The sequence below is a fragment of the Ischnura elegans genome, chromosome 2, assembly GCF_921293095.1.
Source record: "Ischnura elegans chromosome 2, ioIscEleg1.1, whole genome shotgun sequence".
Classification (NCBI taxonomy): Eukaryota; Metazoa; Arthropoda; class Insecta; order Odonata; family Coenagrionidae; genus Ischnura; species Ischnura elegans.
In genome coordinates this window covers 76,917,350-77,205,707 of record NC_060247.1, presented here as the reverse complement: position 1 = coordinate 77,205,707, position 288,358 = coordinate 76,917,350, and the positions used below count along the sequence as shown (strand labels likewise).

The following is a 288,358-nucleotide window of genomic DNA, read 5'->3' as shown; positions in this document are numbered from 1 at the left end:
AAAAAATATCGACAGCTTTCTATTGAGAATTGGTTGTTTCATTCCATAGTTATATCAGTAAATATAATTTTTGTTGGAGTGTGTGATTTTTTTATTGTTTATTTTTAATTTATACGGTCTATATTAATATTGCCGGTAGTCTATTTGGTTTACCATTGTTGTCTTTGCTTGTTGCTACGTGTAACCATTTTTTCTAGAAAATGGAATTTCTGGTGGAAGGGGAATATGCGTTGAATTATAAAAGATATTGTCTCCGGTGAGAAAATACAAAAGAAGAAGATATTAGAAATATTAAAAATATGCATCTAAGCTACTACTATGAGGGTTTACAGTTGTAATCGCTTTCATAATAACTCATCACAAGAAATGCAAAATGCACCTTTCCACTCAAAGCATTCCATTGCACACTAAAAACACTAGAACAGTGTAAAATATGAGCATAGAATGTGCACAAAATGTAAGTGGAATTTTTAGAGAGAAATTGTTCCATAACACACTAGAAGAACCTGAACTGTCTGCATCCTGTACACAGTATCTGCGTTAACTTGCACCATGCAATAAGAGATCATCAATTCACTGTGTAAGCTAAGCCACAGGAGATGATGATAGAGATAATCAGAATAATTAAACATAAAAGAAAACGGAGAAGATAAGAGTGAATTCTAAACAATTATTTTCCGAGAGTAAACATGTAAGTAGAATTTAAAAAATTATTTCTGGTCAACAGAACAGAGGAAAAAGTTGCGAACTACAATTGATGAAGCATGTTCATCGCTAATGATCACAATAACTTTTCGGTCGCTAATTGAAATATTGCCAGGCATTTCCTTCAAAACATGAGACGCAATTGTAAGGCCAGTATAAAAACTTAACAATTTTACATATTAGATATAATTTCCACAATTTGTAGAAAACAAAATTAATGTGCCAACGCTTGATTGAGAACCAAATATCCCTGAACATGCGTTATGATTTTTAACTAATGAAGCACGAAATTCACTCACATCTCACAACTTGTACAACGAATTGGTACCAAAATCTTTGTACCATTATTTCAATACACAGAAATGTTCACCAGCGAAGGTACGCAGAGAAGAAAAGAGTTAAAAAAAAAGAACTATTATTTTTCTTGATTTCTTACTCGACTTTGATTAGCACTGTCGCTCATGATAAAATTCACCATAGTGAAATACATTGTAGCACAGCAAACGTTAAGTAACAATTAAACTATAGACTGCCGCAAAGGAATCCACTGGTTGCACGTGGCATATACATAGACAATTAACAAGGTTGGCCATGCAATTCAAGCAAATAATATAGATATTACTAATAATTGGGTATTTAGCATCTTACCGGTGTAATGGGAATTCAGATATCTTCTAATCGGGGCAATTACTGCACCCGTACGCCGCACAGCAAACCAACTGCGAAGGCTGAATAAACATGTCGTTTTCAAGGTTAAATACAATTAAACGAAGATAACAGTATACCAGTATTAAGACGAATTCAAAACTATCAGAATACCAGAATTCAGAATGCTTCAGCAGCCTCCGATTACTGAAAATTAGGTAATTATTTCAGCGTGTATCCTTATGGTAAAACCAGCTAGCGGGATAAAGGAATATGACGGACGAACAATAGCGCATCGCGTAAACAGATTTTTGCTGGCTTCACTTTTTTCATTTTTTTTCACTTCACAGCAAACGCCCTATCCAGAACCTCTATGGATATAAATACACTAGAGGCGCCGTATTCGAGTTATCTTGGTTTGACCATTTTTGGACATAGTCTCAAAAGGTGTACGGATATAATCAAGTATTTTATTCCTGATATCGCCTATGATTTATAAAATGAAAATGCAACAGTTACTTCTTGATTGCCGCAGGAGTTTTCCGATCGTTCGTCATACTACTGCGTACATTAAACTGCCCAGAATATCGAGGTGATAATATATCGTCGTGAACATACATTCACACTATTATTGCGACCGGTCCGTTACCGTAAGATTTACCTTGCCTCTAATCTTATTAATTATCTGTAGAAGTGCAGAGGAATGGATATTTTACACTTTTAAAATATCATTTCCAACTTAGCTAGTTGCACAGCCGAAACGTGGTGATCGAAAATAATTTTTCGTTGGGAAAAGATATTTGAGGCACATTTTCACGAAGCCTTCCCATGATGATAGAAAAAAGGTTTACTGTGATCGTTTGCGATAGTTTATTTTAACGTAACAGCGATCATGACCAAATATTTACCCAAATAGTTAGCATTGACTCTTATGGGATTGTCAGTGTTTTGGTCAAAGTGCTATCCTACCCAAGCACCCCCATTCCTGCCACACTGCGCTCAACGCTCGGAACCAGTTACGCCCCCTCCAGTTTATTTACAACCTCCTTGTCTTGAACACTAAGGTTACATTTATATAAATTGATGCTTCTGAAAAAGCATTCAATATGTCAGAAGCCTTTTTTCTAATCGCATAATATGGCACTATTAGAAGTATTTCAGAAATGTAAAAAATATGCATGATCAAGTTCACAGGATTTATATCTGTTTACGTACCTGTTCGTCCGGTGTTTTCCTATCCTGCCCTTCTCCAACGGTCCCATAATTAGTCTCCGATAAATACGTGATAAATTCAATTTGTACCAATTGCCCAAGGCCACTTCTATCGTAGAGAAAAGATAACGCAGTAGAACCATTAATCAGTGCGGTCGTGAGCCTAATTAATGCGTGTATCCACTTCGTGCGAACATTTTCATGCAACAGAGTAATCTGAATTTGCGCGAGTTTTTGATTTAACCCTCTTCCCTTCATTTATAGCTAGGCGCAGGTCTCCAATGTCATCATGAGGCGAATAACAATGCGCGTGAAGAATCCAGAAAAGTTACATGGGAGTTCAGTGTATCGAAATATTCTTACTTAAAAGAATTTAACTTAGCATTTTGAGTGATTTGTTGCTGGAATGTTTTTTCGACTGAAAAGCATGGGTTTAACATATCTTTTCCTCTTTATACCGAATTTAATGGTATGCATAGGTATTTTCACTAAACGTTGTGGCAAGTCTAACTATTTTATGCATTTATGTTTATACAGTGATTTTGGTTTAATTTTTTTTCAAATTGAACTTTATAAAATTAGTTTTGGTATGTGAATATTATTGCCTATGATAAAGGTTTTCGAAAAAAGTAGAAACTTGAAATGATACCAACCTTGGGTTGAAATGTTCCCGAATTTAAATGGTTAATGGTGATAATGAAATGGAATAATTAAAATGTTGCTGTAAATGCTGATTGTTGCAGATTAAAAGCTGAATAATTATTGCACACGATAATTAATAAGTTATAAAAAGGAAGTATAATGTGGAAGAGGAGCAAAAGAGAAAAGCTCTTTATTTAAATCTATCGAACTAAGTGTAATGATAATAATTATTCTTAAATTATAACTTTGGATTCTTTTATTGGCGTGTGAAGATTTTCTCTTGGATATATGCTATACAAGTACAAGAAAAATTAAAATGAATGGACATTTACTTGCTGCAGAAAAACGAGCGACTTTCTACCTAAGCCGAAGGACAAGATCCCACGCTCACTAAACGAGGGAGTATATCAGCTGCAATGCTCATGTGGCAAATGTTTCATAGGACGGACCGGCCGTTCTATCAAAACCAGGATAAAGGAACATGAACGTGCCACGGAGAAGAAACAGTTCCGCCTTTCCGCCGTCTCGGAGCACGTGTGATCGGAACCTGGCCACACTGTGGATTTCGATAAGCCTAAAGTCTTGTGTAATGGAAGCCGTTATTATCCTAGGCTAATCCGAGAAGCTATAGAGATAGCTAAGCACCCTGAGAACTGCAACAGAGAAGACGGCTACACATTAGCCATCACATGGAAAAGGGTCTTCCAATGACCAATCAGAGCCCACCTGAACTCCAACCAATCAAAATCGGCCTCTGATCCCCAAGCCACCTATATAAAGCCTGAATCACACGATCATTTTTTTTCGTCGCGAAAGTAATCACTATCGAGATCACTTTTCCCGTCGCGAAAAGCAATCGCTCTTGTGATCATTTTCCTGAATCACACGGTCACTCCCGCCGTCGCTTTTCGCATCATTTCCAATATCACAGCTCGTTGTCATAGGACCCTCATCACGAAATTATATAGCGTGTTTGTTTATTTATGCCGTTCCCACATTTGTCAAACGTGGCGCTGCAATCACACCATACGGTCATGCTATCTGATTGGCTGATATGGGGTTTTAGTGACGGTTTTAGCAACGGAAAAAGCGACCGGAGGAGTGACGAAAAATAGCGATGGGAATCCACATCGCGATCGCCATCGCGAAAAACAATTGCCACCGACGATCATTTTGCGCAGTGCTCGCGATAGTGATCACTTTCGCGACGAAAAAAAAATGATCTTGTGATTCAGGCTTAAGACGGCCAAATTTTATGCATCGCTACTTCTGACCTGAAGACGCCAGCAGGATGGCTGGGGAAACTGTCGTCACTTATGGACATCTAAACGCGGAGGAACGCCCGGAAGCCAAGACTCAAATGCATATCAAAAGTATTTACATATCTTATTTATTTCAAAACTTCAATGATGCGAAAATTTTTCTTTCCTAATGAAGCTGCAAAATACAGAGATCAATTTTAGCCGGTTTTAATAATAAACGGCCTTTCCCCCTTAGAGGTGCGGCGTGTCACCCGCAGCGTGCGGGATAAGTAGACGCCGCGAATTTTTGTTTCAGAAAAATATTTGTACGGCTAAGTGAATAATCATATAAGTATACGTTATTGTGGGTACGTAAGAAACAAGGCTAGTCACTATATTTACTGCTTATTTTAATCTGAAAAGCAAAGTAAGATAAAATACAGTTATTTTACAAAGTGTGCGGTATTACTCCCTGATTGATCCTATTCCTCATAACGCTATAGACGTACATTTATCGCATGAAAATGAAGACCAGCAATGAGAATAAGAGGAGACGTATCCCTTCTCCAAGTGTTATGTTCCGAAATCAGACTGAAATAAATTAAAAGAAATCAGATATCGAGTTTAGTACACTGTGAGGATATTTTAGTTATTTTACAAAATGTGCGGCAATACTCCCTAATTTACCATATATTTTGGTTCTTTAATAGCCCTCACTCGCTTTTAAAATTCCCTCTGTTTATAGTTTAGGTGTTATGCATCTATTTGGGGTGCCTATGCGAAATTTCACGTGATTACTGCACACTCGTTGTGTGTAAATACGAACACTTTTTACAAAATACCTTGAGTTTATGTTATCACTTATTCTTCAGCATCGAAACCCAGTGAAGCTATTCGGATTTTAAATTGAACCTCCATTCTTGAACCAAAGAGGTTGTAAATAGCTTGGAGGCGCTGTATTCGAGTTTTAAGCGTGATCAGAATTCCATCATCTTGGTTTGACCATTTTCGTGCTCAGTCTCAAAAAGTGTACGTATATAATCAAGTATTCTATTCAGGGACGGATCAAGGATTTCCTTCTTGGGGGGGCACAAGCAAGGTCGTATTCAGGATTTTGTTCTGGGGGGGGGGGGGGGCACAAGGATATCTCGTAATACAAAACGAACGCAATGATAATGGGACCGTATTAAAACCTTGCAAATTTTTGAGGGTCTGGGGGTGGCACGTGTCCCCTTGCCCCCCCCCTCTGGATCCGCCTATGATTCTATTCCTTGTATCACCTCTGATTTATAAAATGAAAATGCAAAAATTACTGTGTATATTAAAATGCCCAAAATATTGTGGTGATACTATATCGCTGTGAACAAATTTTCATACTATTATTGCGACCGGACCGCTATCGTACGATTTTTCTTGGAATTTTATTTATTTTAATTACTACTTTTATTAATTACCAGTATAATTGCAGGGGAATGGATATTTTACGCTTTTAACATGTTTTTTTCGGCTACGCTTGTTGCACAGCCGAACCGTGGTGATTGACAATAATTTTTTCTAGAGTAAAGTTATTCAAGGCATATTTTCACGAAGCCTTCACATAATGATAGAAAAAAGGTTTGCTGTGTTCGTTTGCGATAGCTTACTTTAACGTAACAACTATCATGACCGAATATTTCACCAAATAGTTAGCATTGACTCTTATGGGATTATCAATGTTTTGGTCAAAGTTGGCGTGGCTTTCCTACCCACTGCCCTTGCACACTGTCCTCAACTCTCCTGTTCCTGCCACACTGCCCTCTACGCTCGGAACCAATTACGCCACCTCCAGTTTATTTACAACCTCCTTGTCTTGAACACTAAGGCTACATTTATATGAATTGATGCTTCTGAAAAAGCATTCAATATGTCAGAAGCCTTTTTTCCTAATCGCATAATATGGCACTATTAGAAGTATTTCAGAAATGTAAAAAATATGCATGATCAAGTCCACAGGATTTATATCTGTTTACGTACATTCCTTTTCGTCCGTTGTTTTCCTTTCTTGCCCTTTTTCAACCGTCTCATAATTAGTCTCCGATAAATACGTAATAAATTCAATTTGCACCAATCGCCCAAGTGCTCATTTCCCAAGGCCACTTCTATCGTGGAGAAACAACTCCTAAATTAAGTCTCTGTTAATTGAACTTCTTCCGTCAAAATTGTATTTTTTTAATAAAAATTGAATAAACGTAGCCAATGTTAGTTACCTTTCTTGATTTTACTTGTTTATGATTATAATGTAATGGCATAAACATAGCTCTAGTTTTACAGCCTGCATTTCAGTAGTATTAATACCCTATTCATCTAATAATCATTAGAAAAATAGTAAAAATATATCAGAAGTGTTTGCATATTTTATTTTCCTCAAACCTTCAATAGTTCTACAATTTTTATTTTCCAATACAGGATACAGAGATGGTTTTAGTCGGTTTTAATACCATGCGGCGTGTAACCCACACAATACGGGGTAGACGCAGCGAGGTAATGTTTTACAGAAATAATTCTTACCGTTAACAGAAGATTGATATAAGTTGGAATAATAAGTTATAATATATTTTGGAATATACCCAAGAAACATGATTAGTAACCATATTTACTACTTAGTTTTATCGAAAAAGTAAAGTAGGACAAAATATTGTTATTTTACAGAGTGTACGACATCTCTGAAGATCTCAATATTGAAGAGTACTTGTAAATATTGTCTTTGTATATTATTTTAGCATTGTATGTTATTAGTCTGATTTCTGTACAGTGTATGTAATATTTCTTTGTGTAATGGTAATTAATACATTTTTTATATTTTATATTTAAATCTTACACAATATTCTCAAAGGAATACAAGTTTAAGAAAAGCGTATATTGACTAATAAGTTATGGCATATTCTTTGTTTTGGCCGCACCAGCCAGCCTTTAGTTTGTTAATTTAAGAGGTGTCAACTCAAACACTCGTCGTTACCACAGGGGTGCCTATATTCCACCCTGTAAAAACTAAGCTGTTAAAATTTCATGTGCCATAATGTGGAATAATAGTATAAAAATAATAATTATTAATTTTATTATAGTTATCATTATTATTATTTTTTTAAATTTGATAATAATTCATTTATTCATTTACTAAATATGTATACAAGAAATAATGTTTTATACAATAGTTTGAATTTTCAATTTAAAACATGTACATTCTGGCCCCGCTAAGCCGAAATTGGCTTGTCAGCAGGTGCCACTTTTAGCAATATAATTTTTGTCTTTTAAAATTACAAAATTAACAATTTCATTAACAGGTGTAATTAAAGTATTATGTTCTGCATCATGCCAAAATAAACAAATGAAACATTTAAAAAAACATTCTTAATAACAAATAAACATACCATTATATAAAATACTTTTACACTTCATTGTAAACAACCAGTCAATAACCATGTCTTAATTTTTCTTTTAACTTCACTCAACGTTTTAAAATCTTTAAATTCACTCTTTAGGTTATTAAACAGTTTAGGTACAACAACTTTTAATTGCCTGCAACCCTTATACGTATAACATCGCCGAATCCCATACTTTCCTAAAGCCCTCAAATTGATATTATACTATTATTATTTCCCTCCCTTTTGTGTCTATTATTAAAATAATTATCAATTATTAATATGTATAATGATACCATTTATCAAGTGGTGGTAAACCAATGTCTTTAAAATACGAGTCACCTGAACATCCACCACCTTCCTCAAAGTTTGTTTGATGAATCATTTTTTAAATACTTTTTTGATTGGACTTCAATCTTTTCGTATTAGTCACACCACACGATCCCCACACAGTAAGCCCATATGTAAGAAGGCTCTCAAAAAGACCATGATACATCATTTTGAGTACATTTTTCGTGACGCTGTCCTTCAAATAATAAAATTTGTACATAATGCATCTGAGCTTTTGGTACATTTTGACACATGAGAATTAAAAGTGAAATTACAATCAACTATCAAACCCAAATATTTATATTCGTTCTCTTGTTATAAAATATTACAGTTACAAGTTATCATGTTGGAATGTAGAAATTCATGACCGTGTGATTTAATTTGTATTGATTTAATATTAGAAGCAAGATAATTTATGTGCATTGTTTTAGATTTTTTTTCATTTAAAATTAAATTATTGTCATGGGACCATTTTAACATAATATTGATATCATTCTGCATATTATTCGCCGCTCTTTTGAAGTTGACATGACTAGATATCAAGACTGAGTAGTCAGCATACAAAAGTAAATTACATTTTTTAATACATTCATGCATATCATTAACATAAATTAAATACAAAATTAGCCCCAGAATCGATCCTTGGGGCACTCCCATTTTTATGCTGATAATATCACTAGCAACATTTTAAACTTTCACCACTATCTTTCGGTTAAATAAATAATCCTTAAACCAATCAAGCAACAACCCTCTCGCTCCAATATCGTATAACCTTTTAAGCAGCACTGTGTAATCAACCATATCAAAAGCCTTTTTATAATCGATGTAAGTTATCACAATATTCTTTCCTCTATCTAAATTATTTCGAATATTCTCTGAAAAATATTCTAAGGCATCCTTTGTACCTTTTTTTTTTTAGAAAACCGTTTTGATGCTCATAAATTGCTCTATTTTTTCCAAAAAAATTAACAGCATTTCTGCCACATATTTTTCTAATATTTTACTCATACAAGGTAAAATAGATCTGCCTTATCTTAAAGATTAATGGTCTCCTATTACTAGCCTATAGTTCTGCGTTTCAAGATGATTTCCACTTTTGTAAATCGGACGAACAATAGCTGTTTTCAATTCAACAGGAACAATGGAATTTTCTAAACTAATGTTAATAATTTTTTTTAAACCGGTATAAAGTTGCTGTTAGATTTTAAGTCTTTAATTTTCATCCCAACAATTCCAGGTCCTTTGTTTACAATATTCTTGAGAATATTTTAAACATCTTTTTACGTCGCATAATATGCCACCATACTATTATTTATTGTAACAGGACTGTACTCGTATAAAAATTCCGAGCAATTTATTCTAAGGTCTTCGTTGTCTTATTATTAATATTAGTGTTATTATTAGTATTATTGTTATTACTGCTATTAAATTATTATTCTCTCCGTGATTAACCATATTCCTCATAACGCTATAAAAGTAAATAATTGGCATGAAAATTAAGACCAGCAATGAGAAAAGAGCAGGCTGTCCCTTCTCCAAGAGTTGTGTTCCGAAATCAGACTGAAATAAATTAAAAGAGATCAGAAATCGAGTTTTGTACAGTGTGAGGATTATTAAAGTTATTTTATAAAATTAGTTTACCCTACATTTTGGTTTTTTAATAGCCCTCAATCGCTTTTAAAATTCCCTCTGTTTTTAGTTTAGGTGTTATGCATCTATTTGGACTGCCTATGTGACATTTCACGTGATTACTTCACACTCCTTGTGTGTAAATACGAACACTTTTTACAAAATACCTTGAATTTATCTTATCAATTATTCTTTAGCACCGACAACCCGTGAAGCTATTCGGATTTTAAATTGAACCTCCATTTTTGGACCAAGGAGGTTGTAAATACACTGGAGGCGCTGTTTCCGCCATTTTAGTTTAACCATTTTCGGACTTACTCTCAAACAGTGTACGTATATAATCAACTATTCTATTCCTTATATCGCCTCTGATTTATAAAATGAAAATGCAACTATTACTTCTTGATTGCCGTAGGATTTTCCGATCGTTCGTCATACTACTGCGTATATTAAACTGCCCAAAACTTCGTGGTGATAATATATCGACGTGAACATACTTTCATACTATTATTGCGACCGGTCCGCTATAGTAAGATTTCCCTTGGCTCTACTTTTATTAATTACCAGTAGAATTGCAGTGGAATAGATATTTTACACTATTTTACACTTGTAAAATGTTATTTTTGGCTAAGCTAGTCGCACAGCCGAACCGTGGTGATTGACAATAATTTTTCCTCGGGAAAAGATATTCGAGGCATATTTTCACGAATCCTTCCAATGATGATAGACAAAAAGGTTTACTGTGTTCATTGAGATAGTTTATTTTAACGTGATAACGATCAAGACCCGAATATTTCACCAAATAGCTAGCATTGACCCTTATGGGATTATCAATGTTTTGGTCAAAGTAGGCGTGGCTTTCCTACCCTTTCACCGACATTCATGCCTCACTGCGCTCAACGCTCGGAACCAGTTACGACCCCTCTAGTTTATTTACAACCCCCTTGTCTTGAACACAAAGTTTACATTTATATAAATTGATGCTTCTGACAAAGCGTTCCATCTGTCTGAAGCCTTTTTTCCTAATCGCATAATATGGCACTATTAGAAGTATTTCAGAAATGTAAAAAATATGCATGATCAAGTCCACAAGATTTATATCTGTTTACGTACCTGTTCGTCCGTTGTTTTCCTTTCCTGCCCTTCTCCAACGGTCTCATAATTAGTCTCCGATAAATACGTAATAAATTCAATTGGTACCAATTACCCAAGGCCAATACTATCGTGGAGAAAAAATAACGCAGTAGAACCATTAATCAGTGCGGTCGTGAGCCTAATTTATGCGTTTATCCACCTCGTGCGAAATTTTTCAAGCAACAGAGTAATCTGAATTTGCGCGGGTTTTTGATTTAGCTCTCTTCCCTTCATTTATAGCTAGGCGCATATCAGAATGATGTGAATAACAATGCACGTGAAAAATTCCAAATAGTTACAAGGGAGTTTAGTGTTTCGATATTTTCTTGCTTAAAAGAATATAAAACACAGTATTTCGAGTGATTTGTTGCTGGAAAGTTTTTTCCACTGAAAAGCATGGGTTTAACATATTGTTCCCTCTTTTTACCGTATTTAGTAGTATGCAAAGGCATTTTCACTAAATGTTTAGGCATGTCTGACTATTTTATGCATTTATGTTTCTGTTTTGATTTTTGTTTTATTTTTTATATTAAAATTGAATTTTTTTAAAAATTGGTTTTGGTATGTGAATATTTTTGGCTATGATGAGGTTTTTGGAAAAAGGAACAGATTTTCATGATAGTTGTATTTGGGGTATGAAAAAGATATTCTGCATAGATTGAGATGTTTTTAAGATTATGTTTTTAGTTTTTATCCTCTTCCAATTCAGTGTTCACCTTTTGTTCCGGATTTACCCAGAAATAGCTAATTTAACGCTGTTTAATAGAAAGAAAGAGATTTCATGCATTCATGGTTACCCACACAAACTTAATTTTATATAGGCTTCAGTCTTCAGTATTCGAATAGTACTTTAAAGGTACAATAAAGGGAAGAATATGCATTTTTGTAAAAATTGGCGAATCAGAAGGGTCAAAAGTTGAAGGATAAATCTCTATTAAAATGCTATACACGTGAAAATTCTTGTCAAATTTAGCCGTCGTTAGATTTTTATATCGCCATTTATGGGTCATGTATAAATGTGAACTTGCAAGTCAAGCGTGAGGCTAGCAATCGTGATCAGCGGAACCTGGCTCAAGAGACTCTTGGACCCACTGTAGGTATTGCTGCTCATATGTGTGTGTCATACGTTTTTATCTCCTAGTTACCACGCAGACGAGCTTACTACATGAATAATAGAGACAAAATGGTTTGAAGGGGTACTATCGGCGCAAATAAGGGCGAATACTGAACCTTAAACATTTGTATGAAAATAAAAATTACAAAATCTTACCCGCGCGGAATCACCAGAAAAGTTTAAATATTTGTGTGAAATACTGCCGCAGCATCATAATGTCGTGTAATATATCGTTGTACTCATTGTTTATTCGACTACAACAGTGAATTATTAAATTATATTTCATAAAAACATAAAAGTTCAGCTTCCACGGTCGAAGGAGTGAAGAGGAATGCGCGAAAAACTATGAGAACGGCGAAACGGTCGTCTTCTTCATCTCATCACGCGCAAAATGTTTGATTGGTGAACTTCATTTTTTTATGGAGAGAACGACATCTTCGCATTACAAGTAGCTCCTTAAAATTAACTTTTTACCCATCCTTGATGAGTGCCGAGACGGTACATGAAACGTTGGCCGTTCTAAAAACATAAACCCGGCGGGAATCCCGAGAAAAGTTTACCGACCCAAAGGTAGATTTTAATTTCCGAGTTGTAGAATATTGCATGAATATTGAACTTACGTATGCTTTATTGAAAGACATATTTCCAAACTTTTCATGTTGATATTGCTCCTCTTAGTGAAAATACACCACAAAGAGAAATTCGCCATTGTGGTGATGTGCATTGCGGCGGGGCGTCCTTGTGGTTTATATTAAGTAAGAGGAACAACTTTCCACCTTTTTTGCACCGATAGTAGATCGAAAATACTTGGCTGGTGTTCGGCATTATTTTTCTGGTAATTAGTTCAGGGCGAGCTTGGAAAAAATGTCAGTTTTGCCTGGTTTAACATTCTATCGTTCTCGGAGAAAATAAAATTATCAACGGTTTATTCATTAAGTTGCGTCTGTACGTGAGTTCAATGCGTAAAATTCAATGATATTGTGGAGTATCTAAGGTGTCAAAAATCTCTCCGAGCCAAAAAGAATTTTCGACCAGGGCAGTATTAGATTTGAGTTTTATGGGTGCAAATAATCTTCTGAATATTTATTGAAAATTATTATTTCAATCGTATTTTACAGTTTTTCACAGATGAAACCTTTAAGTGCATTGACCATAATAGAAGAACACCTTAAAACATCCAATAGAGTGGCCCTAAAATTGCGCCACCTACTGATTAAATGAAATAATGAAGCAAAGGATATCTAATTTTTACTAGTTGGAATTCGTCATACTATGGCTTTAGGATTGCACATAAGTTCTCCCCTTCCTTGCGGCCATTTCTAAGGCAGAGATAGTCCAGAACATTGAGTCCATAATGCCACTCCTTAGCATGTGATGATTGGCTGCGGAAGGTGCTCACGTGGTTATCTTGGATCATGCGTACCTGGGCGTAAGTATGGACGCACAGGTCTGATGACGTCCATAGCTGCAGTATCCGAGGTAGGATATGAAATTTAAAAAATTATGCCTACCAATTGAGTGCGTTTTCTGTACGAGAGATTGAGTTTTTATTCTCGATGACGCTACTTAGTAACTATACTTTGCTTGCGCTCTCTGTTGATGTGCCAATTTTTTAGACTTGTTTCGCGGAAGGAACAATTCTTTGTTTTTATGTTGAACGCTCAGTGGCTGATGGGAAGGTAAGAGGCGTTTTTGCCATATTAATGGGGCATTTAATGAGCTCATTCATACGCAATAAGCAAATTGGAGTTTCATCATGCTACTTTCCCAAACCTATTCCGCTGAATGTTGCACTGTGACATTCATAATTTATCCTTGACATGGAAGTCACAGAAGTGATTTTTGAAAGAAACTTTATTGCCGTGGAGTAAAATGAATTTAGGCATGTGGATGAAGAAAATTTTGTCCTGGTTTGGATGTAGTGGCCTAAAGCATCCGCTACTTGTCCAAACGTTTGTTAGTATTATGCCATGAGTAACTTGAATTTTCGTTGGAGATAATTGAAGCGACATAACACATTATTTACGATCACATTGCAGACTTGATTGATAGACGGCTACTGAGGTCTTCAGGGAGCATGTACTTAAATATTGATAGAATATGTACCGCTACTAGGTTGCAATTGATGAATCGGATTGTCATTGTTCTAGTTTTCTAGTGCTTAATACCACGATAATGTTCAGTCTGAGCTTACTCGCTAGCATCAGTTAACTTTTGCATGGTGTTTTATCGTGTGTTTGAGGATATAGGTATTGCAATTAAGCATCCTATTACATTTTGCTAAGACATTGACCACTCAGGAGCGGGTAAAACATAAACATTGCACTTGCTCAACTCGTCAATTTTAAAATTCAAATTATATTAAATAAACATGATTATATAAAAATATTTTTGAAAAACTTTCTTGGTGAGTCTCTTTCATCAAACAGGAAAAAATCTCTTTAGTTCTCCCTATTAATGAAACGGCTTCTTTCTAGTGGCTGTATTGAGTTGCACATTGATGAAAGTCCATTATTTATTATTTATCTCAAGGCGTGATGGCAATAAGTTGAAATTTTACCAACCTTGGGTTGAAATGTTGAAATTGAAATGGTTAGTGATGATAATGAAATGGAATAATTAAAGTGTTGCTGTAATTGCTTAGTGTTACAGGTTAAAGGCTGAATAATAATTGCATACGATAATTAATAAGTTATAAAAAGGAAGTATACTGTGGGAGAGGAGAAGAAGCGAAAAATTCTTTATTTAAATCTATTCAACTAAGTAGAATGATAATAATAACTCTTAATAATAACTTTGGGTTCTTTTATTAGCGTGTTAAGATTTCCTCGTGGATATATGCTATACAAGTACAAGAAAATTTAAATGAATGGAAATGTTTAGTGTTGTTATCAGTTAAAAATAATTTTTAAGATTATTAATGTGAGCTCACATTGGCTGAAATCCAATGAAATCATTAGATTCGATGTTGATTACACACTTCTCTTTCAACATTATGCTTTTATCATCATTTCATTGTTATTTATAACATTATACTTATAAATTCTTCTTTTCCTATTATGTTAATGTTGTTTTATTCGGTATTAAATTTTAGCTCACCTTACTCAATTGTTACTTCCTGTATAAGCACAGTCATGCCATTTCAACTGGCCAATTCATAGAATTTTTGCTACATTGTTTTATTATTTTTGCGAAAAAATAGATTGTGCTTTAATACCAATTAGAAAAAATATATTTTAAAGAAACATTTTTTCGGTATTGAATAGTATTTGGAGGAAGCGATCGACAGATGAGGTCATTTGCGCCTAGAGGGAAGGATACGGTGGGATGGGTGGAGAAAAAACCCAGCGTCGGCATTAGACTACTATTAACGAAAGGCGCCAAGGGGACCAAGGCTTAACGTCCCATCCGACGGACGGAGTGTTGCGCTTGAAATATCCTCCACACAACATTCAAGCAGGGATCTGGCAGTCTGAAAATTCTCTGCCACCGCCGGGATTTAAACCCTAGCTCACGGGGTGGGAAGCGAACACTCTAGCCGCCACGCCGACCCGATCCCCTAACATTTTTTCACTCGGTACCTTTCTCACTGTAAAATTAACTTGTCGGATTGAAAACTGAGTAGTTAGGCTGATATTTTTTTGGAAATTCAAACTAATATGAATATATGTTGTTTCTGAAAGAGAAAATGTTGAAAAACTTACTTTTGTGACGTTATTCACTACGGATTATCTTGCAACCAACATACGTACATACTTGCTTTTCTCTTTGATAATTGTATCAACACTTCATATTCGTGTTGCGGGATGTACCTATGCATGTTCCTTTTTGTTATTGCTGAAAACTGTTGTCAGAATGTTTAAGTTGCGCTTGCAATTTACAGAAGTAAATATTCGCCAAAGGGGAACATTTTTCATCAACGTAAGGTTTCATTAACGTAGCGTAAACAAAGGTTTCAGAGGAGTCGATACCTAACATTCCACACTGAGTTAGGTTCTCCGTGCCTTCTTGCAACGCTTCGAAGTGTGACTACCATGCCTCATCCCCATCAGGGATATCGCCATTGGGTTTCCACGATCCCTGGATCGCCTGAATAACAGGATACTATTGAAATTTATATACCTGAGCACATTAATTTATTAAATAAATATTACAATAACTGTTTTAGCTGCAGATACTAGTCTTTTCCTTTTCTAGGTTCCCTCTGTTTGTTGTTTGAACGTACGTAACTAAAAAAATGGGCGTCGCAGCGCCATCTCTGGATCAAGCAATAAACTTAGGAATTCAACTTAATAATAACATAATAACTTCAACACTTTCAATTGTTAATTAAAGTTGAATTTAACGACATGAAAAAATACTGAAAAAGCAAGAAATGCTGAAAAACATACAATTACTATCTCAACAAGCAAAAGTAGAAAGTAATTACTCATTACCCTTTATACTTCACATTAGTCCTGATTTCACTGACAAGATGGATCTCTCGATCAAAAAATAAACTTAGGAATTCAACTTGAGTTTAACATACCTAATAACTTCAACAGATACCTGATAGTGATGGGCAAATCGCTTGTCAAAACGGTGGAGGAAAATATGAGGAATCAAATCCGGTGTGAACACATCGTTCGTCCGAAAAATAGCAAATATTACACCATATTTATTTCATTGCTATCTGAAGAAATAGCTCTATTTCGTGTCAACAATAAATTCTTTTTTAAATTTACTGTTATAATTTAATAATAAAATTTACCGGCCTCGGTGGCAGCAGTTAAATTCCTCGCCTGTCCAACGGAATGCCTCGGGTTGGAATTCCACCTGGTTGAAATTAAACCAGGGCATGTATCTTCATTAGCTTAATTGTCCATTATTATGTGAGGAGGTTGGAAGTGATTTTCTTTCTAAACTGAGTTGGGTACAGAAATTTTTAAAATAAATACCGTATTTCTCCAGATATAGTCCCCCTCTGAATATAGTCCCCCCCCCCTAATTTTGAGGCTTCAGTATCGGGAAAAATTAAAAAAATGCGTTTGAATATTCCCCCCATTTACTTTTACCAAGGGAATTTTTGGCTATATTCAGACGTATACGGTATACAATAACTTGGCGGCCAAGGGATACGAGTGAGTCTCTGTTCTGCGCTGACATCGAGTGGAAAATCAAATGCAATGCTAAATAACTAGTTTATTTCTTTTGTTTTCTTTGCCCTACTTCTGTTCCTAACTTTGTTCAGAAAAAGAAATCACTTGTACCCCTTGGCTTCTCACCCCCTTAGTGTTATTTGCCACGATGTAAGGGGTTTATCGCAGCTGTGTTCGCGTGTATGGAAATTAATAAAGTGAAACGAACTTTTTCTGGAGAAACAGAAAGGTGGAATACGTAATTAGGTCATGAATTCCATCTCTGATGCACTAGTTTTTGCAAAAAAATTACGAAACATAAATACAACCGCATTATTTATCCAGGTAAAACGCGTGATTGACATAATCACGTGTTGCATTGGAATATAATGGTCGAAATGGACCTTGAGTGCTTCTCACAAACAGTGGTGTGGGTCTGTAATGTCTTCGGCTCATTATCGTGTTTTAGTGCCCCGTTCGCACGTTGCACGTGATTCCAAAGTCTCGTGGCACGCTTTTCAACGCATAGATTCATTCCACCAGGGTCGTTCATTCCGTCACGTCATCGGAGTAAGGGAATACTCTTGGATTCCGGGTATCATATCGTCCTTCATATTTCATTTTCCCTTTTCTTCCGTCTTTTCTCACCGACATTAACCTCCAAGCTGACAAGATCGCGTGCATCCATTGACCGCGAAGCCGGGAAGGTCTTACAGGAGTCTCTCTCGCTCAATTGAACAAATCGCTCATACGCGCCTTCGTACTTTCCCATCCATTACTGCTTCTCCTGGGGGTTATTCTGTACCATGAAATGAAATAAAAATACTTTGGACTATTCCTCACTTTATTTTAAATAGTACGACCTGGGTTTCTGCATATCATGCTATCATCAGGTGCTGATGTTTAATGGTAGTGCTTAAATCAGGTGCTGATGATAGCATGATATGCAGAAACCCGGGACGTACTATTCAAAATATAGTGTGGAATAGAGCAAAGTAATTTTTATTTTATTTTATGATGAAGCAGTTTCACAACGTATGCCGGAGACCGTGTCTTACGTTATTCTGTACTTCTGATTTTGGGATCAAATTCGGATGACGTCACGGATTTACCCTCATACGGAATTGTTTGGAAGTTAAATTGTTGACCGCTTAGGCCCCTAGCACACACACACACACACCGACTTTGGGTGGCCGGTAAAATATCCGATGTAATCCACATTCCAATAAAGAACAATGAAAGGGTATGGGAGCGTGCACACTGACCGACCACGCACTGGCACCGATAAAGAGCCAGTTAGCAGCCGGCCATTGCCACTGTGGATCACCGGCGCCGACACAACAATCAAGCAAGTGATCGTTTGACCGGGAAAAATCCGGCGTGTATGCAAGATGCGCAACACCTGTACATTTTCGTCCGGTATTTTACCGGCCATTCAAAATTGGATTGGTGTGTGTGCAAGGGGCCTCACGGCACGGCGTGGGAGTTATGGAAAAACAGAATAACTTTTTCATACTTTTCATGGTAGTTATAAATTTTGAGCGCGATTTATACAGCTCAAAACTTAATCTTGAAGCGGCTACGCATTTTGGCTCTGCTATATTTAGGCACTGAATATTGTATTGGATAATGAATTCCATACAGACAGTTTTATGGTGAAGCATAGTTGACATCTGATATCATTAATGGCTTTTTTCTCAGGTTTTAACTTCGCAGATTGTCTGCTCTTACACTTACTCAAAAATTAACAAATATATAAATTTAAAATAAAAGGCAATTGAAGGTGTTTTTTCGACTTTTACACACAGCATAATTCCTGTTTTGGTCCGTGAAAAATAAGTAAATAGTTTTTTCCCTAATTTCCTATGCATGGCTTATTAAACTTAACGAAATTATTTCAGTTTTTTACTGCGAAAAAATTGCATTTCAAAATACGTAGATACCCAATTTCACCTGTATATTTGGTTTTACTTATCTATCCATGGGACATTGGATTGTTGAAGTAGTAGGCACTAGAAGGAATTTGGCTGCTATTTTTTTTATGTTTATAACATGAAACTATTGCATTTGCTTGGACTTTTTTCGGTAATTTCCCAGAGGAGTTATATTACTTAATCCTCCGTCAGTCCCGTCAAATTTTTTAACACTATTTGCCGCGCGGCGTCTCACAGACACCATTTCGGAATGGTTATACAAAATGCATGAAAGGAGAAATAACTGTTTTAACTACAATGAATCATTCACTGAATTCTTAATTTCATGAATAGACAGCAAATTAATGCATAACAATGATTGACATAATTGTAATTATAAAAGACTGAATACTACTTATTTTGACGTTTCTTACAGTTTCTCTTTCATCGAAATTATATCAACATATATTATTTGGACAGTAAATGCAGACATATACTTCACAGCACGGATTTATCTAATAACCTAACAAATAATTTTGACTACAGAGGGAATTATTGATTTTGGAGACATTTTATGTTGATAACGCGTTCAGTTGAACTTGAAACAAAATGACTCCTATCAGTTTGGAAAGTTATTAATGGATACAACCAAAAAACTGTCATGTGTATGTTTACGGCTAATATTATGCATCTATATCAATGAAATAGGCCACCATAAACGTATGTAGTTGAGGGGAAAACGGTGTACTATACGACAAAGTTCACTCACATTTTGTGAGAACCATCGCAATAATAGTTTTATTCTGGTGTTAAATTGATTGCAAAGAAAATTTCGTAGCTATGCGATGCATGTAAAAAATTTAATGTTTTAAATAGTTGTTAGTTTAAATTATAAACTTATTTAAAAAATGTACGATGAATACCACGGAAGTATTAGCATGTAACGTATTGTAACTCAAGTTGTTGCGCAGACTCCAAAAATAACAACGTATCAAAATTTATTCCATAAATGTGACAAAACATATAATCATATTGGTGACTATTTCAGAATCATAAAATAATAAGATACAAAGAATATGAGTTTCCAAACTATGAAAATACGATGTGGGCAAAGAAAAGAAAATTACTCCGTTGGTCGCGTGGAGTCTGGTGGAATATAATCTTAATAATCTTATAATATAATTGTGCATCTCTCTTTCGCAGGTAAAATGGAAATGAAGAAGTTAGAGAAAGCTTATGCGTCAATGTGAGCAATATCGGCAAATAAAAGCTCTCAATCAAGGATGGTCCCATGGTAACAGATTTTTTTGCTTGGTTTTGCTCGGGAACTTCCCTGTTAGTGATACAATGTCTTATTTAGTATAACGACAAACGACTCCTCAGTGCAGGGGTGCAGCTGGGAAATAAGGCTAGGGGAGGTTTTAGGCGCAACTAATACTTACGGGTGTGGGGGTATTGCATACCTACCAGGGTAAGCAGGAGTTGCGGGGCCCTCCTCCAGAAAAATTTGAAGAATAATGGTTCAAAATGGCGAATTTACGGCTTTCTAATGGATATTTGATAAACCCTAACACTATTCTACAATTAATACTAATCCAAATAAATAAAATGGATTAAACTTAAAAATTTCTCTGAGCTCTGGCGGGGGGGGGGTTTATCCCCCAAACCCCCCCCCCTTGCTGCGCCACTGCCTCAGTGTGCGTGCTAAGCATGATGCAGTTTATTGTGTGATTCAGCCGTTACCAGGCCGTGAGCGGCAATTAACTTCCAAGTGCGATTCTGCACAATTAACCTTAACCTCTACTTAAAATGGACCTCGGCCGATCTCCTTCTTTACGTTTCGTAGCGAGTCACGTGTGTAGGAGTGTGTATGCAAAATCACACGTGCATTATCAGTAAGCTGAGTGCATTGCCTCAAGTGCCTTTTTTTATTATACTCAGAAAACCAATTTATGATGTTATAAGGTCATTCAGCATCATTTCCGGTATAATTAATTTTTTTGTTGCATAAAAATGCTTATTATGTCTACTTGTCTATTTCTTCTGATAACGCCTATTTAAGTGAATGAATCCTAATTTTCTTATTTATAACACAAAACTTCTCTTTTTGGTGGTGATGGTCGGTTATTTTAATTTATCAAGATAGGAGAATACCATTAAACACGCATGAAGAATATCTCACAAGCATTTATGCATTCAACAAAGAGTAGAAAACTACAATAGTAATTTCATGTGAAGTATGCATGTGAAAAACTTGGGGCAAAAGGTAGCACTCAGTATAACTAAGTTTAAGGAGATACTGCCCGAAAGTACTCTACCTTTATAGCTAATATTGATGTTATGAGGAACATGGAAAAATATTGCATTGTTAATCCTATCAAAGAGTACTCTAAAAGGGCCTTTTCAGGATTTTCTGGTAGTTTCGATTTCTTCCTATCTTTAATGTTGCTGGGCCTTTGAAATCGAATGTGAAGTAACGACAAAACATTGAAAAATGGCGAAGATTGTTACTTTTGGGATCGTTATCCTGGGTCTCTTCTAGGTGCGTCACCTTTATACTTCATGGAGATCTTTTTCTTCGAGGCACAGTCGGATGGGGTGAGCGGCGCCATGTCGGTATACACCCTTCTTTGTCCATTGTCGCTGTTGTCCGAGCCATTTCATTTGTAGGACCTATGTAGTGATGGAAAAATGTCGGTAAAAATCATAATGTTTTCGAGCGATCTTTTTTTAATCGAAATGAATTTTGGAATTCTCAGCAAAAAACGAAATTTGAATAGAAAGATCGATTGATCGAAAAATCGACGGTTCTTTTTTAAAATATAGCTCTTACATATACATGTTTATTATTCCCACGAAAAACGTTCGAATACACATTTGAGTGGCAGAAAATAAAATACATGCATGAATTAATAGTTGAAAAAATTTACAAACACATATGCATTGAGGTTTTTGGATCACCTCATGGAACCATTCGGCTGCTCTGACATTTTTAAGAAAAATCAACTTATTGAGATGCTTCCTAGATGATCGAAGGGGTGCCATTCCAATTTTATCGGCCTTAAGCCCGTATGACACTTCTTAGTTACACACAATACTTCCCAATTTATTGGCCAATCTATTGGATTTGGATTATGGTCCAAATGATACACACCAATTTCTAGTCCAATATCCTTTTCACAATATTGGACCCAATTTCTTGCTCAATTTGGAATTTAGATGAAGTTGTATTTTTTCACGGCCAATCTCCAATCAGAAGTCAGTTATTTTGACTCCTATTGGTCTAAACAAGAACCTCTTTTCAAAACATCAGTTTTGGCTGTAAAACATTGTTTTATTTTTCGGAAATTTGCTTGAATTTTCTAAAATGTGGACGAAAGAAGTTTTTTCACTATTTATTGAAGCGCACAAATCACACGAATGCTTATGCATCGTAAAATCATCGAAATAAAATGGCGTTCTCCAGCGGGACATTAGAACACTATTTCGGCCAATATTGGTGCAAATATTGATACGTGTCGTAGAGCACGTAACGCCGAATATTTTAAACAACATTGCACGCCGATTTATCGGCCAATAAATTGGAAAGTGTCATACGGGTTTTAGAGAAGCGTCTTTCACATGGGACGGATGACCCGGGGCGGTCCGGTCAGGGCGGCTTTTCGGCGATCGCCGAGGGCCCATAGTTTTGGGGGCCCCCACAACGCTCGCGTCTATCGTGAAATGTGTATGACATATGTATAAAAAATAATATTAAAGTATAAAAATAACATTTTTATAAAAACCACGTTTTGCGAAAAAGGAGAAAATAACTGTCCACGGCCCCTTAAATTGTTGAAAATTTCAAATATGATCGATGAGAAAGTAAAATAAGTTTTAGAAGAATATTTCAGGTATCAAAAACGAAAAGCGTGTTGCGCATGTAGGATCACATTCACTTTTGCGGGGAGAAAAATCTGATATATATTGACCAGCAATTATTAATTTTATAATCTCAAAGCGCACCACGTTTTTCATTTTTTAATATCTGAAATATTCTTGTAAAACTTATTTTACTGTCTCATCAATCATATTTGAAATTTTCAATATTTTAATAGGGCGTAGGCAGTTTTTTTTCTTGTTTTTCACAAAAATTGGTTTTTATAAAAATGTTTTAATTTACTTTAATATTATTTTAGACTTTTTTGTTATGTTAAAGAGTAATTTTGCAATCGATTTAAATTTCAAGTACAACCATCAATTGGTTGTCTCAATATTGTCTTTAAATCCGAGAGCAATTACAATTATTATAATTTCTAGCAGCAAGATAAGTTTTCTAATATATTTTTAAAAATGCCAGAGCCAACTTGGTTAGCAAGAAATGATGATATATAAATGATACAAACACATTAAATCAAGTAGAATGATTATTATTGTCATAATTTCTCTTTTTAATTCCGTTCACTTAAATTTTTGAGTCAAGTAAGAGATCATTTGTTCCCATTTACCTTTAAAATGGATAGATTTATATTCAATTTCATCATCATTCTGACTTTAAAATTAGAAGTATATTTTATAAAATTTCTATTAATTTAAATCGACTCGAGAAATAAAGAGCTAATGCAACAGTTTCATCAAGAGCCATTAAGAGTTTCGCAATAGGGTAGTTTCCTTCATCAAAGAAAACGAAAGGCATTGATTGCGATTCGTTATCCACCACTATTGTATTCATAATATACAAATTATTTCGTTTTAGAAATACCTGTTTAGACGAATGGCAATGGTCCATTTTAATCCTCATTTTAAAAGGGCCAGAGTGGCGCCCATGCGATGCCACTCCACGTGACGTCACAGGGACCTAGTTTCTATACGAGAAGATAGGAGTTATACATCGTCTGAGGTTACCAATGCATGCATGAGGCACAGAGCTCAGGGAAACATGTCTTAATAATCACTTATTAAAACTGGCTAAGGTCGGAAAGTTTTCTTCGTTTGATAAGGTATTAATAAACCTTTTTTAAGCCAAGCGCTACCATTCAGCAAGGTACTCAGCTACCCGCTGGCAGCCTGCGACGTATCAGCGCTAAGCCTCGCCTCAAGGTCACCTCACCGGGCGGAAGGGGGAACCAGAAATACGACGTACGGAGATATTTCCCGGCATTCATACTTGAGCGTCGCGTTTTCGCGCGCTTGAAAATTTTCACTTTTCATTTAATCGCGAAAAATAGATATTGTCATTTAAAAATCTAAAAGCGTGAAATACGTACTCCAGGAGTAATAATCTTTCGATTTAGGCAATAAAAGAATAATAGGAAACCACCCTATTGATATTCCGTAAAAAAATCATCATGCGCTGGACTTGTTATTTTAAGATTAATTAAAACATATTGGGATGAGAGCTCTAATCCGATCAAAAAAATATTCTATTTACACTGCTCATATTGCTCATTTACACTGTCCTGATATCCTGAGATTGATGGCTGAACACATCGTATTATTATGCTGTTCCTCACTTTTTCTTCACATTCTTTCAGTTCACAATATTCTTTGCACTTTAACTATTTTACCTATTTATTTCTGGACTCATTTCATTCCCATTACTTTAAATGGACAAGAAATCTCAAGACCTAATTCAAAAGTTTCACCGAGAGCCGTCAAGAGTTTCGCAATGTATTCTAATTAAACTATTTTTCTTGCCAACCTACATTGCCTAATGTCTAGGCATCGATGTCTCAACACACTGTATTATATTATGCAGTTCCTCACTTTCTCTTTTGTTTTAAATATTTTTATCTCTAAATTTAGTTGTTAACTTCTTCCTTCCCCTATGAAAAAATTGTATAAAACTGTTTCAAATTTTTATACATTCTAATACATTGCCATGGCAATGTATAAAAATTTGAAACAGTTTTATACAATTTTTTCATAGGGGTTATGTTTGAAATAGTTTTGTGGCGAACGTTTGTTTATTCAATTGTTTATAGGAACATAGAGACGACAGAAGTTATGTGCGAAGTCGAAAAGTCCACGTAGTCCATTCAGAGCAAGCCATAAAATTATATCGCAGGCGTCTGTTGAAGATAAACTACCGAAAAAATGTGCCGGTACTTCACGCTTTTCAAACCGATACTTTGTTGCAGCTACTGTGATTGCAGCGCTTCCATTGGATTAAAGTGGCCCTTTTTATAACTCCATATTTAATTTTTATTTCTGAATATTAAGCGAGGAACTCTTCCAATCTTGGTAAAAGTGTAATAACATTGTATTGTCACCCAGTTCTGGGCTTTCCTGAAAATTTCAGGTCCCTGGTTAATCAGGAAGTGGTCGAAATTTGAGTTGTAAGATTTTTCCCGGAAGGACAAACTAGAAAGCGAGTATAATAATAATACATGGCGAAGGACTCACAGCAAGTGAACTATAGACTATTTTGCAATAGTAAAATTCTGCGTTTTCATTTGTTGCTTTATTTACAACATACTCATTGTAAAAAATTATATTTAAATAAATAAAATAAGTGTCAGAAGATAAAAGAAAACCTGATGGTTTTTTAAAAAGGTATATTATAAAGGTTATTTTAGAAGTTTCTATTAGATTTCAGTGGATTTCTCAAACAGCGTATTCACTAAATAGATAATAGAACCGTAATACAGTATTTAATCTTATAAGGTGTGAAATTCTCACTTCTCATTGCATTTTTTGTGAAATTGTTATTTCAATTAACTTTTACCTGGCTTTTAAGAGCCGTAATAGCGTCAAAATCCAATTCAGGCATGCAATTTCCTAAAATTTTCCGGAGGAGGACCCCGTAAGGAGGGCCCCGTCATGAACCCCACCCGAGGACCCCCAATCACCCCAGACCACCCTGGCGGTTGAAATTATCATAGGCCACTGGTAACGCAGCTCAGATAAAATGAAATGCACAAGTTCCAAGATGAAAAATCGAGATTAGATCGAAACTCGAAAATGGTGGCTCGATCTCATGCTTCGTTCACATTACGATTGTCCGAGCGATCGTCCTAACGATATTTGACCGAACTAGCCGTGTGAATGCATGTCCTGACAATAGTTCACGTAGTTCCGAACGTTGCCACTTTACGATGGTTAGGCGCTGGGAGACCGGAAACGGAAGCGACAAGAGAAAGACGAAAAGTTCGTGAAACTCTCTTCGCTCTATTTTTTACAGTCTTTATATCAACTCACCAACCTGTCTGTTTGTCTGGTACAAATCTTGTAACTGAAATTTGACTCACTTCCTGTGAAGCAAAAACGCTGAAATTTTGCACACTTCTTCATTTCCGATGACAATACATGAAAATATAACTTTTTCTCTCCAACCCCCCTTTAACCACCCCCCAGTCAACCTATAGCCCCCCAAAACATGTTTTTGATCAAAGAAGTTCCAAATGGTCGATTTTCGTGTTTTGCGACCACAGTAAAAGTTATCCACCATAAAATTTCCCATCGACTCAGCCCTAGCTTGGGGGATTCGTCTTGCTTTACTCGGCGAGACCCCCGCTTTCGAAAATTTTTCAAAGTCCCTCCGTCGTCTCGGGTCCGGCTTCGGACTTGGAAAAATTTCGTCCGAATTCCGTCGTCCCAGGTCCGGACTCTGGACTGAAATTTTTCGGCACTTAGATTTTTTTCGAAAATCGTCAAAAAATTTTTCTTCCCTTCGAGCGCCTGCAGATTCGTAGTAATAAATATAGTGACTTTTTTAATGCGTCACTTTTGGTTTTTCGGGGTCACTGAGTTTTTTTGCTTTGTGTCATATATAAACGTTGCTCATCCTCTGTAATCTAAATATAAAGGCTGGTTTAAAAAAAAAAAATTTTATAAGAGCTTATTTCATGGATTTTTACTAGAAAGGAAGAATATGGGTGGAAGAAGAATTATTCGGTAAATACACGTTGAACACAGTAATATCTTCACCCTGAATACCTCCACAACTTTGCTAACCGTCAATTTCTCGTTCACTTTGGATATCAGCACTAGAGGGCAGCACAGGTTTTAACCATCGTCGTGTGAATGCACGATTGTTCCGACGATTGCTGGAACAATCGTAATCTGAACGAGGCATCAATTTTCTCGGTCTTTGACTAGTAAAACTTGATTTTCCATTTTAATCGAAATCGATTTTTCCATCACTATACCTATGCCTTTCTAAGTCGGCCCTTTGATTTCTTCCCAATGACGTTTCTCAAGAGCTGATTATTCCGTGTTGAATGTCTAATAAATTTTGCTCTTCTTCTTTAGGATGCCTCTTCACCCGTGGTGTATTTCCTTTTCGTTTTTCCGCATTTTTTCTAAGGTCCGGTTTTTTCGCCATTTTTCACCTGGCCTCCTCTTTTATTTTTAACCATGCGTTCATTCATCTTTTCGAATAAAGTGTGGTATCTTAAGTTCATATTTAAGAATATTTTCACTCGCTGTAAATGATAAAGTATCTTTCAGCTGGGTGTACAATGGCGAAGAACGTAATTCAAAAATTGTAACTTATCAAGTTTATATCTTTTTTGCTTCCCAAATCGTCAATTATTCTTATCCATGTGCCAAAATTTTCCAAAAAAATATTATTTGAAGTTTTATCGTTTTGTTTTTTTTCGTAAATTGTCATCGTATTATAATTTGTTCTTTTTCTATATATCATTCGTAATTTGGGCTTTAAAAAAATTTCCATGCCATTCGTTACAGTAAGTCTCATGTGCCCAGAATCCCAACATGACGCGTGCCCAGTGGCTCGTGTGAAGCGAGTGCAGCCGCCTGGAAAAATGCCTCGAAGCCTTGCGAAGCGAATCATAGTGCATTACAGTCGACCGTTCCCTCGGCTTGATTGCGAGTCATAATTTTGCTCACGGGCGTTTGTTGATGGCAGAATTTTTCACGCTGAGGGAGACGGGGAAAAAAAACAGTCCTCTTCGACGATGATAGAAGTCTCTTTAAAAGTTTCCTCCGAAATCTATCTATCATTTATTTTCCATGTAAATGATATGTTCACCGTATCCTCCATATTTTTTCTATCAGTATAAATAATGATAAATATATAATATGAAAATAATATGAAATGCGATATAATGCGATAATATGAAAACGTCAATTAATATTCTGTCTTTGTTGATATTTGTAATTTCAGATGTGTTCTCTCATGTTTACTTTTTTATCGCTGATATTTTTCCTCGTAGACTGATGACCAAATAATTTTATTCACGCACTCGGTAATAATACTTCTGGTAAGTGTTAATCGATATGAGTTGAAGTTTTGTATTTCATTCATACCTCTGTCTGTAAAAAAAAGCAAGATACTCGAGTTTGAGGAGCTCTAGCGTCTAAACAAAGCAATCGATTTCAATGCAATACAAGGCATACGAAAGAAAATTTAGTTCTACGTTATATCATGTACTTTAAAAATTCTTCGGCTCAATAGTATTTCCTGTACTTAATTTTTTCTCGAAAAAGTACCCGTTTTTTGCGCGTAAAATCAAGGTGCCCAACTCTGAGCGCTTGGCATTCCCGTAGTTTTCGTTCCTATAACTTGCAATTTTGATATAATGAAGCCACATCTATTAATAGAAGTTTGCCGAAAACAAATTGTTTATACTACAAAACTTAACGGAGTTGTTGTAAACAACGCAAACCTCTGCTAACTTCGAAACCAGTGAGTCAATTGAAAATTGATTGGTACTATTGTCTTCCGTAGAATGTTCGTAATGTATATACGTAGATCATACACGTTAAATGTAAGCACTATATTCAATATCTTTTTATATTTATTTTTGTTTTTAGCTCTTGTTGTCGCCTTCTCCCTGCCTGACGGGTATGGGCTAAACAAAGCAACAGAAAAGAGAAAGTTTCTCGAAGTCGTGCGCAGTTGCCACATAGAGCATCGTGACTCACAGTACCCTAGCAGTTAATGAATCATTCGCAGGTTGCTTTAAAACGTTTACCTTTAGGGATGATTTGACTATTGTTAGTGCAGATTCTCTCGGTGAATCCTTCGTCCAAGAACGGGTTTTTCGGAGGCGGAAGTCCAAATGGTATTGAGTGCAATTTGCTTTTTTCGCTGCGAAACAGAAAAAAAGTATGGACAAAAGATATCCTGTGTATCAAACAGTGTCTGATTGTCTTGGTATCAGCTTGATATCAGTGAAAAGAGTCGCGGCTAAACAGAAGGATTATGAATTTTTACCATCCGATAAAATTTACGCTATTATGGCTTAGAATTTACGTCGTAGAAAAGCATTTTATGAAAGCTCAGCCCAACCTGACCTTAAGTTTACCTGAAGGGTGCAACAACGATACTTTCATTGTGCGAGTCGGTCATTTAAAGGAAGCGCGCCCTCTGCTGAGTCGGTGGCAACCACGCGCCTCTTTAGCCTCCCCCTCCCACGACGGAGCTACCGGTACGCGTATAGAAACATCTAGATAAATAATAAGTGATATTGACGTTATTATTGATATTTAATATACATTTCATATGTGCTTGCATTACTAACACTCTACGGAAGACAACAGTACCAATCAATTTTCAATTGACTCACTTGTTTCGAAGTTAGCAGAGGTTTGCGTTGTTTACAACAACTCCGTTAAGTTTTGTAGTATAAACAATTTGTTTTCGACAAACTTCTAGTAATAGATGTGGCCTCATTATATCAAAATTGCAAGTTATAGGAACGAAAACTACGGGAATGCCAAGCGCTCAAAGTTGGGCACCTTGATTTTACGCGCAAAAAACGGGTACTTTTTCGAGAAAAAATTAAGTACAGGAAATACTATTGAGCCGAAGAATTTTTAAAGTACATGATATAACGTAGAACGAAATTCTCTTTCGTATGCCTTTTATTGCATTGAAATCGATTGCTTTGTTTAGACGCTAGAGCTCCTCAAACTTGAGTATCTTGCTTTTTTTTTACAGACAGTAGTGTATTCCCGATGTAACATATGTTTAGGTCAAAAAAAGCTATCAGTCTTCTCATTGAGAAAACTGAGGTTCGTATTCCGCCAATTTATTGGGCTAATTATTGGGGTACAGGTCCATAGGGGAAAAAGTAGAGTAAGGGCTAGACGTGGTGGAGGAGGAAAAGAAAAAATTCGAAGAAAATGCGGGGAAAAGATCTGGATGGATCGAATACTAAGCGGGAAGAGAGAGCTAAAAACCGCGTTCAAGGGAGGAATGAAAATCGGGGGAGGGGAGGAAGAGAATACGATTCACGGGTAAGGTGTAAAGGAGTGCGTTTCATTATTAATTGAAAAGGGAAGTCCAATATCGAAGGACACCGGCTTGGGTTATTTTTAAAATGCACCATGTAAACCAATAGAGTTGTTTCTGGTCAAATCTAATGGAATTTAGGCATATTAACAAATTAAAAATTACTGTTAATTTTTCACTGATACCAAATTTAGAGCTGATAATAATAAAAATGGACATTTTTAAATTCATTAATATTGCTTAAACAAAAACAGTTGGAATGATTTCATCGAGCTACTTATAAATAATATGGAAGCTACTTATGCATGATTTTTGGCCAGCTTATCTTCGATTTCAGCCCACTGTGCGCCCTCTCTAAAATTCTGCTGGATTAAAATGGTACAAATATAGGCTTGGCTTGTTCATCTAGAATGGTGATGAATGAAGTGCAAGAAAAACAAACGTAACGAGAAAGATTTGTACGCGATACCGAAGATCTTGTTGGGTAGTTTACTACACGGGTGAGTTATCTCTCGCAGAATGGGTTGATAATGTGAAGAAAATATATTCATAGGCATCCCGATAATCCTCGTCCAAGACTTGCATCCTCACTCCGTGATACAAGAAACATCTATTCAATGACACAATTTGTATCTGTTTTCCAATCTTTCTTGGTATTTATTCTACAATGTTTTAATCTGCAACATCTAACTTATGATTCAAGTTAAAGAGTATGAGATTATAAGCCACCGTTTATACAAGGATTGAACTTGTCAAGCTAGTCATTCTGATTTAACTTAAATGTTTCATGGATTATTGACATTTAGCTACGGTGAAAGAAACAAATATTTTATCTCATAACTACAAAGTCATCATTATTCCTAACTTTAATTATTTAATACGTGATTAATTAGTGGGTTGGCGTTATCTTCATCTTACGCTTTACGTCTTTCATGCCGGTTCGTTCTCAGTAGATGAACTTAAAACGAGAATGGTTTCTATTTTCAGTGATTTAAAATTACTCACTGTAATATGAGCTCTTTTATAATCATAGGCATGGTTTGCATCAAATACTTTAAAGATAATGTGTCTTATGAGTTGTTATAAATATTTTATCCCTCATCTTAGTCATCAATTTGCTCGTGTTCCTTATCTTCTTAATTGCGAGTTCTTATTTATGTGCTCGTGAACTTCGTTGAGGGCAATGGTACCTATACCGTTGCTAGCCATCTGAGCATCTAATTCCATTTGTCTTCCGGTGCTGAAAGAACAGCCCACGCGTGACATTTTCAGCGTGAAATGAGCTTATTAGGTGCGGAGTAGCCGAGTCAATGGATGGTGGACCATCAATAATTAAGGGGACTGTAAAAGCCTTTTTTTATTGTGGAAAATTAGTTTTTTTCTTCCACTTCCTCGCAGAATTTGGACGGATTCCGTAAAGCAAGATCAATTTTTCACCATTTTCTTCCTTTTATGTCACGGAAATGAATACGTTGGAAACAGTTAAGTGTTTGAAGAGCGTTCACTTACAGCAGGTGCAAGAGCAAACCTTTTTCGCCTGCTCAAATAGTCGTCACCATGCGACAAAAGTAACTCTATAACTCAGTAAATTTTACTTAATCAGTGATATTTAATACTGAATGCCTAATTTCGCAGACGAAATGTATTTATCCTTCCTTTTAAGTAAAGAAATTAAGTTTTTAGTAAGTATTTTCCGAAAAAAATAACCCCTTCTTTTCTTTCTTTGCAGGTTTTTATTGACTTCTCGTGTGGTTTTTTTATTTGCAAATGGCCTTTTTTTGGCCAAAATATACTCTCGATGCAAGCATATTTTTCATGCGTAAGTTTTCGTCTTTGCTATCGCTACTTAGCACAAAAAAATACGTCTAACGTCTTGAGACCTTATACAAGCCCAACGAAATTATTATCTTTTTCAAGGAATAATAGCATTCAAAAGACTAAAATTACATCTTAGCACAGATATCGGTTTGAATGGGAGCTAAAGTTAAAATAAAAATTGCCCGCCGTTGTCCAGAGAGCAGTCACGATCAAAAAATCATCAAGTTCGTTTTAAATATCACTTGTGACGAAGTCAAATGCATGTGGAGAAAAACACTGGCAGTGCGTTGTTGATTAGAAAATAACCATATTCAAACGATTCCGCACAGATGATAATTATGACTGAAATAAGCCCACTCGTTGGAAGTATTTGGCAATACAAAATTTGCTAAGGTCTTTGTATTATTTGGATTAGATGTATGCGATTCTGTTTGTATTCCATTTTCGTAATATCATTCATAAAAGTGAGCAAACCTGGCTCGCGGTCGTCTCCCTGAAAATAATTATCTCCGCTCTTTTGTTTTATTTCCTCGGATATTTGCTATTTTATTGGTGTGTTTTGAATACTTGTTTCCTATTTTCTTGCTGAGCTAGTAAGTGGGACACTTTGAATTGATAAGATTGCCATAGCTGGGCGTGTTAAAATAAATATACTCTGGAGGAAGAGTTCTAGGGTTTCCAGCTGGGTCCAAGGCTTTTTCAGCACCGACGCGTCGCGACGTTTCGAAGGCTAAGTCTGCCATCGTCTTCGGGGTGAATCCTCTTGATATACTCTTTTTTATAAAAACGAGCTAAATTGAGATAATAGCTTTTTCGCATAGAAACTCTTTACCATTTTGCACTCTTTAAATTTGAGTGACCCAGATCTCGACTCGAATGACATTTTTATCAAAAACATCATTTCCGTTAAGCAGGTGATTTTTTTCGTGGACTAGCTCCCATAGGAATAACTTTACATAATAACCATCCATTTAAGTATGGCTGACAGCCAAATTAAGTACGTACTGTCATCTCAGTTCATTTTAGGCGGAGAATATGTAATGTCGTAACTCTGAGACACAATTCCTCGTTCCTTTACTTACGACGCGCCTTCTTGAGATACAGTAGCGCGTAGGTCTTTTAACCTCCGCTGGGTGACGGTAAATAACTGAAATCATCTCTCTGCAAGCTCGACGCGTTGATGAGCACCTTGGGACCTTGATTCAGCTAAGGAAGTGTTTGTTATTCTGAGAGACGCTCGTAAATAATACCGTAGCTCTTTTCATGTAACTGTTGTTTGTAGTTGAGGGGTATCATACCTTCTGTCACCTTCCGACAAATACCATGCTTTAACACGTCGAGGATCTCACTCGGGAGGTGATAATTTTAGCTTTAACTTTGATATAATGCTTTCGTTTAGTAAGTACTCTTAAGACCATGTTGGAAAAAGAAATTGCGTCCCTTGGATAACAATCCACGTGTCAGACACGTGAGGTCAGATTTTAGTACATTTTTAAAATTTGTAATTCTTTTTTACAACCAATAGGGTGGTTTTCTTTTTTTTATTACCTAAATCGAAATATGATTACTCCTGGAGTACGCATTTCACGCTTTTAGATTTTTAAATGACGATATTTTTTTTCGCGATTAAATGAAAAGTGAAAATATTCAAGCGCGCGAAAACGCGATGGCTAAGTATGAATGCTGGGAAAATCCCGTGTGACGTCGTTCTGGTTCCCGCTGCCGCAAGTGAAGTGACCTTGGGGCGAGGCTTAGAGCGCTGATACGACGCAGGCTGCTAGCGGGTAGCTGAGTACCCTGCTCGCTGGTAGCGCTTGGCTTAAATAAGGATTATTAATACCTTATCAAATGAAGAAAACTTTCCGACCTTAGCCAGTTTTAATAAGTGATTGTTAAGACATGTTTCCCTGAGCTCTGTGCCTCATGCATGCATTGGTAATCTCAGACGATTTAAAACTCCTATCTACTCGAATAGAAACTAGGTCCCCGTGACGTCACGTGGAGTGGTATCGCATGGGCGCCAATCTGGCCTTTTTCAAATGAGGATAAAATTGACCATTGCCATTCGTCTAAACTGGGATTTCTAAAACCAAATAATTTGTATATTATAAATACACTAATGTTGGGTAACGAATCGCCATCAACGCCTTTTGTTTTCTTTGATGAAGGAAACTACCCTATTGTAGCATAAAATTCTGTATAAATGTTATTATAAAACTATTTGATATTGCATTATCATAATTGCATTCTTTTTACAGTTTTATGGTGGAATGACCGCGGGTGTATTATTGCTTTCTTTGCTCGATTTTATTTTTAAATTAGTTGCTCAAAGCTCTGGAAAGCTCCGCATAAATTAATTCAGATATGTCATTAATGAATAAGTTCTTAATTTTTGACAATGAAAGTATCGAGTCCTATTTTTTTTTAATATCTATTCATCATTTACCGAAAAATATGTATGCATTTATTAAAATTTATTACATACCTACCTAGATTTCACATGTTTTATCTTAGGACTTTTCTTTGAATGATCTGCACCTATGAAGATAAGATTATATGTAATGAGATGAAACGGTAAGGCTGTTTAAAAACTGGTTTCACATTTTTTCTTTAGAAATAACCGCAAATATTATATATTTTAGTACAGTAGTGCATATTTTGCTCAACAAAATCTCAATCAAAAACAAATTGGTGAAGCATGAAAATGTATGTAGACTTCAGTATGAGATTGAACAGCATCCAGATTGAGAATTAGGATAAAAATAGCAATTTTTAATTCTACGATGATCCGGTCACTTCTTTCTTTTAAAGGAATCTTAAATATTTTAACGTAACTTTTACGAGGTGGGAGGGCCAACACGTACTTAAAAAATTTCCAAAGCTCTTTTCTTATTGTGTGCTTTTGGCTTAAACTGAATACTTCGGGCTCTTTATCTCTTTATTTTCCATGATCGAGGACAATGTTCGTTGGTCAGACTTGAGCTTATTTATTGCTGGAATTCAGTAGTCTCAATTATTTGTGTTTCTGATTAACCATAGGTACTGTAACGTCGTGTCCATGATGTTTGGCGTAATTAATTATGCACTTATGTTTAAATTGTATTTTTGTTATTTGTATGTATATTTGTATTTATTTTGGTGTTTCGGAGTTGAGGGGGCTATGGTGATGGGGAGTAAACAGGAGATTGTTAGAGAGAGAGCCTTTTTGGATGGAGGGGATGAAATAAAGCGCTTAAGAGTATAAGTGATTATTATTGTCTCAGAGGAAAAAAAGGTTGCGACATCACAGTACTTGGGACAATACATTTATCTTTTTTCTAGCCATTCCCCTCAGGCAATGCCCTTCTTTCCCCCTTCTTTCCCCCTTTTTTCTTTTCGTATTCTTCCAGGGGCGTATGTGAGAGGTGAGATTGAACTTTTACCTTCTGTCTCTAAGAAAGGTTACACCGTACCATGAAGAAGATTATAAGAATACAGTGTAATATTTGTGTTGAGAAGACACAATGGGAAAAGGCAATGCCGGCGATGATTTTCGCCATCAGAACATCGGTAAACGAAAGCTTAGGGTTTTCTCCCGCTGTAATATTAAATGGAAGAAACTTATGAACGCTTCTGACTTTATTATACGAAAAGTGGAAAATGGGTGACACAGCGGAGACTCAAACACCGGTAGTGGAGTGCGTCTTGCGAATTATTAATCGTATCCACAACACCATGAATTTGGAGTTGAGAGCTATGTTGATGGGGAGTAAACAGGGGATTGTTGGATAGAGAGCCATTTTGAATGGAGGGGATGAAATAAAGCGCTTAAGAGTGTTAGTGATTATTATTGTCTCAGGGGAAAAAAGGTTGCGACATCACAGTACTTGGGACAATACATTTATCTCTTTCATAGCCATTCCCCTCAAGCACTGCCATTCTTTCCCCCTTTTTTTCTTTTCCTATTCTTCCAGGAGCGTATGTAAGAGGCGAGATAGAACTTTTACCTTCTGTCTCTAAGTGAGTAAAATTTTCCAAAATTCCCGCCATGAGGAATATTTTCAGCATTTGAGCTTTCTGCCGTTCACCGCTTACAGCTATCGCATTGATTCCTCTCCAGTTACTAGTAGTCTTACTTGATTATTTTTTATTTCAAATTTATTTTGAGCATGAAATATGATGTGTCCTATTTTAAAACTAGTTAACCTAACCATTGATCATGGCCCCATCAAAGATATAATCTATGGATAATACCGTACCCTTTCACACCTCAAAGCTACCAGTTACTTTGAATGGAATTGGCGTAAAATATGCGGGTAAATCATGGATGCAAAGTTAAGACTTCTGATAAAAGGAACATTAGTGGATGATCATTAAACAAAGGTGTGCACTACCGTCTCAGTACTTCTTAGGTATGGAATGCGGTCTAAACTCGGAGAAATGCGAACATTCATTTACTTATTACTGGGTGCAAAGGAAGCGCAGGAGTCATGGCAGAGAAACCAAAAAAAAGTTATTTTGAAAATAAACATACAAAATCATTAGTACAGTCAGTAGAGCACACTTGGGACAAATTTTCTGTTCTAACATAAATAAAAATACTGTAGAAAATGACCACAAATTGTAAATGTCATCCAAAACTCTGAAAAGCCCTTGCACTTGCAAAATAAGGAAATTTTAGTCCTCCATTCCTTGTTCATTTATTTTATTTTATTTTTTTACCTTAGTTTCCCATTGCCTGTGCCATGTTAACACTAAAATGCTCTAACTTGGGACTTTCCAGTGGATTTTTATTTACAGTTAACAGTAACAAAACTTACCTGCAAAAAACACATGAGCTTAGGTAAAAACTTAATAAATCAACTTTACACTTTGAAGACAGTTTGATTAGGCGACAATGGATACCACTCTGGGCATCAATACTGATTAAAATGCGGTAACCAACCTGAAAAAGTAAAAAGTCCTCTTTTTTCCCAAGTTAGATCGCTGTCCTAAGTATGGGCTACTGACTACAATACATTTCTTTTGATTCTCTCCTTGCTTCCACATGCCTAGGGAGCGTGGTAGTATAGTGGGTAGAGGGTTTGGCCGCTGATCGAAAGGTACTGGTGGTTCCACGGTGAAGATTCGGACACCACTATGCAAAAAATCTGAGGTGGCCCAGGAAAGATAACTGGCAATAGATTTTTCTTCCTCATAGGAAAATCTACTAGAATTGGTAGAATATTAATTGCGTATGCTTGGTTTCGCTTATAGTAGGGCCCGCCCGCCTTTGTGACGCTGCGGGACTCCTCGTCCCCTCCCTTCCTCCCCCGTCCTTTCCCTGGAGGTGTCGTCGGGCTCTCATCGCGGCGATGCCTCCAATTCTTTTTCCTTTCTGTCCTTCCCCTCACGAGCGACACGGGCGTGTAAGTCTCAGACTTGGTTCCCGGTCCTCGAGAGCGTAACCTTTGCGGGGCCCGCCCTGGGACCCCCGAACCCACTGGCAATAGTATACCCGGAAAATGCACCTGAATTTCACACGCCCGTGGATCAGAATCTAACCAATGCAGACTTCGGCTTGTATCACTGAGTGAAAAAGAGCAAAAAATACGATAATATTGGTTAATTCATTTTATTATTTCGCGATCATTTTACCTTAGATTCACAAAGTGGAATATTCATTGAAAGTCGTGGTATGAGTCACTTGGAGGAGCTCAGCGTCAGTATCTACATTTCATCTACGTTAATATAAAAATTTGGCTGGAAACAGGCTCCCCCATTTTGTGATACACCTATGGATATATAAAATAACATTTTTTAAACCCTCCAAATGGAAGAAAATGATGTGTTTATCAACATGTGTAAAATTTGCGCTAATAAAGCAATTCATGAATCCAGTGCAAGGAGATGAAGTTGGCAATTTTCAGAAAAAATCGACAGAGATCCTTTTCCGCGAAATATTTTCGATTTTGGCCTCATATAAATGAATAACGTGACGGCACAGGAAAGAATAAGTCGTAAACATTGTGTAATATGTATTTGGGAATATTTATGGGAAGCTACAACTTCTTAGATCAAAAATTGTTTTTTGAGATTGTTTTTCGGCCAACTATTTTCAATTTCAGCCCACTGTACGTCGGCTATTTCTACTGCGCATTGACATAATCTATTAATTGGTTACCTTTTGATGTTATTACGCCGAGGTTTAGTAGCAACAAAGGATTGTAAACGACCGTGTGGCGTGCATCGTGATGAGTGCACAACACGATTCCGCCGGTGGATGAGAAAGGTGACAATTCGGAGAGTTATTATTTCGCGGCGATAAGTAAACCTTGCCCGCGGGTCGCGACCTCTCATCCGCCGACGGTATGCCATTTCGCTCGCGAGAGGTGGCGGCTTTTTCCTGTTGCCTTTTGCACGTGCCTCAGCATGTGAGCCGAATGGATCACAAGGGCACGCTCACGCTTCAGTTGCTTAAGGTTGTGCATCACTCCCTCACCAACGGTCATATTTGGCTTTTTTCGTGTCGGTTTACTTGCTTATAACTCAATTCATTATATTGAAAATTTCGGGGTATGAAGAGTAAAACTACCTTTAGAAACAACTGGGCGATTTGCCAACAATTAGTTGACAAAACCATAAAAAGTAAGAAAATCAGAAAGCCTCAGATGAAAATTTTGGTTGAAGGTTTAGGCTCAATCTCTCAGTGGTATTTGGGTTAAATCATAAAGTGGACACATCGCTTTAGCTCGATAGAAATTTTTCCGCAACGAATTATTTGTTTAAACTGCGGTCTCCCTCGGCCTATTCTTCATATCCCGCATACTTAAGCGCAGTCTTAATTCCGTCTTAAGTATAAAAATTCCAATGTATCAGGCTTTATTGTCAAATGTGTTAGGAAAATGCATTATCAATGTAAAATATGGTGGAACAACATAATTAATTGAATTAAATAAAAGGTTTTGTACTGTTCACTTTTTTCAGTGGCGGAAATTATTTGTAACGCCTTTTTGTAGCGTTCGAGCCCTTCAACCGAAATGAATGGTGGAGGGTTGATAAATTGTGGAAATCCATTGTAGGATATGAAATAGAAATACATTGCACAATTCCACATAAGTGAAGTAGTGATATTTTTCATGTGGAAAAGTGCTAAGTAACATTACTTCATATCCATTTAAACTTAGTAGAGAGTACAAAAATTTTCATTTATTTCGATTCAACTGTAAAAAGTTCATACTTACCGAGGAAAATAATTTTTGGAAAAAAATTTCAAATTCAAGATAAAGAAAAATGTGGACATGTATTTGATCGATATAACTACCCCGTAAACTTCTACGTTTTCTTGCTTTAAACAAGTAATTCGTTGCGGAAAAATTTCGATCGAGCTAAAGCGATATGTTCACTTAATTATTTAACCCAAATACCACTGAGAGATTGAGCCTGGGCCTTCAGCGAAATTTTTCATCTGAGGCTTTCTGATTTTCTTACTTTTTATGGTTTTGTTAACTAATTGTTGGCAAATGGCTCAGTTGTTTCTAAAGGTAGTTATTTTTTCAAACCATTGTGTGCAGATACTATTAAAAAAATCTTATAGTAATTAATATTGTTCGTGTTTTGCACATTAGTCGAATCAAGTGACTGAACAAACCTCTAATTACGCCTTAAAAAATTCTAAACTGATATAAATTGATATTTCAAAGAGGATATCAAAACTGACGCGGGATTATATTACTTTTTGCTTAGTTTACTCTATCATGAAACTTAAAAAGGATCAATTTCTGGTCAGGAATAGATTATTTATTTTATTTATTTATTTATTTATTTCATTTACAGTGTCTAGGAAGAGAAATAAGAGTGTTTAGGTACTAACCATTTTAATGCAGACACGAAAACATAGGAAAAAACGTGGTTGCCTGTGCAGGTTGTAGGTTGAAATAATATTAGCGAAGCTGTTGCGTAGTAAATGGATAGCTTTCTTACAGCTCGTTCTGCTAACTAGCCATGAAAACTGATACCCAGATACTCATCAGCTAAGAGAAGTTCTCAAATTTTGAGGTAACCCGTATTATCTCGACCGTAAAACAGACTTATTAGGTCGAATTTATGCTTTCCTGATTCCTGCTGGATTTTATTTTATCTTCATATCTCCCCAAGTGGTGATTTATTTTCGAATAATTTTCACTGCATATATATGTGACGAAATTTAATGTTCCTTCGGTGGCTTGAAATTTTCATGGGAGTAAAGTAGCTATACGATATTATTATATTTATTGTGTTAATCGTATAACCTGTGAGATTGAAAAGATAGGAACTTCATCTAATTCATTGTAATGTGTAGAATCCATGGAAGAAGTCGCTAGAGTCAAAATCAAAGCTAGATTTATATGGCAATAAAATATTTAATCAGGGTTTTTGCCGTGCTTGAGAAGCTCCTACGCGTTGAAAGTACGTGGCAATTTGCTCAGCGATGAAACTGATTGTTCTTAAAATCATATGTGAAATTTACAAAGTTTTTTCATTTAACATGAAGCAATTTCTCCGAATCACGCCTCAAACTAACAATTTTATTTGCTTAGGTGACAATACTTTTAAGCCGATTTCAATTTTGACGAAATCTTTTTGTTTTACATCATAAATCAAAGTTATAAATTACGTCTTTTGATAATCATAATCATTCATTCCAATCGGTCCATCAGACAGCGATTTCAATTCTTAGAAAATTTCATTTTCATTTCCATTTATATCAGGGAAATGTAAAATGTACTCCAGAAAATTTTTTTGTGTTAATGTGTTAGTTAGCAACGGGGACATGAGAGTTCTTCGGCTAGTTACTAAATGAAATTGCCCTTTGTTGCCCCATTTGGTATTTCAGTAATCAGCGAAAGTAGGCACATTGTTTTCAAGCTAGGTTTCCACAATATGTTCTTATTAGTCATAATCTGTTAGTGAGTGACGTAAAGGACCTACCTTTTTCGGGTAGTTGCGAAGTCAATTTGCCCTTGTGTTGTCGTATTTTTATCATTCCTTTTGTTACCTTGTGTAAAATGTCTTTGGAATCTCTGGAATCTTTTCCTTTTATCCACCTTAAAGGATTTCCCTGAAAAAAGTCAATTCCTTCAATTTTAAGCTGCTTGACCTTTCATACATTTTTTGATAACTTGGTCTCGCTGTAATATTACGTTTTTCTTTAGCGCCAGTATCGCGTCACTGAGAATGTTTTCTTTCTCTAGAAGTGTATTGAAGTTTTGCTTTGCTTTTTTGTTTTAATCCGAATATATTAACTTAAAAAGTGGTAATTAAGTTGAATCACCTGTATACTTTGCCTGCCAAACATTCTCGTGTAGTTAGCGATGGTAAAATTACATTTATTCCGGAAAAAATAAAATTATATCTGGAAAACCTGGAAACCAAAGAGAATTTTCGTCTTTCCAGCACCCGGACACCAAGTTAGAAAATTATAACCAATTTCTGACCATCAGAAAATCAGATATTTAGCAAATTTTTGGTTTTCTGGTCCAAAAATCTCTAGAAATTTCTGTAATAGCCCAATTTTCCACCTCCACTTTCTACCTACTCCCCTAGCAATAATAAGGCATCTTTTTCTAGATTTCTGTTTCATATAGAGTCGTCCGTGTCTCACATGGTGGCCTACAACACTCCCCAACCGTGTGAGGATCGTAAGTGCTGGAAAATGTATTATTTTTATTTCATCCTCTTCCGCAAGGCGGAATCCCATAGGCGACACGTGCGTCCGGGGGAACCACGCTCATCTGCACTCCCTCGTCCATGTTAATTCCCTCTCCCCCCGCACTCCCGAGTGGGCGCGCGCAGTTAATTTGTCCGACGAACCTTCGGCATTTTCACGCCACGCTGCCCGCGGCGAGGCTCCGTGGCCATTTCCGCAATCCTCTGGCCCGCAGAGGGAAAAATGAGATCCCCGTTAGCGCCCAGAGTAGGTACCGTCGAATTCAAAAGTCAAGAGGACTCCATTAAAGGAGACCCAAGAACATGAGGGTTAAGCGTTATATCTGTTGCCGTTTCACGCGCATATTATTTGGTGGCGCCACTAGGCAGATCGTCAGGTCAAGGTCCATAAAGGTTCCTTATACCTATGCATCTGGAGTACTGTAGCACAAATTTTTTTGTCGCGTGGGTTGGAAATCTTTTCAGAGTCTAACCGAGGTCCTCAGTGTCAAAAACCGCCCGTGTTCGCAAGTATACTATAATTTGCTATGACCGTGGAAAATTTCATGTACCTGACTTCCTAAATAAGGAAGTAAGACATGGTTCCTTGGAACCCATTCATCCGGAGCGCTGTAGTGCGAAATTTATTTTTCCTGTGTGTTGACAATTTTTCTAGAGTCAAACCGAGGACCGCAGACTCAAAATCCAAATGAATCATAAATTTTAATTTTATTAACTATGTGTAACCAAAATGTTACTTCGCTGCATCTAGTACCTTGTGAGAAATCCGTGTTTCTTTTTACCTATGTCTCCCATTTAAATGCACGTAAAATTTGAATTCCCGCCGCGCTAAAGACTCAAGATGGTGGATTACATTGGTCAAATGCGTGGTACGACGTGTCCTTTACCGACCTTGCATCAGGGTATCTCAGTGTATTTCGTATCTCGTTCAGCGTGACTTTCGCCATCAACCGTAGTGGAAGTGGCCTTTTTTGTTGGCAACCGTGATATTGTAGCAGTGGTGTAGCCAGGAATTTCGTTCGGGGGGGTCAAAACCAGGGGGGAAAATTTTTGAAAAAACGGGCACTAAGTAATGGATTTTAAACTAATTATAATACTTTTCATAATCGAAAAAACAATTTGTTAAAGAAACATTTTGTTAATTCCTCATTTTTCAATATTTTCTCTTCTTTCATGAAGGACGATAATTGTGTTTTTATATTTCGGGGGGGGGGGGAGGTTCCGAAGGGTCTGGACCCCCCCCTGGCTACACCACTGTATTGAGGCAGATATTTTGTATATATTACGTTTTTGATGTGTCATCATAAGACTTCATCATCAATGGTAAAAAAATTTTCCTCGAAAGGTCGAACAATAAACAAAAGGGAGTGAATTGAGGTACTGGAGGTGGATTTTGCATCTCGCCCGCGTTTTTTATGTTTTTCTCGCATGTGTGATATATTTATTGATTGGCTCAGTGGCATATTACTGCCGTATATTTCTTTCTGAAAAGTGGATATAGATGACTGAGAGTGGCGATTTTGAAATATGATTTTAATAAGCGCGGTGTGACGGCAATTCCAGCGACGGACTTGAGAATCCTCTAATGTGATATTCGTTTCAAAAGTAGGTATTGTAACGAATTTAGCGGCGCCATTATCGCCGTAGTTCGCAAATGGAGTTTCGGTATTTTCGGTCGCACATGAAGGAGGGACATTAGAACAGCATTTCCATCCCTCGCAGTTTTTTATTACTATATTATTTAAGAGAAATTTACATAGGATACGTGAAAGGTTTAATACTAAATTAATTATGCAGCTCATGCTGGATAAAAATCAAACTAAATTGTGCCGTGCAGTGGCATTATTTGCAGTGATATTGCGGCAGTTATTTAATATATTTTACGTTCTTTATGGCTCATCATAAGACTAAATCGTTAGTGGTAAAAATATACCATTAAGTATCGGCTTATCGTATGAGAGAAAGTCAATTGAAGTTCTGGAGGTAGATATTTTTATATTGTACGAGCTACACAACTCATGTATTATTAAACAGTTTGCATATTCCGTATGAATTTCCGTAAAATAATGTAGAAATAAAAATATTTCAGGAGAGAGGAATGTTGTTCAAAATCCTTTCCTTTCAGTACGACAGAAAATACTTAAAAACTCTATTCCCGAACTGCGGAGAAAGTGGCACCGCTCAATCCGTTGCAGTTCTTTTGAACTCCACTGAATATAATACGCCGCCGTATTGCTCCTTCATAAGGCCATGGTCGATAGATCAATTCTACCCCTATATGAGAATTTGCCGATGATGTTGTTTGAAGGGTATGAATATGCTTATCGATCATACGCCGGAGTTGGCTGAGCCACCGCAAGCATGCTTCGGCAGCTTGCTTCTCTGTTATCCTTAATCGCTCAAGACGGTAGTAAAGTGAGCTGATTAAATATGAATGTAATGACCCAACTGATCTATACAAGATGCAATCATATCTGCGTAGCATCCACCGGAAAACCTCAAATATTTAATTATTTTTACCTGTTATTAATACTAGCATTCACAAATTCGAATATGATAAGAATGAATCTCTTTTTTCGTCTTCGTGCAGCTACCATTGTTCAATACGCTTGCATAACGCCTTCTTAGTATAAACTCTTCTTCATCAGCAAATTTTAAATCCACCCGAATTGCAGGAAAACCATTTGATTACAAAATTAACTTTGATTAAAAAAAATATTTTTTAATATGTTATTAATAGAGAGATTGATATGATAGATTTAAATTTTAATAGACATAAAAGATTTAAATGAATAATATAATAGATTTAAGTATAAAGTTGAAGACTATGAATATTATATGAGTATAGTTCTTATTTCATTTATACCTTTTTATAGTGTATATTCCTATTCATCGGCAAATTTAAAACCCGTGCATACATCAGTCAAACCATTTGATTGCAAAGAGTGTTTGCAAGAAATTTCGATCGAAAAGTATTATCTATCATTGCCTATCAGTGCGTCTCAAAAGATGCCCAACGATGCCGATATTTTTGATACTTGAACTCAGTCCAAGTGAGCAAAAGTTGTAAGCGTCAAGAGCTTCTCCTGACGAATGAATTATTATCCCTTGCCACTGTAGAGACGGTTTTTTTTGTCGTTAGTATTAGTGACGGTGGTAGCTAAATCATCCATTTGCATTTTCCAAAGGTTATATTGGCTCTAGAGAACCTAGAATTGGCTAAATAATCGAATGAAGAAAGATATATATCGGAATATTCCCGAAAGGTACATAACAGAAGACGATAAAAAAATCGAAGACAGGTCTTAATAGTGAAAAATCGTTGGGGTCAAAAGAACAACACGTTAAGTGCGGATCTGCTGCTGTAATAGGTTGCTGTAATGACAAGCTGATTGATGTTCAATATTGTTTTAACTAGATCTAAAAAGTGAGTTTGCATAATTGTATCGAATGGTGTTGAACTTATTGCTCAATTGAAAGTTGTTGTTGAACTTATTGCTCAATTGAAAGACGTTTTTCTGATAAATATTGCCTTCACGCAAAGGGAAAAAAAATTGGGCTTTCGTCATCTTATCAGATATTGCGTCAAGGAGTTGGGGGCAATTAAGTTTAGTACGACGACTCAGTACTGCGTCTCACTCTGGTACCATGGTAGGATCGTAAAAGTTGTGAAAATTATATTGTTGTATTTCAAAGGTTGAAGCGCGGTGAAACGTTAAAAGTCCTGCTTTAATTGGTCGCTATTTTTGTTATCATTCAAACGTATGAATCTCATGGTGTTTCCAAGTAGGCTTCCGCGGAGATTATGATGATATCTGGTGATTTTTCCGGGTATTCTTCCGCGTTTATCCATTTTGTAGGACAATATTTCGCCAACGTTCTAGTTGGCTTCCTCAGGTCCACTGAAGTGTTGATGCAGAAATTTGTTCATCTTATATACACCCCGTTTGCCGCCTTTTTTGTGGAGGTGTGCCCTGATTGGTCAGGATCTTTGAAGACCCTTTTCCTCGCACTGGCGAGATTGTAGCCGTCTTCAGCGGTGGCGGAACACCAATGGAGTGGACCGACACACAATATTGACTATGACAACGCCTCTCTTCTGAACAAAGAAGGTCGCTACTACCCGAGAATAATCAGGGAGGCAATTGAAATCGCCAAAACGACAAAGAACTTCAACCGTGAAGACGGCTACAATCTCGCCAGCGCGTGGAAAAGGGTCTTCAAAGATCCTGACCAATCAGGGCACACCTCCACAAAAAAGGCGGCAAACGGGGTGTATATAAGATGAACAAATTTCTGCATCAACACTTCAGTGGACCTGAGGAAGCCAACTGGAATGTTGGCGAAATATTGTCCTACAAAATGGATAAACGCGGAAGAATACCCGGAAAAATCACCAGGTATGAATCTCATGGCCTAATTGCAAACTCTTTCACAAAATCAGAAGCCAATACCTTCGCTAAGGTCTCATGCTACACGACTGATGTAAATGATAATAGGGTGGTTTCCTATTATTTTTTATTGCCTAAATCGAAAGATTACTACTCCTGGAGTACGTATTTCACGCTTATAGATTTTTAAATGACGATATCTTTTTTTCGCGATTAAATGAAAAGTGAAAATTTTCAAGCGCGCGAAAACGCGACGCACAAGTATGAATGCCGGGAAATCTCTCCGTGCGACGTATTTCTGGTTCCCGCTGCCGCCCTGTGAAGTGACCTTGAGGCGAAGCTGAGCGCTGATACGATGCAGGCTGCTAGCGGATAGCTGAGTACCCTGCTGACTGGTAGCGCTAGGCTTAAATAAGGATTATTAATACCTTATCAAACGAAGAAAACTTTCCGACCTTAGCCAGTTTTAATAAGTGATTATTAAGACATGTTTCCCTGGGCTCTACGCCTCATGCATGCATTGGTAACCTCAGACGATGTATAACTCCTATCTTCTCGTATAGAAACTAGGTCCCTGTGACGTCACGTGGAGTGGCATCGCATGGGCACCAATCTGGCCCTTTTCAAATGAGGATAAAAAGCGGACCATTGCCATTCGTCTAAACCGGCATTTCTAAAACGAAATAATTTGTATAATAAGAATACACTAATGGTGGGTAACGAATCACAATCAATGCCTTTTGTTTTCTTTGATGAAGGAAACTACCCTATTCTTTGTATATAATGAGCGAGAAAGCAAAAAAATAATAATTTTAATGCTTTGAAATGAGACTTTTGGTACGGGTGGGAGCATTATGTGAGGCATTTATTCATTTTATTTTCATCCAAGTGATAGCACTGTTAAGGCATTCATTAATTTTGAGAAAGTGATTATTTTGGCGATAAAATCTTGTGGAAACGTACGAAAGGACGTCATGCGTAACTCGGAAATTTCCACGAGTACTTTAATTCCCCTGTTTTTATCTACGTTGACACTTCTCTCTACTCTCGCGTGGTTCACATCGCTCAAGGGGAACAGTACCCGCAGTCATATAGGCAAACTTTTGGATTCTAATACACACTGGTAAATAATTTAATAGTGTTGCTAAATGTTTAAAAAATGAAGTCTAAACACCACACCTATGCACTCCCAAGGACTATGGAGAATTCTTAGCATTTTCAATGTCATCACCAAGCTTAGATTCGATTAATCTCAGAAAAAATGCCGATTTTCATCGAATTAACTCTAAAATCGGCTAATCTAAAGGTAATGCACGTGGCATAGTTTGATTTTTCTCTTTTTAGATAAATATTTCTTACAATGTCAGCATTCATTTCTTTCCTTCACTATATCTCGTAGCTTTATAGACTTCTTTTTTTTAGGATATTTTGAGTTTCCTGAATATATTTCATCTTAATGTCTTTCTACAACTGAAAATAAAATTAAATGTTTAATTCTTAAAAATATGCATAATTGATGGCAGTGGCAAGCCGTATCAACAATACAATATTCGGGTCTAGGTGGCGTGCATCACATATATTAAATAGTATAAGAAACTCATTCCCCGCCATTAATTGAGTTGCTAAACTAAAAGCTTTACTCGAGATAGCCTATACTCATCGATCTTCATTTCCTAACTCCTTTTTCTCGGCGCACTAGCGCTTACCATGGTAAGTTCGTCAGTGTTAAGTACTAAGGCCTACGATGGTAACTCTACGCGTTTACACGACGTTTTGAGGTTACGCGCGTACGGATCAACGTCGATACGATCGTAGTGTAAACGGGTATCACTTCCGTAAAATTGGGGAAATTTAGTCGCGCTAGGTATAACCGAAACTTTCAGCCTGCGTCTGCACTCTCCAACATTAGTATTCAGTACTGTAGTATGTGAGTCTAATCTCATCTATTCGTAGGAATTCCAAGCTTCGATTGCAACGAAACTAGCGGATGCTTCAGGAGGAACCTGCAATACTTCAGGAGGTGTAAGGCAGGCAATTTAAAGCATTTTTGTCCATTAACATGAAAATAGTTTTTCTTGAGTATGCAGGCTTTTCAAAAATTCATTTACTTGGATTTTTAATTGGATTTATTTTTTTTTTAATTTTTAAGAATAGTAAATCATAAAGGTTGAACGAAAAGTAAAATTGTCAAAAGCAATTTATCTCAAAATGGGTGAGATTGCGCGATCGTATTTTTGATCCTCGCTCAAAGCCCCCGTTTAATACAGCCAAAAGATTAGTTCTTTCAAACATTTATAATCGCACATTTTCGTACAACCTTAATGTATTTTAATTTCCTTAAAAAGATAGCATATTAAACAAAATGCCAAAAAAGCTGCATAGGTACCCTAGGAAAACCGTTTTCGTTGTAACAGCAAAGTGGACCCAAAAAATGTTTGCGTTTCCATAGCTCAGTAAGCAAGGAGTTGCGACCCCATGTTTATTGACAAAAAATGTTGGAAATGGTTTCCCCTACCACCTGCTGAAGTAGTGCAGATTCCTCCGGAAACACCGAGTATAACGGATGAAAGGTGCTTTCTTCCAATGTGATTGGTCATGATACTCGCTGGGTGCTTGCGCACTTGACGCTTTGAGAGATCTGTTAATCACGTACGTGTCCATCGCCGAGATGGCTTGCGAGGCGTGGTGATTGGGTGGGGAATGGGGGAATCACGGGAGAACGGAAGTGTGAACAGCTGTTGCTGTAGCCCATTCCATTAAGTTCTCACTTCGTTTGGCCGCTGTTTTCAAGATATCTTCACTTCCTCAGTGCAAAGGCTCTTAATGCCTTTCCATACCAAAACTGTTTCAAGCTCATCGAGATCATTACACAGCTTTTACACGAATCACGTTGGGATGCCATTGATACTCGAAGGGCACGTGATAGGCCTAGATAATTAAATTGTTAAAAGTAGCCCACTGGTCTGTTGGCAACATGGAAATGCGATGAAAACAATTGAAAACATTTAACGAAATCCTTGAAACCTACTTTTTTAACCGTTTTTTTTAATGCATAACTTTTCGACAAGGGCTCATGTGTTTTTGCTGCTACGTCGTTCCAGTCCTGTATGGCCCTGTTGAAGAAGAAGATCTGCTTTACATTTGCTTATTGTGATAGACATATTACCATGAACAGGTGATTTTTCCCCACAAAGCTTGGCTTTATTATGTCCTTCCCAAATTCGTCCCATGCTTATTACTTATCTACTCACAATTTTGTACCTCCCATATAGCCTGCTACTTTTCCCTGTAAAATTCTGTAAAATCTCCCATCGGAGAACTCTAAGCGTTCATGTGACGCTCTCAGTTTTTTGTTTCCCCAACACATACTTAGCAGATTTTCTCTCCACCTTCTTCAAGTTCGTCACCTCCACTTTATTGTGTAAGTCCCAAAAAAGACATGAGTGCCTACTCTAAGGTTGGTCTTCGCTACTACAGTTTTATACGCTTTCTCTTTAGTGGTCTTGAGGCTTCGTTAGAGGATTTTGCGAGCAAAAGATAACAGATACCACGTAGAGGGATACAGAGAACATAAGCTTTGAACCGCACAATATTTTCAAGAGACCAAGGCTATGCGGTTTTGTGAAGCAACGCGAGCTAGTAATGTGAGGCTCAAGGTAAAAGTTGGCGGGGAAAAACTTGAGCAGGTAGAGCAATTCAACTATTTGGGCAGCGCATTAGAGGAAAATGATTCGGCAGTAAGGAAATCAGGAAGAGAATTGTGTCAGCAAATGAGGCATTCGTGAGCAAGATGGAGGTTATGAGAGGATCATCATGTAAGAGTTATGTAAGAGAAAAGGTTAGTGAAGAGTTTGATCTGGAGTGTAGCTCTCTACGGTGCGGAAACGTGGACACTGAGGAGGGAGGACGAGAGAAAATTAGAGGCATTCGAGATGTGGGTGTGAAAAAGAAAAGAGAAGGCGAAGTACACGAAAAGGAGGAGGAACGACGAAGTGCTGGACATGGTGAGTGAGAAGAGGCAGCTTTTAGATGAGATACGGAGGAGACAGAAGGTATGGATGAAGAGAGTACCTAGCGGAGAGGGGATGTTGAAAACGGCTTTAGAGGGTAGAATGTTAGGTAAACAGAGGGAAAGGAAGGAAGAGAGTAGGATTTTTTAGATAGAATGAGAGGGAGTAGGCCTTATTGTGAATTGAAGAGGGAAGTACATGAAGGATAGGGGCGCTGCCAGAATGCTTCTTAAGTACTCCATGGAAACCTACCTTAATCTCTACAATAATTTGATAATAATAATATTTTCAGGTGCGACAGAAACGGTGGAAAGGGAGAGATATTTTGACGAATGGATCCTTAACAGGAATTTGATTTTGACCGAAAAATAAAGGCCTTAAGGACTGCCAGCTCGAAATCGAGCCTTAAAATCTCTTACAAAAAGACCTAAATATTTTTTAATTCTCTCATAGATTGAAAGGATGTCTTAGCAAGTCATGATACCACTGCCCGAGGATAAAATTGGCTATTTTCAGAAAAAATCGAGGGTGGTCGTTTTTCGCTAAATTTGTTCAACTTTGACCTCAAATATATTGCTAACGTGAAGGCACAGCGATTAAATAATCTAGCAAGTTATGTACAATTCATTTAAAAATATATACGCGAAGTTTAAACTTCCTAGCTCAAAAAAATCGTTTTTCAGTTTTTGGCCAGCTTTTTTCGATTCTAGCCCACTGTGGAGCGGCAAGAAAATTGCCGCCCGCATTGCAGCCACCGCTGCCGCTCACGTGCAGCTCAGGGTGCCGGGCGCAGCTCGTATCGTACCCGGGGCCTTAAAGTATCAATGCCAAAGTAAATAATTTTCCTCTAGCATCAGCGAAGATATATTTAAAATGTAACCACGGATTTTTGAATCGGAATGTTAGCTTTTTCTGCAGCTGGAACAACTACAAGAGGCATGACCTTAAAAAGTCTACGGCTTTGATCCAGGTAGTCTTTAAAATATTTTTATTTATTTAATGGCGTAGCAAGCAATGTACGTGATGCTTCCTATCCTTCCTACATTCAATCAATTACTTTAACTTCTCACTTGTGAAGGAAGTAATCGTAGGCCAAAATGTTTTGTAATAACTGCACGAATCGGAGAATAATCCTAGAAATAGTGCGAACATAGTAAATAATCAGATGTTTTGCTGAATAAAAGGATAAGATACAAATACAAATCTACAAAAAAGGTACAAATCTAAATATATAAAATATTCCCGATATTGAGCGATAAATGAACGAGAACATGACCAATATAGTTTCTCGTAAGGCCGTAAAATATGCGCACTACGCATTAACTTTGCTGATTAACGACTACAAAAAAAATTGATTGATAATCAATGGCATCAATCTGTCATAGTAAGCCTAGGTATTTCCTCTACTTGTTCCAACTCTATTTTTACAGACTAGGAATGTTTTTCACAGTGTTCTAGTACCTTGAGATTACTTGTGATACTAATTCTGTCAAAAAATTAAAAAGAAATGATTTATTGAGTTTCAACCACATGATTGTGAAGGGAAGGTGATTATGATTTATTAAAAAGGTAAAACGTTGATATTGAAACTAATAAATGCCTATTTTCGAAATCTGATGACAAAATTATAAGTATTCCTTAAAATATACCGACTGTTTCCATCTTGATATTTTGACTTTCTTGACTTCTTTAGTGTTCGATAATAGTTTCGTAGAAAGGTATTTTCTTTTGTTTACTTAGCCTTACTTATTGCGATATCAATTACCTAATACAATTGGAAACAAGAGCCTTGCTCAGATAATTGATTCTCGTGACCTATTTGTGCATATATTAGGTATTGCATCAAATAGCTCGAGGAAATCCCCTGCATTTATTTACTTTCCCAAGACATTGATACGGATCGCTTCTCAAATATCCGCCGGAACCAGGTGGCGGTTCTCAGAGGCTCAAGTTCTATCTCGGAATGTTTTTAACTCATTATCACAATTTTTGTGCGCATATATTGACCACTTCATTTAGCGTGTAAACGTTAACACCTTCGTTCTTTTGAATATGTGCCATGAGATTCTCTTGATAATAGGCTTTTCCTCTTTTGCCATCCAGCCTTCACTCTCATTGCTACAATGTAAGGGCAGGAAGGATGAGCCTTGCGTATTTTCAAATTTGTGATGGTATCAAATCTCACGCAAAAATATACTCCAGTTAAAAAAAAATATTTCTTTCGAAGCCAAAATATTTTTCATGAGCGATCAACAATACAATGATTTTTTATTTGGCTAAATATTTCTTAGTAATATTTTATAGTATCTTGGTTTAAAGGTAGGGCATTAAATAGCACTTCAGTATCAAAAAGGCGCCCAAACTATTTTCTTAATTAAAGAGGAGGTTACCCTAAAATTGTGGCCGCAAAAAAATATCCTAATATCAGAAACTTTATCTCGACAGTGGATTTAGTTATATCCTCATACTAAGAATACCCTCTTGGGAATTAATATAAATTATACTAACGTTCAGAAAATTTGCTTAAGATCAGCAAGTTTTAGATCACAAACGCTAGATGGTACTAGTTGTGATTCAATAAGATTGAAGTCCCTAAAACGGACCTTGAATCAGATAAAAGGATCCTCAAAAGTAATAAATAATTACTTTAATGTCATGAATATTCCCCTCAATTTAAGAAAACTTATTTTTTGATATTTTCACTGCTGTTTACTTAATTCCTCTTTTGGCTAATTTATTTACACCCACATAGTATTTTTTCACGTATTTACTTAATTGTCTGTTGAAGGTGGATGTAAAATCAACATCTTTATCTGCAATTATCATTATGTGTGCCTAAGAGAATTATCCCCTGGCCATTATGACTTCAATTTGTGTCTCATTAGGATTTTCCATCTTGTAATGAAATTTCGGTAGTCCTGATTACGCTAAAACTTCTTCATCACTAGGTTTGCATCTGCTTGGCAACATATTATATATCAAAGGTCCCAGGCCACCCTTCCACCTCAATAAATTCTATTATGGTGCATAAGGGAGTGAAACGTTAAAAAAATGAGAGAGAGAGTCGAATCATAAATTAAAATAAATTTGTAGTAATTTTTCACAGCCATTTTAAGTTTGTTTAGCCAATTACGGAGAGAGGTTTGAGGGAATGAATAAATAACTCCAATTTTCATTCTTAAAATCACTGGAGTCCAAACGACTTGCAGGAGAAAAATTCCCTATGATTAATTTACCAGGAAAAGGTGAAGCAAGGGTTGTAGTTAATTTGGTGGCTACAATTTAAACAAAGGTGGTGGAAAAAATAAATTTTGACTGAACTATGTACAATGAATCCATTCAGTCTTCTGGCCAACACTCTCACAAGTGTTTCATGTTTATTGGAGGAAATGTTAATCTTTTTTTAGTGGTGCTCTCAAGATCTAAGAAGTAAAATTATTTTCCGATTATTTTAAATTTCTCATTATTATTTGATACTGAGAAATTTATATTAGTCTAAATCTAACACCTCTAAACTCTAGAGTTGTTTACTCTAAAATTTTAATCTCAAGGATATTCCTCACATTACGAACTTTGACTTGACAGAGTGGTAGGTTGTATCCTAGTATGAAGAATATCTTATTGGGAATGATGTAATTAATGACTGCGTTATTGCTTCTGAGAAATCAATTCAACTATTATATTAAACACCTGACGTCGAGAGATTTAAAATATACTTAATTTAGCACCTCTAAATTAATGAGCTTTCCCTGAAACTGGAGTCACAATAAAAAAATCCGTATATCACGAACTTTATCTTGACATGTAGAATCTGAGTTTATCTTGACAGTTTTTTTACGCGGATTAAGTTACATAAGGTATTCTTGATACGAGGATATAACTTAATCCACTGTTAAGATAAAGTTCGTGCCATAAGAATATTTTATTGATTCTGCAATGTTAGGAAAAACCCCTCTTTAATTAAAAGGAATTCAATTTCGAATATTGTAGATTTCTCACTAGCAAAAGTTAAAAATGGATGATTGATTTAAAGCAATATTTATTAAGTTTTCTCAGTATTATTGAACACTTGTATTTAGTGTAGTTGCATCATAAATTCCGCTTTTATATGCTTTCAGTTCTATTGCGGGGCGTTTTTTCTTGTGCTAGATGTCCATAGTTTTTATGAGAAAAGCTTTTTAAAATGCAGCTCATACGTTTTTAAATTGGTGTCCTGGAATTCTACATGTTATGTTAGATTTCATGTTGTTTCAAGTTAAGCTCTTGTTAAGCCATGACAGTGTCGTAGCGATGTGGGAGGTCCGGAACCCCAAAACTATAAAAACACAATTATTTTCCTTTGGGAAAAAAAAACAAAATATTAAGAAATCGTAGATTTACAAAATATTGCTTTGACAAATTAAATATTTTCGATTATGAAAAGTGTCAAAATCAGTATAAAACCCTCTTCCAAGTACCCTGTCTTCCAAAAATTTTGCTTCCCCCCCCTCGAACGTAATTCCTGGCAGCCCCACTGAGCCGTTACAGCCGTGAAGTAATTCAGTCGTATAAATTCTCAAGATGACTTCATTTGTCTTTACTGCTCCTAGCTGAACTGGTACGACTTAATCCAAGGAGCACAATTGCAATAAATATTACCATAATTCCAAACGTTTTATTGCCTCCCCATGGCACTGAGTGGTTATATAATGAAAATTTATTGTGATGCTTGATTATTTTTCATCGTTGTGAAATGTTCCTCTACTTTAATATCACAGCTATACGAGTTAAAATTATGAAAATTGTTATGAGACCCTGCAATAATGAGGCTTTGTGGTTAGGAATTGTTTATATATGGTTAGGTAAATCCGATATGATCTTGTGTCATTATCACTGGCGTAATTACCGAACTCCTGCGTAAGAAATCTTATGTCGCAGCATCTAAGTGACTGTTCAACTATTATATCTTTCAATGCTATCTAACATTCATTTTTAGCTGCTTACTAGATTTCCTTTGCTTCCGGGCTTATGATTTATTATTATTATTATTATTTACGCAGTAAAACATGAGTGCCCATTGACATAATACTTTTTTCTGTTTCTGTTTCTTGCTAAATGGCAGGTCAATTCTCGTTAGTCATGATGCTGAGACTTGAAGGATAAAATTCGTAATGAGAACTTTCTGTCCGTTCTGATTTAAATTGAAGTCAGTCATTTTATGCCGATCAATTCATGGCCGATTATTACCCTTTCTTTTTTTTGTGCGTCGCCTTGCCTTGCCGAAGACTTATTTCCGTTTGTGCCGCAATTTTTCTTGATTGCTGACTTGAACTGTGAGGATGAAATTAGAAGGTTAAGGTACTGAACGGTTGTGATTGAAGGGAATATGCGAGGAGACAAAAAAGATGATTTCACGAGTGCTAGGTCAATTTTTTGATCATGTATTTCTCAGTGTGAAAGTTTTATATTTAATTGTAAAGAAGATAAAATAAACATATGGATGGTAAAAATATTCTCGATTCGATTTTTTTCATTTCGGAATATACTGAAATAGGTCATTGCCTAGTTTGCATAGTCTATTGTGTTGTTACAGTTAAGTTAGGAGTCTGTCCAGTAACAAATATATAGTGGCCATTATGCATCGAGATACCTACTTCGCCAGTAATATTCACTAAATTTCTAGTTATGACCCGTAGTTATGAAAATTAGGAATCTATTCTGTATTTGTAGATACAGTTCTATGTCCATTCATTAACGTCACAATATAACTGGGTATTAGTCTATCCTTGAATTTATCATGCGCTTTTTAATGTTTTTTCGTACCATATATTCGTTTACATCTCATTTAATTTTCTTTCCCTCTATACGTATAAATATTTATTGATATATATGGTAACTAGCGGACCAGAATCAAAACAAAATTCAAAAATACGATCTCCTATAACAAAGTGTTTTCGGAAATGTTAATCAACCTTTCACAAGGGAATGGATGTATTATTAATGTATATATTATTTTTGTTGTTCCTGCCAATATTTCGGCTGTAAATATTCTGGACCCTTTCCAACGGTGTTTTCTTCTTTTCGTAGATCATTTTCCAATTAGGCGTATTTTATTAATTTCAACACTTTTTATTTCGCATGATATCATTTAAACCTATCACTTGAGCTTAAACTTACGGGTTGTTTTCAATCTCGAATCTTAAATCTTCGATGCCAAAAGTCACAATTTTGTAAACTCATTAATTCATTGGCGAGGGCCAAGTTGTTTTGTCGTCTTTCATTGATATATTTTTTCTAGCCTGACGAAATTCTGACTGGAAGAATTTGGTATAATTTCCATTTTTTCTCTCCTTCTATGTCTTCAATTTTCTTTTAAAAGATTCGATTATGCAGTTAGGATCTTCCTCACTTTTCCTATGAGGGATCGTAACGAGTGTTTTTAAGGCCTGGTTACACGGTACATTAATACGTACAAGTTAATGTACGTTTGCGTGAATGATTTTGGTGGACCGGAACGGAGCATGTACGAATGCATGAACCAAATTAGAACAGGTTCTATTTTCCGTTCATGCATTCGCACAAGTTGGGTGGCTACACGGTACATTTTCGTGTTCATTCACGCGTTCATACATTTAGAAATTAACCCGTACGTGTTAATGTATCGTGTAACCAGGCCTTTAAGGCCTTTTTTTTGCCATTAATGTGTCCTATACTTTAAGTTTTCATATTATTGTGTCATTCTCTTTCAAAATGTGAACTTTTTTGTTTCATTTTAATTTTTTTCATTACATTATTTCGAGAGTTCATAGCAGTGGTAATAATTTAAAATACCTAATGAATTTCCTGTAATTTATTTCCCCGTCATTTAGTTACCTTGTTTTTTCTGATTGTTATCATATGCAACTCATCAGTTTTTTCCCATTCCGTATTCATCCTGGCTCTTCATTCCCTGCGTCAGTGCGGTTGAAATGTCTGTCTCAGTTTCAAGGAAGTAAGCGCACATGACATGAGCTCAGGAGTTGATTCCAGCGTCTCACTCCCCAATTAGTCCTGCTTCGGAAGGAACAACGTCATCATCAGCATTTTTCTCGTTATTTAGGAAATTCCTATATATGAGGTAAATGGCAGAATGAGTATATTAATGCAATGAATAAAGTAGAAAAATGCGAGAGAAGTGATTTTTATTGCTATCGAGGTAAAAACGATACATTCGAAATTAAAAGCAAATAATAAAAGTGAAAATCTTTATAAAATCACATATTCCGTATCATTTTCATGATTGAGTATTACTCTTACTCTGATTCAAATTTGATTTTGGCAAGGATAGATAGAAATCACCTTGGTCTAAAGGAAAGGAAGGATTCTTCTTTTCCGACTTTTTAGCGACAGCCTAAACTTCAAAGCTAACATTTTATCACTATAGTGGTGACGGTGATATTCTTCTGACTTTCTACAATTCGTCTATAACGATGGCCATACTTTTCTATTTCAAATATTCACTCATAATTATACTATTAACGATATTTCTACTATTCCCTGATTTATTGGATTAACATCTATAAGTTATACTACTTCCAAATAAGAGACTCGAGTATCGAGGGATGGTCACAATCATCATGCATGAATTATTAGGTATTTATCATAAATTGTAACCTTAGTTACGTTACGGAAGGAGAGATGAATTTTGGAATGGAAACCAGAATATGGGAAAAAGATGGATAATTATATTAGTAATTCGTGGCGGTCGTTGCATAGTATCAGTATATTCACTTTCAAATCACTCCTATGTCAGTTAGATATTAAGTGCTTAGCAAAATTATATTTATGATCTTTGCTGTTTCTGTAAGCTTAAAAATGTTCTTTCTTCCTCACACCGAAGCTTCTTCTGCCTGCCCCACGTAAAAACCATTGCAATCGCTTCATTCTGACAAATATAGGTTCTCCACACCTAATTGTTCTATCGGTTACTTACTTTTTACTAGCAGTCTTCGGGGAGTTAGATTAGGTTTAAAATCCATGCGGAATTTGTCTCTTGGCAAATGATGAGCCATTTTCAGAGAAACTATTCCCTATCTTTCAGGAGCATCGCACTTTCTTCGACCTGCGTAAATGTTGTACGTCGTCATTGGATTTGGTCTCCTTATTAGGTGACCTAGATCCCTGGAGGTCCTCTTGCGATGAGCGCCTTGCCGACATGGCGTGAGTTCAGATTCAAGGGCGTTGTTCGTTCCTGGTAGCTGTAGGGATTTATTTATGCTGGCTCTAAGTCCACGTGACGTTTACGTCGTTGATTTATTATTTTTCTACTTGTCTTCATCGCCATCAGTAAACAATGGTTATATTAGGCGATGAAGCTCTTCTCTCAAGTCCCCTTCTATTTAATCTTCTAATACAGCGAAACAGGCCCAAATGACATTCTTTTCAGCCTCCACCTCCGTGTACGGCCATTTCATCCTATTATTACAGAACCGAAAAGAATCTTAAACTGCCACCAAAGACGGACACCTTCAACTGAGCCAAAATTCAAATGTGATTAGAATACAAAACTGTAAAAAAATAAAATGTTTTTAGCTTTTCATCCATGAACATATTTTCATTTGAGCAATGTAAACTTCACTAAATAAAGACTTCCCCTGTGCCGCAGCTTTTGCTTCCACAGAATACTCCTATATTTTGGCAATTGATGTCTTCTAATGTAGAGACTTAAAGTTCAAAGTAACATCTCTAGGCATATTCAAGAGCTTGAATTTTTAAAAACAGTCACCCGTCCCCCGTGGCTTACAACCATTAGTTTCTATGCACGTACAATAAAAAATTCGTTATAAAAAAGCAATTTCTAAAAATGATTAAATATATATAATCGTTTATTCCGTATTATCATCGTTATAATTGCAATGACACTCACTCCGTGATTGTTCCCAGAGATTGGGAAATAGATGAAGATATTTATTATTTATCTCCGAAAATACCTCTGGATAGTGGCGTAACTAGGAATATGCTTTGGGGGATGAGGGGCTTGTAGGGACGACACCCCCCAGGAATAGGGGTTAGGGAACATTTGTCAATAATGATATCCCTGGAAATGCATTTAACATCATTTTTTCTCTAAAATTTAAATTTAAACGGGTGCAGCTATTATGTAACAAAACAAGACAATAGTTTTTAATATATTTTTTTATTTCTCTGAGGCATTGGGGTGGGAGATCTATCCTCTTATCTTCACGCCACCGCCTCTGGAAATAGTAATTATACATGAATTTAAAATTTTTATTATTTGCAAAAAAACATTCCAAAATTTAGATTGGAAACTAATAAAGAGGTGGCTGTATTGCTTCTCATTTCTGATAACACCTGTATTCAAAGGCCATCTCCTCAAACGGTCACTTTTTCTCTGCCCATGCGGTGGTCGCCTGAGGAGAGTTTCATTGTATTTGTGTTTGTCATCTCTTTTACATCTTCTCACCTTTTTCTACGCATCAAAGACCTTCTATTGCCATTCTTCACGCTTACTGTTTCTCAGTAAAGGTTTGATGAATGCCTTCCTCTGACCATCATTTTGTTAATTTGATCGAATATTATGGCTAGTCTTATTTTACTGCCACCATAAACCCTCGTAAAAACTAATCAAGTGAAGAGAATTTTGACTAAAATAAAAAATATAAACATTTTGGTAACTTTGTGTTCTTTTTTTACAATTGAAATCAACCGCTATAAGGAACTCATTTACTCCGACTGAATTGGAGGTGCGTTTACATATTTTTTTCAATAAAAGATATTATTTCTGTAATTTAAAAAATGTCAGCTCACAAATTTTACATTTTAACTTTGACTCGAAAAGTGTCCGTCTTTGCGGGCAGTTTATAGTTCTTTTCCCATGGTGCATAAGTTTTCTAGTTGACCCTTTGTTTTCAAATTCATACATGGGGTACACATCTCAACCAATATATTAGGACAGCCTACTATTTTCATTAAAATAAGGTAGAGAGGGAAATATCCATTTAAAAAAATATTTTCTCACTACGGAAAACAGCGCTCTTTCGCCTTAACATCGGAATTCTCATAGCATTTATGTAATAATAAAACATATTAGAACATCCATATGCCTTGGATTGCTGCAACGTACCCAGGCGGGACTCAAACCCGCGACATAAAGTTCGGCAGGCAAGTACTTTACCCCGCCCCTTTTGATTTTTCGTAATTGATTGAGTTTGTAGCTATAATTATTAACCGCGCGTGACATATTTCACACGCCTAGTAAAAAAATTATTTGTCATTCGAGAAGTGTGAGGAATTGAATCCAGGTATAAATTCGTTGAACTTGATTCTTTTCTGCCACCCTACATACTATCCCGCTAGCCGCCTCAATAGGCGTGTAGCAGGGGGTGTTAGGACACAAAGCGTTTACACACAAAAAGGAAATGCTCAAACTAAATTACGCCTAGCACTTATTACAGTCATTTATAGTTCGTGCGAAAACGAATTCCCATGCCTATCCCTTCGGCAAAATGTCTCTCTTAATTTATCGTTTCTGTCGGACTTGGAAGTATATTCAGGTTCCAATATGATGTCCCCTCTCTGAAAGATATCCATCGTCATTTGGTAAAGCATTCTAAGCCAAGCGGGCAGCCTCCGAGTCTCTAGCGGCTTCAAGCCTATTACGTTTAACATGTTTCTGTGCTCCTGCAACAATTTTTGATGAGTATTTTTCGTTTCTGTTGGGCCTGGAAGCTATTCCATTAGTTTTAAAACCGCTTAATAATAATAATAATAATAACAAAACAAAATAAAACCAAATAAAATGGGTACTTCCCTCATAGACTTGACAATTCCCTTGAACCACAATGTACAGAAAGCACACTCCACCAAAATTAATAAATATGCAAAACTTGCAGCAGAGATCAAAGCCTTGTGGAGGATTCATTCAGTAGATATATGCCCATTAGTGATAACAACAACAGGAGTCACACCGTGCGAAGTTTTACACCAGCTAAAGAAGCTAAACTTGGAGAAAACTCTACCAAAAATACAAAAAACAGTCATCCTGGACACATGTAATATTGTCCGACGGTTCCTTTCAATAGAATAATGACTGAACTAATTACAAAACATAGTTGAGCTTGACCTGGTCCGTTCACTGCGAACAAACCTTGAAAGATAGCAAGAGGGATAAAGGAAAAAAATAATAGTAATAATATTAATAATAATAAATTTGTAATATAACAACAATAATAATAATAATTTAATTCTCCCAAACATGCACAATTATTAGACTAAAGCACTTGAATAAGGAAGCTCTAGGTTACCTTCAAGATCGAAACATGTGCGGGAGTAACCGAATACCGCGGAAATATTTCTGAGGAAAAAAATGAAATATGAAGTGATACACAGAATTATGCTACAAGTTTAGTCTACACATTCATGTTGCAAAATAATTTTTTTGTATATATTTAAAAATATTTCAATGTCATCACGTTCAAGCATCAATTTTTTAACGTGTTTATCGGGCTTCGGTTCCTAGGTAAGCGTAAACGTGTTCTTGGGGCAGAACGGGTGGGGCGGTACGGGGAAGTAAGAAAAAAATGGAATAAACAATGATGGGATGAAGAGACTCTATGTTAATACTACGGCGATTTTTATTCAAAATCAGTTGGAGCGGGATCACTTTTTCCATTTGTGAGAACTCCTCGACAACTCAAGTAGAGGAGTACATAGCGAAGCAGATGATTCTGTACTTGTTAGAGAGTTTTGTGATTAGCCTTAAAAAAAGACCACAAAAAAATGCAATGCACCTCAAATTTCATTCAAATTAAAAAAAAGAACATACAAGTCGATTTTTACTCATGTTACTCGCATTAATTTTGTTTTTGTATTTCATTTTCACACTACCCCATTCCGCCCCTTACCTGCGGCAGAGCGGGGCAAATGATATATATATATATATATTTTTTTGCTTTCGGGAAAAAGTATATAATTAGAATTGTTTCCACTGCGCTGTCGTATTTTTGTGTTCAAAATTTTTAAATGATATACTAAAAATGTGAGATGATTTTATTAAACCTTTGGGTGCTTGTTTTAATGTTTTGAACTTGATACCTCATTCTATCCCTGGTTTTCTTATACCTCTCCTCATTCAGGAGGTTGTTCCAACATTTGTTATGCACCTGATGATTAACTAGACAGATCAATTCCTGGGTTTGCATGAATTTGTCTCTTTTGTGCGTTAAAGTCGGAATGCCTCAATAAATTCACGGAACCTGTTTTGGGGCATGCGGTTGCGTAAGTGGCGGTTTGCTCTACGGCCGTTGAAGTCTCCCGAAAAGAAAAATGCCCCTCCCAGTCGGCCGTGAAAGCGAGAGTGACCCGCCCCGCGTGACCTCCTCCCATCCCACAACGCTCCGCTCCTTTTCCGGCGAATCGGAGCCAAGGAGTGGCCCCGCGGGGTTTTCCTTGTGTTCACTATCAGGGAATGAAGGAATTTCCTTTTGTTTACGTCGCTCAGTCGCAAAACGTTTAACCCAAATTCACGGTGCCGCTTCAGTTGTGATTTCATTCCCTTACCAACTGAGTCAACCCCGAGACATTTGTCTGTAGACCTGCTATCCTTATATTTGAATTCTTCAGCCCATGCAAATCTGCTGCTCGAAATGAATTAACTAAATTTGTTACGTTGGTGGGACTTGCATTTCAACTGTGCCAAGCGAATAAAATTATTCAACCTATATCCATTAAAACTTTTTAATGTTTGAAGATCATAAACTTTTTATCACCATATATGAGTAAGCGTAGCTAGGATTCTTCAAGTGCATTGTGGGAAGATTTACGGTTAGAGCTCACCCCGGACGAAGCCACAGGAGTTGAACTTCAAGAATTCTGGGTAGGAGTTGTTTTTTTTTCGTTTGGTATTTAGAGAATTTGTTTTCGTTATCTGAAGGTTTCACCCGAGATCGAAGCCGGAACCCCTCCAATCATTAGTTAAGCGCTATACCCATCACTCTTCTATCGTGGTGATAAAACAGAATATAATTAACTATCACCCCCTTGGCCTTTCCCTGAGCCCATTACACTGCGTTGATTTTTTGGCTGTTCTAAGGCTTTTTATTTTACAAACATAAAAAAATCCATTCAAGATTTCATTAAGTGCTTTACAACTAGCCTTATTGCCTGCGATTAAATGCGCAAATAACCACTCGCGTGTACCTTGTCGGTAGACCTTTAAATATGGTGGAGGCCATGGATCATGGGCGGCTCTTGTCCAGAAAGAGACTTTGTTTGTAAAATATGAGTCCGATAAGCACACGAGGTGAGTCCATTATCCGTCGTAATATATGGAATCGTATGGAATGCAGTCAAAGAAAGAAGTCTTTCAGTGTACCTCTTGCAGTGCCCAGCGATTGCATAATATGAGCATCTTATCATCGAGGATATTGACTTAATAAACTTACTGGATAAGAATGATGTACTCTGCAAGCTCTCAAGAAAGTTTTTCGGAAAATCAATTACTCTCTTGAGCCATTTCCATCACATTTAAGGAGTCTATAGTTCAATGTTGAATGTTCACTCCAATTCCTCTCGTATTTCCGTCAAAAATCCTTTTAAGATTTCATTAATTGCTTTACGACTAGCCTCATCAGATATGCCTGCGACAAAATCCGCAAGTGACCACTGGCGTGTAGCTTGTCGGTAGACCTTCAAATGTGGGAGGTTGGGAAGTGGAGCCCATAGATCATAGACGGACCTTGACCAAAAAGAGAGTTCGTTTGCTAATGACATAGTCCCTTTCCCTACGTTATATATCGAATAGTATATGGAATGCACTTAAAGAAAGAAACCTTTCAGTGCACCTCTTTCAGTGCCTTGCGATTGCATAATAAGAGTCACTTGTATCAATATTTATCAATTTTACTTTCTGGTAATTATTTTCTAACACTATTATAAGTATTATCCAGATGTAAAACTGAATGTGGCCGTATCAGATCCACACGCTTGCCGCGTCTCCGTACTCTCCGCTGTCGCCGGTCAGAACCGGAGTCGACCGCACGCTCGAAAAAACGATGTAAAATTCGGAGTTGCTATTCGGTGCAGGATTTTACTTTTGATTCACAATGTAGAAGCTTCATAGAATGACGTGGTACAAGTCACTTGGTGGATGTCGGTGGAAGTATCTACTTTTTCTTTAGGTTTATCTAAAGAATTGGCTGAAAACAGGCTCCGCCATTTTGTTATATGTTTAAGGTTAATGATGAAACAAAATCTTTAAAAAAAACTCCAAATGGAAGAAAGCAAAGTGTTAATTAAGATGGTATTACATTTTTGTCAATAATACCATTCATGAAACCACTGCACGAGGATAATTTGGCTATTTTAAGAAAAAATTGAGGGTGGTCTTTTTTCGCTAAATTTGTTCAACTTTGACCTCAAATATATTGCTAACGTGAAATATCAGGAAAGAAGTATTCTGGCAAGTTATGCACAATTTATTTGAGAATATGTATGCAAATTTTCAACTTCCTAGCTCAAACAAAATCGTTTTTGAGGCTTTGGCCAATTGTGGTTTCGATTCTAGCCCACTGTGCGTCGAGAGATATGCAGCCAATTATCCGGTAAAGAACCCAAGGTTCTTTTCTGCACCTGATACGCATGGAAAATCTGAGATACACCAATTGTATGTCTGGAGATCATGAAGTTTTATCGCCTTATATGAGTAAAATTGTGTGACACTCAATTCATGCATGAGGTGTAGGAAGTGCTCTTACCCTTTAGAAGTATCTGGTGCAGCAATGCAACAGTTAATCAGAACGCACGGTATTCCCTGCTGAGTCACCCTCCACTTGCGTAATTCCGTCTTGGATTCGATGACCCTGGAGTTTCAATTTCCACTTCTCCGGCCATTAAGCAACGTCTTGGTCTGAAAATAAAGACCGCTCTCTTCCTTTCATGGAGACGTTGGAGTTAATGATGGAAAAATGTCTTCCAAATCGATTTTTCGATCAATTGATTTTAAATCGAAATATAAATAAGCTCGACATTTCAACAAAATCGGAATTTGAACCGAAAGATCGATTAATCGAAAACACCGACGTTTCTTTTTTAATATAATTTGTACAAAAACGTTAGTAAAATACTTCAAAAGAATATTCGAAAAACACACTTAAAATGTAAAAAATATCAAAAAACATTCTCAGAAGACATGTTTGAATTATTGGCAGTAAACATTTTTAAATGCATGCACATTGAAGTTTTTGGGATCACCACTTGCAACCATTCGGCTTCACTAAAATTTTTAAGAAAGATCAACCGAATAGATACCCTAGCTTTCTTGATGCTCGAGGGCGTGCGTTTAAAATTTTACCGCCCTCAGAGAGACGTCTTTCACATTGTACGGATGGCGTTATCATGACGCTACTGAGATCAAACGAAGTAGTCAAGATCGAAGTGAAACATTTGAGTTTGGATCGAATATCGAAGATCAAAGGCTTGATATCCATTTCCTAGATCTTCGGCATTTAAAACTCGATATCCGAATTTAATCGAAATCGATTTTTTCACCACTAGTCGAGATGAATCAATGTCTTTAAATCCATCGCCCTGTGCTATTCGCCGTGAGAAGAGTTGATGCGTTTCGTTTCCTTGACACTTCTTCCGACCGTCTACCTTGAAAATTTTTTACCATATTTTTTCCTCTCGAATATGGTGATATTTCGTAAGGCACAGTCTATGAGCACGGCCGTATATTTTCACCAACGTCGTGTGGAATTAAATAAAAAATTTAGGAGCACGAAGCTAAGCGGGCCATGAAAATGCATCGCAACGTTGCCTAACTTGCCATTGAACCTGTGAAATATTCTGACAGCGGACGCAGAAGAGCCATGATTCGGTCAAAGACATTTCTCGTTTGTCGCGCAGTGGCATTAAAATAATGCTGTTTGGAATAAATAAATCCCCCTGTTATTGTAATGATTGAGTCTTAATGAAGCCAGTTCTCCATGATTCATGCTTCGCCGAATCAAACTTTAATACTACTCCTCTTTCCATTTTTCCACTTTGTTCTTGTTTTTACTTGAAAAATTATATCATTTAGAAATTAATGATGCATTTTTTGGAAATATATTCGCTCTAAAGTTATTGATGCGTTAACGGTAGCATATGAGTGTATTCCTCAATATGGGTAACTGTTACTTTTTGTATCAGAAGCTGAAATTGTTTTTTGCTCCAATAAAATATAGGGAAATTATTGCTATTCCTATTCACTTATTATTGTTTATGATAGGGCCATAACAATAATTATTTCGCGAAAAAACTTTCTAAGCGCCAAAAACTTATTCAATTTAAATTTCTGACTGCTACTCCGTTCGTAGAGAGTTCAGGTAACACAATCGAAAAATATATTGTTTCTTCCATTTCGGGGAAATTTGGATTGCAGTATCCTTGGGCCGAGTATTTGGAGAACCGAATTACGTCTATCAGTCCAGCCTTCTGTATAAGTCTGTGGCTTCATGATTCCTAGTAAATTTTTTCTCGCGTTCCACTTGGATTGATGCAAGAAATTGGGAGCATATTTTCGATTCTGGGAAAGTGTAATGGGCATAAATTTTATCATGGATAAGCACGAAAAAAAATCTTTCGAACATTTATTTCTTATTTTGTCAATACCGTTTCCACCGAAAGAGTGGATATTTATCTTTGTCGCAAGTATGATCTAAAACAGTAGTATTTGTAGCAGTTTTATTTTTTTCATTGGTAAGCTAAGGTATTTTACCCAGGAAAAACTCTCTGTTCTTTCATTTTCAGATATTTTAGGGATGACAAATGATTCACTTTCACCTAATTGAATTATTTCTGAGGATGTTCGGATAATTGTGTTGCATATCAGCGGAAAGACAGAAGAAGAATCAGATATACAGTGTAGTTCTCTACGGTGTCGAAGCTTGTAAAAAAGTTCTAAGCGTTCGATGTGTAGATGCGGGGGAGAATGGAGAAAGAAATAGGATACAGTGTTACTGGGAGGAAAAGAAAGCAGATGGTTGAGGAAAGAAAATTTTCAGGCGAGATAGAAGCATAGCGTTAAATCTCACTAACGTACTGAAAGGTAGGGATTGCTATTCCGATTTTGAGGGGAAAACGTGAGGTAAAATCTGAGTGGACGGGATCGGGTTGGAGTTTTGGCTGAATTGTTGGCTTCACGTTCCGTGAAAAGGGGTTGAAAATCCCTGCGCGGCGGTTGAAGAGACTTAACAGAGGTTATCCTATTCCTATGTGAGTGTTATATGGAGGGAACTTTAAGTGCACCACTCCGTCCATCGCCTCCGTCCGTCGCGACGGACGGAGTGGTGCACATACGACGCGTCGTATGGAACGTTAAGGCGTGGACCCCTTGTCGCCTTACGTTTAGGCGAGCCTAATGCCGACGCCGAGTTTCTCCCCACCCTTCCTTACATACCCTTCCCTCATGGGGAAAATGACCTAAGCTGTCGGTCGCCTATTCCACATGCCGTACCAAGTGGAATGGAGTGGAAGATGATAGAGATTATAGGTATGGGAGGTACAATCAAAGAATGTAAGCTTGTTTGTACCCCAACGGCAGGGAAATTCCCATTGCTATTCTCGTTATTAATCATTTAAACGTTACGATATGAATTAGTTATCTAAGGACCTAAAATTTATGGAGAAAATTAAAAGGAATTCCCTGCGCAAAAATTATGAATTTTTATGTCCTCCACTAATATAAATGGTGGGTTATTGATATTAAGAGGATTCGAACTATTAAAGTAGGTTGACAGAGACTAATTATCAACACGCCTTACCTTTCATTTTACGTCCCTCTTCAATATGTATTAAAAAGGCCTATTCTCTTTTATTCAAGCTAAAAGTCCTACTCTCTTCCTCTCATTTCCCCGCTTAAATAGCACAAAAATACGATTTTTGGCATGCCCTCTCCGATTGGTACTCGCTCCGATTATAAATGGGCGATAATAACTTCTGGAAACAATTATTCTTTGAGATTAATTGAACGAGAACTTTGAGCGAGTATTAGCAATACGATTGCGCAATCCCACCCATTTTGAGAATAAGTAATTATTTAATGTCCTTAAAAATTCAGAGCATCAAATTAAATACCGGAAAGGCTGGTTACTCAAGAAAAACAATTTTTGATGCAACTGTAGAGTGCATCGAAAAAATGTTTGCGCTGCCATGGCTCGGTAACTGCGGGGGCCGTTTTTTCAAACTCCGATGTGTCATGATCAGAAAACGAAGTGATTGATTAAAAATTATTTCATTGCTAAGTGTTGAGCACACTTGTAATGTCCTTCGGAGAAAATTGCTTCGGCGATTGAGGAATTAGTCGTGCCTGTGGACAAGATTTACTATACCTTCTTCATGGAATGTTGCCGCCAATGAATTCCAATGAATTATGCCATTTTCTTGAAGCTTATCGCCCGTTTGAAAACGATTCCCTCCAAGCCACATCTTCATTTCAGCGTAAAGATGGAAATCACACGGCACAAGGTCGACATTGAACGATTGGAGATCGAAAATGTCCCATTGAAGTTGGTCAAGGAGCGGTTGGGCTGCATCAGCGCTGAGATGACGGGCGTTGCCATGGATTAGAACACTTCCGGAAGTGTTCTTTTGTTTTGAATGGGAATGGACGTAATTTTTCTCCTTGTTACACACTCTATCAACATTGTATTAAAGAAAAATTCTTTTTTATCGTCATAAAGGTCAAGACATGTCAATGCTGAAGCCATTCGGCGAGTTTTCTGGCTGTCTCTCCGTAGGGCACACTTGGCGGGAGAATCAATTGAGGCAGTGTAGTTAATGAGATTGTTACTAACCTTAAACTAACCACTCACAGTCAGAAATATCTTGAGCGTGTGGCATGGAGGCCGTGCAATTGCCCTACCTGCGCAGTACCAGCCTGTCGTGTTTTTGCTGACCTATCGGAAGTTGAGAAAAAAAACCTCCCTCAATAAGTAATCGAAACTAGTCGACGATTAAAGGATAAGTTTTAGAAAGAAAAATTTGTTATTTTTTCAAACTTAAAATAAAATTTGATGAGGCTAAGGCCTCAACAATTCAGTGCACCCCGTATTTCCTTTGTCGCGAATATTACAGTAAGAATTACGAATTTTCCACATTTCCATGTTTTTCCCGCTGCACCTACTCTCCTACCACCGACTCTCCTACCCCTACTGTACTTCACCAGCTCATTCACCATCCTCACTCAGCACCCCCTCCCTCCTTCAGTCATTGCTCTTCTTACTCCTCCCCACCACCCTCCTCTCCCGCGCAGAGCGAACTTCCTCCATTTCACCCCTTCCCTCCGGCCAGCGGCGCCCTCCCCCGGCCGCCACCAACCAAGGAAGAGACCAGCCGCCACGCGGGGAGAAGGAGCCGGAGAAACACACGAGGGGTATGAGGAAAGCACCGCGCACTGTTAAAAGGAGAACGGGGGGGGGGGAGAATAGCGTCTTCTACGGGGGATCACCATCGCAGAATGGACGCAAGGGAGGGGTGGAAGGTCTAGGAGGAGGGTGGGGAGCGAAGGGGGTGGCGTGGGGGAGGGGTAGTCCTCCGGAGAGGAGAGCACCGTCTGCACAAGAGAGCACAACGGCAGTCTGTTAAGGGTTCTTGGGTCCATCGGACATTTCCCGTATCGGAACGGGCCGATTCGCATCCTTTGTCGGACTCCTGCGAATTATTGGCGCCTTCCGCTGCTTGTCCTGTGCTGGGGCGACGTCTTCCTCTTCCGGTAACGACCTAGTTGTTCCAGTTGTTTCCGGGCGACTGTCCTGTTTGGTCAGAAAAGTCGGTCTGTCCCGGCAGCTACCGAACTGTACTTGGTCTACTGTCTTGTTCCGGTAGATAAACAGTTCTGTTTCGCGCAAGCGCTCCTGTTTTGACCGCTCCGGGGCTATCCTGAGTGAGAAAGAGGCTTTTCGTTCAGTCGACGGCATAAAATTCATGGGACTTAACGTACATTTGTTTTTCGTGTTTATATGAATTTTGGGATCCAACTCCACCCCAGGAGAGAGATATGATTTCCGTCTTCGTGGTCGATGATCCCTGAGCGATTGGAGAGAAGTCAATCGAATACTGTGTCGGAGGATATTTTCTCCTAGAATTTTTTGGGCTGCTCACATTTTGTCCAAATACGACAACTCTTACTGGAACAGCATTTGCCACCCAGACGGAAAGGCTGTGATCTCTTAGCCTGCCGCAATTAGAGCTTTCGTTATAGCTGCGCGAAAGACTCTAAAAGCTGGACAATTGATTAAGGAAGGCTCCAGGACTCCATCCCTTCTTCTATTTAAGTTTGTTCTGATCAAAATTACCCTTTACATTTTAGTCTAAGAGGCTACCCCATTGTCGTGGGGTTTTTGTCGGACTCGGCTCGGGTGTATCTGAGGTGCGTGTGACTTGGCGTGGGGTTGTTCTCCACTCACCCTGGATACAACGAAGCATGTGTCAATGTTCTGCCCGACGTGCCGAAGTTTCCGTGACTCGAAGCAGAGGACTTGAGGGACACTAAGCGGTCCGAAGAACGTCAAATTGGCGGGCTCGGCGGTGACGGTGCCCGAGAATACGCCTTCAGTGTTGTGACTGGGGCTGTTGCCGGTCGCTGGGCTACAGTGACATCCTGCAACGGAGACAATTCCTGCTCCTGCTTCCCATAGTTCACCATAGACCGTGAAAATGGGTCTACACAAGCAATACCTGAAGGTTGGCCAGTCGGCGAGGAACAAGTTGTTCGGCGTGTCACCGTTTCGACCCCGCGTTACGACAAATGGTTCCGATGGCACTCCACTTCAGATGCTTATCTCGGAGCCCAAGAAGTACTTCCACGGTGAGTTTTTTCTCTGAATTATATCTTTTGGAGAGGACTTAAGTCTTATTTTTGTCTCTTTTCAATTCGCATGTATCTACTTCAATTTGCCGTGTTTAAATGGAATCCACCGTGAGATTGATTTGAAAATACTTTCGATTGATTGATTATATGCCGCGAACTAGATTGAAAATAGATTTAGATTGAGTTAATTTCGATTGGTCAAGAATTGAAAATATGAATGGCTTCCTATCCCTCCCTCTTCTGAAGTTTCCATAAATCATATCATGGTATAAAATTGGCTGCTGCTAGACTGCTGCTAAAATAAATCATAATATTTATCTCTAATGAGGAAATAAATAGATTCCAAAATCCGTGGGAATGTTACGGGTTGGACTTTTCACTTGGTCAACTTTATAACGGCTTGTCATGAGAATTTTAAAGTCATTTCCTCCGACCTCCAAAACCGCGAACGACCTTACTTCTGTTACTATTACGCTTCTTTTGGTTCCTATCCGGAAGCCATATTGGCAAAAATTGACAATTATTTCATCCTTGAGAGAGGTATCAATTCTAAAAACTGCCATTGGAATTACAAAAACATTCCCTTTCCATCAGCTTTCAAAATATTTTTTTCATGGCCATGAAATGAATATTTTTCTGAATTTTTATTTTCAAATCACCCTAATCACGAGATGTTCAAGGGAAATTTTAATTTAGGATCAGCAAAATGATTTTATATTACTGTTCTTTTTAATTTTATACGAAATTGTAAAGATATTTGAACTGAATACAGTTTCATACCTATGTTGGGTAATCCTTAATCAGAAATCAAAAGCATGTATCCTTTGAAATCTAATTAACGAAGACTTTTTATCACTGGTTATCACACGAACACCTAATATCGTAGTTTAGATCAGCACCTTAGAGGAAAGGCTTAGTAATTTAATTATATACCTAAGATACCAGTTTTTTTAATTAATCGTGATAGTTTTAAAAGTTCTCATATTTCAAGTACAGTTTCTCTTCCATTTTCCGAATTAGATTGCATTACTGTGCATTTACAGTGGATTCAGATATATTTTTAAATAGCATATATTTCCAAACCTACCTATCTTATCGGTGGATATCCTCAAATTATCACTCATACAATGAAATTACATCATTTAATTAAGATTAATTGATTTATTTCGGCTAGAACTTTTGACTTTTAGTTCCATCTCGTTATTTGTATGATCTAAAAATAACGCCTTGATCAATTTACGTGTAAACTGGGCGTTTCTTGTTCCTTGCCGTATGTTTGTATACTTTTTGAAAAGATTTGGTGAGGAATTTTCGTTATTTGCGTTTGATAAATTAGGTACCTAAAAAAGTTTTGTATATTTTACAGTTTAAATTTTTTTCTTCTGTGGGGAAAGCCATGCACTTAGAATTAGAATTGAGAAGTTATATGATTACATCTTGTGACAGCGCCTTCTACTGTAACAGTTAAGTTCTAGGACGTGGTTGCACAACATATATTGCGGAGAAGATTCGGTGTAGTGAAGGAGCTTCTGGCTAAGTAGGTCAAGTTCTACCTTCATGAAAGCTTGCAAATGCGCTAGGTGGGTATTCGTTATAGTTTTCCACGCAATTGATTTCACCTCGAGTATTTAATTTGCTTCTAATGTCTGTGACTCATTTATCTGTGTGTTGCCGTGTAGTTTTTCAAATGAACTTTACTCTCTAAAATTAATTTTAAACTTCCCTATCGCCGTGAGGAGTGATATGTTGGCTAGAGCCTACCTACAATATTTCACGGTCCATACATCATCGTCAAATTGAAGTTTGTTTACTTCTATCCACAAAGATATATTTACTCTGTATTTTTAATATCTCGTTAAAATCTTCGAGTGCAATGTTAGGTATATCTGACTGTCTTCATTCTAATCAAGGTAGTTAGTTGTTGAACATATTAATTCCTAAAGTATACCTTTTATTCGTTTTATAGGATTAAACACTTAATCCTATAAAATTAGTTTAACTTAAAGTTAAATTTAACGTGGTTAGTTTCATTAGTTTCAATACCGCATGTTAGGCGTGAGAGATGGTGATGAAAAATAATTTACTCTATTCTATAGTTAGATGAATAGGTCATTTTGTTAGTGATGGTATTAAACGCGGCGTAAAAACGACAAATGATAATTTATTACGATATTTGGAGGATGCATTTTGGAAATTCTCGAAATTATTATGATGAATTTTTAATGTGCCAAAATGAATATTGCGAAGAGTATTAATTATCTTTTCGGTTTTTTATTACAAAGGGTATCATTATCACCATTAGGATAGCCGAGGGCTCTATCTTCCCCATGGTTTTAAAGGGCTCAGACATCATTTTATCGTAAAGGTGATCGAGGTATTGGCATTGATCTTGAAAATTGACATAGACCCTGACTCTCAAAGCACCTGTCTAGAGTTTTCTATGTCAAACCCATTGATCAGCGCGTTGGCTGGAAAATATTCCGTTCGATTGAAACCGGTTTCTTACCTTCTTTCTGATCGAGCCTGCATTTACGGCGATTGTAATTTCAGGTCTCATGTGTATCTACTCGAGTATCACGCATCAAATAGTAACGGTGACGGAGTGACAATTAGGAATTCTGTGCCGTATGAACGAAAAAAAAAGAAAGCCATCTGTTACCGAGTTGCGAATTAATTTCGCCACCAGAGTTGCGGTCGATCTTCACTTATCCGCGTCACGGTGATGCATATATTATTTGAAAGTGACTTAAAACTTCCGTTACATCGAGTTCATGTCAACATGAGGTGAAGTATTAATCCAAATATCGTATTATTTGTCAATTCAACTGTATTCAAATTCAATCACTCGAAAAATGCTCCATCATTCTCATGATTTTGACAGAGATGCCAAAATGGAGCTAGGAAGGTTATTTCAGATTGGTGGACTAGATGTTGGAAGAGTTTACATGTGTAAAATATGATTAAAGTAAAATTATGATGAAAAAAGTCGTTTATTATATAGTTAGTAGCACAGAAATAATTTAAATTTACAAAAAGGTAATGAATGGAATATGTCAGCCTTATTCTAAAAAGTGGCAGTCCTATTAACAAATGGTCGCTGGTGGGGCTTCTACCTCGACTGATGTTACTGTGCTGATTAAACAGTAAAGGGCTAACTGTTTGAGACAGTGTTATTACGTCAGCGGTCATATTTCATTAAATTCATGTGTGTTGTTTTTCGCCATTCCCGCTGTGTAAGAATTGTTGAAAGGAAAAAGAATGTCTCGCAATCCCTATTACGAATATTTTTATGTATTCAACATATTTAAATGCAACTGAAATGGATTTAAAAAATATATATGCAGCAATTCATTACTTTTCTGCGTTCGCTGATCCGTGGAAATCGCACATCTACGGAATCAATTTCCAGTTCACTAAGAAAACTCCTCAGTTATATCTGCTCCTGTCGTTATAACGTATTTTTTCTTCGAACTTGTAACTCTTTGCCTTCCTGCGAAGCAGAATTAGTTTTAGAATCCATCCGTTGATAGGGAATTCATAAATTCGTCATGGGTGGAAAAATGCTTTTAAGTAAAAGTACAAAAAGCGCTTATTTTTCATAATACCTAGTATAATACCTGGCATTGAGATATCGCACCGTAACTTCTGAAAAATTACTTAAAATTTTGTGAAAAAGTCAAAGTTACTGGACGGGAATGAAAATTGGAGTTAATTTGGACAAGCAAGCGATTTCAGGATCATGAGAGGTCACAAAAACTTTTGCCGTATTTTACAGCATCTCGAGTTAAGCGTTAGCATGAATAAGCCATGGTGAATTTGGTGGAGAAACTTATCAGACATAAAAACACGACAATGAACATGGAAAGTTAGCTGACCTGCGTGAAAATATTGTTTAATTTGGTGGGGTTAAGGAATAATGTTTAGAAAACGGGGGTGGAATAATTAAACGCCGATTTCTTCTGCCCTTGATGTATGTCGATAGCGTACCTGCATCTCAAAGGGGCATCATTGCAATTAATATTGAGTGATTTTATTTTTGTTTGTGCTTACGCTAATGATATAGAGTGAGTACGTTAATTTCTATTCTTATGTTAACGAAAAATTGATCCTCGCACTGCAGTTTCAATTCTAAAGTCTGTGGGAAATTGTCATTTTTGGAAAACGTCTTTTCTAACAGGAACGTATAAATACTTCAATTTATCGTGACTGTACATCCCTTCTTAAACCAAAACTTGAGATCAAGTACAGTGCGAATGGAAACAAAAAATGTGTTATCGTACCCATCCTCTTATTATCCCTGTGGACGGCAGGAAAATTGCTATGGGACGCTATACCCGGCGAATGATCATGCGAATGAAATCATTGGCAGTATAAAACGGAAAAATTCACGAATGAACCGACATTCGCGTGAACATTCAATGAAAATTAGAACATTTTTATAATTTTTCTCGCACGATCCTATGAATGATGGCAGTGCGAATGATTTCATTCGCATGATCATAAACCGTATATAGCGGCTTTAACAAAATTGAAGTTAATTTGTGTGTTGTGGAACGAATCTCTTTCTTTAAACCAAAATTCGCGTCAAAATACTTGAGTGATAAATAGGTATAAAAAAAACTTTTCTGGGACTCACCTGCCTGTAGAGTAGGATGCAAGGGAACGATAATGCCACCAGGTAATTGTACTCATGCCTAACCAGGATTACCCCCGTTACGTCTCTCATGCGAACATATCCACGGTCGAAAGACCACGCTGAGTGGGTAGATGAACGCACATGCATAATTGGACTTCCTGACTCGACGTAGTCTTGAGAGGAAAAAAAATTAAGCGAGTAAAAAAAAATAAGCCTTGCTCTAGGTTTCGCACGCTCTCCTAAGACAGGCCGCGTAACACAGAAAGGTTCCGTCGGCCGAGGGTTGTTCGTTCCATCGCGAGGGACCGTTATTGAGCGAGACGGGAGAGCGCATTGATGCGTTGATGCTGAGGACGGCCGACGCTCTTGCGCCGCGCCCCGGGAAGACAGGCTCTCTCTCGCCGAGGGCAAGTACAGTAGGTATGCCCCCGGTCGGTCGGTCGTTGATGTCACCTGCGCCACTTCGCACCGGCAACCGTACTAGCGATCTTTCTTAATGCTCCTTCTGTCTCGTGTGAAAAAGATCGATCCCGTGGTAGATCGGAGGATATTTAGTAGTGATATGGAAGAAAATACAGTGCAATCTCGGTAATCCGACACATATGCAGCCGTAGCATAGCCGGATTATCGTAAACGCCGGATTATTGGTAACGTGCACGAAGTAAACGCAGTGAAATCAGAAGAACCAAGGGTGATGGAGTGGAATTTTTCCATTTGAAAAACACTTGCAATTTCCCTCGATTATATATATTTATTCCCACCTAGGTTTCAATGTTACTACATCATCTTAAAGGTACCAAATGGTTCGAGCCATTTTGTATTTTATAGAGGAATGGAACGAGAGGAATGAAGATGACGTAAAATAAAAGTTTATAATCGTGGGATATTGCACGTGTTTATTTCAATACAAACACAAAGCACAAAAAGTTTTTACGGTATAATTTTGCAATTAAATACATATAGTAACTCCAATTCTCCATACTGCATAGGTTTTAAGAAAGGTTGATAACCAAATTTATATAACGATTATGGTTGATAAAGGTAGAATAAACCCTGGAAACCACTGTTACTCAGCAAATAATATTCCTTTTCCCGATTCAGTGGTTCAAGTAACCAAAGCTCAATGCAAATTATGAACTGACGGAAATTTATTTACCTTATTACAAAACATATAAATAAATTTAGTAAGTATTGAAAAATCTTTTATTTTGAACTGTCGAAATTATACTAACCGAAGGGAGGTCGCCAGCCCTGAACGCGGGATTACTAGACGTGCCCGAGTACCACAGGGACGGATTACAGAGATTGTACTGTAATGAAATAGACAGCAGGATAGTAAGACACTGACGCGTGAAAATACTTTCTATATTTCAGTTCTGTTTTTCGTATTTAAAATCTGGGCACACTCTTTTTTCCCCTTTGCTAATATTTTTAATCTGGAAATAAGGCTCAGATTTTCCATTCTCCACGCTCATAAAAGCTTTAGGATAGTATAATTCTCAGACACTTTTATTGAGTCATCCCCTAGTTTTCCATCCCTATTTTAATCCTGGTGCTTCAGACAAATATTTTGAGTGCCATTTTCTCAATATTTCAATAAATATCTTTGCGAGCATATATTCTCACCTTTGATTTCTTTCCTAATTTTTTGTGCTTAAAAAAATGTATCACCAGGTCATTTATTGCTCTTATTGTTATTTATTTTCAATTGAAATATCTCGTCTCATACCAGATAAAACCTTAAAAACTTACATCATCACTTGCTGGGTTTGTAATTCGCGGCTAATGTTGATTAATGCGTGGATATTTTCATAATTCCAGCATTTTTGTATCAAGATAAACGCAAATGTGAGATATTTTATGAAATTATATCGACTACGCAGTTGCGTGAGGGTTACCGGGTGAGGTCCAGTTGCCTTGAATCAGAGGTAATTTGTAAAAGAATGGCATACAGAAAAAATCTAACAGGTGTAAACTTAAAATTTACTCTGTTTCTTTTAATTGCTAACTCTGCCTGACTTTGAGTACATGGTTATTATGAAGAGAGTTCTGAAACTAAACGGAACGTTGTCAACTTTCGATTTTGTAGATTTTACAGTATTCAAGTGAATTTTGTGAAAAAGTTGTCGGTTTAATTTATACGAAGCTTTAAAAGTGAAGTGGTCACCATTGTTGTAAATATGTCAGATACCTTGCATATCCTCTCTCGGAGACTCACAGAAGTAATAGAAAAGTTTCTCGGGTTTTCCATCGGTTGATGTCGTCCATGTCTCCCGACGTTTCGATCAGCAAATCGCGAATCGAAACGTCGGGAGACATGGACGACGTCAACCGGTGGTAAACCCGAGATACTTTTCCGCAACTGATACGCCGGGAAAACCTAAGACCATATATCACAGGAGTCATATTTGTGATATGTATACGTTGTTTTAATTGCGTTCTCCCAGATTGGATGGATGCCCATTACTCAAGAGTGAAACTGTTTAGTGCGTCTTGTGTCGAAGGCAGGAAGTGTCGAAGCGATGACGCCAGCCCCACGGAGCCGGGCTCCATTGTGGCATTTGCGATAAGGACTAAAGTAATACTTTTTCGATTGCGTCACTCAAACTCTCTAATCGTATTTTATGGACCTCAAATATTTTCTCTTGTCATTTTGCATTAGCTGGTGGAAATACGAAGATGTGGGGGCCGTCGAAAGAAAATTTCCGAGTGATTCCTTGGGTTGAAAAATAACTTTTCTGTTTATAATATTTTGTGTAGAAGTATATGGTTCTTAGAATGTTTCTACTATATCCCTTCATAATGTTTCTTCCCAGACTTTATTTCAGTTTAATTGGGATTTTAGATTGAATTTTCAGTACGGCTGAGTTTTATGTATTCATCATTCGCAGCACTTCCATGTTATCATCGCGACTTATTGGTCAGCAGTTGTGTTTTTGAGGCTTATATGACGTCTTTGCATGCATGTTAATATTATTTAGTTTTTGCTCTTTGTGTGAAATTAGGTGCAGTTATACAAATATTAGCTTGTAGTTCTTAACCCTTTCCCAGTAATAGTCGTGGCAAGTTGCTGGCGTCACTTGCTACCCCGTCACATTACGTGGTACATCTGAAACATCTCCGAGCTTGGCTTTTAGTGGAAATTCTTCTGTGGCAATACAATTGATTCTGGGTTTTACCAATCAGAATGGATTTTATTACGCGAATGTTTTCGGCGAACTGCTGTGACTAAGTTTCCTGAATAAGAATATAATTTATTTCATGGAGTGTATATCGTGTCAGCTTATTGTCTCAGGAATCCTCAGCTCGATACTATTATACCTAATCTTTAAGCTTTGGATCATGAATATAATTAAACCGTTTTGATTTAATCACGTATTCTCAAATGAAATGGAATGGGGAATAATGAGAGAGTTGCTGATTTTCAAGGATTTTAACTTTATATAATTGTGAGATACCACGAAGAATCGCGGAAAACCTATCTTCGCCATAAAAGTAACGTCTTTGGCTTCACCACTCATTTGAAGTAAAAGTATTATCGTGGGAATGTGAATATCTTTTCTGGACCACACATAGAAAGGAGCATTTACACAGGGGTCTATCTCAGCTCCAGTTACTCTATTAATACTTAATAGGACGCATCAATATACAAATGCTAAAAGTTATAATGAACTACTCCATGGTATATAAATGACATATTTTGGCACACAGAAGCACAGCAACCCTTAGTCAATTTCTTAGCACCTTTAAGCTATTTTGCTTTTTGAGAGGGAACTTTTCTCACTCATTCAGAATGGTGGGTCACCCCACCGAAACACCTGTGAAAAACATTTTGTGAGAGTCCTTTTTTCTGTGTTTCTATATGTAGTCGTCTAATTACTTATTTATTTAACCTATTTAAAGGGATTGGTTGTGCTCTAGTGGGCGCGGAAAACGCACGGAAAGCCCAAATGCATGCTTGCTCCAGGTCCTTCAGCTCTAGGGGGGTGGTAGGCAGGGGGAGGGAGGCCAAATTTCCCACTTTATAGCACTCCTAGCCTAACACCTAGTACCATGAGCATCGGTATCATTGCCATGAGAATTAAAGAACCTGGATAGCGTAGTGGTCTGCGCAGTGGCCCGGAAAGCCAAAGGAACGTGGTTCGATTCCCGGTCCAGGGGAATTTTTTCTCATGGCAATTCTTGTATATTTATAGCACTCGTCAAATAGAGCCATGTGGGAGGAAGCATGTACGGCGACTGGAAGGGAAGCAGAAACAGAAGATACGATATTGCAAGAAAAGCGATGCCCGTTCATTCGGATGCACAGGGGAGTGGTGGATAGGCCGATGTGAAAAGCAGGGCGTTATATTTATATATTATCACGTTCAAGATGTAGCTCAGGGAACCAACACAGTTAAATATGGTCAAATTGTAGCGAGAACGATTTGGCGTCCTCATATGAGAGGGTTAAGATCCTCGGCATTCGCTGGGAAAGAGACGGTTCCCGCAAAACCTAGATGCTCTTTGCATAGATATGGACACGTATGTTTCATGTTATTTCCCTCACGTTCCCATAAGTGTGCCGCATCTCCTGCCCGCGTCCCCTTCCCTGCTTCCCATGACCCGCACTTGAACCGTGCATCGGCGTTGGGCGTGATTTCTTCCTCTGCTTGACCTTTGACACGAGCACTCGCGGTATTAACCGCCGCGCTACTATTCTTCTCGGGCTCAGAGTGGAATTTTTCGTCCCGTTGACATGTTTTCATTCGACAACATTAACGAGGCTTCAGAGAGGCACAGTGTACGCATATCTAAGTGCCCTCGTTTGATATCTCGTGGTGTAATGCAGAGTTTAAACAGTTGAGAGGGCATAACTCGGATACTCCACATCCTCTACAGTTACCGTCTTCGTGTCTTGAGATTTTAGAGAGAATGGTTTGATGAATCAGTCATGATTCACCGATATGAAACGAATATATCAGATTTCTGGCAATTAAATTTTATGGAATTTTACATTAAAGATATTACTACGAGGACCAGGTAAAGATAAAGTAAAATTATTGTGCATGTCCTAAGTAATTCATTCTGAATTATTAGTGGTGGAATGAGAGATTGATAAAATTAGCTAAAGAACGCAAAGAAATCGGCTAAAGTTGTTGTTCTTCTTAGTGCCAAAAGTGGAAATTTATACACCATGGAATATTTCATTATACATTTATAATCAGAGATGGCAATACTTTTGGGTAACATATGCTACAATTAGTCATGATGTTACATACAGGTGGTTATGAAGTTAAATATTACCTTTTTACTGCTGGGCGAGAAGAGGAACGGTTTTAGTTCATCTGTATTTAATTTGAATGGCTTGATAAATTATAATTTGTGATGGGATGAATAACTTATCTGCATATTAGTGCAGAGAGAGCAATCACGCTTAATCTGGTGGAATTAAACAAATTGTAAATTAAAACTTGCAGTTAATTTTCCACGAACATCATTGGAAATTTCCATTAAGATTTAATTTACAATATTTTAGAATTCCATTTTACGAAGCCCGAATTAACTATTTTTTTGATAGCATGGCAATCTAAGCAGAAAGTTTTCTCAAATTGACTGTCAAGTATCGTAAATACGTTCTAATATACTTGAATAGCAAGTGGCTGGAGTTCGAAATAACACCCAAGTCCAGAGTATTTAAACAGCATCTTTCGAAAAGAAGATCATCTGACGTATTGTATATTAAAGATTAAAGTATATAAAATATCATCTGACGTATATCGTATACGAAATGTATTTAAACCGGTCGTGTAACTAAGTCTTTGTCGAAAATATCCAGTAATTTTAATTAACAATATACAGCATATTATCCATTAGATTTTGGGCTCTTGTGCGTAGAAGTATCGTTGAAATCAACACGACTCAATTGATACTTATAATTCTCATAGCTTGCTTGCATATATCTTTCATTTTACTCATTGAGAAAAACGATCTTCTTTTTAACTATTTGGTGCTGTTGATAAACTCATTCTTCATTTGATTACGGCGTTCAGTAGGGGACTGGGTGAAATGCAGTTTATCTCAAATGTCGCGAAACTGGAATGCTACCCCACTGATTGATAACCTCGTGTGACCCCGGTTGTGTGAACTCGGTGCTTATCTGTGATGTAAACAGAAAACACGAGTCTTGCGTATCGTCGTTTTGTTTATCAGAGCATCGTCATAATTTTTTTTTTTAATCGCGTGCCTCATTCGACGTGATGCGAAAGTGTATCAACAAAAATCGCTCTATAAATATCGCAATTATTCCTATGGCTCAATTCCAGCTCTTGAACGCGTGATAGATAAGCTAATATTATGATTCTTGGTGAATGCACTTTTGCTTGAAGACAGAAGAACTTTCGCTCTCACTCCTCTATTTAGGAAGACTTTCTATTGTTCTCGGCTCTCCTTTAGAAAATACGTATCAACCTTTATTACGTATCCTGCTGTTTAGGTATTTTAATTCATTTTACTGAATAAGACATTTCTTTTTTTAATGGAAAAATAGAGAAAATTAACATCTCCCGAACGCCCGGAGATAAAGTGTTGCTGAGAGCATTGTAATTAACGGGGAATTATTGTCGAACCAAAGAGTGGAAACCTAATTTTTTAATTTAACTTGGGTCAACAAAAGAAGGTAGGTAATCAAGTTATTCGTCAGTCGTCTTTCTTTTTTTAACATAATTTATTGGACTGAAACGTTTTTTGTCGCATTTTCCTTTACCTCGCTAACACAGATCAACTTGTTAGTAACTGGTTATGATGAAATCATTTTTAAAATTTTACGGATAACGATGGTGAATTTTTCTCAGAATATCGGCTGCATTGGCTTCTGGGATTCAATTACTTGTGACTAATATTAATTCTTCTTTTGGTGCACCAACCAAATATCCCTAATCAACTTGTTTGGTTGGTGCACCTACATGAAATGGAAATATAATTTACATTGGTTTGAGTGAAATATAGAGTCAACTAATTGCTATTCGTTCATAATTATAAAAGTGTATAGTTAAAGTTATATATAGCCTTTATTATAATTATCCCGGTTAGTCCATCTTTATGAAAGCATGAGGTACCAATAAATGTACAATGTGCATAATTCAGTGTTGAACCTTGAAAAAGTGGACTCATTCTTTATTATACCCGATATATATTCTATTTTGAATACAATATGAATGCATCTCGGTACTTTATGAGTGGATACCGGTAGTAGTAACAACTGGGAATGTATAACCATGTGTCCCAAAAGATAATCGATCTCGATTAAGCAGTTCATCTATCTTTCTTCCATCCTCTGATTTATAGGCGAAACATTTTTAATGGCTGTCTGGGGAATTCCCTCACTATTCATTCCTAGAGTCCGTAGACCTCATAGCGAGAGCAACTTCTGGAATAGTTTATGTGGCCTTGGGGCAAGTCAGTCATCTATGCGGCTATCTACCGCTCCCAACTTTTACTTTCTGCCTCAAAAGACTGGGAATTAGTATCGCGGCTGTCAAAATTCTCCTTCGTTGCAGTTAACTACGGAGTTTAGGGACGAAAAGATGACTGCCTGAAGCTAGAGATTCCTTTGCACTCCTGATGCATCCCAACTTACTGTTTGAGGACATTCAACCATCTTTCCACGCAACCGGTTTTCAGTTTAGTTTCCTGTTTTTTTCCAGTCTGCTCAATCTAAGCCGATCCTTAATGTTTTAATAGTAATTTTGATTTCCACAATGGAAATTTTTAGTTTCAGAAACTGTAATGACGGTAAAAAAATATCGAGGGTATTTATTTGATAGAACTTTGAAGTATTACTGTCGCTAAAAATTCGATTCTGATTTTTGAACGTAGACATTTATTTCATGGTTATTTTTTTCACGATAGTAATATCGGGAGACCAAAAGCAAGTATTTCACCCTAAAGTAGAATTAGAAAGTTGTGAAATAAAAAAGTGTCTATCATTTGGTTTTATATTAATGTAATGGCGTAAAAATTCAGAGCTATGTTGTTGAAATGAAATGTTACACCTGAATGGAATAGTTTTTAACATACTACTTTTCTGCTAGGAGCGGTCAATATTTTTTCCTAAATACTATTATTTTGTTATGCATTTGCGTTTTCTTTATCTAAAAGTGAAACCGCATCTCCTCGAACTTCATAGACCTTCAAGTCCTTTCCGTTTTAGGGACATTTCCTTCAAGTTTCTTCCTATTATACACGTTTACTTTAATTGTTTCCTCCTTCAGCACACGCTGCGAGCATTCAAGGATGCTTTCCGTGCGCACATTTTGTTTCGAAGTTGGCCTCAATGCTGGAGGTGTTATCTCGCTCCTGCGCTCTTAGAGAAATAAATAAGTGGTAGTAAATTGGTGGCGCAACTCTGATGTTTTTAAATTGATAAGCCCAGGGGAGTATTATTTCGTAACTTCAATGAAAGTGTCACCTTAACAAGTAACATTACTATGTTTTCCAATGTGATTTTCCTCACCTCATTGAATTTGTTGATTTCCCAGACTCAGCAAGATATCAAATTCTGTATTCCCTAGTTGCAGGATCAAATTAACACGAGGGTGCTGCTCCCGCTCTTTTCAATGCAGGTCCACAGAGGGATAGGCGCGTTTCTAATTTTAAAATGTAGAAAAAAAGGCAGGGTCTTACGTACAAATTTAATTGGAATGTTCATGTACAAATTGAGGTTAGAGGACCTCTTTAAACACAACATTGGAAGTAATTACACTATCCTCTGTTAAGCGCACACGATGACTCTTACTTACGTATCAACAGGAGACTTGAATGTGGAATCAGCCGCATTTTGATAAAAGTTATTTAAAGAATGCGTGATATTGTTGCAAATGAACAAATGTATCAGTTTGTGCGCCGTTAACGTCCGGAATATTTACCGGTTTTTTATTATTATTTAAAAACCAATTTTAGAAAACAATAGCAATATTTAGGAAGTAAGATATGCCGTCGCATGTTCTTTGATAAATTATGTGCATTTTGGTACCTCATTTGTGGAGTTCGGTTGCGTATAAGTTGAGAAAAAGGTATCTATACAGTAAAAATAATATAGAGGATTGAATTCATTTATAGAGTTCGGTTGCGTATAAGTTGTGAAAACGGTATCTATACAGTACAAATAATATAGAGGATTGATTTCACCATTCGCTAAAATTTATTTTAGGGTGGTGTTGTTGAGTATAATCGCACAAATTAGCTGTTTCTATGTACAATTATCTTGTGCATTTTCTCAGTCTCTGTTACTTCAGTATCGTTTCTTACTCCTAATAATTTCTCTTTCTCGGTATCGAAGCATCTTCCATATCAAATTTGATAACTTATGACTTTTATGAAAACAAGAGAAAGCCTTTATTTTCTTTATGAGGCCCATAACTTCATTCTAAGCAATCTATTTAGCGCATATTTCCTCGGATTTGGAAAATGCTATTCTCTGAGATTCATGTAACATCTAAATTTAAATTTCTCAAAAAGTTTTAGAATTGAAAATTATCTGGTATTGACAGGAGTTCGCGAGGCGTTCGGTAAGTAAAATTATATTTTGTTCCCATTTTGTTTTTATTGCCTAAGCACACGGTTATAGTCGTAAACTGGTAGAATCACGGCAGTTTCTGACGCATTATCGCATTCCCTTCAGCTTTATATATTTGTATACATTAATTTCAAGGTTTTAGTCTCGGCATATTTATGTATCTGTTCCCCGTTACATTATATGAGTGGGTTGGACGCCAAGGGGTGGGTACAAGAGATTTTTTTCTCAACAGAGTTGGGTAAATTAATTGTTGGATTAAATACACAAAAACCTGGTTGCCAAGAGATACGAGTGAGTGTCTGTTCTGTGCTGACATCGAGTGGAAAATCAATTGCATAACTAAATATCTAATTGATCTCCATTGTTTTCTATACCTAATTTCTCTACCTAACTCTGTATTGAATAAAGAAATCACTTGACCCCTTGGCTTCCAACCCATTCATATGTATTTTGTTTTCTTGTTATATATTTTCTTGTTATTGGGCCACTATAAATTGGCAATTTTCCTATATGTGGGCTTTTGAAATGAATAAATACGTAAATCAACATTTGGATCTGAAGTCAGCATCGTCCTCGTTTCAATCTCTACCATGGCAACTCGCCTTGCGTCACCAGCGGAAACAGATCTACTCGCGAGGACGCGTAATATTCGGTCTACTGGGATTGCGCCGCTAAGCGGTGGGACGTGCCCCCATGCGAGTGAGTGCCAGGCCGTGTCTTTGGCATCCGGTGGGGCGATAGCGAGGGAGGTCGGCCGTATTTCGGGGTTGCCCTCGTCCGAAGTATCAGGGCCGGTGAGGTCGAAGTCTCAACGGAGAAGGTTTTCGGAGATGGAGACCTGAACTGGAAAGAGTGAGGGGGAGAGTCTCTGACTAATAAATTTCCGTTTTCTCATATTTGTAATAACTTAAAAAATTAAGTAAAGTTTTAAAGTTATTACAAATTAAATCAATTTAATTTTGCTAAATAAATTAATTTAATTTGTAAAATTATTGTTATTAAATAAATTTAAAATTTATTGCCAATTTCACAGATTCATGTAAGATCTAAATTGAAATTTTTCGTAAATTTTAAGTATTAAAAATTAGCCGGTATAGACAGGAGTGCGCAAATCATTCGGCATGTAAAATTATATTTTATCACGTTATATTTATACTGGAAATATATTCGAACTCGATGTATTCGAACAAAATGTATGGAACAAGTAAAGAAGGATGTGAAAGAGAAGAAATACGTAGGTGTGAAAAGATTAGCTGATAGGAGAACTGAGTGGAGAGCTGCGTCAAACCAATCCTAGGACTGGTGACCTGTGATGATGATATTTATACTTTTCAAAGCAGATGGAATATGCGAAAAAAATATATAACTCAATAAATTAAATAAAGTTTTGAGTTATTACAAATTAAATCAATTAATTTTGTTAAATAAATTAATTTAAAATGATCCTCGGCTTTATGTTCATATAGGTAGGTATATGAACACAATTCCTAACTTTCCCTACATCAACGTGCCACACCACACTACTACTGTGTGGCACTGTTATTACTGATAGCTTATCATATTTGTGGACTCATCATTTATCTGCCTATTTCCACCCCATTTATTTGTGCGTTATCGAATGTTTACGAATATTCATCAAACAATTGAGGGGTGAGAAACGAAGGGATACAAGTGATATTTTTCTGAACAGAGTTAGATACAGAAATTGATAGAAGAATTATACAAAAACTTGGTAGCCGAGAGATACGATTTGTCTGTTCAATGTTGACATCGAGTGCAAAAATAAAATACACAACCCTGTCTCGTGGACCCCGTTAGTATTTTGTCTAATTTCTGTACCTTACTCTATTTAGAAAATAACATCGCTTTTGCCCCTTGCCTTCTCAACTCCTTATATTAAAATTTTTCAAATATTCTACTGCAGTATTTCAGCAATCGTTTCAGAGTTTTCGAATGTGGATGTTTGCGCACCACGTGTTCACATGAAAGAGAACACATTTTGCTGTCAAGACTTCTAGGATTTTTTACGTGCGCTGTGCGTTGATTTTTGTCTGATTTTTATTAACAGTTTTTATTGGCCATGAAAAAGATTAATATCTTACACCTATCCATTTGGCAGTGAATCTCTTTAATTTTATCCTTTCTTTTGGATTTGGAAATATATTGCGGTTCCAAAATAATGCTCTCTGGGCATGATGTCTCCTCACATATTCCCAAATGGAAACTGGTAAACCTTAGTTCGTCTAGACAATTGAATCCTTTAGTGCGCAACGGGATGCGACCGCAAAAATCCTCGCGTTTATGCCGTAGTTCTTGCAGACACAGCAGGAGGAATGCCTGTTGTCGTGAATGGAATGTTTATCTATGTCTACCTCACTGGAGCAAGTGGCGAAATTATATCCTGAACTCTTTAATGAGGAACTAATTTGAAGCAGAGCATATATTCCTCGTCTACGAAGTTAGTGACAGACATTTAAAGATACTGTTTTTAAATTATTTCCAGACAAGCACAACATCAATCCGCACCGTAAGCAGTTAAATCATGATCTGTCAGTATTGTCGTAAGTTGAGTTACTCAGCGTGAACATTCTTGAGGATGAAGTTCACGTGGATCAGGAATAGAAGTTTAGAGATGTAGTTTTGGTTTTGGATAGTGCAAATCGTCCCTATTTGCCGAGAAATTTGTTGAGGACTTAATCTCTCTTTTCGCGGAAAATTGAAGCTATCGCAAATTGCATGACTTCTTATCTACCATTAAACTTAGCATTGGAAGTTAACTTTCTTATTCTTCGTACTGAAAATGATTCTTTGGAAGCTTGAAGCCTTGAATTTGGAAGCCGTTCTCTATTTCTCATTATATTGGTTAATAAGACGGGAATAATGAAATAAATGAACACAATTCCGGATGCCTTTGTGTGAATCTTAATTTTTTAATCGAGAGAAGTGTAAAGTTTTCGACAGGTATTGTTTATTTACTAAACGGGATATTTTATTTGTTTGTTAACATTTAAGAGGAATGTGAAGGAATTCTGTGTTTTCACATCAATTCATTCTCTAAGAATAACTCGCAGGCTACAAACATGGTGTTTAATTAACGCATGGGAAATTCAGCGACAGCAAAGTAGATGTTTCGTAATTTTGTGGAGAGTAGTTAGCGGCTTGAGGTATTTTCATTGGCCTCGGGAGTGAGGAATAACCTGGCAAAAAATAGTACATATATCACTATCTTCGCTACCTCTTGTCACCTCTTCAAGTTAACCAGAGTCTTAGGTGGCTTATCATGTCTTCATTCCTCCATTTTCCTTAGATAATTTATTTCCTCCATTCCTTTTGTGTAAAGCCTGAGAAATTAATATTTCTTTGTTATTATTATTATTATTATCATTATTAATATCATCATTCATTTAATAGTTAAATTGTTTTTTTTTGGCGAAAATACGACCGCAAAATTTATTGGCAAGTTCGACTTTTGCAAAATTAAATTTGGAAATATTTAGTCTCCGAAACAATTTAGGTATTTTAAGGGAGGATTTATTCATATTCTGAAGGTATTATCAACGCATCTATGCCTCCTGCAAGTTCACATAATTTCGGGAAAGAGGTGAATGAAACGTGAACAGTTTTATTAAAAATAGCAACATGTCATATCAAATAGCATAGCCACATGTCGCCATCGAAATTCAATGTATAAATGCGTCTAGCTTCATGAATTTTAAATTGAAAATGACTTTCCTAACTCTCGCTTGAATTAAAAATATTTATTTTGTAACTCAAATTTCATCTTAACACTAAGGCAGCAGTGGCTTTCGATGACTTTTTGTAGTTAACACCTGCGTCGGCAAGTAAACATTTGAGTGAGGATTGTATAAAGTCGTTCATTCGCTTATCTTGCGTTGGTGACCCTTTTTTTCTAACCCTTATTTATGCTGAACCAGGGAGTAATTATCAGTGAAAAACTTTTCTCTACCAGATCAATATCTACATTTACAGTAGACGACCCTACCAAATGATCGATATAAATGTACAAGGTAAAAAATACATCCAGAAAAATATTTCTAGGGACTTTTTTTGGGGGTAGTAATAAACTTCAGTGGGGTCATTTAGAGCAGGTGCACCTATGACTACATCTCCTTATTACTTAAATGAAATGTATTAGTCGATAGGGTAGAGAATTCGTGTAATCATTGTGTTAGTGTAAAATACTGGAGAGTCAGGAAATACCTGATCCCTCATCTGAGGGATATGTGTTTGGGATAAATGGTCTTTAGAGTTTGACGGACCGTGTAAGTGTCTTTCTCCAGGGACAAAAACCAGTGACACGAGACGAACACGGGTTTGAAGTACGGAAGGGCAAATAAGACTTTTCTGGATCCCCCAAGAGCGAGTTCGAAGGACAGTTAAGCAGATTGGGAAGATCGGAGACTTTAACGGTCGAGTAATGGACAACACGTGCGATGGGCACTTTGAATGGTTCCCCTAACGGAGAAGATAAGGCCTTATCACCAGACTGTCCCTTACCCGTTTTCTCAGTTCACTCCCCTTCACTTGGTTCACTTATTTCCGCCAATCCCCACCCCTCTGTTCCTTTCGCAAGTGTGGGCGAGCAGGTCGCGTGCCCCACTTGGCCGCTTACCTCTCCTTCTTACATGACTTACACACACCCTGGCGGGATGGCGGGGGAGCAAGGTCGCTCGTACGGGCTTTCCCCTGCCACGTCTCCCGGCCTTCTCACCTCCTCCCCGCGCGTAAACCAACCGTGAAGACGAAAGGTATTCCGGATGGGGCGGAGTCCGATTTCTCCGCTGGTCTTAGGTTTATGTGGCACAGCAGAGGACCCTAGTCGCTGGTCATCAGACATCTCACCGGCGTCCATCTAGAGAAACTTCAACGATATACTAGGTAACGCGTACGAAAATTTCGCACGACCACGACATTATACATAAATTCATACTGAAATGAAAAAAGTTGCACATTTCCACAATAATTTAATGAGAGAATAAACTTCTCATGTAAGGAAATGCGTATATTTTTCCTCTCACTTTAAATGAACAAAAAAGACGAAAGTCCCCCCTCGGCAATGCACTTTACCAAAACGACGATAAGACCTTTCATATGCATCGCGTAATCTCACATTTTGCCCATTAAGTCTTGCTCACATGCGCAGAAGCATATAGAATCATACTGCGAGTCAATTTTGTAAACATTAATTTAATGTAATAATTTCATTTGAATTACTGTGGAAATTTGAAACTACCTTTCATTTAAATATGTCGAACTTCCACTATACAACGCCTGAATAAGTTGAACTTCCAGTCAGTTGTAATAATAGAAGTGACAGTGTTGCGTCTGTAACTTTTTGTTACGAGTTTCTTTAACACAAACATAAATATCATGGAAATTGCGAACTCTATAAAATGCTAAATACAAGTTTCCAAGCGAAAAAGCGGGTTCTGGCAGGTAAAATCCAACTCTCTGAAGAGCCTGACCCCTGTGCTTAATTAACTGTCATTGCAAAGGCCACTTTTTACACATAAATCCATAATATTCTCTAATTCTTAAAACAGTTTCACAATAAACTCTCATTTTATTCATAAAATTCACCATTTGGCATTTGAATTTTGACATTTATAACATTCACCAATTGACAATCACTATATGCATTTGTTTACTATTTTCATTTTTTGTGGTCAATTCACGTTGATAATAATGCTTAAATACGTACAACGAAATGGCAGAAAAAGAACTTTTCGCAATGATATATACTGGTTAACCCTCACGAAAATTTTGCACAGTCATTTATATTTTATTTTTAATTTTTTCCCCCGCTCGCGTTAGGTTTCTTAGATTTAGTTATGGATCAAACGGGTTTTAAACATTTTTTAAAATTAGAATTTAAAATGTGTGGAGTTAATATACCTCGAGTGAGTAATCAACATGAAAAAATCGAAACCTTTTAGCCAAATTAATGGGTAAATGGTGAAAATTGAGATTGAGATTGCATTTTTAATCAGAAGCCGGTGATTCAACGTTTCGAATGATAGTTCATTTGCCACGGTAGGTGCAGTGTCAACGGAGAATATAGTAATGACAGAAAAAGAAATTTCTATTATAATACGAGCCTTGTATGTATGATAATTTGTTGCTGACGATGAGGATCTTTTACGTTGGAGCAAACATAAACCTGTGGGAGAGTAATCTAAATTTCAAACGAGTCACATGTATAGTTGTAACGACGAGGTCGTCAAATTATTGACGGTTGACCTTTGGGAGTATATAGATCCCTAATTACAACGGAAGATTACGACTCCTTTGATGTTTAAAAAATTGACCCGCAGAATGGTTCTATGTATATGCTTCTGTGCATATGATAAAGACTTAATTGGCAAAATCTGAAATTACGTATGCATGTGAAGGGTTTATTTGGCTCACTCCTTCGATAGCTATTATCATTAAATTCTATATTTTATTTCAAGTCTATAATCTTATGCCAATAAAGAAAAATAAGTATCAGGATTTTAATCACTTCTTTAAGTACTTTAATTGCTATATTTTTTTCCTTTTCCCTCAGTAACATTGGATTTGGGGTTTGGTTACCTTACAGCCACCATGATTTATTTCATTACTTCTGCTGAGGTATCTACTTCCCAAAAACATATGCAAATGGAGTGAAAATATTTTTCTGCTGTAAATCCATATTTTTCACAAATTTTCCATCAATTTTCTTCCTTTCATCGATTTTTTTGTAGTTTCGGAATCCACATATACGGTTTATTTTAAAGTGATAATAGCATCGTGAGCTGAAATAATGTTTTTCCCGTTGAAGGTGTAGCGTAAAAATAGCGTAAAATTTAATGTAGTGTACTTTACCATCATGGGTATCAAAAATTTCCATTTAATGTTTGTACAAATGCCTGCCGAGTTTGATTTTACCATACCATGATTTACTTTCTCGTGATTTTCAAGTCAAAGTGTCTAGGAGGTTAAGATGATGAAAAGTGCCCCCTGATATCTAGGAGGTTAAGATGGTGAAAAGTGCCCCCTGATATTTTGAGAAATAAAAAATATATACTTTAAGTGAATCCAAAATTATGTGTTTCCTCAAAGTTTCAGGTCTCAACAATGGAAAATAACCCCAAAAAATTTGAAACACGATTTTTAGTTTTTTTTAACCATATCTCCAGTTTTTATTTTTGTAAAATCGTTTTCTTGATTGTAAAGTGTTTATAATATTACTTTCTACCATTCTGATTTTTTTCAAAACTTTGGAACCAAAAACTAAACTTTTACAAAAGTTTGAAATTTCAAAATTAAATTAAAAATTTTTGTAAACAATAGACACGCCGAAATAAATATATGCTGTTACCCCTATCTTAAAGTATAATCTCAATTTTTTTCAGATTTTTAAAATTGGTGGAACACGGTAAAAATTAAGAATAACTGCTTTGCGCCATTAGCATCCATGTATTCCAGGAGGATATTTGATTTGATTGCTGAGAGCTGCGATTGTTGATCAGTTTGTAATAGGTCTAATCTAAGCATGAGGTGATTTGGCGATTTTCTAACACCCCTCCCCTTTTCCCCTTAGTGAGATATCGTGAGTTTTGCTCGACCCCAAACATTCAGTCACTCGGTGATTAGATCCTAAAGTTGCTTTGGAAAGGTAAGGGTATCATTACACGTGGGATTGTTTAAATTGCGTATTTTAAGTGTAAATACGTTAATCTATGCATCATTGCGTTTGATTTATTAACAAAATAATTTGTTTAATTATTTTTAATAGAGAAACACGTTTTGCTGACCAAACCCAGTTTGCTCGCAATTTTATACAATTTTCTGCGGAAACAATTTACGTGATACTTGCCAGCACCCCCCCTCCCCATGTAGGATTGCGTGTGAATCGGCTTGACATTCTCCCCCCCTAAACGCCTCAAGTAATTAATAGATACCCACTTATACCTTGAGTGAAAGTTGACTTTTAAGGGTTTTTGATTCTCGTGGTGTATTTTAAGAGGTAGTCATTGCCTGTAAACAATTTTCTTCTCTATTAACTTATGGTAGCTATTTCAAATTGATTATACATTGGACTAAAATTTACGTTGGCTGATGAGTAATAATTATAATTTTTATTCTGCCGTAACAAAATACACCACTTCAGGTTATGCAATTTCATGGAATTTAATGGAGGAATAGAGGTGCACCGAGAGGATATCTTGTGTACGGGTTACGATCATCCAATATTAATAGGCAGCGGCCCGCACTAATATACATTATTCTTCCTTTTCATTCAGTGCTTAAATATAATTTTTCAATATTTATTTTTACTAAATATTTCACTTTTTTCAAGAATTATTTAATAATTAATATTATTAATGCTGCATATGGTCACCGGGAGGTGAGAAAGGTGTCGTTATGCTATTATAATTACATTATTATGTTATTTTTGTCGTTTCCATTGGCGTAAAAACATTGGTTTATGACTATAGTTTTCGTTTATAAATTACCCTGGTGTACTGTGTTTCCGAAGAGCATATTAAATATGAATGCACTCGTTTAAGTACTATATTTATTTTTTTAATTACTTATTTATCAAAATAAAATGTCCTTACCACCCTTATGATATTTATCATGCTTATACGATGCCATTAACTTGCATTTGTATCTAACTTGAGCTTACAATCAAACACTGGAACACACGATTTTGGACAAAATTGAGATAAATTGATTAATTATCATCATTTTATTTCTTTCAACAATCGTAATATCGGCAATTTTATTTTGACGTTATCCCACCTCTGAGAAATTTCGAGGGAACATAATTGTGTCCTGAGTTTTCCGTATTGTCGCCAATTTTACGATGACGCCGCGCGCCGGCATCCACGCCCGTTGGAAGATTCGGCGTCGCAAATTCGACATAGGCAGTGGCGCGGCACGGCACGAGTCTATTTTCGCCTCTCAGGCCTTGATCGATGGTGCCCTGCTTAATTCTCACGGACGCGACAAGATGGCGAAGAGGCGTTACACGCAAGGACGCGTTCGGTGGACCCTTGTTCCGTGCCTCTGCTCCACGCTTTTCCCATGTGTGGGAGCTCGCTTAAAATATTCCGATTTGTCGTCACCACAGCGGAGTCAAGGTTGGAAGGTGAAGGATGATTTTTTCCCGCCGCGAAGAGAGGCAGGTGATGTAACCGCGCACGGAGTTGGGGTCCCCCCGGTGTGAGGCAAGGTTCACGCGTCAGGTCTGCCACCGAGAGTGAGGGAGCGCCAGCTAAACAACTTTCTTCCTCGGGAGATTTTTGGAAGCAGGCACGCCCAAAGGCTCTTGTTTCGGTTTGGTGACATTTTCATAGACCTTACGATTTCTTATCATTTGGGTTACGTTCCCCAAATGTGAGGCCTGGATTGCTTGGTTTGTTCACGTAGTTTTGGCATCATAGCATTAGGATTTTTTTAACAGATCTCCTTGGTCTCTTGGAGGTTTGTTCACTGAATGCAAGGGATAGTCAGAAGATATTGATATAAATACCAGTGGTAGACACATAATTCATCGTCTAAAAATAGAAATTTTAATTTATTATTCCAGGAAACAGCAATATACTACTTGAGTCTACACCGTTCTATCTCCTACGATTAATTTACTAAGGTTCTCAATCCTTTATCTAGTAAATTTAAATAAAAATAATCAATCGGAGTTTTTCATATGCCTATCGGGGTGTCAATGATGAATACCTTCAGACGATTTCCGGCCGGCTTATTATTCAAGAACCCATATTCAAAAACAGACTTGTTTTATTCGCGTATAATTGTTCAATGAAAGCTCCACCTTTGTTACTTTTCTATTTTAAAAGTGTATTTTTCTTTAATGGCGACACATTTCCTCATTCCGGAGCGTGTTTTTCCCGCAAACAAACGATTTTAAATAAGCACAGACTTCCTCCGGAGTTGTGTGTATTTTTTTATCAAGGGCAAGGTTCTTCGAAACTCTAAGTCAAACAATATGGATTTTGCGTTTCGTATTAGCACCTAATCTAGTGAAATTGAGAAAAACATTACGAAGAACCTTGCAATTGCAACAAATTCTCCTTGGGCAAGTTCTGTGGAAACAAAATTCAAACAATTAGTACATGAACTCTCAAATAATATTTCAATATGTATTTAAATTACTGCAGTAATTCATGAATAAATAATATAAATAACCTGATATCTTTAAATATTTTTAATCTAAAAAAACACATTGTGATATTTGATAAAAAGTACTGTAAAAATTATTGGCCGAACTTAGACAGTCAATTCACGTGAACCTACTTGTATTTTTCATTCACTTACTCTTTAACAGCTGTTAACGGTATTGAGGCTGCTTGCGGGGCAGTACAATACACATATAGAGCTGCTTCAGAGCTGTTAACGTGGCTTATTTGTATTTATCACGTGGCTCATTCACGGCATTACTTTTGTTAAGAGTGCATCCCATGCCATAACCCATGAGTGGTCGTTGACTGCAGCGTGTGAATTGGAATTAACTCAAGTACGAGAATGGCAAACAAGAGAGGAGCGCTTTCCGCCACGAGGCACGGCGAGCAGTGAACTTGATCGAGATGGAAGGCGGAAAGCCATGTAGTCTAGTTTGCGGGACAAACGAGGGATTTCTAGTTAGCAGTAAGCGTTCCACTGCGGCTGAGTGCACTCTCGTATGTTCCCAACGGTAATTCAGCTCATACTCAATAGGGATGCGTTCGGGAAGTGTGACGTAATTTTTTCCGCTTAAGGTCCCAATTATTATCCCGCTTATTCATGTATAGCCAAAGTTGCGTTTGTCTATTACTTCATTCTACATCGTAGTACTCGGGATGACCTCTGCACATGGTATTGCTTTAAGAGTTGTAGCATCAGAATCATCACTGTAACTATTTTCCTTAAGCACCTGTCTAGAATCTGTCGCAGAACCCTGAAGAAGCTAGAATTCGTAAAGCCCAAGTAGTCTTGTCCAAGAATACCTATGTGACAGAGCCCCTAAGAATTTGGAATTCGTAAAGCCCACGAATACCAAATACGTCTTAGTTGTAAAGTTTGATTCAGTGAGAACAATATTCAAATACTGAGGGCATGAACTCCCAAATAATATTATAATATTTAAATGACGACCTTTATTAATGGATAAATTAGAAAGTTGACCTCTATCTCTAAATACTTTTAATATAAAAAACACATTTGGGATATTTGATAAAATTTAACAATAGAAAGATACTGTGTTACAATCTTTGCTTATCGGGGAACAGCTGTGCTAGTAAGAAAGAGTGCCAGCATTCATATGACTTTTAAGTATTTCTACTTAGTTGTTGGCTAATCATTTGCAATTCAGAATGCGTAGGGGAATAATTGAAGCTAAAGGTTAAGAAAAATATATCCGTACTAAAATGCCTCTCAGTTATCTGGTATTAGCTATATCTTTCCCTCGTGTAATACCTTCTCAAAACAGGAAGACCTCGAGTTAAAAACATATTTTCCTCTCCTCTAATTGTTGCGTTTATTTTGTAATTATCGTGTCAGAGTTCACATTCTAGAAGTTTTTCAAAGGTAATTTAATGCCTCCAATTTGTTTCTGGCAGCACCCAAGGTCATATATGAGATTGATTTAATATAGACACTTAAGAAAATTTTGCATGGTAATTGCTTTAAGCATCAGTCTCTAGGGCGTCGTAATTTTTTTCATTTAATTATTTATTGAGAAATAGAAAATAAATCCGTATTAAATCCCTTTAACGGTTCAAGCGGTTGGAATGTGATTTTAATCGCGCCGGGTTTTTTGTGATTTTATCAAAGCACCTTGGTATTTATTTTTTTCATTGATGATGTAAGATTGCTTTGACTTTCCTGATTTTTGCAATGGTAGAAACTTTAGATATGTGGTAAAATATGAGACACCACAAAAACCGCTCCCTCTCGCAGTTCAGTTGGCAAAGCAAAAGCGTAGTGTTAGCTTCCAGAATGGTTGCAGTATATATTTTAGTTCTAACGAACTCATTTATACACTTCATCAGGAATTAAATTCTTCATATTTCTGCAAAAACTTTATCGATTTATGATGTTTAGCTTTACGTAAACTTGTAGGAAATGACAGATCAAGTTTTCGGAACTTTTTCTCTAGCGGATACCGCACTCCTATCTAAGGTTAGCATTCTAGTTATCAATTTTTTTGGCAGAGTTGGTAATTTATGCGGCCTTTTACCATTGCAGACAGAAAAGTGATGTTCAATCAACGTATCCTTTCACGACATTAAGCTACAAAACAGGCATTTAATATGTCTGCAAGGAGATTATCAGTACAGCCATCGGGATTCATTGGGATATATCCATAACTATTGGGACAATATTACTAAAAACACAAGTGCTTAAAGTGAATATAAGCTTGCTAAGCCCTAAATTTATTACATATTCCCTCTGTATCTCAATCGATATCTGAATTTGTTGCGAAAACCTGTTTTTAGATGAAATTATAGGCATCTTATTTTTTATACATGAAGATGAGTTTTAAATTGCTGGGATCTAGATTGACGAACTATTTTGAAATTAATCATCTCACGTTGTTGCTTATTTATACTTTTAAAAACTAATTAATAGCGTGTCTGGACCCCGGTGATTGAATCACGAGCATAATGGTCAACGAAAACAAGGCTGTTACTCCAAACTTCTATAGTGAGACTTAGCCACCTTAACGGCTCCTTTTTGTTGTTTTCTTTGCTTTATCTTTTCTTATTTTCTGGAAATAAATTAATCATTGGAAATATACTTTGAGAAATATACTATGTATTTGAGAAATGAAGACAAATGTTGCAAATAGAGTTACTTCCATTTTATTTCGAGCTTATTTCAGGTAGTGATCATTATAATTTCTAAAATGGTGAAATGATAACTTCTTCCAACAATATTTAAGCTCCTTTCACTTTGCGAAATAGTCTTTAATCAGCAATGGACTAAGTACTAGCGATCGAATATTTGTGTCGATTGGTTACATGAATATGGCGTGGCATCGATAAATCAAGTAAATCGCTTCCTCTTCCTCGTCTCCATAGTTTTTTTTAAGCTTTTATAATGATCACGCGACACATCTCGATTGATATTGACCTTTGGTGGTCACCTGTGTCGGGAATGCGATGTGGTATTGAAGGTTTGAGGTCATCGGGGAAGAGCCGGCGGCTGAGATGCGGAGATACACTTTCTCCGATCGCTCATTTTGGAATTCGATAATGATACCCTAGGTTTTCTTCTGCAAGGGCGTCCTTGTGGAGGGTTTTACGAGATGGTCCAGGTAGTGTTAGAGCGGAAAATCCCATGGGGTCACCACGCGCCCAATACATAGGAATGTATGCGTGTTGACTTTGGGATTAACCGTAATCAGTCTGTCCACCAAGGGCATGCGGCTCATATATCTTATCGGCATCGGGTCTACGTCATCTGTCTCCTCGTGTCAAATACGTTTCCATCGCCGAATGTCAATTCAAATGGAAAATTAGATGGCTAGAAAATACAAAAATTGCGCATAGCAAGATTCACTGTATTTGTTTAACGGACAAGAAAAAGTCACAGGTTCAGATTACATCTTACTCACTAAAAGTTATACTTTCATTTTCCATTGTGGAAAGGCATCGCAAAGTAAAGCCTGACGTTATTGGTAATAGATGATAAGACATTGACTCAAAATAAAGAAGAAAGAAAAGAATGGAAGCAGGATGCATTAAAATATCTTTCAGTGGATGGTAAAATCTGAGCTAATAGATGTACAGTTATTGGAACTGCACCAAGGGAAGCATGAAGCAAGCAAAGGAGATTGCAGCAAGAGTGGATTCAGACGTTAGAATGGGGAAACCTAATTCGATTCGATAAATTGAGTGTTTTCACGGTGAATATTCTTGTTCATTCACGCGTTCTTACATTAGGTATTTACTCGTACGCGTTTATTTACCGTGTAATCAGGCCTTTAAAAATTTTATTGAGCCGATATTTTTGAGTGGATAACCCTTAACAGCGGTAAAGTCTTCATGGCGTGAGCCATCGACTCCAGTGTTACTACACGTGCCGTGGTAAATGATATATCTTGAGTAAACATGCGTGAAGGCGGAATTAGATCCCCCTAGTGGTCATCCGAAACTTATCTGCGCGACCACACTCGTGAATTTCCATTGCGTTCGACTCGCCAGTAATTGCACCAGTTGATGTGACGCGCTCCAGTTTTTCTGGCGTATACCGTTTCGCTGTTGTTTTCCGAACGAGGCATCTTTGATGCCATTTCTTCCTTGGACCACGTCAAAGATATTGCGGCTGTGGTGTCGCGTTTCTTCGGCTGACGTATGTGTGGCTCTAGTGCCGCTTTTAATTTTTTTCCCGCCAAAACGCGTAATTGGAGATAAAAGTCGAGGTTTGAAATAATATTTTGATGTAATCTAGAACTTCAGGCTGTCGTAACTCGCGTTCTTTTATCAGCAAAACACGGTGTTTGCGGATGAAGGTTGACTTTACGTCATCGCCCGACCCTTGGAATCAGTTTTTATTATACCTTACTTATTTTATTTTAATTTATACTCGGTTCTCATTTTCTAATTTCTATTACGCGGTACGGATGATACGAATTCACTAGTCATGCTGATTATTTTACTGATTAAAAGAATTTAAAGTCCATCCATTCACTTTGGTCATCAACGTGGCATGCATTGATTGAAAAACGGCCATAAACGATTTGCTCTGACCATCAACCCTCCTGGTCGAAGTCTTTAACAGGGTAGTATTAAAATATGTTTTAAATTTCTATCCAAAATAAATATTTAATTATTTAGGGTGAAATGTATAGTGAGGAATAGACATAAAACATCACTTTTCAAAAGATATTAATTGAGCATTCAGCGATTAGTCACTGGTTTCTTTTCCCTTTTCATAAGGAACTAGCAACTTATAATTTTACATCATTTACCGGACTGGAATAAAATCATGTGCTTCATAGAGACATTAAAAAACAAGGAGTGTTAGAAACGCGTCGGATAGACATTCTTCCACCGTTAAGTGTTTTTCCATGACTTTTAACCTTTACTTCACCTCATCGTTATTTTGACATAGAATAGGACGTCCAAAAGGCATTTAATTATGTTTTTACTCTCGCCTCTATAAGTTATTCTAAAAAATTCTTGATAGCTAAGACTTGTAAGTTATACAAAGGTTGTTGGGGTCAATTCAGCTTACCATTCTTTGGAAATTCATAAAAAAATAATGTTCATATTAAGAGATAATATCTTCTTAATTGACTTAGTTGGACTCATTTCAGCGCTTGTGCGTCGTATTGGAACACAATGGCTCAGAAAATGCCTAGAATTTCCAATGCTCAGAGTGAAGAATGCCAATATGCTCAGAATGCCCAGTTGGAATTTATAATTATAATTTTTTATTGATGCTTGTTGAAAATCGCAAAAGAAATTTGAGCTTTCAGAAGAAGCTCATTTTTTCATAAAATTCCTTCCTTAGTTATAATCCGCTAGACGTCATCATTAATATGAGTATTCTATTTTCGTCGCAATTAGTGATGCTATAGTGCTTATTGGCTTAAAACGGTCAAAAAAGTTGCTCTCTCTCCTTCCTTCAACCGCCAACTTGCAAGTTACCGATAGCTATCGTGTAACACCCGCTGCTTTCCTCAATAAGAATCCTTGTGGTTAGTTAGTTGTTCATTAAAATTGACAGAAATCAAGATTTGGAGATGGCTATTGTAATCTCACGCTTAGTAACTCCTAAATCCCTCCCCTTTCTATTGTGATATAGAGTGACTCTATATTGCTCGTTATGATCCACTAATTAGCCTCAAAGCAAACTATAAACGGAAATAAATGAAAATGCGATAGCCATTTATAAGTGGCATCGTGAGGGAATGAAATTTTCTGTGGGTGAAATCAATACTTTTCTTAGTTTATTTTGCAATAGAGGTCAAATTGTCTTCATTAATTAATATTTAACCCTTTGAAGCCAAAAATTTTCCACTATGAAGACCACGGGTTTTCAGGTGGACCTTTAATATTTACTTAATATGTGGCCCGATTTCGTGAGAGTAGTATTTTCGCGTTAGTCTTAATTGAGTCCATACTTTCAGGACTTGAGGTCACACTGTTTGGTATCGAAAAGTTTTGTTTTTGAAACAATCATATATGTTCCTTGCCTAACGCCTTGTAGATATTATTATCCTTATTCTTCACTCATTCTAAAAGGGCTGTTCAAAAGTTCGCTCTGCGGTGCGAACCTTATACCAATCCTCCTTACTAGGTCCTCTAATACTAATGCTTGTATTCCTATCAGATACAAAATTCCTAATGGCATTGGTACAAATAAAATAGTATATAGATGAGCGTAATAAAGTTTTCACTTGAATTCTTCACTATTTTAAACATGGTTTGCCCTTGACTTTCATTTCATCAGAGAAACAGGCGTAATGATAATTGGGAATAGAAAAAAAGAAAATAACCAGTGAATCATTAAAAAAAAACCTGGTTATTTCTATGGTGATAGATGGCGATAGTTTTTCCATTGATTATACTTACAGATATATTGTATTCCTAAGCTGGTTGTTTTGGAAACTCTAGCAATAACGGTAGTGCGTCCTCAAGTGTTTATTTGGTTTTTATATCAGTGCTAAATTGGCTGGTGAAGGAAGTTGAAATATTTGCTCAACCGAAATTCCTCTTATGGAAGATTGCGAGAAAAATGAAGTCACCTGCATGGAAAATCTATCATTTTGAACATCAAATCCTAAATCATGTACTCCAGAACATGAAATTTACATTTATGCACACGTGTTCAAAATACAACGTATTTGATCTGTTATCAATAGGTAAAAGTTCGAAAAAAAGTAGAAACAAATACTTTTCTGATTACTTTTGATGCATGTGTTTTCCTTGAATGAGTTTCAAGCTCACAAATTTTGCTTTAATTCAACGTTGCCCAAAGTAGTTGTGATTGAAACGCTGCTTATGGAATGGGTTCGACCCAATCTTGAACTCAACTGAACTGCTACATTGTTTGAGAATTGCTCAGCTCAGGAGGTGAAGAGGAATTGCATCGTTAACCTAAATGATGGATAATGGTGATGGTTTTTCTTGACGTGAAGAATGTACTCAATCTTGAATATTCCCTTTTCCGAATGTAATCAGCCGTGACAATGCAATTTGCGATTGAAATCACTGCAGATGTTGCGCCTAATTCCAGTGTTCGGTGGTGATGATCCGCTCTGCTCGTCTGCTTGGAGATGGTTCGATTAAACGCCACTGTATCCCCAATTACGCGTCGGTCGGCAAAAGATTATCAATTCCCAACGGGGTTCTACGAATCGTTCCCCGTCAGACTTCTATTATTATTAGTCGGGGCGAATAATCTTGCCATCGAGGATAGTATCGATAAAACCGAAACTCCTCAATTCCTCATCCCTTTAAGCGGCAATCCCTTTTGTGTTCCGGAAAATACCGATGCTATTACCGTCAACGGGAAACCAAGAAGCCGTTTCTAAGAAAGATGGTCAGAGGAACTGAGTACATTTCAAAATACGCTCCTTCATTTGTACCTCATCGATTTAAGGCCACGAAAATAGCATTTTCGTGGTATATTTCCATCCAAATTGTATTTTAAAGCGTGTATTTATAGACTGAATCCTATGCCGATATTTGCTCAGCGATATTTGGTCCTAACTAGTTCGATATTTACACATTTTTAACATTAGCTGATATCATGTTTATTATGCCGTAATAATGACGTTAAAAGTAAAAAAGTCTCGTCACTGCACTCCTTTTTTTTAGCCATTATCAAAAAAATACTGTCTTAAAATCCTGGTAGTCCCGCTTGAAAGGGGTGCTGCGATTGAATTAAATTTCTAGAAAAAAATATGAACTGAAAATTATATGCGTATTATTGTCCAAATTCCGCAAAACCTAAAATACTTGTATACATCAATTGATCTCGCTGTGACTTCCCTCCGTGAGCCATCCAGAGGAGAACACGTTCACCGAATCGTTCTAAACTAAACGGGACGCGGAGTTATCCAGTGTATGGAATCTTGAGCGAATGTTTGAAATTCGAATTTATATGTTGTCGAGGGCAGGCCACTCTATTACTCCATATCCATGCATTGAAAACTAGATAGTCGCCAATGAACGGGTAAAAGTGCATAATTATCCGTTGACCCGGAACAGTATCCTGCATGTTACGTCGTCGTGGGGTCTTTCAAATCTTAAACAGCCATGAGATTGAAATAATTTGAGCAAAAAAACGTCCTCATCACTCGTAAATGCTAAATGAATCGTGAATACGGTGGTTTCCTATCATTTTTTTATTGCGTAAATCGAAGGATTATTACTCCTGGAGTACGCGTTTCCGCTTTTAGACTTTTAAATGACGATATATATTTTTCGCGATTAAATGAAAAGTGAAAATTTTCAACCGCGCGAAAACGCGACGGCTAAGTATGAATGCTGGGAAAAGTCCGTGTGACGTCATTCTGGTTCTCGCTGTCGCCGTGGGAGTTGACCTCTGGGCGAGGATATGTGCACCGCTGCGATGCAGGCTGCTAGCCGGTAGCAGAGTACCCAGCTAGCAGGTAGCGCTTTGCTTCAATAAGGATTAGTAATACCCTATCAAACGAGGGAAACTTTCCGACCATAGGCAGTTTTAATAGGTGATTATTAAGACATGTTTCCCTGAGCTCTGTGCCTCGTGCATGCATTGGTAATCTCAGACGATGTAAAACTCCTATCTATTCGTATAGAAACTAGGTCCCTGTGACGTCACGTGGAGTGGAATCGCATGGGCGCCAATCTGGGCTAACTCAAATGCGGTTAAAATTGACCATTGCCATTCGTCTAAACTGGGATTTCTAAAACCAAATAATTTGTATATTATGAATACACTAATGGTGGGTAACGAATCGCAATCAATGCCTTTCATTTTCTTTGATGAAGAAAACTACCCTATTTACAACTTGCGTCTCGCGTTGTCGAGCCCCAGACACGCTTTCGAAAATAGGCTAGCTAGTGGAACATACACTGTCGTAGTATCTATGAATATGGCCGTTTTCCAATCCACATAGTATGCACTCATTCCCTCGTTCCCTTTCTCCCTTGCACCCTGCTTCCTTACTAATGCTCTACTAGCCCCATAAAGTGTGAACGGAAATAATGCGAACTATTGACAGTAACGAAATGTGAAGCGCAGGGTAGTGTTTGGTCATCTGGTGGTGATTTAAGAATCAATTTCATCTTTATACTTATATTTTTGCAGATGAGGGGCAAGAATTCACAATGGCGATATAATATTACGTAAAAGAGCTCACATAATAAACACAAAATTACTTGCAACTCCAGTTCGACATTTCTGAGTTTTCCATTGCCGCCATTTTCATGTCCACTTCCTCCGAGAGCACGTTAACGAGGGAGCATCCGCGTCCCCTTGTTCATTACCCTTCGTTCCCTTGCGCCCTCGCCGATTGGATCCTCAGAGGAAATATTGGATCCACCCTTGCTGTCGTCATATCTGTAAGTTGACGATCGAAAAGTGAACGCAGGGTGAATAATTGCGAATTGGAAAACAGCCTATGTTACCTGACTCAGTTCTCCTTATAAGATTAAATGAAAACGAGGTCCTTTGTGGCTCTTATCGAGTACATTAATAATTTACCTTCCCGTATGAAGGCCTGATCACATGCGACTTTCATTTCTATTCGTCGTCTTAAGTCCACAATCATAATATTGGTTTCACGCAGCTCCCATTCCGCTCTCCAACCCGCTAGCCTTTCCACAGTTTCGTGTTTCTTCTCTTTCATATTCATAATGACCTTTCCTATGTTACTCATTCTGGGCAGTCCCTGACCCTACTTCCCTTCCACATGTCCTTCGACAATTGTTTTTGTCAGCCAATCACGCCTCATAATGTGGCCACCTAAGTCGTCCCTCAATGTATTTAGAAGGATTCTCTTTTCTCCACTCTTCTTAGCACTTCATCGAGTATCTAAAGTGATATAAAGTCGTGTTTCCATTTAACACGCAATGCGATATTGACAATCCCATAATTTTGTCGCAACCGTTAACTCAATTATGTTAGATTTCAATTTAGTTTTATAGGGGCTGTTAAAGATCCTTTTCAGGAGAATATCACGACGCATTCATACACTCCGAGAAAATGAAATGTATTGTAGCGGAAAATAGTTTCTTACTCAAGGTCTGAGTAGTTCCCCTATTAAGACTGCAGACTTCGGTCGCTATCTTCTTTAAGTCGCTATTTTTTGTGATGCTATTTGTGCAATTGAAAATTCCGCTTGCATACATATACAAGTCAGAAGGTCATACACGCGCGTGGGGAAGAATATATAGAAACTTGAGTTATATCCTCCCCATCGTGGTGAAGGTAAACAGTTTTATCATCCTTAGTAGCTCATGCAACTTTAAGGTTAACACTAGTGGCAATTTCCCACGATTTGCGTAATCATTGTAAGTGAGATGGAGCAAGAAAATTGTTTCCTCTGACGTGATTTGAAAATGTGTAGAAAACGTTGAAATATGTGACCCTTGAACGTGTTTCTTTTGTTCGAATGCCTGAAAAATAACTGCGTCTACAATTTATGGCTTATATAAGCTTTCAAAAAACATTATTTTGGTGCTGCTATACTTATAATTTGTTCACGTGTCATACTCGAGGAGAGGTTTTGATAAATTAGGAGCACATGGACAAAATTTCACCTTCAGTCAGTACTCTCTCGTCTTTATATCTAAGGACGTTCGAGGTTACTCGTTATCACTTTGCTATGTTAGATTGCTAGCTGCTATTTCATTGTTATTACAATTGCATGGTGTCATAATCCTTTATGTCACATCTTTCGAACTTATATAGTAAGTGTGCGATTTCTAAAGCAACAAAAAGCTTCATACTGGACCCTCAAAAAATTTAATCAAGTGATTGGCCGTCAAGATTTCAAGTCACCTGGACAACTTCAACCAAGGTAACAAACGCGTGGCCGCCAGAAATTTTGAGATTTTTAACGCTAATTAAACATTTTGAACAGGTGTGCCGACTTATAAAAAATATTGGGGGGGCCCATATTGGGGGTCTTGCACCTGGAGATTTTATAGATATTGAGTTTTAAAGTTTTTGCATTTTAAAAGAGTCATAAGATCAACGTCAGAGCCCTGAAAACTCGACTCTTGATAACTCGACACTCCGGGAAAAATTGACAAGCCTGACACATATTTTCCTCCCCCTCATAATGAATTTTTGAGGGAGCTCGGGCCCCCTCCAGCCCCATGGAGTCGGCGCCACTGATTTTGAACAAAACGTCAGACACTGATTGAAAAGGAGGCTTCATCATTACTGCGAGTTGAAGACGCCGTCTCTCAAAATATTGCCAGTCATTGCCAGTATTCAACGCACGAGGCAATATTCCCTTAAAATACAACCGAATACAGTTACGTTTAAAGAATATCAAAGTGGCATTAAAAAGCAAAGAACTTCCATGAAAACCTATGCTAATCAGAGATCAAAAGAATTAATTAAAGGTTGGGGATGATATCCACTTTTAAAAAATTTCCAAATGATTATTGGCATCCAGCTGTTATTACAGCAGAATCAGAAAATTGTCCTAGGTCATATTACCTTAGGACATTTGATGGAAATATCTATAGCATAAATCGCCATCATTTGAGGCCAAAATATAATAGCTCGAAATCATTTTCACAATCGGTGCAAAATTACACTAACCTAGCAGAGCCCCCCACTTCCAAGGCAATTCAAGGAATGAGCTCTCAGAACTCAAGGGCAGGACAGGAGGACCAACAACTATCAACGCCAAAGACTAATAGGTCGAGGTCGGGCCGACTTGTTAAGCCCCCTAAAAGGTAGTACTCCGACTCAGAGTATCCTTGATTGTGTGAAAGTATCCTCATATATATGTACTATTTACAAGAATGTTGCTGGGTTCATTATAATTATATCAAAGGTTATTTTTGTTATAAAGGAAGGGAGATATTGTATAGATGTCGCCATGCTCGCGTGTTGTGTTTTGTATTAGGCTAAGCAGTCGTTCTGTGGTGACCATACTGTTAAGACCATGTAAGACGTTAGACACATAAATCTACAACAACAACTCGATTACTATTAAGCGGGATCCTTTCAATTATCATGGTGACAAAACTACCGTCCCCAGCGATAATACAGAGCATTTTAGCCCTCGTGAAAACGTGTCTTGGATAAAAGTTTCTATCCACTTGCTACTCTAATATTTCCACACGTTTGCAACGTATATTATAGCCCTATCAGTCCTAAAACTGTTGATTTTCTCATCACTGTCGATGTTATGCCTGAAAGTATATCATTTACGAGTCACATAGTTTTTCTTCGGTCTAATTTAACCCTCTGCTCGCCAACATCGGATCTTACGACGCAATGATTTTCATCTTGCCGTCACTATTGCGAATTATATGCTCGCATAACCATTGTATATTGTCTTATGAAAGCCATGCAAGATTATAGGGTGATGTGAGAAAATAATATACTTGCTATCATATATTTCTTGATATTCCTCTATGAGGTATTTACCTCAAATGTTACCCAGGTTGGGGAAGACTCAGTAAAAAAAGAGACACGATTTTAATGTTTCGGTGGCACTACCATCTTGGTAGTAGTACCACCGAAATGTGGTCGTGTCACCGAAAATTCAAAGGCGAGTGATTCTCTCCTTTTTACTGTGTCTTTTATACTGTTTCTTTCCAAATCTCGGTAAAATTTGTGATATATTTGCTATTGATATATATTTGGAATCAAGATAAAGATAGTGAGGATCTTCTATAAATGCAGTATCCCAAATACTTATAATAGGATTAAACTTTAACTAGTGAAAAAAGGGAGACAAAATCTCCATCTTAATACATTATTTATGGGATGTTATGAAAGCTATCTATCAACATAAATTGAAGTGATTGCATTTTATGCTGCAGTTTCTCGCCTGAACGCAGTAAATCGTTTTAATGAGTACTGCGATTTAATGCGTCCACTCTCTTCTGCGGAAACCATGCCATCTAAATCATCCTGGAGACGTGGCAACAAAAAAGAGTTATTATGGGCATTTGGGTTCTCCTAATGATGAGCAACAAATCTATCAACAACTGAAATGATGTCAAAACACCTCTTAAATCTTCCTACGTCAGAAATGGTGAAATGAAAATAATTTCAAGGTGAGCTTTGTGTATTTGCCAAGACTTGATTGTTTGCCGACGTTTTTTATCAAAAATATAAATAGAGGTTCTCATATAAGTGGAAGAGGGAATAACCCTTGACTCGATTCCTCGATGGTTAATATTAATTTCTTTGCTTCTAAGAATTTGTCAGCACTATTTTTCAACAAATATCACGCACAACCCACGGTCTCACTGTCTATTGACGTCACATTTATTATTGTGGCACCGAGATGATTTGGTTCTCAAAAATACCAAACTGCGTGCATTTTTTAATCTTTTTGCTGTGCATACAGGAGCTAGTTCTATAGCATGTTACTACATAACTATTACATTTAAAAATTTTGCCATGAAAAATCGTCTCATGCTAACCAGGTGAATCAATTCGTTGAAATTTTTTAAATTGCATGGCACCCACAATTGCTCAACAGTACCAACTAGTTAGCAATTATTGCCTTCTTTGGGGACGAATCTGGTTGCCGAAAAATGTTTGTGCTGGAATAAGAGTTGTTTAGTGAAGTATTGACACGAAATTATTTCCCTTAAAATCTGTGCTAAAATTTTCTAAACATTCATTGAACTACATAACTATTATTTCATGAATCCTCCCCTGAAAATGCCGAATTGCCCGGCTTCCCTACTGATATGGGCGTTAATTCTCAAATGCTGAGATATAAGTGTATAAGATAAATTCCGATGCCATACATAGTACTTTTTTCTATCGTCACCTGAAAAAATATTTAATTGGATGTAAATTTTGCTGTTTTTAAAACACGAGGCTCGCGCGAGAGTCTGGTTGTTTTAGATTCATTTCCTCCTCCTGTTCTACCAGCTAACGTATCATAAATAAACAAACAATAGCCCATACTTGTTATTATTCTTGCACGAATAACGAAAAATAATTAATAATTTGAAACACCATTTGTAAATTTAGCCTTTTTTTCTTTTTTTGTACCTAAAAAATGCATGCGAATTCCATCCTCTGCCAGGTTTTATTAATATATTGTATATTTTTTTAATGTCAAACTTTCGAATATTTTCATAAGGTCATCGGAAAATCACCCCACTAGGTGAAAGCCTGCATTCGTATCCATTAAACATTATTTTCTTCTCTTCCACAGGTCGTCTCGCCTTGATCATCGTGGGCATCGTATCGCTCATAATCGGCATTATTCTTGCGTACTTCCCGTGGTTAGACTACATCATCCTCAAGGTAAGTCAAACCTTTCTTTCCCACCTCAAACCAAAATAGGAATATTTCAAGTAACCTTTGCGGTTCCTATGCACGGAATGACGAGAGTTAAGAGAACTTCTGCTCGAGTGGCCATTTTTATTGACATATTTTTTGTTTAAAACGCACGAAATCGTCTTAAAATTATCAAGATAGTTACCTAAAGTCGACTTTTTCCAACTTTTACACGTGTCTGTATTATTGAACTTCACCTAAGCATTTGTCACGGAGATAAATGTTTAACATCCGTGTTACAGATTTATTTTGACAAGGGTTCACTATAAGTATCCCCAAATTTTCCATTTGATGGTGTAATTATTAACCGATTATTACATTGCAAAATATAGAAAAAGTAGACTGATTGAGGCGAGATAATGCGCTCCTTATAATGCGGTCGAATAAATTGTAAGAAATGACCTGATTAAAATAGCGAGGGAATGTTACTAATGTTTTCCTATTCGTTTTCCTCGACATATTATGTACGATTGTCAAGTGGTTATTTCTTTTAGACTTTTTTGCCTCTCAATTGTCATCCTGTCTTGACATGCTGCCATCATTAGTTTCAAATACATTCCCTGTGAATACATTGAAAAGTCACGTCGCCATTTGCATTTTGAATTATTACATTCTTACAGATGTGAGCGATTGAAAAACCGGCAAAAAATTTAAAGTTCGTGCATTTGTTTTTTGTGATTATTTTTAGTAATTGGCACCTTTATCAATTCCACTGTATTGTTTCCTGGTGCATATATGAATCATTTTTTTGCTAATACTTTGATTTTTTTAATTACCGGGGGAATTTATAATGGGTTATGTGCAAATTACAGTCTTTTCTATAATTGTTGCGCATGTTATTGTTCACATATTTCCTGTTGGGAGATCAATTGGAGTAAGTTCATAAGGAACATTAGTATGAAGTCAGAATGGACCTGAACCCCATTATGTGACGTATTTTACGCAAAAAGTAAGAGGATTGGTATATAAGTAACGTGTGTATCTAAAATCTTAGAACTGTCACGTAGTACAGGAAAGGTAACAATATCTGTTAGGGCACTCGTTTACAGAGGCTGATGAGTATTGATTATTGATAATATTATAAAAAATACGCGGGCTAAATTATGGCAAATTTGAAGTTTAAAAAACACCAGGTAATAATAATGATAGTTAGGTACTCATCTGAACCAGAGGCGTGATACATAAAAAAATAATCGTTCTTGTAAAAATGCATTCTCATAAAAAGTTCAAAAACTGAACTTTATATCATATAGAGTGAACTTGGCCCTGGTTCAAATCCTAATGAACTCTTACGATTTCTTTCGGCGGATTTTTTGCAGTTAAAACATGCTGAGTACGTAATGCGCAAATTTTCCACTACATCTGATTTCACATTCTAGATTTTAAAGAGCACGGGGCGTGGGTACGGGGATATCACAGATGGCCTGATATAGCACAGAAGCCAATGCCTACGCTAAACTGCTCACAGGGTGGAACTACGTGGAAGTAGACCCCGGATTCCAGCATCTCAACTATCCCTTTCGCAATCCTAATCGATGCTTTTACTCTTCTTCATACCGGGCCAGAGGGAAAATCGAGCATTTTTGAAACAGGAATAATAATAATAACAAATTTTGGGCGAGACTTTTGGGCTTCGAACGATGAAAGTCGAATCAAGGTGAGATTTACGGTAAAATTTTATAACATAAAAATAAAATGCTGAGACCACCTGAAAGTAAGAAAATTCTATTGAATTCGTCAAAAAATTATGATTGATTCCATTTTTCTCATCCATTGACTGCCGAATAATATTTAACGAGGAAATACCCTCAGTACATTTCTAAAATTCCTTCAGAAATCGTTATAAAATCGTGAACTTATCGACCGTGATTGTATTTAGAAAGATATGATCATGAGAGCGACGGCTCTCAACAATCAAATTCAGCATTTCTGTCTTAACCCGTCAAATAAATCATTTACTAATATTAAGTAAAATAATTAAATTAGTCCTTGCCATTTTTTGAGAAGAATAGAATATTTAATTCCCTCAGTGTTTTTTTTAAAGATGCATGGAGTAAGTGTTATAAAATTTTTAAACTAATGGAACGTGAATTTATTTGTAAACATCTTTGGTTTAGAACAACGGCCTACCATTATCGGAATTAGCATTTATTTTCAATCTATTCAAATCAATCAGAACTTTCCTTTCATCTCCAAAGTCAAGATAGTCCCCTGACAAAATTAGCCAGTATCCTTTAATTAGCTAATTTTTAAACATTTTTACAAATTTTTACATTGTTTATTTTCTCGGGCAATTAATTCTATAACTTTGGGGCCGTTTATACAAATGTTCGTTTGCAAATATTAAAATTTGGCTAAATTAATTGGACGCTTCCCTCTCTCAAATTAAACTTGTACATGCTGCCTGACATAATAGTCCATATCGAAATGATTCGACGAAAGTAAAAAAGGGGATGACACAAAATCAAGACTTCGCTCTAATTGCTGGTGACTTCAATGCGTGCATAGGGAGATCACGGTGGCATTCAGCCTGCTTTCGCGCGGAAGCTGCCATTCCTCCTTGACGTGGGGCGGAACTGCTTGCAAGATCTCACAAGCCCAGATTCCAGCATCTGCTCGACCCCTTTCGCTGCCCCGAGGGAAAAGCAGTCTCTCTCGAGGGAAACGACTCAACGACGACGCATCAAGTTAATCTTCCTCTCATGAAGTGGTGCCTTCTCTCTTTTTCAACCCATGCCATACTCACTATACAGGGCGTCCCATTTATCTTGACCAACCGAAATAACTTTTTATCCAGATGGAAATTCAAAAATGTGTCAAGCAAATGGCCATTAGCCGTCAGGGGGACATTAATCTGCATGACTGCCTTCTTTGTAGCTTTGTTATTTACAAAGAAATGTACAGCGGTATGTCTTTTTTAAATGGGACCCTATATTTTTTATGAATGACAGGTGGAGTAGTTCTAATACCCGCGGACCTGCACTAAGTGCTATTGAGTCAGTCATTTTTCATAACACTGTGTTTATGTTAATGGTCCACTGTGCTACATTTTTGAATGAGTCTTTAGGATAGGAAATGAATTGCCGAATAAAAAATATAGGGTGTCATTTTAAAAAGACATACCGCTGTTCATATCATTGTGAATAACAAAGCTACAAGGAAGGCAATCATGCTAATTATTTTCCCCCTGACGGCTAATGGACATTTGCTTGACACATTTTTGAATTTACATCTGGACATAAAGGTTATTTCGGGTGGTCAAGATAAATGGGACACCCTGTATTTAAGGCCATTAATAGAAAAAGTAGCAATAAATAAACCGCATTGGTCACTTAACGTAAGTTTCCGGTACCCATACACCAATGGCGGCGTTCGTGGAAAACATTAGGAGAATATTATTTTAGAGCCCCACTATATGTCCAGATCCGACAGAAGCGATAAATTAAGAGATATATTTTGCCGAACGGATATATATGGGAATCTGTTCTTTCCGCAGAAGCCGTAGGTCGCGGGTTCGAATCCCGCCCGGGTAGGTGGTCCCTATTCAGGGTATGGATGTTAGTGTCGTGCTTTGTTGATTCCTCCGTTGTAAAGGTCTCTGTGCTGTTAACGGGGAAGTTATAAATAATTAAATAAATAATAATAATGATAAACAAATGAATGCTAGTCGTAATCTTGTTTCAGCATTTGCTTTATATACGTAAGTGGCTGGTATTCTGTCACCCACTACCACACGCCTTTTCAGGCGGATTGCGGGTTAGTATGTGGATTTAGTTAATTTTTCTTCAAGTGCTTAATTCAATTTTTAACAATTTCTTTTATGAACCGCACTTCAGCTCTCGACTGAGAAAGCTCGATTTCCGTCTGTCAGGAACTCATTTTCCAAAGTAAGAATTCCGTACGTGTCTCGGTCGGGGAAGCGAAATGCGAGTGTAATGTCTTCGAGAAACAGTTTTATCGATTCAAGTCGATGGGACTCCTTTAAACTAGCCAACAATTAAACTGGTTTCCATTGGCGACCTAGATCAGGTCAGAGCGTGGTGCGTCGCGATAACTAGTTTTTTGCCGAGGCTCGTATCCCAGCGTGGTTATTACTCTCCCTCCGGTTCTTTCGGAGCTGAGAGTAAGTTAAATAACGGGGGGTTTGGAATTTCTATCGACATTTGCTTCCACTTCCAAGTGGATGTATTTCAATGAGGCCATCTATGAATGATTGACGTATATCGCACGTCGCATAGATTAGGGCTGATCTATGGAGTGATCGAGTGCTACAGTAGAGACTTTCTACGTTCACAAGAGTTAAGCTGAACTATGTGGAAGTTAAATTTCACAAATAAAACTGTTATTTCTTTTTCTTCCCGATTAACTTATACATGAGGTACATGTCGTTTCAAGGAAATAAATCCTTGGTAAGATAAAATCTGTTAAAATTCTAGTGAATCGTTTAAAACGTTTCAGAAATTGCTTTCAACACGTTGGACTCATTTTTCCAAATGAAAATTAGATGTATTTATTATTTTCGGGCGTAAACTTTTGGGAGACCATTATGAGATAATCATGAAAGTTACTATGTTTTCATCAAGAGGGTTTTTATTCGGTATTATCGGATGAAACTCTGTGGATTAAAACATAGTTGCTTTAATCACTATCACATATTACATATTTTGGTATCCCTAGTGACTCAATGTCCAAGACACGAAATATTTCCAAAAGATTCCAATATTTCGTATGGTAACTGCTCAAAGACAGCACTCCAATTTATGGAGAAACACACCCGAGCTGGTGTGTTCTAATTATTATGAAAGTTTTAAGTTTTATTCGGCTACATTTTATCAAATGTTGGAATGAAGAAAATTAAACGAAATAATTTATTTTCCTCGACAATAGTGAGAGTACTAGTAAGGAAACAAGTGAAAAGTAAATAGCTTTAGTGTTCTTTTACCATCGGTGGAGAAAGTGTCATCTACCTGTCACCGACTTGTAGTGAATTTGAAACCACTTTTTTTAGAGCAATGGAATGACATCATCGGATTAAATAATTATTTTTCATACAATTAAAATAAAAAATGAATTCGCAGGATTACATCAATACGCGTTATCGAGATGAGATCTCCTGATAGATATCAAAATATTATGATATCTATGCAATTGGATGACGTTTGTTATAAAAGGGAATTCTGAGGGTCGATGAGGTAGTTTTCCGAGAAAAAGCAATAAGGAATAGTGAGGAAAATGGCTAGTATTGAGAATGTTGCGAAGAAAGCTAGGAATTATGCTGAATTGAGCTGAAAGGTGGTAACGGGGAAATTGCATAGAAATCACTCTTCTAGTTAGCACATCTCTGTTTTCCAATTAGAACTTTTCTTCCATTGAATGGGAATTGTGTTGCCATGCGCAGGTTAGTTTCTTCTGTGAGTCGATGCTGGGAATATTCATGCTACTCTTACTCCTCTCAGAAATTGTTGTGCGTCAAGGTAGTGTATAATATTTTTATCGACCCTTTTAGAAAAGCAATGACACAAATTCTAGTACGAATGAAATTTCTTTTGAGAAATTAGTGCTGAGTTTTTTTCTCCGGGAACTTTGACACGCCACCGTTTTAAAACTATCAGGCCGATCTTAATAAAACTTTTCATGGGCATTATCAACTCAAAAAGTTGTTTATAAACACAATTTATGGTTGCTAGGTGATAATGAACGTTCTATTCCCGGCACTTAAAAGGCTACCCTAATAAATTGGCAATATTGCTGTGATTGGGCTTTTTTATGTAAAATAAAATTTAAAAATTATCCTTTGAAGTGACGATTAATAAATTAATTCTAGAGAAAAAAATCATTCGCGAATGGATTCGAACTCGGATCTTCCGATTTCCACTTGAGAGCTTTAGCTAGTTAAGCTACCGAGTTGTCGTTCAGCTTAAAAGTCTAGAATCTTCTAAAGAATTGATTTTGGGAGCAGACTCGTGTAGACTGATATATTTAAACTATGCCTTGCGGGATATCACCATAAATGTATTCATACTCTTAGGGGGATATGTTATTGTACAGTTAACTTCTCCTGTGACACCAATTGATGGAAAAATCTCAACGAGAATGATTTCAGTTTTGCTCCCGTAGCGTATTCAACCAATCCAATAAATGTTAAATTTCTTGGTGATAGACGTGCCGAGAAATCTTCCATTTGGATCCGAATCCCATTGAGTTACGGGCACCCCGTAAACAAAATATATTGCCTGATAGTGATTGCAAGCCAATCGAAACACGAGTAGTAAAGTCAAATTAAAAGTAGTAGTAGTAGTGAAATTAAAATTAAGTGTACAGTACGATACATTTGTGCATCATTCAATTACGAAAACCGCGCCGTGATTGTTTATTCTAATAAATACATTTTCATTTTTCCTTCTCTTTGCAGAATCTTCGACTGAGGAACGGAACCCTTGGATTCCACTACTGGCAGAAGCCGGGCGTCATTCGGCTCACTAAGTTGTATATCTTCAACGTCACCAATCCTGATGGTTTCTTGAACAACGGGGAGAAGCCCAAGTTGAACGAGCTCGGTCCCTTCGTCTACAGGTATGTGCTGTTTTCATTCGTCCTTTGTTCCGCGCTTATTTTAGGAACGACTCGCGACGATTTTTTTATGACAGACTACGAATAAATGCTACGTTGTCGGATGACTGTAGCCTCCACCCTTTTCCCTCGCGTCTCAATTATCATGCATTATTTTTGCACTTTAAACGGATCGAAGCTGCGTATTTTCACTCCCGAAATTTCGGTCAAAGTCATGTTTGTCGATGTCACATATGCGATAGGGATGTTGTTCATAAGTGGAATGGAATGCATAAAACTGGAATTAAATTCATAAAATTAAAAATGGAATGCATGAATAAACACAGCGTTATGAGACATATGGAAACAATTAATGGGGAAAATTATGGATGTGATTGGGTCTTAGTTTAAGGCCGGAACATTGATTTCGAGAAAAAAATTACTTTGTCTTTAAGAGCGTGACGAAAAATGGGGGAGTATGGGACGTAAAAAATGTTGCCAGTATGTTCATTTCCTATATTTTTATATGGAGTTGATATCACCTTAAAATATCAACATTTAAAATTTTTACTGAAGGAATACTGATATTTTTTCGATGTTTCGAGGTTATTTATATCCACTTTCCTTCCTTCCATTATTATTTTTACGATGTTCTTTATGTTTTAAGACTTCTGTGCTGCAAGTGTTTCATGGTTTTCATATTCTTTTGCCTCCAGCAACATTTCCCGGAATTAAAAAGGCAAAACCGAAATAACTCATTCGGAATTTATGAATTACCCAATTTATGTCGATCTAAAATAGCCAAAAATGAGAAATAAAGGATGTATTACTTGAGAAAAATTTTGCGTCAACACACATACAGGTGTATTTTGAGGTAGTTTATTGTATTTTTAGTTAGTTTTAGAGGAAGCACGATAGTTCTATGTAATCATAATTTTCTACGTTAAGGTTTTTGTTTTGCTTACCTGGAACAACCTCGTAGTTGACTTATTCGGAAAACTACGTATTTTTCCCCTGTGCCTTGAGTTTCACGGTGTACTTCACGTTATTTTCATCTTAACTGATGTAGGTATTATTAATAAAATCAGAGCGCCTGTGTACCATATTTTCTCATATAATTTAATAATAATAAAATTTAATCACCCATTACCTCCTACGCATTCATAAATCAAGAAATAAATTGTTTCTCTTATGCATGAGAGAAACAATTTATATCTTGATTTATGTATTTGACCGAAATAAAATATAAAACTCCCTTACTAATCGCTATAAAATATGTAATTGTTAAATAAAACATATCGATGGCTAATTTCTAACAACACGTATCTCAAATTCGGCCGGTATGAAACAGATATCTTAAATAAAGTGTAATAACATTTAACAATAAAATACAAGCAAAAAACAACTCTTTGTTTGCAAATGAAACGATCCGCCTACTATAGATTTTATTTCTAAAATATAGAGGTGACTCTTGCTAGTGACCACAAAATAGAAAGAAAACCACTATTGTCAACAAATGAAAGATAAAATTCACGTGGAAAATGCACTTCCTCCATCCGATGAAGCTATCGCTTCATTTGACATCGTGACATTGACGACGTAGCGCGCATAAACCCCGTAAAAAGCAGCATCTTCTGCTTGCCATACTCATTACGGTGGAATTTTATCCCTCACTCTCTGTGACTTTCCTCTGAATGTGCGAGAATAATGGTAAGCTGGAATGGCTTGGAATCTCCGCGAGTTTCTTCAAACTTTCATTCACGGTGTCTTCTCCGAGTGGCCGTAAAAGCGCAGAAAAACCCGGTGCTTGCGTGCCCCTTTTAAGGAAAAGACATGTGGTTGTGCAACTTTGGAATAGGTGGCGTGACTATCCTGCTGAATATCTATTTGATATCGGTCGCTTTCAGCGTTGACTTTGCTACTTGGGAAACTTTTTACTCGCCGGATTTGCAGTTGACCTTAGCTCTTCCTCTAATGGGAGAAATCATCTTCGTGCTAGAATATTCCATGCGTTCATTACTTTGCACCTCTTCTACGTCATTAAAACACCTTAAAAGCACACTGATGAAGAGGCGTAGGTATTCACCAAGCGTTGAAACTTTATGGGTTTATCTGAGTTCAGTAATATTGAATTTTAAATACAAAAAACGTTAATCGAAATTGGTAATATAATAATAATAAATTATTAGAGGTTATATCAAAATTGGAAGCTAATATATGGTGGAAGGGCGCCATAATCACAATGTAGAGACTTTATTACTTCAACAGTTTATATGGCACATACCGGTTTCGGCTTGAAAATCTGTTATTCACTATACCTGTAGGTTTTGTAGAGTACAATTCCGAATCAGGTAGAAAAAGTATATCGGAGGTGGAGGGAAATATAGGTCGGAGGCCATCTTCGACCTAGTGAATGGGCTGAGTTGTCAGCCAAACCATTGTTTGCTGGCAGTTATGTAGCTGTTTTGTTAAGATGAATATGAGAAATGCTAGTAGTTGCTTTGGAAATTTAATTGGAAAGGAATGTGGAGAGACGTCACTGTGACTGATTATTCGCAGGACTTGCAATAATAAACACAAACGCGTACCCATGATTTCATCCCTTCTTCGCACGATTGATTTTTCGCTTCGCCGCTCTCTCCACGATGTCTTTGCGTGTTGCCTAGCTTCCACGGCAAACAATATGAACCCACGCATTTTTAATTTATCGTATTTATTTCTAATTTAAGCCGAAATGATTTCTCAACTCGTATGTAATCGCTTGTTAGAATTGTTTATTGGACCTTTCATATGAAATTGAGGCAAAGGGCATAGCCGGATAAGAAGGTGAAAAGTCCCCCCTACCGGATATTTCCCGTACTTGGGGTATGCGATTTGGGATCAAATAGGACAAACCTCCCCATATTTCCAGCCCGTTATGTGCCCACCAGGGCCGGCTAGATCGAAAATACGATTTTCACTCTTTTTTAAATATCTCGGTCAAGAATGCATATTTTTTGTTTCGGTTTGCGGCATTTGAAACCTTATTTAATGACAAATATTTCCATTTGTTTTCAAAAACTTCGGGCCGGGCAAGAAGATATGGCGTCGATTTGAAAATTTCTAATGCATGTTTTCATAAAATTTTCTTGAGAGGGCCAAAAAGAAAAAACGTTTTCTGGAAGTGTCTGTTAAACTTATTTTCGTGCTACGTCTAGTTTCAACGCTGCGGCGTCATCCTTAGGTACAAAGGTTAAAAGCAATAAAATATCCTTATATATCATGTGGTTTCCGTGGGGGAGGAAGAAGGTAGGTGGAAGAGGTGGCTGGGAAATCTCAACTCGCATCTAATTCTTCTCTACTCGCTACCATATTTACGAAAGATGTCGTTCGGAGTGCGAGGAAATATATCACAGGTGTTTTGATTTTTTTCAACGAGCCTACCATCTTGGAACTCTCCTCACGACCCAGCGCTTTGGCTTATGGAAAAAATGAGTGTCTTCTTTCTTCCCCAGTAAGATAGTCTCCTCTGCTGGGTTACCGAATCTGTGACCTTCGTTCCGCGACGAGATCGTGGGAAAGCATAATAAAGATGCTATTTTGTTGGGCGCGTGGAAGTTAAGCGACAGCTAAGGTCATTTACGTCCGTAAAGGATGAGAGGATGTTTTGTTCGGGACCTGAGGTGGCCTGAAAACCCGGGGAAGTCTTTCGAACTTAGAATACTGATGGAAGTTCCAGATCATGTCCTTATTTCATTGCTATTTACGCATACAATCGTGCACAAAACTCATGTTTTGTTAGTTAGCTCTCTGTTAGATCTGCGGTAAGTTAGCTCTTCTGATAGATGATCCAATTAAATTTTCATGTATTGTATCTAGGACAGTCTGATGAACGGTTAAAGATAGAATTTTTGAGACTTGAGGAATTGTAGGGAGACTCGCCGACTATTTTCTTAATCTAACAATCCATGGGTACGAATCCCCAGTTTCAAGACTAAAATACAGCTTTCTGTTCACGGAACGAATGTGGAAATATCGTACCCTGCTCTGTCTTAATGAAATAATTTTAAGATCTTTTTTAAAATTAGTTTCAAGTGAAGTAACATGCTCTGTCAAACAATTCAATTATTTCGAAATAATAATTTAAGGACTCCATGATTTAGTGTGAAATTTATACTAAAGGAGATCCTGGCGAAAACTTCAGGTGGGCCAAAAAAAGATTGCTTGAATTTATGGAGCCCATAGTGTCACGTCATACATTGTTACATTTTATCCCTCGGTTTTGGAGCTAAAGAATACACAGGGAAATGTAAATCCTTTATTGTAGATGTTGCAAAAATTTCCTGTTGCGAAGGAAAATTAAATTTCCCACAAAAAGTGGACCTCATTCAAGAGTGAAAGAAAAGTATGTAGCCTTGAAATTGTTCGCCAGGAGAAATCATCTTAGCCGAGACAATACACCAGTTATTAATGAAAAAAATTGAATACTCGAGAAAACTTCACTAACTCTTGCTTTACTTTGTGGTATTCCATTATTAGTTTCGTGGATATCAGACAATTACTTATACCACTTATTATTTTATCAGGGCGCGACCCGGGTTTCAATGAATTATCATCATCTTCAGGCGCAAATTACTAAAATATAATAATTAAATATAAATATTATTATAGATAAACAAATCATAATTTGCGCCTGAAGATAATGATAATTCATTGAAACCCGGGTCGCGCTCCGATAAAAAATAAGTAATTGTCTGATATCCAGGAAACTTGGAATACTCGAGACTATGGCGTCAAATCATACATTTATCTTAGGAATTACTTTCTTAGGCTCTTTTTAAGTTACGCACTGGTGATTCAGATGCAATTTTTTGCTTTTTATTCAACTATTATTGAATTAGTACTCTTGCAGAAAAAAATTAACGCTAATCTAAAGAATTCGGACAGCTGATGAATTACTGTATATCATAATAGTTTAGGTCCTAAGTAAATAAAGGTCCTCTTAAGTTTGGTTTTGGCGATCGGATTGGTGCGGTGGCTAGAGTGTTGGCTTCCCACCGGCGGTGACAGAGAATTTTCAGAGACTGCCCGATCCCTGCTTGAATGTTGTGAGGAGGACATTTCAAGCGCAACACTCCGTCCGTCGGATGGGACGTTAAGCCGTGGTCCCCTTGGCGCCTTTCGTTAAGAGCAGGCTAATACCGACGCCGGGTTTCTCTCCACCCTTCCTTACCTTCCCTTCCCCCATGGCGCAAATGACCTAAGCTGTCGGTCGCCTCCTTCAAAATATCAAGTTTAGTTTTGGAATCATTCCGCATCGCTTCCTTCTTAACCCTTATAACCCAGAGCTGATTCTGGGATAAATAAAATTTCAAGATTTTTCATTGTGAAAACTTGAAAATTTTACACTCAACGATTATTATCCTGGCAGCTAAATATTTCGTCATTAAAACGTAATCTACAAAATAATAGGTAGTCTAGATATCTCCTAAAAAGAGCTGAACGTTTAAACATTTTTGATGTTGCTTAGAAGCAACATTGGGTTATAAAGGGTTAATTTATATTCATCACTATCGGAATAATCGTTACCATAGTAAATATACGTAGATAAGAGGGGAATGCATCTCGACACCTTCTTGAAACCTGTTGCTGCATCGCAGAGACGCCGTCTGGGAGAAGGAAGGAGCCTCAGGCTCACAGACGAAGCCATCTCGACGACTCTTCGTTCCTGGGTTCGCGAACCCTCTCGAGCCGTAGAGTACGCGTGTGCATAACGGATTCGCGTGGGAGAGGCGTAGTGTTTACTCTCTTAGAGGAGAAGGGTGGGCGATAACTCGTTTGACACAACGGAGTCAAGGGTGGTTGTTGGCACCGGCGGAAGAGCATTCTGCGGGAAGTGGCCGATAGGGACATTGGTGGGATTCAAAACCCGATCTATCCGTAGACGAGGCCAGTGTCACGATTCCCACGGGTACGTTTCACGGTGAAGTCGCAAGTGAGGGGGATAGATCCCCCCCAAAGCCTCAGAGAAATCAAAATAATGTTTAAAGCTATTGTCTAGTTTTGACAGCCAGTAAATTTTAACGTAACATTTTAGTGAACTCAAAATTTAAGTGCCAAGCACAGCTATAAGTTGAATATTGTTAAAGTTTCCGGCTTTACTTTGTGTTACGATGAAGTAGGAATATTGAAATAATAGGTAGTTGCTTTTTCCACGATTAACATCGACCATGGTTTTGACACTATTTTATCATCATAAAGGTTATAACAGTAGGAAAAACATGGTCAGCGTTAATAAATACTCAGTGTGGTACGTACAAAGTGAATTTAATTTTCCTCTATCGCATTAGTTCAACTGATTTAGGCGTAATATAGTGGAAGTTTGACAATCATGCGTACGACGGGTTCCGGCTCTGTGAGAAAACCTTATTTATCTTTGAGGGAGTAGAAACGAAAAATACAGTGAAAACATGAAGCATTAAATACTATCTAACTCATTCGCATGTAAACAGTGTGAGTATACGTTACGTGAGTATTTTTACGCCTTACGATAAATTTTGGGGTTAAAAAATGTACTTAAATATGAAAAAAATACTAATAACTCAGCAAAAAAATTTCTTCAATAGGTAAATTAATGAGAGATCTTTTGTCTGACAATGACTCGAGCAATCTTCTCGAACATCTTTTCATGGGACGAATAGTGTATTTTTCCAGTATGAGCACAGAAAAATATTAATGAAGAGATTTATGGATGTTGGACTATGAAACCGTGAGGAGAAACTAATCCGCTCCAGAGGTGTGAATTTTACTATTTGATGGATTTGGCATTTGATCATTTGTGTCGTCATCCGCCACGTCACCAATTTTCAGGTTCATCTCGGGTGTTGGCTTCTGGTCGGCGATAAGCGACGTGGGAATACGTATCGTTTCATGCTCTGGATACGATGTGATTTTAAGTTTCATTTTGTACAAAAAATTTAATCACCCTCAGCATGAAATTTCAAGCGCTTAACGAACGATTCAGAGCCATGGCGATGCGAAATTCCGTTACCAAAGAAATAGCTTGGATTAATTTTATGGTAAATAATCTAATTATTGTACATAGCAGATGTGTTTAACGTCGCAACGGGTTTGTGGTGAAAATAGATGAGTTTTCGTGCTCATTTCGGGCAAAATTTTTCATCTCGGCCATAGATCATTATTGTGGCATCCTAACGAAAACAACTAATATTAGACCATGAACTGGACGTTGCGGTATTTTAGATTCTCTAACGATTCTCAGTAAAGATTATTCTTACGAGGCCAATTAATGAGAGAAATTTTTGATGAAAATAGCTCTTCTGAAACACATTTTCACGGGTCGGTGAAGTAAAAGTGCATTTTTCTAGACCAACGCACGTTTTTTTATATTTTTTTACGTGGGTTTCTAGGATGTGTTGATGCTCCAAAAAATCGCTCGCCCCCGAAATTTTTAAGCATGAATTTCCCATGGCTTTTTTCCGATGGCTGCCACCGCTTCCTATCCGCCTTCCGATGAACGTGACGCTTTTTTGTGCGCGGGTGGTGCCACGTTTCGTGCGGACTTGGGCCCGCGTTGATGCGCTCACGGCGAAGGGCACTCGTGCGTCTGACCGTGGAGAAGAGAAAGACCATCGGCCGCGAAAAGTGGGAGCCGGGAGGAGGATTTTTTCAAATTCTCGCGATCAGCGAGACGTGAAGCCGAAAATCCCAGTCTGTCCCCGAAGTGACGTTGCCGAAGGGCGTTGGCTCTGTGGAGCCGTTTTTTTTTATTTCGGACATTCGCACTTGGTCGACAGTTTCCCATGGCTTCAGGGCTGAGAACATAGGGGTATCTAGAGGAAGTGTGCTGGACAATGATCGGAATGATTCCGCTTGGTTTTCATTCCGAACGGTTGATTCCGATTGGTTTGTAGCGAGATCGGACTTCGTTGAGCTTGGAAATTTTCTTGTATGGTGTTAGGCACGATATGGTGGAAGTTCGTAATATTATCAAAATGAGACATTGCAATATTTCCACTTAGTTTTATTATTACACAGCGCGTGCGTTTCGTAGTTACAAACAACATCATCATTATCTCACCTGATAATGATAATGATGACATGAGCCCTCGAAGTGAGTCGTCGGAGTGAAAATCATCAGCCACAAAAAATTCCGATCTTATTGCAAACAATTGCAACCAACCGTTCGGAATGAAATCGTATAATAATTATTCCAAACAGAGTCAAGTACACCCCCTTGGTCTACAGTTTCCCATTTTTTTTAAGGGTTGAGAGCATGGGCGCATTCAGGGGTGTAGTGGGAGTTTACTCTGATGAAAAAACGAAAACATTTGAAAAACTTATATTCTAAAGACCTTGTTACTAAAGAATATTTCAAGGCTCAGTCCACCTGTAAAACATCATTTTAAGATGAATATTTTTCAAAATTCCTGTATTCCTTGTATTGCTAGGGGATACATTTCGTAAAAGATTCCTTTTGATGAATTGGTGTAGTGATTTTCTTTTAATTACAAACATAAAAAATATGAATGAAAAGGTATAATTTTATAATCAACTCATGATATGACTGCGTTGTGAAATACAGTGGATACAAATTTGACTGATACTTATTAAAGCATATTTATTATCAATGTTCTAAAAGGCGTATTATCCTCTGCCAATTTACATTTATTTCCAATCGCTCATGATAGAGGGGGCAGATATTCGCTAAAGGTGGGGTTTCCACTGACATCATTCCAACTACATTGAATGCATTCAAAATTTGTTCTCAACATTTCGTCCGTAACTCAGTGAAGTTCCGCGCAATCGTATCATTCATAGGTTCTCATATGGAAAAGGGGCCTTTGGCTTTAGAACCACACGATCGGTAACGAGGGTTAAATTTGTGGTGGTTCCTATTAGCGCGTGCTCTTAAAAATACCAGGTCGATTTTACGGATGTTGGGCAGTGAAACCACAAGGAGAAACCAATCCCCCATGGAGTGTGAATTTCACAAGCTGTTGGAGTTGGCACTTGATAATCTGTGGCCCGTCACCAGTTTTCATTTTCTACACAGATGTTGAGCTCTGCTGGAGGAAAAACGACTTGGATCAATGGACATACTTGTCGCAGATTTTCGCTTTTCACTGGAGAAGATGAAGAATGGATCACTATCAGTTGAATACAACAAGTTCGCCATGAAAAAATACTTGACTTAGCCGGGATTCGAACCCGAATCTCTTCGAATCTCGGCTAAGTCAAATATTTTTTCATGGCGAACTTCATCCGTTGGTGTATTTAACTTTGCATCCGTGTGCGTGACTGCGTACAAAGTCACTTGTTTCTGCAGTGTTTTCACTATAAGTAGATCTTTCAAAAAAATCGTTACCGAAGCGGATTGGTATCAAACGGTTATCCCAAAAGTTTAATGCGCATACATTTCTAAATTTTTATAATTCAAGCATTAAACCAAAGTATATTTTTCCATAACTCAAATGTGTGGGTGCATAGTGTTTTTTTTATTTTAAGCATATTTGTTTTAACAAACAACTTTTAAAATAAGTCAATTGTTCCGATTAATCGATATTTTGTATCAAATCTCGATTTTTATTGAAAATTCGAGCTTTTAATTTCGATTAAAATCGATTAGTTGAAAAATCGATTTCCACCGACATTTTTCCATTGATATACGCATGGTCCTTATATGTATACGTAGTCCCATGGTCCGTATATAAAAGGGCCATGGCTCTACGTTTCGTATAGAAGCCACATTTCGACGGTCAGTTGTTAGGTCGCGCTCCTGCATGTAGTGCGCGGCGGTAGGTGTGCTACAACGGCTCCGGATTCCGCGTATTGAGAATCAGACGGGAGAAGATCGGAAAAATGGAAAAACCCGTTTAAAAAGAGGGCAAGGCATCCAGCGGTGAAATTGAACAGGCGACTCGGAGATGACGCTCTCCCTTGCTGAAGGATGTCGCGACTATGAAGGGGCAGGGCACTCTAGATTTTATTCATTCGATGTTTCAAAATCAGTGGAAAAGCGTCCTTAAAGTTTCGATTGTAGCCATTTAGGGTTTCTACAATCCCTGCCGAATTCTATGATTTTATGCGAAATATTCGTAAAATGCAAGGAACAGGCGCGTTGTGGTAGGTGAGAATTTACTCCCCAAAGATAAAAATGATTCTAGAAAATAAAGAAATAATATGGACGATTAAAAGAGAAAGTTATTCATGTAATCATTCGTTTGAGTTATAAGTATTGCTTTTATAGTACTAGTAATAAAGTATTTTATTAATAGTACTAATAAGATTCGTAATAATAATTGTCTCAATCTTATTTTTTGAATCAATTGTTTCGAGTGTGAATTTGATCCATTTTATGTAGCACGTATTCCATTTTCACTTAAATTTTTCATAGTAGCAGTTTAATACCAATTTTTCTCATTTAAGTTATTATTTAAGTACTCATTTACTCATTTAAGTATTATAATTTTTATATTTTATTTATTACTATATGCGATTTTAATATTTAGTCTCATGTCGATGTCCGATATAAACTTTTTCGATCGCTCTTTGTGGCAGCCCTATCACTTTCCTTCCAGTCGTTTTTATGCAGCATTATCGGCCAGGAGTGCAATTTCAAAACCTCGATGCAATAGGGTGGTTTCCTACTATATTTTTATTGCCTAAATCGAAAGATTATTACTCCTGGAGTGCACATTTCACGCTCTTAGATTTCCGAATGGCGATAACTATTTTTCGCGATTAAACGAAAAGTAAAATTTTTCAAGCGCGCGAAAACGCGACGGCTAAGTAGGAATGATGGGAAAAGTTCGTGTGACGTATTTCTGGTTCAAGCTGTCGGCGTGTGAGGTGACCTTGGGGCGAGGCTTGAGCGCTGATACGACGCAGGCTGCTAGCAGGTTGCGGAGTACCATGCTTGCAGGCAGCGCTTGGCTTAAATAAGGATTATTAATACCTTATCAAACGATGGAAACTTTCCGATCCTAGCCAGTTTTAATAGGTGATTATTAAGACATGTTTCCCTGAGCTCTGTACCTCATGCATGCATTGGTAATCTCAGACGATGCAAAACTCCTATCTACTCGTATAGAAACTAGGTCCCTGTGACGTCACGTGGAGTGGCATCGCATGGGCGCCAATGTGGCCTTTTTCAAATGAGAATAAAATTGACCGTTGCCATTCGTCTAAACTGGGATTTCTAAAACAAAATAATTTGTATATTATGAATACACTAATGGTGGGTACGAATCGCAATCAATGCATTTCGTTTTCTTTGATGAAGGAAACCACCCTATTATTTTGGTTCGCGAGTTCGTTTAGAGGGGTATCCAACCTATTCTCCAAATGAACGTAATGATGAGTATTCGCATGCATCATGTCTACTGTAAGGATAATCCGCTGTTGCGGTTCTTCATGTTGGGCTCCGTTGTGCAACGGCGTTTGCCCTTGGCCGTGATATCCCCTTGCATGGCCTTGCACAAGCGTATAGGTCGGCCTCCTCGACAAACTAGGGTGCTCTCCGCGAGGAGAAAGCGCTCACTCCGACGACCAGCATCTGTAGCGTTTTCACTCGTAATGATTTGTGTCGTTTATTCTATGCACTTAAAGAGGATGCCTCACTCCTACTCAAACCAGCCGTATTTTGTATTTTTTTTCTCGCCGCCAAATGTTGAACATCAATTGTTTATAACTCTTAAATCTGAGGAGATACTAAGGCATACGATACAAATTTGAGATGCAGATAAATTTTGGAATGAGTATTTATTTGAACACTGAAAATGTGCGTTAAGTTTAAATTTGTAACACTAAGATTGAATAGCATAAGACTGACGAAACAGTACGTGAAAATATTTGTGTGAGCCACTCAATCGTTCAGAAGCCTGGACCATTGGAAAAAAGCGATCAGAAAAGATTAATTGCAATCCTAAGATTAGTATAATGCAGCGCTGAATTTCTCCCTATCCCATGCAAGTTCCTGGGGCTCTTGATCCCCGCATCTATCTTGATTTGCCGTTGGTAATTGTTTTTGGCCTTCCTCTTAGGACTTTTCCATTTTTTATAGTTTTTCCTTCTATTAGGTTTTTCATGTGACTGCTGTGTCTCAATCCACCGAGGCCAATCCACCGAGTTTTTCTTTGGCGTACAGTGATGCCTATTGTCCTTTCTTCCTATTCTTCTGTAAACCTCCTTATTTATCACCCTTTTCGTCCATTTGATATTCAGCAGCTATTCCTCCCCCAGTACCAGGCCTCGAAGGCCTCTATTCTTTTCTGATCACTTTTCCGATAAAGATGGATTTAGTGCTTTCCCGGCGAATGCTGTTGATAAAGTCTTCAGCGGAAATTGGGCCGGGTAAGGATGGACATTGCTGCCAACGTTTGAATGGCCTTCTCTTCCATCGTCTGAAGGCCAGGTCTTCGCCCTGAAGACGGTAGCAGAGAAGGCCATTGAAACGTTGGCAGCAATTTCCATCCTTACCCGGATGATTTCCCGTGAAGACTTTACCAACTTCCCCGATAATTCAAGCTTCTGAACCATAGAGAGCCACTGCTCACGCGAATATTTTCGCATACTGTTTCTCCAGTCTTATGCCAGTCGAGCATAGTGGCTTCAAAAAGTTTATCATATTTATTGCACTCTTAACTTGAAAAAATCCATGCGCTCTTTACTGTGACACCTCTATCGGTACATTTGCCTTCCGGAGACAGTTGGCGTTACTTACTTGTGAATTTAAGAGGTCTTACTATGAAGTGAAGCACTGTTGTCATTTCGTAGCGATGTTTCTAGAGACCGAAAATTATGGAATTTTTATCCCATCGCATTTTTATCGGAGTTTTTTCATGTCTTTCGCATTGTATCTCTGGATTTTACCTAGCTGTTCTCCTTCGTTTTCTCGTCTAGATTCCCATGCAAACGTATCCTATACCTGTTTTTTCCCTAAAAATTCTACAAAGCGCAGCATGAAGCCTCCAAGGAAGTATTTACCCATGCTCTGGGAATTTTTTTCGTTCTAAAGAAATAATTTTTGTTCAGTCTTAAAAATTGTTTTTATTTTTACAGTTTTTGACCTTTTCGCGGAATAGGTAGGTATTTGAAATGCTTTGTTTCACCATTGAATACTGATTATTACCTGATGTCAAGCCTCTCCCGAATTTCAATTGTTTATAGGCAGCGTATTCCCGTTTGAAACTTGGCTCCGGGTTAGTAATCCCAAAATTGTGGAGAAGCTCCATCAGTAAGATTGTTTTAAAAATTGTATTCTGCCACTCGGGAGCCCAACCCTTCTCCGCCCCGCGGGATAGGTACCCGAAAACTTGCATTCTCTCGGGTTGCTACTTGGGATTTGGATCTTAATCGGACGGGAGACCGATCTGAAGGGAAGATATGCCTGTGTTTGGAGAGGCTTCCTCCCCCTTCTTATTCTTTTTCGCGTCCTGTTCAGTACGTGACGACGCGTGGCCTCGAGCTGTTTCCCTGGAGCTGTCGGGCCTCGGGCTCGACTCTCGTCATGTGTCTGGGGAAATCCTTTTGCGACCCTCACGTCTCTACCTACACTTAGTCATTTTTTTTTCAAAGGGTCTTCCATCATTTTTTTCTCGGACGTTTTTTCCACGTCCTGCATAACAATGGTTCCTCCTCGAGTTGCTAAGGTCGTCATTTAGCATCCTCTTTTCAAGATGTCACATCCACCAATCCGCCCCGAAGGGAAAATTCGATGTGAATTCTTGATTAGAAGGAACTCTCAGAGAAACTCCTTGATCCGGGAACTTTTTGATGACTCATCTTCCCTAAGATGTCCACTCTAAGCATATTTTTCCGTAGAATATTAATTTAAAGTGTACTCCCTCGATATAATTTTGGCCCATCCAAATCACTTGCTCTTTGCTTTTCCTAGTACACATGAGATTAAGATGAAGTAGATATTAAATAAATTTTGTTCCTTCCGATGTTTTTGTTAGTATCCTGTAATACTCTGTCATGCGTGGTATTGTTGGTGGATTATGTTTTTCTCCTCAAAATTTCCACACCTCAGCCAGTCTTGGTTTTTTTATAAGTAATTCGTTACTTTCAATGATTATAGCTTTTCGTGGGCTGATGACACTATGGGAGGTTAAATTCATTTATTTGGAACTTCATCCGCTTTTGATATTTTAACCGAACTAGTTTCATCGCTGACGTTTCACTATAAAAAGTATAAATGTCTACTAAGTTGTAAGCGCTGCATATACAGGGTGTTTCAGGAAGAACTTTCAATACTTCAGGAGGTGATAAAGAAGATAATTTTAAGCATTTTTTTGCAAATATGGGGTCGCAAATCCATGGAAATCGCTATGGAAACACGAATATTTTGTTGGATGCACTCTGCAGTTACCATGAAAACGATGAGTGATGCAATGTGCTCGTGTTTAGCCATTAGGCTGTGGTAGTTCACGATTTGAGCTGCCAGTCAGTGCAGAAGAGATCCTCTGTGCAGAAGGCACCCCCTGTCAGGAGAGCAAGTCTAGTGGAGTGTTAGTTAGCACACTTCCAACTAGAGACAACTTCCAAGTAGAGTGTGTTAGAACACTTCCAACCAGCGTGAAGATGACGTCAGAACCAGCGTGCGTTCACACATACATGGTTAGACACTGGCGACATCTTATGAATGGTAAAATAAGTCCAATTGAAAAATGAATTGACGAGAGCGAACAACCTGTTGGAAAGAAATAACAGGATGTGCAGGAAAAAGTTCCTGTGTTAATTGCAATGATTTTCAACGTATACGAATATTATGAGCTCATTAGAATAACAAAAGCGTTTCCGCTACCTAAGGGTTAAAAAATAAATAATAAAAATTCAAAAGCATGCACATAATCAAATGAATTTTTTCATAAATATAACCTATTGCCTATATGACGCCTTGCACGTCTTTTTTTCTTTCCACACTGAGCATCCACCTCTGAGCACATATTTCTATCTGCACAGTGTTAAATTTGGATGGAATTCAAAACTAGGGATTAGGGCGTGTAGTGAGTTTCGCTGCTTCGGCCTCCCTACGCAAACTCACCTCTTTTCCTCGGCATTTCTCATCGAGTCCACCTGGAGCTCCACGGTCACATCCGTCAAATCCATTCGTGCTTCTCCGTCAAACCTGTTTTCCTCCATTTGGTTCATAGACACCCTTCACTGATGAAACTGGGATTTGCGAGTTGTGGGCTGAGTACATCTCTGTTCGAGATTTGTCGCACTATTAATATTGCTCAAAATAATTTGTTCACCTAAAGATCTGATCCAGTTCTTTATCTCAGTAAGTTTACTCAATCGTGAGGGAAATTCCCTCTTGACCTCGATGGATCCAATACCTTTATAATTATTTCATTATATTTGGCTATTCAGATTTTCTAGTCAATATAGGAGCTATATCGCGATAGTCACCGCCTGCTTGAGCGTGAAGTGTAAGCCTTGTACTCTTTCAAATGTATTCCCAGTGAATGGATTTCTTTTCACCATTACCTGTATTCAGCAAAATTAGTGTTTATTTAACACTATTCTCCACTTTATTCTTCCATAAACTATTATTTTCTTCTGCTTCATCACTTGGTCCATATATCTATCCCGAGTTCTTCTCGTAGTATCATCTTTTAACGATTATAGATGCAAATAAATAATGAAAATTAACTATGAAAGTGGTATAAATTTAAGAACGGATTTTGATAAATGCTGTTTTGGATCTTAAGATGTGTACCTATTTGGAAAAGATCAATGAGATGATATTTCCTCAAAATATCGAAAATTTGAGTCAGAAAAGTTTGAGTTAGCGATGTGAGGGATCCCGCTCTGTCAAACGCTTTTCTCCCGAGGCTTCTCCGAAGTCTTTCTTCATTCCTCTCTGTCCATTGCAAGCCCGTAATCCACTCACCTCCACTCCCATCCCCTTAGATAGCCACCATCCACTTCCTCATCTATAATACAGTGCCCCCCGGGGAGGGACTGCCTGTGAGTGCAAGTGCACTCGCCCCATTCTTCCCCTTCTCGGTGCGTTCCCTCTACTTTGCCGAGTGCACGCGTACTGTGCACTCGTAGACATTTACATATGACATACATACTTACTTTCGCTCTGTTATCTTTTTTAAATAGTGTAGTTTTGTTTGATAGGGAGTTATATCGAAACCGTTAATGACGATTATGCGAATCGACGGCGATAGGCGATTTGATTTTTGATATTCGTAGGTTGCCAGCATGAGTGCAGTGTCAACGGATGTCGATTTGTAATCAGCTGTAAGGAACAATAGGTATGTAAAACCATATAAGTGGCATGTGATCCTATTTATTTGTTGCCATAAGTCATTGGATTACACTTTACAACACAGCATGGCATTGAATGAATGATGATAAGCGAAGATCATGGAGATAATCTGCAATGATGGATAACCTACCATCGTCGATTATCATGTCAACTTCGACTAGCATGACAACAACTGACGATAGTCAAAACTCCTGTTGATAATAGGCACTCGAAAATCGTGAATAATCGGCCATTTTGACAGTCAATGATGAAAATAAACAATTTTTAGAGGTGAAATTCGAGGATAATAGCCAATCAAAGACGTTCCACAAATTTCGATGTCTTTCCATGTACCTTAACCCTTCCAACGACATCGGAGCCCGTCGGCTGGCATCAGTCGTTGATGTTATGTTACGGAAAACTTCCATAGATCTAGCCTGCTTCCACATCCACAGGTAAATGGCAGATATTCCCTCACCGTGAAGGGCAATGCCACGAACGCAGCCGAGTCTAATGCTCGAAGCGAGGGAGATAATGGGCGCGATTTACTCGGACGTTTTTCGTGAGGCTGAGTTCTCTTTTGCGCTTCGCGGATGAAGACGTTTGCGTCCTCTTCGGAAGATTCAGAGCAGACGGTGTCTTCGGGTGGCTATTGGCCGCGTCATATGAGTTATCCCGTAGCATATAATTTAGGAATGAGGGATCGAGTTGTTCGCGCTTCGTTTCGATTCTGACTACTTCCGGTATGTGATATACTGATGCCGACCTCGGTGGCGGCGGGGTAACGTTCTCGCCTGCCAAGCAAGAGGTCGCGGGTTCGAGTCCCGCCTGGGTAGGTTTTCCCGATCCAGGGCATGGTCGTTTGTGTACGTTTAATTGTTACATTTGTTGAGCACCCCGGTGTAAAATGGCCAATACGAGCTGTATGCGGTGGTTTGAGAGTAAAATAAAATAAAAAATAAAATACTGGAGGACATCTAGATGCATGTGCCAGAGAGGGTACCAAGTAAAAAATCCTATATATATATTTCTTCTTTTTAAATTATATTTTTTTATTTCTTTTTAAAGTAATGTGGGTAATTGTACTAAAACTACTGTCAAACTTCCATAGTTCTAATATCTTCGTCTGTAATTTCCAATTTATGGAAGTATATTTTCATCCTAAATACTTTTTAGTAATTTCTTCACCTTCCAATAGCAGGAAGCAAACCCTACTTCACAAGTGACTACTGCTTAGCAATTGGTCGCTGTAATTCGTAAAATATCTTTTATTAGTAAGTGTATCATGTGGATAAAATGGCCCGTTTTTCGTGTAGGTTACAAAAATAATAATGAAGCAATTAGTTATAAATATTGCTCAGTCTAGTTGGCTACCCATCGCCGACTTTATTACCATCACCTAATAATTTTTTTTGGCAGGATTATAAAATTTGCAAATATAGTTGCTTTACACCTTTAGGGTAATATTTAGGCATTGATAGGTGATAGGTGAACTACTGCCTATTTTCACTCCCTCGCCTCATGAACTAGACTGGGTGCTGACGAACACGGAAGTTGGGAGTTCTTCCTGCACCTCACTTATTCCTTCCGTTGGTTCCATACTTTTCACTTCCGCATAGGATGAATCCAACCTGAACAGCTTCATCACCCCTTGATTCTTTGACAAAAATAAAGTTTTAGCAAATTCATGTAACAGTAAGCCGTCATACGTATACTTTCATGTAATGCACTCCGAAAAATGCCTATGTCCTGAGCCAATTCCTGGTGATACCTATTGATTCCTTCATTCCTCCGATGAAAATTTAAGTAGTTCACTTAAATAACCGCCTTTCTTGTTTCTACTAATTCTACAGAGCACGAATCATTCTGATTAAGATTTTCAAAGAAAATTTTCATTCTTCAAATTCATTTCATGTCCAAAAATGCTCCATTAGAGTTTGACAGACTCGTAGGTAGACAGGGTATTGATTTTTTTGAGATTTCGGGCTGAAATCCTGGGTGAAGCAGTTTTGGACACCCCCAACAAAATATCTTGCTTTTCTAGGTGGCTAGGGGAAAATAACTGCACTCCCTACCCCGAATGTGTGAATTTCACGCATGGAAATGAAATGTAGTTCCGCTTTTCCACAGTTATTCGTATTTATTTCCACAGTCAATAGTTGTTGAACTCCCAATATATCACACCTGAATCCGTTGAACTTACTGAATTTCACATGTCAATGGCCTGGGGTGAGCTCTAACATCAAATACCTAAACAACCTTCGCATGAATCACTGAGTGAGTTATACTCAAAGCATCGCTCATGAGGGGTACCCTTCCCTCCAATTTTGACGAGGAAATAACTCATAAAAACCTGACTTTTAAAATAAAATTTAATGTATTTTTCCAATAAAATCAACTGATTTTGGCGTTACTTGGTGGAACGATGAAATGTTCATGGTGAAACAAAAACCATTTTCTGTTCCACAAACTTTTTTATATTTTTTTTTATTTGCTGTCAACTAGTTTCGATGTCTATACCGCCATTATAAAGACAAACAGCAGACTGTTGCCGGCCTCGGTGGCGGCGGGGTGCCAAACCGAAGGTCGCGGGTTCGAGTCCCGCCTGGGTAAGTTACCCTTATCCAGGGCATGGATGTTTGTGATTGTTAAATGTTATCAACCCCGATGTAAAGGCCGAACATTGCTGTTTTCTGGGGTGTGTTAAATAAAAAAATAAAATAAAGTTTGTGGAACAGTACTTGGTTTTTTGTTTCACCACGGGTATTTTTCCAATGTTGCTAAAATTTTCCCCCAAAAATGTTTTTCCCTCGAAACTTTTGTCCAAAAGCGTCATGTAGGCATCCCTGCTTGAGCACAATGAATCAGCCCCTTTCTTCAATCTTTACATACTCCTTTTTGGACAAAATAATCCCAGTGCGAGAACCTTGGTTCGGGATTATCGTTCTCATGCGTACCAAGTACTTACCTACATTGACGATACAACTGCGCTTGTGGGAATGGAGGTCACTTTGAATATGCCAGCAGGATATGGCATCCGAAGCGTCCCCCTTATTTTCCATGTCGGAATATGCATGCTTCCCCTGCACGTATCAATCAAATGTCCACCCCAGGGCTGAAGCGGCGAGTATGGCCGGAGGCTGGCATCTCCGCGCACCTCGCAATCCACGCGGACACAGAATAGGCAGCGCTGTAGCATGAGCGTCACAAATTCGACTCCCAATTGCAAGGAGTAACGGTTAAAGGGAAAGGGCCCTTTTTTGAATATGTTTTTGCCCTCATCCGCTGCTCCAGGAAGCCGTGAATAATCTCTAACGAGCTGGACGATATTGTCGCCCATTAAAATTGCAACGTAACCCATCCGAAATTCGACTAGCACATAAGTTTATGACTGTTCGGAAAATGCCTTTCACATAGCTTTTCAATTTGCTTGAGCGTCCTTAGGTCATTTTATCTAATGTCTAATATATGTGATGAATCTAAAAGTTGTGGTTTTCTGGTCGTAAAATTTTGAGGTTTTTTGCGTTATCATTACTTTTTAATATTAGAAAAATAAACTATCGTAAAGTTTTTAACTTTTTCATTCTTGCGTCTTTGTTCATGTAAATGGAAATGCTTTTCCTTTAGAAATATAGAGCAAAAATAATTGTGTGCCAAACTAAGAAAATTGACAGTGAAATGTCGGAAAATGTATTAGATGTCATAATTTTATTTTTTTACTTATAATTTTAATTGGATTTATTCCATTTGTCAAATATCATTTCTGTGATATACAACGCCGTTAATAATTTGCTTTTCCACATAGTTTATTGTCTTCGCATCTTTACTTCTTTTCAATAATTTCGGCAATTCGTTCGACGTTTTATTGCATCAGAATGCTATTATGCCGTCATGGCGGCTTCCCTAATTTAGAAGTATTTAAAACTTAAAAGATTGAAAATACAATATAGGGGGAAGATTTGATGTGCAATAGGGTAGTTTCCTTCATCAAAGAAAACGAAAGGCATTGATTTCGATTAGTTTAGTGTATTCATAATATAAAAATTATTTTGTTTTAGAAATACCGGTTTCGACGAAAGTTAATGGTCAATTTTATCCTCATTTGAAAAAGGCCAGATTGGCGCCCATGCGATGCCACTCCACGTGACGTCACAGGGACATAGTTTCTATACGAGTAGATAGGAGTTTTACATCGTCTGAGATTACCAATGCATGCATGAGGCACAGAGCTCAGGGAAACATGTCTTAATAATCAACTATTAAAACTGCCTATGGTCGCAAAGTTTCCTTCGTTTGATAAGTTATTAATAATCCTTATTTAAGCCAAGCGCTACCTGCTAGCAGGGTACTCCGCTACCTGCCAGTATCCTGCGTCGTATCAGCGCTCAAAGCCTCGCCCCAAGGTCACCTCACAAGGCGACAGCTGGAACCAGAAATACGTCACACGGACTTTTCCCGGCATTCCTCCTTAGGCGTCGCGTTTTCGCGCGCTTGAAAATTTTCACTTTTCGTTTAATCGCGAAAAATAGATATCGTCATTTAAAAATCTAAAAGCGTGAAATACGTACTCCAGGAGTAACAATCTTTCGAATTAGTCAATAAAAAATAATAGAAAACCACCCCATTAGGATATTTATGAGATAATTTTTTTGTATTCCAGATAATCGTCATTTAAAAAAATCCATATTCCATGCAAAATTCATGATGATAGAAATAATTTTTGAGGACTAAATCGTCACGAACAACTACTGGTGGAGGTACTGCCAGGAGTGATACGTCCTCTTCAGGTCCATTTATTTCTCAAAGTGCAGAGATGCGTTAACGGTCCTCATACCTTTCTATTGCCACCCTCTCATGTTACTACTCCTTTTTCCCAGCATATAAGAGTAAGTATATACATACCTGCAGAGCTTTTCAAACTTAGTCATGTCATTGAACTCTGCCTCTGTTCTCGTAAGCCTGAGGGGAGATGTTCAAGATGCGTATCGCTTATTGTATGGTGTAAGGGGCTGATGTGAGTCCCTGCTGGATACCTACTGTGCAAGTCATCGGTTTCATCTCGAACGCTCCGCTGATTGTAACGGCGTGAAGTTAGCCTTTTTGCTCGCCGCTTCAATCCACGATATTGGTTAATAACGCTAATGGAGTTGGAATTCCTCGTTCACGCTTCTGTTTCCCGGCTGCGGAATCGCCTCTACACGACGGGAAGTGAGAATACGATGTAGGTATGTACTGCGGCATTTAGTTGCGATTCCTGAGAAAGGAGTTAAATCTAAATTGTACTATCACCTTATTTTTAAGTACTGATTGCGCTTTATTTCCGCATGGTAGAGTAACGGTATAAGTTATTTTAAGATTCATTTGCTGAGGTTATTTGTTTTCTCACGAGGTTTTAATCTGTGTTTGTTTTATTTCTTGCAAGTCGTGCATTTAATAAAAAAACTGTAACATTCGAAAAATCTATTATTCTAAGCTATTTAATGTGAAGATATTTAGACTTCTTTTCATTGATTTTTGTAGTATCTACTTCAATTATTTTTTCACCTTAGTAGTATTTTTCGCGTTAAAGTAAGCGTTTTGAAGAAAATACCAGCAATGAGTTAGATGCCTTTGCTTACAGGATATCGTTGTTTTTATATTTTTGAAATATTTGTGCCACATAACTCAAACATCTTTTGCTTAGAAGAAATGCAAATCTAGCGGTTGGGAATCGGAGGAATGCATCGAAATGGAGAGATGAGAAAAGCTTCGCGACCGTGCCATTGACCTTATCTTTGGTATTGCATGGTCTTTTTGAGATTCATGCTTACTCAACGATCTTTAAGAGAGAGGTAGGTGCGTGCCCGCCCAGGAACTGAAGTCAGACATGGAACGAGGCCATATGGAGCTTACTCATATCTTCTAAGTCCTTAAATTCCAATTAGGTATGTTACATTTAAAACCTTTGAGTGAATGCGTTTGGCGAAAGCACTCAAATGTCGGCATTAATGATATGTATACTCTGCTGCTAAAAATGCTAGACTCGCCACTTAAGAGGAGCTTTCACCCATTAAAAAAATAGTATATGGTTACTACATTGACATTCAAGCCTTTAGCGTTCAGTCTTATGTGACTGGATGGAATTCATAACGGTCAATAATTTCTGTATTGACTTACCCTTTTTTTTAATGTTTATGCCAACTGCATACAAGGGAATAATTTGTATAAATCTTTTCTCATAGATAGGTCGTTTCAGATTAAAAATAAGTAGTAGTCTAATTTATATTATTTTTATGAATTACTGGGAAAATTTGGTTTTAGGTTCTTCAATGAGAGAGATGATAATGTGCAATCATATTCAGAAATTCCTTTTATTTTTAATGGATGTATTCACTATGTTTGAAACTAAACTAACTACTGATCAAGGCAGCAGTGTCTTTGATATGCTTACCAGAGGTGAAATTTAAGGATGAATAATATCGAAAGTAAAAACTTTCCGGCTTACAGCGGGAGGTTCATTATGTTCACCGAATCCTACATCAACGCAGTTATTGTTAAGGATCGTGATAGCTTGCAAGTTAACGCTCGCATGCTTTTGCTAGGGAGGATCCGACGTAGTTTGCTATTGTATAGTACCTACGCAACGCTTTTCTCGCACTGGCTGTAACCTTCTGTTACCGGTAATTTTTTCTCCGCTGAGTCTAGGAATGCAATCTGATAACTCAAATACTCTCCGTGTATGCGTCGCTCTTTGCAATCTAAATCTTGCATGGTTCGTACAATTTTGGTATTGTTTTTATTATACAGGACACAACCATGCGTTGCGTGTTAAGTAAGTATCACATTAATTGCATCGTTACACTCTCCATTGTGACTAGGCACAACCTTTTTAGTGCAGAGGCAGAGCGTAGTCATTTACTTTTTGTCAAACCATGATTACGTTGAGATAGGAAATTCAGATTACATTTGTACTCCCTCGATCACGAATAGAACTTACGAACGTGGTACTATATCATTTATTTTCATAGGTAGGGAAATACTTGGTATACTTACACACGACATGAGGTATTTATTTAGCTACTCTGGGAAAATTTCTAGCGTAAATAGCACAAAATAATAGATGATTTACCTTGCATCGCCGAGCGTACAGAGGAAACCAATACACAAACGTTTAATGAAGTTATTGAGAGCAAATTCCCTATCATCGATGGCCTGCATTCGAATTAAAAGATATTTTAAAGCCATTCTAAAGGTTTAGGACGCCATTTGCGGTGATCTATTAGTCCCACAAGATTTTGAGCTGGACTCCGATGGGAATCCATCAGCGCAGGAATCCCTCGTGTGCAGTCCCTTGACGTATTTGACGCAGTGAATGGGATCGCTTTTGAAGCGAGGGTGGGTGAAAGGGAAGTAGATGGCAGGTGGGGTGGATGGGCGACCATGACCTACGCGGACCATTGCTCTTCCGCGCTGGAAAGAGTAGAGATGATGGCTTGGGAGCGCGGAAGATAGGGAAGGACTATGACGAGGAGAGAGGAGCAAAAACGGATGGATTCTCGCGGGGCGGAACGAGTCGCTCAGTCCTACTCCCTTGGTCCTCTCCTCCGCTAGGTCGGCAACAAACCTTGCGCCCCGGACAGTGCGAAATACACCGCTAGGAAAGGGAAGAAGGGAAAGGGACGGCCCCGAATGAGTTTCATAGGACAGGTTATAAAGGATGCAAAAGAAAATAAATACGTCGCTAGAAAAAGGTTAGGTGATAGGAGAGATAAATGGAGAGCTGCGTCAAACCAATCTTAGGACTGTTGACTAATGATGATGACGATGATGATGAGGAATAATGGCCGGGCTGTTTCAGGAGAAACCTGCAATACTTCAGTAGGTGATGTGGGAGACAATTTTAATCATTTTTGTCCATAAACATGGGCTCAAAAGTCTTTTGTTACTGATCAATGGAAATGCTAACATTTTAATCTCAAACACCTATTTCAGGAAACAGCTAATTTTAAAATGCGCAGTCGTATTGTTGATACTTGCCCAATGCTCTCGTGTAGTTGATTGAATTTATTAGTCGTTTCACACAATATTATAATCAATATTATACACTATTATAATCGCATATTTTCGTCCAACCTTAATTATGATGTCCCTATAAGTTCAGAGTGTTAAATAAAATGTCGAATAGGCTGGATACCCAAGAAAAAACCGTTTTCATGGTACCTGCGAAGTGCATCCATAAAAAGTTTGCGATGCCATCGCTCAGTAACTAAGGAGTTGCGAATCCATGTTTGTGGAGAAAAAATGCAGAAAATGGCCTCCCCCACTACCTCCTGAAGTACCTATTGTAGATTCCTCCTGAAAAACATTGTATAACTGAGAGATTTAAGATGCCGTTCACTCCTAGGAATATCAGGGATAGTAATAGATGTGCCATCGATGTAATCGATCGCTACACTCGCTAAGTCGACCAAATACATGCTTTTTTTTTCTCTCTTTTTTTTCATTTTTTTGGTTTGGGTTGTCGGTCCTTGTTTTCCTTTTCGATTGTAAACTGGTTTTATGCAGCTTATTTTACATATTTATTCACTTAATGATTTGTATTTCTGATGGCGCACTTGATGCAAATACATCCATTTTCCGCTAAGTAAAATGAACTCGGATACTTTTATAGCAGACCACGTACGTTAGCCATTTTGCCTGCCATGTGCTCACATTCCCCTCAGTCCCTTACTCTTACCCCTCCCGCATAATCTCACCTCCCCTACTCTGCGCATCTGGAAGACGTAAGCATTTGGGGAGGACCTTTATCCTTGTGATACCAAGAGGTTTACATCCCTACGCACGTAATGAGACGCATGTGCGATCCTTACCCTTGTTGACCTCTTCGCGAGGACAGAGAGGAAGTTCGCCCGAGGCACCTGCCGACGCTCCCCCGAATTCCTCGTGACTCCGCGGATGCTCTGCGACGGGGCGCATTCCACCTGCTCATCTCCGGACCTTCTTCCGGAATCAGCGCGAGTGACTCTTGCCCTGTCGAGCGATGGAACGCGTGCGCGAAGCGGCTCACCCGAAGGAACGGTGCCTTCATGACCCGCTCACTGAAAGACGAGTCTTTATTGCACGGTTTTATCCAGGGGGTCTCCAAACTAAGCCCCTCGAGGCCTTCTTAACCGTCCCGTGCAGACGTATTATTTTACGAAAACAAATAAATACTGCAATTAGATAATAATTTAATAAATAATTAATGTGAAATACTTAAACTGGAATTGTTTTTGGATTTTTCCGAATCGATTGTAAGAACAACAGCGTTTCTTCTCCTACCCCGGAGATCTCAACAAGGCTATAAATGAAATCAAAAAAGGTAATATTTTTTACCACTAGTTTGGAATATCTGCAGTTCGTTCGAAAAAGTGTGTTCAATACTTTGAGAGGTAATAGTACCCAAGAGAACAAGGAAAAAATTTTGATAAATCTTGGTCCAAAATCGCATACTTTCTTAGTTTTGTACACATTTTCTTAGCGGCTGAAGATGTTCGGTCTGGAAACTCATACCTTCTGTAACCTGCAGTACACTTGTTCATAGGGTACGTTCAACTGTTCTATGTACTCAAATTATATTCTGTGCATACTCTCAAAATCACCTTTGTGCATGTATCTTCTCTGTACATTCTGTACGCAATAGCTATACGTCATCTCTGCCTCGAGAATACGTAGTCTCTGCGTAAAACATGAAGATAAAAAATTCCGCTTCAACCCATTACCTTCCTGAGTCCAGGTTTGACGAATGTGGTAGCTTGGGTAAATATTATTTGTCCATCGGTAAATGACGGCAGTTAACACTTTTTGCAAGGATGATAGATTTGATCCCATCTTATTTTTCCATCGGACATACTTCCAAATCTTTTGGCGGCTGTCATCAAGGGATATCCTTGAAATCGCGCAAAAAAACAGCATCCGGCGGTTATGAAGTGGATCCTTTTCCGTGGACCACCGCCCGCCTTTCGGCGAACCCGTCAAGCGTTGTGGGCATGACTTTTTTTCTTACAAACTACCGGAAGACCACTTTCCATGCTTGCACTAGTTCAGATTCCTTGAGACTTAGTTATCAATCGTACTTTGTAGTTCAATAGGTAATTCTAGTATTATTGCGTGCGTTTAATAATATAGTTTTGTTTTTCTTTCTCTTGACCTCTACGTTTAATATTGATTCAGTTTGTTGGAGTAAATGTCTTGAAGAATTTTAAATTCAAAGTTTTGCAAAAGTTTCGATGTATTTATAGGCACACCTTCATCAGAGATTTTTTAAAATGAATTGGATTTGTTTATTGATTGTTACTGATAATATGCATCTGTCATCGTAAATAAACAAATCCAATTCATTGCAAAAAAGACCCGATACAGTAGCTTAGTCAGGAATTTCGTCGGGGGGGTTCATAGCCAGAGAAGAAATTTTTGAAAAAGAGGGCACTAACAGTAATGAGATGGTTTTTAACTAATTTGGACACTTTTCACAGTCGAAAAAACTTCATTTGTTGAAGAATTTTTTGGTAAATTCATGATTTTTCAATATATTTTTTTCATATATGAGGGAAAATAATTGTGTTTTTATATTTCGGGGGGGGGGGGGAGTCCGGACAACCCCTGGCTACGCCACTGACTCGATGAAGGTATATAAATTCACCGAAGCATTTGAAATTCTTCAAGGCATATACTCCAAGACACTAAATCAACATTTCATGGCATAAGTAAAAACTTTGAAATCATGCATTGGCTTTTAAGTGGCGTTATGTTCAAAAACAATTTATTTCTTCCTGAATTGCTCGTTTGTCTCTCTTTTTTCGTCTCTTTGTTCCACTGCAAAACAGAAATTTTAGAATGTGAAATTCTCTTTAAAAAAATAGTATCGAACATCGCTTAAAGACTTACTTGGTGTAAAAAGGTTGTTATATTCTTGACGGCTCTTATACGTTTTGCTAACTCTGTGAGTGTTTTCATGAGATTAAAACACTAAATTAAATAAAGGATAGCCTATTATGCATTAGCCTACAGCACGGACTTTACTATGGTAAAAAATGCTCCCAGCGATCGCCAAAATTTTATTAATATGGACTCATTTTTTGGTCAACGATCGAAGTAGTCTGTGGAATAGGATGGGCATGTAGTAAGCTCACACCTGTAACGAGTTGCGGTTTTAACCTTCCTCTTTTTTTCACTAGAAACTAAATAGACTCCGCCAAGAAACCTTTTTCTTAGCAGCCCAGAGCAAATAGCTACAAGACGAAGGCTACTCCAAAACGGCCGAGGCTTGTTTTTCGTCGAGTTACCCAGTGGTCACGGGTTCAAGTTCCGACTGGGTCTTTCTCCGTAAGAAGATATTTAAGTGATGATTCATTTCCAGAAAAGTTTCCCGGGTTTTCCACCGGTTGATGTCGTCCATGTCTATCGACGTTTCGATCCGCGACTTGCTGATCATCCTCAGGGGATCTTCCGAAGGGGATCATTCGAAAGATCCCCTTAGGATGATCAGCAAGTCACGGATCGAAACGTCGGGAGACATGGATGACATCAACCGGTGGAAAACTCGATCAACTTTTCTGCAACTGATACGCCGCACAGTGGGCGGAAATCGAAAAAAGTGTGACAAAACCCTAAATTTTCACTATTTTTTTGGTAAACAAAAATGGTACAGTCCGATAGAATAATGTCCAAGGGTTAAGGAACTATGGCTATTTAAATATTTGGGTCACCCATTAAATCATTAGAATCCGTTAAAGACGAGAAAAAATTATAAAAAATGTCAATTCTGAATTTCTGCAAAAATCGAGTATTTACTTTCGCTATTGAGCCGTTAATATGGTTTTCCATAAATTTCAACGCATATTTTGTAAAAGAGTAAACCTTTTCTAAGAATTACACGGGATAGTTTATTTATTTTTATCAATTTTTCATATAATAATTAAACATTCAAAAGTGCATTGTTTTTGGACTATTTTTGACATAAAGTGGAAAAAAACTTTATGAGGGCGACGAGACTCGATCTTAAAATTCATATGGAAATAAAGACCAGAATCTTGACTATATGATTCAAAAGAAAAATCTTGCTCCAACTTGCTACCTTGCTTGTTGATGGGATATGTATAAAAAGTCAACGCTGCCGCCCGGCCCGGCCGCGGATTACCCTGATTTGGTTTTTGCTCCAGTTTAAAGCAAATAATGGTTCCACCACTATTATTTTTACCCCAATTGTTAGGAAAGATGTGAAATCTAAAAGTAAAGGCAATATTTTGTACAAAAAAATTTCGTACTCTATTGTTGCACATAGAAAGTAGAAAATTCGCCGCTGCCGCCGGTCACCCATGAGCCCTATGAGGACGTGTGACCATACGTCGGCAGAGTGCTTTGTTCCCTTATTCGTACTTATTCTCACATACATATGTACAGGGAATTTCCCGCACTTTAGGTCCCTTCAAACTAGAAATCCCTCCGACCTTGAGGAGAGGGAAAGAATCGAAGCAGGCGCGGTCAGTGCACACGACCGACAGACCGCAATTGTTCCTTGGGGCGGTTATTCGCTTCCACTACTAGTAGTTCTCTAAGTAACACCTCTTGACTACTCCAGCTTATTGTTCCTTCAAAATGTGGGGCTCTTGAATTTGGTGTTTGGGGCTAGGTTGTTTCTTTGAAACTCGCCGCTATTTGTTTTACCACCGCAGCGCACGTGCATCGGTTAATGCCGTCCAAAAGATCGCTTCTCTGGAACACGCTAGTGATTGAGTTAGCTGGCGATTTACCGGGCGGTTTTCCCTAAAATTCCCATGTTCTAATGTCTTAGATAATGTCTTGCTTCCTCAGTTTTACTCATACGGTGAGTCTAACTTAGCTGGTGAGTGTTGAAACATCGACGTCTTTTAGCCACAGTGACTACTGGTAGAGTTCTTCCAGGTGAACCCATCGATTGGTTACCGGTTGTCGAAGTTACTCTAATACAGAGAGGTCGTACACGACGAAGGGAATACATTAATCGGTCACAGGTATGATTAACACCACTAGTTGTAGAAATATTTTATGTCGATAAGGCAACGATAGAAAATGTAGCAATTTTTTGTGGCTTGTAGATTTAGAAGCTTTTATCTCCGACAGGGGAGAAAATGAAGAGGAGGAAAGTGACTTGAAAAGAACTGCTCGATGCTATGTGCCAAGGAATGGTGTAGACGGTAGAGTCGAAAATACTATTGGCAATCAAATTTCTATTAAAAAATTTAGTATTGGGGGAGATGTAGAGATAAAGGATTTTTTGGGAAATTAGCGACTTCTAATTGATGAAGATCGTTTCCGCGAGTATTGCTCTTCCACTGCCGCCCTTTATGTGGAGCACTCTGAATGGTATTATATACCCCCAACTGTGCATAAGATTCTAACACATGGAGCGTGTATTGTAAACGCAGCAGTGCTACCCATTGGACAATTGTCGAAGGAGGCCCTTGAATCGAGGCACAAGGATATTAGGAGATTCAAAGAGCAGCACTCCAGAAAATTTTCCAGTGCAAAATTTTATTTTTCTAAGACTTCTTCTATCTTCGGACGCAATAGTATCCTCATCAATCGATTCGAAACACGGAAATGTGAAGGTACCTAAGGGAGCTAGGAACCTCCTTCTGATTGACGAGAACGCAGAGTCAGATGGAGACGAGATTGATTCAGGTAACGAAGACCTATAACTGTATTTACTCAGGTATGCATTATTTCCATTTCATTAGTCATTCATTTCAGAAACAGAAATATGGTTTTAACATCTAATGAAAATAATCGAAAAATACTTGCATTAATTTCCGTGGAATACATTGGTAAAATCCATATCCTTAATATTACATAGATACCACGCATCTTTACATTCTATGATGTATCGATACATCACAGTTAAGTTGTTTAGGGTTATGTATCAAAATTTCTAAGTCAGTGATAGTACTTGTCTGAATATAATAAGCATCTAACATGCAGCGCTTTTAATATTAAAATTAGGGAATTTTTACTGTTTCCGCCATTTTATTTTAGAGAGGCCCCTGATTGTTCTAGAGCAAAAATAACATTATAATCGGATTAAGGAGGTAAAAATAATTAAAAATCGAAAAAATCGTGGATCTACGTTGAATAATAACGGAGATATTAGTTTTGTCAAGCTTTTTTCGATTTCCGCCCACTGTGCGCCGGTAAAACCTAAGTGTTGATTCATGGTTGCTAATTCATCTGCACAAGTTATCATCGTGTACAAAGTTACTCCGACATATAATACGGATTCATCATTCCAAACTTGTGTACCCTGAATAAAATAGCTCTTAAGTATGAATCTCCACCCTGATGAAATAGCTCGAATGTTGTTATATAATGTTTCCTTGCATCAAATCTTGTGCTCTTGAGACAGAGTGGTGGCCTTTTTGGGGTGAATTCTGTCTAGTTGGAATCTGAAGGCCGTTTTACACGGTACACGGAATTGCGCAATCCCACGCCATTTTAGAAATTAATGCAGGTCTAACCTGCGCAATTCCGTGCCCCGTGTAAAACGGCCATAAGAAGATGATTTAAATGTTGATTAATGGTTGCTAATTCATCTGCACAGGTTAGCATCGTGTACAAAGTTACTCCGACATATAATACGGATTCAACAGTCTAAACTTGTGTACCTTGAATAAAATAGCTGTGAAGTATGAACCTTCACCCTGATGAAATAGCTCGAATGTTTTTACATAATGTTTCCTTGCATCAAACTCTTGCTCTTGAGACAGAGTGGTGGCCTTTTTGGGGTGAATTCTGTCTAGTTGGAATCTAAATTCCGTTTTACGCGGTACACGGAATTGTGCAATCTGACGTACGTGCGAAGGCACAATCAAAATTGCGTCGTGTAAAGCGGTGAATTGCTAGAACACATGCGAGAATGCGTGGATGCGAGACGGCAAAATAGCCCCTGTTCTAATTTCGTTCGTGCTTTCGCGCAATTCCACGCCATTTTAGAAATTAATGCAGATATATCCTGCGCAATTCCGTGCCCCGTGTAAAACGGCCTAAAGGTGCCTGATGTGCGTTTTGCCCCAGAAAAACTATCATCGATCACCACCAAATCGCTTCGTTTTTCGGGCGGTGCCGGTAGGTGCAAGCCGATCGCGGTCTGGAGCGGATGACCCAAGGTCACGAGTTTGCTCCCGCGCGAAACGAGGAGAGAGGCTGGATGGATTTCACAGTGGATTCCTTCCGCACTCGCAGTGAGCGGAAAACGGGCATTGGGCTGCAGAGAGGAAAAAACTCGGCGTTCGTCTCGTAGCTCCTCTTTTTCACTCTCATCTCTTTTGTATTTCTTTCTTCGCTTACTTCCTCATTCTTCTCTCCTTTCCATTCGGCTCGCCCATCGTCTACATCTACATCTACGAACTACCACGCAAGCCACCTAAAAAGGCGTTTGGCAGGGGGTATAATGACCAGGGATGGCAAAAGATACGAAACAAAAGTCAGAAACCAGTAAAATTTCTACAGAGGAGTGAAATGCAGAAATGAAACGATGTGGATTTAAACCCGAGGAGCTAAACTCAGGGTGGAAACGAAATCGGAGTCTAAACTACCTCGGGTCGAAACTTAACTGAAACTCTGGGACGAAACGAGACGCAGATAATGTTTCGCACCGGAGGGACCACGTGCTTCACCTTGGAACGGTTTAATTTCAACCCACACACCGAGTACGAAGGATAGTTGAATGAAGTAGAGATTCGGCCTACCGCCATTAGATACATGGGGCAATCATATTTTTGTCACTAACAGGAGAACGGTGAACGCAAACTGGCCAATCGATTTTTGATCTCGATGTTTTAACTTCTCTACACGTACCTATGTCAAACGTAATGGGTCGAACCTATTCCCTCTTATCCCCCTCCACTCAACCTGTGGGATCTAAACTTAACTACGAGCAGCGGAATTTCGAATAATTTAGTTTCGATCCCGGGAGTCAAGTTTCGTCCCGGGTCGAAACTGAACTCCTTGGTGATTTTAATTTCGTGCGGGAACGAAATTGAACCTAGGCCTCGTCTTTTCGTTTCCCCCGTTTTCGTTTCGTTTCACTTGCCATCCCTGGTTAGGACACCAGCCGTTTAATATGAAATGCAAATGCTCAAACAAAGTTACGACTAGCATGTATTAAAGTCCTTTATGGTTCCTGGGAAGAACTAATTCCCATATTTATCCATCCGGCAAAACATCACTCTTAATTTATCGTTTCTGTCGGACCTGGGAATATAGTGGGGCTCTAATATGATGCTCTCTGTGACGCTCTTAAAGAAACCTATTTTCATTTGTGCAAGCACTTTAAGCCTAAGCGCATCCCCCGAGCCTCTAGCGGCCCCGAGCCTAATACACTTAATATTAGGGTACCGCTGTATTTACGCCCGTAACAGGTTTTGACGAATCGCGCAGCTTTCATTTGTATTTTATTCTATTCATGGATTAATCCTTTCTGCGCCGGATCCCATGCATCCCAGAAACCCGTAAAACTCACAATTTTTAGCTATTTATCAGAATTTTTTTCTTTGGGATAGCCCCCGCACCTCCAGCTTAACCTGTCGGGTATCCCATCCCCTCAGACATCCAAGTGTTTTGCGCCTAAAACCTCCCCTAGCATTATTCCCTAGCGGCGCCTATGATGACAGGTGTACTTGTGCGAGTTTTAGCATTAAGCTGTTCAGATTTTATTTGACTCCAATATTACTTGTAGCCATAAGTCGTGTAAGGTAGTACTTCGTGATCAGGACAGTGCACTTGCGCGCAACAAAACAATTTCTTTGCCCCGTGAAACACCGATAGGCATGGAATTTCACTCACCGCTGCCGTTTCAGTGAGGATTTGAGTGTAATGAGGGTATCCCATTTTATGGGACGGCGTAAAAAGTGGGGAGGGGGTGTGGGGCGTGGGCTGTCGATGACCCTCGATTACACAGCTTCGACCACCTTAACGACGCCATCGACCTCAGACGCTCGAATTCTTCCGCAGTCGATTGTGCGTTTACCGCTTCACTGAGTCCGCCATTGTGCCGCCCAGCGGTCCGCTGTGGGATGCGTTCGCTTAGGGGAATCCTCCGAAAGGAAGAGAGGTACTGTCATCGTCCGCTTGTAAAAATCAGGATCGAAACTAAAACGAAAGTTAAAACCAGTAAAATTTCATTAGTTTCGTTTCCGGGAGCGATGTGTAGAAATTAAACGAAAAAGAATTAAACCCGGGGAGCTAAACTCAGGGTGGAAACGAAATCGGAGTCTAAACTACCTCGGGTCGAAACTTAACTGAAACTCTGGGACGAAACGAGAAGCAGATAATGTTTCGCACCGGAGGGACCACGTGTTTCACCTTCGAACGAATTAGTTTCGACCGACACACCGAGTACAAAGGATAGTTGAATGAAGTAGAGATTCGGCCTACCGCCATTATATACCTACATGGGGCAATCATATTTTTGTCACTAACAGGAGGACGGTGAACGCCAACTGGCCAATCGATTTTCAAGCTCAGTGTTTCAACCTCTCTACACGTATGTCAAACGTAATGGGTCGAAACTGTTCCCTCTTACCCCCCTCCACTCAACTTATGGGATCAAAACTTAATCGTGATCAGCGGAGTTTCGAATAATTTAGTTTTGTTCCCGGGAGTAAAGTTTCGTCCCGGGTCGAAACTAAACTCCTTGGTGATTTTAATTTCGTGCGGGAACGGAACTAAACCCAAGCCTCGTCTTTTCGTTTCCCTCCGGATCGAAACGAAACGTTTTCGTTTCGGTTCACTTGCCATCCCTGGTAAAAACCCAAAGTCGACACCTTAACTTAATTTTATAGAATAATTATGACAATTAATAGTCAAACCCTCCAGGGCCATAATTTTTTGAAGAGTTGCGATACGATACGATATGCGTACTCTTTTACAAGTTTAGAAAGGGATATGGACAAAAATCCACTTCTTCATGACGCAAGTCTGTAGAATGGTAGGAGTACATAAATATTCTAACTATTTGGATTAATTGAGGATTTTATTTCCGTATTTCTTAAACTCTTTTCAGTTACGTATTCACATAAACGAAAAATGGGTAGCTTTGTATGTGGCATATATAATGTGGAGCGGAAAACCACCAAATATTTTTTGGAGCTGAATTACAGATGCACGTATGGAGTGTTTCCAATATTTCCATTATGTGTTTTCTCCTCATCATACTCAGACTCTTAATTGTGTCAAAGGTCAATAGTGAATCAAAAGTCGACTCAATCTTGAACAGCATCATTTTTTCGGTTATTATAAATGACGTGATATTTGCATCTACGTGTTTTTCTTAAAATAGCATATTTTGAACTAGTGCTAAGTACCTTAGATTGCCTTATCTTCGACCTAAGTACAAGAGCAAGTGAAACCCTGCCTTTCAATAGTTTGTAAAAAGATAACGTGTTTATTCTGTCCCTGAAGGCGAGATATTAATTAATTATCTTTAATTTCGTTACAGTTTTTCGCATTGTAACTCTCTCGATTCTCTGAGAGAAATAATTTATCATGAACTGCGAGTTTAAATCCTACCTGCACAATTTGATACGCACGTTCTCTCTAGTTCATTAGGCTAACCAGGGCTCGGTGGTCTTCTTCAGTGGTCCCTTCTCGATTTATATATGTGCGCGTCGGCAGAGGGAAAGAAAAACAATAAAAAGAGCCATTTTCAATGACGATGTTACCATTCAAAAGTTTAACCATGGTAGATTTAAAAAAAATTTTTATTGATTTAGCTTCATTTTTGCCTCATAAGTTACATGCTCGAACATTATTTTGAAATTATCTCTCATCTGGTGATTTTTGTGAATTCTGTTCTCGGTAAAGTAAATAATAAGTAATTCTTAGAAACTTCCTGCTAAATTATCATTTTGGCATTTCTACATGTATGTCATATGTTATAAATGACGTGATTTTTGGTTTTCCAATATAATTTGTGGTTGACTATGTTCTCGATAAAGAAAGGTAATTATTGAGACCGATTGTAAATCATGCTCATTCTATGTCCCAAATGTTTATAATCCCTTTCTAACCAAGAGCTACATCTGGAAGAAATCAATTTTCACGATTTTTCATTTTGAAAACTTGAAACTTTTGCACTCAATCATAATTATCTTGGCAGCTAAACATTTATTCATTAAAATTTACACCACAAAATAATGCGTAGTTTAGATATTTCCTTAATAGAGCTGAAAATTTATATAATTTTGATGTTGCTTAGAAGCAACATTGGGTTATAATGGGTTAAATCCTCCACGAAGGAGATTTATGTTGGCGAAAAAATAGAGGATTTTGAGTTTTTTAAATGAATCTATAATGAATCTACTACTCATTGAAGAAGTTGTGACGCGTCAAATGTAAAACGGGAGGTTGAGGCAGACATCTCTCTCTGTTCGCACCAAGATTGGGCAACGTCGATTCAGCAAATTCGACAATTTTTTGTACACCTGTCTGGGTTGCGATGGCAATCATTTTGAAATCGTCTTTCCTATGTTCAATTGGGAGCACAAAAAACTTATTAATCTGTTTTTCTAAACTCTATTCTACTTTCTATAATTGCTTTCGACAATCTGACGAGCCGAAACAAATGCGTATTGACTCTGCGCGACCCGGCAAAAAGTCTTGTAATTCCCCTCTCCGTGGTATGTTAACAGCTATTTCTGTAAGTTCTCGCTAAATTTTCATCGCTTATTGCATAGCAAAAGCGATTGAGTAGTTGCATTAGCAGTAGTGAAGTAAGTAGAAAATAATTATCGTCAGATGTATCCATCAGCTATCTTGCATCTTTATGTTATAACTAATATACCTACTTATTTCATAATACTCGTGCATGTGGAATTATTCTATTTTGCAGTTAGAGCTAGATTTCAGGGATAATTTTGCTAATCACACCGACTGTCCGAAATTGAATTTCCTTCTTGTATTCCGTATAAGACCAACTTCCTTTCATAATTTTCTCCACCTCTTTCCTTCCTGCTTATCTAACATTCTTCTAACTCGACTTTGCTTATTTTAACTTGAAAATTGTGCAATAAAATGCATTATTCATGAGTTTGTGAGCGTCCAAAAGTATAAATGATCGTGTTTTTTTGCAAAATAATGGTATACACTCTCATAATTTTCTCCATGAGATGTATATTCAAAGTACGTTGTACTTTTCCTTTTCGAACGTATTCTGATATCGCTAAAATTTTAAGCGGGCCATCAAGACCTTGCAGCACCAGTGTTGGATCACCAGCGTTTCCCGAGTACAGACTACGAAACAATCTTAACGGGCATTCCGGGACAAATACCTTTCGAGCCTCCTTTGACGAAAATGCATACAACCATTTTACAGTGCTTGTGCTTTGTTATTGTTTTGCGCGTCGCTTTCTACGACTTTTTAAAGAGCTGCGAACTGAATCGCCCAATTTTCTCATAAAATATTCCTCTTCACACTACTCCCAATCATTTTGGCCTCGAGTTTTCAAGGTGTCACCAGTTAGGCAAGTGTTACTTTTTTCATCCGTTCTTAGTTGAATTTCTGAGTACATTTTCTTTGTGCTCCCAACCCATTAATATCTAGTTGCCGGCGCCTTTGTTTCGTGTTTTTTACGATGTCGAAAAGTTAGATTAGGATGTGCAAATACTGTAAATTTCTTTTTTAGTGGACGAGAGATTCTCGCCATGACTGGCAGATTTATACTCCGTTATGGATTTTTTGTAGGTACCTATCATCCCGCTGGATTTTACTAATTGAATTCAGTTTCTCTAACTTATTTGGCCAATATTTTTCCCTTTTCATTGGTCTTGTGTAATTGTTCATAATATCCGTCGATTTTTACTTTGCGGGCAAGAACATTTTAATGCATAAATATCTGAGCTACATGAGTAAAGAATATATTACTCCCATTTGTGTAAATATTTGATTCGTCTTTCTAACTAGACTACTTTGACGATACATTGTTCAATAAGGGGATTCATTTTTAATGAAATCGTATGAAATTATAATTCTTTAGTTGTCCTAATGAGCTGAAAAATCACCAATCGTTGAGTTGATAGTAATTAAATATATTATGGAGTAGATTTTGCTTTTCATATCATGCATTAGTCTTGTACTTAAAATTTATTTATTTTTATTTTAATATCATTGACTTCTCATTAATATCTCCCCACTGAAATCGTTTGAATCAATAAAATCAATTTTTTAACTATGGTATATTTTGATGAATTTTTTTCATTTTCTATCTGGTTTTAATGGCTGCAAAAAGGTATATTATCTCACTTATCTTTCTTCGGTTCTGCACACCAAGGATGAAATTTACCAAGAAAAAATTATTTCAATTTGTAGGGATTCGAAGCTGGATCTCCCAATTGCCGGTAAGGTATGCTACCAGTTACACCACCAAGCCATTTTTTTTCAATTTGAATAACAAACTGGGTTAATCGAACATGGTGTTGACCTATCAAATCCACAATGTGGTATAGGGGACGGAGGTCGTGCTTACCAAGCCACTGAGAGAGAAATAAACCCCTCATCGTCGCTATTCCACGACGGACGTGATTCATTGAAGCATTGCGTAGAACAAATGACTGCATGTGGCCAACCTCAGTCCATATTGTCCACTTGACTTGAGTACCACCTCACCTCCATTGTGTCCTCACTAACTTCATATCTATGTACTTTCATTCACTTGCAAAATGTGCCTCTCCTTATGAATCTATTTAGTCTATGAGTCCATTTAATTCATCTCCTCGTTCGTTTTTCTTTCTCTATTCATCTCACCTCTTCCATTATTCTCTGTACGTCCATCTAATTGAATCGTTGACATAGGAAAGTTAATAAGTCACAAAAAAATCGAAATATCGTTTATGCATGGAGAAGGTATTGCCTGCACATGTCAATGGTATGGACAAGGTAGTCAATTGGCACAATATACCTATCAGTTGCTAAGATGGATGAAGTTTGTACACTGATATTAGTTTCACAATGTTGTCAAACCTCTTTCTTTCGTCTCCTGTGAAATTCACATTTAGTGACTTACCACCTTTCCCATTTAAACGCTTTTATTTTTCTTCCCCATTGTACACGTATCTGCATCATATTGTTGGCTCTACTTTTCGTAATTACCAAATGTATTCTCATCTTGATTTTTCATAACTTCTTTCATAGAGTAAGTATATATACTTATATAGTATATACTTACTCTATGCTTCTTTCTAGAGAATGTACAAACTCAATACAAGTGGTTTTCCGATTTATGCATAATGAAAAACAGCATCTATTTTAGTTTTTATGGCTCCGGTTTTAGTACCTTTTTCAATTAAATAGGTTATTAAAAACTATGAGGAATCGTATTGATCGGGACGCTGTGATTGCAGGGGTAGCACATAATGAAAAACAGCATCTATTTTAGTTTTTAATTATTTTTTCTCCTATAAGGTAGCTGTTGTTAAAAAAATCATGTAGTTGAAATGAAATAAAAACTTCAAAAGTTCACCAAGGCCGGGATATAAATCGTTTACCTGTGAGTTACCTAACCATTTCCCTGATACCACTTCATCGATGATTCCACGGAAATTTTTGGAGTTTTCTGATTATATTGACACTTAGCCTCTGTGCTACCCCTGGAATCACAGCGTTATTAAGATATTATACGATTCCTCATAGTTTTTAATAACCTATTTAATTGAAAAAGGTACTAAAACCGGAGCTATAAGTTGTAAATTCCTTTTTTTAAACATGAAATTCAAAAATCATTCCCATGTGATTGTTAAACGAACGATGAGCCTTTCTCTTTATGTGATAATTTTGTCATGGTCTAGGTTACACGGCTGAGATTCCCATTAATCATCGCGTGAAGAACCTGGCAATGTTTTATTGCTCACGAGTATCTCTCTAGCGCATCATACTCGCCATTAGTATCCATGGGAACAATGCCTGCGCCAAGATTCCGTATCTTCTGCACCTGTCCTCTCCTCTATACTTCTTTGCTCACGGATTTTGCACGCGCGTGGCAAAGAGAGAATGGACGTCGAAGCGAAGGAGAGTGTGGTCGTGAGGTGTCCTCGTGACTGGGGGGAAAAGATTGGGAAGACGCTGAGTCGGTGATGGAGAATGGGAGAGGGATTGATGGACGCTTGGATGATTTCAGAAATGGAAGAAGAGCATTATATTCCGGGTGTTGGCCAACGAGGTCGACTTCGCAGGCCTGACGGAGCGTAAGGAACTGGGCATATCAGGTGGTGGACGATACCGATTATTTTTGGCTATGATGCCCCTAAATGGTCCATTTACTCTCTCGAGCGACAAATGTTTGCTTCTGTCGGTTAGAGGAGAAACCCTAGAAGCTTTCGCATCGATAACTATGATAGTAATGTCCAAATTTATCAAAATGTGGTGTCCATGAGTTCTTTTTATCCTTCCACTAACGAGTTTTATCGAGTTTTTCTCGCCTACATTTTTCGGAATCCATGAATTAATTTGGAGACAATATTTTTCGTTTGGGTTTAGAAGTTGTAAAAAGATATATAGCTGTTGCATGTCTATATTCTTAAGCTTACAGGCCTATATTTTCGCCTACTTTTCGGAATCCTTGAATTAATTTAATGAAAATATTTTTCGATTGGGGTTTAAAAGCCTTAAAAATATTTGTAACTGTTGCAAGTCTTGCAGCTCTTGAACTATTGTTCATTGTTTTAACAGCAAATCGATTAGACCAAGATATTATAAATGAATTATTTGGTGGTGCAGCTTTCGTTTGCAACCATAGAACTGAGATTCTTCTTTGAGGCCTTGTCAATGTGTTTGTCTCATTTTTAAACCAGTTTCAGGCGAGAATATGGGTAAATGGCTACAAAATCCAGTGAGCACTCTTTTTGCAAGATTTTAAGTTTGGAAATTTCATCCCACATCGGTTGAAAAGAATTTCAAATAGGAAAAACTAAAATTGGAATTCGTAAAATAATGGATTGCAGAGGGCTCGGGTAACTTGTCTCGATACTGTTTCAACTCGAACACTTGCTAAATACATTTCCTGGATAATCTCTCCATCTGTCTCTTTGCCTGGTGCTCCTTCCGCTGCCCTGCGTATGATTGCTGTACATTTCTCTTTCCAGATCGCAAAGAGTTGGGGAAATGTTGGTGGTAAAAGGCACAAAATACGGCAAAAATCATGGCATACAATCACAGCTCCTTTCCGGAGGACTATGTATCATATTTTCAAGTCCTTGCATGTGATAAAGAAATAAATTCTTTCGGAGGGAGTCAGTTACATGATATTTACTCGTTAATAGGTTTTATTGGCATTACCGTTGATAACAGTTGCTTTACTTTATCTCCCTTTAATCCTCGCACCGACCAATCTTGAAAATAAAAGCAATCTCTTTAAAGACCAATGGATGCGCTATTTTGATACGACGGCATCTTAACTTCCGATCTAACAGAAATCCTGCGTAGCTACGCTTAAAGCGAGGAACATCGCATTATAACACGCTGAGAGGGTGATAGGTGAGCGCACACGGCAAAATAGCTCCTTAATGGGTCACGGAGGAGGCGTGTGCGGAAATGTGATTTTTTTTCCTCATATTCTCATCAGGCGCGAGAGATGGAAGCGCGGGGGTGGAACCGTGAGGTGTGAAGAAGGCATGGATAGGCCTTTTCCTCACCCACCCTTCTTGTTTTAGATGGGTGCGCGTCAGGTGGCCGGAGAGTGAGCACCTGTTAGCGTGAAGCTGAGCGCGTGGAAGATGGGAGGGCAAGATAGGGGAAGGGGGCTAGTCGATTGGCGGGAGAGTGGTAAAGGGAACGGCGGAAGAACGAATTTTTCGTTTTTTAGATTTATATGCCATTTCACATTATTACAACCCTTTAGTGAGATACAGTAGCCCAAACATGACCAATTTTTTCAAAACCACGCGCAATCTCGTTTTTCCTCGAAAATCTCTGAATTTATCCAGGTAGTGTTGCGTTGGTATGATTTTTATGGAATAAAAAACGATATATTCCTTTGACCTGGTGTTTTTCCTATACTTTCAATGACTTTTAAAGATTTTGGCTCTCGTCTATCTGATTTTACAGCGCCCCGACGGAAAAATAGCCGACCCGTTTTTCACGCGAAAGATGGGAGGGCAAGATGGGGGAAGGGGGCGGGTCGATTGGCGGGAGAGTGGTAAAGGGAACGGCGGAAGAACACTCGGCGATTGGCTGTCCCAATCCCGCCGTTCCATCACCTGTCGTACCTCCCTCTCTTTTCGTACCCTCTTATTCTTAACATTCTGTCAATTATTTCTCTTCAGCTCCTTGCTTAATTTATAAATTTTCAGGTACCGTAACGCTTACCCGCACGCAGGGATGCCAAGTGAAACGAAACGAAAATGTTTCGTTTCGACTCGGAGGGAAACGAAAACACGAGGCCTAGGTTTAGTTACGTTACTGCACGAAATTAAAATCACCAAGGACTTTGGTTTCGACCCGGGACGAAACTTTATTCCCAGGAACAAAACTAAATTAATCGAAATTCCGCTGCTCATAGTTAAGTTTCGATCCCACAGGTTGAGTGGAGGGGGATAAGAGGCAATACTTTCGACCCATGACGTTCGGCATGCGTGTTTAGAGGTTAAAATATTGAGCTTAAAAATCGAATGGCCAGTTTTTGTTCACCTTTCTCCTGTTTGTGGTAAAAATATGAGTGCCCAATGCATCTAATGGCGGTAGGCCGAACCTCTCATTCATTCCAGGGGCGCAGCTAGGAATTAAGGCCGAGGGGGGGTTCAGGTGCAACTGATACCGGTGTGTGTGGTGGGGTTGTAGTATACCCACCAGGATAAGTAGGTGCGAGATTAATAAATTGCGGAATTTTAAGATAAATGGTTCAAAATGGTGAGTTTTACGACTTTCTGAGGGATATTTTCATTAATTCTTACACTATTCTATTAGTAATATCAATCCAATTAAGTAAAATGGATAAAGCTTAAAAATTTCTCTGAGCTCTGGGGGGATTTTATATCCCCCAAACCCACCCCCCCCCCTCCTCGCTGCGCCACGGCTTCATTCAACCGTCTTCGTTGTCGGTCGAAAGTAAACTATTCGAATGTGAAACACGTGGTCCCTCCGGTGCGAAACACTATCTGCGTTTCGTTTTCCGATCAGAGCATTAGTTAATTTACAACCCGAAGTAGTTTTGACTCCGATTTCGTTTCCACCCTGAGTTTAGCTCCCCGGGTTCAATCCATTTCTATTCGTTACTACATTTCGCTCCCGGAAAAAAAAAAAACTATTGAAATTTTACTGGTTTTGACTTTCTCTTAGTTTCTATCGCCCGCCCGCATGTTTAATCCTTAGGATGTATAGCTCTTTAGTGTTTCAGTGAAGTAAAATTTATCATATGCCTCAGTAATTTCTAGTCATTGCATCCTTAATATCGGCATGTTGAAATTAATTTCAATTATAAAGCGTAGGATAGGCGCAATATGCGGCACCCTACGGTTTGAAGGCTATTAAAACTGTTAAATTAGAATTAATTTTGAATATTAACTTCTTAATTACCTTTAAAAACAACCTTCTTTCGTATTACAGCTTTGAGTATCCTACGGAGCTCCTGTATGTTTCTGATTGCTTTTGAGAATGTTTGAGATCCTTCCCTTCTTAATGGTCTCTTGTTTATTTTATTATCGTTTCCTCGTTGAATGCATCCAAAGATAATCTCAATAATGCACAAAGGTTGAGAAAAGACTTAGCTGTTTCACAAAATAAAATATATTTGCGACCGGTTTCGATACAGCGTATCATCATCTGGCAATTACAAGTATCAGTACATAGAATTTATACCCTTGAAGGCGTTAGAGGGGTGGTAGAGTGGCCTAACGCCTTCAAGGGTATAAATTCTATGTACTGATACTTGTAATTGCCAGATGATGATACGCTGTATCGAAACCGGTCGCAAATATATTTTATTTTGTGAAACAGCTAAGTCTTTTCTTAACCTTTGTGCATCATGAAGGAGTTTCACCATGTTACGCCAACCACCATCGCATAATCTCAATACTAATTTAAAGTCGCCTCTAACTTGAAAACATTTCTTACAGCCTTTTCGAATTTCATGCTGAAATTGCGCTCATGAATGCATAATTCTTTTAAAACCGTGGCGTTTATAATACCTTATCCTTGGAGGCGGAGTTAATTAATTTTTCTATCATGTATTAGTGAACATAAGATAGAAAGCTCTTTTTCGTCCTTGCTCGCGTCTATTCGCTGTCTCGGAAAATTGATGGAAGCCTTGTTTGGAAATTGATGTTGTCGTGGACGCAGATATCATTCATTTAGTAAAGTACATTTCAAGACTCTTGTTCAGTAGACCTATCAGTAAGCAAGGTAAAGGAGGGATACATTCAAGAAAGCCAATTCGATCGTTTCTTGCCCCCCTTTCACTCAAAAAGTTCAGGGCTACCTGGACCTTCACCGAAGATTATCGCATTAACTGATAACTAATTGAGGTTATGACAGGGTTAGATAATACGTTGGTAGTACAAGTTCATTACGAAGTCAAGTTTAAAAATGATGTATTACGCTCCGGTCCGATTCTGATACATAATTTTTTCCTTCGATAAAAATAGGTATAAATGAATAGAGTAGGTAATCTACATCTACATAAAACCCGCAAGCCACCTAAAAGGCCTGTGGCAGGGGGTGTTCGGACACCATCCGTTTACACATAAAAATGAAGTGCCCTAACGAAGTGGGGACTAGCGTTTATTAAAGTCTTTCATGGTTCGGGGGAAAACGAATTCCCATATCTTTCCGTAAGGCAAAAAATCTCTCTAAATTTATTGCTCCTATCGGACCTGGAAATATAGTGTGGATCTAATATCTTGTAATATATTAATATTACTAGATACATATACGTAGTGTGTAATCTTATTATAGCTATAAAAATGACTTTACTCAGGGCTCTCCCTTGTAGATTGGATACTTATATGACTTAAATTGTCAACATTTCACTTGAGGTTAATTCATTTCAATTGCGCCAATGGAATTATTGAAGACACATTTATTTTTGTTCATGTCCTGCTTATGGCAGTAACCATCAACGATCCTCATTATGTTACAACGTTTTTTCCATCTTATATTAGGATATGCATTCAGAATAGAAAATTGGAGTAGAATATATTGGAGTATGCATGGCTGTATTTCCTGGTTCAGAAATTAACATACTCGCGGATAGTTTTCAAATCGACTCGATTCTAGACTCGAGATCAAAAAATGCTACTCGCGCATCCATAATTTTTTCAGCTAACAGCAGAATTTTATGCTGAACTTGCGTTAATGAATGCATAATTCTACTTAAACCGTGGCGTTTGTAATACCTTATCCTTGGAGGCGGAGATAATTAATTCATCTAACATATAATAGTGAACATAAGATAGAAAGCTCTTTTTCGACCTTGTATGCGTGTATTCACTGTCTCGGAAAATTGCTGGAAGCCTTGATCGGAAATTGATGTTGTCGTGGACGCTAATATCATTCATTTTGTAAAGCGTATTTCATGACTCTTGTTCAGTAGAGCTATCAGTAAGCAAGGTAAAGGAGGGATACATTCAAGAAAACCAATTCGATCGTTTCTTGCCCCCCTTTCACTCAAAAGGTTCAGGGCTGCCTGCTCCTTCACCGAAGATTATCGAATTAACTAATAACTAATTGAGGTTATGAAAGGGTTCGATAATACGTTGGCAGTACAAGTTCATTACGAAGTCAGGGTTAAAAATATGTATTACGCTCCGGTCCGATTCAACAGCTACATAGTTTTTCCTTCAATAAAAATAAGTATAAATGAGTAGAGTATGTAATGAGGAAGTCCTAAGAAGAGAAGTGTCTTAAAAACCTTGACAAGAAGAATAAACAACCTTACTGGCTACGTCTTGAGGCATGATGATGAAGACTATCTTTTCGGGACAAGTTGAAGGCAAGGACGGAAAAAGAAGTCCTCAAATGAAATTCATGGAATAGGTAAAGAAGAACGTGAATGAGAAGTAATTCGCGGGTGGAAAAGATTAGCTGATGGGTGGAGAGCTGCGTCAAACCAACCTTAGGATTGATGTCTCCATGTTCCTGGGTTTCACCGCGTGGATTTTCTTTGTGACGAGAGTTTCGCCGGTATTCCAACCGGCGTCTTCAGGTCGATGTCGGGATTCAATTTTTGGTGACTTATATAGTTCATATTTGGCGCCAATTTTTCATGCTGGATGCTGATTGGTCCACCTTCTTTTCTCTCGTATGACCCTCTTCCACGAGCTGTGGAGAGGGTAGCCGTCTTCTCTATTCATGTTTTCCGGTGTCTTGAATAGAGAAGACGGCTACCCTCTCCACAGCTCGTGGAAGAGGGTCATACGAGAGAAAAGAAGGTGGCCCAATCAGCATCCAGCATGAAAAATTGGCGCCAAAAATGAACTATATAAGTCACCAAAAATTGAATCCCGACATCGACCTGAAGACGCCGGTTGGAATACCGGCGAAACTGTCGTCACAAAGAAAATCCACGCGGTGAAACCCAGAAGCATGGAGACATCATTTGGACAACGCTGCGGAAAACTACGCATCAACTTCAACCTTAGGATTGTTAACTAGTGATGACGAAATTTACTGTAAAAATAATTTTTATCGCTCCTCCAATCACGTTTGAAGTCCTTTACCTATGGAAATACCGTTATGTATGATCCCCAAACTTATTTTAGGGGGTTCCTATAATGCCTTCGACAGTGATTTGCAATACGCTCCACTTGTTGCACCTTTCATTGTTTCAGCGAAGCGAGGATCGAAGCACTTCGAATTACAAATCATCGCCTCGAGAACCGTTCGGATCGTTCTCTTTCATGCCGGCCGATGGCCGCCCGGATGCCGGCGTCTCCGATTGACGGGAGTGGCGGTGACGGATGGCCGATTGTCTGCAAAGTCACGGAGAGCCACGCGATCCAGATGTAAGGGACGCGCGCGCTTGGGAGAAATGCGTTCTGCATCGCTAGCCTTCTTTCCATCAGCGATGGGATCCGCCTTCTCACACGCCCGATGTGCCGTCATCGAACCGGAGACTTCTCTCCCCGGGCGAAAATTGAATTAAGGGCGCCGCGCCATTTCCTTCACTCGTCTCGACGTCTTTTTTTTTCGATTCGCGCGTGTGATCGTTGCTGGCCTCATACTCGGAGTAAGTTTCAAGCGTCATCTCCCGACGCCAGATGTTAATTCAGATGTAGGTAGACCGAAGAGTTTTCTTCACAGTATCTGCCATTCACGTTAAATGAATCGGTTCCAACCAGTCTTCACGAGTGTGACCCTTTTTTTAATGTCTTAGCATTAAAAACAGGTGACCAGTGTTCCTCTAATTATTTCTTTTTGTATTTCGTTATTATCAATAACCCCAACTGCCATATTTTTAGAAGCATGTTTGGTTTATCCTCACCCAGAATATCCCTATTGAATGCATTCCCTTACCTATCGAATCCGAAAAAGTGTCTGTATGTACCCAATATGTGGCGTGTGTGACGTTTTACTCCGTTCTAAGAACTTGAAATGGGATCAAGGAAATGTTTCCAATGCGAATTACGATTTATTAATTTATATCCCTCTATCATCATGGATTGGGACATTTTTTGTTTTTTTTTACTCTTATTTATCTCGCCACCATGCCATAGGTTGTCACCTCATCATTATATTGGCGTAATTACCAAGTATAATTTCATACTTATCGTACCTGTATGAGACCTCTGTATTCGGGTGTATACTATGCCCTAAAAATATCCTTCAACAATCATGTTTTAAACATTATTCTTCATATTGAAGGCTGAAAACTCCTTGATAAATTTTAATCGCATTTTTATTGCCATATTCTCGCGCTCCATCACGAATCCTAATAATTTTTTTCTCAAAAATACGTCAAAAGCCTGAAAAATATCTGTCAAAACCTTATAAAATGTCACCGTGAAATCAGCGGCCAGCACTTCAGCTGAGCAACTGTGGAATTCTTTAAAAAAAAAATTGTTGCTTTCGGGTTATTTTTCAAGTCTTTTGATTTCTTGAATAGACAAATATGTTTGATGTCACTTTACTGGAGTATCTATTTTGAATGCGTTTCATTCTTCAGATTTTATGCATAATGTTAAGAAGAACCAATTTTTCTTATCCAGTAAAGTTTGCTTTATAAAAAAAACTTTTACTATTCCCCTATTACATTCGAGAATGGAATCATTTTTTCGCATGAAATCTCGCGCTGGTGAAAAAATTGGAGCGATATTTCAAATGTCGTTTGCTTTCTCAAGGCCATTGATTGCCAAAAATGGTTGGTTACAGCCCAAGGTTGGCTGAAAGGTACTGGAAATTGTCTTTTCATTTTTTTATCGTTTTCTTGGTAGGAAAAAAAACAATTGAACCATCCAAGACAATTTTTCCAAGCATCACAAATCATTTCCAGGCACTCCATTGTCTGACAGTGAACTATTCGTATCAAAGGAATTTGAAGGCATGTTTCATCAGGCAACTGGCAAAAAAAGAGTTTGAGACCACAAATTGCATTCTTACCAGGAAGGGGCATTTAGCATGAGCCTTTCTTATTTTCTGACGCAGAACGTGTGCTCTATTTTCACTTCCAGGAACATGGTGGGGTTACGTGATGACCTTTATAATCCTATTTGCGCGACATAACTTCTCCTCAAAACATAAATTTAGTCTCTACTCGAGAAATCGCTTCTGTGAAAAAAGTGTTCTGTGAACATCGGTTTCTGAGAATTAAATAATGCCCTCAAAATACCTTCTTCTGATCATTATGATGATTAATATCTCCCGCTCCACTTGTTCTACTTTTCTGACTGATCTGTCTGTCTCTGCTTCAATAGGACTTTACTCTATCCTGATTTGATGGCTGATAACTTATTGAATACTTTCGATGCATTTTATATCTATTCCAAGTTATATACGGCAGACAGAATGTAATTACTTGAAGGCAAATTTTTAAATGATGATGGTTGTATACCTCAATCGCTGTATTTCTTGCAATTTATTCTGGTTTTTGAGATTATCCTATAAGACATGAAAGTTTTATCTCAGTATCTGTACAAATACAACTGTACTGATGTTAAATCTTCATAACGTATGATAGTTGATCCCTGTAAATGGCGTGTAGGCATGAAGAATCATTATTATCACCGAGGATACTATCACTCCTCTCTGCTATCAGGTAAAAACATGAATAAACGATTTCAAATTAAATTTTCGCCACATTTTTCTGCCTTTATACATGCGCTCAATTACGAATTCCGTCTTACAATATTACATTTTTTAACCCCTAATATTTAAATACTATTTTTTGAGTGAATGGATTTTATTGAGCGTCTGATTAACTTTACTCTCCTGTTTCTCAGCGTTGTAATTCCATTAGCTAATTCAGAATCTCAATAAGACGGTCTTCGATGAACTTCACGCAAACATCGTGACATAAAACGACTGTGAAAGTTGGCTGGCAATTGTGCGTCGGAAATGCTTTGAACTCACGGAGAAGGATTTATGTTCAGTTTTATTCCGCCAAGGACCATTTAATGGCGGGGATTTCCCAAAAATGGCGTCATCTTGTATTTCATATTCCATGAATCTCTTGGAATACCTTTCTCTTTCGAATATCTTACATCAATCTATTCCATAAAAAATTACGCATTGTGCTTTCCGTTCAATTCATTTCGATCGTGACATTTTGAAAAGTTTTGTCAATTAATGGAAAGAATTTTCTACGTAATGATTAAAATTAGTTAATATGTTTAATTGAGGAAATGGTTCAATTGTGTTAGGCTCAACTGTGTGGAAATTAATACACGAAAATGAAAAGGAGACTTCGTTCATTTCCACAGATTTATTTTGGCGGTACGACATGTTTCGACCAACGAGGTCATTATTAAGTACAAAAATTTCGAATGTTAAGCAAACATATATATATAACCTGACACCCACTCCTTCCACTGTTTCCCTCAACCCCTTCAAGAGTATATATGTTTGCTTATCATTCGAAATTTTTGTACTTGATAATGACCTCGTTGGTCGAAACATGTCGTACCGCCAAAATAAATCTGTGGAAATGAACAAAGTCTCCTTTTCATTTTCTTGAGGAAATGGTACTATGGATTAGGTAAGGAGAGCGTATTATATCAATAAAAAGCCTTGCAGATGCTCTCAGTATGTAGTAATAAGAAAGAGAGTAATCTTAAGACTCAAAAGTTCATTTTCTTAATGGCTTATTAACAGTAATTGATAGTTATAGCCTTCGAGAGTAGTCATTAAAATAAAATGTCACCATGAAAGCAACGGATTTATTTCCCTGATTCTTTGGCGTGGAAGTTAAAATATGACGGTTGCCATTTATCTATTATCATCTTCATAAGTCAACAATACTAACAATATGATTAGTTCGACGTGGCTCTCCATTCCTCTCTCTTATCCACTAGCCTTTTCATAGCGACTTATTTCTTCTCTTTTACATCCTTTATAACATGCCCTATAAAACTCATTCGGGGCCTTACCATAATACCTTTCTCATCCACTTATCTTTCCACGATTGTTTTCATCAGTATCATATTTCATAATATGGCCAACTAAGTTTTCCGGTCTACTCCTTAAAGTTTTCAGAAGATTTCTCTGTTATCCCTCTGTTCTTAGTACTTCCTCGTTAATTATTTGATCGATCCATTTTATCTTCATCATTTATCGGTAGCATCACACTTCGAATCCTTCCACTCTTGCCCTCTCTGAACATGTTAACGTCCAAGCCTCGCTTCCATAGAGAAACATGATCTATATGTAGCACCTGTTAAAATCCTGCGAAGATATAAATTTCGGTGCAATCGTTACCGCAACCAGCGTCTTTGTATAAACAGTAGCATAGTAACCTTACTTTTCATCTCTCGCCAGCAACGTCTGGGAAAATTGCTTATGAATTGTCTCATTTAGACTGTGGACAACATTTTGCAGTCATGTGAATCTTCTGCATGGCCCAACGATCCGTAAAATCAAATGGTAGATCATCAAAGTGTCATAATAACAAAAATGTTTTGCATACACATTACAATATTTTTGTCGTTAGTGCGTGCTCCTATTAAGAGGATCGTTACGCCTCATTTAACCTTCTAATATTATGATGTTTTATGCATGAAGCTGGCTTTGATTGCAAAAACTGTGTTTTAATAGATTTCCTCATCAATTGTATTGCAACAGAGGTTCATTTCTTGGAAATCCTAATTATTTCGTTGGATATCAGATTATAAACGGTGTCCTTGTTAAAACAATTATTTTAAAACAATCCTTCAAGGTGTTGCGTGGATAATATGTCGTCCCATGAAATGACCTTAAGTCTGGACTATCAAGGTAACGTATTGAAGGAACGTATTAGGAACACCTCTCTGTGAATAGATATCAGCAGGATACGTTTTAACGAAACTACACATTTAAGTTTTTATTACCTGCAACCCTGAAGCTGAAATGTCTCAAATGGTCAACCTTGCAATTCAAAATTCTGTCGTATGTAATTAATTCTATAGAATTTTCGTATGATGACGGAAGGTCAAAGGGCAGGCCCCACAATAATTGCAATCGTGGATAACCTTTGTTGACACCTCGAAAATAAGTTAAAACATACGTATAATACCAATCAACTCTCTTTCAATTCTGAAGATTTAGGCGATATAGATATCGGGAAATGTAAGTAAAAGTCCGAGTAAATATGTTGAATTGCTCATCATAAGTAAGGCAGAATATTCTGACATACACCATACCGCGGTAAACTTACGGAAAGCACTCCACTATAGTAAAATAAAATTCTGACGATATCGTTATTAACATCTATTAGCTTCCACCTAATTGCTTTTTTGTGTATTTGATGATTAGCCTTAAAATATTGAGACATGACCATCAGCTAATTAAGTTAAAACAATGGAAAACTGAAAAAAATTTAATCTACCTTCTTTTCCCCAATCAGAATACCATTGCGCGTGGAGGTATCAACATTAAGGCAAATTCAGGCATAGGTTTGAAAATAAAACATTTAGGGGGACATTTTCAACAATATTTATTGAAAGAAATTTTCGTAAACTATTTATTGTTCCAGTTTTGTTTTTTATTCAATATTTTATGCGTCAATGAATGAAACTTGCAGGTATGAAATATGTCTGCATCAATGCGTAGGTGCCTACTATTGAATTAGTTGCTTATTGCTTTCTTGAATTACTGATTTATAGTATAATATTTTTTATTAGATTGAAAATTTTCTCACCTTTATAATAGCCGGCAGCTATTTTTTGCTTCTAGTTCCTATATTATGTTGGGTATCCGAAACCATGATTGTGTCGAACAAGGTATATGCATTGTATCTGCGAAAATATATTACAGCAATTAGCTGATGGGCCAGGAACTTTTCAAATTTTAAAATCTTCACTTGTTCAGATTTCAGATGGAAGATGTCTTACTTCTTGTAAGATATCTTCCATCTGGAATTATATATGTCTGATATCTTCCGTCTAAAGTTAAGTAAATCTTAAACTAGCCATCGGTTGACGGAATGCATGAGGTTTTGTTACCCTCTTAATTAACTCTATTAGTAGTTTATGGTACACTACCTTAAAAAATCTTTTTCTTTTCGTAGATAAAACAAATGTACTTGGTCCCACTTCACCAGAACCTCTCTGTTGAATACATTCCATTCCCCATATTTTATGGCCAATGCTAACTAGGTCAAATTTTCTTTTCTTGTTGATTTTACCGTAAATAAACTTTGACATGTATACTATCCCAGTCTTACGTTCTTGAATGGAACTTAAGAAAGAAGATAAATAAATGTCAAATAATAAATCCAATTTTAAATAACAAGTAATCTAATCAAAGGAATCACTTCGTAATCGTAAGAAATTTAATTTGTTTATCATCAGCGTGGAAAGCTCTCTAGGTCAGGGACGGGACAGAATTTCCTGCCTTGCGTACAGCAGTGCATCCGTCACGTATTTACTCGCATTTTCACTTTAATTGCCCAGTTGACAAAGTATCCCGTTTTCGTATTTTAGAAATCCGCTCTAAGTCCCAAGGATGAGAGGTAGGAAACTCAAGGGTTGCTTCCGTTCAACGCCTGATTTCTCGAGGCGAACAAAATTCTGATATTGCTTAACCCATGAGTGGTATTACTCATAAGAATTTTCTTACCTCTTTTAAATATTTTTTTCTCATTTATGAAATGGTTAGGATCTATTTTTTCTCACCCCGCATCCCAAAGACCATCGATTGAGGACATGCAATGAGTTTAGTTTTTGAATATATATCTTAGTTGTTTTTTAGACCAATTTTTTTCCTAACCTACTGCAAAATCAGCAAAAATGCCTCGGCACTTTAAGCTTAGTACCAAGAAAATCGTTCGGCAATCTAAGAGTTAAAATCTTAATTTGTTCAGATTTCAGGTGCTTGTAAAATATCTCCCATATGAAATTATATATGCCTGATATCTTCCATCTAAAGTTAAGTAAATCTTACACTAGCCATCGGGTGAGAATGAATACCTAATACCTACTTAGAAAATTAAAATGCTATAATATTACCAGAGACCTTTATCAAGAGTAGATAGCCAAAAGAGAAAAAAATACGAGTTGTTTAGTAAACATTCTTCTCGTTCATTGAAATGCCTTGTTTATTTATGTGCCATTGTTTCCTCGAAAACAGAGCGGTACAATACCGTCCGTTTATTTCAAAATAAGCCGAAAGGAGACAAGTATGCTGGGCACAGTTTTTTTTTTTATTTTGCTTCAATACCTACCGATCATGAAATTTTCTCCATCCTGACTATTGAGAATTTTGCGCGAAAAATGATTTCTTTTTCTGTGGATTTTTCGCACAATCTGTGCATTGCGGGTGACTCCCGTAAATTTATCTCCGTGGCTATTCCCGGTATGCTTAAATATTGAGAATTTTTTATGGCAGCTAAAGAATTGAGCTGTTGCGGAGGGCGAACTTTTCTAGAGATGCATGGAACAAACATATTTCCAATTCTGTGCCTTTAAAATTTTATTGTAACCTGGACCACTGAATTATCATTGGCTAGGGAATTTGACCAAAATTGGGTGTTGGCACTTTTTGGCCTATTGGCGGTTCACCCACATTATCTTTTAAAATATCCGGTAATACGGAGTTCAAAATATTCCGATTGATTCTGTTGATCACTTATATGGATACAAAATTAGTAGTTATATTCATATGTTACTGCTACCATGATAACTATTGATCCGTACTGTTTTCGGCAACCCGAAAAACTTTGGACTGGTAAGAACTGTGAAATAAATGGATTGGAGCAATGTCTACAACGTGATAACACCCAAATGTCTTCGCTTGCATTGTCTATTAAAATTTTCCAGTAATAAAAAAGTTAAACTATGAATCCCGAAAAACTCTGAGCTCTCTCAAAAGATCCACTTAATGCCTTGAGCATTCTCTTCTGCGATTGGTATGATACTTATCTAGCTGCGCCCTATAAAATAATAATACCTCGTTTTTCATTCGGTGACTTAAACGCTCGTGTACTAATCTGAACGCGCGAAGAGTAATATCAGTCAATATCTGCCTGGGAAGGAGGAGTAAAGTTTAGAGTAGTGAAATTGCACAGCAGCTGTGACTAATTTGCATAAATAAAGAAGAAATCACTAATTTAACTAGTCAATTTAGCCTTGAACGCGAATACACTTCAATCGATTCATTATTCACAATTGTTTCCAGAAGCGCCTTGTTAATTATTAACTTTAAACATTATTTTAATGATCAACTTTAAACTTTTAAAATTTAACCTCAGTATTAGCAAAAAATGTGCTCCTGGATTTCATAAAAATTAAACGCATCCCAGACTCCATACATCAATAGTCTAAATACTTACAGGAAACTACCGTATACAGTGTTAAATTGGAGTTAGCAAAATACGCAAAACAACGCTGAATCAGATGGGAATGCGCACCCTGCGCAATCGTGATATTTCTCTCTGATCAAAATTCAACCAAATCTTAGGCTAATTTTTACGTTAATTAGAGTCATGACGTCGCATAGCAGTAGTGACAATTGACATGTGGCTTAGTTGCATAAATAGATAATAAATCACTAATTTAGCCAGTCCATATAACCTCGAGCGTAACAAAATTCATACGATTCATTAATCACAATTGTTTTAGAAGCACCTTGTTTAAATTTATTCAATTAATTTTTGTAACCTAATTTTCGCTCTGATTTATTTTATTTAGTTATTACATATTGCTGCAAGTAGGCTTTTGCTTCGCGGGTTCATGTGATTGAAATAAATAAATGAAATGTGTACCTACATAATATCAAAGTAAAGAGACCTACAGCATAAAAAATACATTGATTCGAATACGATACAACTGAAAATGATGTTTGAACCAAATGACCCAATTTCCAACTCTCGAGAATTAATCACAATGACATCAACCAAGAATCGATTAGCACTTCTCTTAAAAACTTTCGCATTTTACGGGGAAGATCTTAAAAATCTTTCTCTATGAACGCCTCCATTGACCTAACAATTCCAGTAGCCCATCGATTGCAATCTGAGTGCATTCCTACGGTTAATTCATCGCTCATTTGTTTTGCGAACCGGCCTCAAGTGATACGAGGGAGTTTTGTTTCAGTGGAGGGAGGGACGTGGCGAGCGGTGTAGTAGTGGCTCTCTCTCTCTCTGCAGAGGGACCGGTTCGGAGGCGGCAGCGGCCGGATCTGTTGGTGGCGGCGTGCGAATGTGGGGCGGCCGGGAAGGTGTGGGAGTCCCTCACGGCGAGGGAGAGAGAGAGAGAAGCGCAAAACAGGTTCCCGACCTAGGTCAAGGCGATGCTCGTGGAGTCGGGTCAGTGACCGCAAGCCGATTCGGTTAGACTCATTAGCGGCGGAATGGGGAGGAAGCGATGGAGGATTCCTCCGCGGAATGTGGGATAAGTGAACGGGAGGGTGAGCCTCCGTTCCGCGGGTGTCTCCGCGAGTGAGACCGGCCACTACAAACACGCGGACAGCTCCTGCAGGGCAGTGGCGTAGCCTGGGGGGAGGTCCGGGGGGTCCGGACCCCCCCGAAATATAAAAACACAATTATTTTCCTTCATAAAAGAAAACAAAATATTGAAAAATCATCAATTTACAAAATATTTCTATAGCAAATGAAGTTTTTTCGATTATGAAAAGTGTTAAAATTTGTTTAAAACCGATTACTTGGTACCCTGTTTTTCAAAAAATTTTCCCCCTGGTTTTTGACTCCCCCCGAACGAAATTCCTGGCTACGCCACTGCTGCAGGAGAGTCGGTTAGGAGTTCAATAGCATAATTATGAAAGGCGTGCCTCCGCGGTTAAGGTAAACTTTTTCCGTAGAGATGTCCGGATGATTAGGAAGAGCATATGAAAAGATACACTAAGATATAGGGGCATATAAACTATGTTTTAATCACTAAATCACTTTGGTCTTCGGGATGAAACCGCGTTGAGTTGTCACTGTTCACATACCAGGCCGCCTTGGTCGAAGCAGTTGATGGCTTGGTGTGGCCAGAAGATGTAGTGCTGCATCGCCTCCGAAACGTCGGCCAGGTATGTTAATAGTGACAACTCGACGCGGTTTCATCCCGAAAACAAATATAGGGCAGTGATTAAGTCTAACCGCGGAATGAAATGATACAGAAAGATGTAGCACTGTCCACTTCATTTTAATTTCACAAATTTACTACACGTGTTTCGATTAGCTTTCAATTATCATCGCGTACTAAATATATTTATGTAATAGATATAGTGCCTGATAATGATTGCAAGACAATATAAACACGTTTAGCAGAGTTGTGAAATAAAATCAGGTGGGCAGTACCAAAAACTTGTGTGGCTGGGAGTGAGTCCATACCAGCATCTTAATTCATTCGAACGCCGCATCACCAAATAGCCATGTCAGTATTAACAGGGGTGAGAACTACTGAGTTTTGCCAACTTCATTTAGAAGGAATATTTTCCAAACGCATAGGAACTATGCATTACCTTCTACTATACGCAATTATTTAACACTCTTCCTTTCAACACCTCTTCCCATCTTGATAAGTGTATGGACATTTATTTCTTACTTAAGCGCAAATTTGATTGGAGGTGTACGCAAATTTTATTGCAGAATGACGAATTTCCGTGAGAGGTCAAAACGATGCCTTAAGCTGAAAACGGTTTATTATAATGTTTTAAACTAAGTAAGATTTTCATAAAGATGTCGCCAGTTTACAGGCTTCCGAGACCTCTTTATCAAGCAAATAAAGCGACACAATCGAGATTTAAATATCATATGAGAGGACGAAATCCCTTGTCATAAAAATCTGAAGAAATCCAATCCTTAGTTTGAAAAAAATAAGTGAGGAAAGGATTAAGTTAGTTCGAAAAGGGTGATTTTTGACCCCTACCGCGTACCTGGTGTTAATGGTTTGCTATTTGAGGAGGCGACCGACAGCTGAGGTCATTTGCCCCATGAAGGAAGGGTATGGAAGGAAGGGTGGAGAGAAACCCGGTGTCGGAATTAGCTTGCTCTTAACGAAAGGCGCCAAGGGGACCACGCCTTAACGTCCCATCCGACGGACGGAGTGTTGCGCTTGAAATGTCCTCTACACAACACTCAAGCAGGTATAAAATCGTTGCCGGATTAATTTTGTGGAATAATGATGTATCCATGATTAAAGTACAAATGGTAATATCCACACTATTTTATTATCACACAACCGACCATGGTTTCGACACTTGGTGTCATTTTCAAGGTACTCCAAGCTCAAGCAGGGATTGGGCAGTCTCTGAAATTTTTCTGCCACTGCCAGGATTTGAACCCGAGCCCGCCGGGTGGGAAGCCAACACACTACCCACCACACCAATCCGAGCCCCCTGGGGTTAATGCAAACCATTTCTCGGCACCGATGGTCATGCAGGCGGGACGGGGAGCCAATAACGTTGCCACCTCAATGAAGGGGTAGTCCACCTATTGCAGGACGTGGATGCATGATCCTCCGTGCTATGTGAGCGTTATGCCCTCGCGTGCACTTCTAAGCCCATGCACTTCTAAGCCCATGCACTTCCCTTTCCTCACCCCCTTTCATTCCCCCTGGTGAGGTTCGGCGTGGAGAGACTGCGGAAGTGAAATGTACAGCGGACGAAATTAATGTATTGCCCATTTCCGCCACTTAAAATACTCGCCACTCATCCATTTACTCCACTAAACCACCATTATATCCGCAAGGGTAGTAACTGTTATGTAAGACAGCTGAGGCTTGAAGCGGCTTCCATTGTGTAAGCTCCCAAATAATCTCATAGTCTTTTTAAATAAGCAAGAATTTGCATAAATATGTCACCTGCTAACAGAATTCCGTGATATGCAATTGACATATTTTGACATCTTCCTGCCAATGATGAACATTGACTCTTGGAGGGAAGCTTTTGGATTTTCGTTCGAAATTTTTTCGCGTACGAAATAATCTAGAATACAAATATAATAATAATAATAATAATGTATGTAATTATCAAAGGTTTCCCCAAATTACGATCATGATGAGAACTGGATATTTTTTCTCAATTTCAAATTCAAAAACATATTTAAAACACCCATGCCCAGGCGGAACTCGAATGCAATAGATCCGATTAATTTTCCCCAGGATATCCCATTGAAAATTAATCAACGAACAAATATTGATGCTTGAAAGTTTGATAAAATGCTGAAAAAGATTGCTCGATAATGGTTTAAAATGATACTCTGCCTCGGAACCTATGCTATAGGCACAGTTAAATATTTTCAGTGTAACCCAGAAATATATATTTTCGAGAGTAATAGAATTCCTTCATGAGAGATAATATAATCCCTGCATCATATGCATACCTACGATATAGCCTTTGTTCCATGCCTGACTTTTATATGGAGATTGTTATGTGAGCAGAAAACGCATTCATTAAGTAATAAGTAACTACTCGTGTAAGCTATGTAAAAGAATTTGTCTAGATAAAGCATGTGATTGAAATATATTTATGTATTTTTTCTCCGTACTCATGCCTAATCGCATGTGAATAATTCATCGAAGGTAATCTTTTACTGTCTTTTTTAACTTAATTGCTCAACTGCTTCGCAGTTTTGATAGCATTGTTCCGGAAGTCTTTTGTGCTGCTTCTATCCTCAAAACACTTGAATTATTTACGTGAAATCCTTTCAGCTTGAGTATTACAGCTTCTACTTAGCAATATTAATGAGGTAATCATTCCCTGTTTTGATAAAAATGGCAATGTTCAAATTAATTTAATTTTCTAATCTCAAATTACATAGCATGCTTTATTTACGGTCTTTCACACGTATTAACTCCTATAAATAACTAGGTATTTCCTCTGCGATAAGCGATGAGCTTAACCAACTTCCCTGCTCAAGGTTGCTTTTTTCCATCTTTGTTCTCATCGCATCAATGGCTGCGTCAATTGCGGAAGGGAACTTTAATGAAACCCCATCATCGTAACTCTGTCACCCTCTTCCTTATCCCGAAACAAAATTCAATTTCCTTTCCTGGACACATTCATCCCGGGGGAATGTTTCCTTCCCGAAGTAATTTCTTCAACGATGTTACTGCGCTAATAACAGGAAATTTCCTTGCCATGTAAGTTTAGCTTAAAACTGAGAAATTAATCAACCATGAGTAGTATCAGCATCAGACAAAGAATATTTTAGATAAAGTACACCGTAATACATATGAGGAGGCGAGAGGACAAGGGGTACAAGTGAGGTTTTGTTCTAAAAAGAGTTAGGTGAAGAAAATAAACGATATCAATCGGATATTTAGTACTACACTTGATTTTCCTCTCGATGACAGCACAGAAAAGAGACTCAATCGTATCCTTTGCCACCAAGTTTTTGCGCATTTCTTCTATCAATTTCTGTGGCTATAGTCTGTTTAGAAAAAATATCACTGGTACCCTCTGGCTTCTCATATGATTTGTCTTTGAAGACCGTATCGATAGTTTGAGCAATGCAATCGAATACGCCATTCATCGCCCGGGTTTTGGGAATTGAATCTTTATAGAATTATATAAAAATAAGCAAAACTAAGTAAGAATAGTAAAAAAGTAAAATTTACACCATGCTCTGCTGTGTGAGCGAAAATACTGTCGAAAACCAGCGGGTCTACTCCGTATGTCTCGCGGTATTTATAAGAATTCCTCAGTTTCTCATACCCCAATTACTTTGGTCAGTATCCGAAATATAATTTTTACTTATAGCCACTTCTAGTTCTAGGATGATATAGGCAACGCTATGTTACAAACAGAAAAATGCTTAATGGTCTATTTTACACGTGTTGACGATGAACTTAAATTTTTGATGCAGGGCATTACATTGCATGCACAATTAATGCTTTATAAAAGACAAACTCTAAAATGTATCATTTTAAAATCCTATTTAAATGGTCAGCTAGGTTTGAACGTAAAAAGTATATTAACTTCAACCGGAACATCACACGTTTAGTTGAAAATTTTGAAAACTTACAAACTCACTTTGTTAACATATGAGTCATGAGTAAGGTGATAAGTTTCTCTGTTTAAGGCCTTTAAGTATGAGCGCATTATGTTTAAAAATCATTTGAGTAGTTTCTAATCTCAAATTAGAAATATAGCTTAAAACGGCAAAATTACATTCTAAGACTAAATTATATTATCGTGCGTTTGGCTCGTATCCGCCATGTTCTATAGTGAGGCTGATAAAGACTATTAGTACGCCTTATTAGTCGAGTTTTGCTGTGCGAGCCTTATTAGTCTGGTTTTGCCAGTGAAGTTTTAAATAATGATAATAAATGTATTTTCCAAGGATACTATTCTTTGGGACGTATGAATTATACATTTACACGATTGGACTCCGCAATATGACAATATAAGGAAATGTAAATAATAAAATGTAAAATGCCCTAATGAATAATTACTACTATAAAGGAGTAGGTACAATATCGTACATACAGAATTAGCAATTTTACTCCACTTAACCTCAAAGTTCGCCCAAAGTGGAAAAACGTGACCTCACTTCCGGAATCTGGGGCAGTCTAAGTATGCCTTTTACACCCCTAAGTGTTTTTGAATTTGGTCGTTGACAACGCCAACATTCAATGGAATTGTTACGTAATACTCGTAGGTTTCTCATCTCCCCGCAGTTGTCACTGGTGCGAATCTTCCTACACTGCCAGTATTGTAACCTCCCCCTCCTCCCTCCAAAGCCACCCCCGTCGGAGACGCTGTGGTAAACAATTTTCCCCGCTCCGCTGAGCAAAACGCAGCTAGGCCGATTCATTCACCTCGCCCACTGGCGTGCATCCACCCAGTTACATCTGGAATAATGTGTACGTCCTTTTTTTCCTCCATCCGTGCTTTTTCACTCGTTTCCCCGGCCTTACTTACACGAGGCCGTGGAATGGGCGTTCTTGATGAGGAATCTTGTGTAAGTGGGGGTTTTCTCGGAGCCGTGGATAGTATGGCGTGAGATGAGGCGATCGACGTCACATCAGGTGATCCGTTTATCCCGCAAGAGCCTCGGCGTGGAATTTCCGCCCTCGGTTCGGTCTCCATGGAATGTTGAGATGCGAACTTTTTTTCCGTCTCTTTGAGCTGGAGTCGTTCAGATTGAGGTGTCGTCTCACAGGCAGTTGCATGAATAAAATGTTAAAATATCTATTTTTTTCTTTGAGAAAGGGTTTTAAATTATGTATTTAATAATATATTTCTTTTTAAGTACACTTGTTCATTTTATAAGTATATAGTTAAGTTACTCGAACAGTTTTGGGCATATGAACATGTAAAATAAACAAGCAAAATAAATAAATGTATGAAAAAATAAATCTCTCTTAAGTGCTTACTATATAGATATTAACAGCCATGTTTCTGCATCGCACTAACTTGTTTCCATATTAGGTCCCTCGCATTTATTCAATTTACTTTAAAATTGAAACTTGAAAGTAATTACACATCTAGCTAGTGTTTTTTCTCTGGAAATAAAACGCAAATCATATTATATTTCTGAAAGTAAGATAAATACATTTCATGGTAGGCAATCACACATGTGATCCAATTAATCCAAACAATTAAAATATAACGCGGTAAATTTGGGATGTGTACATTTTTCTTTCTCTTTGAGCTGAAGGTATTCTGATTGAGGCGTCGCGAAGTTTCAAGTTTATAACTCAAAAAAAGCCATTTTGTAATTTTGTCCGGCTTTTTCCGATTTCCGCCCACTGTGCGTCGTCATAGGTGGTTGTATACATAAGGGGTCTAAAACATTTGTTGTTTAATTATTTATTCCTTGAGGAGTGGGTTTAAATTAATTAATGTATTTTGCTTGGTTATTTTACTGGTTCATTTTTTTCTATTTACTCTGGAGAATGAGAAATGATGACGACCCAGTGTTTCTTGGCAGACCCAGACCGGAATTTTGTACACCAACTGATACCAATTAAATTTCTTGTAAAATGATAGAAGGTTTTGTTCGTTATAATTGTGCAATGAAAACTGGATTTTAATACCACCTCAAGTATTTATTCTACTCATCTTCCAACATGGTCGTTTTTATGGTATCTATAACTAAAGTCTCGTAGCTCACCGTATCCTCAGTGCTTCCAATATGCTTAGCCTGGTAACTATCGGGTGAAACCATCTGAGTGATTTTACGATGCCAGCAATAAAGTTACGGTTATGCATTATGGTCACAGAAAAAATGAAAAACTTATGAGTAACGAGACTGCATGGCAAGTAAAATCAAATTGTCAATCAAAAATTATCAATAAGATATAATCCCCTCTTTTTGACTGCGTGAATAATAAGGTGATTTTTAGTACAAATTCTTTCCTAAAACATGAAACTCCTAAGTGTACAGTCATCGCATTTCACCTACGGATCCCCAATGCGGTTTTCTTACAGATATAATTTACAACAGAGTGGCTTTTCTCCTGGTAGATATAAGTTCGTGATTCCCCGAAGATTTTGGAGACTAGATCTTCTCGGGTGTCCTATCGCTTGATGATTTTCATATTTACTCCTATGCATTCGTTTTTATTTTGATTTTTTTCGGAAAGTTTTGCGACAGTGAAAAATATCAGCCGGCGTCAGTTCCGATAAAATTTTAATCATAAAAAATGTTTATAAATGAAGTTATATAAACAATAAAATAACCATGGACCAGTTGATTTTAACAAATTTTAGCAAATCCTTAGTTAAAATTCAGCGTCATTTTTATAAATAACCAGTCTCTCACTTTATACTTCAAGGGAAAATACTTTTGCAACTGTGTTTTTTCCATAGCTTATCATACTGTCTAGGGGTTAGATAATAATGAAAGTACTTGTAAGCTTCAATTCTAGGCTTGGGAACAAAAGTAATTTCATAGCATCCTTATGTGCTATCAGAGACATGGTTCATTTTTGTGTCCACTGCGATTATAAAATATTCTTTAGGCTTTATAAGCAAAAAATGCCTAATTGGGAAAAAAATTTTACGATGAGTGTTGCAGGAAAAATGTCCTAGCAAAGTATAATTTTAATTTTAAAACCGCCCTCAGGATTCTGTTTCGCATAATATTATTTTAATAATTTTTAGAAGAGTGCAAGAATATCCAGACAGAGGTCGCTAGCTCAACCTCTCTGGGTTTTTTCCATTCCATTCTTATTCCACTATTTGCAATGGTTCTATACTTGAAGTTATGAGAAAGGCGCGGAAATATGTTTTTGCACTATTTATTGTCTATTGATGAGCTAAGGCAAGGGCTTTCTTAGGCGTATTCGGCATTTACAAGCGGAGCAGGGCAGCTGTTTGAAATGTTTAAGGATCTTGGTTGTCGGCAATATCCAATAGATTTTCCCACATGATAATTTACTCCCGCCGGCGTCTTTTATGCTCTCATGAGGTACAGCGCAGCGCCGACAGTCGTGCCTACTCTCCGTTCGCCACCTGGACGAGTCGTTCTTCCACGGACTCAATAGACTCCTTACTCCTTTCGATAGGAAAGCTTTCGACGCCGCACACTCGCGTCAAGCGGATCTTCCAACTGTGGAGGTTGCAAATCATGAAGATGCGGAGAGCACAGGCTGCGAATAGACTTGCTTTCTTCGCTAACCTCTACATTTGAGATGGGTAGAGAAACGTGAAAATAGCACCCTCATTTTAATTTTATGACACTTTCAATTACAGTTTATAGCATTTTGTGGCATCTATTTTGTCTTTCTTTTCATAATGTATTACTTGTAGCTTACGGCAAAGTGTGATTAAACATTTATTTGAAAACGTACGGAATATTTAAACTATTAATGGGTATAACAATACTAAATTAAGGAATAAGATATAAAGTAAATAATTATAAATGATATTAGTAGCCTGAATATCTTTTACACCAGTTGAACACCAACATTGAACAAATTTCAACACTTTCATCCTTCAACCGATTGCGTCTGTCAGTCACAACTAAATTGAACTGGCTGAAAAACCTCTCTGCATCCACGATGCTTACTGGTGTCCAAATTGTGTGGAGTGCAGCATTACCAAACTCAGTATTTTCTAGTCGGATCGCAAGAAATAATTTCTTAACATCGCAGAACCTACCAGGGTTCTCCCTCAACCTCTCTTGTAGCGGCCAATGAAAATACATGTAACCATGTATGACGCAGTAAGGCCCAACGCCCAGTGGCGTAGCGAGGGTCGCGCTCACCAATAAATTTACGAATTTTGCCATCGAAAAAGCAAATTTTCGGTTTAAATATCATAAAAGTCCAGTCATCGCGGCTATGTTGCATTTATTCACGTCCATCGCATTAATATCGCATATGCGATTTTCACGTTTCACTAGATATGGGTAATTTCAACAATGTGCACTTGTGGTTTCCTGATTCCGTTTTGCGGCATATCAAATTAATGACAAAAATTCCATTTCTTATTAACTTTTTAGGATTTGGGATAGGATATTTCCTAAATATGGGATTAAAATATAGATTAAATTGTTACAGAATTTAGAACAAATTGTTATCCTAAATTAAGGTAAACACACGAAGCGGAGGCATAGACGGAAACGCGGATTCATATAATAAGAATAATATATAGGATAGGATAATGAAAATAATAATACAATATAGAATGGTAAAAATAATAATAATATATTTTAACAATATAAATTAAATAGATAAAATTGAGCGAATAAATAATTATTAATTAATTATTCGCTCATAATAATTATTAATTAATTAAGCGAGCGAAATAATAATTATTATTACTATAATTAGTATTATTTATTAGAATAATTATTATAATAATAATTTAATTATTTTACGGTAAGATTTCTTAGAAATCGAATAGAATTCGGTATGATTAGAGCCGATTTGCAATGAATGGCTACGGGTGCACAGTTAAATGCACTAAAGGACTTCTTTCATGGCGAACTTCATCCTTTGGTGTATTTGAATATAATGACTTCAATATTGCTCATTGCATTTCCTGCACATTTTAGTCTCAAAATAATGAAGGCGAAGTATGACAAATTTACGTATCCGATGATTGCACCGTGTGAGATTGTCGAAAACAGGAAAATCGAAACTGAATGACGGTAGACCCCCATTTCTCCGTATTTCCGCCCTCGATCGGAATCTCTCTCATCGTCGAGCGCGGCCTTGACCGCCGCACCAATGCACAATTCAACCCGCCGCAAACCAGCCTACCCGCCCACATGCATCGGCGACAGGTAAATACGCGAAGCGGAGGAAAAGACGGAAATGAGGATTCCGGTTTCGCCGGCACGAGAGTGCGTTTGTGTGTGTGACAAAGCAATGGGTGAGTGTGTGAGTTGGGAGCAAAGACCCTACCCGTCACTCATTAGTGGCATCCTTGCGGCCGAACGGGAAACGAAGGGTAGCGCTTCGTGATGAAGTGGCTAGGTTGCCGGTCTCTGAAATGCGTGAGTTACGGCAATGGTCGACGGTCCCTGAGTTTGAAGTTGAAATACGCATTTCACGATTATTATCGTTCATGTACTTAGAATTGTTATCGCTCCTTGCGCATTAAAATCAGATTTCAAAATTTCAGAGGTTAATTAATTATGAATTAGAAATTGAAAAATTATGAATCAGAAGTTCTATTAAATGAGATGGCGGATGTCACCGGGAGGAGAGACAATTTAAACTGTTATTGGTACAAATTTATTGATCCTAGCCCTATTTGGTCAATTATCTTTTCCTCTACGTTTATATGCTCAGTTTTTCATTTGTTTCGACATATTTTGATTGCATTACATACAATTGCAAATGGATACAAACCTAAGGCATACAGGATTAATTTTATGAGACACTCTAAGTATCACACAGAAGACGTATTCTATTTTCCACTCATTCCTATGAAAATCAACACGTCCCCGTTGTGGAGTCAGGGAATTATATTCAGCCACCGGTGATATCCCATGAAATTCCGAACCTCAGATAATCATATAAATGATTATTTTTTCTGCGACAGATGAGTGGCGATAACGAATTTTAGCATTTTCAAAAAAAATTATTTTGGCAATTTTGAAATTTTAACTCTTTCATAGTGCAATGTGCCTGTTATATGTATTAATGCATCGTGACAATATGCTATCATTTTCATTCTCTATTATTTTCTTCAAGAAACGACTGTATAAAGCGAGTTGGTTGTGAGCTACTGGCACCAAATGACCCGGTTAACCTATCGAAGAGTCTTTCTCGGGAACTCAATTCGCTTGAGGTGAAATCGCAAAGGTCAGTGTTTTCACGGGGGTCGTTTCGGCGTCGCCTTTCGTTCGGCATTTGTTTATTTCCACATCAAACACGACATCATCTCTGCGTGTGCATCGGCATGAAGTTCGCCATGAAAGAATTTTTTTTGGTGTATTTTCCTTTGGTGTGTTTAACATTGCACCCGTAGGCATGACAGCGTACAAACTCACTTGTTTCTGCAGTGATTTCATTATATTCAATTCAAAATATATCTATTTAAATGAAATAATCAATTTTAAATTAATTTTAATGCAATGAATTTTTCATGCAAATTTTATATAATGGATTGTCATAAAAATGAATCGCTTCCTCAATTTTTGAACCAAATACTCATTGGTTCATTAATTTCAAATAACGTTGCTACAAATTATTGAGTATTCACTCGACGTTTGCATGGAAAGTTCAGTGTATCTAAAGTTATTTAAACTTAATCATTTGAATTCGTACAAATAAAATAAATAATTATTGAATATATATAATACATATATATTTTGAAGTGTATAAATTGATTAAAATTTAGTTTATGTATTGCATTTACGGCACAACACCTGAAGCTCCTCGCATGCATCATTAGCCACCGCGTCAACTTTGACTTGGCAGCACGGCCAGCAATTTTCCTCTCGTAAGCATTCCTCCCAGCAAGTTCGTAAAAGTTCTCTTGTGATCCATTTCAACATCCGGACAGCACTTTAAAATCGACTGCGAATCTGGGTTGCTGTATGTTGGCTGACAATTACTTTTAGTTTAATATTCAGCTCCTTCGTCCAAAAATCGACGCTGGATCTCGTATGAATTAAATTGGAAATATTGAATCCACATTAAAATACGAATATTCAGTTTTTTTTTCCAGGAGAATCTGCAATACATCAGGATTTGGTTAGGGAGACATGGTAACTGCAAATTGGATTTTTTTAATTGCGTCGCTATAGCTCACTAAGGATTTGCGATCCAATGGTTATGGACAGAAAATGCTTAAAAATGTCTCCCTTACCATCTCCTACAGTATTGTAAATTCCTCCACTGCATTTTTTATGATATATTTAAAGTCGAAATATCTTAGTGTTGGTAGGAATTAACTTGGGAATGGGAGAAATCGAAGGTTGTTGTATACCAATATTAGAATTAAGTAAGTATTATGAAAATATACATAATTTTCCAATGATTTTTTTCTTAACAAAATCCTAATTCTAACTTAAAGAAATGAGTTACTCCACTTGTGCTTTTAGGGGCTTATGTTTACTCCGTCGCAGAGATTTTAAATCAGTCGGCAGGCATTGATTTACCGTCACTCTTTTTCTTCTTCATATTCATTATTGTTTAATCAATAGCAATCAGGTCATTGCCTAACTGCTACGCAACGATAATATGAATAGATAACAATAATTACCTTAGTTTCATTTCAATTGATTGGATTGCTTCACCATCGCAAATGATTGGTAGTAGGGTCGTTGGGAACTAAAACACAATGGCACCTCGAAATCATAAGACTGATCCTTTAAAAAAGAAAAGACTGGAATATGGAGAATTCCTTATATTTTGCACTAGGTGGAAGCAAGTGATAGAGCAGTGATTCCCTAATCATCTTAGTGCTCAGATTTCTCATCGCCGCATTTTAGTCCAATCGCGACTACCATCGCTCCATTTTGAGGATCCTATTCTTTCAGGACGGAATTTAAATGCAGTGACGAAGATGCGGAATGACGTTTCCAGAGACTCCAACGCGTAGCAACGGCTGGTGGTCATCGCATCGGCCAACTGGTATTGATGTTCATTTCGCCCTCACTGACCTCAAACCAGCCAATGGCGAGAGTGCCACCAATATTCCTCGCGCCCATACCCCTCGCATTTTTACGGCCGATAAGTTTCCCCTCGAGATAAGGGGACGTGAGTACCTGCGATCTGTCTTGTTGGTTTTAATGAGGGAGTTCGGGGGATGAAAGTGAAGATTTGAGCCGTCGGCATCCGCAAAGGATATAACAGAGGGACGTGGCTCGAAAGTTGTTCGGACGCTGGCCGACTCCCTCGGACCTAGGGCAACGGAGAGCGCGTTGGAGATAGGTCAGCAGGCCAGCAGGTTTGGGATTGGAGGCGCGCGGAATTCGCGGGGGAATAAAGAGTGGGTTTGGTGTGAGGGGAAAGTCACGTGACTCGCGGATCCAGTTTGGCGACTACGTAATGAGTCAAGGGAGGCGAAGTTAAGAGGGTGGCGAAGGGGTGTTCACCCTCTCCATTACTCACATGCCGCACTCCATAAATGCTTTTCTGGGCCATGAGGGGAAACTACGACCGAGAGAATGTCAATGAGTACTTTTTTACGAATATGAGCCTGCGACACGAATGGTTTATTATTGTGTGAAATCCACGTTTTCTACTTTTAAGCACGTTTTTATCATGTGTAGACATACTTAATTCAACATATTGGGTGGTATATTTATCGGAAATACTTCAAAAGAACTGTAATTTTATTGCATTGTATATGGTAGTCTAAATCTATAGTACTTAAGTTAAATCTATAGTACTGGTAAAGGTTATACGTTTGAGCTCACATTTCGATGAATAATATTCAAATCGTATTCAAAATAAAAAGGCAATAGTACTAATGCGTAATAATGGATAATAATAATGCTACAGAAAATCAGTAAAATAGTTATTACAAATTTATAATTTAAGACAGTAGCGGATAAAATTTTCTTGGACTAGATACCAAATATTATTATCTTCCTTAAAGGTTCATATACTTGGACCATAATTCTATGCCAATAAACTGAGCCTGTACTTTTTTTCCTGAAATCAAACAAGATATATTTTTTCAATTTAATGTATAAATAATAGCATACTTGTGCATCTCTCTAGCCCTGGTAAGTTATAATGCTAAATGCATTTCTCTTGCTACTGCCTTCAATTGACGAGATAAAATACGTGATTCGCAAATATATGTTTAAAAAAGGCTTACAAAAAGTTTATTTTTCGTAACATTAAGGAAACCGTAATTCATCTGTGTAAAATTTATTTATGGTTTCTTCATCGTTTAGATTATAGATTTAGTTTATAGATAATGTTGTAGCATGAAAGTTGTGTATTGCTTAACTTACTTGAGCCCCGTATTCTTCTCCTATCAAATCTCAAACAAAAATACATTTTAACCAACTAAGCTCATTCAGAGAAGTGTTGAATGGTTTAAAGAATGCTTTAGGAGATTTTTTTATAATAAGAAAACCATCATCACTACACCTGCTTCCATTTTTCGAGGTACTTATTTTTAATGGTCTGAAGGTGTATGGTAGGGCGGATCGGAAAAATCGATTTTTTTCAAATCCATCTGGCCCATTGAAAAAAAGTTGTGGGACCGATCAAAAATAAGGCCTGAAAAATTTGAGACCTGTAGGTGAACCCCTGACCCTCGCTCAAATGCAATTTAGGGGGGGAAGGTCGAAATTCGAAAAATATAGTATTTTATGGTCATTTCCTATAGATTTTGCCGAGTTACTGCCCTTCTAGGGCAAAAATTTCGTGCATTTTGACGTATCTGCCACCGTTTAGCCACAAAATGCCTAATTTGAGTCCGCGCCCGCGGAGATAATATTCCAACGCCCACGCAGCGTCGCGGATACAAGAGCCGCAGGCCGATCCCCTCCCCTCCCCGCTCACTTCTACCCCTCCCACGCCTCCAATTCAGCAAAATGCATCACGCGTATACTGCTAGGAGGTCATTTATCTTTGATAATATAAATCGGAAGATGGTAGAAGGTAATAAAGGAAGCTTAGTGAGACGACTTGTCCCTTATTAGGCGCCTCGTCGGGGTTAAACAAATCGATGTTACCAACTTTTAGAGAAGTGGTGAAATATTTTTAGATCCGAGAACGCAGGAAAGGAGCCTACGGTCCATGAAAAGGCCTCTCGAGAGGCTATAAAGGTGTGCGAACTATGGTGACCCTTCCCTTCCATTATGTGTGTGACTAAATGATTTAGCGGTACAAAAGGAAGTACTAAAACTTACGGAAAATGCGAATAGGCCAAACGTAGGGTTTTTGCTTAAGTACAAACCTGAAGCACTTTGGAAAGAACATTTGAAATTATGCGATATTTTTGCGTGTAAGTGCAAGAAGGAGCATAATGTTCCCCCCAATGAATAAGTATGTTGAGAGACCAGCGGACGAAACTAAAGATGATGGCTGCAGAATTGAGTCCTAAAGAAACTCGACAACTGAGGAAAAAAAAAGAGAATCGCCGGAGTGTTGAGTCAACATCGTCAATTCTTGTATGGGAAAATAGTATCAAAAATATTCTTCATCAATTCATCCGAAGAAAATTAAACTGAAGAGATATCATCCGATTTTTATCTCTACTTTCCTCATCAAATAAAAATTCAGGACTAAACTCAAACTGGAACTTCTGCGAGGAAAATGCGTCTGCCAAATGTGATAGAGGTATATGCAAGAACCAAGAAACAGCAATGATCGTCCCCGCAACTTTAGTTGACGCAAAAATCATAACTTCGTAAGAAACATCCATGGTAGTTTGCAAGAATTATTTACGTAGACAGAAAAAGATGCTAATTATTGTGAATACGAAAAGAGAGGTATCAAAGGGTGTCATCAAAGGGCTACATTTTTATGGAGTGAAAGACTATACTTTTGTCTGATGAAAAAAGGCAAGAGCACTTATCAATCCAAGTTTAGAGGGGAATGTGTGATGTTAGTTGAAGAAACAGGATCCCACTTTTGGGTTCGCCTCCCCAGTCGTAGGATTAGCAAAAGTTATAAAATCTGCCATTCTCGATTCCTTTCCGAGTGAAAATTAGATACACGAAAATAAAAAGGATTTGAATGCGATGGTGAATACCGCCCAAAAAGGAGGCATAATCCCTATGCTACAAGCATAATTCCAACATCCCTTGCTATGTGAGTAAACTCTTCTCGGGATTCCCACCGGGTTAATTTTTCCATAATGGCAAACGTTTCAAGCTCCGACTTGGGACTCATCATCAGGGATAAATTTCGTTGAATCCCGAGAAGAGTTTACCCACATCATTCGCCGGGAAAGTATCAAATCATATTTCATCCCTTACAGAGGTCTATTTGCTAATTGCACTAATTTGACTTAGATTTGCGGCATAAATATTGGGAGGGCAATCTAAGGACCGAATTTGCGTTGTTGCAAGTATTTGTTTGGCGGCCGATCCGAGATTTTTTAAAGTGCTGGATTTTAATATCAACTTTAAGGACAACCCGCTGATGACATATTGGAGAGAGACCACAGTACCTCCTTCCTATAATATACCTACCATAATATACCTCCGGCTACATCTGACCTTAGGGCTGTGGATTTTCAAAAATCTGTTGATGAACTTTCAGATTTGAAGTTAAATATTTCTTTTTGTTATAGATACGGACGAGAGATTCGTGAAGATATTCACAAAAACTTTGTTGACAACAGCAAAAGACGAGGAATGACACTGATATAAGAAATACAGATTGGAAAGCAGGTAATTGAAAAATTCTTTCGTGATTGTTCATCCACAGACGATACTGAAACATTAAATATTTAGACTAACCAATTAAGACGCACTTGGTGTGAATTTTGGTGCATTTGGCGCGTGGGAGAAGCTTGCGGGGAGGGGACGCGAGCGGCTTTCGCCCAAAATCCATTTAATCATATCTGTCGGACAAAACCGAAATTGGAGCGCATATCCGAAGGTAGCACACCTTTATAGCCTCTCGAGAGGCCTTTTCATGGACCGTAGGCTCCTTTCCTGCGTTCTCGGATCTAAAAATATTTCACCACTTCTCTAAAAGTTGGTAACATCGATTTGTTTAACCCCGACGAGGCGCCTAATAAGGGACAAGTCGTCTCACTAAGCTTCCTTTATTACCTTCTACCATCTTCCGATTTATATTATCAAAGATAAATGACCTCCTAGCAGTATACGCGTGATGCATTTTGCTGAATTGGAGGCGTGGGAGGGGTAGAAGTGAGCGGGGAGGGGAGGGGATCGGCCTGCGGCTCTTGTATCCGCGACGCTGCGTGGGCGTTGGAATATTATCTCCGCGGGCGCGGACTCAAATTAGGCATTTTGTGGCTAAACGGTGGCAGATACGTCAAAATGCACGAAATTTTTGCCCTAGAAGGGCAGTAACTCGGCAAAATCTATAGGAAATGACCATAAAATACTATATTTTTCGAATTTCGACCTTCCCCCCCTAAATTGCATTTGAGCGAGGGTCAGGGGTTCACCTACAGGTCTCAAATTTTTCAGGCCTTATTTTTGATCGGTCCCACAACTTTTTTTCAATGGGCCAGATGGATTTGAAAAAAATCGATTTTTCCGATCCGCCCTAGTGTATGGGGAATCAATCATCACGATGCTTTCCCGAACGGGAAGATAAAGCGGTTAATAGTGCATGTCCAAACCAGTTTGACGTTCTCAAAGCTACCGATCTACGAGGTAGCATCGGGAGCATCACCTTCAGATGAGTCGGCATAATATATCTCCAAAGCAAGGAAGATCAGGTACTCAGGAAACGTACGGATTTCAAGAAAATACTATTATCACTGAAACTGCCCAATGAAAAGCACCAAATGACAGCATAATGCGCGATAGGAACTCAGTTGCGTGGTTATTTTTCGATCACATCTCATGATTCGAGTTGATCTGACCTCTAAATATCACACCCCAGTACGTATCTCCGTGACATGCCTAGTGTGCCCGTCAGCCTGTTTCATAGAGAACAATTAATTTCCCTCGCAGTCCGCGAGAATTTCGAGTCGATTCCTTCGGCTCGTATTCCGGTTTTGTCTTTCCGAGATTTTCCCGCCAGAAGACAAGAAAGTGCATTCCATCAGGATGCATATTACATCCGTGTATGCAGCTGACATCCTACTTCTTTTTTTATGTCGCAGCTTTCGCGGAGCGAATACTCGTCTTTTTTATACGCGCATGGTTGTATTCTAATTTACGAGTACCTACTTCTTTTAATCTGGAAAGCTCACCAAGTGGTTACCGTTGATTTAAACATAAATATGAAAAAGTTCTTCTCCAGTGATTGGTTTATAGTTTTGTATTTATTTAAATATATGGGCTGCAATAATTTTAATAGCGAACGAGGAAACTGTTAATTGCCGGCAGTTTAGCAGCATTTATGCGTTGCGTTTGGCAAATGATTGATGACAAATGATTTTTTTCATGATGAACTTCATCCTCGGTGTACAAACCTTCCAACAGTCCGCGCGACTGTATACAAGGTTACTTGTCATATGCGGAACTTGTAAGAATGCGGGAGCATTAAGCGTTTTACCTTTACGTGAGTTTGCAGCATCTGCATTTTAAGGCGATTTTTGTTTTGGTGACAAAATCTTTATAATTCTTTAAGCAATCCATGAAATTTTTCTGCTCTAGCGCCTTTCATTGACATCTTAGAATTACCCTCCTCAATGTGATTTTTATGTTCCCAATTCGTTTTGAATCTTTAATGTTCTCTGGATGCGAATGCCTTTTAAAGTTAGTGAAGCTAATTTATACCTTACAATTTTGAGGTGCTGGGATGTTATCCCTGCCGCCGTACTTTCTTCATAAGTGGGAGCTTACTTTGAATCAATGAAAGTATATGACAAAATTGAGTTCTTTGGGTTTTCATTTGCAACTTGATCCCTTGAAGTGGTTTTTATCATCATCGACCAACATTACTATTTTATATTGGAGTTTTAAATGCTATGGGTGTTTCATTTTATTTAAAAATCAAATTCATTGTCTTCCAATCTCCTCGAGATATTAGTTCAGGAAAATTTTCCATAGTCCTGAAGTTATTGGGCGAACAACGTTTGTTATTTAGCGTCCTTTCGTTGTTTGAATATTTTAAATTTTATTTTCCAAAGGTCCCAACGAGAAATCACATCACATTCTCACCGTTTTTATACGTATTTCAAAACAAGCCTTTATGTACTCTTACGCCAATGTAGAACGTGAATATGAAAATTTCGGATGATTTTTGTAAGGAGAATTTTTTAATTTGAAAATTTCTGTAAGATATGCGTAAAAAAAATGTGATGTCCATTGTAAGTATAGTGCAAAAGCACCTTAACTACTAATTTTAATGAAATTAGCCAATGTATATAGTGAAGTGAAGTCACATTACAACTGTTAAATGAATATGTATAACTCATCAGTTTTAATAAACCACAGTGGGCTCTAAAGGTTGGAAAACTTTTTTATGAAAAGTATTTTATATGTGAAATCTTCAACTATTACTATGCACTATTAAATCTTCAACTATGCACCCAAAATTCTCTTTCTAGCATCGAAGAATGTCTTTTATGAAATAAGTTATCTTCCAAGAGTTAGGAAACAGAGAAAAGCAATCTCGTACTTGTTATGGATAGCATAGTTGCTGCGCAAATCTAGCCCCTTAATGAGACTCCATACACATTTAGCTTTTTAGTAATTTACATCTAGTTGTCCTTATCTACAATTAATCTGTTCTTCATTCCACAGGGAAGACATGGAGAAGGTGAACATCGCGTTCCATGAAAACAATACGGTCACCTTCCAACACAAAAAGATCCTGCACTTCGTCCCGGAGTTGTCTTCTGGAAGCCGCGACACAACGGTTGTCGTCCCAAACATTCCCCTCCTGGTGAGTAGGCAACTCAATTTCACATCCCAAAGAAAAATCCTTACATATCGTACATTGAAGTTGATGTATCCTTATATGTATTGCAATGCGAGGATAGTTCTTGATAATTTTTATCCTTTTGTCAACAATTTTTAGATAAACAGCCATTTTTTGGAAAAGATAATTTTCTCCCATTTTTTCACTTATTTTTTAATCATTCATCTAACACTTTTTATTTCGAGATCTGTGAACAAAGAATTGGGACGGTGAATTACCCGAGTAATTATAGCTCTTTATAAAATGCATATGATATTTTAACTCGTTATTACTCAAAATCCACAAGTACTCTGGTATTTACTATTTACACGCCAATTCTCTTAAAAGAGTCATTTAAATTTAACGGCGATAGGTAAATCAATGCTGGTTACACTCGAGAGAGGATTTTCAAGTGTATTTCATTATTTTAAATTAAAATAGTTCGTAACTTATGTATCATATAAAATATTTTTTGTAATAGTCAAAAATAAGTCATTCTTAAAATAAGATCTATCGTCCGTATTTTTTCTTACATGCGACTTATGGCTCTTTTAAAAGTTACGCAAGCACATTGGAATTTTCGAAGTATTGCAAAGAGTGGACCATTGCCAAAATTTACCAGCAGATATATCGAAATTATGAAAATTTTGCCGTGAAAAGTTACAGAGGTCAAATTTTTAATTTTTAGATACAGGCAGATGCTGACTTAATTCTTCCCAATATAGTATTAAACTTTCAATGCGGTAGATTAAGTTAAAATTAAGTAATTCGTCCTGAAACAAGATCGGTCGAGCAGAAGTGATGAGTTCTTTTATGCAAAAGTTCTTTTTGTGATCAATCTAGGACCTACGGCTTGATTAAGTTCTATACAGTTCCAAATAAAGCCTAATTCGGCCATGGGTGAAATTTAAGTAAACCGATCTGTACAACTAAGCATGAATATATAGATAATATATTCGTTTAGCAGGAGAACTCTTCCTTGAGTGATCGTTTGAGAAAAATAATATCCAATCCCCTGGGTATTTACACGACCCATAACAGTGACTGAAAATGAGTGTTGAAAAGAAAGAACGCACCTCGTGGCTTCGTGGCGTGGCGTAGACTTTTTCATAATCCTTCGAATTTCATTATCTCCTCCATCTACTCACCATTTCCTCTGCTCATTGACAAAGATACTGTGAGGGGCGGTCTGGACAGGTCGGCGATCGCCGAGGGCCCCGAGCCTAGGGGGCCTCCGCAAAGCTCGCGTATATCGGTAAGCGAATATGAAAAGTGTAATAAAAAGACTCAAGAGTACTTGAACCAAATTTTTTTGCCGTTATAAAATTCTACGTTTTCATTGGTTGCTTTATTTATAACATACTCTCTGTAATAAGATTATTAAAAAAATAAAATAAAGTTGTCAGAAGATAAAAAATAACTTGATTCCTTTTTGAAAGGATTATTTGAAAAGGCTATTTTAGAGTTATTTTTAGATTTCAGCGCAGTTTCAAAGAAATAATACACTAAATAATAGATAATTGAACCATAATGCTGTATTAAATTTTATAAACTGTGAAATACTCACTTTTGATTATATTTTTTCTTAAGAAACTGCTATTTTTGTTAACTTTTATCTTTTTGAGTGCCAGAATAGCGTCTAAATCCATTTCTAGGCATGTAATTTCTTAAACATTATTCCTGAAGGAGGACCCCCGAATCCCCCTAGGTACCGGGGGCCCCGTCATGAGCCCCAGCCGAGGGCCCCCAATCAACCAGACCGCCCCTGGATACCGTTCTAATCAAATTGGCGTACCCAATCCACACCATTAAGCATGAAAATATTCGTTTCATGGGAGAGCTGTTTCTAGTGTGACCGTATGACTGTCTTTCTTCATGATAGACGCTGTCGACTCAGAGCAAGGAGTTGCCGCGGATCGTGCGCATGGGTCTTTCCCTGATGCTGCGCTCAATGAAGATGGAACCGTTCGTGCGCGTCACTCCGGAGCAGCTGGCCTTCGGATACGACGACACGCTGCTCACGCTCGCCTACCGATTCTTCCCGAGGCACCGGCGGCCTATGAGCAAGATGGGCCTGCTCATCGGGGTGAGTGTCGCATGAGAACATAAACATTTATTTTTGCAATGAAAGATGACGCACCTATTTTCTCAGTTTTACTAAAGGAAAAAATCCCAACAGACAATAAATTTCCTCAAACTTGATTACAATCAGTTTTGCAAATTTTTACACGCAACATCTCTGTACCCTGAGCTAATAAACAATGATCTTGCAATAAGAGACGAAGTACATCACAAGACATCGAAACAAGGTGGTTCGAAAAATAGTTTTACTGTCTATGGCTATGTTCTGGCTACAGTTTTTCGTCAGTGGCTTTGATGACCGCTTGAAATTTTTCAAATCGATCGAAAACACTGCGCGTTTTTGTTTTAAGTTTCATAGTTTTATGAAAAAAGTAAAAGAACTTCAATTTCTCCTGACGGCTTCTTGATATTGCAAGAATGATTTTATGGCTATCTAAGAGTTGTTTTACTTGGTACATTTATTTGCATCGCTCTTCGAACTTCGGTATCTACTCACCCCTTCTCCTGCTCATCGACAAAGCTGCCAATGTCGTCCAATGCGATTGGCGTACTTTTCGTCTGCGTGCCCTACCATTGCACAAAACTATGTGAAAGCCACAAATGCTTCAATTCTCACGCATAAACATGCGTATTATTTTAAAATAATAGAGATTATCAGCAGTGACGTCATGGCAAAATTAGCAGTGCCAGGACGCACATTCCTTAACTTTTTTTAGAAGTGAAATATTAATCTATTTTTTATTACAAGTTGATATTTAAATTTTATTACAAGTTTATTTGTTTTGGTTGCGAATGTATATATATTAGAAAATTTGAGGCAACAAAATTGGTAAAAGTGTTATTTGACTATTGCGTCTTTTGTTAATCAGTGCCGGAACAGCTTTCCGGCACCATAACATACTAATTGTCAGTTATGCTCTAGAGATCGACATTAAACGTTATTTTCTTTACTTCAGGACCTTTGGGAAACCTCATGATGTGAGTTTTCGAATTTCGGAGCTTTAACGAAGCGATTTGTTAATTAGATAGGGAGGCGAGATGTTAAAATAACAACTTGTATATCCTAGTATGTTACGAGTATCGCATTACTTATTTTATTTACTCTTGGACGTTTTGGGATACCCTCAGCCTCAACATCCACCTTCGAGCAAGACGGCAAGCCATCCTGAGCAACTTGATTGGAACTCTGTGGAGGTTTCTGTATTCAATTTACCTGAGTTGTAGCCGTTATTCCATTATTTTCGTGTTAGCGCTACTCTGTAGCCAGTTTCGTTGCTGTGTACTAGAGATGATCCCAATTTTTTTTCAATATCTCAGACCTTCAAGTCAGGCAAATCTCAGGAATTGAGTATAATGGAGTTATTTCACTAAATCTGTGAAAAATTGTTCTGAATTTTCGCCAATCTTTTAAGATTTGCAATTTTAGGTCATTTTTGTTAGAATTTTAAATAAAAGATAGAATGTGCACCACCTCATTTTTTGTAAGAAACTCGTGCCTACTTATTATCAAAATTCAAGTGCGAAGTACTCTACTCGATTAGCTACCCCAAACATTTCCATGATTTTTTTTACTTTCTGACTTTTTTTTAATTTGAGCAAAACTGAAAAAATTTATATCCGTAATTATCTCAAACGATTGAAATCAAAACATGTATCCTCATTGTTTGGCACACCGCACTACAAAACCTGCGGCGCGTGTCGGATTGATTTTACGGGAGGAGATATTCCTGTTACATTCAGCGATTTTCCCGTAAGGTTGATACAAAAAATAATGTAACTCTAAAGTTACAGCCTTATTTTCAGCTGTTGATGGCGTCAGTCAGAGTTCCGGTTCGTTCGTTTTTCGCACTTTCAGGGTACAGGGGCGCAGCCAGGAATTAAGGCTGGAGGGGTTTTAGGCGCAACTAGACCTGGTGTGTGTGGTATACCCGCCAGGATAAGAGGGAGGTGCGGGTCCCAGCCCCAGAAATTTTTTAAGATAAATGTTTCAAAATGGTGAGTTTTACGGCTTTCTGAGGGATATTTTATTAATCCTTACACTTTTCTATAATTATATTAATCAAATGAAGTAAAATGGAGGGGATCGGGTGGGTGTGGTGGCTAGAGTGTTGGCTTCCCACCCGGCGGGCTCGGGTTCAAATCCCGGCAGTGGCAGAGAATTTTCAGAGACTGCCCGATCCCTGCTTGAATGTTGTGTGGAGGACATTTCAAGCGCAACACTCCGTCCGTCAGATGGGACGTTAAGCCGTGGTCCCCTTGGCGCCTTTCGTTAAGAGCAGGCTAATGCCGACGCCGGGTTTCTCTCCACCCTTCCTTCCATACCCTTCCCTCATGGCGCAAATGACCTCAGCTGTCGGTCGCCTCCTCCAAATACCATACCAAGTAAAATGGATTAATCTTTAAAGTTTCTCTGAGCTCCGGGGGGGAGGGGTTTATCCCCCAAAACCCCCCCTCGCTGCGCCACTGTCAGGGTAAACCGCTCATCGAGGGAAATAATCCCCCTCTTTATTGTGGACATGAACGAGCCGCTCGAGAACGATGCCCGAGGACGAGGAGCGCCTGAGAATCGGTGGCACGTTCGGTAGGAGTGCGTGATGTCATCAACTTTTATGCGAAGGGATCTTAAGGCCGTCGATTTTTCTCCGCGAATAGCTCGATAAGTCGACGATGCGTGACGGATCGAAACGAAGAAAAATACGGTATATCTTTCTTTGTCAAACTCTTTAAAGCCCATTTTACATGGAGCATGTAATTGCTCAATCTAAAGTATGCAGGAATGTGCTTTTCGAAATGCATCATGTAAAAACGTGAATTTCATCTAGTTACTCGCGAATGCAGTGGCGTAACTATGGGGGAACGTGGGGATAGATCTCTCCCCCCAAAGCCTCAGAAAAATTAAAAAATATTTATAATTATTGACTATTTTACGTATAATAACTGCATATGCTTAAGTCCAATTTTTAATTCCAAAACGGTGTAAAATTTATTTCAGTTTTCAAATATTTTAACAGATTTTGCCTGGGGGGTAGGGGTCGCCACCCCAGTCCAACCCATCCCCCACCAATGCATATTCCTAGTTAAGCCACTGCGCGAATGCATGGTCACAGGGTGACAAAGTAGCCCCCGCTCTAATTCTAAAATGATTGCACGACCAATGGAGAAAAATATACAGCTAGAAGTTGTGCAATTGGGGATCGGGTGGGTGTGGTGGCTAGAGTGTTGGCTTCCCACCCGGCGGGCTCGGGTTCAAATCTCGGCAGTAGCAGAGAATTTTCAGAGACTGCCCGATCCCTGCTTGAATGTTGTGTGGAGGACATTTCAAGCGCAACACTCCGTCCGTCGGATGGGACGTTAAGCCGTGGTCCCCTTGGCGCCTTTCGTTAAGAGCAGGCTAATGCCGACGCCGGGTTTCTCTCCACCCTTCCTTACCTACCCTTCCCTCATGGCGCAAATGACCTCAGCTGTCGGTCGCCTCCTCCAAATATCATCATCAGTTGTGCAATTTCATACACCGCGTAAAACGTAGGCATCGCAATAGACAGTAAAAAATATTGGTTAGCAATCCCATTTACTGACGGGCGTCCATAGCCGAAACGTTGCTTTTTTCCATTGCCTAATCTTGGATGGATTTGCTGTAGGAAAAAAGTAATTGTTGGTAAGTTTTGCATTTTCATGAATGTGATCGTTTTTTTTTGTTAATATGCGTGATATTTTATGGCCTTGTGGTGTGCATGCGGCGGTCCTCTTGCAGTGGCGTAGCTAAGATCTGGGGGGTCCGGACCCCCATCAAAATATTACAATACAATTACTTTCCTTCATAAAAGAAAACAAAATGTGAAGATACTAAATTTGCAAAAGATTTCTTTGACAAAGGAAGTTTTTTTCGATTGTGAAAAGTGTAAAAATAGTTTATAACCCTCTAATTAGTACCCTGTTTATCAAAAGTTTTCCCCCTGGTTTTGGACCCACCCCCCGAACTAAATTTCTGTCTACACCACTTTCCTCCTGCATGCCGCTTACTGGTGACTGATCAGCGATCGACATTTATCGCATCATAGCGTATCATACGTCATTTATCGCATGCAAAGCGTAAAATGAGACGGTGTGTTTTGTGTTGCCTACCCCACAAAACTACTTTCGGGGACATGATAAAAGGTCATTTCCTCGATAATTTTAAGAAATATAGTTGACGTATTTGGTCTAAAATATCAATCAAAGTCCAAAGTTATACCCCCGTGCAAAAAACGAGTGCTCGCTCCAACAAAATTTAAATTATATACATTTTTTACGTTTTTCGTTAAAAATTTCGAAATTTTAAGGCAAAATGGTGAACGGTAGATATAGACCGATTTGTTAAAAAAAATCATATTTGAAATACCATCCGATTAAACTTAACTTTTGCCGGGTTTTACGATGCACTACTCTAAAAAGTGGCAAAACAAGGCACTGTATTGATCACCTCCTGCCAAACATCCTGGAGGTGGCCTGCAGTGTATTATGTAGATGTAGAAACGTTTGAAGGCCGTGGTGACCCGGCAGCTCTTGAAAATCATTCTCCTCGAAAGCAACAAGTCAAATTACCTCCATGCTCATTGTTGACACCTTCCCCTTCGAATTTGTGACCGATTTCCCACGTTCTTTACTCCGCAGCGCAATGGCACCATCAACGACGTGACCACCATCTTCACGGGACACTCTTCGATGACGGAGTTCGGCCTCATGAACCGCCTCAATGGGCTTGACCGGCTGCCCATGTGGGACCGTCACCCTTGCGACTCCCTCCGCGCCTCCGAGGGGTCCTTCTTCCCCCCTCGCCACTTCACTCACGAGGACGTGGTCAACGTGTGGGACAAGGACCTCTGCCGGGTGCTGCCGCTGCAGTTCCGCGGCAATGAGGCCAAGGAGGGCATCTCGGTGGGACACTACACGCCTCCAGAGGATGTCTTTGCAGACCCAAGCGTGCGGCCAGAGAACGGATGCTTCTGCCCAGGAGAGAATGGGGAGTGCCCTCCATCCGGTCTGCAAAATATCGCGCCGTGCCAATACGGTAAGAATCTTATTGCCGATGTACTGTTTATTATACGTATCATATACGGATCTAGGGGGGGCACGGGGGCACGTGCCCCCCTCCCCCAGACCCTTAAATATATGGAAGAGTTAAATAAAGTCCCATTATCATTGTGTTCGTTTTGTATTACGAGGTATCTTTGTGCCCCCCCCAAGAACAAAATCCTGGATACGGCCCTGCTTGTGCCTTGCTCCGGCTCCTGCTCTGAGCTAGCTGAAATTCATGATGGCTTTTAATTGGAATCATTAAATCTATTAATAGTAAAATTAAAGAATATTTTAGCTCGAAGACTTCCTTTTTCTCCCATCCTTATATTAGGGAGAAATCTGCTTGTTTTATTGAAAATTGATGTTCCTTTCCATGCCGTGCTCTCATTTAACACTGTATGTTCTTTTTTGTTCACAGAGGCTCCCGTGTACTTGTCATTCCCTCACTTCTATCGAGCCGACCCTAAGCTTCTCGATGCTGTTGAAGGACTGGAGCCAGACCAAAAGAAACATGAAACCTACTTTAAGATTCAACCGGTGAGTGAAATTGTAACCCATACAAATCCAGATTTCCAGTATGGCTAGTGTATGCAATTGCCTAAGGGTCTCAAGGCCTTTGGGGCCATTTCTTCTCTTCTCCCCCCTTCCTCTGATGGGCCTTTTCACACTGGCCCTTAAGTGTATTGACCAGAGACTTCTTTTACTAACATCCTACTCTTCTTTCCCTAATGTTATTTCAATATAAAAGTTCACAAGTAAGTTAGCTGATTGAAATGTACCCATATTGATGCTTTTGGTTTGCTCCTCATTTTTTAGTTATTCTTCTGCAATTATCGTTATATAAATATGATAATGGAGAGCCTGAGGTATGAAACCTCAGGTGCTTCCATATATATTCGGAACTTTTCTTTGAAAGCATTTTTATGAATTGAAATTTTTTATTGTGCTAATTATAGGAACTTATCAATTTTAACTCAAATCAGCGGTCAAGGATTCCTACATAAAGTTAGGTTCTTTTATTCATTGAAAAGATATCATTCTCAAATGTTGAACCATGCATGCGAAATTTCTTCACAAGTGAGATAAAAAGATGAACCTTCTATCTAAGTATGTGTCTCTATAGTCAAGTCCCTGTTTTAGCATTCAAATTTCAAATCACTGTGTCAGCCAGACCTCGTAAAATAAGTCTTTTTTTAGTTTTTTATTTTTGTTCTTAAATTCAACTTGGGGCCACTTACTTGGGGATGATTCCATGTTTTCCTGTACAAAAGTCCATAATGGGATGATGTAATTTTATTTTTTTTAGAAACTTGGTGTGCCACTTGAAGCTCAGGTCAGAGTGCAGATGAACCTCAAAGTGGAAAAGGTGACTGGAATTCAAGCGGTGGCTAAGTTCCCAGACATTGTGTTCCCGATTATTTGGGTTGAAGAGGTAAGTTTTGGTTTCCAAATGAACTTATTAAATGTTCAAATGCATAATAAGTATTATTTATAAAAAACAGAATAATCTTAATACTACATATAATCTTTCTGCAGCTGAAATACACAATAGAAAATTAGAGGTAATAACCATGCAGGAATAAGACTATCAACCGATATGTGTGTGTTTATCATTGTGGTATGGATTTTATGTTTAATTTCCTTTACTCCTTTCTGAATTAAGCTAAAACTAGCTGGTGGATATTTAATTTATCCCTTGCCATCATCATCCGCAATCCTTAGTTTGGTTTGTCCCAGCTCTCCACTCAGTTTTCTTATCACCTAATCTTTTCACAATTAATCATTTTTTCACTTTCACATCCTTCAATAACTGTTCCATGTATTTTACCTGAGTTCCTCCTTTTCTAACCTTGCCACCTCAATTTGTATCCTTACTATACTTGTATCTCCAGAATGTCATCATCAGACCATCATGCATAATAAAATGTGGCTAATTAAATTAATCCTTACAGTTTTCATTAGACTTCTACTCTCTCTTACTTTCCTCAGTACTACCTCATTCAATACTACCCTAGCAGCATACTGATATCAGCTTGATATCACTTTTACATCATTAAAAATCACTTATTAGTCAAAATGATATCGACTGCCGATATCGGCATTTGGTCAAAAATGATAACATTTGCTGATATATAAGTGACGTATGCTGCCGATATCAAAGTGATATATGACTGACTATAAAAGGATATCTTACCTGACTATAATATGATATAAAAAGGACTTAAGAAGCTGATGTCAAAGTGATACAAAACTGACAATAAAAGGATATCTTACCTGACTACATATAATATGATATGAAAAGGACTTCAGAATCTGATGTCAAATTGATATTTGTCGCACATAATTAAACAATCAACAACTTTCTGAATTCCAAGCATTTGGCCAGGTGTAAGGTAGGAAGGCTCCTTTTAATCCACCAATGCAATTGCACCACTTTCAAAACCATGAGTGCACAAAATATGAATATATTCATATGATAGCTATAGCTATCCCAATATTAATACCTATAGGTTACAGTTGAGGTGGGATCATAATTTATCGCAGTGCCTTGGAGGTATGCACTACCTCACAGCGATAACACGTCTGAGGTCTGATATGCATTGACAAGTGGCTTTTAGATGTTCATCAATTATTTTTTAACATTGACTGTCAATCTGGTAAAATAAAATCTAACATTGAAGAGCAGCCTTTAACCCTTTTAGAGTGCCGAGCCGATGTATCGGCTTTTGCTGCACAGGTAAAAAGTGTGGTGGGCCAATATAATGGCTCTTACGTAGTCCATTATTTAATTTGCTATAACTTATTACATTGCTATAACTTATTTCAGCAAACATAAAAATATTTTGTCAATAATAACCAGTTTAACTTCATCAATTAAAAAAACACATATGTATGTATATATGTAATAAAATAGCTTTATAGTTATTTTTTTTCGTAGTTGCTACATTTCATTTTATGAAAATACACTCCACATTTCTTGCCAGTACCTCAGGAAGAAGGATAGCACTTAGAGGGTTAAAAGTACTATCATTTCAATTTTCCAGAAATTTAGGGGTGTAGGCAGATGCCCCTCATACCTTCATCCACCTCTGCTCAGTCTGCAAAATAGTAAAGACTTCACAAATAGTATTAAATGGAACATAGGTACCATCCTAGATTTAAAATTTTCCAGCACAAGACAGAAAAGTAGGCAGTTCCTGAAAGGGATCTAGTATTTGTGATTCACAGCTTGATAAAAATTAGTCTGAGCTAATTAAATCCTCTTCGATTTTTTCTTAGGCCATGAATATAATTTGATCATTGCATTTCAGATTCACCTGTGACTAAATTGTCTTATATGTTCCGAATCTTTTTAACTGTAGCCATCCAAGCCAGCATCTCTATTTTCCTATTGTCTCTCTTTTTCCGTACAATTCCTATGTTCCCCTGCCTCAGTGGTGTAACTATGGGGGGGGGGATGAGGGGACGTATCCTTCTCCAAAGCCTTCAATCAAAATCAAAAAATTATTTGAAAATCTTGTCTGGATTTGATATATAACAACTGCATCTGCTAAAAGTTAAATTTCAAGTGCCAAAATGATATAAAATGCATTTTCAGGCATGTACCGTATAAGCGCGTGTAAGAGGCGCACCTTTTTTTCCCAGACATTGCAGCCAAAAATGGGGGTGCGCCTCTTACACAAACTTCTTATCTTCCCCCCCCCCCTCCCCTACCGGTCGCAAGTCCAAGGGGAACTGAGTGGCCTTGGTTTTTAGCGTGAGTCAGTCATCTGAAACCCTGGGTCAAAATTAAGCGGCAGGCAGGGGAGTTTCTCCCTTAGTGACGTATTTTTAAAATGCACCTGTTTGAATTTCTTGTAAGCATCGCGCCGTCACGTCGGTACCCCAGAGGTGAACATTGAAAAGATCGCGCGGGGTGATTCGCTCCGGAACGCGCGCTAAATTTACTGCCACGAGTGAGCATCCCACGGCATTTATACTGCATGTAGTAATCGCTTATCTAACGTATAGAAACGCGTAGTTTTGAAGGACATACCTAGTTAATATACCTAGTGAACATCTGTCTTGCCGAGCAATTTCCATTGCGCTGAGCCCCCGATTTTTCAAAAATTATCTTCAGACGCTAATATGAGGATTTTTGAACCTGAAAATTATATTGGTGTCAAAACCTACGGTTTAAAAAATTCGAACGAGTATGTTCATTGTTGGACTAGCGCTGAAGGAGAGGTCGAGGGGAAGGAGCGCGCTCCCTCCCCTCCGTATTTCAAGCTACGAGGCTATGAGCGAAGGAGCAAGGGAAGAACACGTCCGATCTTGCATGTGACGTCGTTGCCTTTAAAGCGAAGGGGCGAAGGCGCAGCAATGTGACGTACGCAGATTGCGTTGCCTTAAGTTTCCAGTCCGTCTCGTCTTGTTTGAAAGCGCTTATGCTACGCTTGTTTCTTCCGAAATTGTGCTGTTAGGACTATGCTGAATATTAGTAGCCTTGTTTTAGCTATAAATCTTTGTGTAAATCAATTAGAGCTCAAAAAACTTAAATGCTGTCAGATATACGTCGCGTTAGGTCTAATTCTTCTTAGAGCCTCGTGCGTGTCATACAATTACTGAAAGATATCGAGATATCTTCGAGCTCAGAAGGTGACTCACCTAGCATTTGACCTCCAGAAACTCGGAGAATTGAAACTGGTAGACTGAAAAAGGTCAGTTGATGAGATGGGGTAGGGATGAAACACGTTTCTATTGGTCCCCTGTTTCCTATAATAATAATAATTTCCTATTTTCCTGTGGAGTCTCGGAAAGGAAAAAAACGGCAGAGGCATTGGCTGATGGAGGGCCGAGTGTAGTTCCGTCAGGTCTCTTGCACACATACCGATTTTGGACGGCCGGTAAAATATCGGCTGATATTTTACCGGCGAAGCGATGCTTGCACTCACGCCGGATTTTTACCGGTCAAACGATAAGTTGCTATGTTTTTGAGCCGGCGCCGGCGATCCACAGTGACAATGGCCGGCAGCTAACCGGCATTTTGCCGGTGCCGGCGCGTGTTCGGTACGTGTGCAAGCTCCAATGCTCTCCCATTGTTCACTATTGGAATGTGGACGGCCGATATTTTACCGGCCGTCCAAAATCGGTGCGTGTGCAAGGGGCCTTAAATCTACGACGTGGTCATTATCCTACGGCGCTCAGATTGCCCCGATTGTTGTCCAATCTCTTGGGAAGGTTCATGCTATGTGCCTGTTGTGTTTTGCCTTAAAAATTTCAACGGCTGCAATTCTATTGCAATACTCCTGCGAGAGCTTTTAAACAAAATTGTTCGTGAGTAGGACAAGCAACGTAGAGCAATGCGGTACGCGAAGAGAGGATCGGAACTCTTTCTACTCCCTCTTATGCCGCTATTACCGCCACAGTTATCAAAATTTCCTCTTTCAAATAGTACTGAAAGAGGAAATTTCGATAACTGTCGAAATTCCAGGCATACGTATGCAACACCGCACGATAGGATAAAAAAAAATGCCGCAAATTTTTTTTTCTTTAAAGCTTCCTTCCTCAAAATAGGGGTGCGCCTCTTACACGTGTGCGCCTCTTACACACGCTTATACGGTAATTTTTAAAAAAAATTCCTGAAATCCCCATTTTCTGGGGGGGTAGCCCCCACTAAACCCCCACATCCCCCCAAAACCCCCATATCTCCCCCCAAAGCTCTCTCATCCCCCCCAAAGCATATTCCTAGTTATGCCACTGCCCTGCCTGATAACTATCCTTTCTCCTTTCAGGGCGTCGCACACCTCACAAATGAAATACATTGGTGGATTTACTTGGCAACGACCTTCTCCGACATAGCGGCACCCCTCGTGATTTATGGAATCATAGCAGTGGGGTCCCTCTTCCTGCTTGTGGCTTTGGCTGGTGCATATCGAGACGTGGTTTTCACCCCAGAGAACATAGAGCGAGGGAAACAGACATTACGCCGTGGGAGTAGTTTCATTGTTAATGGACAGCATAGGCTCCTTATCCTAAGGGACAGTTATTCTCTCCTAGAAAATAGGCATCAAACCGTTTCACCGACAAATGTGGTTAGTGATGCTGCATCCTCGGATGCTGATCCCGAGGCTTGAGTGCGTGGTTCCTGATTCATCACTGCAGATCAAGCAATAGGAGGATTGCGAAATTATCTAAGAAACTCTGGTCAGATGATTTCCTCTGCAGACTAAGGTGCTGATATGTGATGGAGAAGTGTTAAGTAGGTTATTTAACAACACAAGGGACTTCAAGAGACGCTCGTTGTAATGAAGCAGCAGAAGTGGCTGGCCACACTTTCTGGAAAAAGTGGGCAAAATGAATGATAAATAGGGTTCAAAGTATTTTATGAGCTGTATGGGCTTTAAGTATATTTTGGTTTGTATGGAATCTTAAGCCTGTTCTTCTTTCAGATAATCCCATTATAATAATTTACCTTTCAATATCTTTAAATGTCTGTCACGTATCACACAACTTGCTCATCTTTGAAATTTGAGATCAAGTTGTTTGGAGCTGTTGCAATATTGCAGATATTAAGTCCCAAGGATGTATTTCCTTTTTTTCTCGTGTTTGTGATTGAAAATGTATTATTATTCCAACTGAAGGTTTTTTTTCCAGCTTCATGAGCCAACATCATTTTACAATAATGCAAAATAGGTTCTCATCTCCACTGGCTTCTTCGTCTGCTCCTTATTTTTTAGTTACTTAAGAGGCATATATCATTATAAAAAATTATAATTAGGTGAGACCTCAGATGCTGCCACCAATTTGTTCTGAAATTGTCTGAAATCAATTTAATAAATTAACATTTTTTTGTACTTTTGCCCAAAATGGAATACTCAATTTTAAATCAAATTAGCGGTCAAGGATCCCTACTTAAAGTTACTTTTATTCATTGAAAAATTCTTATTCTCAACTATTCAGACGAAAGTCAGGGAAAGTTCTTCTTCAGCGTAGAATTTTCAGTGGCAGTCTAATTATCAGCTTCAATTAGAGCTAAATATTTATGGAGTATATTTTTTTATTTTCATTGATTTTAACAGCAAGTAAATCACAAGGCTGCAGCCAGATAAATTTTTGGGTTTCAATTTAGGTGGAGTACACTTTTGAGAGGATATGTCCAAATATGTGAGGGGGGTTTGAACCTCCTTTGCTCAATTAGGCCATTGAAATGTAATCCAATAGCAGAATAGGAAGAGTTTTATTGAGGTGTGTAATTCAAAAATGCATTGATTTTTTTAAATTCCAAAATTCGCTATTTTACTATCCTGGCTCTTTGCAACATTACATACTTTCGATAGATTATTTGGGCCTTAAATGAAGTTCAAAAAAGTCATAAAACTGGTTTGAGAGGGTTTTATTTCAGACCATGGGTAACTTAGTGGATGATTTCAGAGCTCCAACCATGTTTATGGTGTTATTTTTGTGGCAAAAATGTGAGTAACATTCTGGAATAAAACGTAGGTAATCATGCTGAACCAAAGAGGACAATGTCTGTATTAATGTTCTTTAGGCTATCCTCATAAGCATTCTTCACAGACTACAAGGGCATCAGGGTATCCCTCTGGCTTAGGGACAATGGGATATCAAGATTTGATGCAGTACATGTTGGCATAGTGTTGAAGAGGAGACATTATACTGTAGTGCCTTGAGCATGAAAGCAGATAATATAAGACAATTATGCATGTACTTCAAACTCCCTTGGGAGATGAAAAGATTGCAGCTCAACAAGCATTTATGACCTGATGTCCCAGACAAATAGTTGTATTTAGTACAGTAACTGTAAGACATTATGCATTTCCTCCATACGGGTTTATTGTGTTAATTTGCTTTGATATTGGAGAATATAAAAGATGGTAATGTTTCAGTTGTTTCAGCAAAGCAAAAGTCCAATGTACCAATAGAAACACCTTGCTCATAGTATTATTTTTCAAGTGAATGATATGTATTTCTCATATTGTTTGAAATGTTATTGGATTTTGTCTTTTTATATTTGAACAGTAAGTCAAGTATAGTTGACAGCCATGATAGATCATTAAAAGCTGTTCACCAATGTTAAACGTGTATTATGATTTTCATCACCATGCAAAAGGTTGTTTATAATAATCAGATAAATAAATTTGCTATTACATATATGTTAATAAACTGTGGTAATGGGTGTACAAATTAAGTTTTACATTGTGAATCGTTAATATTTCTCAGGCCTGTTTTTATATGTATAATAAACTCATTATTACAGTTTTATTGTGATTTATCATGAAGAAATGCCAGTGAGAATACCGTTGATAACCTTGAATAAACCTTACCTCTTTTTACATTTACCAGCTTATTAATGTTAAATAGAATTAATTTTGTCATTCATTTAGCTCGTTTCTCAGGCGAAGTTCCAACTCTTTTCCATTATCCTTGCACTTTTTTATAATGTCCTTACACTACATGGCTTACAAGAGAATATCAGCTGTTCTGGTTGAGGGCTAGCAATCCTTGATGTGATGCATTCCAACTACTAACAATAGAGTGGTTTCCTATTTTTTTTAACTGCCTTAATCGAAAGATTATAACTCCTGGAGTATGTATTTCACGCTTTTAGATTTTTATATGATGATATCCATTTTTCACAACTAAATGAAAAGTGAAAATTTTGAAGCCTGCAAAGACGTGAGAGCTAAGTGTGAATGCTGGGAAAAACTCCTGTGACATCGTTCTGGTTCCGGCTGCCACCTTGTGAGGCCACCTTGGTGCAAGGCTATGAACGTCGCTACCATACAGGCTGCTAGCAGGTAGCGCTTAGCTTAAATAAGGATTATTAATACCCTATCAAACGAAGGAAACTTTCTACCCTTAGGTAATTAATATTGGTGATTATTAAGAGATGTTTCCCTGAGCTCTGTACCACATGTATGCATTGGTAATCTCAGACAATGTAAAACTCCTGACTAAACGTACAGCATCTAGGTCCCTGTGACATCACATGGGCACATCTGGCCTTTTTCAATTGAGGTTAACATGGACAGTTAACATTCATCTAAACTGGGATATCTAAAACCAAATAATTTGCACATTATGAACACAATAATGGTGGGTATCGAATCGCAATCAATACCTTTCGTTTTCTTTGATAAAGAAAACTACCTTTTAACAAGGGTGTCCAGGACCGGATTTACCTAAAGTTAAACTACAAGCACCACTCCATTGAGCGCCCCTCCTCACTTGAGCCCCACCTTCACACTTTTTTAATGAGGCAAAGCCACTCCCATGAGGTAAGGTAATAGGAAAAAAGGAATAAAAAGATATGTATATGGCTGACAGCATAAGTTTATGCTTGAATTTTTGTGCAGGGAAAACATACACAATTGGGCTCCAGGAGCTGTTGCCATTGGAGGAGAACTACTCACCCTATTTCTCAACACATTGTTTCCCATTGCTTGGGGAAATACTCAGGTAGAAAGGATGAGTGCAGGGGGTGCATTACGACTAGGCAACCGTTGTAGGGAGGGACAATATAGGGTGACCAGTGAGTAGTCAGCAAAGCACGAGAGCTTAATAACACGAGGAAAAATGTAAACAAATTCCAATGATACCATTTACAGAGATACCTTCTGACATAGCATACGACAGTAGTAGCTCGCTTCCAAAATGCCCTTTTTAAGACAAAAATGTCATCTCAGAGCCAAAATATTCGAGTTTTGAGACTTCTATCCTCAGGGGGTGGCGGATACATATTGGGGGCGCTTGAGGCATGCGTTCCCTTCTTGCGGGGCCACCTGTATTGCCCAAGATAGCAGAAGCACAATTGTAACTTTTTTAGCATTAAAAACCGTTGTCTTTTGTATTTGTGTAAACAGCTTAAATGAAACTCTCTCAAACTTTGAATGCGACTTATTTTACATTCCAATAAAAGTTCTCATGAAATATTTTGCGCCTCCTCTCGAGTTTCTCTGTATCCGCTACTGCTTAGGCCCGTATTGAGCGAAACAGTATGCTCCCCTAATTTGTACTCCCATTTTGCGAACTTTGAGAAGAGCTTTTACTGAGTGCAACTGCAGATTTCTGGGTGGTGGGATCCAGCATTATTTCTGATTAGCAGCTAAAATCCCCTCTTTCAAGTACCTCTGCCTGTGATCTTCATCGGGAAACAAGAGGGGTGTGAAGGTTTTTATTTGTCATAACAGTCATTTTGAAGATTGATGGGCCATGTATGTAATAGCCTCTAGCATCATCATATTTTCCACTGTATGTAATTATATTGAGAAATAATCTAATAAATTAAATTTCTCCACCAGGCTCACAATAGATGCGAGGTACAGTGGAGAGTGCAGAGTTGTGCAGAGTGCAGAGTTATCGAGGAGAACTCCAATCAGGGAAGTCAAGCTATCGAGAGTCTTATGCAAGAGTCAAACACCTCCCTTTCCCATGCCAATCATTGGCTGTGATATCCAATGGAGGGGAGTTTTACCGACTGTGGTTTTCATAACCAATTGGGAAGATATCTACTACCACCTACTAGCTATAGCTATACTTGGTTGTATACAACCACCACCACCAACCAGCCCCTCCCAGATTCCGTATTTTGCCAATTTTGGGAGAGCTAAGGGGAGTACACTGCTGAGCACGAGTCTTGCCTTAGTCAAATCTCATGCCTAGCAGTGTACTTGCCTTACTCAAGTAGTCCCACGTACAGAGATTTTTCCGCACAATTTAAGTGAGCCTGGTGAGGAAATGTGAATTCTATGCATATACCTCTTTATCGACAGTTTTCTGTGTAAAAATTACCACTGTAAGCATAGTGTTGCAAGTGGTTCAATAAATAACATAGGTGCCCCCAAACTGTGATAGGAATATTTATGGTAGTTAAAATATTCACACACCCTCCATTTTTCATGCCGGTTTCATTATGGGTTAGATTCTTGAACGACTTTACCCAAACAGAATGACAACTTTTCTTTTAATTTGTTAATAGATAAATTTACAAACTTCTGAGAACTCAAACTCTCTCATTTCATATCATTTTTTATTATTTCACTTGATTTTATGTGGCAAAGATACTTCCAAATATGTAAAAGTATACCACCAGTACAAATTCACCATTCCCCCTTTCTTTTGAAAACTACGCACATGGGGATAATGTTGGTGTAGTGGCTTTCCACCCCGTTAACCCTTGTTCAAATCCCAGCAATGTCCAAGATTTTTCAGAGACTTGTATTACGGTTGAATACAGCATCCAGTCTTTGAGTATTTTGGCTGTATTACAGATGCAATACATACATATTCCACCTTGTGTGCTGCATGGGTTGCCATCCATGCCCAGCCCGCACAACGTTGTAAATAGAACCAAAATATATATATAACCTCTGTATAAAACAGAGACAACATATACGTTAAGAGAAAAAATATATACGTATATTTTGGAGAAAAGTTAGAGAAAGATTTCCTAAATACAAGAGAAATCATTTCTCTAACAGCGAGAAGGGTGCCGCGTAGAGGCCATGCGCCTAACTAACGGCAACTCATAGTCAATGCTCACTTATTATTACCTTTATTGCTAACTCCAAGCAGGATGAGGTTTCCACAAATTTTTACACAAAATAAATTTAGAAGTCTCTAAAAAATTATCTCCATGCTTATTACGTGCAGCTGAATTATTATAAAGTTGCACTAATGTCAACATTAAATGAAATTTATCAATAGGGCTAAGGGAATAAAGTCCTTCTTAAAATCGAAGCATTAGCGTACTCATCACAATAACAACCTTTCACGCGCAATGGTTCACTTCAAGAATTTAAAATGCTAAATTGTATGTTATAATTGTTTCTTGAATGGTGGAACAAAAATATTACAGTGCAACCTCGATATAAGGACACCCCACGGTGCACTAATAAACACTCGCTATAGCGAATTGTCGCTTTACCGGAGGTGGAGCAAATAATAGCCAATATACCTGTTGCGAACAGATATACAGGAACAGGAGTGGTGCGGCGACAGATAAACATCTATCCGATAAACGTACGCATAAATCCAGACGAAAGGCGATGTTTTTTTGCATCACTATATTTCCTAACTCAAATAACGACTAACTATTCAAACAGTTTATAAGCGCCGCACTGAATAAAAATCATGCAAAGCATTGTTTCGTCAATCATTATATTTATCGAACGACAGTTTACCACATAAATTTGAGACTGAGCACTCCATTAACTTCATTTCTAACAGATCGCTAGCAATTACAGAGGTTAAGGAGTCTTGATGAAAGTCTTCCGGCGGTGAAACCCTCGCTATGGCGAGAGCCAACACCAAAAGGGTCTCGTAAAAACGAATTTTTAACACGCTTATTATAGGGTCAATTGACGGTGCATCGGCTATCTCTCGTAATAACGGGGGTGTCGCTATAGCCCGTACTCGCTTTAACGAGGTTCCACTGTATTTAGCTCTCCAACTGTGTGAGTCCTCCGAATGTAATTCAGTGCATTATTAGGGCTAGAGCCGTAAAGATCTTGTGGGCTCTCTGGAAACTGAAAAGATAGAGAAATTCCTTCCCAGTAATTTCTCTAGAGATATATTTTCTCCATTTTTTCCTTTCCATTTATGTAAAGAATTTCTGCTGTGCCGGCTGGGGAGTGCTTTGAGGGGGGTACTTCATGTACCACACTCCGTCTGTAGGATTGAACGTTAGCAACCTTCACGAGGAGCAAGCTAATGCCAACACCAGGTTTCTCCCCATCCTTCCTGACCTATCCATCTCTGTTGGCACAAATTACCTTTGCATTAGGTGCCTCCTCCAAATACCACACCGACCCTAAAACATGATCCCTAAAACAATTATTTTTGAGTTTCTCAACATCAAGTGCACCCTTACAAAAAAAACAGATATTCTCCTCTCACCATGTGGTGCACCCTGACCACACACAAAATAGTGCTGACATCCATCCATCCCAAACCTCCACTTCCCTTTCTCCTCATAGCCCTCATCATTCAGCCTCAATAGTCTATGACAAATTACCCTCTGATATTAAATTACTTACCTCTCTGCCACTGTTCAAAAACCATGTAAAGAATTTACTCCTTGAAAAAGTGTATTATTTTGTTTCTGAATTCATGGTATCTAAGTGACTGTTGTGTTACTGGATCTTATTGTACATATTTGTTTTTTACTAAGTCATGCTGTGTTTCTTTTTTTTTTAATTTCTGCTATTTAACCAATGCTGTGCATATATCACTTTTTTTCTCCCTTTGACGATTTCTATGTTACTTGCTAACCAACAGAAATAAAATCCTTATTTATTTTTATATTTAAGTGTAAGAAAGGCCAATGATTCTTCTCCCCAAGGATGACTCTACCCACAAATCTCATGTACTCTGTTTTGTGCATCTTTAGTCCATATAATTTTAAAAGAATTTATAACTGGGTGTTAAAATCTTGGCATTAAATGACATTAATGTGGCTATAACGAATATTATTTCCTGCAATAACCTATTGTTATTTATCCTGACGGAGTACATGAGATTTATAGGTAGAGTAACAGAAAGGAGGAGGGGAAAAATTATGCATGTAGAAGGAAGAATGGCTATCACAGCATAAAGATGGCATTCTGAGCCATATTGAACAATTTTACCACGAACATACAAACATAGTATTGCAATCCAAAGATTGGTACAGCCCTCGATTTCTCCTATCCCGAGCTTTTTGTTTTATCATCCTGAGACTCTTGGCTGGGCCCACCTAAAGAAGGCGGACAAACTTCAGAATCGAAGTCCAAAGTCAATAATAATAATAATAATAATTTTTATTGTTCTGTTGGTCCAAGGAATAGAACATAGAACATGGTCAAGAGAATATTACAGATAAAAAGAGATACCAAACACACAAAAAAACGACACAGATCAATTATACATTATCACACATATATTCGTCTAGATTGTAATAGGCTTTGGATAAAAGCAGCCTTCTCAATTCGCGCTTGAAGGTTGCAATGTTGGACTGAGTTTTTACATGCGGTGGTAATTTATTAAAAATAAGGGAAGCTGAGTGATGAGTTCCCTTTCTAGATAAGGCACAGGGTTGCCTTCTCAGGTGAACATCATTTCTGCGCCGAGTGAAATAATCATGAATGGTAGAGCTCGGACAGAACAAATCAGGATACATTTTGACAAATAGTGCACAATAAAAAATAAACAGACATGGTAGTGTCATTATCTTGAATTTAAGAAACAGTGGCTTTCCTGGAGATCTGATGGAAACAGCAGCAATTGCCTTCAAAGATCTCTTTTGCATGGAGAAGGCCCTTGTGGCAGCACTGGTGTTGCCCCAAAATATCACACCATAAGACAGGTAGGAGTGGATTTTAGCAAAGTAAACTAGCTTTAAGATCTCCACAGAGGTGGTGGGGGCAAGTTTACGAATCATGAAGATACCAGATGAAATTTTTTTGTTGAGATTATCAACGTGGAATTGCCAGTCAAGATTTTCATTTAGAGTTAAACCCAAGAATTTGGTACAGTTAGATTGCTTGATTGAATTATTACTGATAGTTCGGAGTAAAGGGCTTGAAGTCGGGGGAGAAATTTTGTTATGGAAGTGGAGAAAAGATGTTTTGAGGTCATTTAATTGTAAGCTGTTATTATGGCACCATTGACCTATAGTTGAAACAGTAATTTGATCAGCATTCGTTACTCCTAACAGCGTATCGCTAAGGTTCAGTGTAGAAGTGTCATCAGCATATAGGGTCACCTTACACATAGATAGGTGATATTTGAGATCATTGATGAAGATGACAAATAAAAGAGGGCCCAGGATTGATCCTTGAGGGACCCCACAGTTCGATTTGAGAGGGTTGGATCGAAGTGTGTTAGCACCAGCAGCAAAAGTTGTATTTAATTGAACCATTTGCATTCTATTGGATAAGTAAGATTGTATCCAGGCTAGAGCATTGCCATTTATTCCAATGTGATTGAGTTTAGAGAACAGGATATTATGATTTAGGGTATCAAAAGCTTTCGATAGGTCGAAGAAGATCCCAAGTATTTCTTTCTGATTGGAAAGACCCCAAGTGATATCATTAATGAGTTGGAAAGCTGCAGATATTGTAGATCTTCCCTTGATGAAGCCATGTTGGGAAGAATTCAGCAAGTTAAAATGGGATAAATAATTCATTATGCGATTGTAGAAGAGTTTCTCAAAAATTTTTGAGAAAGCTGAGAGTAGTGCAATAGGTCGATAGTTATTGGCTTCAGTGGTGGATCCCTTTTTATGGATTGGAATGATGACAGCAGTTTTCAGGTAGGTAGGAAAATGACCATTGCAGATAGACAAATTAAAAATGTCGGACAGGGGAGCAGAAATAATCCTAGCAACTAATTTAATGATAGGTATAGGGACTCCATCATATCCTACTGACCAGGAATTAGAAAGAGAGTGGATGATGTTGGCAACCTCATTAGGGGTAGATGGGGAGAGAAAAATTGACGAGGGTGTTTTATCCCAACTAAGAGAAGGTAGATCTGTGTTATTAGCAGTTTGACAGAATTGGCTATTAAAACAATTTGCAATTGCAATAGGGTTCAAAACAGGTAGGTCATTAAATTTGATAAAAGTTGGTCTCTGTTCAAAGTTATTTTTAGTTTGTTGGTTAATAAACTTTATTTTGTAAAAATAAAATAAATTGTACATTTGTAGGCATATGGAATACCACTCTGTTAATTTGCCAAACAATTTTGCAATGTCCATATTAATTAATTTATAATTCAGTTTTTCGCTTTCTTCTCAGTGGAATCAATTTTGCTGTTTTTCAAGTGAATATAAAATTAATGCACTCCCAAAAATGTCTTAAGGCCTGAGGCATAATTTGATTTTGTTGCGTGCCACGTCAGGAAAGGGGTGCCATTTGTGTACGGTCAACAAATAAATGTTTTAAACCATATTCAGTCCTTTGTAATTATCCACTTTAGCTCGAGGTTAGGCCCACCCATTTGACGCATGCTAGAGTCGCTGCTGTCCATCTGATTCAGGTTAAATGACGTAACGTAAATGAAGAGGAAAAGTGATGGAAAATCAACACAAGGCAATATGTAGTATTTCCTGCACTTCAGCTGCCATTTTACACTATACCCTTTTTCCCAACTGATGGCGGTGACCTTTGAACGCACTCGAGGTACACCCACTCTTCTAGCCAATCACGGAAGAGTGGCAGGTGATAATGCATAGGAGGCCTCAGTCTCTCTACGACTTTCGTGCAGTGAACATCTCTCTCCAGCTCACAGTGTTGTCAAACAATCTCTAGAGATCATGCTCATACTAACTCATGTACAGTTATTTCCACGGAGTGGCAATGCTGATCAGCCAAATGGAGGGGAGCGGAGAAAAAAGGGAATGGGCTGGAGGGTAAAGGTGAGGTGGAAGGGGCAGTGCTTCTGATTGGCTACTAGCTCTCTACCGCCCGGCCACCAACAGTTCGGAAAAGGGGAATAATCGAAAAGGAAAAAAATACAGTAGATTCCGGTTAATTGGGACATATCGGGACTTGTGCACTTTGCCCCAACTAAGCGGCTGCCCCAATTAGGTGAACTATCCTGTATATGGGCATAAACAAACGTTGAAATGATAGAAAGAAGACTGAAGAATGTTTATAATGCAACACAAGTTTATTAAACCATTAATTTGATTAATAAATCAGCAAGTTTAGTTAATTTATCACGATTATTAAGAATTATAACAATTAAGTTAAAAATATTTTTCACAGCCTCGGGCGACGCTGAATGAATATCTTTTACTAAGTCCTATCCTCTTGCGGATAATAACAACAAGAGCTTTCAAAATAGGGCAAGAATAGGAACATTTGTGAAAAATAAGAGCAAATCGAAGGAGGAAAATATAAAAAAATTGTATTCTGAAAACAAAAAATTCAATTTCGTCGCGAGTATAGAGTCTATGTTGCCAACTCATGGCCCAATAAAGTGGCATGCTGTCCCAATTAAGCGGAGAATACTCTGGGATATTCCTCTAATGGGTTCTGTTCATCAAGATCTGCCCCAATTAAGTGGCTGCTCCAAGGTGGACCCATTAAACAGAATCGTATTTGTGTCTTATCTGTATTTGCATTTTTGGATTGTAAGCCAAATTAAAAACTGTAGTCAAGAGTTTGGTTTATGGTATGGTTTGGGTTATGCTTATGATAGGGGGATTAAAACAGATTCATCATCGCCCCAACAAAATTCCTTAAAATATGCTCATATGGTGATTCCTCATTCATACACAAACCACTACCACTTAACTTTAAAAATGAGAAAATTAACAGTAATTCAACTACAATTATGTATGATTCAACTCAACCTAACCCCTCCTGTTGTTTTTCGGACTCCAAATTCTCCATTCATAAATGAATACTGAGCCACTACTCAGTGAGTGCATGCTGAGATAACTTCCCTCTCCTTGGAAAAAGCTGTGAAAAAAAAACAAAATCAAAAAGCAAGGAAAATGATTTATTAAAACAGCTTTCGTTCAAGAATTTTCACTTTTTTATTGATTCCAAAATATATATATATATATATTCCTAAATTACAGTTCAACAGTTTATTGTATTAAACGCTGAATTAACATGATGCCATGGTTAAATTTTTCACAATGACATTGGTAACCTGAATACACAATCACCAAATAGAGAGCAATGATTAATGCATTACCAACCAGAAAAATTAAAACACAATACTTATTGAAAAAAATTAGTCAAGGGACTTTACAGCTCCCAAAACTTTGGAGAGGGCTAAAAGTTAAGGCATTATAATGCGTGGAGCCTCATCAATGCATATTGAGCTACTTTAAAAATACTCAACGCATTAAAAATTTCCACTGGCTTGAAGCACAAGTTTTATTCACATTTCGAAACACCTTGTGCAACTTAACATGGAATGGACTTCAGATAGGGATGTAATACTGGACCACAAAAATGGGACCGGATGCAAATTACTTGCATTCCAATGATGCATTTCTACACCACTAAAGATAACGACAGTCAAATCCTTACACTGCTTTGGTTGAAAAACAGATGATAGACTCGAAATAAAAATTTCACAAATTTCAATCATGAAAATTCAACAATTTATGCTATAAATATAAATCCATAAAAAAATGACTAGAAAAGATGGACTCACAATGAGTGCTGTTGAACGCACTCAAAGTGAACGATTGACTATTTGAAGAGGGCGGTGATTATCAAAATTAATGCAAATACTGTCACCATACACTCCCCGGGAAATTAAACAAGAATAAAAAAAAAAAGAATGAACTTTGGAAAACCGATGCATGTCACTGTTCACCATCACATAGGATCATAAAAATTGAAATGATAGCATTTATACAATACAACACTTAATGTGGTCACTCCCTGTTACCCTTTAGAACCAGTCGTTAAGCTGATAAACCGAACAACTCTTCTGTACAAGTTTAATTAGTCTCAAAATCTATGTTGCTTGAATTTCCACGGCTGCGAATATATGAACCTTTTCAATTGAAAACACCAACGTCGGGGCGAATTAAAAAAATTTGCTTTTTTTTGTTTTCATAAATTCAACCACCACAATATTACGCACACCTTTGTACACCCATACAAGCAGCAGTGGACAATAAGCTACATCAATTGGCTATAGGACAGCCACACAGGGCCACACATGTAAATAGTCAATTAGAAGGCAAGATGCACCTTTGTTCAAAGGATTCTTCATTCAGCATGAACAAAGTTGTGCATGCCCTTGCAAAGAGAAGGGATTAAATGAGTCTCAGAGCTAGGTACCTGAACTATGATACCAACATACAGAACAATGTCTGTCAACACCATCACTAACTGACAAGAAAGTACATATAATTGGGCACAGCATACAAATAATTTTGGTAGAAGAATTGCATGTTTTACAAAGTAAACTTTTCATGCTTCAACATGATCATGATTTAACTCCTCTAGGCAAAGTTTTAAGTATGAGTTTCATATATTTCAAAGCTCAGTCTTGAATTGTTTGGTAGTAGAATTACAGAGTATTATCCAGAAAGTTAGGTTACTAGAAATGTTATTTTGTTCCTAACACAACTTCTGCTCTTTTAAATGCAAAAATATAAAATTTTCGAGTAATAATTTGATTAAAACTCTAGATTTTTAACAATAAATAGTGGTAAAATATCTCCATCAACAGTAATAAATAATGTCATTTTCAAACACTTTAAAAACATTACAAATACTTAAATATTAATAGAAAGATTTAAAAAGTTCCAAAGCTCCTCCGAAATTGTTAGCTTTGTTTACAAATGCATTCCGTACTAAATGAGTTTGGGATTAACCGCAAATTCCTCTTACATTCTCTGTCATTAAAATTCCTTGAAATTATGCAAACAACGATCACAAGAATGGTGGAAAGGTCACCAGCTGCCAAATTACAAGTATGCATAACCATGCATATAGGACACCCAAACAAATAGGTAATCAAACGGCAACTCTTTTCCAAGTAATTAGCTTCTCTATGCCCACACATACTCAAAACTACATAAATAAGGAAGACCGATAAATAAGGAATCTGAAAAAAAACTTAGCGTGACAGAGTTATCTTACAATCCCAGCATGTAACATAAACATTAACCCATAAGCTGCTCCAGCCATTTCATGTGGGTATCATGGCATGCAGGAAAAAGTAAGCGTATTATTCTTCTACATCAGAGCAGGCAAGGTTACATTAGGAGGTAGACCTTTATAAGCAGGTGACTTTTCCCTGTGACATTAGAGATTTAAGTTCTACAATTTACCTGGTTATTTTAGAATTGAAATGTTATCAAGTTATATTCATCAATATATATTCCCTTGCTGTATTCTTGATACTTTGATGCCATAAAGTGCAAAGATTCCTTAATATTTACTGACTACACCTAACTTTAAGAAAGTACATCAGAAATAAGTCACATTCTTCATGGCATATACGAAGTTTAGCACACAAAGCAATTTCTAATTCGCATAGACAGGAGATTCTTACAACAGAATGTTAGTGGTGTGCCTACTTTAAATGCATTTGCAAAGATACACCAATATGAATGAGATTAAAAGATAGATATTCTTCCACCAATGAAGGAAACTTTCTAAAGTATTTCCGTGCATTTCACCAGAAAATGTAGGAACATGATTCCAGTGGCTACAAGGTAAACGAAACAGAGAACACTTCACTGAATAGGAATTAAAAATCCACTCAGGCAAGAAAAATACTCTACATCATAATCAAAAGAGAAAGTACACTAAAATGTTACTATCAATCAATGATAGGAATAATTCAAAGACTAACAGAGAAGTTGACAACAGTACCTGGCTTATGAGCAATTTTGACAACAATAATTTGGGTTATCCCACAACAAAGGGTTTTACTGTGGATAACAAGATACATCAACATGCAATGATACATTTAGCACACCTAATTAACACTTTTTATGTACAGGAAGAATGGTTCTCATTAAATATTAAAGCAACACCGGGATTGACAGCTTACGTAGACGTGATACTTCACTAAGCTTTAGTTCACATTCCTTAGAAGTAATTCTAAAGGTCTGTACTAAGGTGTCATGAAACAACACCTGAGTTATTCCTTGCACTGTGAGTAGCATAAGTATTTATTAAATTCATCAACAATTATCACCCATGCAATTTACCACATGAAGGCCTCAACTTAAGTCAATGATCACCAGAAAGAAAATCTGCCACAAGACAATAACAAAGAAGACTATTTACAAAGAGCTAAATAATCAATAACTGATGACTGATAAGTATTCTTACATAAATAATTAAAAGTAAAGCTAGAGTAATTCCACGTCTCATCATGAGAGAATTACTATTACAGAAATCCATGGACTATCTTTGTGTGTGAGTCATACCAACCCTAGCAAAGTAATTTTGAACAAACTTACAAAAGTCACCAATCCATTCCATAAGTCCAGTCCATTTGACCATGAGCTGAAAAACATCTTAATCAGTTTCTCAAGCCCAATTCATTAACTAGCACAGAATTAACCATAGCTCCTTTTCATGAAGTCTGATATTCAATGGCAAATGCCTTTTAAGCATCAGCATTACAACATCAAGTCACTTAAATCTCTTATTTTATTATGCAACAGGCAGGAGCACAGCCTCTCACCCACCCTTGAGCGGGAACTCCATGTCAACACTATAATTCAACAGATAGAGCATCGAGGTAGCCCAGAATGAGCCACGGGCAGCTGTTAAAAACAGATTTTGTCAATGATTTCATCAAGAACCTGCTAGTTACAAATAAAAACTCGCCGATTTAATCCTCGCTCACACCAACACTTCATAAAAAACCCTGGCTGGACTCACTAAGAGCCAAAAAGACATGAGAAGCTAACGTGTTCTCAATAAAAACAAGACTAATCCCTATTCTTCCCATCACACGTCAAATCATCCTAAATTATCATAATGCGCAGACAAATACTCAAAGATATAAGGCAATTCTGATCGGCTAGCCAATGAAAAAATCTGTTTTTAACTAAAATTACTTTAACTGCTAAATGAATCTCCACCAACTTCTCTTTCGAAACTAATTACTTTGAATGAAAAATAAAACTTAAATCAAACTAGGACTGACTTTATGGAAATATTAAGTACTCATTTTGATATTTTGTACTTTCTACAATCCTCAGATCAACCAAAGATTGAAGAAAACCAACCAGAAATATGCTGAAAACTTATGAGTACAAAAATTAATCAATAGCCAGCAATTCAAAGAGCAACAGGTATGTCTCCATATTCCAATGTAAAGCTATTCTACAACAACATTTAATTTTTCCTACTTATATCACACTGGTGATCATTGCATCAAATACACAAATACGATCATATTGAGGAAGCCCCGATATTCTCAAAAATGCACACCAATTGGCAGTAATTGACATAAACACCAAGTGAAGACAATATACAATCTTTGTCCCTCACCTGCACACCTTCACAATGCAAATATGTACCAATAACAAAGGGATAGAGTGCATCATGGATTAATCTGTGAAACACGATCATCCCAAAGAGTTCAGAAAAAGTCACACTCTTGAATTGACTATCTACTTTACCAATAAATATTTTTAAACATTATCACCAATCAATTGAACCTTACATAATTACATTAAATATGCAATGCCAAAACATCAGTATTAGAAAAAAATATGAAAAACAAAATTAAAAGGGGCAGGAAAAAGTAATTTTGCCTTGAAAACTGAATACGTCAAGTTACAAATGGCTGCAAGTAAGTTGGAGCGAAAAATACCACCAAGCTGGAATGGGATTAAATGCAGATCCATACACTAGTATTCAATTGTTACTCAAGTATACTGATTGGGATTCTCACCTATCATGATTGGATACAATTATGGGATGAAATAATCAAATTTGCATGCATCCATTACATGTTTTCGAGATCATGATACATATTTTCATGTTACAAAAAACCTCAGAAGGTTTGCCACACTCAAGATGCCAGGAGAAATCAAGAGATTGAAGCAATTGGAAGTAGCTCCAGGAGATTTGAGTCCCAGAACAGGCACATTTTTACCACTTTGAATCTGATATATTTAGAACAGGGAATAATTATCAATTGTTCTCATTTAATATTTCGTATAATAATCCACCTAACACTTCCCAAGCCAGTCCCCTAAATCACTACCCTAATCGTCACTTCCTGACTTCTTCTATTTAACCTTTCCAACCATAAAACTTAGGTTTTCAATGGAATATGGGCAAAAGATTCAGGGAAAGCATCATGACACAGAAATCAAAGAAATCATTATTTATAAAATCCTGATGAATTGATCATCAGTTTCTTTTGATTGTCCATTTAAGCTCAGCCATTCATACGTCACCTTTCATACATTCCTTTTTCCTTTCCATTCCCGTCACCAAGCAGTGACATAACCACTCTTAGCCAATCATTGCCTTCCCATCGGAATGAAAATAAAAAGCCATCCCATTTCTTTCAATTCTCATCTTCTATAAAAGTTCATTACAGCTCACAGGAATGAAATGTAAAGGAATGTGTGAACAGTGACTTAGGAAAGATAAAGCTCAACTGTATAAGCATCCTCTTGGTATTTCATGCAAAAGCAAAGACACAACTTTCAGCCGGAAATAATTAATAAAGTCAGACAATCATACATAACTGATGGATCAGAAAAATTTTAGTGATTAAGAAGAAATCTCAATCCTTACACAAAGCATACTGTACTGGCAACAAAATTAGAAGGATATCCGCGTGTACATAGTACAGCAGACTCCTGATTATCCAGCTGCGGTATATCCATGTTGCGGATTGTCCGTACAAGATTTTCACTCTCGTTCAATATTTTCCACGATCTTTATAAAAAAATAAAATCGTACGCAAAATCATCGGAATTACTGATTTAATGCTAGGATATACCGGGCTTATTTTTACCGTTAGATTCCCCTACGTAAATCGGAAGCAATCGTGCATTAGCTGCATTCACGGGAGTATTGTGTTCCTGTTTTCCAAGTCTCGCAGTGCGCAACCTTGCTCCGTAATCACGGATACACGTCCCGCAGCAGTTGCAAGCCGGGCAACTTGTGCAAGACGCAACTACGTGGCGTGGTGCCTGACAGTGTAGTTTCTGACGTCGAGCAGTGCTTTTGAAGCACTCGTGCAAACCACTTTTCTGTATCTGTGATCTCACAGCCACGGAAGTGTGGTTTTCAAAAACAGGCCTCACATGGAGCATTATTAATGCAAGTACAACCATGTTATTGCCGCTAAAAAGATCGAAAACTGTCGAGGAAAGCTCTCAATGAGTCCGGGAAGCACTCTAAAATAATAGAATAACTGCCTAAATAATAATATATTGTTTGTTTTACGTAAATTATGAACATTATAAGACATTAAAGAGAAAGTTTGGGTTATCTGTGTTTTCTGATTAATCGTCTCTCCCCATCATTAGCCCAGATAATCGGGAGTGTACTGTATGTCACTCAAAGTATAAAATCTACAAAAGAATATCACAAATATTAAAATTGAAGCTTATCCTTCAGGTACTGCGCCACTCTAGCTATACATAGTTATAAGTGGCCAAAGGATTATCAGCAGAACTGATTACCGTGAAGCAATTTGAAGTAATTATGTACATCTTTTTCTAGGGTGTAAAGCTTTCTAAGTGCATACATATTTAACACCTTCACAGAAAATATGTAACAATACAAGCAATCTATTCATAATCAAAGCCAGGTATCAAGCAAAATAAACACATGGGAAATACTAACAGATTGCTAACTAAAACCAAAGCATTATAGGCATGGAGGTGATTGGTTATTTTGGCATACTGCAGATAGTAAGTGGCACTGCATTAAAACACATTCTTACTGCCAGCTCTTCAAATGTTTACTTTGAGAAATAATCAAGAAGCATTAGTGTCAATTTGATTGCTAATGACATAATTAGGGTACGGAGTCAGTATGCCAGGTGCCAGTTCTTTTCTCATGGTGTTTAAAAAAAGAATTAAACCCTGAAGGTATCTCATTTTTAAATTTGGGCCCACAAAACTTGAGTGAAAAGTCTATGGATTCGGCTTCAACTTCGTAAAAATTCATTTTGAATGAATATAAACGAACTTCGTAAATTTTAACTGAATTTATATGCTGGTACATCGCATTTTTGACGCTAAGAAGTCATTCTCAAGTACAAAAAAACTGAAAATATGTAATAAGACAAGCTATCTATTTAAAATCAAAGGCAAGCATCACACAAATTACGTAAACATATGGGAAATACTCAAACATTACTAATTACAGCCATAGCATCATAGGCATGGAGTTATTACTTTGCTTGGCTATTTTGGCATACTTGGGCATATTTCGAGTACAACAAAAAATCCATTTCTTATTTTTTGTACTCGAGAATGATGCCTTAGCATCGAAACGCATCGTACCAGCAAATAAATTCAGTGAAAATTTACTAAGTGTGTTTAAATTTATTCAAAAGAAAAAATTCAAAAACTTTAATAGAATAACTATGATCTTAATAATGTTGGATAATATGATACCAGAGTTCATAAGGAGAGTACATGAGCGAAAAACAGCGGCATAATATTCCGGTGAAATGCACTCAATCAAAAATTCTATGCTTCCTTTCAATGACTCTCAATGGAATCAAACTGTCAGAATTATTTCATCATAGAATGGGATACAGAGTATGGTTGAGATAAAAAAACTTGACTGAAAATCATCTCAAAATGCATGTAGTGCACTGTACACATTGAGTGAGGAGATACAACAGAATACATCTACCATGATTGATTTATCAACGATTGAGCTCATTTAGATATCATTGATAAATGAGCATACAAGTTTATAGCACTTCATAAAGAGTTGAAACTAGCTTTAATGCTTAAGAATCCATTAGTTCCACCGTTAAAAAAGAACATGCGTGCAGTATATAGGTATGTACAGCATGCTTTCGTGCAAGAGGTGAGAATTTTTAGTGAGAAATAGAAATAGATACCAAGTCAAAAAAAATCTATTCATACAGGACATTATGTATTTACATTATTTGACTTACACTGCCCACTATTGGTAATTGGTATAATTCATGTATTATTGCAATTTGATAAATCAGCTCTAATAATCACCTTTAATGACTAATAAGCACATTAAACCTTGATAAGGCCATATCATAACAATTCACTACATGTCAAAGACGGATTCTAAATAGGATATTGTCTCATTATTCAGAAAGCATTTCATGCATATCTGTGATAGGAAAAAAAGCAAAATGCATAATGAGTGGTGTTTTTTAAAGTATTAAATTGCATTGTTTACTTTAAATTCAGGAGTGAATGAGAAAAATAGCATCGCTTCATGATGAGCTTTTAGCCAAGGCAGCCATGTTTAACGCACTCTACTAAAATGCTGAAAGAATAAGATTAAGATCCATATGTCACATAAAAAAGATTTACCACCTCTCATAACTAAGCCTAGCAAAAATCATATACCATAAAATAAATGATTTTAGTAGCACTGTGCATGAAAATTGACGGAGAATATTGTTAACTTAAATTAATAAAATATATAAGAAAATCAGAACAGATATAAAGTACGTAGATTATGCACACAGCAACATTATTGGTAGCTTTCCCGAGAGGAGTAGCAGTTGCAGGTGCTAAGAGAACAAGCTTCTTATTCTAATGGGCAGGCAATGATCATGACATTGCTGTAATTTTTCAATGAAATCTTGATCAAAACTCAAATGCAGTGTCGAGAGATCTTAAGGAACAGAGCTCCATCTATGGCATTTTATGTTTAATTATGGTGCCAACATATCTCATGGCTAAAAATGACACTACAGCGGACATAGTTCTTCCTGATCTTTTTTCATCTCTGCATGAATGGCTTAACCTATGTGCTTTAAAACAATTTTTCAACACAAACTCTGCTACAAAGAAATAGAAGGCTGCAAGTTTACCAATCTTATGATTGAGGAACTTGATGATGATAACAATTTGTTACTCCAAAAAAAGGCAGCTAATAATTCTCTAATTTAGAGAAGAGGCCAAGAAACTTTCATGAATGTAATTGGCTGGGAAGTAATAAACCATTAAACAGATTGTACCATAATTTAACATGACGATTATGAAAGAATGAATATAAGAATAACATTTTTATAACAACGGAAAAACACAGTATGTAATCCAGAATCTGAGAATCCTTCCAGCAGTTTTATTAAGCTAAGACTAGGCAGCGAAAAAACACTATGGAGTCACCAGAAACTGCACTTAAAGTGAGTTCCACAATGGAAAATTCAATTCCCTTGACCGGGATTACAATCCAGATCTCGCAAATTTGCACCAGGTGTTCTAATACCTGAAGGTTCCAGGCTGGACTCCACCTTGATCCATTTCTTCGGATGAGAGTTTTGCCGGGGATGCACTTGTATTCTTCAAGTCACTAAGTTGAAGAGGTCAAGTGCTAAACCCTAGCGCAACTGATGTCCTAAGAAATGTACCAATGTGGAGTCAAGCCCAGAAGACCTTTATCTTCATGAACAATCACCTGCAGAAGCTTACGTAAGGAGTTTTACCAATCTCACTACCAAGGCACCTTTTTCCTCCACACATTTGAGGGATCCTAATTCAAATCCAGGTCAAGGCAAATGATTTTTCCAATGGGGAATTTTTGCAGCAGTTAAATTTTGCTGAGACAACTATGGCATTCCCAATTCCTTGAAAGTCTATTGATAGACACATTTATAGCTTTGCCATATGCAATCCAATTATAGAATAAAATAAAAGTGAGGGCGAGCTCCATTTCACTTGCATAGCCTGGACTGAAATTCCATGCATGCCCATGCTGCTACATTACAAGGGACATAGAACGGGTGCAAGCAAATTAGGATATTGTGTGATCCCTGATGCCCAGCCATGTCTGCTTGACATTAATTCTCTTATAAAACCATCACAAATACAAAAGACCACCAAAACTGTACTTGCTGCAGGTATCACCGATTATAAATGCTTGATTTGAAGGTGAGCACAATGCACACCAAAGCAAATGCTAGCATGGATATAAACATATTTTTTACAGCACTAATTATTTAGAACAAATGATCGCTATTTTAAAATTTTTGCTTGTACTTTTGCCAGACATGAGATAACAGTAAAATACAAAAATTTCATACATTCAGCTTCAAGTACCAAGCAATCATTTCTATAGGGTACAGCATAATTACCTCGTCAAGCTGTACATTGGAAAAACTATGAGGGTTCCTTGCGATAAATCAGTTAGATGAGGCTGGTATAGTTGGAGTGAATTTCTCTTCTTAAGAGAATGAAAAACGTCCACAAAGGTAAACATATTGAAGGAAGCTTTCACAGGTCATTACAGTTGTTGATGATGGTTTTTAGGTGTGCCCCGCATGCTCAATGGGATTGTTGCCCAACATTTCCTGGAGGTTGCTGGTCACTTTTTCAGAGTGAGTGCCAAATTTTCTAGCCACTAAACATCGTAAATAATACGTACACGAGGGCACACCCATAAAACATTATCAACGACATTGAAGGATTTCTATACTGGCGAGTTTCCTTAAAATACTATCCTTATCTATCCAGAAAGATGCAACAGTTAGACTTGCAATAAGGGGGCAAAAAGGGAAACTCTCAGAGCTGAGAACAATGGCAATGACATGTGGGCAATATCATATATAATCACTTGGTGGTGTTTCTTTTTTGGCATCTCTAAGCAATTTAATATTATCAATTGTCACAAAAATCGACGGTTGACTCTTATTAATTGCACTCAAAAGAACAAAGAAGAATCAATCGGTCACATTCAATCCTTTTCTTATGTTGGAAGAACCATGTGCCCAATCAACATATACTTTAGTTAAAAATAGATGAAAACCAACGAGTAAAGAAAACTAAGAGAAACAACATGTATAAAATGCTAGTAACCATCACAACAAAAAAGGAATGTGTAGCAATGGTGAGAAATTATCTCCTAAATAATATATATTACACAAAACTTAACAGGAATAATAAAATGGATCTTAGTCAATTTATCACCAATTGCTAAAATGGAATATGGGCCACGAAAGTTTATGCTTTCAAAAGAGCATTAAATTTTGCCACTCATTAACCGAGACAAATCTTTAATTATTGTACCACATTTATTAGACTTTCACTGGAGTGCCCCGCTGATTCTTGGCTGATTGGTGAAGTTATTAAAAAAGGATTGGAGCGTCCCTCACACACTTAGAGTTCAGAATGATGAGTAAAAAATGAGTTCTGTTCATTGCAAAGTCACAGCTAAAGACTTTCACCATGAACCATTATTCATTCTCCATTTGTGCGCTCAAGAACCCAGCTCGAGATTCTTAGTGTTAAATACAGGAAGGCCAACAAATGGGCTTAAAAGGAATATCAATTTCATGGCACAATGGCAAAGAAAAATGTAGGTGGCTAGGTTAATACTTAAATACAGTACAAAGATTTATGATATTTGGAAACCTTAAAGAGTGCCTCGAATGATTGAAAAGACATTAAGAGAAAGATCAAGTCAGATGCTCTCTACAGCAACAGTCAATGGACTTCAGTCTCCAACAGTACATCCTTCAGGGATATTGTTAACTCATCAGTTGCATGAAATTTTCATAAACATTCAACAGTTTGTACTTATTGCTTATCCATTTGTAAGCCATAACGTGGTCATTACTTACTGTTGCAACCAATATATATTAAATATATGGGTACATCCCATATTAACAGTTAACAAATGCACTCTTAAACCAGACACTTTACATTATGTACACTGTACATTTACATACAAATATTCTGGATCGCAACACCATGGTGGGAAATCAGTGAAGTTGAGGCGAAGAGCACAGGGCCACAACCCGCAGTGCTATCACTGCCAGCCATCTTTATATCCTGAGAAATGAAGGCGGAAGTTCAAACCGATGATGGGCCGTACGAAGCCTCCTCATCGCGGAGCACCAGTGGCGTTGGCAAGGGACTCAGCTGCCTCTGCTCCAAGGGAGGAGCGGGCGGCACGCGCCGCAGCTCCAGAGACCAGTTCCAGGTAAGCAGAGGGAGCCCATCCCTCATGCCGACACCCTGAGGGTGAGAGAAACAAGCTCAGTTCACGCTCACTCAATCTGTGTAGGAAAATCCTCGACGGATATTTTCGGCTTTCATCTCCCACATCAAGAAACGTACTCCGAATTCAATTCAACCAACAATGCTCCTCCTCTTTTAGTTCCCTTCCTTCCCTCACACAATTGTTGGGTATATAAGGATGGACGTTGTACGCTATTGCTGTTAGTCTTGATAATGACGGTATAAACGTCGAAACTAGTAGACTGTTAAAATAAAAGTTTGTGGAATAGTACTGAGTTTTGTTTCACCATGAATATGTATTTCATCATTCCACCAAGTAACGCCCAAATCTGTTGATTTTATTTGTACTCCGAATATTTCTGGCATAGTAGTGAAAGGGTTTACAGTAGACTCTCGCTATAACGAAGTTCACAGGACCGAAAAACCAGAAGTTTGTCATAACGAAGTTTGTATAAACGTTTATTTTAGGAATCTTTAGTTCATAAAGCTATGCAAGACATCAAGAACTGCAGTTATCCTGCATAACGCAACACTGCATTACAATTGTATGTGAACCCATTATCATGACGAACTGATCTAGCTGGGCGTGTGACGCAGCCGGAGCCAAAAAAGAAAAAAAAAATCGCTGCCCACAGGAAGGAAGAACGGGCGAAACGCTGAACAGTTCCTGACTTCATCTCAGAATCAGTGATACTTTGTTCAGATTATGCCCAAAGTGCGAGTTCCTTTGCACCATACGTAGCATCAGTCAACTCGAAAGGCGCCAAATCTGAAATTTCGGGCACGCTTGAACTTTTCCAATTTTTGTGTCTCTGAAATTTCGTAAATCGTATATTCGTAGGAAGAGGACTTATGTACTTTACATCCAATTTACGAGCAGTAATGAATGGGTCACCATGATTCTACACGAATGAAGCTTATCACATGATGTTGTGTGCATACTGAAGTATCTCCTACTGAAAAAGGAACCATTAATGTAATTAATTGAATTAATTGAAAACTAATTGAATTAAACGTAGCGCAATGCTTACAATGTAGAGTACAGTGGTACCTTGAGATATGAATTTAATTTGTTTTGTGACCATCGTCGTACGTCAAAAAAATCGTATCGCAAAGCAATTTTTCCCATTTAAAATAATGTAATATATTTTAATGCGTTCTAGCGGTATGAAACTAACCCAAAACACAGTTAAATTACATATAATATACACAATTTGTAAATAAATAAATGAGTAATAACACACATAATATGTTAATTAATTTAATGTTGTGGTGGCCATACAGAGGGCTCTGGTGTCAACAACCAAACAGAGGGACATAGCGGGCAGAAGTGGCGGGAGGAAAGCTGAGCAAACGCTCTGCCATCTAGGGATCGCTTATGCAATTATCGCACATCAAAAATTCGTGAATCAAATTTTTCGTTGTATTTCAAGGAATATATTTTAGAATATTTCATGTTGTATCTCAAAACATTCGTGTGTTAGGATATTCGTATCTCAAGGTACCACTGTAGTGTATATCCACCTAAATGCCGTTGCCTATTTGTGTAACTTCGTAATAAAGTTCAATTTGTAGCCAGCAGGACCAGGACTGGGGTTTATACGTTCGTAATAGCGTTTCTTCTACAATGGATTGGATAGGCCGTTTCGTTGGGACCAAGGATTTGCTTCGTTATAACGAGAGCTTTCCAATAAGGTTGTTTATAATAATGAGAGTCTACTGTATAATATTTACTACAGCAGGTATACAGTGAGTCCTCTTTTAACGTCACTTACCGTTCCTGAAAAATGTGACGATAAACAAAATGACGTTAATCAAAACATAATATTCCATAAGAAATAATGTAAAAAGTGAATATCGGCTCCGAGACCTCACAATTCCTATGCGAAAAAAAATTAGCATATCATATCTGGGGCATTTTTTACGATGGGAATGCCAAACTATGGCATTAAAATCCTTCTCCATTTTTGTATCTTCCCACATTTGCTTTTTGGCTTCACTATGGTGGTCACCCCGGCGAGCATCGCCTGGGCATCATCATCGCTGAAACATCGTCGCAGTGACAGGAACCAAAATTATTGTGAACACGGTGAAAACAGTGACAACAAAACTACAAAAACTCCAAGTTCTACACCGAAAAATACCTTGAAATTACTATTTAGGTTCCTGAAAACCATTGTACCAAGTAAAACCTTGTGAACATACCTAAGAATTCATTTAGCAGAAAATTTGCTAAAACTGTAATCGCAATTAACAATAAACACACCGTTTTACACTTTGTATAGACTGACAGTATAACCGCCCACAAAACGAACAACCTGCAAAGCCTGCCGCTTCACCTTTTTTCTCGCGCAAAATTTAAAACACTTGATGTTATCGCGAAGCGAAGGTGCGATAAACGAATGACGATCTCAAAATTTTCGTGACATTATCGCGAAATGACGTTAAACGGGGTGACATAGAACGAGGACTCACTGTACATGAAACGATCACACTCAAGCCACTTACCAAGAATTCGAACATACCACCAGCCTGCACAGCCCACTTTCAGAAGCTGCACTATGTCCCCCTCTCTCATGGACACCTCAGACCCACCGACCGCACAGTAGTCAGCCAGTGCAGCGTACCTCTGTGAGACCACACCCTTGAGAAGACACAAAGAAGAGGAAGCACAACATGAGATACCCTGAAGACGAAAGGGATATATGTGTAATTATATGTTATTATGTTATTATAATTACAAAATTAATACCATGCTCATTTTTGGACACATTGCTTCATTATTGGAAACAGGCACTGAGTGACGTAAGACCAAAAAAAAGCAATATATATCTTGATTTTTACACACAGTGATAAAAAAACAATAAAGATAATTAGTGAACACATACTGCACTCACAATTCACTACATAAAATTTAGTGCATTACTTGACTTATGGCAAGCAGGCTGAAAGAGTCCATAAAATAAAGGAAATATTCCAATGCAAATGGGTGAAAATTGTATTTTAGACTTGCAAACTGATAAGTAATTTGTTAATAAGTAATTAATACTATTGGTTGGAAATCATCTGAAGCATTTTTTCTACAGTAAATAACAAGAGGAAGAATTCAATATAGTAATAAAAATGATGTTTCAATTACTGAGATAATATCGCCTTAATAACACTTTAGAGTCACCATACTCTCCAAGAAAACAAATTTTTTAGTACCAGTTTCAGCACTCTCCATGGACATGGGAGAAAATTTATAATTTCTACATATTAGAGTGAATTCAAAATCCTCTTGCTCTGAACCATAGAATGTTTAACAAAAAAAAATTAAAATAAACGAGAGAAATTGATATTAAATGGGGCATTAAGATACATTCACTGCATGCCTGGGTATATGAAAAGTGGATTAGTGATTTAAAAAAAGAATGACATGGCTTATTTTACAGCTTCGGGCATGATATTCCACCTAACACAAGACATATCAATTCAGAACAAAAAAAGGTACATGTTACACACAGATAGTGAGTTGGGTGAGACATTCTCCGCTCTTTGGGCAATGTCCTCTGTCCACACAATTCATGTGCCAGGTAGCCTGGTATTTTTTTTTATGGGTCAACCACAGACCATCACTCTTACCTCCATTATTTTGGTAGCAAAGCAAAGACTCTCAGGCGATGACACCGTGGTTTGCGGGAGATTAATGACCAGTCTCTAGTGAGAGATCTCAGCTATTTCCTTGTGGTGTTAGGATTGGCGGCTAGAGTCAAATCAGAAAAAGTGCTCAGTTATGAATGTCAGGCAAGCAAGGCACAGGCAGCAAATCATAGGCACAAAAGAGGTGAAAAAGATGCCCCATGACGACAAAGCAATGAAGTAACTGAGCCTTTCTCTGCGCAATGGGCGTTTTCCACTGTTGAGCATGGCCATCAATTATAAAACACTTCTGAAGAGTTCCATCACCATTTAAATCAAAATGAAAAATAAACTAATCAAAAATAAAATGCTTTAAAAAATTATCCACTCAAAATAAAACAGGAAAAAGTTATGTACTACCTTAATGACCTCAAACTGTCTTATTATTACCCGAGTGATAAATGCATATTTATGAGCATTATTTTTTTAAATTTGAATGGTTTTAGGATTGCCTATGTTGAATTATTTATGCCGAAAACTTGGAAATTCCCCAAAGAATTAGATCTGTTTCGTAGGATGATTAACATTCACACTACCCATATCCAACTTGTCTTCAAATGCCATCAATTTTGAGAGCACAATACGAATATATATGTATAGAGAAAATATGGACAACACAATTACAAAAACCTTCCATGCTGAGCCAAAACAATCTTGAGTCACTTCATTCACTAGATTTGCTCTGCCACATTATTTAAAACCTTGCAGGATGAGAGATCATTCCAAGAATCGCTTATATGTTAACTCTCTCGTTTAATATACTGTGTTCTACCATCATTATTAGAGTTACGTCATTAAAAAGCACACTTAACCATGTCCTGATATTTCAAACCTAGGAACCACCTTCACAGACCAGCAATCATGTCATGCTTTTTCATTTATTGCCCATTGCTGAGCTTCCATCTTCAACTACTCCACAGTATCAAGTGCTTTATGTGCAGCAGTAATAGCAATGTCTAGGGGAGAAAATGGTTTACTATCGGTACCATGGCAATGAAACTACAGCTTCATCCTCTAATCCATTCAACAATTTTACAAAAGGGCACCCAACTCTTCAAAATATCAAATGTAGAGGAAAAATCTAGAGGAGGTACGAAAACTAGACATTTCATAGGAATTCTCACTAGAAATGTTTCTTTTTATAAACTACCCCTGTTGTCTTAGTGAATACTGACTAACGGTTAGCTGCGATATCGATTCTTGCGCCCTGAAATAATGTTCTCTGAAATCACCTACATGCAATTTATCTCTAATTAATATATAAATTTTTTATCCTGCATTTATAAAGGAAGAAAAACCTTAATTTATGCTTGGTAATTGGCACAGCCTTAAAAATCCATGTGAACTAATTTTAACCCCCTAACTTAAAATTACGTTACATTTCTACAAGGCCAGAATTGCAGAGAAATATTTGTTAAGGGGAATTTCGAGAATCATATCCACGAAGAATCACAGCGCTAAAAATCCACGTGAACCCATTTTAATATCCAAACAAAAAATTACACTACATTTTTACAAGATCAACTCTGAGGAATAAAAGTCAAGGGGGATATGGAGAATCATATCAACAAAGAATAAAATACCAGAGTACACAGAATACTAATAGCAAACATATGGTGCCAAATGAAAGTAAAGATTGAGATATTCGTAAAAATATTTTTTCTCAAAAGGCTGACGTTATTTTATAAATTCTAACCTCACTTTAGTTTTCAAGTACAGTGAGCATCAAACCTTCCTATTTCTTAAAATAATTCAATGATGAAAATGATAGAACCAAATTCTTCCACTATATAGCATGAAAATTCTAGAAAATCTAAAGCAATGAAACAATAAACTAAAATTAAGTGCGGTTATCATATATTTGGTGCAAGGTAAGAAAAATAGAAGTAAAAATCAGCTAACTACCTGATCATACATTAAAAGGATTTTACATATTGCAGTAAATTTTTGTGTGACGGATTATATTTAACCATGGACAAAAGAATACTACATATGTATATACTGCTCACTACTTTAATAAAGTTGGATAACTCCAAAATCAATGAATCTGCCGCTATTTCATGGATGCATAGTTCTTCTTCATTACACAGCAGAAAATGCTTACTATAGCCATTTGGCGACATTGCTATCAAAAGCAGTACCAAAAACTAGCAACAATGTACTGCAAGAAACATCTTAACAAGATACAATCACCATAAATTATTGATAAAGTCGTCCTCTATGTCACGCTTCTCTTAAGTAGATAATGACTAATTAGTCCGCACAGGCTCGGTTCCCAGTTTAACATCTCCCTACTATTTCTAAGATTTGAAAGATAGGTCGTAATTTATCCAGCAAGGTATAGTATTCAATGAAGTTGTATCACTTCTATCCAATTTAAGCAGCCTGGCATATACCCACTTTTACTACAACAATCGATTTACACAATATCAGTCCTCAAAAATTTAATAAATACTCCTACCTAAAGACTATTGAATACCAAAAAACTCACGCATAAATAAATCATGCAAAATAAATTATATATTGAGAAAGAAAATTTTTGAAAATTCGAATGAACATAAGACAGTGAGTAAGATTAAAATCATTTAAAAATACTATAATGTGAGACTACACTACATTAGGAGTGCTAGTCTATTATTAACTAAAAGAGCAAAATGAATTTCCTTTTCTGAAAAGCAATTTTTCAGGAAGCTTATCCCCATATCTCCAAGCGGAAGTTCTCTATCAATTCAATTTCTTTACCAATGCTCAAATATTTGGGAGAGAGTAGATTAATATGTTTTTAAAGATAAATTTATGGCATATGGAAGAATAACAAATTAACTCAGCATCAAAGTTCCATGTTGATGACTATTTGCAGAGGTATAGTTTCACTGAGCCATAAACATGGAAGATATCAAGATTATACATGATTATTCACTAACCTCGGATGGTTCTGGGAAAGGATCTTCGTCATCTTCACTATTACTGCAGTCGGAACTCCACCAACCACTCTCATCTTCACCATCACCATCTGTAAGCTTACGAACTCGCCTTTCACCATCACAGCTCAAGAGACGAACCTAGTTTAAAAAAATGTCAGAATATTTTCATTCAGCATAGGATTGCAAATCCACACAAACCCACGATTGCATTGACTGTAAAATTCACGGTTTTTCCCAGGTTTTCACGGTCTAAATTACGTCAAATTCACGGTCTATTGATAAGCCATTTTAGGAAGAAATATTGATCACTTAACAATCACTGGCCGCTAGTTAACTACAAATATACAGCAAACGCGATGAAGGCCGGGAATGCAAACGCAGCAATGAAAGTGCTCTTATGACGTCACCTATCGTTAGCAAAATAGTTCTTGACGGAATTAGCTCTGATGTTGTAAAAGTTACATCAGGTGTTCCACAAGGAAGCGTAATCGGCCCCCTGTTGTTCATTATATACATTAACGATCTGTGCTCCCGCATTAGCAGTAAAATACGTTTATTTGCTGACGACGCTGTCATCTACCGCGAAATTAGTGATCACTCTGACTATGGAAATCTATCATCGGACTTAAACAACGTTCAATTGTGGAGTCAAGAGTGGGGACTCGAACTTAATCTGAGCAAATGCATGGCGGTACATTTTTTGCGGAATTCGTCCAACACTAACAATGTTTATGCAGTGGATGGCATTAACATAAAGGCAACAGACGAAGTGAAGTACCTGGGAGTTACGATAACGTCGAACCTCACGTGGGGAACTCATATAAAGAATATTTGCGGCATAGCCCTGAAGAAATTAGGATACGTCAAGCGTATTGTGGGAAGATTTTCGGATGAGAAAGTAAAAGAAAGGTGCTATTTCGCTCTCGTCCGACCGCACCTTGAATACGCAGCGAGTGTATGGGATCCAGTGCAGAAAGACTTAATCCGCGAGCTGAATAAGATACAAAGGAAGGCTGCGCGTTTCGTCAAAAACCGCTACGGGCGTACAGACAGTGTTACCCAGATGTTAAGCGAATTAGGCTGGGAGCCGTTGGAGACTCGGAGGCTGCGCGCTAGGCTTAGATTGCTTGAGCAATTGAGAATGGATATATTTAAGAGCGACACAGAGAACATAATCTTAGAGCCACACTATATTTCCAGGTCCGACAGAAGCGATAAATTGAGAGAGATTTTTAGCCGAACGGATAGATATAAGAATTCGTTTTTCCCCCGAACAATAAAGGACTTTAATAAACGCTTGTCCCAACCTCGTTAGAGCACTTCTTCTTTTTTTTTTTTTTTTAATAGCTGTAAACGGCTGGTGTCCTAACACCCCCTGCCACACGCCTTTTAGGCGGCTTGCGGGGTATTATGTAGATGTAGATAATTTAGGGCCGTCTAAAGGTTTTTAGTGGGAAAATGGAGTGTGACAGGGAGGTGAAGAGGTGTCTGATTTCTCACCAGGGTTAATGATCACTTTGGCTAACAGTCTTCCAATCACAGCCTTAAGGTCTGTGTGCCGTCATGGCACACAGCCCAATATTTGCGCTTCGAATATACGTGTGCTGATAAATGCATAGACAATGTCTGTGAGTGACTGACCTTGAATATGATCGACATATCGATTTTTCTTTTTATCCGTCAATCGTAGATCTACAATCAAGTTTGAGAAGTTTCTAAGGTTTTACGACTAATTTCACGGCTATTTCCAGGTTTTTCCGCGGTAGACTGAATTCACGGCTTATTCACGCTTTTAAGGTTTCCACAGTTGAGGGGGAACCCTGAAATCCTTTTGAAGGCAACTCGACCATGTATTTTGGGAAAAATGAAAAAGAGATTTTATACCAGGGTTCCCACTCTAACTAAATTATAAAATTCACGTTTTTTTTCTCAGGTTTTCACGGTTTAAATGTCGTCAAATTTACGGTCAGTAGAAAATCCAGTTTTGATATAAATATTGACCACGTAACAATCACAGGCCTCAAGTTAACTAAAAGTTAAAAAAAAAAACGCGACAGACGCCATGAATGAAAACGCAGCACTGAAAGTGTTACCTCTAACGACATCACCTATCTTTGGCTTTCCGGAAGTCCTTTCTCCCTCGCATTGCCATCCTTGATAGACCGCGAGGGCCTAACACCTAGTTCCATGAGCCTCGGTATAATTGCCATGAGAATTAAAGAACCTGGATAGCGTAGTGGTCTGCACAGTGGCCTGAAAAGCCAAAGGTTCGTGGTTCCATTACCAGTCCAGTGGAATTTTTTCTCATGGCAATTCTTGTATATTTCACCGCCGTTCACGGACAGGGTTTGAAATATTACACGTCACCTATCATTGGCAAAATTCAGGGCCGGCTAAAGGTTGCGAGAGGGAAAATAGAGGGAGCAGGGTGGCAGGGAAGGGAAGAAGTGTCTGATTTTTTGCCAGGGTTAATGAACACTTTGGTTACCAGTCTTCCAATCACAGGCTTAAGGTCAATGTATCGTCATGGCACAAAGAGGAATTACTGCCCTTCGAATTTACGTGTGCAGATAAACGGGTGGACAGCATCCTCACGTGTCTCGACCTTAAATCATGATCGAAATATCGATTTTTCTTTTCATCTCTCAGTCGTAGTTCTACAATCAAATTTAAGAGATTTTTAAGGTGCATTGACAAAATTCACAGCTTTTAGCAGGTTTTTTCACGGTAGACGAAATTCACGGCTTATTCACGGTTTTAAGGGTTTCACGGTTGAGTGGGAACGGGGCGTACTGTATACGTACTTCAATATTCATCAATTACCAGTCATTGAAAAGGGCTGCAATTTACATTAACTCTTAGACTGCAGGAACGTTTCTGTACGTTTTACTCGGTGACTGTGGGAAAAACGTTTGTAAATATTTGGCCATTGCTCGACTACTTACAACAGTCACCCAAAATTTTTATTGCGACCTGGGTATCCTGCACTTGGGCACTTTCCCTCACCATAAGGGTCACTAAGGGGCTTAACTCTACCGGGCCAGCCCTCATGGCAGGACCATTTTTATGCAAAGCAAGGGGCACTGGCTGCACCATCACTTGGCAACAACACGGTGCCGACAGCCACTGTTTTTACCGATTGGCACCCATATCTTCGCGTAAAAATATAAAAATCGTTATGAAATCAATCGTTATCAAATTATGTTAAACAATTGATAATGTATGTGCATAGATACAAAAATTAGCCAATGACAGCAACATCAAAATTCACCTGGTATGGGCAACAAATTTTCTTAGAAAATTTTGTTTCATAAAAAGTACATTAAAAATTGTTGTAATAGTTGGAGACAGAGAAAAGTTAAGATTAACACTATTAGAGCCTTACTCAATAACATATATAAATTTGGCAAAGTTAGTAAAGCATGTTTAACATTGGAAAATGTATAAAGTTGAGGTTTACTTGGAAAGGCTTAAAAAACTTAGTTCAAGCACTAATGTATGTATTTATCAAGTAGGATATAAATTTTTCAACCATATTCATCACACAATATTGCAAAAAAAGTAATCTTAAAAATAGCTGTTTTTATAGGCATTCAAACTTGAGTCTCCATACTTTTGGCACGGACGGTAGAGCGTGATGAATTCACTTACCTGCCGTGTGACCTCACTTTCTAAGTCTGGTTCTTCTTCAGATGCATGATGTTCCCATGAAAATGTATGATGAAGAGGTCTGAAATGTATACAAATATTGATATGATTTAGCATTTTAAGGACTAACTGAATCCACCCGATTGGGCAGAAATAGACAGAAATACAAACGTCCTCTCATTCAGAAAGATTAAAAAAATGCATGGAGATTTCGGGCCAAGATTTCACAAATACCATCTACTATCTATGCAGACTACACAAAAATTTTTTAAAGGCTATGCGAATCCTGATATATACAAATTGGTGGCTTCTGTTGCATAAGATCTCTCACAGAGCTGTCTCTTTCCAAAGAGATCTTGTGAGGTATGTGTATTTGTTGAGGGTAATTTAAGAAAATGTGGGACGTTGGTTATTTGAGGCATCTACATATTTGCATTTATTAGATACATCTGAACTGAATCACATTTATGATATTTTATTTTAATTTAATTTAATTAACTATTCACCTAGCTTTGCCACAGAATCATCTGATAAAATTCAATTTAAAAAAATATGGAAATGTGAAAAATTATATCATGAATATAAGATCCTTCCATAAATTGATGCTTATAATAGTTCAACACAGAGGCGTAACTAGGAATATGCTTTGGAGGGGGATGGGACGGCCCGGGGTGGCAAGCCCCCTCCCAGGTAACGGAAGGTCTGGGAAAATTTTTGAAAAATTACATGCCTGGAAATTCATTTTACATCATTTTGAAACTAAAAATTTAACTTTAGCAGATGCAGTTATTTAATGTCTAAACTAGACAATAGTTCGAAATATTTTTTTAAATTTCTCAGAGGCTTTGGGAGGATCTATCCCTTCTTCCCCCCACCCCATAGTTACACCACTGGTTCATCATATAAATCAAATTAGTTTATAATGAAACACCTAATTCACATATTCAGCACTAATTTGTGATAAGCGTGGTATGATAAAGAAGTACCGTATATGTCTGAATATAGTCCCCCCTTTTTCCCAAAAATGCCCGTGATAAAAGTAAAGGGGGGGACTATATTCAAACCCAATTTTAAAAATTTTTCCCGAAACTGAAGCCACAAAATTAGGGGGGGGTAAAAATTCAGAGGGGGACTATATTTGGAGGAATACGGTAATACAGTTCTTTACAGAGCCAATACATTGGCTTGCTACACTTTTAGACCGAGGTACAACAGTTGATATGTATTTACTCAAGCCGCAATAAAATAAGTAGCGCAATTCTTTTGGGAACTCTCACCTCTGATCTCCGCCCTCCCCAAAGGTGCCGTTGGGCATTCCGTCCTTGACCCCAATATGGGGAGGTGCCGTGTGCGGCTGTATCCCTGAGTGCCGTCGCATGCTCTCCCCACGCAGGAAGTGCAGCTGCGAGAGCAGAAGACGCTTGAGGGCTCTCACCCAAGCTTCCTTCTGTGCGCGCGACGCCGCCTGTATCACATAAACTTCCCTCCGCCCCTCGACCCAAACTTCAAATTTTCGCTCATCTGCACCACCACCTTTCCAACCACGGACACTCTCTGTCAAACCAATCCGGGACATCTGAAAAAGCAGACACGCAACAAATCAAGCCTCAGAAAACAAAATGAGGTCAGTTTCTGCAGAAAATACATGCCACTGAATTCCACAAAAGTGTCAGATTAACCCCTTCAGTGCCAGCCAATTTTGCCTGGTGTACTGAAGAATCCCAGGGCTTTTTTGGCATTAGTAGGTTAGCAATTAAAAATTTATATAATGCCTAATATAAATATTCTGAAGCTAATTTTTTATATGCTCTCAATTATTACAGGTATTTTAAAGCATGACAGATACCAAAAAACAGTTTCAAAAGCTACACAGAGCAGAAAAAATTAAAAGCACGAGTGTAAAAAACTCCCAGGTGATAGATTGGCCTGCGGCACTCTTCCCACTCACAAAACGGGTAAGTAGATCAGCCCGCTGGCACTATGTATGTATAAGGGTTATGGATGGGTGAGAGCAGAAATTAGCTTCTGTATGATTGAAGTATGCCAATTCATGGAGTTCATAAATTGAAATTTTGAAATTAAATAGAGAAAATTATAAATATGGAAGGGCATGAATACCAAATGGAATGTTTGCATTTGTAAAAAAAGATAACACATTAATTTCATTCAAGGTAGCAGAATTTGATAACTTGACTCTCAATGTAGGACCAATTATTTTTTATAGTCCGAAATGGGTATGGAATGGACTGCACACAATGGATGAAGGGAGCTGACTGCCAGGATCACAGGAAGGACCCAGCTAAGATAGTTCCGGGGGTATACAGAATGAACAAAATTCTTATTTCCTGGATTCAAGGGATACAATTAATTAATGTGATCCATAGCCAAAAACAATATTGACTATTTCCATTGTAACTGAATAAAAACTGTGGTCGACAGTACAAGCCTGAAACAATGCCAACAAAGACAATAACATAAAGTAAAAATTTCACTTGCTGGTTATCTCAAAAACATTTAAACTTCAGCATTCAGAACTTTGCCATCAATTCACATCCAGATATCATTGGAAAAGCTGACTATATAAGTCTTGTAGCCTTAGACACCTGGTCCAGGCAGTTGAACATAAAATGGACAGATACAGTGAGAGACAAGCTGTACCAAATATAGCAAAGGAAAGAGAACTGTGGAGCACCAAGCATCAGAGAAGGGCCCGGTGAATATGCCATGTTATTTTACTCAGTACCAGGCATTACTTGAGACGTAAAATGACAGCAAAAATTGAATGAAAGTCCCTTGAGGAAGATGAACATCATGAAACTTAAGGGACCAGCTTAGAAAAGGGAGGGATGGAAAACACCATTCATAGGATGGCAGAAGACCGACTACAAATGAATGAACAGCCATCTCACCTCGAGGTGCCTTTTGAAGTGATATGTGGGCTCATCCTTTGGCCCTCTCCTTCCTCCACCAACCTTCTTGCAAAAGAGCAACGACCTCTCATAGAGGAAGAGGTAGCGCCTCATTGGCTTGAGCCGAAGGTCTCTTAAACGATCCCTCTTGCGTCTGGCACCCCCTTCAGCCCAAACTGCAAACTCTCCCTGAAGAAGCAACTCACCTTGCTCCGCGAGACTTCCCTATTTCCCAAAAAAAAGACAAAATGGTAGAGATGATGCACATACCAAAACAAGGGCATATCCAGGATCAAACCTAGTGGAGAAGGAGCTATGGTTGTTCAAGTTGTAGCATTTTACCAAGGAAAAGGTGAATGAAACCAAAATTTTAAAAAGAAAAGTTTAACACGTTCCCTGCCACGCGCCGCCATAGGGCGTCTCACATAACTTCAAATTCGAGTTAGTGAGACGCCATATGGCGTCTCGCATAGCTGCTGGACGCTACTAGTGAGACGCCAATGGGCGTCAAAGTAGCGTTTTCCTTGAATCATCAAGCGATGTATAGAACTTGAAATTTAAGCTACATTTCCTTATGCACTGACGAGACAATGTTATCTTCTGTGAAGGGAGGGTATTGGTAACACATTTCAGCTCGAATTTCATTTTTTTTTCGTCTTCGGTTTCTCATGTTTTTTTCGAGAGTGCCATTTTTCAATGGCTATATCATTCTATGCTTCAAGTGGAAGCTCGAGGTATTATATCTCCACACAATGTTTCAAATTACATTTGCAGAGCTTTTTTCGTTTTTTTTCCTTCCCTCACTTGTCCCTCGTACCTAACCGAGTTTGGAGCGTATCAGTATACCAAATGTATTCTCTGTGTCTGTGCCTTCGATACGGAAGTGATAACCAGTTTAGTGAATATATCATGTGTACTCCGTCACGCATTATTGGGGGAAAAAGACGTTTTAACGAAGAAGAAATCGAGCATATGTTTCATTCTGACAATTCGGCTTCCACCAACGACCTTGAAGGATTTTCTGAAGGAGACACCGCTAATTCAGGGTGTCTGAGGAGTCGTATGAATCCTCAGAGTCAGGTAATCTTTCTTCTTCTAATACAGGTATGATTCCTTATTTCATTTTTTTATTCACAATCTAATAACTCCTGCTCAGTGGCGCCGACTCCATGGGGCCTGAGGGGGACCGAGCCCCCCCAAAAATTCGTTACAGATGTGAGGAAAAAATGTTCATGCTTGTCAATTTTCCCCGGAGTGTCCAGATATAGCGATTCGAGTGATCAGGGTTCTAATGTCGATCATATGACTATTCTAAAATGCTTAAAAAACATAAAATTCACTACTTATAAAATTTACAGAGACAGGGTCCCCGGTTTGGGCCCCCCCAATATTTTTTGTAAGTCGGCACCCCTACTCCTGCTGTAATGTTTAGATACTTCTAGTGATTTGATTCATCCCACGCTTATGGAAAGAAATGTTGTGAGATAAGTCTCATTTTGTGGGTACCATTAGGAAAAATCGGAAAGGGCTGTTGAAAGGCATTTCAGTGCTATGAAAAACTTGTGGAGCAACGGTAAAGAAATGAAAAGATCAGCGTGACGTATTCATGATCTCCACCACCATCATATAGGAAATAATCCCAACGGGGAAAGAAATCGAAGAGGGCCATGGTTACTAAGCCAAAGATGGTGTTTGAGTACAAAAAAATAAAGGGAGGAATTGACATTGCTGAGACCCTTTCGTTGTATCACTGCACCCATCGAAAAAAAGTAAGGTGGTACCACAAGGTGGCCGATGATGCTCTTTTTGGGACTTGCATTGTTAATGCTTTTATACTGTGGAATGAAACACGGAATCCAGGTGCCCACATGATCTCTCTCCAGTAGTTAAGACGATAAATTATAGAAGAATGGCTGCATATTCTTCGGGATTCCGTTGATAGGGTCTAAAAAAATTGACGCACTACCTGGTAAATACAAATAACACTGAAGGAAGCCTTCGAAGTCTGGTAATTTAGAGGATAAAATTATCATAATATAAAATCAAGAATTAGTATTTTTCGCACTATTAGATATTAGCGCTGTTTCTTCATTTTAGAAAAGCCCGTGTTGGCTGTCGTGGATGTTACAAATAATTCTTGCAGACGATGAGTCGCAAAGTTGCCCTCAGTAAAGCCAAACGTGTTTCTACAAAATTTATGATCTCTCCGGATCAGCCGTACCCAAGCCTCCCAAGTATAAATCATTGCACTAATCATCTCCGGATACGATAGCAAATATTATTAAAAGCATAATCAACAATTAAAATTTGTTTTAACAGTATTTTCAACCATAGCTTTTGAGTGTACACTAAAACGTTGGAACGAAGATCCAATGGCCTGAGCCGCCAAATGGCGTCTCATCAAATTTTAGGCATTGTCAAAAGTGGGGAGACGCCCTATGGCGTCGCACGTGACTAAAGTTACAATCGATAGCGCATCACATAATGAGTCCAAATATACCGAGAAATATTAGTAACACCCGGAGATAGGCTCAATATCGTTATTGCCGTTTGGTAATAGGTTCGAAAATATTCGCCTGGCACACGCGGAATGACAGTAGAATTCGGGCCCGGCAGCGAACGTGTTAACAGAGCTTTATTAGTTTTTAAAATTATTTGCTTGAAAAAATATTTTTATTTTAGTAACATCTTATACTAATATAATTTTCTGTGGTTTTAACCCTTCCATGACAGTGCGGGGTAACTCAGTTACCCCAAATTATGTTAATGTAGTATAATTTTTTTATTTAATCACTTTGATATTTTTCGTATTTGAGCTCAACTTAGTCGACGTTATTAAGGCAACAAATGATTTTTTTACATTTAAATTGTTTTTGAAAACTTCAATTTTTATTGCTGGGGTAACTGAGTTTTTATTTTTTTATTTATTTTTTATAATTTTATTAAACATACATATTATAACTTTAATAAAGCTAATATTCTACATGATGGCACCTTTTGTACTTGTTTTTTCATAGCATGTTGGTCAATGTACAGTTACAATGGCAAGTTAAAGTTCCTCCCCTCCATTCCTCTTTATATCACTTCCATACTCAAGCGTTACAAAAACATTTCTGTGCACCAGAGAACAGGGGTAACATTCCATTTAATCTGATGGTCCTGACTGAGGCTATGCTCAACCACCACTGATTTCTCTGGCTGTCCAAGTGGAAATAATTTGCCCTGTCTCTCCCATGTATACTTCGCCATATTCACAGGGCATTTGTAGGCCCCTGAAGTCATGTCCTTCTCCCTAGACAATTCCTCGATTTGGTCATTGGTCAGCAAATGGTATTGATATGAAACCTCTTCTAAACCTTATAAATTTTTCCAGATAACAAGTCGCTACACAAAACATTGGCAGCGGTTACCCAGTAAAGAGCCAAAGTAGATTTCATCACTCCAATTTGCCAGAAAAGCATGAAATCTTACAACCATGGAGTGATTTAATAGCTTCCAAACCTCCACTCCAAGAAGAAAAGCATAAGACTATGTCTGGGAAAAACCTGAGATTTTGCTACACAAAAGAACTCATCGTCTTGACAGTGACAAGCTGTTTTCAGTGCATTCTCCTACTTCTTATATGCCCACTAACTCCACCTCCTCCTCCTGCCCTTATACTTCCCACTCCCTTAGTGAAAATTCCTATTGTGAACACTGCATATGCATGCAGTGTCAAAGTTTGAACTCTGTACCTGAAGATATGACAACACATGAAAACAGTGATACTAACAAAAAATTGTTTAGAGGACTTTTACACAGTTTTCAACTTATTTTCATTTATCAAATTTATGGGCCTCAAGTATGCTACTAAATCCATATATTCTTGAGTTCCCTCTTCAGTATAGACTCACAAATAAGAATGCATCAATGTCAAATTCATGAAACACCATTAGGCCTAAATCACACCATTATGAAAACCAACTTACCCAAAATCCAGTGATTGAAATTTGATGCATACTGTCATTAACACATTTCAAAACTGCCAGCATACAATCAAGAGCCTCTCGAATCTCATTGTGACCTTTGTACTGACTCACAATTTCTCCTTCCTCGGCATCAGAATTGCAGTCTGAGGTGTGGCGCAAAAGATCCTACAAGAGATATGGAAAAATGATATGCATCTAATGGCTTTTCAGCAAAGAAAATTAGAACTCATAGTAAACATAAGTAATGAATCACTGTTATGGTTCTCACATTCAAAAGTTAATGATAATCGAGTTCTCCTTACTAAATTTGACATCACACACTTAAAAAATACTAGGTAGAACAACAAAGTAGGTAGGGGTTTTACAGAAATATGAAACTTACTTTCAACAGAAGTTGGTATTTTGTCACCCTTTGAACTGGTTTCAGAAGGTATGCTCCTAATGGCAATCGGTGACCAAGGCGACGTCTACATTCTACAAAAAAGGGATTCTGTTCTCCAACAGCATGCCGAAGGGCCTCAGAACGAGGGATGTTCTGACAATAATGACTATAAAGGCGATGGAATGCTTCTCTCTGTTTAGAAATATAAGACAAGAGTCACCTTGAAAAACACTGTACATCCATTAGAATAGTAATGCATTAGAAGAGAAGACAATATAAGGAGTTGAAATTTTCAATGATGATAAATGGGAAGCAAAAGTATATACTATTAAGTTATAAGAGGTATGATCTCAGATCACTGCACAAAATTGACAAAGGTGGTGATTTATTATACATACTACTACCCATATTAATGAACCATAATACTAATCAGACCCCAGAATCATAATATACATATTTGTTTCCAACCGCAAGAGGAGGGCTTCATTTAATCAGAACACCAAAGAACAGAAAAGTGTTACTTACCCGCTGTACAAAACATAATCCAACAAGCTCAACAGTAGAAATACAATTTTCCAAGTCTCTTAAAAACATTTCCGAGTGAAATCGGTGAAGGTCTTCTAAATTACCAAACAAGACATCAGACTTTCCAAATAAAGCAGAAGGGACCAAAGGCTGCAGCTCAGCAGACAGCATTTCATCCTTGTATCCCTATGGAGATGATCAATAAATACAACTATGTGCCACAATAACAAATCATGAGTATGGTGATCTAAGTAATATCACAAAAATATGCATAGAAACAACTTTTGATGAGACCAAGTAATCATGATAAGGAAAAGGATGAGGACCTCTAAAGGTGTGTTTACACTGTGTAACATGTTACATGTAACATTGTGTTATAATAATAATAATAATAATAATAATAATAATATTTATTTGCCCAAAGGATACTATATGTCATGATACAATCATAAAACAAGTATATAGGGCACGTCAAAATTAACAAATTCACATAAGAAAATGTTACATTTCAGATTGAAGATATTCTTTTATACTATAAAAACACTTCTCTATTAAGTAAGCTAAGACACTCTTTTTAAAAACATCAATATTTTCTATACTTTTAATATATACAGGTAGGTTATTATACAATTTTGTACACATGAGCTCAGGCCCTCTAGATACCAGAGCTAGGTTCGATTGTTTGACATGAACGTCATTGCATCTCCTGGTTTCATAGGAATGTATCCTATTATTCATAGTAAAACAACCTTTATACCTTTTTACATATATGACACTCTGATATATATATACGCAAGGTACAGTGAGTAATTTAAGGCTTTTAAAAAAAGGGCGACAATGAGCTCGACACTTTAGTTTGCACATACTTCTCACAAATTTCTTTTGTATAACAAACACATCATGAAGTTGGGGCGAAGATCCCCATATTATAATTCCATATGAAATTCTTGAGTAGAATAATCCATAGTAAAGGGTTTTCAGAACATACTGGCTTACACTATGCTTTAATACAGATATAAGATAAAACACTGTATTCAGTTTTTTACATAGGTGCTCTATATGTGCATCCCACTTCATATTTCTATCCACATAAATTCCTAGAAACTTTACACATTCCATATCATTAAGATAATTATTTTTACATTGCAGTAGATCATTGTCCTTTGGGCTGTGCCCAGCAGAAAACAATATCACTTGGGTTTTATCATCATTTAGCCTTAGTTCATTGACATCACACCAGGTTTGCATGCATTTTATTATATATTGACTGGAATCAATTAACGCGGTCAGATTTTTTCTTTTTGATAAGATGGTTACATCATCTGCATATAATACACACTTATTATCTTGGGTTACAATTTTATTAGGTAGGTCATTGATGAATATTAGAAAGAGAAGAGGACCCAATACTGACCCCTGTGGTACACCCTTTTTGACTTCTAACGTGGAGGAGAAATAGACTGTCCCATCTTTCCTGTATGCTACTTTCTGTTTTCTTCCATGAAGATATGTCTTAAGCCAATTTAGAGGAATGCCCCTAATACCTATTGATTCACATTTTTTTAGCAATTTGTCATGATCCACAGCATCAAAGGCTCGGCTCATGTCAAAAAATATCCCCATTACCTTATTTTTACTATTTATTTCCTGTGTAATATTATCAATTGCATTAAATAGAGCCAATTCTGTCGATTTTCCCTGCTGAAAGCCATATTGATGGAGTGATATTATGTTTTGCTTATCAAGATAGTCAATGAGCCTTTTACAGAATACATACTCAAATAATTTACCAAATTGTGGCACTATAGATACTGGCCTGTAGTTTTGCAGATTATTTCTATTGTCTTTGTTCTTATACACTGGGACCACCTTGGATACCTTCAAGGAATCAGGATATACACCTTCTGACAAGGACTGGTTGACTAACGAGAGTAAGGGTCTTCGTATGAGGGACTCACAGTCTTTAATTACTTTTCCCGTTATTCCCTCAATGTCAGCAGACTTTTTCTTTCCTATCTTGGCTATATAGAGAGACAACTCTCTTTCTGAGCAAGGCTTAAGATACAATGAGCTACTTATTTTATGGTTTTCGAGAGTAGCTCCACTTTGGGTGGTAATCACCCTCTTAGGAAGATGCAAGAATGAGTGGTTTAGGGCATTGGAGATTTCAATGGGGTTTGTAGTAATTTCCCCTTGTTCATTTGTAACTTGATCTGGCAGAACTGTTGGGTTGGCATTGACATTACTTTTTATGATGTCCCAGGCTACTTAAATTATTGTAAAAAAAATTATTGTGTTATTATAAAAAATTATTGTGTTATACAACAAGTTTTTCGTTTCCCGCTTCGTGTAGGAAAGTTTTTCCTAAAACATGTCATATGTTACTTGTTTTATATAACATGTTACACAGTGTAAACGCACCTTAACTCAAGCACACAAATTAAAATTTCACCTTTACCTTCAAAATTGAAGCCAACTCAGAAACATAAATCCTCTCAGTGTCTAGCAGCTCAGCCAATATTCTGTTACATTTTCGGGCAGAATTATTTGATCCACTGCCCTCTACTGAGGTAGCTGAGGAAGAAGGTGGAGGGGATGGCACTTCAGCACCCGAGGAAGAGTCAAGTCCATTGTTGTTCGGTTGAGCATTGTCTAACTCAACCACAACAGGCTCTATTTCTCCCTCAGCACCACCGTCCTAAAATTAAGAAGTTACACATGAGCCCACCAATTATTCTAGTACATAATACCCAGGTGTTTCAAAATGAATAGAGGGGTCTTAACACTTCTTTGTATTTGTTACACTAAACTCACAGCTATAAATCAAACATTAATTAAAGAACAACTCAAACAGTCTCACTTAAAAGCCTGCAAGTGTTCACCAAAGCCACGTGTTCACCAACATTTTGATAGCATCTAGCCTTATGTAACATTCTGACCCACAAAGTACGAGTTTCTACATTGATGCACAAAGCAATCAAAAAATGCACAAAGCAAAATTTGACAGTTCTCTTCCTTTCTAAAAAAGTAGCTAAATAGTTCAACGAAACTCATCCAATTGTGGTGCACAGGCCTTTAGTGTCAATTTTAAAAATATTCCAAAAAATAACTGCAACTATACTCTTAATTGTAACAAGTTACTCTTTAAAGTTGTTACTAAAACTTGTAACTAATTACAGATTTTTATAAGCATTGTTACTGAGAACAGTGACATTTTTTTAGTACTTTCCCATCCCTGGAGCTTACTAACACACAAAGATTTCTTTTCTTATACACATAGTTCATACACAAAGTTTGAAAGCAAATTTATCATTGTTCCCAATAAACATTATAATGGAAACCATGTGAACTAACCTTTGTACACAGTTGCAAGCGTTGATCCTTGCCTCCCTGCTGAGGATTTGCACCAAGAAGGTGCCCATCCTCAGACCAAGACTGGGCCATAGGCTGCTGCAGGGGAACCCCAGGCTCTGGGGTGACCGTTTGCACAGGCCTCGGCGGTGGCTTCTCAGACAGCCTTCTCAGACTGACCCTCCGTTTCTCACACATCAAGTGAACATCTTCAATCCTTTGTACTACCTGAAATACATTAGTTTATCCACATCTATGAAATACCATCATGCCATTCCTCACATTTATGAATGAATACTGTGGAGGCCTGAATACCAGCCTACAATTCAGTTGCAGATCAAGGACTAATTAATATGGGCTGGGGATTGTTCAAGGATCAATTCTTCAAGGATCTCTCAAAAGTAATAAATGTGCTTTCTGTCAAATGTTACCCCTGAGATCCACCATTGCTGTTTTTGTAACTTAAATGCTTATTTTAAGTCCTCAACATACGAGCAAGATACTTTACGAGACCTTGTTCGTAAGTTAAAAAATCTGAGCAATGCATTGTAAAGTGTAGTTATCTTTCAGAATGCAACACTGCATTACACGTTTGCATTACCTCACTACGGTGGTGAACTGCTCATGCAGAGTGGGCTACATGGCTGGAGCTGAAAAATCTTCATTGTCCACGGGGAAGTAAATTTGGCAAAATGCTGAACAATAGGGTAGTTTCCTTCATCAAAGAAAATGAAAGGCATTGATTGCGATTCATTACCCACCATTCGTGTATTCAAAATATACAAATTATTTGGTTTTAGAAATCCCAGTTTAGACGAATGTTAATGGTCTTCTAACAGCATTTGAAAAAGGCCAGATTGGCGCCCATGCGATGCCACTCCATGTGACATCACAGGGACCTAGTTTCTATACGAGTAGATAGGAGTTTTACATCGTCTGAGATAACGAATGCATGCATGAGGGACAGAGCTCAGGGAAACATCTCTTAATAATCACCTATTAAAATTGGCTAAGGTCGAAAAGTTTCCTTCGTTTGATAGGGTATTAATAATCCTTATTTAAGCCAAGCGCTACCTGCTATCAGGGTACTCTGCTACCTGCTACCATCCTGCATCGTATCAGCGCTCAAAGCCTCGCCCCAAGGTCACCTCACTTGGTGGCAGAGAGAACCAGAACGACGTCACACAGGGTTTTCCCAGCATTCATACTTAGCCTTCGCATTTTCGTGCACTTGAAAATTTTCCCTTTTCATTTAATCGCAAAAATAGATATCGTCATTTAAAAATCTAAAAGCATGAAATATGTGCTCCAGGAGTAATAATCTTTCGATTATGGCCATAAAAATAATAATAGGAAACCACCCTATTCCTGACTTATGAAATGTTTCATTGATACTTTGTTTAGACTGTGCTCTGAAAGTAAGTTTCTCCACAGAGTTGCGTCGCCCAACCTCAAAGGCACCAAATTTGATATTTTGGGCACCCTTCAATTTTTTGAATGTTCGTACCTCTGAAAGTTTGTAAGTAGAGGGCTTTTTGCAGTAAAAAGTGAAATCCATGCCACATCCTCATGCATTATTATAATTAGGGTACACAGTGACAAATGAAACACACAGTTACACTAAGACCATCAATAATGAATTTAAGGGAGGCTGAGATTTTGCTTATAAATATATTCTTATGCCGGTAATATTTGGCAAATAATTGAAGACACAAAAGTTAGGTTTTGACTCTAGTTGACTGATGGGGTACTGAGCATACAAGTCGAGGAAAGGACAATAAAAATAAAATTCAATACATTATCAATATGAGACAAAATTTCTCACCAATTCAACATGAGATCTCTTTGGCTAAAACAACTGTAGATTTGATATCATGGTAGATGAGGTAAAATGATCATTTCAAATTGTTTCCTTTCATCAAAATGGCAAAAAAATAATAGAAACAGCCACTGAATACAAATACATCCATTCTAAGAAATTTTCACATATAATAAGTTGGAAAATGATAGGAGCCAAAACTTGGATCCCGGGCCTTACCTGCTGAACAAGTGCCTTGGTTTCCGGAGTGACTACATCAGCAAAGAGTCCCCAAGGCGAATTTTGTTCCAAATCAGCACCACTGCAGGAAGACCGTTTAGGCACAACTTTTCCTTCATAAGATGCAAGGAAACACTCCAAATCACTAAGAGTTTGCTCAGCAAACTCTGGGGATGAGCATTTCTCTATCCTCATTGAAGCAAGTAAATGAACTCCTTTTGAGCACCAATCATTGGCCTGAAATACCATAAAAAGTCAATAAATGAACTTTTTATCACGTAATTAGCTAAAAGAGGCCACACATCCCAGTTTGGTCTGGATAGTCCCAGTTCAGACCACTTTTGAGGGCATCGTGTCGGTTTCCAAAAATTCTCTACAATGTCTCGAGTTTCATGCAAAAATTATGGGAATCATGTTGTTATGACAACAGTTTACAATAGAATGACTAACATAATACGGCAATAATAGGTTTGTCGAAGAAGGAAAAATAAAATAATAATCTTAGCTATAATTTTACAAACACATTTGCCTGGAGTAAAGGTATAGGGTTCTTGGACTTCACGAAGGACCCCCCCCCTTCCAGTGCAAAGAGGCCAAGACCAAAACATTTACAGCCACCCTAAATTAGCTGACAGAGCATGAGAAAAATAATGATTGTAAGAGTTCATTATTTTAAAATTATAATTTTCCAGATCTACCAAAATGATGATACACTGTTCAAAGCAATGAAAAAAATTCCTAAAACTATCAGTTAAATGAAATGCATCAAGGATCTTGGAGATAACACAAGACATTCAAAACTCAAAATTGCAAACAGGAATCAATGGTGAAAGTCTTAATGAATGCGCCCCAAGTCGTGAAATCAAGATTATTACTCTAGTCTAATTTCATTTTGAACATGTTTTAAAAGAGATAGAAATGATCACATCAGCACACGACTTCATTCCATGTAAATGACCCCTTCACATATCACATACCATTATTCACAAAGGGCTCTAGGGGATTTTTCCTTTGGAAGAGGCCCAACAACTGCACCAAAATTTAACAACGAAAAACCCACACATCACACTTACTCTCTAGAGGGTGGTTTGAAGTTAAAATCTGTCCTCATACATTCCAAATATTAGCAGAGAAGAGTTAATAAGGACTTTGTTGGCTATGCAAGAGACCCATCAAATGGGCCCCCGCCTATTCTTTCTTTGTTCAGGCTTCGCCTCATCCCACTGGAATGCTCTTCCCTTTCCATTCTTACTTTGGGGTGGAGGGAGGAAGATCAAAAAGCTGACAACCACTAGGAATAAAAGGCCACTGCCTGTCATTTAAGGAGGGACAGCAAATTGAGCAGCCAAGATAGGTGTACCGACAAAAGATGAATTCCATGTAGTCACACTTCTGTGAATTAAAGTGTGTGTTGCCCAAGACAACCTGGTTTAATTCCCACAAAACGTACCAGATTTTAGTTTGCTTCAACAAGAACCCAAATCTTTCAACAAAACAAAACATATATGTATGTAATTGTATAGCTTCTATTTTCTCCTCAGAGTCTTCAAGAGGTTTTTCCTCATCTCCTCAAGCATGTACATTCAATGAACATGACAAAAAATGATTAATCGATGTTAATCATGATGGTTAATTTGGTAGACTGAATAAGCCTGCAAACTTTTACACTCATGAAAGACATTTCTCTGGATGTAAATAGACAAAGTTACAGTTCTAGATAAAATTTTTTACAGAGATTAATTATAAAAATCAAAAATCTCCAAGAACTAACCTTCTCAACTCTCTCCTGAAGATCCAAACACTTTCTGAGTAGCCTTAGCCTTTTCTCCAATCGCTCTGACACATCTGAAGCCATTCTCTCAAGCTCCAAGCACTTAGGTAAAATGGAATCATGGGCATAATGGTTACCAGCAACCAGCGCCTCTCCTTGAGCACAAACCTCTCCAGCTCTATCCAGTTCCCTCTGTCGAGGAAAAAGATCAAAACTCAGGATTGAAAAAATTACAAAATGGAATTTCAATTGTCATTGACAATCGATATATGGGCAACTACAAGTACAGCACACTCCCGATTATCCGGGCTAATGATGGGGAGAGGTGACACGCATAATCAGAAAACACAGATAATCCAAACACTCACTTAATTTTCTTGTAATGCTCATAAATTGCGTAAATCAAACACTGCATTGTTATTTATGCACTTATTTTGTTATTTTAGAGTCCTTCCCGGAATCATTGAGAGCTTTCTTTGCCTTGAAATCTTTTTAGCAGTGATAACGTGATTGTACTCGTAATCCTATTGCTCCATAGTAAGACCTGGTTTCGAAAAGCACATATCCTTGGCTGTGTGATCACAGATACAGAAAAGAAGTTTTCACGAATGTTTCAAAAATTTGCGACTTCAGAAACTACACGGTCAGGCACCACACCACAGTCGCATCTCACACAAGCTGCCCATGTTGCAACTGCCAAGGGACGCAAATCCGTGATCACAGAGCGCGGTCTCGCACTGTGAGTAGAGGATTCCATTAATGCAAAAAAATCCGTTTTACGAAAGGGGATTCAAATAGAGATAATAAGCCCGGTATTGCCTAGTACTGAAATGCAGTAATTCTGACGATTCTGAATACGATTTTAATTTTTATAAAAATTGCGGAAAACACTGAAAGAGAGCAAAAATAATGCATGGACAATCCGCAATACGGATAAGCCATGGCTGGATAATTGGGATTCTGCTGTAGTAAACAATTGGACAAAATGAGTCAAATTTCCATGTGCAACAGGCTCAAAGCAATAGGCAATATGAAGATCAACAAAACAAAACACATGAATTGGTCAAAATACTCTATATCTTAAGGGGCAAGTGATATTTAATCTACATAGATGAGGCAGGGAATCTAGGCTTTAAAAGATACCCATCAAATACACAAAACTGAAATTAAATTGGATCCATTTACAAGAAAATTAACCAATCACTATTTCAAGCTTCTACTATCAAGCTACTCTTTTACTGCAAAAGGGCAACTTTCTCATGTAATGTCTAAGCTGAGGACATTTAGGCACTAAAAATGGAGAAATAGAAAGCCTAAATTGGCTCTAAAAATTTCAAAACAGGCACTTAAAATAGGCGCATAAAATATTTTTTTGTGCTCGACATCAGGGCTTAACACTGCAGCTTCGGCTTTCACAGTGGATTATGCTTCTTCTTCATTCAGTTGCTGCATTACTTATACAGTGAGTCCTCGTTCAGCGTCACCCCGTTTAACGTCTTTTCGCAATAATGTCACGAAAATTTTGAGACCGTCATTCGTTTATCGCACCTTCGCTTCGCGATAAAGTCAAGGCTTTTAAATTTTGCGCGAGAAAAAAATGCGAAGCGGCGGGCGTTGCAGGTTGTTCATTTTGTGGGCGGTAATACAGTCAGTCTAAACGAAGTGTAAAACGGTGTGTTTATTGTTAATTGTGATTACGGTTTTAGCAAATTTTCTGCTAAATGAATTCTTAGATAGGTGCGCAAGGTTTTTCCTTGACATAATGGTTTTCGGGAACCTAAAAAGTGATTTCAAGGAATTTTTCCGTGTAGAACTCGGAGTTTTTGTCGTCACTTTTTTCGCCGTGTTCACAATAATTTTGGTTCCTGTAACTGCGTCGATGTTTCAGCGATGATGATGCCCAGGCGACGCTTGCCCGGGCGACCACCATAGCGAAGCTGAAAAGCAAATGCGGGAAGATACAAAAATGAAGAAGGATTTACGCCAGTGCTGTTATTGTCGTCGATGAAGACAGGAACTCGTATTTATGCCATAGCTTGGCATTCCCATCGTAAAAAATGCCCCAGATATGATACGCTAAAATTTTTTTGCGTAGGAATTGTGAGGTCTAGGAGCCGATATTCACTTTTTACATTGTTTCTTATGGGATATTATGTTTCGATTAACGTCATTTCGTTTATCGTCACATTTTTCAGGAACAGTAAGTGACATTAAACGAGGACTCACTGTACATGAAAAGGCCTAAGAAAAAATTACTATAAATTTCTGTTTTCATAACATACAGTAACTGTACAAATACATAATGTCTAAAGCCGTTGGGAACTTTAAAACATATCCTATTGTTCAATACATGTATTTAGTTTTTAAAAAAATGTAATAGATGATCTCCATATAACCTGCATCAACTGTTTACAAGCATAACTCGCTGAAAGCTGTCATGCTAAATCAAAATCAAGTAATATTTCACAAGAAGCATTAATTACATAATATATATTCCTCCTTATGAGATTCTACCAGCAAAATGAAACTCAAGCATTCAGAAGTTAAGCATACATTTGGCAACCATGACAGCAAAAGTTGAAATAGCAATTTAGTTCTTTCATTCTGTTTAATTTAAATGAAAATATGATAAATACTCTAATTCATTCTGAAATGAGCCCCATAAATTTTAACATAACTTTAATTTGGCTTAAAAAAGGTCATCATAATTGTAAAATTTGTACAATTAGACCAATGATTGGTAGTAAATTATAATGATGATGAATATGAAGTTCTACAGCAAATAAAACATACTACAATTAAGGCAACAAATTGCATTGAAGCAAGAATTGTAATACTGGCCATGATGATACCTTGCAGTTTTACGCAGTAAGAATTGTAAAAATGCTGTTAGGGATGGCATTAAATCATGATCAAGCATGTAATTTGCTTGTTTCAATGACTCTAACCAAGGTACAAATCTTCTTTCACTGATTTCAGAATTGGATATTTTTCTGCTAATCATAAAAGCTAAACGACTGTTTTATGGGCACAATAAAAAAATTACCTTCTCAACATACACCTTGATGTTTCAAACCACTAACACCTACCCACCAATTTTTACATATTAAATAAAATAACTTTTTATTGTAGTACCTACTGCATGTCTACTTCAGCAGCTTGTAAAGTAGTACTTATGTAGTTATTGTTATCACTAAAGCCAAGCATTTTTTTCTTTTTCAATTTTTAGTCAAGAGATTACATAATCTCAAATAAAAACAAAATTTCTTTTTTCCCTTTTCTAACCTGCATGATATGATTATGAAATTTAAAAGATTTAGTGCAATAATACAAAATAGTTTCAGGTATTACATACTCGTTGAAACTGCTTCATGTAATATAAAATAACTTTTTCAATTACAAATATTAAAGTTCACACAACTGGTTTCATCACAGTGCGACATCATCTGGTGTAGTAACAGGAAATACCAACTCTTAAATTCACAACATTATTTTCTTTGATATTCTGTGGTACCTATCGCTCCAAACAATTTTCACAGCTGCTAAAGATAAATGGTTACATAATTACTACTCCAATCCAACAGGTAAAATTTAGGAAGTACCGTATTTCCCGGCCGATAAGACGCACTTTTTTTCTCCTAAATGTGCTGTAAAATTTGCCTGCGTCTTATGCGCCGATGGTATACGGATATCACGGGTATAACTTCGTCCTATAATAAGCAACCGTTTTGACAGGATAAATAATTACCATTAAGTATTTTTTAGTGTGTCAGGCATTGAAAATAGTTCAATTCATTAAAAATTTTGATAATAGCACTCTTTTGAGCAGGTTGTTAGAAATAAAGTTTTAACACGTCGATGTCTAACTCCCTTAAAAAAATTCCCGGATAAATCAGAAATGCATACAATGTAGCATGTTCAGTTTAATCTTGCAATGGGTGCTGCTGCAAAACTTACATACATTGAGCCAAAGGAGATGTCATCTATATGCTAATACATTGTATCTCTCACGATAAACTCACGAGTCTACCGGCACCACCGGCACTCAACCTTAGGTAACAATGTATGAGCTCGGTGTTCAGTCAGTTCAGGCGTAATGCGTATCTTTCTATTTAGTCTGCACATGTGCTTCTAAGCACAGAAACTTGGTAATTTCTGTATAAAAAGTCAAAATTGGAATAACCTAATGGGATCTAAAGAGAGAAGATTGTCGTACAGTATTTCGTTTAAACTTGAAGTCGTGAAATATGCTTCGGAACACGGCAACCGGGCAGCTGCAAGGCGTTTCGGCCCACCTCCAACTGAGAAGATGATACGAGAATGGCGGAAGCAGAAGGTAGATTTAATGAATGCAAATAAGAGTAAGAAAACTTTACGTTCATGTTCTCCGAAATGGCCAAAGCTTGAGGAGCACGTTAAGACCTGGATAATAAATCACAGGAAGAACGGGATCACTGTTTCAACAAAAATGATTTTAATAGAAGCGAGAAAGTTGGCGATAGATATGTCTATTGCCGATTTTCCTGGGACAACGTCGTGGTGTGAAAAATTTATGAAGAGAAATAGTCTGTGCATGCGTACTAAAACCACAATAGCACAAAAACTGCCACCCGAATACGAAAGAAAAATTATCGAATTCCATAAATACGTACTTAACCTGAGAAAAATGAAGTGTTTTGAAATAGGACAGATAGGAAATATGGATGAGGTTCCCTTGACATTTGATGTGCCATCAAATAGAACTGTGGACGTTAAAGGTGCAAAGACAGTTACGATAAAGACTTCCGGCAACGAAAAAACACGCTATACTGTTGTCCTTGCGTGTTGTGCTGATGGTTCAAAACTCCCTCCTTTGTTGATCTTTAAACGAAAAACGCTGCCTAAGTGTACAATTCCACATGGAATTTATATTCATGTTCATCCTAAGGGATGGATGGATGGAGAGGGTATGAAACTGTGGTTGCAGATGGTGTGGTCCCGGCGTCCAGGTGGACTTCTGAAGAAATCGTCTTTGTAAGTGTGCGATCAGTTTAAGGCCCATATAACGGACTCCGCAAAAATCCTTGCTACAGAACTGAAGACGCATCTTGCTGTGATTCCTGGTGGATTGACTTCTCAACTGCAGCCTTTGGATGTTTCAATCAATAAACCATTCAAGGGATTTATGCGTGAAGAATGGATAAAGTGGATTGAGGCACCAACTCACGATTTCACACCGACCGGAAGAATGAAACGGCCGTCAATTTCTACCGTTTGTGAGTGGGTGAAAAAGTCCTGGCAGAAAGTAAAAACTGAGACTATCATAAAGTCTTTCAAAAAGTGTGGAATCAGCAATACGCTAGATGGAAGTGAAGATGACATTTTGTATGAGGAAAGTGACGACTCCCGAGAAAATATCCACGCGAATGATTTTAGCAGCAGTGATGAGGAATTTCTGGAGTTCTATGATGAATAAACTCTGATATATTTGCTCATTAATAATTTTAAAAATTTTTAATATAAGAAGTTCCGTTTTTATGTAAAATGTTATCATTAAAATTCTTTTTTGTATTATCCAAGTATTTTAGTTTTTTTCGTAAATTTTAACCTGAAAAATCCAGGTGCGTCTTATGCGCCGGTGCGTCTTATAGGCCGGGAAATACGGTATTTCTTCATTGCTTATTTTGCAGATGCTAATATAAAAATCAGTATATTTTCTTAAATGCATACTAAAAATTAAGCTTGAACCCCGGACCCCGTATATTACCACGTATATTTGAGTCCAGAAACTGTTAACTGAAGGGGTCTAATACACTCACCAAAGTTTGTGTATACCTATTTCATTCCCAACCAACCACCTAATCTTATAACTGTATCAAGTTTGCGAGTCAGGGACTGCCGAAATTTTAATGGTGTGAGAGAAAATAATTCTAAAACTATTATAAAAAAAGACGATTCATTTTTTCTGAAACTACGTATCATTAACTATCACCACTTATTGCCATTACCATAACAGGATGAAGAGAAAGATAAACAAGATTACAAGAGAAGACAGACAGAAATATTATAAATTGGCAGATCAAAGGAAAATTGCAAACAAAACGTGAAAAGATAACTGATTTTATGATTACAAATTAATTTAAAAAATGTGATTTTGTCAACTAATTTTTCAAAACAGGCAGCATGCCATTACTGTTAATGACTAATTTAATTCCTCTATTTCAGTAAAAAGTTAATGAATGCTGTCCCTCTAGACAGAGCATGTTAAGAGAAATAATTGATGTGACAGACTACACTCAAGAGAGGAGGTGAGGTCACCTATCCTGAAATTTTGGCCAGGTAAAAAATGTGAGCTCACCGTAATGCGTCCTTCCAAAAGTGAAGCTTCACGTAATAGACCTTCAACTTTTACAACTGATTCCCCAACCTCAGTGGTCTCCGCTAACTGGCGAGCAGCAGCATCAAGGCTTGCCTAAAACAATTATTGCAACAGAAAATCCTTACTTAAATGGTAAGCAAACGTTAACACATTCAAAATAAAAAAGGCAAGCAAATGAAAAAATCTTCCAAACATTTATCAACCACTAAAAATTTGACAAAGAAGAATGTAGTTGGAAACATTTTCTTAAGTTACCATTTGGAATACGATGCGTACTTATCCCAAGCATAGAAGAGGCTGGCTTTTAAAAGGCAAACTTATAGTTTCCGAAGCTATGTATAAGGAAAACCAATTCAAAGGAGATGCATCAAAAATCAATGGATTTTCACCAAAGCGCAAGTATAAAACAGGCAGCACAGTAGCCAAGCCATTTGATACAGATTTATGTACAGGTGACAAATGATAAACTTGATTTTTCTTGAAATTTCATGAAATTTAGTTTAGTGATAATAATAATGGAGCAGCAAGGTAGCCTAGACAATATTGTAAGCCCAATTTAGGTGGCAAAGAGGTTGTACAGCCAACTTCAAGGAAATAATTTAGCTAATAGGTTCCAAAAATTTGGGAAGAGGGAATCTCAGCATTAGTAGTGACCATATTTTCCCCATTCAAAGAAAAATAATAACATGTACCTGCCATTAATGATGAAAGAAAGCCAAATATCAATAAGGTATATTCTTACAATAATTATTTTTCAATTAAATATTCATCACAAATTTCCATTGATGGATGTATTCATAAAAATTAAACATTTTTAAAACTAATCAATGAATTTAAAATACATTGCATTAAGATAAAATTGTGGAAAAATGCAATTACATTTATTTTAATATGTTGAACTTTCACAATATCTCAGAAGAATTGATTGAATGAATGTGAAATAAATCTGAACACTCATGGTAACGAGTGTTACATGAGATGGATAATTTGTCAAATGATTGATAAGTTTTGGATGGATGGATAAGTTTCAAGGTTTTAGCACTATTCTAATCAAATATTGATACTAAATAGTCCAACCCTAAAACTATTACCAGCACAACAAAAATCATGACCCAATCCCAGAAAATAGAAGTGAAGGTTTTGCACGTTAAAAGGGTTGGCCCCGACCAAGCTCAAGGCAAGGCCTCTAGCCAACGGGAAGATTCAGCAGGGCATCGAGAAAGCCCTCATGAATGAAGTTTTCCATTTATAAATTTTATACAATAACATGTCCATTGAATTCAGTTGATTAAGGCATTGAAAATCCACAAAATAATCCACAAACATAGATTGAAGAGACAGATATGACTCAACTTATCTCGCTATACATGCTAAAGTCAGATAGTGAGGTGAAAATGACTAAAAATCAAGTGTAATATTAATTAACCTTGATACTATTAACAAAAATTAACCCAAAGAAAGTATTAAGAAAAAAAAAACTGCTCAAAAACAATGGTTTCATTAATTTAAAAAAAACCACCCATATAATAGGCAAGGCCTTTTGCCTGTTGGATGCCTTTAAAACAAACCCATATTAGAAAGCAACGTAGGGATAATCATAATCAGCTAATAAAAGCGATAATTTCAAGATAGTAATGCTTCAATAGCACCACTTCATTAGAGAGATTTAAATACTGTAGATTACCACCTTGAATCATCATTATTTTCAAGTATCATAGCTATCACTGATACGTAAAACTTTAGATTAAAAAATAATGTATAATATGAATTTGTAACAAAGCCTACCTGGAGCTCACGAAAATCATACTCGAATTTCCGAAGTTCAAGGCATTGCCTCAGCCTGGTTGAATGAATACTCCAAAAGTCATCAAAAGTTCTTTCAGTCTCCTCCAGCTGGACCAGCAATCTAATTTAGACATCAATGAGAAGGGAGGGAAAATTAATAGCTTTCTACACATTAATAACATGAAATCAGATTAAATCTAAGATGCAAATTCTAACATAAAATGTTAATCAGTAATTCAAAATATTACCAGCAGCATGTGCTACAAATTAAACAATACAGAAGGCTAAAAGTCATATCATTCACACTGCATTTCAATAGTGACGGTACAAATTACAAGAAGTTTTAAATTTTTACGATAGTATGAAAGTTAAAATACTACTTGAAGATTTATGCCTGAATAAATAACTGAAAATAATTGAATCTTTTTAGCAGAAAATATCATAATGACAAATTTGCAAAACACACTGCAACAATAAATAAGATATAATGACCATCATTTGATAAGGAATGACCAAAACAGAGCAATAAGTGAAACAAAGCAAATTTATACCAAATAGTTTGTAACTTGAAGGAAACACGTCCAAAATACATATGAATATAGATAATGAATCATGTACAGCAATAGGGAGTACACAGTTTTTTTTTAACAAGAGCATAGCAATAATTTTTTGGCATTATCAAGTTAGGAGTGTTAGCAAAACAATTTAAATACATAGTTTCCCATGAGATTAGTAGTGAAAATGTTTAGAAAGGTATTAAATCATTACTGGCATGATTGTTCCCAATAATAAAAATTAAATAGGTGAAATTTAACAAATGGTGACCAAACATATTGTTCAGTATTATCATGGCTAAATACCTTTCCACAGCAGTAACATTGAGCAAACGGTCAGGGCACGTCCTGTATGCCTCAAATCCAGGCTGCTCTGTGGGCAAGGCATCTTCGGAATGATTGGGAAGAGTATTGCAAGAATTGGGCACTGTGGTGCATCCCCTCAGCTGAGTCAGGAGCGTTTCTCCATGGCGTGCTGCTCCAAGGATCTCATCTTTCAGCACACGATATTCTCGACCCTATAATAATTTTTTTGATGAAAAATCATCACATCAATCTTTACAAAATCTTCAAACACATCACTTATAAATAATTCTATAAAAATTGATCAATGTTTACATCGAATACAGATCACATCATCGACTACACCTTCCATCCCAGTGGGAAATAAAAATGAATACAAAATCAAAAAAGACATTAATCCTTGCATTCATCATTATTTCGGCGGAAGTTTTGACTTTGGGTTCTGGAGTAAAAAGTCTGCCCAAAAATATAGGCCTAGGCTATTCAAACAATTAGCATATGTTCTGATCTTGCTTTGACAACAATATTCAAGGGCTAATACATGGAAAAATGGAAAAGGAAGACCTCGGACAAAATATATATGGAATACGAATATGAGAAAGAGAAAAATGTAGGTGTCCACAGATTAGCTGATAGGAGAATTGAATGGAGAGCTGTGTCAAACCAATCTTTGGATCACTGACCAGTGATGATGATGGTGAGACTTTAATGGACTGATTTGATCACAAATCTGACAAACCTGCATTTCAAGGAGCTCCTCTGTTGAATCAACATCATTTGGAAATGCTGTCTCTTGAAGGCGACGAGTGAAATCATCCAGATTGGTTGACACTTCATGCGTATTGTTTGAAAATTTCTCCAAGGCCTGGAACATGAAATAAATCCATTATATCAGCAAATATATCTTCTGCATCATTTAACTGAATGTGTAGCTGTGAATCTAAGTTATTGAGAGGTACAAGGAACAATAAACTAATCATTCAATGTGAAAAGACATCATTAGACTTCCTCAGAACATAGCTCTGAGAAAATGAAACTGTTATGATGGTCATTAGAAAAATTGTAGGTACACATAAAAGTGAACAATAACCATCTAAACCCTTTCGCGCCGGACCTTGGTTCAGGGAAATTCTTCCTCAATACGAGTCACTTGAAAGTTTTCTTTACTCCCTTGTACGAAGCATTTTTGCATCAACTGAAGGCAGTGGTTCCCTCCCTAACCATTTTTGGACCCAATTCAGAGGGCGCCGATCCCTTTCCTCGGCCTCAGCCCCAGACCCTAGAAGGATTAAAAGCCCCTTCCTAGCATGAGTTCGCGGTCAACTGGCTAAAATGTTAATGCAAAATATATGAAAATATTTGTTGCTCGCGCCGATTTTTTTACATTCAAAATGAATTTTGTTTTTTTTGAGCGTGCAGAAATTTTAAACGAAGTTCTAATGTTGATTTAGACGGATTTAATGTATTTACTAGTTGTTCTATAACTCCGTTGAGATTAACGTTAGAATTTTGTTTGAAATTTCCATGTGGTCAGCAAAAAAAGATGAATTCATTTCTAGCATTGAATTTCAAAAGTAAGCACCAATATTTTTTTGGAAAACACACTGCAAATAACAGTAGTTGACCGCGTGGAGAGGATAGGAAAGGGTCGACCTGAGCGGCCGAAGATGGGACTGGGCTCGCGCTAAGGCGGATCGTGAGGGGCGACCGCGTCCGTGGGTCTATTGTGCCCGCGACGGTCACTTTTTTCGACCTGTGCCACACAGGCGTGGCATTCGTTGGTTAGGGTAAGAACATTCAGGATGCACTGGTGTGGCATTCGGCGCGAAAGGGTTAACTCTAGAAACCTGATCACTCACCACTCTTTGCTCAATCCATTCTTCATGGTTGTACGGAATGCAGCCATCCAGATCTTTTGTCAGCTGATTTTTTTCAATGTATTCGTGAAGCTCTTCCACACAGTCACAAACAACCACCTAAGATATAAAATTAACAACTCATAACTAGGCATAACAATCCAGCAGGTTGTGAGATGTGATAATAATCAAATCAATTTATTTACTAGGGCAATAAATTCTAAATAGCAAGGAATATGGCCTACAAGAAATTCACTGCAATTGAAATTACTATGTTTTTACATATATCAGAACTAGCTTCAACTACCATCAAATACACTTACTTCTACCATTAAATAACTGCAAGATTAGGTTGTTATTTAAATTTTCTTCAAACAAAGGTTGCCATGAATTAATAAAGTATTATCCACTTCAAATCAGAGACCATTAGGTATTTTAAAAAACAATAACCACACTTTCATTCGTGCAAATAATTTATGCTTTTCAACTTTAGAATTGAAATACTTGTCTTCGCGTATGCTTTTCTCCTGATATACAAATTATATGACTTAAAGGAAAAATTATAGATATCTACGCAATAAGATTTTTATTGAAAAAAGAACTAGCATACTGACCTTAAACCTGAATTCCTCACGGAAAAGTTTACTGCTTACTTCAGATATAGCTTTCTGCAAAAAACCTGAAGGTCTTAGAACATATGCAACATGAATGATGCCAGGAAAGTATCCCTGAATAAAAAATAATTGTATCAGGATTCAATGTTCTCAAAAATATACCATATAAATATGGAGAATATGGACAAATATGGAGAATAAAGTTACCCTTACCGAAAGTTTAAGTAAAACAGTCTTCACCGAATTCCACTTATCATTCCTCCTATCAATAACTAGGACAAATCCAACATCTGCCTCATCTAATCTGTAATCATAAGCATATCCATAGGTTAATGATTTCTACTACCAGTAATATTATAGATTTTAACCACTAATCCCCACTCAAATACACAAAGTGAAAAGACTAAGATTTCTTACAGCTGGCTACAACATAGTGTTACCGAAAAAACGAACTGATAAAACTACTGAATAAAAGAGACAGCACTTCTTCAGTGAGCAATAATTGTCCTTTAATCTCAGGTCTACTGTCATTTTCATTTTTTATGAGGGTTGTACCAAAAGCAAGGTTCCCAATGAGCTACAATGTTGAGCGAAGGTGCTAGGCTAAATCCCACAATAGGGTAGTTTCCTTCATCAAAGAAAACGAAAGGCATTGATTGCGATTCGTTACCCACCATTAGTGTATTCATAATACACAAATTATTTGGTTTTTGAAATACCGGTTTAGACGAATGGCAAGGGTCAAATTTTATCCTCATTTGAAAAAGGCCAGATTGGCGCCCATGCGATTCCACTCCGCATGACGTCACAGGGACCTAGTTTCTACACGAGAGGATAGGAGTTATGCATCGTCTGAGGTTACCAATGCAAGCATGAGGCACAGAGCTCAGGGAAACATGTCTTAATAATCACCTATTAAAACTGGCTAATGTCGGAAAGTTTTCTTCGTTTGATAAGGTATTAATAAACCTTTTTTAAGCCAAGCGCTACCGTTCAGCAAGGTACTCAGCTATCCGCTAGCATCCTGCGACGTATCAGAGCTAAGCCTCGCCTCAAGGTCATCTCACCGGGCGGGAGGGGGAACCAGAAATACGACGTACGGAGATATTTCCCGACATTCATACTTAAGCGTCGCGTTTTCGCGCGCTTGAAAATTTTCACTTTTCATTTAATCGCGAAAAATAGATGTTGTCATTTAAAAATCTAAAAGCGCGAAATACGTACTCCAGGAGTAATAATCTTTCGATTAAGGCAATAAAAAAATAATAGGAAACCACCCTATTGTGCAGTGCACAGTGGTTCTCCTACTCTCGAGTCCCCCCGTCCTCGATTCACTATGTCACTCATTACTGGCTTTGCAACCATCAACAATGGAAGTAAAGATCCCTGTTCCCACCAAGTTTGAGGATCGAACAGTAATCTGATTTCTCCAGGCAAGGCCGTTGCCGCCCGTGGAGATTCATCAGCAACTGACTGAAATTTATGGTAAAGAGTGCATATCCGTTCAGCACGTCCGCAAATGGTACAGGGCTTTTGCTGAGGGTCGCACGGAAGTTCACGATGAAGAACTGAGTGGAAGACTGCTGGTTTCAGATGCAATTGTCCTGAGGATGAATGGTGAACTGCTCAAAGAATAGATGGTCATTGTCAGTGAACTTGTTGAACGCATTCCCGAAGCTTCCTATGGCTCTGAAAGAACTTTAGCAGACAAATTGAGTTATTGCAAGATGTGTGCTTTCTGGATTCCATGGATCCTTACTGATGGACACAAGGAGGAATGCCTTGACTTTGTTCGCAAATTTCTTCAACAATGTGAGGGGGGAGGCAACAAGGAGAAGTTGTTGGATTCTATTGTCATGGGAGATGAAACGTGGGTGTTCCATTACATCCCCAAAACAAAATACTTAGGTGGCAAACGCTTCAAGAGCGATGATGAAGTCCAAGCAGAGGTCACACGCCTCCTCAATGGGTTGGAGGGAGACTTCTTTAACTTAGGAATACAAAAGCTGGAGCACCGTCTTCAAAAGTCTCTCGAAAAAAATGGAGACTACATTGCAAAATAGGCAAAAGTGTAAGAAAAATATAAGAACCCTACTTTTGGTATAACCCTCGTATTTTTAAATCACACAGAAATAACTACATTTATTTACAATTAAATAAAAGTGAACGTGGATCAAGACCCTAGAAGCCCAAAAAGTTTTACATGGGTGATTGCTTTACATCTGAAAAGTCTTTCGAATTTTACTAGAAATCACAAACACACATGACAATAATCAAGAAATTGCAAATAAACATGAACAATGAAAGCAGATTTTTGGACTTGAATTAAAAAAAAAAAATATCTGAAGACCTAACAATAGACACCAATTCTTTAGGCCTGTTTACACGGTGCATTAACACGTACAGGTTAATGTATAAATGTATGAACGCGAGAATGAACGCCAAAATGCACCGTGTAACCACCCAACTTGTGCGAATGCATGCACAGAAAATAGAACCTGTTCTAATTTGGTTCATGCATTCGTACATGTTCCGTTCCGGTCCACAAAAATCATTCACGCAAACGTACATTAACTCGTACGTGTCAATGTGTAAACAGGCCTTTTATTTAGATATTAAATTTAATTGTAAGCAAATATATGCTACACTCTTTCATGCAACACCATCATATGAAGGAAAATTCATTTGAAACAAGCATACTTTCTCTCGGTGAAAAACTGAAGTAAAAAAAGTCACCCCATATCATGGCCAAATCGATAAAGAGGATCTCACTGACTTAAACCAAAAATCTAATACCCCAACAAATTCCTTATCAGGCCACTTTCAAAAATTAAAAGAAAAGTAAACACATTCACAATTACACTATAAAATGCTGCATCCTTCAAACTGTCTAAACTCGTGCGTGTAAAGACTGGTAGACATAAATTTCAAAATCTGGTCCTTCTGGCCAGAGAATATGGTACCTTGAACTGCATAAACTGTAGTATTTTTCTTTGAAACCCCTTCCATATGCCGAAAATTCAATAAAATTTCACTGCCCAATCCCATAAATACATCACAAGACAGATATTGCAAATCATTTACTCAATAATGAACAAATAAAAAATGCGAATGCTAGTTATTGGCAAGGGTAAACTAACACCTAATTTTATGAATAGCATACTTACGAGGGAACAGAGGTGAGGTAGAGGATCAGCTTTTGATACCCCTCATCAGCAAGACTACAGAAATTTCCAAGGTCCGGAAATGTTATTATTGGCCTACCCTCTTTTGATTTACCACCTAGAGAAGACAAAATAATGCCCAAATAATTATCGATAAAGTCATACATTTTTCATGCTGCAACAGCATAAGAGGGTTAATGAAAGTTGAACATACCAGAAATTATGGCGAATTGTCCACGCAGAAGATCTGCCACATCGGCTACAGTGAGGATGCTGTCAATATCGTCCATTGTGTCATCTGAAAAGAAAATTATCATATGATAAGCTTTTATTGAAACTTAAGTTCTGCTTTAATTGAAGGACACAACCATAAAATCTTCAGTCTTAACAGGAAAGGTATAAATTAAAAATTGCCCACCAGTGACTGACAATAGCCATAAATTAATTAACAATATTTTGATAGGACATTGATTCACCAGCTGAAAGAGATTAACTCAGCAAGGACTAAATTAACAGTAGGAATTACGGCACAGCCGGGGACGTTGTGGGGTGGATTTCAATGAAAGAGGATGAATTAAAATACATCCATATGGCTAGTGGGACAGTTGAAACAGCTGACACAAGAAGTGAAACTATCCGGTCCTGATACTTCAGTCTCCCCTTCCACGATGTAGAGCTTGACTAATTAAATGAAGGCATTTTAACCAATTATAAGATCTTGAAGGAGATGAATGAAATTGCATTACACATCTAAAAGAACTGTGAAGAATTCCAACTGATGGCGTAAGCGACTTGAATGGTATACAGCAACGTAAACAGTTATCAACAAGTGACACAGCAATTCGCGATGGACTTGGACGTAATGTGCAAAGCAAAAATAGCATTCAATAATCAGGACGATCATGATGCGAATACAATATTTTCTGCCTTACACCGAAATGAACATTGCTTCATCAAGTAATACGCAACTTACGTGATCTCTCCTGGCCAACTGTTCCAAGTTGGACAGCTGTAGTCAACCCTCACGACTCTGGAATACATCGAGTATCTTTGTAATTCCAAAACTGGTTTCCCAAAACACAACCTGCATCATCCTTATAAGTCCGCTCATCTTTCTCCCTTCAAAATCGCTCATTAGCCACTTGAACGAAGTGCCATTCAGTCCCTATTTCGGGATGACCTTTAATTTCCGACAAGGGGTGCCACGATGACAGATTTTTAGTCAAATTAACACACTTCACAGGAAAGGATTTCAAATCTGCATCATGTTTAAACGTATTGGGTATAAAACGCAAGTAATATATTTATTGCGAATTAATAGTTCAAAAATCGCTAATCTCTCAATGTGTATTGTAAAATAAGAATTCCCAGAGAAAAATGGCTTCGTATTTTAAAATCAATTGTAAAGTTTGAGAACTATTGCAGAAGATTACATATAGATATAATTATGAATCGCCTCTTCTTTCCCGAATAGTTAACTGCCTAAAATTGTAATACAAAACTTTAAGCACCGTTTTAAACTGTAACGTTGGTACGACTCTTCCGGGCCGGGTTTGTGACCGCGAATTTTAAAGCCCTTTTGGAGTTGGAGCAAAACTATGGTACTCGCGAAAACACAAGACATTTTTTATCTGAAACATATCAGCGAAAAATTACAACTATATTAGTTAAAGTGACACTGCCGGAGGCTCTTGAAAGTTTAAAAATCAGTGGTTAACATATTAAGAGCAATGAATTGATTATTTAAAAAAACATGTTTTTACATTGAATAATATAGGGAAGGAACAAAATATTTCTTAGCTAATATAGTGGAAAATCCTGTTAATTTCTGACACTGCATTTCTAACACTGATTCATTTTGTTAAAAAGTTAAATATTCCATCACTTTAAAGCAAAAACGTAGATACTTAATTACATGCGTGACTTAATCCCCGCTTCATATACATAGGTCATTCATTTAAATTCAAATATATAATTTCTAATGGAACTGCTTATGACCAACAAAAATATATCATTCCTCATTGTGGGAAAAAGTAAAGGCAGACCAAAAACATTCCCGCGGGAGGATTTGTCAAAATTATGTGCTTAGTCTCCAAAATTGAAGTGAAGTTTTATTTTTCAATGAATAAATTTATTTCCCTGGCTCTTTTAATTTTTAAAGTGCCTCATTTCAAAGAGCCTTGTTGGGAATTAAAAATATTTCAACCTAGTAAGATATATACAACCGGGCAACCAGACAAATTCATTGAAAATCTCGTAATTGATTGTCTCTCGCATTATGTTTAAGCGTAGTGTATTTTTGTTATAAGAAATGTATGTGGATATGTATTTTTAAATATAAGAAATAACCTAATTTATTCATGGAAATTTCACAATGATTTTTTTATGAAATTTTATTACATGTATTTCCCTTCAATTAGATGTCACATATAAAATGAGAGTAATTAGCAATGAAGAAACAATATTGAATTCATTGTAGCAATAGGAATGATCTCATGACAAAGACACAGCAAGTTGATGGTGACGATCAGTAGAGGCTCCGCCGGCATCGCGCGGGGCCGTAGCCCTATAACTTCATTATCTCTCAAAGGATTGATGTCATAGATTATTTTTAACGTGACGAAGAGCTCTCTCAAGTATTGAAAGGTACAAGAAGTGACCTGAACAGATTCTGATGATTTCGATCAGCTTTCACATTTTGAAATTTTGGACTTCTTTCACGTTCTGGACTTCTTTTCACATTCTGAATGAGCTTGCAGCGAAAATTTGGAAATAAACAACCACTGATGGCCTCGACAAACATGGAGCTATGAGTTGTATAGCAAGCAATATCACTATGTTAAAAAAAAGAATCTAAAACAGGAGAACCTCTAATGAGTGTGTGCTTAAATTTGCTTTTACTCTAATTCTTGACCGTCATTAAATAAGACAGCATTTACGGTCCATCTTCTTAAACTGGCATTCCTATGCATTAAGTGAGAATCAATGTACGGAAATGAAACGGAATAATGGAAAAAATTCAACTGCGAGCAACTATTATCCCTTATTTGTTTTTTTCCCTTTTCGTCAACTAATTAAGAACCTCCTCAAGTTGAAAATGTTTCTTCGCATAACTCTTTACAGCCCATATGGTGACGGTATCATGCATCATACGGTAAACATCCGAATTATCTTATATTTTCCCAGAAAAAGGGTTGGGATCGATAGTAAAATGAAGGTAAATACTATATTGATCTAACTGTGTCTTCTTATCGATAGCCGAATTTTTTCCTTAATCGGGAAAATCTGAGCAGTTCATAGACATGGAACCATTACCGACACATTGCTTACATAAATAATGGTGAACTCACACAAATGGCTCCAATAGGGTAGTTTCCTTCATCAAAGAAAACGAAAGGCAATAATTGCGATTCGTTACCCACCATTAGTGTATTCATAATATACAAATTATTTCGTTTTATAAATGCCGGTTTAGACGAATGGCAATGGTCCATTTTTATCCTCATTTGAAAAGGGCCAGATTGGCGCCCATGCGATGCCACTCCACGTGACGTCACAGGGACCTAGTTTCTATAGGAGAAGATAGGAGTTATACATCGTCTGAGGTTACCAATGCATGCATGAGGCGCAGAGCTCAGGGAAACATGTCTTAATAATCACTTATTTAAACTGGCTAAGGTCGGAAAGTTTTCCTCGTTTGATAAGGTATTAATAAACCTTATTTAAGCCAAGCGCTACCAGCCAGCAGGGTACTAGGCTACCCGCTGGCAGCCTGCGACGTATCAGCGCTAAGCCTCGCCTCAAGGTCACCTCACCGGGCGGAGGGGGAACCAGAAATACGACGTACGGAGAGATTTCCCATCATTCCTACTTACGCGTCGCGTTTCCGCGCGCTTGAAAATTTTCACTTTTCATTTAATCGCGAAAAATAGATATTGTCATTTAAAACTCTGAAAGCGTGAAATACGTACTCCAGGAGTAATAATCTTTCGATTTAGGCAATAAAAAAATAAAAGGAAACCACCCTATTACCTGAAAATGCCTATTTTCACTCCTGATACCAAGAATGGCCTAGTGAGGAACGTACCAAATACTCAAACCCAACAACTTACTCTTTCGATCAGTCTTCAAAATCATGTTACACGTTACATCTATACACACAGAAAAGCCCTCGATCAATTATTTTATTATCAATGTGTACAGTCATTACTGATTCCTCTGGCCAAACACATTTTTGGTGGGAGGAAAAAGATAGTGAAGGTGCAAGATAATTAACGGGCATGCAATTTCAGGTAAGTTGCTCATGAAAAGTTATTTTACCAAATCTGCACTGTAGCGCGAAATGACTCACTTTGTAATCTTTCACAAAACTTTCTTTTTTCAAACCTGGGTTTCAAGTACTATAGGTACTCATTTTCAAGGTGATAGATGACTATCTAGAGGTTGAAACCCAGAGTCGGAATAATTAAGTTTTGTGGAACATTACAAAGAGAGTTAATTTGTACTACAGATATTAGGTACCACCAAGAGAAGCTTGAAAACTAGATAAATAAATCTGAAACAAGTGGTTTTTTCATCATCACCAATTTAATAAAGGAATAAGCATTACTGCAAATCAGAAACAATACTTAAATATTCAAACGCAGAAGGTACATTCTGAGCATACCCAAGAATTGGAAACTTTACGTCGATTATATTCAAATATTTTTAAAAGCGAATTTTTGTAGAACGTTATGACAAAAATATAACCGATATTCACTTTGCTATTACGACACTCTAATTATCCATTTTAAAGCTATCAGAATTTTCCTCAAGGTAACGGAAAATTAACTTTAAATTAAACTTAGAATGATTGCCTACCGCAAGCTTTAAATATTTGCGGAGATTTGGCGTAATCTAATCGAAGAGGAAGGTTACTAAGGAAATAATAATTGGCTACTTGGGGCTGATTTTATAATTTCTGGCTAGCGTAAATCGGAACATGAAGCGACCTTAGCCGTGGGTAATAAGATTTGAAAGTTACTGCAAAGAAAATTGGTTCCGAAGAACACAAGTTCAACTAATGAACTTTGCATACTTATACTCATATATTCTGTGTGGAATGAAATTGCGACCATTTTATAGATATTTCTAAAGTTCAATGGAATAGATGGTGCAAAATAATTAGTGAAGATCTCACGGATGTAGGAGTGATTTTTAAAGTTTCACTTGGATTATTGGAACCCTGAAGACGATGAGTGTGTCACTCGTCTAAACATTGGAAGGAGAGATAGAGAACCTCACCCAGCGTAAAACCCGAGAGATCTTTATTAATATTTTTCGCCAGGAATGCATCAGGAATTACAGCACAAAATCAGTCGGCAAAGTCGAACTGAGTGGTTTTTTCATCATCACCAATATGATAAAAGAATATGCATAACTTTTACACTGTAAATCAGAAACAATCGTTTCTGATTAATTTATAATTCAATTATTAATAATTAGCTTTTCAAACTCAAGAGGGTAGGTACTATTGGGTATTTTTAAAATGTACATTATAAAAATACCCAAGTGTTTGCAATTATATGTCGATTATAATAAAATATTTTGAAGAGCAAATTTTGTAAAATATTGACAAAAATTTCACTGATATTAACTTTGCCTTTACGTCACATTAATTATACCTTTGTCTACGAAGTATCACTCCATATCCTCCTAAAATCCAGTGAAAAAACTCCAAATGAATCTACAGAAAATATTGAATGGAAACAGTCAAGGATGGCGTCCATATGTTCTACAGAAATTATTTTAACCGATATGAATCATTTTCCGTTCTCATCAGCCAGTTTTTCTTATAGTTCCTCACAAAAGAAGCGCATTCTACACAGACGACGACGCTTTCAGAAGAATTTCTGACCTAAAGAAAACACCGTATAGAAATGTCCATCGGGGCTTTAGTAGAATTTAATTTAACTCCGTAAACGATTGCTCGAAAATAAAACGGCATTTAGAGTTAATAACAGAAATTCGCCGAAAGGAGAGCCGACACAAATCGCAAGGATTGAGAAAAAGCAAAAGAGAGAAGTGAGAGTTATCGACACAACGGATATCGGAAACTGCTGGGTAGGGCAGTAGGCATTTATGACGGTAAGAAAGGAAAGCTTTAAAGAGTTTAAGAACGAAACTGATTTTGGATAAAGACAATATCGTTAAATTTCATTCTATGAACACAACAACAATGCTATTATCAAATATAAATTAATTAGATTACATCAGCACATGCATATATCGATATATAATGGGCAATATCGGGGGTATTTTTAAATTTTATAATAAAATTTTCTTAAAAACATTTCCTTCAAAGTCTCATCATCAATTTTCTTAGAATAAATGAAAATTTATTTCCCAATTAGCCTGCTGTAGTATTTGGTTGAATAAAAAAATTAAATTTTAATGAACGATATTAAAATATTGAAACCTTGTCTTATATTCACCAGAAATGTGTGATATGTTAAATTGGATATTATGCTGACTTTTTCTAATTAGATGATATTTATACCTCATTGAAAAATCTAATTTAATCTAAAATAATTACAAAATGTTGAAAAAATTTACTGGAAAAATTCTTAAATGCAAAAGCAAATTATGACCAAGAAAATAGGGTTTCCGCAAGTTTTGATGACACCTCCATATTTCGTTACTCTTTTTCAGAGCATTGGGGATATTTAAATAATTGTTCACCAGTTTATGGAGTTTTGAATACAATGGCAGTATGATGAAAAAACTTAATGAAAGGTGTTGATGGAGAGAGAAAAACGACAATTCAGATTACCTCACTATGCTAATAGACAGTGCCGGATCTAGGATAGGGATAACGGGTAGTTGGGGGACTCTCCTCAACAGTATGTATTCGGCAAATTAACGAAAACATCATTTTATCCCGTGTAAAGTAGATACCCCGGAGGGTATTGGAATGCAAATTATATACTCTCTGGATCCACCACTGCTAACAGGCATGAGAGCTAACAAAGTATTGTTTTTAAGTTAAACTAAAACGGAGAATGGAATTCCGAAACAAGATAAAGTGAATAGTGCATCTGAGGAAGCCCTACGATTTGATAGAACGTAAATTCTAAACTTCAATGCGAAGCTTCGTATTAATTCCCGATGCCCGTCGACCCATCGCCACTACACTGTACTTATGACGGTGGGAATACTTTCTCGTCAATCAAGAGGAAGAGCATACAATGGAGAGGATTCACTTCGTCGCTTCCCACTCACGTATTTCATCTTTAATCCGGCTTCGGAACATCGGGCGCTGTTTACGGCTCCGTCACCCCGGGCAACGCCTAATCACCACTCTAAAGTCCGTTCACTTCGTCTCAAGACCACGCTCCTCCATATCTTCCTCACAGATTCTTTTTTAAAGCTGCATCCCCTTCTTTGCGAAAAAAATATAAAATAGGCTGAAAAAAATATAAATAAGAATCTCACCCGGCCCGCCATTGTGCTCAATGACCATCTCCATCCTTTTTTTTTTCTTTTTTCCCTTCGTACATACACAGCTACACCACCGCTTCGGTGAGCTCCGCGCGTTTCATTTATTTATAAATTTTTATTTCAGGGGCAAGATCCATCATGCGGAAAAAAATTATCAAGGGTAAGAGACGTCGGAGAGGAGGGAGAAAAAGTGAAAAACGACACGATTCAGGCGGCGTGGTAGTGAGGACGCAGGGGGTGCCACACGAAACTCCTGTCGCAGACGTTCAATAGTGCAACCTGAAAAAGGGCCGAGATATCGAGCAGATTGCAGAGACAAAGAATGCCGAGGGATTTTTGCGTTTTGCTTTTTTCAATGCGGCAACGCGCGTGCTGCCTTGTTCTCAAACTAAAGCGAAGCGGATGGCTCTTTTTTACTCACTCCATCCCGGGAGCCATTCGCGCGGGAAACGCGAATGGACTGGAACTTAATATTGGCGCGCAAAAAAAGGGCGCAGTTTCAATATTTCTCAAATGTAGTTGCCGTCAACTGGGGTGACTTTTGTTTCGATTTTTGGATTAAATTGTATTGAATATGCTCAAACGAGCTTTAAATTCTACGCCTTCACTTCAAATATATAATTTTCATGTAGGAGAGATGTCCTATGGCACTTTCAGCCACTTTTGGAACTTTCATTTATTTCCTGGAGCCTAAAGTATATTTTTGTTTGCTAAAGTGATACAGTACCACTAAGTCATTTAGTGACGTTGGACACCAGGGGTGACACAGGAAACTATGTTATGAAATACATTTTATTTTTGGATAACAAAAACTGGTAGGCCAAGTTTACGCCATCTTTAGTAGTCCACGACTCCTGCATATGATAGGAAACACTATCATAGACGATAAAATGTTCTCGAGGTGGAAAAATTGTTCAATATTCTAAGCATAGGAAAAGGACAGTTATTATTTCCAAGAAAAAGAAGGCAATTCCAATACATTTTAAATTTGCATAAAGAAATAGGGAAGCTTATAGAAAGCACTTCAATGTAATTTCTATGGCTAGCAATAGTACGCAAAGGTGTGCCAAGCAATACAGGCAAAGGTGTACCTAGTTTTCATAATGCCAACTTCTGACATTTATCAGCGATAATAGAGAGAAAATATTCCGTAAATAATTCTCACCGCAGAATATACCGAAAATAATGGAGTCAATGCTTACTAGAATACTTGCTCTGTGAATATTTGATGTGTTGATGTACAGTCTGACAAAAGAACTGTTAATTCATGAATAACTCTTACAACCGAATGTATTGAAAGTAATGGAGTCAATTCCCATTAAAACCCATCGAAACCTCTGCGAAAATTGTACATGTGTTGACGCACGATATTGGTTGCACAAGTGATTATATTCAATCCACTTAAATCGATTGCTGAGGATTCCCTGAAATGGTCAGGAAAAATACGTTTCCATTGGCATATGTAATGCAGAACGGGGACTGCGAGTCGGCAAAGTTTCATAATTTTAGCGAGATAAAATTGGAAACATTTCACCCCCTTTCCATGAATTCTCCGTATATTCCTCAATTTAGAATTCCTGTCGAAATAAGAACTAAAACGGCAGTTTCGACAATCAAAATAATTATGATGCAAACAAAATTGAGAAAGTGCAATGCACAAAATAAGGTGGGCGTTTTCAATCTGAGTGAATAGACAATGGGAGTCGATTAAAGCTCATTGTGTTTGAGCCGCGAATATTAATTTCCCGTCGTACATTCGCGAGCGCGAATACGTAGAGAGGTCAGTCGAGCACGAACGAAATACAAAGCCCCATTTTTTACAAGAGTCCGCGAAAAAAATTGAGAAAAAATTATAAATTCATTATTTTGTACACACTCAGGGAATTTATGAGAGTTGTAGTGAAGTAATGAGCAATTTAAAAAGAAAAGACATAAATGGCTAAAGAAAAAATTCCTGCAAAACTCAGTTTCCGATACCATACAAAGGCCAAAAAATGCTGCTGCATGGACAAAGAATTCATCAGAAGATGGTGACTCAATGTAAGTTCATTATTTAAATATAAATATAAATCGTTGAAAAACATAAGGGTGCATGAAAATGATCCACATTTACTTCTTTTTAGCTCGAACTTGGCTACTCAAAACGTACACTAATTTGCAGACGGTATCAAATTTACCTCAACCGAGTAATAGGAAAGAACCATCAAGGGAAATATTTTGAACCCGTAAATGGTAATTCCAGGGTGAATATGCGAATCCATGCGATCGGCTACTGACCCTTCGTTTTTTTACGCTCCGAATTGATTGAGCATAAGAACAAATATTATGTTTCACCTTAGGAAACGTTGTTCTGGTTTATAAAATCCGGATGTGCTTGGCCCCTCCGAAGAATGGTTACATTTAATGTATACAATTACGAAAACGACTTCTGGGAGTTACACTGAAAACGGAAATGCTGCAACCCTCAATTCTGTTTCCAAATTAGCACACCACTTTCACCACATCACTTAAGGCGTCCATTAGTTTCCGTAATGCCCGAGTCTATGGAAAATTTGTGAGAATTAACGGACAAACCTGGTCAGGTTAAGGCTAATTTGACCTGATTCGACAATGTTTTGGACAGCTGGTCTGAAAGCGGTAGTGTCGTCCAACTAAAGGTGTGTGATGAACAACTTGAAGAATGTTGGGAAGTCTTTGAGGTTTCTGTCGGAAATTGAGTTATTACAAGAGTATAATGCTTCTGAACAGTGGCGTAACTAGGAATATGTCTAGGCGGGGGATGAGGGGCCTAGGGGGCCACTCCCCCCTCCCCCAAGCAATCGGCGCCCGACAAAATTTTTAAAAATGAGATGCCTGGAAATGCATTTTACATCATTTTGGGACTTAAAGTTTAACTTTAAGTAGACGCATTTATTATGTATCAAAAATAGGCAATAGTTTTATAATATTTTTTTCGCTGAGGCTTTGGGGGGAATCTAACCCCTCCTCATTCCTCCATAGTTACGCAACTGCTTCTGAATCAGCCAGGGGAGAAAATTTTGAAGAGTCAAATTTCGAATTGTAGGCTCCCGCCCCATCTATTCTTCACCATTTTGGATATGAAGATATTTGGATATAAGTATAATTCTCACGTTGGTCGCGCATTGAGTTTCACTATCTGTTCTACAGAAATAAATATTTTCATTAAATTCTCTTTCCGTGAAGAAATTTAGTCTGAAATTATGCCGAGCACAAACATGGAGGTAATTATGGGCCTTCTTAAAACTTGGCTATCGAATAAACGTAACTTTTATGTCTCACGCATCTTGCCTCTATATATTCTAGATAAAGTGCCGATCACAAAGGACAAATGCAAAGTAGTTCTCTTTCTTGAATAGGACCATAAGGGACTGGAACGACCTACCAGCAAAACTATTTGAGCCCTTCCCGAAAATTTTGAATATTTTTAAAAAGCTGTCGAAGAAGTAAGGACCAATGGTTTCTTATGACGTTTCCAATTGTTTTGAATCGTATGTTCAAGTTACCACCAGGCCAATGGCCTACTTGTAGCAATTTAATGATAGTAATAATAATATTCTATAATAAACTAATATTCATGTGAATAAATGTTTATGCCACTACCTATCTTTTGCCACACGCGATGGCATAACATTTAAAAAGATGATTCACTTCAGTCTTTGAAAAACAAAGGCAGCAGTCATGATGAGCTTTCATACGAAAACATATAAACGACAAGAAATGCAGGTAGAAGTTTTACATCGTGCGATGGATATATACTAATCTTCATTGCACAGTCAGCAGTACCACTCAACGACCTTTTAAAACATCTCTCATGCAAAAAATAATTTCACTGCATTTCCTTTTCGTGTCTGATTAACCGACATCTTTGACCACATATCCTTGCGGTGACTTCGAGGGCAGTGGGCGACAGATGCTATCGAAGAGGAGAAAGGACCTAGGGAAAACTTTCCCGTCGGATATTCAGTCACCTCTGCCACATTCACAATAGGCTGTGATTGAATTTTATTGTCAAAGGAATAGTAAACAAGCACAGAAGTGTGAGATAGTGAAATTTTGAAGTATCAATTTGACAAATTTTCTGTACTCACTGGTTATTTTTTAAATTAATTTTATGGAGATTTGATTTAGACCTAATCTCGAAAAATTCTAACACATGAATGAATCAATGAATTAGTTGATATTTCCTGGCATTTTCAAAATTTTATCATTTTTTTAATCCTTTATTATATCATTTCAAAATTTTTTCTATTAATTGCCTTTTACATTTTTTTATCACTTTTCGCTACTTTTTTAGTTGAAAAAAATTGTTATTGCATTTAAATTTTTTGTAAGTTTGCTTTGATTATGAATAGGTTTTTGAATAATGGATAAAGAGTTGATGATTGGATTTGGGGCGCGATGGAGATTTCCAAACGCTACAAATTTGAGCTTTTTTAAGACTATAATTAGTTTTTTTAAACACTGCCAGTTTTTAACTTAATGCTCAACATAAGGTGAACAGTGAATTTATGCATTAACACAGTGGATAACAATGAAATAAAGAGTTTGAAGCCCAGGTTCTTTGGACGCAATAGCCATTAAATATTTTTAAATAAATAAAAGGAATAATAATGAATGGGATGAGGTGAAAATTGATGCGTGTCCCATCGAATTTTTTTAGGACGCACAATACAATTTTATTGCAGTTCCTTGAGAATATATTAAGGTATCACTGGTATATACCAATGCTACCATTGGTATAGGTCTCTCAAACTCATGAATACCAGAAAAAAAAAACAAATTCTATTTCACGAAAGTTTTTTCTGTACTCCTAGTGAAGCTAAATCAATAGAAAATTCTTGCGCAGTCATCAATACGGCATTACCTCCACCAAAGCCGGTCACTGAACTCTCAAAGCGATGCGAAGTACTTAGTTCGAGTCACCCACGGTTAACAAACGCGGGAAGTGCATAGGTCCGAAATTAGTGACCTATTTAGACGTTATAGAGTAAAAAAAATCAAATATTTCAAAACAATTGAGTGACTGGAAGTGTAATAAAGATCAAGTGGAAAATTTTCGAGTTACAGTGGTCTTTCTCAAGAATAGCAAAGCTGGAATAGCTTTCATTTCTTAAGAAATATCAATTACTTCGGAGATATTACCATTAATATCAGTAATTGACAGCTGAAATTTTTTATTTAGAAACAGCGCTTATGTAGGCGTGAATTATTGCAGTGAAAATTCGGCACTCCCTCATTAGACGGTAAGAGGTCCAAAAACTTCATCCCTGAGGCTGAGAATTTCCGGACCTCATAAAATGTCCAGGAGAAGAAAATCAATGCCAACGTTTTATGCCAATGAGTAAATTTCCACACTTCTGAATAGTATCCAAATTCTCATCTAAAACAAGCGCGAAATATTCTCACGGCGACTCTTTGGAGGTGTAACATCCAAGGAGAAGACATTTAAGACACTGATCAGATAATTTTAGAACAAGTGTTGGGCCCCTCTTGTAGGGGACAGAATAAATCTTTTGAAAAGGTGCGATGCAAGTCAGCAGAGGATGCAATAGGGCTGAAGGCTAATAAATAAGAGAACTAAAGGACTGAGAGGGTCACTAAAATGCTTTTAAGTATTGGGATTTAAATATCTTGAACAGAGTAGAAGATAGAAAACCAGAGCGTAATCGCTATTTAGGAATGATCTCCAAAGAAAGGTAAAATACCGATCGCAATAGACCAATGTGAAAAGGTTTTCATTTCTCAATAGGACGATTGTAGACTGGAATAGTCTGCACGCAGAGTCGCTCGATTCTTTTCCTGGCAATGTAATTTTTTTGAAAAGCTACGAAAATATATTTTGGGCATTTCATTAATTGCAAATTTTAATAAATCATATTTTTTCCTTTATTATTTTTCATTCTGGTGATTGGCTAAACTGCTTCATTTATGCAGTGTTACTATCTTGAAAATAGCTAACTTTTAAGTCTTTGGGCTAGTAAAAATTATTTCTCTAAACTCCGGTAAAAAGAGCAGTCTAACTGCCAGCCCACCTACAACCTCAGACACATGAGAAGAATGTCACAAGCTATCAACGATGCACACCATAAACACGTCAGCCTCAGGATTGATAAAAAGAAAAGAAAGAGCCACTTGCAAACATGAGTTACGATGCATCGTGTGCTTGAACCACACAACTTAGGCGTGTGAAATAAGTTGCCCGTCAAAGATGAACGTCAGAGCACCGGCAGATGAGAATTCACGCTTTTTTCCGTCTAGTAGCTGTCACATGTGAGCCTCCGTCACTTGAACAGAGACATTTGAAACCACTGCACATGAGGATAAACTTGTTCTACCCTCACCAGAGCCATCATAGACTTAACAATAACGAGATGGGTCACTAACACCACCGCCCACTACCTTCCTACATATCGCAGGGGTGACGGGGAATTCATGAAAACTCATCCACCACTCCCGTGGCTATAGTATCGAAGGCTCAAACGTGATACATCTGACAAAATATCCATATCATGTTTTCAATTCTCGAAAGACACCAAAAATTATACCCAAAGAATTTACTTAAAGATGTTCAGTCTCGAGGTAAGCAGTTGCGTATCGATCAGAATTCGCAGGCCAGAAGGTAGAAAATGATACTGTAAGATAAATTATAAAATAAGGAAAAATGTGGAAATTGAATTTTAATCTGTTAAAAGGAAGTTTCTTAATTTTGTGTGCACAAATATGCCTGCAAAGTTTAGAATCATCGACGAAGCTTTCCATTGAGAAAACATACATTTTTATCCAACTCGGCACCACAATTAAGCAGAATATTTCTCAAAAGCCGAAATGGCGAGGGCACTGTCATATAGCGACTCAAAGAAAGTGACTAGTTGATGGCAGCACAGAATACCAACGAAACGCGGAAACCTTTTAAAGGGCAATAAGAACCATTCGCGATAAAAGTAGATATGCATTTTGTAAAATACGCTCGCTTCAAGATACCCATCAACAACACAGTTACTACTAGAAGACCTCGAGATAAAAGTTCACATATATTGTGTACGCTAAGTGATAGCAGAGAGGTGTTAGTTAGGTATCTATAGGAGGAACGAAAGATTTTTTTGATAAAGAGGAAAATTCTAGATGATGCAAAAGATGTGGAGGTGCCGAGTAAGATGAGGGACGCTAGATTCAGAAGACTAAAGGGATTTAAGAGAAAAATAAGGGAAAGGAATACCATAGCATTTACAAATGGGACGAGCGGAAGCTACATCTGTATTCCGAAATTAAGGAAAAAAATTAATCTTGGGGTTTGTGGGCGGGATGGCATGAGCACCATCGGGTGTGTCATAGCCTCTACATGAACCTACATTAATCACCAAATTACTATGGAAAACGATGAATGCAGATGTTTTTGTAGATATTTGGAAAATATTTCCCACCACACAAGGAAGAGGAAGTCAGTCAGTAGGCAGCTATAGATGATAATATGTCAAAAACACTCGTTATCTTCCAAATATATCTTCTACCACCATAAATTTTTCTTAAGGCTTCCGACCGGGTTATACTCTCCATTTCTGCCCATGCATCAATGGAACACTCTTCCATCGACCTCGGGGCTGGTTGATAACCAGCGTTGAGGACGTCCTTGCGGAGCCCTGAGTCGACAACCAGCTCTGAGGGCCATAGAAAATGCATTCTATCGAAACGTCCGCAGAAACGAAGATGGAAATCCCGTCAGGAGACTGAGAACAATTCATCGCATTTGTTCATCGGAAAAGCATTAAATCGAATATTTACGGAATAGTTAAAGTTGACAATGTTATACTAAAAGTCATTTTAAAGCAATTCAATAAAATGGAGGAACTTATTACAATCTTGAGAATATAGATATAAGAGAGGAAAAATGCATGAAGAAGTTCCTATTTATCATTGTATATTGGCGGCAGGAAGACTAAATATGTTTTTCACTGATGGCCAAACTCTGACTTAATAACAAACAAAATTGACAACAAAAAGTGATAATAGGCCACTAAGTGGTTAAGGAAGCTACCACCTTTAGATTCCTAGGAATAAAGGCGACGAAGTTGTTCTACCCACCATCAATTCCACTCGTAACTCTTAATTCCACTCTGTATAAAAATGCCTTCCGCATGAGCCGAGCTTAAATGAAACATTATTTCTTAATACGACAATAAAATTCACAGTTTCATGCGTACAGAAGATGAACTTATAATTCATCCTGAAGAACTTAAAACTTCGCATTTTCCACACGGCGTTTTTTCTCATTGGCCATGCTTTCAACGTCAGGTTGTCATTCTCACCATTCTAGGATGAAATGATCCGAGCCTGAGGGTGACGCCATGATGTCGAATCCATGGTCGTAGGGAAATCAATTTTATGCGGAAAATACAAAGTTTAAAGTTGTTCAAGGCGAGCAACAATAAATTCAATAACTGCAGACATGTTATAGATTCTTCAAGAATATATCCCTCCACTCTTGAGGGTTGGGAACCAGATTTTGTAGGACGGAACAGGCAAAAAACAGTACGTATACTAGAGGGACAACAACAACGTCAATAACTGCAGACATGTTATAGATTCTTCAAGAATATATCCCTCCACTCTGAGGGATGGGAAGCAGATAGATATTGGAGGACGGAACAGGCAAGAAACAATATGTGTACCAGACGAATAACAATAAAGTCAGTGAATGCAGGCATGCTATAGATTCCTCACGAACATATCCTGCCACTGTGAGGGACGGGAAGCAAATAGATTTTGGAGGGCGGGACAGGTTATGGGACAGGCAAGAAACAGTATATGTATACCAGCGGTGGGTCGGGTGTGTTTACCGATTCTCCGCATACCGGAGTCGGAGAGCGTGGCCAGCGGTCGGCGGCGGAGGCCGGCGACTTCCTCGTGGTTGGACCTCCCGGCGGGCACTACCACGCCGCTGCGACTCCTCCGGAGCCTTTGGTTGGCCCCGCGGGGCCCCTCGCGGCTCCCCCTGCGCCCGGGGCCCTCGCTTCCGCTCCGGGTAAGATCCTCTGGGGGCGTGGACGGCAGGCTCACTGCTGGGGGAGGGGGCGGGCAGCGGTCAGTGGTGTTGTTGTGGTTTTGAGGGTGTTTGGCAGGGGATGCCGGATCCCCCCCGATTAAAGCAGGCTAGGCCGTCTCTAAGTATCCATAGTACATTTTGCCACTTGTGTGTATCCCATCATCCATAAAAATATCTATTCTACATTCCTAGATGGACGAGAATGCCGCTACGTGACTAAAACTAGTTTACTAAGCTCACGACATCAAAGTAGGTACTCTTGCAAAACGAGGCTCATGTATATATTTATGTCAGGGCGTGTTTATATCTGTTCTGTTGTTTCTGTTTGACTATGCATGTATGCGAACCTTTAATTATTTCCTAATGGCGCTATAACTATGAATTATATTGGATGCGTACTGATTCGGGGCGATCAAGCAGATAAAAACGTGATGCAGGAATGGACAACGAGTAGGAAGGGCCTTTGGATCGTACATTTGCTGGACAAAACGTGCTTTGGCAAACCGGGTGAGAAGTATTGGTGGTTTCTCGACCCAAAAAGTTTGAAAAAAACCATCCCAGAATATAAAAAAGCGTCAAGCCAAAACGGGAAAATATGGCAGGGTTTTCGTGGAAGAAGCTTGTTTTACAGGAAGCCGGGAAAGGGACAGTGAATACACTTTCTATTTTCAAAGCTGCAAAAATTTTCAAAAACCGCACAATGCAAAGCGTAAAGCAGGAAGGTAGGGACTGTATCATGGATGAAGCATGGTGGTTCGGGAAAAAACATACATCTCCATCCAAAGCGGTACACTTTCAGGCACACTATTCACACACACGAACGTTCTAAGGACACTGCCTTCTAAACCGATAAGACACACATTTTTACGAAAACACCCCTTTGAAACCTCCTACCGATTAATCCATGAGATTCACAACCTTTCAAGTCCACATGCACTCACGAAAATAAAGGGAGGAAGACAAAGAAAAACGACTCAATCACTCGAACCCAATCTCACACACGGCACGGGAGAGAGCGTGTAATGGTCCAAGGATTGGCGGAGAAGTGAAGAAGGCGTGGTATACTATACGTGCGACTGGAGGGGTAGTATACGCTTCGCTTTTCGGGGATAAAAAAAATCGGGAAGGGGTTAGTCAGGGTAAAGGAGGGAGGGAAAACTCCCTCGCTCGAATACTGCCGTCTCCCTACGAGGAGACGCTTATACATTTATATATATATTTCCGAGATTTCTCTCTCTATGGTGAACGTGTGAGGGGTTTCAGTACAAGGTGGGCGTGAGGTGTCCCCGCTCGTGTCCGTCACCTGTGCAATTTCCCCTGCCCTCCATGGCCTTCGCCGCACTCCTCTTGAAGTGCTCGAGGAACGAGTCGATCTGGCTCTCTATGTTTTGGGCGGACACGGCGGGAGCCGAGAGCGGACGCCTTCGGCCCGCGGCAGGAGCGACGGCGACTTCCATTGGCGCCCGCGGAGGGATCGATAGCGCATTCCGCGGGAGACGCCAGCGCCACGATCGATCCGAGCGGACGGTGCCGCAAACTGGCGAGATATGTCCACCCTTATACTCCCTCTTCCACTCTCCACTGCACAAATCACTCGATGCCTTCACATTTATGAAGAAAAGAGCACTCGATTCGGGTGTTGAGCATCAAAAACACTCTGACCGTGGTCTCAAAGCCGAGAAGCGTGCGGGAGATGAAGAGGTGGTACCCCTCCCCGTTCCGGTCAGATCCTTTCGCGTCGGGAGCGGGCAGGGTTCTGGTCCGTTCCGTTCCGTCCAAGTGCGCGCGACTAGAGTGGCGCCTTTTCTCGCAGCGCGCGCGGGTTGCGTACTGTTTTTAACGCAGTACGCCACTGGTTGCACGAGTTGCCGTAGGGGTTGGTTAGTGGCGCCGGTCTAACCACTCCTCCCTTTTTTTTCAACTAAAAATAAAACCGAAAACGCACACGAGAGATCTTGAAGCAGACAAAAACGTGTTTTGAAGACCTGTACACAATATCTTCCTGTTATTGTTGATCGTGGTACCAGTGCGTTGACGTGCTCTTTCCTCTCCTCGGTAAAAATTAAACCGGACCCATTCTTCCACGTGCGTACGATGTCGAATCAGTCCAGACAACGCGTTTGTTTCCCGGGAAACAATATCTTCCAAGCCGTTCCGGAAGCGTCGGAACAGCTGGTTCTGTTCAGCTCCTTCTCGAGGGACGCAAGTGGCGCCTTTTCTCTCGTGCGCGCGACGATTCCCGACTGTTTCCAACGCGGTACCTAGTCATTGCCCGAGTTACCGTCGCGTAAGGGAGAGGCGCAAGTGAACAGAACACCGCCCACTTTCCCCCCTCCTCCTCGTTATAATAACGATTGTCAACTGCTACATCCACGCCCGCCTCAGGTGAAACTTAAAAAAAACTCTGGTATCCGGAGACGATGCGTGGGGAGAAACGGAGAGGGATATTGAGTATCGCCTTACGCTTTGCGTTCAAATCCGCACGGGACGAAAAAAAATAAAAGAAAGCGGTTTGCGTTCTGAAGTGGTGTAGGTTTTATTTTCTCAAACGGTGGTATTTTTACGCGCGGAGATAAAAGGAGAGCGGGAATTATCTCGAGATGAATCAGATGGTGAAGTGACAGGGATCAAGATTAAGGGGTTCGACCTAATGGGTCGTAAAAAAAAATCTCGCGAAAGAAAATCGAAAGAAGGGTGACCAGTGGTCACGAGGTCAGTCTCGCACGTGTAAGAGTCACGGTGTCACCAAATTTGACCGCAGGGATTTCTTCCGACCGGGGTCAAATTCGATATTTTTTTATACCCTCACACTCTGCCAATAATGTGGGTGCCGTGAAGCCTCATCTACCCCACTCTCTCCCCCAAACACTGGCTTCAATCTCGTGGAACTCGAATAAGTGGATGGGTTTACAAATTGAAAGGCTCGGTTGTAAATTATGGTAACTTAATTGCATTAGCAAAGGATGCGTTCATGAGCAGGAAGGAGCTTCTTAGAGGATCGTTATGTAAGACTTTAAAGAAAAGGTTAGTGAAGAGTTTGATCTGGAGTGTAGCTCTATACGGTGCGGAAACGTGGACACTACGGAAGGAGGACGAGAGATGATTGAAGGAATTCGAGATGTGGGTATGGAGAAGAATGAGGAAGGTGAAATGGACAGAGAGGAGGAGAAACGACGAAGTGCTGGACATGGTGGATGAGGAGAGGAAACTTTTAGATGAGATACAGAGGAGACGGAAGGTTTGGATGGAGCGAGTACTTAACGGGGAGGGGATGTTGAAAACGGTGTTAGAGGGTAGAATGATAGGTAAACGAGGCAGGGGCAGGAAGAGAATAGGATTTTTACTCTAAAAATATCACATCGTCGTTTACCCCAATTTACCAATTCTCGTTACCCTTACCCAGTTACCATCGCTCATATACTCTTCTCAATTGCAGAGGACTTGATTTTGAAACTCACTGAGTATGGGTCATCTACTTCTCACCAAGTCAAACGGAGCTCCATCAATTTTTCTAACGTTCTTGCAAAATCAGCAATTTCTCGTGAATATTGATTTTTTGCTGCACTAGATCACACGAGCTCACTCGTATATGTCAGTTACCATTATTTTCTCCCAATTCCTTTCATTAGAAATTGAATTCTGTTGAAAAATATGTTTCTCGTGATGAATACTGGGCCTTGCAAGATAGTAATCCTGGTGCTCTTCGCTGGAGGTTGCTCTCCGGGCTTCTTATAGGACGGTGACACTAATGACACAAGTCAATGGTAAAATTTGGAGGAAACGAAGACCAAACGTAATATTGAGAGAGATATGAGGAAAAAAGTAATGAAGAGAAGAGAGAAACTTGGTTCCAGCCTTAGCTAACTTATAACGAAAGTCACTAAGAGCAGGGGCGCAGCCAGGAATTGAGGCTGGGGGGGTTTAAGTGCAACTAATACCGGGGTGTTTAGAGGTGTGGAATACCCACCAGGATAAGCAATAGGTGCGAGATTAATAAATTGCGGAATTTTAAGATAAATGGTTCAAAATGGTGAGTTTTACGGCTTTCTGAGGGATAATTTACTAATCCTTACACTATTTTATTAGTAATATCAATCCTATTAAATAAAATGGATTAACCTTAAGCATTTTTCTGAGCTCTGGGGGGGGTTTAACCCCCAAAACCCCCCCTCTCGCTGCGCCATTGACTAAGAGAGCATTAGTGTCTTATGCGATGAACAGATTTTCTACAGATAGAGCACTCCACATTTCAATCAATTAAG

The 288,358-nt window shown here is 37.8% G+C and overlaps 2 protein-coding genes across 3 annotated transcripts; one reads left to right on the top strand and one right to left on the bottom strand.

Annotated features, from left to right (window-relative positions):
- The first annotated feature begins 69,732 nt into the window (after positions 1 to 69,732).
- On the top strand, positions 69,733 to 206,340 carry LOC124154001 (scavenger receptor class B member 1-like). Its single transcript, XM_046527468.1, has 9 exons — positions 69,733 to 70,971; positions 109,522 to 109,613; positions 116,059 to 116,219; positions 190,785 to 190,926; positions 192,824 to 193,027; positions 197,674 to 198,070; positions 198,497 to 198,615; positions 199,385 to 199,510; positions 203,853 to 206,340. The coding sequence occupies exons 1-9, from the start codon at positions 70,821 to 70,823 to the stop codon at positions 204,192 to 204,194; spliced, it is 1,734 nt and encodes a 577-aa protein (XP_046383424.1). The 5' UTR covers positions 69,733 to 70,820; the 3' UTR covers positions 204,195 to 206,340.
- Positions 206,341 to 225,228: 18,888 nt separating this feature from the next.
- On the bottom strand, positions 225,229 to 268,741 carry LOC124154000 (guanine nucleotide exchange factor DBS-like). Of its 2 annotated transcripts, none has more exons than XM_046527467.1 (23): positions 268,530 to 268,741; positions 267,771 to 267,854; positions 267,560 to 267,674; positions 264,606 to 264,696; positions 264,393 to 264,506; positions 263,782 to 263,898; positions 262,662 to 262,787; positions 261,926 to 262,137; positions 261,066 to 261,186; positions 259,260 to 259,373; positions 252,923 to 253,114; positions 251,152 to 251,388; positions 249,117 to 249,341; positions 248,221 to 248,460; positions 245,763 to 245,948; positions 245,238 to 245,429; positions 244,856 to 245,020; positions 240,888 to 241,112; positions 239,256 to 239,554; positions 237,982 to 238,060; positions 234,331 to 234,468; positions 230,234 to 230,369; positions 225,229 to 227,722 (listed from the first exon to the last, which is right to left on the bottom strand). In XM_046527467.1, exons 2-23 carry the CDS (start codon positions 267,844 to 267,846, stop codon positions 227,589 to 227,591), a joined length of 3,534 nt encoding a protein of 1,177 aa, XP_046383423.1. In that variant the 5' UTR covers positions 267,847 to 267,854; positions 268,530 to 268,741; the 3' UTR covers positions 225,229 to 227,588. The 2 variants fall into 2 exon arrangements, 1 of the variants encoding a protein (XP_046383423.1); XR_006863810.1 differs by lacking the exon at positions 225,229 to 227,722 and adding an exon at positions 231,350 to 231,470 and having other exon boundaries at positions 230,283 to 230,369.
- Between the last annotated feature and the right edge of the window lie 19,617 nt (positions 268,742 to 288,358).

Excerpts from the sequence above, each read along its gene's own strand:
- LOC124154001 (XM_046527468.1), top strand. The coding sequence starts at position 70,821 with ATGGGTCTACACAAGCAATACCTGAAGGTTGGCCAGTCGGCGAGGAAC. Across the intron at positions 190,927-192,823 it reads TCCCAAACATTCCCCTCCTG|ACGCTGTCGACTCAGAGCAA; the intron begins GTGAGTAGGCAA and ends TCTTCATGATAG. Across the intron at positions 198,071-198,496 it reads TATCGCGCCGTGCCAATACG|AGGCTCCCGTGTACTTGTCA; the intron begins GTAAGAATCTTA and ends TTTTGTTCACAG.
- LOC124154000 (XM_046527467.1), bottom strand. The coding sequence starts at position 267,846 with ATGGACGATATTGACAGCATCCTCACTGTAGCCGATGTGGCAGATCTT. Across the intron at positions 251,389-252,922 it reads TTCAGGAGAGAGTTGAGAAG|GCCAATGATTGGTGCTCAAA; the intron begins GTTAGTTCTTGG and ends ATGGTATTTCAG. Across the intron at positions 241,113-244,855 it reads TTTCAATCACTGGATTTTGG|GGAAGTCTCGCGGAGCAAGG; the intron begins GTAAGTTGGTTT and ends TTTGGGAAATAG.